Source organism: Doryrhamphus excisus, chromosome 23 (assembly GCF_030265055.1).
Source record: "Doryrhamphus excisus isolate RoL2022-K1 chromosome 23, RoL_Dexc_1.0, whole genome shotgun sequence".
In the NCBI taxonomy this organism is placed as follows: Eukaryota; Metazoa; Chordata; class Actinopteri; order Syngnathiformes; family Syngnathidae; genus Doryrhamphus; species Doryrhamphus excisus.
The window spans coordinates 8,295,490-8,583,847 of NC_080488.1; the positions used below are offsets into that span (position 1 = coordinate 8,295,490).

General features: G+C 39.3%; 6 protein-coding genes and 1 long non-coding RNA gene across 14 annotated transcripts; 5 read left to right on the top strand and 2 right to left on the bottom strand.

Annotated features, from left to right (window-relative positions):
* Window positions 1-40,717: 40,717 nt before the first annotated feature.
* LOC131110596 (uncharacterized) lies at window positions 40,718-44,323 on the bottom strand. 2 transcript variants are annotated; one of them, XR_009120916.1, is made up of 4 exons: window positions 44,196-44,323; window positions 42,705-42,893; window positions 42,417-42,546; window positions 40,718-42,196 (listed from the first exon to the last, which is right to left on the bottom strand). It is a non-coding gene; the product is annotated as an uncharacterized LOC131110596 (long non-coding RNA). The 2 variants fall into 2 exon arrangements; XR_009120915.1 differs by having other exon boundaries at window positions 40,718-42,546.
* Window positions 44,324-56,478: 12,155 nt separating this feature from the next.
* LOC131110555 (glutamate receptor 3-like) lies at window positions 56,479-185,825 on the top strand. Of its 6 annotated transcripts, none has more exons than XM_058063769.1 (16): window positions 56,479-56,724; window positions 56,991-57,149; window positions 103,025-103,264; window positions 129,195-129,382; window positions 140,832-140,885; window positions 141,617-141,778; window positions 145,000-145,167; window positions 145,563-145,667; window positions 151,301-151,405; window positions 154,655-154,861; window positions 157,503-157,876; window positions 159,815-160,013; window positions 171,502-171,749; window positions 172,545-172,659; window positions 180,671-180,918; window positions 184,459-185,825. In XM_058063769.1, the coding sequence occupies exons 1-15, from the start codon at window positions 56,646-56,648 to the stop codon at window positions 180,914-180,916; spliced, it is 2,649 nt and encodes an 882-aa protein (XP_057919752.1). In that variant the 5' UTR covers window positions 56,479-56,645; the 3' UTR covers window positions 180,917-180,918; window positions 184,459-185,825. The 6 variants fall into 6 exon arrangements, 4 of the variants coding, with proteins under 4 accessions (XP_057919752.1, XP_057919753.1, XP_057919756.1 ...); XM_058063770.1 differs by lacking the exon at window positions 172,545-172,659 and adding an exon at window positions 178,662-178,776; XR_009120911.1 differs by lacking the exon at window positions 184,459-185,825 and having other exon boundaries at window positions 171,863-172,659; window positions 180,671-180,713.
* Window positions 185,826-237,814: 51,989 nt separating this feature from the next.
* On the top strand, window positions 237,815-256,413 carry eda (ectodysplasin A). Of its 2 annotated transcripts, none has more exons than XM_058063676.1 (8): window positions 237,815-238,280; window positions 250,419-250,518; window positions 252,168-252,206; window positions 253,696-253,866; window positions 254,178-254,212; window positions 254,294-254,345; window positions 255,129-255,259; window positions 255,525-256,413. In XM_058063676.1, exons 1-8 carry the CDS (start codon window positions 237,948-237,950, stop codon window positions 255,783-255,785), a joined length of 1,122 nt encoding a protein of 373 aa, XP_057919659.1. In that variant the 5' UTR covers window positions 237,815-237,947; the 3' UTR covers window positions 255,786-256,413. The 2 variants fall into 2 exon arrangements, with proteins under 2 accessions (XP_057919659.1, XP_057919660.1); XM_058063677.1 differs by having other exon boundaries at window positions 255,129-255,253.
* A 3,423-nt stretch (window positions 256,414-259,836) lies between these two features.
* LOC131110497 (transforming growth factor beta activator LRRC32-like) lies at window positions 259,837-262,407 on the top strand. Its single transcript, XM_058063675.1, has 2 exons — window positions 259,837-259,965; window positions 260,086-262,407. Exons 1-2 carry the CDS (start codon window positions 259,876-259,878, stop codon window positions 261,961-261,963), a joined length of 1,968 nt encoding a protein of 655 aa, XP_057919658.1. The 5' UTR covers window positions 259,837-259,875; the 3' UTR covers window positions 261,964-262,407.
* A 787-nt stretch (window positions 262,408-263,194) lies between these two features.
* LOC131110660 (uncharacterized) lies at window positions 263,195-273,089 on the top strand. The gene is made up of 10 exons (XM_058063945.1): window positions 263,195-263,733; window positions 264,947-265,079; window positions 265,175-266,213; window positions 266,432-266,565; window positions 266,666-266,826; window positions 267,989-268,143; window positions 268,359-268,444; window positions 268,529-268,601; window positions 270,758-270,825; window positions 270,933-273,089. Exons 1-10 carry the CDS (start codon window positions 263,593-263,595, stop codon window positions 271,685-271,687), a joined length of 2,745 nt encoding a protein of 914 aa, XP_057919928.1. The 5' UTR covers window positions 263,195-263,592; the 3' UTR covers window positions 271,688-273,089.
* A 389-nt stretch (window positions 273,090-273,478) lies between these two features.
* On the top strand, window positions 273,479-279,301 carry LOC131110593 (gap junction alpha-3 protein-like). The gene is made up of 2 exons (XM_058063835.1): window positions 273,479-273,631; window positions 275,326-279,301. The coding sequence occupies exon 2, from the start codon at window positions 275,351-275,353 to the stop codon at window positions 276,392-276,394; it is 1,044 nt and encodes a 347-aa protein (XP_057919818.1). The 5' UTR covers window positions 273,479-273,631; window positions 275,326-275,350; the 3' UTR covers window positions 276,395-279,301.
* A 5,820-nt stretch (window positions 279,302-285,121) lies between these two features.
* On the bottom strand, window positions 285,122-287,149 carry vma21 (vacuolar ATPase assembly factor VMA21). Its single transcript, XM_058063518.1, has 3 exons — window positions 286,957-287,149; window positions 286,613-286,722; window positions 285,122-285,886 (listed from the first exon to the last, which is right to left on the bottom strand). Exons 1-3 carry the CDS (start codon window positions 287,016-287,018, stop codon window positions 285,747-285,749), a joined length of 312 nt encoding a protein of 103 aa, XP_057919501.1. The 5' UTR covers window positions 287,019-287,149; the 3' UTR covers window positions 285,122-285,746.
* Between the last annotated feature and the right edge of the window lie 1,209 nt (window positions 287,150-288,358).

Below are 288,358 nucleotides of genomic sequence, written 5' to 3' on the forward strand. Positions count from 1 at the left end.
CTCTCGAGTTTGCGAGTTAGCATGTGTCTCAAGACCCTGCAGTTGCGCAATATGTTGTAAATAAAAAGAGTATAAATGTGACAATAGTCGTGTTTTGTCATGTCTACAGGGCTCTAATAATGCTTTGTTAATTTTAATCTGAAAAAAATAATTTGTCTACCCACCAACTATATGTGGTTTCTTAAGTTTTTATTATTTGCCGTTTTATTATTATTATTATATTTATTTATTACTGATTGATTGATTGGCTTTCTTAGTATTTGTTTTTCCTTTGAATTGTGGTAATTGTTTTTAATTCTGGAAAGCACTTTGTGTTGCATGTCTTTGCAGGAAAAGTGCTCTACAAATAAAGTTGATTTGATAACCTGGAGGATCTTTGAAATATTTTAAAATGATTGCCTTACTTCGGTCCAAAACCTTTATCCTTAGGCGATTCATGTCATAACCATCATCCTTTGACTTACACTGCACAAGCCCTTTGTGAAAATGCTACAAAAAGGTTAAGAAGAAAAAAAAACAACAGGTCGTTATAAATGCTTTCCATGCAAATCTGTATTGAACTGACAAGTGGGCTGGCTCTAAGCTGCTCTCAGATGATCCCCCGGACAGATATTGTAACAAGTCAAGGACACCTTCATTAGCAGTCAGATCTCTCTTCATCAACGTACGACGTTTTGATGAGTTTGACCTCGGGATGGGGCATGCCAGTGACTCCCTACATTTCTCCAGGAAAGCACACATCAAGTCTCAAAAGTCCAGATAGAGAGTTGCTGTATGTCTCTTTTATTATTAATACAACTAAGAGGGAAATTCTGTTTTCAGTCTTGTATGGGGGGGATGAAGTTATGTCCACTTGAAATTCAATAAATAACTTATGGCTCTATCAATATCCTGACCTTGTATTTGTTTACGTCATAAGGCATAACTCAACTTATTGTTAGGTCATTGACTGGTTACATTATAACTGGCTCTGCATTGTATCAAATAATTAATACAAGGAGTCGCAAAACTTTTATTGTGTGGAAATATGGGCTAATAAGCAATCTTCACTCGCTAAATGTACTGCAAAAAAAGGTCAGTAAGGATAATTCATAATGCCGCCTACAGAGAACATACTAACTCCTTATTTCTAAAATCACAAATACTTCAACTTGCTGATATAGTTAATCTAAAAAACAGCTAAAATAATGCATAAAGCTAAAAACAACCAATTACCTAAAAATGTCATCAATACTTCTCTACAAGAGAGGAGAAATATGATCTCAGGGAAGAACTACATTTGAAACACTTATATGCTAGGACTAAGTTAAAAAGCCATAGCATTTCAGTATGTGGAATCAAACTATGGAATGGATTGAGTAATACTTACTATGGTACCCATTATGTCATTGTATGGTCATATCACCTTGTACTTCGGTACGAGGTGCATTATTAAAAAACAAACAAAAAAAAAACCTTAAACTATATTATTGAAAGCAGGAAGTGAACAAATTTAACAGTTACTGATTGTAAAAGTACCAGATGGAGGGGTAGGATTTAATAAGCTTTGCTTCTTCCTACTCCTTTTGGACATGTGGAACTGTGAACTGATTATGTGATGCATTCAATTGTAATCTGATGCATGTTCAAATGAAATAAAACCATTACCATTACCAAATCCTCATGTGTCATACTCAATTGTCCACCATGTGATGTGGATGAAACCAAGCAAGCTTCAGCCTTCAAGTTAATTATGAGGTAAAAAAGACAACAGTAATTGCACATAAATAACACAGTTAATTGTTAATATTATATCTGTTTGACAGTAGGAGATGTAATTGTATTGCAACTATAGAAGCAACATTGTAAAATCAAAGCCCTGACCATCTGGCATGTGTGCCTTACCTGTCATCTCAGCAAGAATACGGGAATAACTAGGAGCAATCAGAGGGCAGAGAGCCATGGACTGCCACTGTGGCTTTCACCATGCATGTGACCAGCACCAACCAGGCAGGTGTAAATGTTAGCAGACAGCATCTGGTATGCCTTGGAATGTTTTGATATTGGATGCTAATTAGCTATATTTCGCTTGTGGTGTCATTGCCATGTACCAAAGGTATTGTTAACTAGCATCTGTACAGTAGGCACACATGATATGTAATGGGAAATTCATATGAAGTTTCAATGAATGAAATAAGGAAATCACTATTGGTTGATTGGTATATTAATTCAGAAGAGTTGCTGATATCGTGTGCTGATACCATCCATCCATCCATCCTCTTTGCTTCAGAACAGTTGCTGATGTCATGTGCTGATACCATCTATCCATCCATCCATCCATCCATCCTCTCCTTTGCTTCAGAACAGTTGCTGATATCATGTGCTGATACCATCTATCCATCCTCTCCTTTGCTTCAGAACAGTTGCTGGTGTTGTGTGCTGATACCATCTATCCATCCATCCATCCTCTCCTTTAATTCAGAACAGTTGCTGATATCATGTGCTGATACCATCATCCATCCTCTCCTTTGCATCAGAACAGTTGCTGATATCATGTGCTGATACCATCCATGCATCCTCTCCTTTGCTTCAGAACAGTTGCTGATGTTGTGTGCTGATACCATCTATCCATCCATCCATCCATCCATCCTCTCCTTTGCTTCAGAACAGTTGCTGATGTTGTGTGCTGATACCATCCATCCATCCATCCATCCATCCTCTCCTTTGCTTCAGAACAGTTGCTGATGTTGTGTGCTGATACCATCCATCCATCCATCCATCCATCCTCTACTTTGCTTCAGAACAGTTGCTGATGTCGTGTGCTGATACCATCTATCTATCCATCCATCCTCTTCTTTGCTTCAGAACAGTTGCTGATGTTGTGTGCTGATACCATTTATCCATCCATCCATCCATCCATCCTCTTCTTTGCGTCAGAACAGTTGCTGATGTGTGCTGATACCATCTATCCATCCATCCATCAATCCATCCATCCATCCTCTCCTTTGCTTCAGAACAGTTGATGATGTTGTGTGCTGATACCATTTATCCATCCATCCATCCATCCATCCTCTCCTTTGCTTCAGAACAGTTGCTGATGTCGTGTGCTGATACCATCTATCCATCCATCCATCCATCCATCCATCCATCCTCTCCTTTGCTTCAGAGCCTCCACAGTACAAAAGACAGACTACACCATGGACCAATCGCCAGTCAATCAAACAGGCATGCTTACATTCACACAGCTGAGTGGGAACTGAACCCACTGAAGTCAGCCACAAGACACCAGGGACCCCACCCCGACCTCCATTATGAGACTCTTTGTGTTGATAAAAAAATAGTCCAGAGACTCAGCGCTTTCTGCCTTGATGAGGGGGGGGCATGTACATATAATTACATCAACTGAGACTCACAGCAGAGCAGGATAATTTTGCAATGTTGTTATTTTATTGGTTACGGAGCCTCTTACTGACGTAACATATGGCCTCCTTGCACAAAATGAGCACCCCGACCTATGGATGGTGATGTTCTACAACCGTGCATGTTCTGCTTGGCTGGGAAGGGTGGATCTCACGGTTCCAACTCACCCACTCTGTTGTGGCGTGTCTGCAGCGGCATGTTCTTGGGCAGGCCCGGGAGATGTAGTTACTGTAGTTACCAGGGAAACATGCAACAATAAATAAATCAATCATTCAATAAATGGCCATCAGCCCAGTATTGATTGGCCCGTTGCTAAACCCTCAGTGACAATTTCCTGTGTCAATCCCAAGACTGCATATATGGAAAGTTTGAGCTGTAGAATCGAATACATTGGAAATGTGATCCTGAATGGGACAGGCCAAAAAGAATCGTGTTTAATAATGCTTTGCACTGCTTTTATTATTTTTATTCCATTCTGCTCCTCAAGAACAACTATGTCCATCATAGATAATTCCCAGTAACATGCATATAAAAATATTAAATATATAATTATTAGAAGTCAATGTCAAATTCAGTTCCATGCATTCTTCCCCCACTGGATTTTTATAACCTGACTGGAATGAATAATAGAATGGTTTCGACCATGCCCCATCTCATTGTGGACCTATAAATCTCGACTCCATTCTGAATGATCATGGTAATAAAGTGATTAAAATGCAAAATAGTGAAATCTAATCATAGATGCGTCAGCCAATGGAGAGTAAGTGTCAGGAGTATTGTATCCAGATTAAGTCGGCAACAGCCCTCAGGTCACAAGTCACAATCCCATCCATTTAGCCTTCTTTTAAGGCAGGGGTCTCAAACTCAATTTACCTGGGGGCCACTGGAGCTAGGGTCTGGGCAAGGCTGGGCCGCATCAGGTTTTCCAAAAAAAAAACAAAAAACACATTTATTAAAAACAGAAAAATATACAAACTTTTTCAGTGCTTTGGTTCCGATTTTCTACAATAAAAGCTCTGATAAAACATTCCACTGTTCTCAAATATCTTTTTTCTGCACAAAATAAGATGAAAAATAAATAAACAAATCAACAATAAAGAAAATCAATCAATCAGTAATACATATAATAATAATAAAACGTCAAATAATAAAAACTTAAGAAACCACATATAGTTGGTGGGTAGACAAATTATTTTTTTCAGATTAAAATTAACAAAGCATTATTAAAGCCCTGTAGACATGACAAAACACGACTATAGTCACTTTATACTTTTTTTATTTACAACATATTGCGCAACTGCAGGGTCTTGAGACACATGCTAACTCGCAAACTCGAGAGCTAGCGACCTAAACGGTAGCCTTCAAGTTATTTCCTTTAAACTTAAATAGCCAAAATTTACCACTTCCACACGGATAGGGAGGATAACTATTAACAGTTATTTAACCTTTAACATGAACATTAATCAAACGTAATAATTTTTTCTGGGTACATGATACCATACAGCATCCATATCAAACTTGCGCGGGCCGCACTAACATTAAACTTTCATAGTTTTGAGGGTGCCTCAAACTAGTGTCCTGCGGGCCACATTTGGCCCGCAGGCCGCGTGTTTGAGACCCCTGTTTTAAGGGGTCTAAATATGGTCAACCTACTATAAAGAATTAAAAAGCCTCACACGTCTGTACTGCTTCTGTAATATTTAACACCAACAGCATAATCTTCCACTCTCTCTACAACCTTTTGACACAATGGCAGCCTCACTTCCAAACAGCAACTAACACCTCCTGCTGATCTGTTTGCTATTCAACGTTTCGTACAGGGGTTCAGCAGAGAAACACTATTGTAATGTGCCAGCAATTACACTTTAATAGGTCAGATGGTCCTTTTGGCCTGAGCTCTAAACTTCAGAAACATTACTTTATTTTCTAATCACACATTAATGGAACAGATGGCCCATTCTGAAATCAAACAGCCATTCAGTTAAAAAACAGTGTACACTAAGATGGGGGGAGCATTTAATGTATTTACTGTATTTAGTGTACGCACTACTCAGCTTCAGCATTGATAGCAAAGATCTCTGATTTTCATGTATTTATTCGTCTTTTATGTGTCAGACGCCATTCAATAAATCATATTTCAATGTGAATTGTGCTGTCCTAGTTGAAAGTGTTCATTTCAAAGTGGGTTGAGAGGATGGCATCTCATTTTACAAGGCATTTTCTAAAGTGGGGCACTCTGAAAAGTTTTTAAGCCACTGCCCAAAACAATAAATCAAACAATACCTGAAGTGTTTTTGAGTTTTACTTGTAAGAAGTATTTGGCAAGTACATGCCATGCGTATGAGAGAATATGTAAAACACAGTTTCTGTCATTGCAGATTAGTTCAACCCACGTCAAACTCTATCAAGGGGAAGCCATCTTTCCCTGTCTTTGATTCGGTAATCTGAGCTTTGAAGATAGACATCAGCAATAGACCAAAGAGCGGGAATTTGACATCGCGCTCTTGAACCCTTATCGGAGAAAGAGTGTGTCATCATAAGTCGGAAATTAATTAAAAAAAACATTACTTCCGTGGCTATAAGTATTATTATAGTACACCGTAGAGTATTGTACCTATATGCAATTTTTGATTAACGATTAATTATAGATAACATGAATAATGGAGCAGGGAATCGAACCTGCGTGCTTACCATTCGTCCTCCATGCAGCATGGATACCATATATGCTAAAAGTTTGGTGCCATGAGAAAGTAATGCAGAAATAATGCATTTAATTTGTATAAGATTAATAACAAAGTAGCCTAAATATCTGCTGTGGTTAGCGCACATGCCTCACAGCTAGGAGACCCGAGTTCAATTCCACCCTCAGTGTGCATGTTCTCCCGTGCATGCCGGGTACTCGGGTTTCCTCCCACATTCCGAAAACATGCTAGGTTAATTGGCGACTCCAAATTGTCTATAGGTATGAATGTGAGTGTGAATGGTTGTTTGTCTATATGTGCCCTGTGATTGGCTCAAGACCAGTCCAGGGTTTACCGCGCCTCTCGGTTGAAGACAGCTGAGATAGGCTCCAGCACAAAAATTCTACTGTACATGACCAGAAACGGTAATCTGTACAAAATAAGAGGTATCATTTTAATTACAGCAAAGCATGCTGGGAAACATAACATGGCTATTACACTGCTGCAAAACGCTTCGTGGATATAAAATACTGTATCTTTTGTGACAATGACGAAAATGTGGTTGGCCAACAATCACTTTATTCCCCGTCCCTTTTTCCTGTCTCAGCCAATCAGTAGTCAGGATACATTCATGGCTTCAGAGATCGGATATTTAAAAAAACAAGTGATGTTTAAAAAAAAAAAAAATTTGAGTTATACAAAATATGAATTGAATATTATCATATTAATGTCTACTATGTAAACATAATACACATACACGTAGCTATTTAAATGTGAAATACTGTATGTAACTGACAACTTTTCATTTGGCTTAGCTGCTATTAAACGAGTCTAATACCAGTGGGCGGCACACAAGGGATTGCAGCTGAATACTTTACCCAGCTGAGTCCTCAAAAAAAAAAAAAAAGGAGGGGAAAAAAAAAAAAAAAAAAAAAGCCTTATAGCGCCTTTTTGCAGGAACACTGCAGCCAAGCCAGGGTGGGGGTGCACTGCAGCACAGAAGGCTCAATTCAACAATGGTGATTCAGAATTCCCTGCATTATCTTTGAGCAAGGACAATGCTTTTTCACTCTCTTTTGGAGTGGTTGCAAAAAAAAATGGATATGAATTACTCTAGCTAATATATTACTGCATATTAGATCCACATGACCTTTGGCTGTAGTGTTTTTTTTTTAAATAATCCTTAAATATACCCATGACTCTGCACAGGATAATTGGAAGTGAATGAGCGCATGGATTTTAAAATGCCTCCGGAATCATAATATTGCTCAATTAGTACCTTGCGTCATATGATTATCATTCTGTAACTATGAATCCTAACCGCTGTTTGTTTTTAATGACTGTGAAAGATTGCCAAGAGTTAGGGTAACACTGTTCGTGGAGTTTTCCTGAATGAGACCTTCAAGCCAGGAGCTTATCTCGGGATTGTGTGGCCATACGAAGCAGCTTTAAGCCCCTGACATTGACATAATAGTGAGGTTGTGTTCTCAGACACAGTTTAACAGAGTAATGATCTCATTGCTGATGTCCGTGGGGCCGCTGTGAAAGAGGCCACAATGCCGCCCCACTCATCAGTCCTGCTGCAGACGTGAACCTCAGTTGATCAGCTGCAGAAGCATTGATTTGTCACCCAGCTTCATCACTGCTATTTCAGTATTGTGAAGTGGTGACAGTCAAAAATTAATAATAACATTTTATTTAGTGAAAAATCAAAGTATCTTAAAGCAAATGTATTTCTAGGTAGACTTTTGTACATCATTTCATAAAGTTTGTTGAATGTGCCAAACACTGCAGTCCAACATTGCACCAATTATCGTTCTTCAGGCTTCCGCTGGGAGGAAACATTACCCATGGCAGGTTATCTATAGGGGATGCTATGGCAGCTGCATATCTAATTACTCCTACAGGGACAATCTCTTGGATATCAGAGCGGTCCAATTTGCAGTCATATTTGGCAATTAACAGCCATCGTACACCCACTGCCGTTACTGAGCATCAACTTTTATTAAAATCAAAATGTTGACATGACGTACCTTTTGTATAACTCGGGTGGTATAGGCCTCTTCACAAAGTGTTTCATTCATTCATTCATTTTCTACTGCTTTTCCTCACGAGGGTCGCGAGGGGTGCTGGAGCCCATCCCAGCGAGAGCCCAATCACAGGGCACATATAGACAAACAACCATTCACACTCACATTGGACAATTTGGAGTCGGCAATTAACCTAGCATGTTTTTGGAATGTGGGAGGAAACCGGAGTACCCGGAGAAAACCCACGCATGCGAGAACATGCAAACTCCACACAGAGATGGCCGAGGGTGGAATTGAACCCTGGTCTCCTAGCTGTGAAGTCTGCGCGCTAACCACTCGACCGCCGTGCAGCAGATATTCAGGCTATTCAATCATTCATTTTCTACCGCTTTTTCCTCACGAGGGTCGCAGGTGTGCTGGAGCCCATCCTAGCTGTCCTCGGGGGAGAGGCGGGTCACATCCCGGACTGGTCACCAGCCAATCACAGGGCACATATAGACAAACAACCATTCACACTCACATTCATACCTATGGACAATTTGGAGTCGCCAATTAACCTAGCATGTTTTTGGAACGTGTGAGGAACCCGGAGTACCCGGAGAAAACCCACGCATGCACGGGGAGAACATGCAAACTCCACACAGAGATGGCCGAGGGTGGAATTGAACCCTGGTCCCCAACTGTGAAGTCTGCGCGCTAACCACTCGACCGCTGTGCAGCAGATATTCAGGCTATTCATTCATTCCTTTTCTACCGCTTTTTCCTCACAAGGGTCGCGGGGGGTGCTGGAGCCTATCCCAGCTGTCTTCAGGCGAGAGGCGGGGTACACCCTGGACTGGTGGCCAGCCAATCACAGGGCACATATAGACAAACAACCATTCACACTCACATTCATACCTATGGACAATTTGGAGTCGCCAATTAACCTAGCATGTTTTTGGAATGTGGGAGAACATGCACGGGGAGAACATGCAAACTCCACACAGAGATGGCCGAGGGTGGAATTGAACCCTGGTCTCCTAGCTGTGAGGTCTGCGCACTAACCACTCATGCGCCATGCAGCAGATATTCAGGCTAATTTCTTATTAATCTTATACAAAATAAATGCTTTTTTTTCTGCATTAGTTTCTAATGGCACCACACTTTTAGCATATATGGTATCCATGCTGCATGGAGGAAAAATGGTAAGCGCGCAGGTTCGATTCCCCACTCGGGCATCTCAGTGTGGAGTGCATGTTTCCTCCCACATTCAAAACATGCTAGGTTAATTGGCGACTCCAAATTGTCCATAGGTATGAATGTGAGTGTGAATGGTTGTTTGTCTATATGTGCCCTGTGATTGGCTGGCGACCAGTCCAGCGTGTACTGAAGACAGCTGGGATAGGCTCCAGCATGTATGCGACCCTTGTGAGGATAAGTGGCACAGAAAATGTACGGATGGTATCCATTATCAAATATAAAAACAAAGTCACTACAAAAGTAGCCATACATGTTCTCCCCTCAAAAGGTCAGTGAAAATCCATCAATTTGCCTATAATGCAAAACAAAAGCATGGAAATACTTCCATACATTACAAGCAAATATGTGTGTTGAAATGAGATATCTATTCAAGTTTATATTCCATGTAGCCAGATTGCATTTTTAAAAGGTCAACTTAAATAACAGCCTACAGCTAAATGCTATAGTTGATATAGTTTATATAGAACATGAATAGGTTTTTAAAATGAACATTCAGAATAATTGTGCACAGAATGGCGAGTAAAATGATTTAGTGGCACATTCAGGCGGCTTGTGACACTGAAATGCAACCTGCTGTCACAGCTGTATAATTTATTATCCTGTTGCTTTTGTGATAGACCTAGGTGATAAATTGATGGATATAGAAGCCAGAGATAAACACGGCAAAGGAAAATTGTTTGATGGAACTTCCTTAAAAGCAGAAAGAAAAAAAATCTGAGTGCAGCTGAATGAGCTTGAATCTTCAATACCAGAATACCAAATAGAAATAAATAACGTGCCCTCAAAAAATTAAGATTTCACCAACAAAGTACATTCCAATTTACCATTGAAAAGCCAAAATCTATTTTTAACACACAGCTTGCTCCTACCCCGCCAAATTCTTTTACATGCTTGACAATGACAATGACTGTCTCTTCAATTGCCGTTGTTCACTAGCGACGGAAGCTAACAAGTTAAATACAAATATATCTTTTTTTTATCTCCATTTATTTATATTTATCTCCAAGGCCTCTAACATGCAACGTTCCTCTGATGTACTCGTTCCTGATCCTATCCATCATGGTCACTCCCAATGAAAACCTCAGCATCCTCATCTTTGCTACCTCCAGTTCTCCTTCATGTCTTTTTTCATTTATTATTATGCAAATCATACACACAAGGGCTACCATGACAAGTGCACTTAAATCTGTCCTGGGGCGGGGCCACCTCCACCTCACACTGAAGCAGCTAGCAGTTGTACGAGGCCCCCCTGGCAAGGGTTGTCCCGGGTACCTGAAGGCATTTAGTTGACATTAGAAACATTTAGAGTGAAGCATGATTAAATTAACATAAACATTGGTGTGCTTAAGCAGTGGTATGCTGTATTTCCTGAATTATTACATATTTGTGAATGATTATTGACTTGAGACAAATGACTTTTTTTCTGTGAAAAAAATGTGACTTTTCAGAAATAATTAATTCATATGTAAAAATTGCATATTTGCAGGGTAACTTATGTTGCATACTTTAAACTAGCGTTGGCATACACGCATTCAAATTAAATCTTAAGTTTGTCAAGTTAGCATTTTTGTTGATGAACAAGGGATTGGAAATGCTAAGTGCACAATACCTGATTGCTTCATGGTCAATTAAGGCTTAGTGCAGAGCTGATGGCATCAATGTTGTTCTTCCGGAGGATTTAACAGGGAATTAAGACATGTTAGGATAAAAGTCCAACATTTCCCACTATTTAAAAACTTTATGGCTTTCGTTGGGTTATGCGTGTAAATAAAAGGGGGCAATAATAAGCAGTCCATTTAGCAATAAGTAGATGTGAGGGTGAATGTTGCGGGTCTTATCTACATGGGAGCAGCCTCTGATAGTAGTATGGAGTCGCAGGGTCCTGGGAGACTAATGACACAGTAGGATTACGGAGCGCTCACCCGCTTGCACCAAGGACATTTGCCAATAACAACTTTATCAGCCTCTTCCATGTGCCTTGGGTTCTGGCATTTGTAACTGTTGGAAATTAAGAATCGCTTGGTTTTGTCACCAAGCTGCAGATTGCTGACTGTTGTTGTAATTGGGGAGAAAAAAAAAGGATTTTGTGTCGTGTTGCCGTGTCCTTATCAGTTGATTAATCAGCGGGAATTGTCAGTTGAAGAAAACCATTTTAGGTACTGAAGAATCGTCTTTGTGTTTCCACGACTGCCGCGCTCATCTTTCACGTCGGTGCCATTATTGCACCACCCCCCCGACTCCTTAATGGGGTCTGAAAAAGGGCTAAAGATTTAGATTTGCATAGATTTAGTGAAGTCATTATAACTCTCCAAATCATTTCACATCTCTTCAGAATGTCCCATTATAATCTGCTGTGGTAATGATGTGGTGTGAATACATCTATTTTTGTGCAAGAAACAATGCAATATTCATTAGAGCGGAGTAGAGAAACTTTGCTACAATTTTCATAGTTAATTTGTGGTTTTAATTTGTATTTATTCCTTAAAAAGAAAATTCAAAATCTATATATTGCTGCTGTTTGAAATTCAGTAAGTAAACATTTTTACCATATACTGTACGTTCTTGAATGCCTCACATAAAATGATAATTGTGTTAGATATTATTATTAGATCTATAGATTTGATCTAATAGCTTCTCACAGGAGACCATATTGACACACACACAGTCATAGCACAATCAGAGTTGCACAACACATACATACGACCAATAGATGCAATAGATTATCCCTCACACAAGCTTAACAAGCACTTCTGCACAAACGTAACTTTCACTTTCTACATGCAAAAAGTATGAAATTTGATTGTAGACATTTCCTTGTCTAGAAAAGTGCGGAAGATGGAAACTCAAGTGTGAATAACTCAAAAATGTTTTTTTTAATGGTTGATCTGTTTTTCTAATCAAGTTGAATGGCCAGCCCTCTGGTCTTATTATCCTTCAACCCTTTTAATGAAATAAATTACCTAGCTATAATCCCCTGGAAATTATATGGTGACACAGTGGCATACATATGGACATCCAAATAATGAAAACAAACGATTCATCCCATCATTTTTTTTCACGATATTAAGGCTCTAACTAATTATTATTTCCTTAGTCGATTAACCTGAGGCCTGTTGTATTGAATTGGTTACATCCTGGAATAGGGGTATCCTTTAATTTTTTTTTTCCATTGATATCGGCATACTGATTAATCAAAGGATGCAAGGGCCACTTTTACATTTTCTTTTTTTTTTTTTTTTTTTTTTACATTTTTTACATTTTCTATCTCATCTCTGTGTTATCAGATACAAAGCCTACTACTAGTCTAGTATGGACTTTTTGTCTTTTATTATTATTATTATTATTATTATTATTATTATTATTATTATTATTATTATTATTATTTTATTAACTAAATTATTTATTTTTCTTTTCTTTTCTTGCATTTCACACAGAGCTAGTAGATGTAGCCTTCCAACTCTGTGTGAAACCCAACACTGTGTTATTGAAACATTGTTAGTTTGCAGGACAGTAAAACATTTAAATTTCTGCAGAAACATGAGGTTAAAAAAATTCATTTAAAAAACAAACAGGTCGTAACACGTATCCTGGACGCCATGTTTCTGATTTTAAATCAGTGTCTCTTTTGTTATTGTCAGAATTGGTGACGAAAAAGAACATAGAAATACTCTCAAGTCCATGCTGTGTGTCAATACAGACATTGGTTCACTTGCAGACAGACTACACTGTGTATGTTTAAGGCGTTTTTTTTTTTTTTTTAACTTTTAGTGAAAGTACATCTTTTGCATGCCACGAAATGAGGTATTAAACTTTGGAAAATCACAGCAGTTGAAACGTATGTTTCACCGTTTTTGTATTATCGTCTTTGCAACAAAGTATTGCATGTCACAATATGACAGCAAACTGAAAATGACATTGGATCATAAGTATTCAACACTATATTTTTGCAGTATATTTTCACATGGCTACAGCATTAAATCACTGCAGTCTGTGTCATGCACCTCGAAGTGACGACATGTAAATACTTTTGTATATTTCTTATTGTTTATACCGCACTTCATATACTGAGTGGTATACCGTCCAGTGAAAATAACTCTTGATGTCAAATATCTAATTCCATCTGTTCTTATTCAGTGTTTCTTGGTTTTCAGGATCCTGGATACATTCTGCTGAGAACTGATGTCATTCTTAGTTCCTCGTGCACCTTAGATAACAGGCAGATGCTGCCCCTTTAATTTGTGCCACCGAGCCACTCTGCATGTTAAGAGAAATGCTGCCCCGCTTGCCTGAAATGAACCAGATTCTCCTGACAGTGCTGTACCGTAGGGAACACCTAACATTAACAGTGCACTTCGGGGCTATGTTTAATATGTAAGGTTTTTTTTCTCTGTGAGAAGACACTGGTGTCTTGCAGACCCATTGAGGAACCGATCTTATAGTTTACACGTCATGCCTGGGGTGATGCGGTAAAGTGTTTTTGAGAGGCGGTCACTTGGTTTTAAATGTGTTTAAATTTATCCATCACACTAGTCAATTGTTAGAATAGAGTCCACTCGTCTTATTGCTCCCAGGCTAAGTTTACCACTTAATTGCTGCAAGTTAGCAATAAACGATATTGGCATCTCAATGGGCATGAACCTCATTTTTTTTTTTCACAGCAAATGATTTTAGTGCGGGTGATGGTTGCAGCTAAGAAGACATCACAAATCATAAACAATCAATTCCACAAAATAACAGAATTCCTAACACTTAATTGATCAATTATTCCAATTCTTGTGACAATTTTATTTATTTATTTTCATTTATTTGCCATTTCGGCTGTTATGAATGAATATATTTTAGGTAAATTTCCCAGAGAAGTGTGATCTTTGTTCTGTTAATTAGCAGAAAATGGAAAGACTTCACAAGAAGTGACACAATGGCGACTAATAATGTCTGATTGCAAATTTTGGCTGCCATGTTTTTAACTAATGCAATCCCTTTATGTTTACATTTCAAATTTGGACTACTGGGCATTTTTATTTTTTTTTAGCTACTTTTTCTTTTTTTATGCAACAGTTGAAGTTCTATTTTAATGCAACGTTTAGATATTATTATCATTACAATACAGTCAATGCTTCTCATAGAGGTCTTTACAATACATACACTCACTCTCCCTGATACTCACACACATGCACATAACCACAGATTTGCACAATACTTAGATATGACTCATGAAAAATGACCGAGAGACACAAAAAGCATGCATTGTTCTCACTCACACCAACTTGACTCTCACTTTTGACTCATGCTTTCCAGGCACACAAGCCTTGACTTCACTTTCTAGAGGGGTGCGGTAGGTGCTATATATACTTTGTATACTTTCATTCCAAGCTATTTCCTCACTCTTTCTCATTGATGACCAAATATCATATATAATAATATATATGTAGCCAAATATCCATCCAACCATTTCTTTTCTATAGCCTATCCCAACTGTCTACAGGTGAGAGGCGCGGTACACCCTGGACTGGTCGCCAACCAATCACAGGGCACATATAGACAAACAACCATTCACACTCACATTCATACCTATGGACAATTTGGAGTCGCTAATTAACCTAGCATGTTTTTTTGAAATATGGGAGGAAACTGGAGAAAACCCACACAACCAACACACACAAACTCCACAGAAATGCCCTGGGAATCGAACCCTTGTCTCCTAGCTGTGCGACCGTTGATAAAGGACACTACGTTCATTTGTGGAAACCAAACTGACATCGGTTTTTCCGAGATGATTATGAATGGGAGCTTAAAATGTGGTTAGGCTTCCTTATTAAATGCTAAATATATTCCTTTCAATGATATAAAATGTCTAAAAAGATGATTAGACACTGAGTATATGACACTGAATTAAATCTGGGGGGGTTCACCGAGTAATATATAATCCATTCGGTGTCTCAAAATGAATAGGCAGTGCAGAGAGAACTGGAGGTTTTTGTATTTTTGATGTGAAATCGGTGGGCACGTGGACCACATTGCATCAAAGGGCAGGAGAATATGACAATTGAGAGTACGCTTTAGGTACTTTGTGTGATATATCAACGTGTCACCCCGTGACAATATAATCTAGGCATATGCCTGGAATCCTGTCATCAACCTGTTTAAATATGCACAATGTACGGAGACATTACGTGATTTCACCGTAGCAAGTTATGAAAGTGAAATGACAGTCTTTCATCTCATCGTACCAATTTTGCACTACTTTGACACTAATACAACTATGTTGTTGTTTATGGCTTCTTTTGAGCTAAGGGTTGATTCCCTCCAAATATAATCATCCCTCATTTATTGCGGTTAATTGCTTCCAGACCCGACCACGATAGGTGAAGTAGAATTCAATATTGTAGACAGCCTTTTATGCTATCCCAATTGAGCTGCTGCATAAGTGATTGAAGCTTACTAAGTCACTATGTATTGAGTTGTGGACTATAGAGCAGCTACACACAATAACCAGCACAGTGTTCTAGTGCTTCCAGAATCTGCACCTATTCAGCTGTATTTCTTTGGATTCTGTGGTTCCTGTGAAAACGGTTTGTTTTAATGTATTACACCCACGGTGGAATGTATTCCTCCAGGCACACCCACTCTGTTGTGATTGGTCACACTGCCGAGTGCATTGAAACACGGAAACGGTTATTTATCATTTTAAAATGTCTGCTAAAATTTTAAAACATACAGTCATATGTGTAAATTAAATCGGAAGTAGAGACTGCACCGTCCAAAGTTTCTCAAGAAAGAGGTTACTTCAAGACGCATTGTCGTTTTCATTGTCGGTTTTCTACGGCATCGGTAACGGTATCGGTATCGGTTTTGTTCCATGACTTACACAAAATAAACACAGTTAGTACACTGATAAACTGATATTTACTGCTTGCCCTTCTGACTCTTCCACACAACCAAGTAACTTGGTGGAGGGCAGAGAGTTTATACTTTATATAAGGAAGTCTGCTCCTCTGTGATGTCACAAAGGAACAGTTTAACCACGCCTTTTGAAACCGAGTGTTTCAAACCATCCCAAACTTATTTTAGCCAAGCACCATCGGTGTGAATTTGTATGTCAGCTGCTAAATAACCGCAACGACGGTGTTCAGTACACAGAGTGCTGTGGAAGAAGACTTCCCTCTATGATGTCACAAAGGAACAGTTTAACCACGCCTTTTGAAACCGAGTGTTTCAAACCATCCCAAACTTATTTTAGCCAAGCACCATCGGTGTGAATTTGCATGTCAGCTGCTAAATAACCGCAGCGACGGTGTTCAGTACACGGAGTGCTGTGGAAGAAGACAGTTGCTTTATAAACAGATCCAATTTAAACCTCAATCGACCGACAATTACATTTGGTCCAGAATGCATGTGCGATAAACGTGCCTTATTGGAACGACTAAATTGTGAAGCCATCTCTTTAAGCTGTTAATTGCACACAACTTTGGAAAACAATTACTCTGTAGGAACATCACTAAACAATACCTGAATGTTATTAGGGTTGTTGGGAATGGTACTTAGTCTTGAAGACTTCTATTTGGGTCTGGACTGTGTGTAGCCTAAAGCTTGCAACATGAACATACTGTATACAATAAACATCATTTCCGCTTTTGTCTTAACAACGCTCATTAGCGATGTCCTATAAAAAACGCACTCGAGATAAAGTTAACACTGCTGTCCGTGTTCTTAGAGATTGCCCAAGGGTTGCGCTGCCACGGTTACCCAAACATTACTTGCATGTAATTGAATTTCAAACACACACTCACAACAAACAGAAAACCCTACAATTACAATCTTGGAAGATGGTGTTTTTCAATTTACAGAGCAATAGATAAATGTCAGCTGGTCCGCTGTAGTACTGTGTGTCACATGACAAGCTGGACTTTTCAGTAGAGAGTGATTGCGCTTGAAGGTGTGAACGATTAGCACACATGAAACATAGCCTCGGGCTAAATTTCCCCGCTTGACAAAGTTGATATTTGCTATGCAACTGCCCCTGAGGTTTCAAATCTTTAGTATAAAAGGCAAAAGGTTTTCCGGACCAAACATCTTTAGGCAATTTATGGGGAACTCTGCTTATATACTGTTGATTTATTCCAATTCATATTGGACATAACCTTAGTTGTAATTTACTGACAGTAAAAAAATTGTTATTTGGAGTAGTTAGTAGTCAACGATCGCACAGGTAGGAGACAAGGGTTTGATTCCCAGGGCATCTCTGTGGAGTCGGTGCGTGTTGGTTGCGTGGGTTTTCTCCAGTTTCCTCCCATATTCCAAAAAACATGCTAGGTTAATCGGCGACTCCAAATTGTCCATAGGTATGAATGTGAGTGTGAATGGTTGTTTGTCTATATGTGCCATGTGATTGGCTGGCGACCAGTCAAGGGTGTCTCCTGCCTCTCGCTTGAAGACAGCTGGGATAGGCTCCAGCATGCCTGCGACCCTCGTGAGAATGAGTGGTACAGAAAATAGATGGATGTTTCTCAATACTGAACGATTTTGTTTTTCAATGCAGTCATAATAATACTACGTATATAGAGTCCTATTTCCTTTCTTCCCTCTCTGTTCCCACTTTAAACAGATTTAATTTTAGTACTTTAGTACAACATTGTATCTCTCCGGCAGCTGTGATGCACCTTCACCAGTCTGTGCTGTAAGGCAGGACCTAAACATGTCATGCAGATATATGGGGATGGTTGGTCAAAATGGATGTTTACTTTTTGGTCAATCTGGATTTTTCATCATTTTATGAATACGTATATTTGAAAAAAAAAATCCCAACCCAGATTCCAAAATCATAGTTTAATTAGTACGTATTTTTGGAACCCCTGTCAGTTAGGGGCATTTGGAATTGTCCGAAATTTTGTCCCCCTTACAGTGCTGACCAAGGCTCCACTGTAAATATGTTGGTGTCCTACTATTTCAACACTGGTGTGACAATTACAATTACAATTGTTAAAGGTAACATACCTCTGTCGTTAAAATAAAGACCAGACATTTGACTAAAAACATCTTCCACTATATGAAGAGCTTGCAACCAAAAGGCGCTAAATCCATTTTGACTGATTTCGAGAAAATCAATGATTTTTAACTACGCACATATCAATCTATTTGGTCATCAAGTCTATATTGCAAATGAAAGAGCTATCAATATAGGTCATAAAAATGCATGCTATAAAAATCCTGCACACACCATGTATTTTATATATTTTTTTAATTATTTTTTTCGGATTTAGCGCCTTTTGGCTGAAATGATGGATTTAGCGCCTTTTGGCTGAAATAAATTTGAAGTCACATTTAACTTCTTCAATGGCATTGTTGTAAAATAATGTAAGGTGCTTTAATGTGCTATGCTAATAAAATAATTACAACACAGAAGCCATTCTCAATATACAATACAAAATAATAATTATTAATTAAATTAATAAACATTTTATTAAAAGCAGTGCTCATATTTGACTGCACCATGAAGGTGACAGTGACAAAAATCGTCTCATTACAAACTCTTTACATTGTATGTTTTTTAGTACAAGTAAAATAATGTTTCTCATGAAAGTTGGAGGTGTCAAGGTAGAGACATGCCTTTTATGGCGTAAAAAAAACTTCCATGTTACAGAATACTGTAAAAACACAATTTGTGTTCTCCTGAATTGCATAACATACTGTAACTATCATACGTGTACTTAATGTACACAAACAAAACAGGATGCACACTGATACTGGCTTTCTGTATGTACAGTGCCAATTGTATTCTTCTCTCTGATTGGTCAGATTATCACTATATGGGAAACTTGGGCCAATCAGAATAAAGAATAAAGAAAGGGATTTAGCTCATTTTGGTTGAAATCTGACATGGAAATAGCGCCTTTTGGTTGAAAGCATAAATTTCATATCACTTTTTTTCATATTTTTAAAAATGATTTCAAGACCAAAATATGTGATTTGGATACACATGACAGAGGTCTATTAAACTCATGAAAAACATGCAACTTAGTGAAAATTGGATTTAGCGCCTTTTGGTTGCAAGCTCTTCATATATTGACTGACTGTGCACAATGTATATGTTAGTTCAAACCACCTTGATTCCACAAATCTCATAAGGCATCGTCCTTTCAACTTAGGCCTACCCCTCTTTATCATGATAAATGAAATAAGACGGTCAAACTGGCTCTATCCATTTACAGTGTCTACCTGTATTGATTTCTGAATTTTGCTGCAGAACTGCAACAGATTGCATTTTCTGGCTATGAGAACCAAAGTGTCTCTAAGAAGGATTTACCAATATGCAATTGTTTCAGGCATGAGTACCCTTCAAATGTCATATATACTTCAGAAAACAAAGGACTTTTTGAAGTCATTAAAGGGAAAGGAAGTTAAGCTAATCAAAACAAAAAAAGCAAGATATTTGTAATCCACAAGACATTTCAATGCAAGTAAATTAAAGTAAGTGAACTTGTGACTTGTTAGCGTAGATACTGATAAAAGAGACTGCAGTATCTCCCAGGCCGACCGAGTTTAAAGGCAAGAAGTAGAAAGCTACCCACACAAACAAACAAAAACACACACTTGGCGAGTTCAGCAAGATAACAGCATCTACATAATTGCACGAGGTGTTGATTGTGATGCTCTTTGAAATAAGGGGCACTGCGGCCGACTGGAATTATCATCCCTGATACATTGTTGTCTATTGCTTATCACCAGATCCATTCAGTGTAATCAAAATGAACCCATTTCTTCTGCGTTGCTCCCATCGATCGTGACAACAACATGGGTTCTGCTGCCTACATTGTGTGCTGTATGCTGTTTTTGCCACGACAATTTTTAGCAATACAATTATTAATGTGACAGCCGTGTTTACATGTGTCAGCATGAATTATTGACATTTGCACAAGCTCGGCTATAAATACGGTTATGAGACGTCAGTGGCTACATGGCTTAAAATGCAGGGCAAAAAGTAAATAGGCATGTGCACAAAGATTTGCGTCTCACAACAGCTGTGAGGAAATGAAAAGTGCCCTGTTGTTGTTAATCAATGATACGACCAAACAGGTCCCTTATTCCGCACATAAATAGGATTTTAAGTTCAAGGCAAAGTTCAGGCAATTTGAGTGTATATTTTAATTATGATGTATGTCTGCAGTCTTATAATAGCGAGTATACCCTTCATATCTCAGCAAGCATATTTATTGCAGTATATCTTCTTCTTAGGTATAGTTTAGACTTGGCGTACTTAACCTTTTTGACGTCGAGGCACGATTTTTTTCAGTGCAGAGTGGCCTGGGGCCCGTTAAATATTAACGCTGTATAGATTTAATTGATGTCATTCATTTGTTTTCACTAATAAATCAAATCCACTCACAGTTTAACAAGCTAAAACCTGAATAAAGTTTAATGAATAATAACATGACATGATAAAATGTGTTAATCACAGAGATTTCTATGAAACCTATCTTAACTTTTGCTAATAATTCATGGAACAAATCAAGAAAGAAACAATGTAAAGGCTTAAGTCAGGCTTATTAATAAAAAAAAAGACCAATATTTAGATTTTACTTTTATAGCGTCAGACCACACACCAATCACTGCACTTGCGGTACAAGCCGTACTTGATGAAGTCTTTATATATATATATATATATATATATATATATATACACACAGTAAACCTCGGATATATCGGATTCAATTGTTCCCACTGGTTTTGTCCGATATAAGCGAAATCCGTTATATGCGTATACCGGAAAATGTCCGTTTTATATATACCGGATATAAATCCGATATATGCGTAAATCGGATTTTATCCGTTATAAAAAGGCACTTCCTTGACTATGTTTCCAATGTACCTGGACGCACAGCCAACGCTGCAAACGCTGCAAATGACGTCGTATAGCGGCCTGTCACGATTCGGCGAATCGGAGCGCCACGATGCGGCCATCCGATATATGCGAGGGAAATTTAATGGAAATGCATTGGAACGGGACTGGAGATTTTGTCCAAAATAAGCGAAATCTGTTATAAAAAATCCGATATATGCAATGAATTTTTATTGGAAATGCATTACAGAAAAATTGGTTCTTTTTTATCTGTCCGTTGTGAGCGAATTTCCGATATATCCGAGTCCGATATATCCGAGGTTTACTGTATATATTAAGACAACAAGTCTTTTGTCATCTTTCTTCTTTGCTTTCTCCTCCTACACACTTCGGCAGGTTTGTTGAATGAATTATGTCACAGGCAATTGATTCTGCATGTCCAAACAGAAGATAGTAAAGTTGACCAAACTTAGCTTATTCAAGGTGATGTCACCTTTTGGAAACTTGACAATGATATATATCACACAATGTTCCATCAGATGTGTCCATCTACTGAAACATTTGTTACAATTGCGACCAGATTTATCACAGCTGCTTCTGGTTTGCCGAAGCATTTCACCAAACATGAGAAAAAAAAAAAAAAAAACACTATCAACCCCTTTCATTTATTATGAGTTACAATTCAGTAAACAATTTAGCACAACAGCAAATGTAAATGAGCTGTGCAACCTTATGGTTTACTAGTGTTCGTGTGTGTTGTGTCTCTAATGACTGATCAGTCAATACGAGTGTAGGACCCTTGTGTCAAGTACAAGTGAAGAGTGAAAAGAATGATGTACTTCCCTGGTCAATGAGTGCAGCGTATGTTTTCATGCCAAATGTAATTGTCATTTGAGCTCAGAGAATTGAATTGCTTCAAGATTCTAATCTGGACTTGTGCGCTTCAATGGAAACATATGCAGAAGAGTAGCGCTGCAGTAGCTTTACATAGTGTACTTTGCTGAGAATAATATCCATCAAGCTACAGTATATCCATGAATATCCTCCCCTGTCATAGCATAGATTCCAATTATAGATCCAGGCTTTGCTAGTTCCATTCTATTTTCCACTGACACCATACTGTGGACTGAATGCAGTTTCTCCCTCAGCAAAACAAACAGACGAGCACACAGAGTTTTATCCAACGCTCCATTGGAGAGGAGGGGCTCAAGGAGGAGAAGGTGCGACTTCATAGTGTGACTGTCTGAAACTGCCTGTTGTGTTGAATGCATGATGCTGGACGCCGTATCTCCTTAAAAATGCATGATGCTGTACAATCTTATTTCCTTCAAAGCTGCACAATTCTATCTGAATGGAAGGTATTTTGCCTGTTTGATCTTAAGTCATAATGCAACTTAGCTAAGGTATCTATAGCATCAAATTGATGTTGTTGTTGTTTTTTGGACGGGGGTGGGAGTTGTTTCACATTGGTCTTGTGAGAATCTTCATGTTATTTTTTTTTAATCTGGTTCTCTGCTACCATGGGGGCCATCTGCATAGCCGGTTTTGCACTTGGCTGCAACTTCGCCCTTGCTCCTGCTATCTGGGTGCTGTAGCATCGAAGTGCTGAACGGCGTATGAAATGGACTGCTTGTATCAGAGTGCTGATATCGGAAATTTTAGATGCAGGCCAATATAATCTGATACTTGTTTTTTTGCTACAAGCGAACCAATATCCGACACCAATTGTGTACCTACTTACATTGTGTGCATATGGATACTCTTCTCTTTTGCCCAATTGTAGACATATTGCATTATATAGTATTGTTTTTGCTATGGAAACTCCAACAGCCCTACCTCACTGATCAGATCCCCCCCATAACTCGCTTGTACCGCCTCCTACACACAACTGAAATATCTGTGACTGGATGTATTCCTAACTTGTCCCTAGCATCTACAAGACAATGATTTATGATTGGATTAAATTTCTACAGTAAACCTCGGATATATCCGACTCGGATATATCGGAAATTCGCTCACAACGGACAGATAAAAAAGAACCAATTTTTCTGTAATGCATTTCCAATAAAAAATCATTGCATATATCGGATTTTTTATAACGGATTTCGCCTATTTCGGACAAAATCTCCAGTCCCGTTCCAATGCATTTCCATTAAATTTCCCTCGCATATATCGGATGGCCGCATCGTGGCGCTCCAATTCGCCGAATCGTGACAGGCCGCTATACGACGTCATTTGCAGCGTTTGCAGCGTTGCCTGCGCGTCCAGGTACATTGGAAACATAGTCAAGGAAGTGCCTTTTTATAACGGATAAAATCCGATTTACGCATATACCGGATATAAATCCGATATATTCGTAAAACTGACATTTTTCGGTATACGCATATAACGGATTTCGCTTATATCGGACAAAACCAGTGGGAACAATTGAATCCGATATATCCGAGGTTTACTGTATCAACATTTTTGTCTCATATAATTCAATATGACACCGCTTATCCTCACAAGGGTCGTGGGTGGTGCTGGAGCCTATCCCAGCTGTCTTCAGGTGAGAGGCAAGGTACACCCTGGACTGGTCGCCAGCCAATCACAGGGCACATATAGACAAACAACCATTCACACTCACATTCATACCTATGGACAATTTGGAGTCGCTAATTAACCTAGCATGTTTTTGGAATGTGGGAGGAAACCGGAGTACCCGGAGAAAACCCACGCATGCATAGGAAAACATGTAAACTCCACACAGAGATGGCCGAGGGTGAAATTGAACTCGGGTATCCTAGCTTTGAGGCCTGCATGCAAACCACTTAAGCTCCATGCAGCCAGTCTAATTATTATTCTTTGACAAAATTTTCAATTCACTCCTTCAGCGCATTTATTAACTATTTGTTAGCCCATTTTTGAAGAGGCAGAAAGGCATGCCCATTCATGCATCCATTTTCTATATGCTGGAGCCTATCCCAGCTGTTTTGGGGGCCTGTAATGACAATTAGGACGGGTCTATACCAGCACACGCATGACTTTCTGTTCTGTCAGAGGTCATTTCTAAAATCCACTATGACTCATCACAAAATAGTTGGACTGTGGACATTTTTATTTTACAGATAAATGCATTGCCATGGTGACAAATTCTAAAAATTATTCATAGCTGCTATTCATAGCAGTGTTTACCTTTAAGACTTATCACAGGCAGAGTTGCACCCGTGACTCACGGCAACTTGAATCTTTAGGCACCTTTGCTATTTGTATGCCTTTCAGGGGTCAGAAAACTCTCATAGTTTAATTCTATTAAGCGCAAGTTCAAGCTTCAAATTAAAATGCAAATTACCTCCGTCTTAAATGCGAGCGCGAGTACAGTCAGAGATAAGGTACATCCTAGCCTTTTATTGCCAGCACTTATGGAGTCCAAGTGTCTTTTATTGTAAAACATAATTTAATTCTGAGGAACAAAGTGTCTAAAAACTGTTTCTCACATGAGTTCAAAAGACATATTTGAAACAAGAGGGAAAATACAGCGTGACAACATTTACTGTTTCTTTCCCCATTGTGGTGATATTTTAAAAAGTTCCGGTATTCATATTCATAAAAAAAATGGTTTTAATTCTTCTTTATGTTCAAAAGAAAATCACATATGAGTTGAAAGTAATGAAAACATGAAAGGCCAAAGCTCATTACAACTTATGTGCAGCTTTCTGACATAGCAGCACACAATAACAACTACTGTCTGAACCAGGGGTGGGCAAACTACGGCCCGGGGGCCACATTCGGCCCGCCAAGTGTTTCAATATGGCCCGCCTGTTTTTTCCAAAGTATTTAATTTAAACTCAACACATAACCTGGCATCGTGGCTTGGGCCAACTTTTTGATGGTTGAGGTAGCTGCTTTATCAATTTCGTTATTTGATGTGGTCTGTTGTTTACAAAATGCTCCTGGAAAAAGTAACACAAGCACAAAAATAAAAATAATGACAATAATAATAATAATAAGAATGTTGTTAATAATAATATTACTATTATTATATTCATATTGTTGTTAATAATATTAATATAATAATAGTTGTAATATTATTATTGTTATTATTAATAATAATAATAATAATATAATGATAATAACATTACTATAACTAATAATAACAAATCTAATATAATAATATATATATATATATAAAATAGTAATAATAAGGACAATAATAATAATAAAAATAATAATACATTTAATTTCCAATGTTAATAATAATAATATTACTCTTATATTCATATTGTTGTTAATAATATTAATATAATAATAGTTGTAATATTATTATTGTTATTATTAATAATAATAATAATATAACGATAATAACATTACTATAACTAATAATAACAAATCTAATATAATAATATATATATAAAATAGTAATAATAAGGACAATAATAATAATAAAAATAATAATACATTTAATTTCCAATGTTAATAATAATAATATTACTCTTATATTCATATTGTTGTTAATAATATTAATATAATAATAGCCGTAATATTATTATTGTTATTATTATTAACAATAATAATAATAATAATATAATGATAATAACATTACTATAACTAATAATAACAAATCTAATATAATATATATATATAAAATAGTAATAATAAGGACAATAATAATAATAAAAATAATAATACATTTAATTTCCAACACACTTTACATCAAATAAATGATTTCAAAGTGCACATATAGCAGATTGCATGACACTTTTACATGTAAAATATGCGTAAAAATAGGACTGTTGCATGTAAAATACTATATAGTCTGCCCCCCCCTGTCAATTTTGTTAAATCAATGCGGCCCGCGAGTCAAAAAGTTTGCCCACCCCTGGTCTGAACCAATAGCTCTTAAGTCTAAATGGACCTGTCAAAATGTCACAAATCTGTGACTCAGTAGGTGGATGCACCTCCTTTACTTTTGACTGCAGTTCTTCCTCGTATCTGTGCAGTGTTCCTTCACTGTTTTTTTGCCTCCTTGGTTTCCTACGGTTTTTCTCAGCGAGAGCGCTATACCTTTTGGGCACATGTTACCAAGAATATGAGGTGAATGTCAGCATCAAGGAGATAACAGGCTGACTCTCGCTGGTTTGTTATCACCGTGCAACGCTCCAGAGCAGCACAGCTGCAGGAGCAGAAGCCTTATCACTCCCAGAGTTAAGGTGAAAGAGCAGCAGAAGGATGAGACTCGAAAGCAGACGAGCATGAGCCCTTCAGCCCCCCCACCCCCCTCGTTACGACACCCTCTGACTCCTAGCACACAAACAGCCTGACTCCAATTCTGAAGGGCCAATCTTTGCATTTCTATAAGAGGGAAAATGTTGCCATAATCCAAGCTTTAGTCATCCCAAGGACGATTAGTACGGTGCCCTTCGACACAGCAGGTGACGCATACTCTGACAGTTCAGTGCATACTAATGAGGGCTTAGGGCACTCTGCTATTATAGGTCACTTCCAAAGTCTGGGCTGAAGTTAAATGAAGGGAAAAATAAAAAATAAAACACCCCTTTATAAACACTGTGATAAAAACGGTTATGTAACATACAAGGAGACCTTCACAGACAGGACAAAAAGTCAACTCACTCTTTATGAAAGGATAGCCTCTGCAGTTTAAATGTACCGTTTCACTGAAACAAAAGGGGACATTTAAAGCACATAATTTGTGTTTTAGAAATGGACACCCAGGAAATACCTGCAGGCTATTCTTCACCTTTTGTTGAGTACACAGGCACAAACATACACAGCAGAGGTGTGGACTCGAGTCACTCAACTGGACTCCATTTTATAATATAAACAAAGATGTGGACGTTGGACTTGGACGTCCATGACTCGGGTCTGACTCGAAAATATTTAAGATTTTCAGTGAATGACCTAAATGTTATCCCATTTGGAAACCGACCATCCATCTATCTTCTATACCGCTTATCCTCACAAGGGTCGTAGGCATGCTGGAGCCTAAGAAATGCTCCAAATGTTTGATAGACAGTACAAATTTGCTGTGAGAAAATACATCTCACAATGCCAATTCTGCAACGCGGGGTACACCCTGGACTGTTCGCCAGCCAATCACAGGGCACATATAGACAAACGACCATTCACACTCACATTCATACCTATGGACAATTTGGAGTCGCAAATTAACCTAGCATGTTTTTGGAATGTGGGAGGAAACCGGAGTACCCGCAGAAAACCTACACAGGCACAGGAAGAACATGCATACGCCACACAGAGAATCAAACCCAGGTCTTCCCGATCTCCTGATTGTGTGGCCTACATGCTCACCACTCATGCACCGTGCACACATTGTGCATTTTTTATGATAGTTTTCTTAAACTTACGTTAAAACCTTGCCTCGTCTCATGAATTGGGTGTCACCTGATATTATATTCATTCATTCATTTTCTACCGCTTTTCCTCACAAGGGTTGCGCAGGGGGTGCTGGAGCCTATCCCAGCTGTCTTCGGGCGAGAGGCGGGGTACACCTTGGACTGGTTGCCAGCCAATCACAGGGCACATATAGACAAACAACCATTCACACTCACATTCATACCTATGGATAACTGATTTTTTTGGAATGTGGGAGGAAACCGGAGTACCTGGAAAAAGCCCACACACCATGAGAACATGCAAAATTCACACAGAGATGCCTGAGTAGGGAATCAAACTTATCCTAACTGTGTTGCCTGCATGCTAACCACTCTAAAAACCTACAAAATATTCCTAAAGTTGTATTTAAAAATGTCATTTTGCATAACTGCACAGAAAAGGTCAACATATCAAAGTGGACTTCACCTGAGAGAGGATTAAATCCACAAGTTTTCACTTTTATTTTTTGGCTTTTTCTGATGTCACCCCAGGCATAGTTACTGAGAGTTAAATGTTGTGATTTAGTTGCTTAATAGTAAAAACATAGACAGAAAGGACTCTAAACAGCAGTATGCAGCCGCCATTTATTTAGGAAATAGCTAAATTTATTTGACATTTTCCCCAAAAGAAAACGCCTACCGCTGTGCTGTTAACATGACCTTAACACACTGATAATGAAAAGCCAGGGGAAGTGCTTGCTCATAGGGTGCGCCTATGACATAAGTGACTGTGCAGACATTGACAGTGAGCCAAAAACTAATCGCCATGATTAATTACAGGAGCCATATGGTCAGCAATGTCTCTGTGCCATTTGCAGTTTGACTGCTTGGGAGGTAGTGGGAGGCATGCTGACATTTGCTGACATCAGTCCCTGAATCCGATGCAGGTCTCTTTCATTCCGTCAGTTGTAGAGATGTGCAAATGAAGAACAGAATGACAGGTCAGGTAGGTTGCGGCTTGACCAACCTACCTGTCACCTTCACGAAATCATGTGATCGGCATATGCCGATAAATGTATTTCAATCAATGCTGATTACAAAATATGGTCACCTGTAGCTAGTACTATTGCAGCCTGCAGCGATCCATAATGGAGTCGAATAACGGCAACATGGCAACATGCCGAGCAAACATTAATTCGACGCCACAGCGAGCCACTACGCGCCAATCACATAATCTTTGGCGAGAACTGGCACCAACTAGCACCGGCCCAGTGGACTCCTAGCATCATTGGCGCAACTTGGCTCGCACCATTACATTCCAGTGGATTCCAATAGGCGGATTGTTCATGACATTTGGTTCCACTTGGTGGCCACTTGCATCAAGCAATTGGCACGACGCAGATGTTAGACATTTCATTTCATTTTAATTAGCTTTTCCCGTGAGGCGGGGTACACCCTGGACTGGTCGCCAGCCAATCACAGGGCACATATAGACAAACAACCATTCACACTCACATTCATACCTATGGACATTTTGGAATGGCCAATTAACCTAGCATGTTTTTGGAATGTGGGAGGAAACATTCCCGGAGAAAACCCACGCATGCACGGGGAGAACATGCAAACTCCACACAGAAATGCCGAGGGTGGAATTGAACCCTGGTCTCCTAGCTGTGAGGTCTGCGCGCTAACCACTAGACCGCCGTGCCGTTAAACAACTCAATTTTTGCCGCCATTACGGGCCACCACGAGCGAGTCAGGAGGCAGTTTGAGCCACTGCACACCACTAGACACCTTATTGGTGACACTAGGTGCCACAGCAAATTGCATTGGCAAGAACTGGAACTTGCGCCGGCCCAGTGGACTCAGGTATCGTGCTCCTGTGTCAAAACAAAAACCAAATCATGTCCGCCGTGGTGAGTCTCGAGGCTCACAGTGTGATCAGTCAAACCCATAGCCGTTTGGATTCGAGACAGCACTTCACATTGTATAAAACTCAACTATTTCAGGAATCCGACTGTTTTAGTGTCGTGTATATAAACATAGTGAATCCCTGATGTAACTTTCATTGCTGTTTTTTTCCCCCCCTTTTCTAGCCAGCTTGATACGGCAGTCATCAGACCAGATGTCAACTCGTCAGACCAAGTCCAAAAAGGCTATGCATGATTCCCCATGTACTGATTGACACAAGTCTTTAATGCTCTAGGATATTCTCTGCTCCTATCGGCTCTGCACGATAGGATTGAAAGGCTGCCTTTTTTTTTCACTCTTCGACACCATTTTACTTATTAATCACATTGAGAGTATGGACCGTGAAATGAAAGCCATCCTACAAAACTACTCTGGCCTTCACTAAATAATGGTTCTCCAAGGGAAATACATTGAGGATTGGGTTGATGGCAATATTGTGAGACTAAACAACACAGCCCAAACATTGTGTACATCAGCGGTAGCATAAAACTATAGAAAATAATTATATTTATGTCGTATGCTGATTGCTTTGCTTTTGCAGACCTTTCTTTTCGGAACGAAATATTGAGAGCTTACGAGGTGATTGGAATGGAAGTACTTCCACCTGAATATTCTGAACTCCTTTTTCTATGCAAGTGTTGCAAAAATAGCTTCCATAGAAGAGGTCTGACCAAATGTCATGTTAGGCCTACAACTAGTTGAGAGATTAACCGACACCTCTGGTGGTTGAAGTAGTGCACTACATGTCAACTTTTAACTAGGACTCTAAGATAATTATTGATAACGTTAGGTGTCCTTAATCCCCCCCCCCCCCTTTAATGAGTTAATGTTGCCTACGTCTTCAAAGTAAAAGAGGCTTTTCAAATACCATTAAACACCAATTACAAAAAAAAAATGTCACCCAAGGCCGTATTTTATTACCATACCATCTGTCTGTTAAGAAAAATTCTGGCCTTTGGACAAATGTCCAAAATGTTAAAAAACACTATTTACTACACTATCCTCACAAGTTAACCTATAAAAGTTGAAAATGCAACAAAGCACACACACCAGAAAAAGTTCTGCGAAAGTTTGATCTCCTCCTTGTGAGCTTATAAAATATTAATATAATATATAATCCTCCCTCTATCAAATTGATTAATTCATTCAGCAGAGAATAAAAATATATTGAATGCATTTGACTTTCTGCAAGCCAATCCTGCTAAAGAAAATAAAGAAATAAAAAAATAAAAAAATAAAAAAAATGATGGCATACTGGATGGAAGAATGACAGTGACAAGCACCTTCCAGGTCATGCATGCCTGATCGATGCAGGACAGGTACCAGCCTCCCATATGACATTTTTATGTATTTTATTGTCATGAGAGTGTTACTGAAAAAAATGTTAAAAAACAATAAGACGCACCACTTCACCAACAAATGTCTTCAATAAATGTCATAAATGTTCATTTATCCATTTCATTTGTCATTAATAATTATATTTGCATTATTTTCTGTGTGTAAAACTATTATTATTTTTGAATTATTTATTTTGTTGTTCATATTTCTGGTGTCTGGAATGGATTAATTGGATATATTTTTTAATTTTAGAACTAATTAATAAACTGAGGGCCCATTTTCGTGTGCCGTGTACCATTACTATAAAACAGAATGACATTTCAGTCCAATGAAACGGCATGAAAGCACACAGTATATTCATCACTGGGAATTATGATGAGTCATGTGGTAAAATATATTTTTTCATGTAAGTTTTACACAGATTATTTTACGGTCTGTCTATACCAGGGGTCTCAAAGTCAATTTACTTGGGGGCCACTGGAGCTCTGGTCTGGGTGAGACTGGGCCGCATCAGGTTTTCCAAAAAAAAAAAAAAAAAACACATTCATTAAAAACAAAAAAAAATTAAAAAAAACTTTGCTTTGGTTCCAATTTTCTACAAGAAAAGCTCTGATAAAACATTCCACATTCCACTCAAATATCTTAATTTTTATTTTTCTACACAAAATAAGATGAAAAATAAATAAACAAATCAAGAATAAAGAAAATCAATCAATCAGTAATAAATAAATATAATAATAATAATAAAACGGCAAATAATAAAAACTTAACAAACCACATATAGTTGGTGGGTAGACAATTTTTTTTTCAGATTAAAATGAACAAAGCATTATTAGAGCCCTGTAGACATGACAAAACACGACTATAGTCACATTTATACTCCTTTTATTTACAACATATTGCGCAACTGCAGGGTCTTGAGACACATGCTAACTCGCAAACTAGAGAGCTAGCGACCTAAACGGTAGCCTTCATCCTTTAAACTTAAATAGCCAAAAACCTACCACTTCCACACGGATAGGGAGGATAACTATTAACAGTTATTAACAATTATTTACTTTACTTATTAACTTTCATATCAAGGCGGGGGCCTCAAACTAGTGTCCTGCGGGCCACATTTGGCCCGCGGGCCGCGTGTTTGAGACCCCTGGTCTCTATACTGTGTGTTGTACCATATACCTTTTACAGTCTTAAACACCATTGATGAAAGGTCTGCTGGAGACGAAAATGGTTTCAAACAGCGTTGTGTGTGCCAAGGCAAGACATTGATGAAGGCAACAGAGGGGGCCTCACACTCAACGTCCCATCTCCATGGTGCAACATATTAAAGTCTCATTTACTGACAAAAGACATTCAGGCCTGCTGTTAAGTCCCGCCGGTGCACCAACAAGTGGTGGCAGAATGACAGATGGCCTCTCGTTGTCTTAATTACTGCTCATATCAGCTATCCAACAGGAAGTTTTCACATCTTAAAACCTAAAATATATTTAAAAAATGCATGTTCAATAAGGGATTTTACAGAAGAGTTGCAAAAATGCAACAAATATGAAGAGCCTGTCACCAGGCTTACTGTAAATCATGTCCAAGTAAATTCTCAAACATTTTCGTTATTGTGTTTAGATGCTGTTTTGCATCTTAAAAACAGGAAATAAAAAGAGAATCCCTCTAAAAAAGCAGCCTGTGTTCTTGTAGTTCAGTAAGTGATTTAAAAGCTGTGGGCAGGGATAAAAGAAATCGCTTGTCTCTTCATTGAAGAGGGATTTCCACCCAGAAACATCCTAATCTGCTGTTACTTCCGTTGTAAACAGGCGTGTTCAAGACAGCTTTGTCAAACGAAGAACTGAGCATCGTTTTTTTTTTTCTTTTTAACACATTCAAATAGCATCTGGGATCTTTCTTCAAGCACCCCTCCCATGCCTATGTGGGACTTACTGTCAAAAACCAAAACCCATTTTCAATTACAATTTAGTGTAACTGAAATATGAGGTATAAGATATTATACGGTGACCATATTTTCATTACCGATCAATGTGAATTTTCTTTTATTTTAGGATATAAAGGAAAAACGGTGCGAACAACTACTATAACCTGACTGAATTCATACTTTACATATGCAACAAAGGATACATTTATTAGCTTTTGTCTTTTTTTTTTTAACACATTTTATGATCATGGCGGGCACCACATGCTCCATTGCACAACAAGACCAGTATATAACTGTTAATTCAGCAAATATGAGCCAATTTTCACAACGACATAAGCTTCCTTCTGTTCAATCTTTCACTAGCATATGTTCCATTATTTCTACTTAAATCACGACTCCCTTGCCAGCTACACCAAGAAGTCGATAAACTCTACGACTTTCTGTCTTTTATCAGTCTGTTTGGTTGTTCGGGGTGTAAATTTAAAGGATACTGAAATGTCACTTTTGGTGACATAAAGATTGAATTTAAGAGATAATATGACCAGCAGAATTCAGTAATAAACTCCAGCATGCTTATGGTAATTTTTTTAATTATCATAAAGACTAACATGAAAATGATTCAGCCTTTTTGCGATTTCATTCATTCATTTTCTACGATTTATAAACATTATTTATTTTCCGGACCAGTCCAGGGTGTACCCCGCCTCTCGCCCAAAGACAGCTGGGATAGGCTAGAACAGTGGTCTCAAACATGCGGCCCGCGGGCCATATGTGGCCCGCAGGACACTAGTTTGAGGCCCCTGCCTTGATATGAAAGCCCGTGCAAGTTTGATATGGATGCTGTATGGTATCATGTACCCAGAAAAAATTATTACGTTTGATTAATGTTCATGTTAAAGGTTAAATAACTGTTAATAGTTATCCTCCCTATCCGTGTGGAAGTGGTAAGTTTTTGATATGGATGCTGTATGGTATCATGTACCCAGAAAAAATTATTACGTTTGATTAATGTTCATGTTACAGGTTAAATAACTGTTAATAGTTATCCTCCCTCATTTTCTACGATTTACAAACATTATTTATTTTCCGTGCCAGTCCATGGTGTACCCCGCCTCTCGCCCAAAGACAGCTGGGATAGGCTCCAGCACCCCCGCGACCCTCGTGAGGAAAAAGCGGTAGAAAATGAATGAATGAATGAATTTATTTTCCGGAGCCATTAATGCAGAATTGTGAGTATGCAGGGTCCCATTATACTACCAGTCCCCAGTAGAGTCTGGATGGTAATAATATTATGGCAATAATAGTACATTTCTTAAGGTAGCCATTGCAGTGTGTCCCCGCTCCCAAAAACTTTTGCAAAGTTTTCAAATGCACAACGACGACAAAAGTAACTCAGCCAACTTAATCAAATGCAGACTTTGTTCAAACGGACTACGGGAGGGTCAGGATGGTGCTGGGTTGATGAAGCAATTATCCCTGCTTGAGGAGGAGATCAGCCTGCAGAAGTGCGGCTAAGAAGTCTGGATGCCTGATTGAGCTTTCATGGCTAACACGTGTTCATCCTCTCAGGCCTCCACAGATCATTATGGCACTTGTGTTCACAGAAGCGCTAGATCTCTGTGAGACTGCACACCCGCACCTTGGCATCACCATAAAGTCTGGTGCCTTAATCCTCAGAGTTGTGTCATCTGATTCAACACATCAAATAGCCACAGTCATTACTTGTCTTGTCTGTCGTCTGTCCTTTTAATATTAAATATGACATACAGTATTTGTTGTTATTTTTGCCCAATATTATGCTATCCGGTAAAAAGGAACAATTCCAATCAGACTAAAAGTGACTCCCAAAATAATGGATGTTCAGATCGCTATATCTTTTATTAAATTTTTATGCATTTCAATTACATTTCTGATACACATCTAGAACACACTTTAACATAATTTCCATTTTATCTTGGGATTCTGTGCATGTACGATCAAAGACTGGGTTGAAGCTCAGTGGCGTAGAGTGGGTTGCCAACAGTTAACTATGTGTATCCTGACATTGGACTTGTGGTGTTGGTTTATTTATTAGTACTCTGAGTCAAGTTGGGGTCAAGTGTACTTCCAACAAACAATGCAATAACCAGACATCAGAATTCCTAGTTTACATACCCAATGTAAAAAGCTACATTGTCCATTCATCCATATTTAAAACTTTAAATCAAAAAATCGATTCATAATACATAAATACTGTATCTCTCTGCAGTGTACAGTACATTCAGTGCTATTACTTTTGTTATTATGCTATTATAAATGTGGAGAGTGCCAGTGACTGGAACGAGTTGCGGCTGACAGCAGCTCCTGTGTGAATGTTCACAATGTGAATGTGACAAACCTTATTTAGAAGGTCTAAAACAGGTTTTGCATGCTGTAACAACAAAAATATTCAGTTTATGAATTGAATTGGCTAGCTACCTTAGAATTGCCGATTGCTCGCATGTTTATAAATGTGGAGAGTGCCAGTGACTGGAACGAGTTGCGGCTGACAGCAGCACCTGTGTGAATGTTCACAATATGAATGTGACAAACCTTATTTAGAAGGTCTAAAACAGGTTTTGCATGCTGTAACAACAAAAATATTCAGTTTATGAATTGAATTAGCTAGCTACCTTAGAATTGCCGATTGCTCACATGTTTAGAAATGTGGAGAGTGCCAGTGACTGGAACGAGTTGCGGCTGACAGCAGCTCCTGTGTGAATGTTGTGACAAACCTTATTCAGAAGGTCTAAAACAGGTTTTACATGTTGTAACAATAAAAATATTCAGTTTATGAATAAGGAATCCTACTTTGCGGAAATCTACTTATCGGGATCTGGAACCAGTGAACAACAATAAACAAGGAAGAACTGTATTCTAGCTGTATACCAAGGGTTGAGATATTGTCGCACATTCCTTGTCTAGCTTTGTCCACACAAGAAACAGACAAAGCTAAAATGTGGCTACATCACCATTGTCAACTGTAGAAGAAAAAAACATTTTCTTTTGGATGAAACAAAAAATACAGGAACTTTATAGAAACAATTTTAATGGGACAACGACTGGAAAATACATTGCGGCATACTTCCATACTATTTATTTGTTGATGACGTTTTTGTTTATCGACGTTCCAAAAATGTTTTCCTACTAATTGCAGTACTTTGCTTTTATTCCAAAACCCCACTAAATTGTAATAAAAATGAGTTCGGTTACATTATAGGCCATAAACTGAGGAAAAACGACTTGTTTTATGTGAAGATGGTCTTTATATTTGGTAGTAACACAGCTGAATCCTCCCTTGTTTTGCTGTGCCATGAACTGTTTTGAAATAATGGCTGCCTGTCATAACAAGCCAAGTGAGACAGGGAAAATAGCATCTTTGTAGCAACCCTCTTCGAGGATTGTCCACCCAGTCTGACAGATCCTTCCTCCTCCTCTCACAGAGAGAAGCAGCAGGGAATACATCAACCCACATCCCCGCGGCAGTGGTCACAGCACGAGTTGCATTTTAATTTTCCCTACTCTGCTATTGCACATGTATCTACCTCCAGCAGCAGCCAGGACTCTGAACCTTTCCATCAGGTTAGCAATGCTTTGGGGAGGCACCTGGTCCAAAATTTGCATCAGGTCAAAGATAATGCGTGATGAAAAAGGTGGGCTGTGGGGAACATGGACCCTAGTTCTGTAAGAGGTCAAGAAAGACATCAATGAACAAGGACAGACCCAGGATTCAGTGGAGATGGTCCTTGGTTTACCACGTTTGTTGTTAGGAACGCACCCCCATAACTTATTAATGCTGTCCAAAAAAAAAAAAAAACGCAAACTTGCCAGGTTCACGCAGTGGAAGAATACGTAGGCGGTGTAATACGTATGTGTCAATAGACTAAGGATTGGCTATGACGATTACAATACCAATGTCTATGTTTACCATTTTCAATCATTTCTATATATAACGGCAATCCCTAAATTTGGATCAAATTTGGATTTTGGATTTTAGTCTGTTCTAAAATCAAATTGTGTTTGTTTGTTTTTCAGATGATTATATGATTGTTTCCTCAGCCAAACGCCATGTTTTTGCCAGCGTTTATCTGTTTGTGTTCAAAATAAATTGAATTGGACATTTTCAACAATGGTAAAGAATTTATTAAATTTTGGGGGTGATCCGGCTTACCGTTACTGATTGGACCATTTTCTGCATTTGTGTATATAATGCCACAAAAAATGGTAATGGACTTGTGGACTTCCATACTTTTGCCAGCTACTCAAATCTCGGATTGCAGGCATACATAACCTATTACAAGGGTCAGCAACCCACGGCTCCAGAGCCAGCCTTTTTGTTGTGGGATTTTTTTAACACCCGAATGAGGAAAATACGGGGCGGCACGGTGGTCTAGGGGTTAGCGCGCAGACCTCACAGCTAGGAGACCAGGGTTCAATCCCATCTCTGTGTGGAGTTTGCATGTTCTCCCCGTGCATGCGTGGGTTTTCTCCGGGTACTCCGGTTTCCTCCCACATTCCAAAAACATGCTAGGTTAATTGGCGACTCCAAATTGTCCATAGGTATGAATGTGAGTGTGAATGGTTGTTTGTCTATATGTGCCCTGTGATTGGCTGGCGACCAGTCTAGGGTGTACCCCGCCTTACGCCCGAAGACAGCTGGGATAGGCTCCAGCACCCCCGCGACCCTAGTGAGGAAAAGCGGTAGAAAATGAATGAATGAATGAATGAGGAAAATACGCATCTTTGTAATGAGATTTGAAAAAAGTCGGACTTTCTGTGAGACCGTATACTAGCAAGAGTACTTGATCAACTCAGTTTTTTCTCCTCTGAACTATTTTGATACCCCAAAATTCCCTCAAAATCTGGCATTCAATTAAAATCTTGATTCGCTGTGGATGTGAGCACGTCGCTGCACATTTCCTCAGGCGTCAGGTATTGAGGTTCAACCAAGATGATACAGTCATCACTCTATGAGTTGGCTTCCATTACACATGCACACTGTACTTCTATTTGTTGTATTCTGCTGTTAAAACTTGTTAAAATTTAAGAACGATTCAAACTCTCGAAAGTTTATAAGAGATTGTTTTTAAATTATGTTTTGCGAGTACAGTCTATTTTTCTTTAGTGAGCAAAGGGGTAAAATGGTTCTTTTCATAGTAAAGGTTGCCGACCCCTGACCTATTCAAACCTATTCCGGACTATTCCTCTTGTTTTCATGGCCAGATGTTTGATCCGTGGCAGGCCAAGTACACAACATAATCTCACCAGAGACCACTACAGCTCAGTGAAACCACCCATTATTTTCATTTATTTATTCAAGGTTCCAGAATAATTTTAGTAGGCCACTCTGAACCAAAAAGTCCATCGCAAAAGTTTTACCCCAGTCCACCTCTGATCATACTAGTTGTGTATGTAAAACCCAGTGCGACATAACGAAGGCAGCAGTGCATCTTACAAGCCTTCATTTCACTCCTAAGTAACTCCTAACATGCACACCATTCGTCTGGAGCCTGTTCTGGCTGGAAAAAAAAGCCGATTGAAGCCGATCATGCCTGGCCCTTTTAAAGTTATGCTCACACCAAGCGTACCATAGAACACATTTCACGAGTGTCCCAGAAGTGGCTGCTCTCCTCTGTGCTACACTTCAAATATGCACTTAGTCTATTTTTGATGGAAGCCCAGTCAATCTGCACAGAGTAGGTTGAAGTCAGATGGAGGATGGATATCATTCTAAAAGTATACCAAAGCTTAACTTCCGCAGTGAAAAAACTAATACCATGAAGGTTTAATGGGCAGCATTTGGACACAACCATTAATGCACTATCCACATTTTTTTTTACCTCATGGGATTAGTTAAACTATGTGTTCTAACAAATCTACTGCGTTTTGTGTCCATCTAGTAATACATCATTTCGTTACAGATAGCTCGCTTGACTGCCTTTTGAGTGCAGTATATAAATCCCTTCGCCAATTATTGCAGCATACTGTTACCCTGCCGCGAAAGGGTAGACCCTTTGTATGACTGAGCAGCTGTCAGAAACACAAAACTGATTTCATCATGTGGATATTTCAAAAGTATATTTTAAATTTGACTAAAGTAGTGAGTGAAGAAGTCTTAAGGATGGAATTGGGACGAACTGGTCATAGCCTCTGGTGGGTTGACAGTTTCAGTTTTACATTCAGTCTACATGGGAATGGATCAAATCAGTAGAGCACGTCGTTTTTGGGTTATTGGAATGGTTCCTGGCTTGTACAGTCCATGTGTCAAAGTGAGTGGACATGAACAACACACAGAACCCTGAGCAGCAGCCTACATGACAGCTCAGCCCCCCAACTGAGTGAATGTTAGAAAGTTCCAGTTTCTTTAGGATTGTCAAGGAATGGCATTTTTAAATTTGAAATATCAAGTGGCTGCACGGGTAGGAGACCCCAAGTTCGATTCCAACCTCTGTGTGGAGTTTGCAAGTTCTCCGTGTACTCCGGTTTCCTCCCACATTCCAAAAACATGCTAGGTTAATTGGCGACTCCAAATTGTCCATAGGTATGAATGTGAGTGTGAATGGTTGTTTGTCTATATGTGCCCTGTAATTGGCTGGCGACCAGTCCAGGGTGTACCCCGCCTCTCGCCCGAAGACAGCTGGGATAGGCTCCAGCACCCCCCGCGACCCTCGTGAGGAAAAGCGGTAGAAAATGAATGAATGGATGTATGGTGAACAAGTGGTTAGCAAGCAGGCCACACAGCTAGGAGACCCCGAGTTCGATTCCAACCTCTGTGTAGAGTTTGCATGTTCTTCCCGTGCATGCGTGGGTTTTCTCCGGGTACTCCGGTTTCCTCCCACATTCCAAAAACATGCTAGGTTAATTGGCGACTCCAAATTGTCCATAGGTATGAATGTGAGTGTGAATGGTTGTTTGTCTATATGTGCCCTGTGATTGGCTGGCGACCAGTCTCGCCCGAAGACAGCGGGGATAGGCTCCAGCACCCACTGCAACCCTCATGAGGATAAGCGGTAGAAAATGAATGAATGAATGAATAATATACATCAAGAGCAGCACGGCGGACAAGTGGTTAGCGCGCAGGCCTCACAGTTAGGAGATCCGAGTTCAATTCCACCCTCGGCTATCTCTGTGTAGAGTTTGCATGTTCTCCCTGTGCATGCGTGGGTTTTCTCCGTGTGCTTTCCTCCCACATTCCAAAAACATGCTAGGTTAATTGGCGACTCCAAATTGTCCATAGGTATGAATGTGAGTGTGAATGGTTGTTTGTCTATATGTGCCCTGTGATTGGCTGGCGACCAGTCCAGAGTGTACCCCGCCTCTCGCCCAAAGACAGCTGGGATAGGCTTCAGCACCCCCGCGACCCTCGTGAGGATAATCAGTAGAAAATGAATGAAGGAATGAAATATCAAGCATACAAATCCAGGGTGCCCCAAAGTTAGCTCAACTGTTGTGTAGAGTCACTAGCGATGCATCACACAAGTGTTTAGAGAGGGGAAGAATTCCAACGCATGAAGTAAAATAGCTCCAAGACAAAGAATACTGTGTTCATGCATTGCTTCAAGCACCGCACAGTTTCTCTCAACAGCATCAGAAAACTCTGCTGAGCAAAAACTGGTTCATGTTCACTTTTCCACAAGCAGGGTCGGTTCCCACCCTGGAGATTCAGCTGCAGCCCCCACGTGGCTCAGGGCCACTGCATGGGCAGATTATATAACATTTTAACACTGTACAGTGGGTCAGATGTTGTCTCAGTTTTAGTTTGTGATAAATGGCACAAATAAAAAAACATCAGCTGAGTCAAAGATGGAAGTCAGACAGTGGAGCAAAACTTACTCAGTGTTAAGCATTGATCATTTCTTTGCATAAACAATACTGAACACAGAGTAAAAACTCTGTCATGCTGAATCCAATTAAGCAAGAAAAACAGATAAACACATTGACATTTAATAAACAATTACTAAAACCTTCCTTTCCACTCATAATTTTTCCCCTAAAAGCTTAGATTTTCTTCAGTGCCATTGCATCACTTCTCTGAGTGTATACTGTATGAATACATGCGAATATACATGGTGAAAAATGAATCCTGTCACTCTTCTAAACACCTACTTGCACTTTACAGTTATTTACCATAATTCAGTGTGTGGGTGTGTTATTCTGTAGAGAGCTAAGCACTAGTTTCCCCTCACCTTCCTTCTATCACTCACACCAAACTCAGTCATAAATCATACACAGGTACGTATATGCCAGCCATAAGAAAACTAGATCTTGCATGCAAGATGGTGCCTATATCAGCTGAGTGAGGGGGAGCGGCATAGTACACACTGGAGCGATCACCAGCCAATACATAATGGACACATAGAACAATGTGAAAACTTAATTGCTGCTGTTTGGTTAATTTTAATGTGGATGATATTGGCATGAAAATTACATCTTTTTGCTGCAGATTATCGTTTTTTATTTGTGAATTGCATGCAATGGCATCAAAGTAAAAGAAGCATCATGTGTTCCTCCGTTACACAAGATGTAACCTGGCATTAATTTGAGGGAGGAGCTGCTGCGGTTGATGTCAGTAATGAAGTATTGGACAATTTGTCGGATATCGGTAAGAAAGAAAATACCAACAGCTATATTTAGCAAGAATCCAGAGTTTATTTGGAGACAGGGACATATTTGTTTCTAGTGATATATTATACAGTAAACCTCGGATATATCGGACTCGGATATATCGGAAATTCGCTCACAACGGACAGATAAAAAAGAAACGATTTTTCTGTAATGCATTTCCAATAAAAATTCATTGCATATATCGGATTTTTTATAACGGATTTCGCCTATTTCGGACAAAATCTCCAGTCCCGTTCCAATGCATTTCCATTAAATTTCCCTCGCATATATCGGATGGCCGCATCGTGGCGCTCTGATTCGCCGAATCGTGACAGGCCGCTATACGTACGACGTCATTTGCAGCGTTTGCAGCGTTGCCTGCGCGTCCAGGTACATTGGAAACATAGTCAAGGAAGTGCCTTTTTATAACGGATAAAATCCGATTTACGCATATACCGGATATAAATCCGATATATGCGTAAAACGGACATTTTCCGGTATACGCATATAACGGATTTCGCTTATATCGGACAAAACCAGTGGGAACAATTGAATCCGATATATCCGAGGTTTACTGTATTATATTATATTTAGCCATGTACGTATAAATCGTTTTCGACCACATGACCTCAAATATACGGGGAGTAGCGGTGTCATGATACATTATGATACAACATCATACTTTTGAGAATGATCATCTTGAAGATTATATAATTATCTTACCCTTTGTGGAGCATAACCTTTTGAAATGTCAGGTGAAGAGGTTTTAAAACAAGTGTGTCACGGATGTCTGAAAATATGTTCTTATTGGCAACCTCCGTGACCTATAGAAGTGATGAAGGAAAGAGATCGTGACAACAGGGAACGTTAGAACCCTCTGCAGTGTATCATTTACATCGAAGCACAAAAAGATGCAGATTATTTGATTGTTCAGAATATTTAGAAATGTAAACACTTTGCCATACGGTTTGGTGTGAATGGTTATGTCATGTATGTTTAACATTTAACAACACAGGCTGGGTAATAGAGGATAAACTACCTTACCACAGCGGCCTTTTTTTCCTCTGAGGCTCTATCTTCTTTGGATTTCCTCCACCTTTGTTGTCCCCACTCTAGCTGTCTTTACTAATCATCAGCTTTCATGTCCAATGAATGATCTCTTTTATTGCCCTGCCTGTCAGCGGTGCAAATAAATAGGAATGCATACGAATTCTTGTGCAAGGACATATGTGCACATGCCGAGGAAATAGAAAGGTGGTGAATGATATGTTGCTGTTGGTTCATTATCTTTAATGTCGAAAACAATAGCTCACTTTGAAGAATTTAATGTACCTGAATGCATGATGAACGGCGGTGGGGACTCGTCTACACGGGTGCAGGAGCAAGTCCGAGGTACTTCTGGTCGGATGTCCTTTCACCTAGTTTAGCCTGCAATCACGCATGGTAACATACGATAGGAAGTTGTATGTTACTATGTGTGATGCGGTGGTCTTAGCTGGTTCTGGTTCAAGCTGGCGGTAACTGAATGTGAGCAAAGGATGCAATAAGATAAGGATGCAAGCAAAGCACATGGACAGATACAGTGAGTAGATAAGTCTATATAAAATGTGCCAAGAAATGCCTATATGGAACTACATCGAACTGCCGCAAGATAACAACTCCTCTCGGAAGAAACTTGGATCACAGGGATTACACATGCAGTACACTTAACCTCCAGAAGAATGGAGAAAATGTGTGAAAATTTAATGACTCTAAAAAGGAATACGATGTTCAGGAAGTGAGGAACGTCTATAAACTGGCAGCTTGTCATGCAAATGTCACCAGAGCGTGATGTTAAAAATAAAACACACAAACGACACCACAATCATACACAACATTAGGTACCTGTACATGTGAACAATCTGATGACATCCAACATATGAGCTGTATAAATTGATACCGGTCAGGTAAATATTTTAAGAAAAATTCTTCAAATGTAATATAAGTTATATAAAACAAATTCCGTGATGGTGCAGGATGTGCAACATTTCAAGAAATGGAGTGGGAGGTTTGCAGAAAGCAGGTTGATTCAATGCATCACACTTTTTAACATTCTTATGATACAAGTGCAAAAATAAGCTAGCCTGAGTTTTATATTAAAATGGATATACACACAAAAAATTGTGTATAATTTGATAGTCCAACATCCCACATTTCCTTTTTGTCATCACTGATGTATATATTTATATATATTTTTTTCCCACTGTGGCATTGCATAAAACACCTGCTGAGTTAATCCTTTAGATGTCAGCCCAAGACTTTGTGAAATATTGGCTTTGTGAAAAATTCATGCACAATAACAGTGTGACCCTTTTGCGTGACTTTTAAGGGATAATTTGCATTTGGGGTTTTCACTCTTCAGCATTCACAGCACTGCCGATTCGTGGATTCTTAAAAAAATATATACAATATGTATATTTCTTCCTCTGAAAACAGACAGTAAAATATGCAGCATACATGGAACACTGTATACATTTTTTTTCTTTATGCTTCACTGTTTTTTTTTTCGTCAAACACTTAGATTTATTTTAAAATTAAAAAATCAAAAATGCTTATTTGGCACCATCACTCACACCATAACAAGAATATTTTTAGTGCCTTCTTAACACATTTATTGCAACATTTATATACACAAATCAGTGTCTTTCTAACAGGGACACTATTGTGGTGCAACATTTCACCATCAAACCTATGGCTTATTTTATAAACTCTGACACCGTTGTAAAGTGCAATTTTACAGCGCAAAATGGTCAGCATTTTCGTAGCATTTTGTAGTGTACTTACATTTAGTGAAACCGTTCTTGTACCGTTCAGCTTTGTTCCATCATCAGTACTGGAAAATGCCGAAACATATCCACATTTTTGACTTGTAGGCTGCCGGTACATCTGTCAACTTAATGTGCGTCTTCTTCGCCTGCTGATTTCAGCCGCCGCTCCACGAGGGGCGCCCCTAGCGGATGGTCAAAGAATTGTTCAAAACGAACTAAATGAGTGAGGCACTTTATAGTGAATGCATGTAAATCAAAACAATGGATAATCACACACCGACAATCAATTATATATTAGATTATATTATATATATATTATATTATCTATATATTATATATAATCGATATATCGTTAGATATTGTCACACTCTAGTGGTGAGTACCAATACATTTTATAATTTATGCATGAGGCACATTGAAGATGTGAGATGAAGGAAACTGAATCTAATCTATTAATTACAATAGTTACATTTATTGGAAATGTTGATCCAAAATTGGAGAACATCAACTTCAAAAATAGACAATTTTATGGTGATGGCAATTATTCCTGATACTATTTGTAAGAATTGAAGAAGTGCGGCAAAAAATATGCAAACATACACGTTATGCTTACGTGTTAGCAAAATCACATACCTGAATAATTACACCAAAATATTTTTTCGCATGACCATGCAATATTTTACAGGATTTTTTGTTTTGTTTTTTTGTACACCAATCATCATTTTTAATCCTTACATACATCACATTACATACCTGAATAATTACACCAAAATATTTTTTCGCCTGACCATGCAATATTTTACAGGATTTTTTGTTTTGTTTTTTGTTCTCCAATCATCATTTTTAATCCTTACAAACATGTGAAGTGACGAAAGTCTTCTCAAACAATATCTGCAGCTGTCAGGTGCACGCTCTACGTTCGTAGCATCTGTGTTTCCTTTGCTGCCGTCGGTAAATAATGCATTCCTGTGCATCTGCAGTCTGATTTAATATATAATTCACACCTTGAACAAAGGGAGTCAGGCCTTATGCTTAAGAAACAGGAACAATGCACAAACTAAATATATACTTGTGTGTGCATCAATACTGTTGAATCCTGTTGAAAATGCTAAAAGTAACAAAAAGACTATATGCCCTATTATTTTACATTTCTTGTTATATGAGTCACACATTGTTTTGTTCTGTGTGTCAGACACGGACTCCTCTTAGCCCTCCTCCGCCGCCTGCTGCTTCCACTGACAGCACACGATGTGGGAATATGCAAAAATATTATCAATATGTGCGGAATTTACATTAGATGTCATATTGCAAGGTGTGTTTTTGGAGAGCTTCACTCTCATTTCTGCGCAGGCAAGATGTCTTGTGGACGAGAAAGCTTTATTTCAACTTGCACGGTTACAACTATTCTGCTGAGGCTACCACATTAGCTTGATACCAGTTTTATCTGTAAAATGAATGCACAGAAATAGCTGACTTGACATCATGTTGCAAATCCAATTTTGTATTGATTGACAGTGGAAGGTTTTCCAAGCCCATACGATCTCTTGAAAGCTTTAGAGCATATTATAGTGTTGTTTGCATTATGGGAATTATAAAGAGGAAGCTAGGACTATTTATCTGAGTTTGGTAATTAGATATTGGGTCGACTGACTTAAAATGTTGTGCATGAGGGACATAATAGCGAGACATAATGACTGATGCATCCCACCAAATATAAAATCTCCTGACCTCCTGATTCTTTGATCCATTAATGACATGCAATATTCATCCTCCCAGCTACTGAATGTTTCATTATAACTGCTGAGATGTGAAGTGCATTACTAAGAAGCACATCAGTAAGGTATCGGCAGAATGTACTATAAAATTCATCATGGTGTAATAGTTGACCTTGGATGGTGCATTCAGACAGCTAGTATTTTTGGAAATTAAAGAAAATACAATTAGGTTAATCAGGGGCGTATTTAGCCATTTGGGGGCGAACCTATGTAGTTATCGGGATGAATATGTAATTTTTCCTGCTATTATAGCTAACTCAGTCAGTTTCGACCTATGAAATAGCATCAGCATCAGCAGCATAGTAACAACAGTCGTTGTCACATTTTGCCACCCGCTTCCCCAATGACCCTATTGTCACATCTCCATAACAGGAAATGGGTGTTGCTCATTGCCTGCGTGCCTAATTGGGAGGAAAACAAACTGTCTGGTGAGAATAAATACCATTAATAGTAAGTGATCCTTTTAAATAATTAGCAGTGTTGACCGTGTCACAGTACCAGCACTGATCCCATGATAGATGTTCCGGCTATTATGAGCCGTTATGACAATAATGCTAATGTACAGGAGAGCTCAATCTTATATATGATGATATATGCAGGTAAAAACGGGACTTAAAGGTGATTGCACTATGTCGTGATTCATAACATTCATAACCCTTCAAAAATTGGTTTGAGCACAGACCTAAAACCTTGCTTCCTAATGCACAAGACTAGACACACACAAACTAATAAACACGTCTAAAAACCTCAGGTAGGGTTTAACAAGAAGAAACTGATGTTTGGGTTGGTCACCTGTCCAGACACAGTCTCAAGTTCTTGTTTTTTAATGCATAAGATTAGACACATGCAATACAGTAAATAAGTAAATGTCACAAAAAAAGTGGGCTAATAAATCGACACACAAAGACTGCGGATTTCAGAAAATAACAGATGAAATCTCTACACTCTACAAGAAGCAATGAAGTCTGTAAAATTAAATAATTAAAAATAAAAAATCACAAAATTTTTAACTATAATGATGAAAATGGTAATATTAATGATGATTATAATGATGGTAATAATGATAAAGACTATAACAATAATGATAATAATGATAATAATAATAATAATAATAATACTACAATGATAATAATAACAGGGGAAAACAAGACAGTGGCATGAACATGATTATATCTTGCAAAAAGGGGTAGGCATTTATAAGCTTTTGCTTCAGCCTACTCCTTTTGGGCTTGGGATCAGATAGTTGAATACAAATGTAAATAATGGAAAGTTATATTTTGATTGATGTAAGAAATGCACTGTAATGATTCACATATTTGCCCAAATAAAGGGAAAAAAAAATAAAAATAAAAAAAACCCTGTTGGTAGATTGAAGAAATTTACAATATTGTGTGATTGTGATTGGCTGGCAACCAGTCCAAACCACACCCTTGTGAAAACAAGAAACATAGAAAATGAATGGATGAATGGATGACAAACCCACCATCAACAATAGGGAGCAATGGTGTCCCTGAGTGTTTGGCATTCCAAATAGTTACAACCAAGGATGAAAGTACTGAGTCCTGGTGGTCCCGGATCTGGACATTAAAAAGTGACCTTTGACAAAGGCTGGACCCCTGTGGTACCAAGTCTATGAGGAAAAAATCCTGTCGTACTGTTAGGATGTCATGCAGTATCATGCAACATCATGCAACGACGACGGTTTGAAGTTTTATGCAAAAATGTAAAATGCCACATTATACGTACACGGTTGGACTTCCACTTTTGTTTATAATATGTGTCACCCTTCAGTGTCTTTTTCTCCTCATTTAGTGCACCAGCCGACATGAATGCTTCCTTCCCTGCTGAGGAAGTCAATTCAGTAATCATAGAAATGGGCTCCCTCGATGAAAGAGAGTGAATTATTGTTGTGCAAAAGACGCCGTTAAACAAGCATTATGCAGCTCAAAGCCAGTGATATTTCAAGAGCTATTCCAAGAGTCAATCACTCTTGGCCAGATGTTGGATGCTGATAAGAGACTCTAAAGGAGCTTTGCCTTATTCTGTCAGCGCATCCTAGCAGGAAAGAGATTGGCCTGTGTAGAATTGAACGAATAGAACACATCTAAGTGACTAAAACATTTAATGCGAGTAGTTAACAGTGAAATAAAACATTTTAAATATTAGCTGTGAGCTTCAAGTGAGGAAATCATTAGGCCGATGCTGACTGACACACTTCAAGGAATTGAAAAAGCAGCGCATGCAGCAATTTCACAATCTGGATACTTTAGTGTGTTGCGTCACAAAAGCATTGCAAACACTCTTTGGCCGGAGTGTGACGGAGGCCGTGTTATCAGCTGCACAGGCTGACACACTTCACTCTCTTTGCCTCTGGCTTTGCACCGTCACAAACATGCGACCACAGCAGTCAGTGCAGAGCGGCATGAAGACATCTTTACCGCACGAGCTTTGTGCTACATAAAAGGGGGGGAGGCTGACTTGTGTGCCGATGATTGCCGTTATGCACACATGCACACATTCGTACGAGTTCAATCATGGGCCTTTTTTTCTGCTTCATAATTGATCAAAGTGATATTTCAGCAAATACATTTTTTTTTACTCTTGGACCAAGCATGTTATTAGATAGCATCTGTTTGATTCATATTACTAACAGAGCTGAAAACGGTCCCAGCCATCATTTTTCAATGGAATAACTTATAGATTTGCTGCTCAGTATCCAAAAAACAAATAAGAAAAACAGCACACGTTTCTTATAATGTGGTTATTGTATTGGGTCGAATACATTTTCACACCGGCGGCACGGTGGAGGAGTGGTTAGCGCGCAGACCTCACAGCTAGGAGACCAGGGTTCAATTCCACCCTCGGCCATCTCTGTGTTTCCACATCCCACATTCCAAAAACATGCTAGGTTAATTGGCGACTCCAAATTGTCCATAGGTATGAATGTGAGTGTGAATGGTTGTTTGTCTATATGTGCCCTGTGATTGGCTGCCGACCAGTCTAGAGTGTACCCCGCCCGTAGACAGCTGGGATAGGCTCCAGCACCCCCGCAACCCTCGTGAGGAAAAGCGGTAGAAAATGAATGATTGAATGAACATTTTCACACCCTAACCAAGGGCTCAGCAACATGCGGCTCCAGAGCCACATGTGGCTCTTCAGCCTCTTTGTTGTGGCTCCCTAGTATTTTTTTAACACCCAAATTAGGAAAATACAAATTTTTGTAATGAGTTTTGAACAAAACCTGACTTTCTGTGAGATTGTATACTAGCAAGAGTACTTGATCAACTCTGCTTTTTATTCTCTGAACTACTTTGATACCCCAAAATTCCCTCCAAATCTGGCAGTCAATCAAAATCTTGTGAGACTCGTAATTTGCGGTGCATGTGAGAATGTTGCTACACTTCCGAACCTGGGGTGACAGAGCTTTCTCCATTGTTGCCCCCACCCTGTAGAACTCTTTGCCCCATTCATTCCGTGCCTGCCCCGACGTTCCCTCCTTCAAAAAACAACTAAAAACCTGTTTAAATCCATTTTTAATGTCTTACTTGTCTTGCTTTTAGTTTTAGCTCTGATTGAATGTTTGGATATTGTATTTTAATGCATATTTTTATTTATTTTTCTCTACTGTGAAGCGTCTTTGAGTACTCCGAAAAGTGCTATACAAATAAAATGCATTAGTATTATTATTATTATTACACATTTCTTCAGGCGTCAGGTATTGAGGTTATTATTGAGGTAACCAAGTTTTTAAATTATGTTTTAGTGAGCGAGGGGGTCAAGTAAAGGTTGCCGACCCCTGCCCTAACCCATGGACCTGGAATGCACCATCACTATGATGATTATTTATCACATGTGTTTGGTAATGCTGAAGTGAGCATTTCTTGCGTATCACCGTTTACTGTACATAATACAAAATGAAACTACTACTGGTATATTCTTCCTATAGTATTGTCCCTTGAGAAGATACATTCAAATAAAATGCTTGCTGAAATGTGAGGGCTGTAGTCACTTTTGTGAGGCACTGTCCTGTATATGCAAAATCAATGAAAAACCTGAGAATGTTTGTCCATTGTTTGGCCCAGACATCTTTTGACCTCAGTCTTTGACATTGAGCATCGATGGAAACTGAGACTAAGGCGGGTATCTCATCAAACAAAGTTATTTTTCTCCGATTTGGCCTATCATCCACATGACTCTGCAGATATTTGGTACTAAAATCAAAGGTTTATGAACACTAATAACGTTGGTTTTACGTTTCCCAGCCACAATGTATGCTGTGTTTACATCACAAACAACAACATGGATGCCCTCAGAACTGTATTGGTTGTAACTATTGGTAAGCCCCCAGATAAGCCTATCCCCGCATTCTTCGGGCGAGAGGCAGAGTACACCCTGGACTGGTTGCCAGCCAGCCAATCACAGGGCACATATAGACAAACAACCATTCACACTCACATTCATACCTATGGACAATTTAGAGTCGCCAATTAACCAAACATGTTTTTGGAATGTGGGAGGAAACCGGAGTACCAAAGTAGTACCAATATGCAAACTCCACACAGAGATGGCCCGAGGGTGGAATTGAACCCAGGTCTCCAAGCTGTGAGGTCCGCACGCTTAACTACACGACGAATTTGACAAACATCCTGGATTCAACTGTACTCAACCTCAGAAGTTCTACAAGTATATTTGCACTAACATACATTAATTTCCACAATTTGGACAGTCCACTAAACTGAGTCGTGCACTATTGGAGTCATCATTGCTGATTAAACACGTATGCCTCAATGCGTTGCAGTCTATTAGTTTTAAAGCCTCTAAGTAATCTGCACCAGACTGCTGCATTTACCCAAACACCTGGTGCTGTTGACAAATCACGAGATGCCAGAGTTCTACTGAATCTGTTTTATTCTTGTCACACGATTCTGTCTGGGATGTAAACAGCCTCTAACCCAAAATCAACATATTATATAAATAAATATATATAAAGTATACTTAAAAATGATATGTTGACGGTAATGTGGATGACTGTTTGGCACACACCGCATTCGCCAGTGCTAGGATGCAAGCGTATGAATATTAGGAAGCTGGAATATACTGGAGCCAGGGATTAAACCTGCGTCACTTGCCCACTGTTATTACTGCACAATCCAATGATAACAAAACATACTGCCAAAAGTGTTTTTTTTTCTGTGGAAGAGCAGTACATCTGGTGTTGTTGCCCTCTCGTGTAGCTAAACAACGCAACTGAAAACACCTCTCATAACATCTGATGTAGTGTACTTGTATACCTCTGCAAACTACAACCACAATAATAAACATCCTGTTGCATTAATACCCTTCTGGCTGTCAATCAAACACAAGAATTGCTATCTTTGGAAAGGCACACATCTCGAGTGTGCTTAATGAAGTCTAATGGGGATACGGGGCGTATGAGAAGTCACTAAACCAACTTTTAAAGTAAAAAAAAAAAAGTCTGAATTAACTAACTAAAAAAACTAAAATAATACAATTGCAGATATGCGCCCCCGTTCATGATTTGCCATCATTCCATGTTTGCATGAATCACCAACTTCACACAGATCATTTAAAAATAATTACATAATACATACACAGTACATATATAACGGGATAATAATAAATATAGCAAATTCTGATCAATCACTGTCAATTTCAGACTTAAAATAATATACAGATGTAAGCCCCGCACATGTCAGATTAAACTATGCTCACTTCCGATTTATGCCCCGCCCAATCAGAGTTCCGATACGGATACATATAGTGGTGTCCTCGCCTGTTCCTAGTAATTTTACAAGAAAAAAAGTGAAAATATTAAGAGAAAAAAAATTTTATCTAAAAAAAAAAATAACGGAATATTATAATATTGTAGTAGAATAAAGTGGAAATAGTAAAGGTTTTTTTTTTTTTTTTAAGATTTTTTTATTGGACTGTAAGTCAACTATAACCAAAATCTAATGAATCATATTTGACTATGAAAATCCTGAGTCAAAGGCAACCCAAATAGTTAGCATTTTTAATAAAAACCTGAAATTTTCAGTGTAGGAGACCAGGGTTCGATTCCACCCTCGGCCATATCTGTGAGGAGTTTGCATGTTCTCCCCGTGCATGCGTGGGTTTTCTCCCACATTCCAAAAACATGCTAGGTTAATTGGCGACTCCAAATTGTCCATAGGTATGAATGTGAGTGTGAATGGTTGTTTGTCTATATGTGCCCTGTGATTGGCTGGCGACCAGTCCAGGGTGTACCCTGCCTCTCGCCCAAAGCCAGCTGGGATAGGCTCCAGCACCCCTGCAACCCTCGTGAAGAAAAAGTGGAAGAAAATGAATGAATTAACCCTTCATAAGATAATGGACATCTTTTTCAGCTACCTTTTTTCGGTCTTCTCATACAACTCAGAGGACGTATAATTATTAGTTTCAAGTAGATTGCATCTGCGGGTTTTAACACCCAAACCCAAATTGGATTTGTGCAGAAGTCGAGATGTGAGGATAATGCGGCATGTCTGACATTTCTTAATTGCTGAGAATGTAGCCGAATCACCTTTTTTTTTTTTTCAAATCTCAGTTACATCAGTGTCTTATCTCAATTACGCAGCAACCCTAATAGGTCTAATTCATTATGTGTTTTGGCGGAAGTGCTGCATTAATATCAGCAGCTTTATAAATAAATTGCTGAAATTGTACAATTTTGTAAACAAAAATCCCAAACAAACACAGATGCATCATTGTCAGGTATCATCAGAGGTCTACACCCCGACCCTGGTCATTATGACTTAGACCACTAAGGTCACAAATGTGACGTCCACCAAAGAAATCAATGTAATGTTATCACAGATTGCCTTCAGAGGAACTATAGTGAATTGTAAGAATAGGTGTCAACTATGACCCATGTTTGGGAAGCAAACGTCACCTTCTGACAACCGGGGTCACTCTCCATCACTGCCTGACCTCACTGAACATTTAGCCATTGTTATTGGCTATAAAGATCTGATCAAATAATCTTTATTTCATTGAAGAACCTTAAGCATTGATTTTGAGAAGCTTCTCATTGCCTCACTTTGGATTAAATAACTTGCTGGCAGCCGAAACCTAATACCTATTTACCTATTACCTAACAGGAAGTATATAATGTATCTATCTGTACACAGTGCACTGTCACAAATTAACACACAATTAAAACTCAATTTCCAAAGCACATTGCTGAGGGTGATAAACACAGCGGTAATCCCTTTATTGTGGGTGATGGCTCATTAGAAACTGGGGAAAATGTAAAGTTAATTTAAAAAATGGATGCAGATTTTATAGAGAGGTGTCAGTCAATTGAGGAGGAGGAGGAGGACAGTTTAACTGCAGAGTACCAGCTGTTTATTTGAATGAGGTGTCTGCCAGACAGGGAGGATGGAGGTAGACAACACTAATGTCTGTTGATCGGTCGCTGGAGAATTCTTTCCGAGTTACATCGACAACAGGATGCGTAATTGGTTAATATGAGCAAACAGATGCAAACAAGGACATCCTTTCAAGTTTGAGCTTGCTGCACGGGTGTAAGACTATACCGATGTGAATTGTTGTGTTTTCATTGTCGAAGGAATCAATCCTTTGCCACCGAGACCCCCGGTTTTGTGTGCAACTTGGGGAAAAGCACTGTGGGATTTAACCGAGACAAGATTCAAATAAGATTGTGACATGCTGTATTATGGTACCATCAATCAGCTATTTCAAGATATATAGCGCTTATCTCCTTTAGTTTTGTCATTCAGACAACCTAGTGGAAATATCTGTCTTATTCAATTTTTTTGTATCAACAAATAGGTCAGCTATGATAGGTCACTATGAACTCTGCCTAGCAACAAGCATCGTATAAGTATATTTTTGTTTATTCATTCATTCATTCATTTTCTACCGCTTTTTCCTCACGAGGGTCGCGGGGGTGCTGGAGCCTATCCCAGCTGTCTTCGGGCGTAAGGCAGGGTACACCCTAGACTGGTCGGCAGCCAATCACAGGGCACATATAGACAAACAACCATTCACACTCACATTCATACCTATGGACAATTTGGAGTCGCCAATTAACCTAGCATGTTTTTGGAATGTGGGAGGAAACCGGAGTACCCGGAGAAAACCCACGCATGCACGGGGAGAACATGCAAACTCCACACAGAGATGCCCGAGGGTGGGATTGAACCCTGGTCTCCTAGCTGTGAGGTCTGCGCGCTAACCCCTAGACCACCGTGCCGCCATATTTTTGTTTATTTCACATCGAAAGTGTTTCAATGAATCGCGACCATACTGATCATAAGATACTGTAAAACAGTGTATCAGTCATATACTGTACATATTTAAGACAGTATTATCAGTTTAGAAATACAGCCATTCCTATTTATTATGATTAATTGCTTCCAGACCCGATTGTGATAGTGAGTTTTTGCAAAGTAGGATAAATGGACACAATTTTCCATCAGCTTGCTGTAACACGTCTTCCTGGCAAAACATGGATGGGTGTCCAAAGTGTGGCGCAGGGGCCATGAGTGGAACCGAGCAAAAGGTGAGCAGCCCTGATGTAAATAGACAATTAGATAAGAGGAAAAACACTGAGATATTATACATACATTATCATAACGGTAATTTATTGGGTCTCAAATTTTTTTTTTACAATAATATCTTTGAGTTTCAATTTGTACATTTTAAAACACACTTGCATTTTTCATTGCACCTCATGTCTTTTGGACCCAATATCGTGAATCGGCTTTCTCATGAGTTGGGTGTCTCGTTTGACCCAGAGTAAACACACAATGACTGCAAATTGCTGGTTGCTTCTCTGCAACTGCTTGTGTGCACAAGCGGCAGCCATTAATGCCATGTCATCTAATTCGGCCAGAATTGAAGTGCCACACTATTTTTATACATTTTTAGTTTTAACGATGACAAATATTGACCATGTATTTTGGTTCAGCTTGTTCTTTTTAACAACTATTGATAATAGGCTAGGCATGGGGTCAGCAACCCATGGCTCCAGAGCCGCATGTGGCTCTTCAGCCTCTTTGTTGTGGCTCCCTTTGCAATGCTCAAGTATTTAAATAGGGCCAGAGTAAACAACAAATGTAAACAGAGTGTACATTTATTTTACATAGCACATAGCACGCAGATCTCACAGCTAGGAGACCAGGGTTCAATTCCACCCTCGGTTATCTCTGTGTGGAGTTTGCATGTTCTCCCCGTACATGCGTGGGTTTTTTCCGGGTATTCCGGTTTCCTCCCACACTCCAAAAACATGCTAGGTTAATTAGCGACTCCAAATTGTCCATAGGTATGAATGTGAGTGTGAATGGTTGTTTGTCTATATGTGCCCTGTGATTGGCTGGCGACCAATCCAGGGTTTACCCCGTCTCTCGCCCGAAGACAGCTGGAATAGGCTAGACCAGGGGTCTCAAACACTCGGCCTGCGGGCCAAATGTGGCCTGCAGGACACTAGTTTGAGGCCCCCGCCTTGATATGAAAGTTTAATGTTAGTGCGGCCCGCGCAAGTTTGATAGGGATGCTGTATGGTATCATGTACCCAGAAAAAATTATTACGTTTGATTAATGTTCATGTTAAAGATTAAATAACTGTTAATAGTTATCCTCCCTATCCGTGTGGAAGTGGTAAGTTTTTGGCTATTCAAGTTTCAAGGAAATAACTTGAAGGCTACCGTTTAGGTCGCTAGCTCTCTAGTTTGCGAGTTAGCATGTGTCTCAAGACCCTGCAGTTGCGCAATATGTTGTAAATAAAAAGAGTATAAATGTGACTATAGTCGTGTTTTGTCATGTCTACAGGGCTCTAATAATGCTTTGTTCATTTTAATCTAAAAAAAAATATTTGTCTAACCGCCAACTATATGTGGTTTCTTAAGTTTTTATTATTTGCCGTTTTATTATTATTATTGTATTTATTTATTTATTACTGATTGATTGATTTTCTTTATTCTTGATTTGTTTATTTATTTTTATGTTATTTTGTGCAGAAAAATAAAAATTAAGATATTTAAGAACAGTGGAATGTTTTATTAGAGCTTTTATTGTAGAAAATCGGAACAAAAGCACTGAAAGAGTTTGTATATTTTTCTGTTTTTAATAAATGTGTATTTTTTTTTTTTGGAAAACCTGATGCGGCCCAGCCTTGCCCAGACCCTAGCTCCAGTGGCCCCCAGGTAAATTGAGTTTGAGACCCCTGGGCTAATGAATTGTGTAAACATACAGCATATACTAAGTAGTCTTGATGTCCATCACCACAATGCTGCAGATACAAACGTGCTCATGCAGCCTTGCAGCCTATTGGCCACCACAGATTGCAGTGCTTCCATTGATTGGTCGCCTTATACGGACAAATGCGAGGGTTATTCCAGGTTGTCGGAAAGTAGCAGGTTACTGCTTTTAAATTAATGCCCGATCAAGTTTGACCAACATTCATCCAATCAGATCACTCTCTCTCTCTCTCTCTCTCTCTCTCTCTCTCTCTGCCTCACTCCTTTTCTCCTCTCACTCTCCCTCTCTTGTGCACCTCAATGAACCTTATTGGTGCACTGTGAGCGACCATCATCTGTCCACTGGATTCCCATCGTCAGCTTCCATCCGGAACATATGAATTTGCCCACCTTCTTCCCAAGGAGTTGAACAGATTGCGGGAGGTGAAAATGGCACAACGCGTGGTGTTGCTTCTCCTGTGGCTCTTCGATACATCATTTGCGGGATTTCCTAATCAGATTAATATCGGTAAGTGCTTTGCAAGAATACCTTAAGGGTAAAATTTGCACACGCAGCATTCACGTACCAAATACAGTAAGTTTAGAAATGCTGTAGATTTAATGGTGAATGATTTGGAGTATTGCGTGGGGATAAAAAGAAAAAGCGAGTGCGAAAAGGTACGTTTATTTACCCAAGTAAAATAAAATAAAAAATACTTCCACGCGTTATCATTTTAATCCAGATTTAAAAGTCAAACAGTGCAGGTTTTTATGTGATCCCCGCTCCTCTTGCAGGGGGGCTCTTCATGCGCTCCACGGTGCAGGAGCACAGCGCCTTCAGATTCGCCGTGCAACTCTACAACACCAACCAAAACACCACCGAGAAGCCTTTCCACCTCAACTACAATGTGGACAACCTGGAGTCCTCTAACAGCTTCTCGGTCACCCACGCGTGTGAGTGTTCTCTCCCCACACATGCACCCAATTCCACTTGATTACCGCTTTCTAGTTATATTTTCATTTATTTATTTCTTGCAGTATTCGATACTAAAACAAGTTCCATGGCAACACAGTTTACGCACATTGGTTTTGCGGATGTAGTTTATACGCGTGGACAATGCGCTTTGGATTGGATCACACGATTGATGTGAACGGGTTAAGATAAGTAGCATATAATATAAAATGACACGCATTACTGTGCTGTAAGTGTCTTTATGGGCTCTTTTATTGGTCATATACTATGTGGTGCAGAGCAAGACAAATAAGCTCCCCCCCCTCTTTTGACTTGCAATTAGTAGACACAGAGTGGATAAACGAGGAAGAAATAGACTTGAGAGTGACATTTTGGGATGTCATTTTAAAGGATGAGTTCAGTGAATGAGATGGGGGGGGGGGTGCATTTTGGAGCCAAAATGTCTCTCTCTCTCTCTGTCTTCAATCCCTCTAACCCCTGTGCTGCATGGTCATAATGGCCCCTCTGAGTCTTCGCCTGTTCCATCCTCTCACTCCCCCCTGTGTTATAGAGCATCTCCCCCAGCATTGCAGAGTCAGCTCATTAGCACCCAGCCCTCATAGCACCTCACTGTGCTGTCATTGGGTGAAAGAGGGGGAGAGAGAAAAAAAAAAATCTATAGCTACCCTCCGATCAGCAAACGAGTTGATCTGCAGAGGAGGTGGGCCTGAGCGGTGAGGGAGATGAAGTAGAGCGTCGTATCGCAGCGGCAAGGACCCAAACGAATGCTTCTGTAAGAAACAATAAGCAAATGAGTGTGAATAAATAATAGATAGTGCCATGCAATTTCACGCATGTTGAAGAGGGGATGGAAGCATAGGAGGGAAAAGCTTGATATCAGAATCTAATTAAATTCAGGGGCAGACTGAGCTTTAGTGAGAGGAAAGGGGCTCCTGTGGGAGCCGTGGCCCCATTTCTTCTTTTCTTGCTGCCACGTTGAAGCTTTTCCATCAAGAGCACCGTCTCAGGACGCACTTAAACTTCACATGCACCAACACCGTGAAGTTTTACGCGACTACTTTGAAAGGCCCGTGTGTGTCAGAGATGTGGAAGATAGAAGGATGGCGTCAAGTGTCATTTGATTATTTTAAGATCTTCTGATGGTGTAAGTCATGTGCTTTACCTGATTTAAAAAAATATTATTTTTTTATTATTATTTTAATTAGAATCGAATCAACAAAGTTAACAAATACTGTGCAATATTCAACTGGAAACGGATAAAACTGGTCCTCTTCCGACACGATTATCAGATATGTAAACACAGGAAGTAGGCTGCATTTCTGCTTCACAGCCAGGAGGTTGTGAGTTTGAATCTCAGCTTGGACCTGTCATGTTTGCACATTCTCCAAGTACTTTGGTTTGCTCCCGCATTCCGAAAACATGCACATTAAGTTAATTGAGTCTGAAAAAAAATCCATATGTGTGTCCATACGGGTGCTCACACTGAGAATTACAAGTAAGAATGATCTACCTATGACTATAAAACATATACTATATATATAAAATCTTACTGGTAAGCTATGCAACTACTATAATGAATACAATCTATTTCACTGTCACACTTTATGCTGGAGCCTATCCCAGCTAACTTTAGTCATTCATTCATTTTCTACCGCTTATCCTCATGAGGGTTGCAGAGGTGCTGGAGCCTATCTCATCTGTCGTCGGGCGAGACTGGTGGCCAGCCAATCACAGGGCACATATAGACAAACAACCATTCACACTCACATTCATACCTATGGACAATTTGGAGTCGCCAATTAACCTAGCATGTTTTTGGAATGTGGGAGGAAACCGGAGTACCCGGAGAAAACCCACGCATGCACGGGGAGAACATGCAAACTCCACACAGAGATAGCCAAGGGTGGAATTGAACTCGGATCTCCTAACTGTGAGGCCTGCGCGCTAACCACTTGTCCGCCGTGCTGCTCTTGATGTATATTATTCATTCATTCATTCATTTTCTACCGCTTATCCTCATGAGGGTTGCGGGGGTGCTGGAGCCTATCCCAGCTGTCTTCGGGCGAGACTGGTCGCCAGCCAATCACAGGGCACATATAGACAAACAACCATTCACACTCACATTCATACCTATGGACAATGTGGAGTCGCCAATTAACCTAGCATGTTTAGCATGAGGAAACCGGAGTACCCGGAGAAAACCTGCAAACTCCACACAGAGATGCCCGAGAGTGGAATCGAACTCGGGTCTCCTAGCTGTGGGGCCGTATGCGCTGTAGTGTTTAAGACGCCAGTACTAATGTTATTATTTTAGGGGAAGTTTTTTTCAGTTTTCTGAAAAAAAACTGTGTTTCGATATGTTTAACAAAGTCTCCTGATGGCAGTGTGTGGAAAAAAAAGGAAAGCCGCCACTATAAAAGTGAAATCAGACATTGTAAAATGTGAACAAACCACCATTCACACTCACATTCATACCTATGGACAATTTGGAGTCGCTAATTAACCTAGCATGTTTTTGGAATGTGGGAGGAAACCGGAGTACCCGGAGAAAACCCACACATGCATTGGGAGAACATGTAAACTCCACACAGAGATGAGGGTGGAATTGAACTCTGATCTCCTAACTGTGAGGCCTGCACGCTAACCACTTGGTTGCCGTTCAGCCTTATTTTTCTCAGATTATATCTAATATATTGGGTAATATGTTTGTAAAGGGCGGTATGGCGTTCTAGTGGTTAGCGCGCAGACCTCACAGCTAGGAGACCAGGGTTCAATTCCACCCTCGGTGATCTCTGTGTGGAGTTTGCATGTTCTCCCCGTGCATGCGTGGGTTCTCTCTGGGTACTCCGGTTTCCTCCCACATTCCAAAAACATGCTAACATGCATGTGAGTGTGAATGGTTGTTTGTCTATATGTGCCCTGTGATTGGCTGGCCACCAGTCCAGGATGTACCCCGCCTCAGACAGCAAAGAAGCGACGCTCGTGAGGAAAAAGCGGTAGAAAATGAATGAATGAATGAATGAATGTTTGTAAAGTTGACTATAGGGGTGTTATTTCATGTCCAGAGGGCTTTAATAATGGTAAAAAAATATTTTAGAAAGTCATCAACATCTTTTCTAGACTGTAACTATAAAATATTAAGTTTCATAATATGGAATCCTACTTCGTGGAGATTCACTCATCACAGACGCATCAGGAATCAATTCCCTGCCATCAACGAGGGATTTATTTAGCAACCTAGAGGCCCTTAGTGTCCTAAAGAACATAATTGACCCTGAAGGGAATACCAGCTGTATATTATTTAATGAAATATTAACAAGATGATCTCAAGCATCTCCGATTGTCTCTGCCATCACAATAAAGGAAATAAGGTCACAAAATAACATTACTTTGGAGGCTGACTGAGGAACTCCTGTGCTGTTGAGTTTTACATTTGTCAGTGTTTGTTGTGCAAGCTGTCAGAATTATTTACTTGGATGTTCAAACTTCCTCTGTCATCAATAGTTCCCTGTTCATGACTCAGACCTGAAGGGAGCAGCGGCGTAGTACATTTAATTTTCATGAGGTGGCAATCCAATCAAAGGCGTTGGCAAAGAGGTGTTTATGTGGATTTGGGGAGTTCATCCATTTTAAGGCGGATCGATAAACGTCGCACATCTTTAACATAATAGAAATGTGCGTACAGTTAGCCAAATGAAGCTTTCAGAGAGGAAATATTGCGTATAATGACGGCGTAGTGTCAAGACAATTTTCTTTCAAGTTGGCTGAAGGCCTTTTGATATTAATTGAATTAGCGACCAGCAGCAAAGAAATGTGTGGCTGCAGCTATCATAAAGGCTCTACTTTCTTTGTTGCACAGCAGCTTTGCAGTTTACTTTGCTCCTAAGACTCTTGTTGCTTTGAAGCAACATCAGAAATTGGCAAATGTGTAATTACCAGTGCAGGTTCCATAATAGCTGCAGAAGCTGGAAATGGCTGAGAGACCAAAAAGAGGAGTTCAAAGTGAAAGAGGGACCAGTTTGAAGAAAGCAAAACGGACAGAGTTAATGTTCCTGATGGTCACGACGAGCTCACTTAATGACAGCGCCATCCTTTTCTCTCCTGTTTACCCTCCCCTTCGGTTTCCTTAGGCGGAAAGAACAGCTAGCCCCCCGTCCACCTCTCCTTGACACGCTTTTTACCCGATTACTCGCCTTGTTTTCTCTCAAAGGCAAATTTTGCACTGTTTTGCTTTTGAAGCTCATTTTCATTTTCCTCATTTTGTCATTTCCCTAATGGTCTCCAGCCCTTATTTCTCCCCTGAGCAGACGTAGTAAATGCTTTTTTTTTTTTTTTTTTTTGGCTGCAATGTTTAACCATCTTAACCCTTTTAGCTACTTTAGTTGAAACAGTTTCGCTTCAGGAGATTGGAGACGCAGACAGGATGATACAAGAGTCGCTTTGACTGTATTGAAAAAGGAGAAGGATGTGAGAAAAGCGGCGCAATGCTTCATTGTAAACAAAGGGGGAATGTGGTTAACACAGCCTGAAGACGTTCACACTGCAGTATTGGTACAAGCAATGCGCAGTAGAATTATTTATTACTCTTGGTGCGTTCAGCTTGGATGTTTGTGTGTTGCACACTGCACGTGCAGGATGATCTATGAGCATAATAAGTGAAAAATATCCTCCAGATGAAAAATATCTTCTTTGAAACGTTTGTGGAGCCAATAAAAAATACTTACAGTCAAGAAGCACGTTTGTCTTGCGGCTGTTTTAAGCCAGATCATCTAAAGGCTATTAAACACAATATGGGAATCATGAATATTCAGTTTGGCTTATGTGACCAGCTTTTTTCTGTCCATTTTGTCACATCTTTCTTTATTATAATAATACCCTCTTGGAAGTTGAAGTGAGCGTAGGTAAATCTCCCAAAAGATGAGGTGGCCAGTGCACATGCTAAGGACATTAGTTTTGCATATAATTAATGCATTAAAGTAGATACAGCAGATTTAGAAACAAACTTATTTATGACGTTTATAGGTTTCATTGTTCCCATAGCGTCTATGGCAGGGGTGGGCAAACTTTTTGACTCGCGGACCGCTTTGAGTTAACAAAATTGTCTCGGAGGGGCAGAATATATATTTAATACGCACTATTTTACGCTTATAATTCTGACAGTCCGCATTGAATTATTAGTCTAATTTTATCTGTAAAAGTGTCGTACTATCAGTTGTATGTTCTCATGTCACTTTTTTCAGGAGCTTTAAACATCAGATCACAGCAAATTACGAAATTGAATTTTACAATTTTTTTTCTGAATCATACATCCGACTTGACTTATGTTGCCAGCTGTTGTATGTTAAAATTTGAAATAATTAGAAGCAGTTGATGTTTGCAAAATAATCACTAATACATACAATAAATCACTATATTGACAGTTACTATGGTACCCATTATGTCATTGTAGGGTCACATCACCCCGTACTTCGGTACGAGGTACATTATTAAAAAAAAACAACAAAAAAACCTTAAACTGTATTATGGAAAGCAGGAAGTGAACAAATGTAACAGTTACTGATTGTAAAAGTACCAGATGGAGGGGTAGGATTTAATAAGCTTTGCTTCTTCCTACTCCTTTTGGACATGTGGAACTGTGAACTGATTATGGGATGCATTCAATTGTAATCTGATGCATGTTCAAATGAAATAAAACCATGACCATTACTATAGAAAGCAACTGGCGGGCCGGATTCAACCGCTTAGTGGGCCGCATGTGGCCCCTGGGCTGTAGTTTGCCCACCCCTGGTCTATGGGAACAATGAACAAGCCAAAACATCCTGTTTTTCTCAGGACATGTCCTGTTTCTTGTTGCTTTTTTTTCCATTAGAGTGTGAGGCATTAGGAGACTCTCCTGCATATGACGTAATTCTAGAGAGTCTGCTTTTTTGCGTTAATGTTACCAAAAAGTTTGCTTCCTTTAACTAAATACTTAATGTGTTATTTTTCCTTGTTACACTTTTGTTTGTTCCATCCTACCCTAGACACTTTTGGGACTTAACATCCGCAAACAAACAAGTGATGCTGGGAACGCCGAGTGCGGGTTACATTGCAAGGTTTAAGGTCTCTGTAAAGCACTTAATGTGCGGTTCCACTCTCGCCTCACACACTACCACTTCCGTATTACCTGTATTATCATTCATAGTTGCAATGCCCCCGCGACCCTAGTGAGGATAAGCGGTAGAAAATGAATGAATGAGTTGCAATGCCATAACTCACAGGCTGATTCTGGCTGACCTCTCAAACAAGCTCAACACACTCCCATTTAGCTGAACTTGGGATCAGCACTGGACAGCTCCAGTGTGTTAACTACTACGCCAGGGGTGGGCAAACTTTTTGACTCGCGGGCCGCATTGATATAACAAAATTTCCGGGGGGGGGCAGACTATATATTTTACACGTAACAGTCCACCTGGTATTATTGTATCTGTAAAATTGGCATGCAATCTGCTATTATTATTTATTATTTTATATTTATATTTAAATATTTTAAAAATAATAAAATATTATAATAATTAAAATAAAATTAAAATAATAATTATATTATTATTATGTAAAATATGCAAATATAACAATATTATTATATATAATTAATATAATAATTAGCATTAATATAATAAATATAATAATCATAATAGTTATAATAATAATATAATAATAATTATTTTAATTTTTATTATTATTATGTGCTTGTGTCTCTTTTTTCAGTAGCACTTTGTAAACAACAGACCATGTCAAACAACGAAATTGATACAACCATCAAAAGGTTGGCTCAGGCCATGATGCCAGGTTGTATGTTGAGTTTAAATTAAATACTTTTGAAAGATTGGGGGGGCCGTATTCAAACACTTGGCGGGCCGGATGTAGCCCCCGGGCCGTAGTTTGCCCACCCCTGTACTACGCAAAGCAGCAGTATGCATCACTGCACTACCAGTGTTATCATGTTATAATGTGTTTAAATGACCATTATGATGTCGCAAATATTTGTAAGACTCAACCATAATGCTAGTGTTGGTGTCCTGGCTGGTCCACCTGTATTACGGACAGCCTATGTAGGTATTGCAGTGACAGTGACAGACATTAATCTTCTTATTAAAGTTAGTGTACCGTCACAATGACACTGAAGTTGTTAATCTAAGGTGAAATGACTACAAATGTTGACATGTTTCACTATGTCTCAGCCTATGTGGCAAAAAGGGCATGTGCTGTGAAGCGTGGATGAAAAGGCGCATCTCTACCCACGTGTTGTTGATGATAGTGTTTTCAGGCTGTTATTGGTGCTGTGTGAATGGATGGTTAGCAAAGTGACAGAAAGACATGTTTGTGCAGTTTGTGGCCTGACAGAGACACGCTGTGGTCAAGAGAAGCGTCTCATGTGATTGTTGTAGTTCCATACTTTTCTCGGCGGGCTGTAACTCAATTTGAAAGGTGTGACCAAAGAAGCATGGCCACGGAAGCTGGGGAAAAGAAAGGAGGGGGTGTGGGGTGTCTTTGCGGTGGGTGAAAATGTGAAAGTAGGGAAATATGCCTGACTGTAAAAGTGTGTGTGTGTGTTTGGACGAAAGAGAGAAAGAGAAGATAGATTTGAGCGGGCCATCCAAGTTAAGCTGTGGTGGAGGCACAGATGGAGGGTTGTTTATACACAAACATGCTTGTGCATATGCATATGCGCTTCTACAAATACTGAGTTGATCACAGTACCCGTTTCCATCCTCATGTTTTTTACGTATTGAATATTATACCTATTTTTTAAATGTAAGGTGAATTTACAGGTTTGAGAAGCCACTTGGAGGGTCAAATTTTGTGCAAATTTTTAAAAATAAAATAATTCAGTTTTGTTGTTGAATGCAGCTGATTATTAAACAAAACATATGCATATTGAAGAAATGTTATATCTTATATATTAAGTGTAAAAATAGTTAAATGATGTAAAATACAAATTAAGGCATTGAAAAGATATTATGTGGTATTCTACACTGGTCAACGACACCATAAACCCTAATAAAAACACCGGTTACTGTTGCAGCCGTAACCCACGGGAAGCTGAAACTCAACTCTGAACCTTGATGTCACTTCCTGTGCACCCACCACTCATTAAGCTCACACATTGATAGCAACACACACGAGCATGGCTTTCATTTATGGCTTATTTTTTCTCGTTGTGTGTACTATAATATGGTAATATGAATGTAAAAGTGACTTTAGGGGTGTTAGTTCATGTCTTTAGAGCTCTAATAATGTTAAATGTATTTAGAAGGTTGTAAACAGGTTATGTACGAAAATAATTGATTTAAAAATATGAAAATTTTCTTATCAAGGTTGGGTGTCTCAAAACTTAAAGTGTTTTCATGTTAGTTTCTATTGGATTTAAAATATGCAAAATATGCAAAATATATAGTAAACTAGCTAAGTTTGTTCCTGTTGCGTTTTTTTTTATTCTTTGGCAGACCTGGTGTGCATGAGGTGTGTTAAGAACGACATAGCCAATCCTATTATAATGTACCAACCTGCCTTTCAGACCTCCGATGTTCATGAATGCAGCTCACGGTGACTGTGATTGGTGGGTAATGAGGAAGTGTTGTGTTGCTGGTGTGGAGAGTGACGGAGAAATGTGTGTGGGAGCTTAAGGATACGGTAGTGGGACTGAGGAGTGTTTTAAGGTCAGCAATAAAGTTTAAAAAAACTGTCAGAGTCTCTGTGCCTCTGCCAGGAGGACGCTACAATAATGTGTTTATGAGCAGGTAGACCCAAATCTATTGGCCGAGCACCGTGGACTGGTGGCCAGCCAATCACAGGGCACATATAGACAAACAACCATTCACACTCACATTCATACCTATGGACAATTTGGAGTCGCCAATTAACCTAGCATGTTTTTGGAATGTAGGAGGAAATCGGAGTACCCGGGGTGGAATCGAACTTGGGTCTCCTAGCTGTGTGGCCTGTGCGCTCACCATCTTGTTAGATCGCACACATGTTGTGTCCAATATGTGTCTTTTTTAGCAGTATGACAATATATATCAATATCACCGTATGCATTATTCACATCTAATAAGAGAAACAATATTCTTACCCATAAGCAAGGACGTCGTGCCGACAAAAAACATCCAGAAATATGTAATTCTGTATGAATTTTGACCTTTTCTCCTCATGTAAATTGTGTTTTAGGTCACAAATCCTTAGGCAGGGTGAATACTTCTCCAGGATACTGTCGATGAGGAAAAGCCTTTCCAGTATTCTTGTACTTTTGGATTTTAGTTTTGCATACTTGGCCTTTATGTGGCTATAATGGCTTTAAGGTTCATGACTTGTAGCCACGGTTGGAACCAAACAACACATAAACTGAAGCTTGTATGATGAAATGAGAAAGAAGCTAGTGGGACAAGAATGTGTTCAAATACACTAATCCTTCATTTATCACAGTTAATTGGTTCCAGACCTTACCGTGATAACTGAATTCAAGTGAAGTAGTATTTATAAATGGAATAGTTTTATAGAGCATGAAAAAACCTGTTCATAAACTTCTAAATATGTTTTTTTTTAACATAATTAGAACCCTGTAGACCTGAACTAACACCCCATAGTCACTTTTACACTCCTATTACTCGATATAGTCAGAGTATGTAAACCATTTATGACATAAATAAGACTTGTGTTTGTGTGTGTTGCTATAAATACGTTCCCTAGAGGAGCAGGAAGCAGGAAGTGACATCGGGTTCCGAGTTACAGTTGCAACAGTAGCTCCTGTTTTATTAGTGAGATGATTCAAACATAATATAAACAAATAAAAGCCTGGTGATTACTGACACCTAGTGACTAGTGTTGAATATTACGTCTTTGAATGCGTCTTTTAAATACCCGATATTTTTATTTTTGTTCATTAAAACTGCTTATCCTACCTATTCATAATTTTGACAAATATATATGGTATCTTTTTAAAAGGCACGTTAGAGTGAAGTTGCACAGTGGAAAAGTGTACTGTATTGCTTTGTGCAGTGCAAAGTGGGCTTTCCTAAATACAGTAAACCTCGGATATATCGGATTCAATTGTTCCCACTGGTTTTGTCCGATATAAGTGAAATCCGTTATATGCGTATACCGGAAAATGTCCGTTTTACGCATATATCGGATTTATATCCGGTATATGCGTAAATCGGATTTTATCCGTTATAAAAAGGCACTTCCTTGACTATGTTTCCAATGTACCTGGACGCGCAGGCAACGCTGCAAACGCTGCAAATGACGTCGTATAGCAGCCTGTCACGATTCGGCTAATTGGAGCACCATCTGATATATGCGAGGAAAATTTAATGGAAATGCATTGGAACGGGACTGAAAATTTGTCCGAAATAGGCGAAATCCGTTATAAAAAATCCGATATATGCAATGAATTTTTATTGGAAATGCATTACAGAAAAATTGGTTCTTTTTTATCTGTCCGTTGTGAGCGAATTTCCGATATATCCGAGTCCGATATATCCGAGGTTTACTGTACTCCTTTGCAACAAGTGGCTTTCTCTCTGCAAATGAGTACAACTAGTGTTTGTCTGTTTGTGTTTAGTGAGACAGGCCTACCCTGGGAAGACACGGCAGTGTGAGAGGAATAAAGCAAATCCTTTTTTTCACCGTGATAGACTTATATGCGGCAGTTATGGAGTACAAAGTACAGCTTTTGAACATAACAGGGTTCAACAGGTGAACTGAATCATGAGGCAAAAAGTCCAATGAAAGTCTGACATCCCTAATGATGTGTGCCGAACAAAGGGAGTACCTTGACTGTGTAGTAAAAATCAAAATTGGACTCCTCATCTGTAATATGATGGTTTGATTGCCATGAGCTCTCATGGGCCGTGTGAGGTTGTTCCATTTCAGGACCGCCATCGGATGACTGGATTCTCTACCGAATGAGGTGCGAAAAGCAAGGTCCCTGTGAGAGATATTGACTAAACAGTTCAAACAGTGGAGCTAGGCTGGAGAACGAACAGTGTCGCATGCAACAGACCCAACAGACTGCTAATGCTAAGAGCTTTTCACTAGGTGAGTCTCATGCTTGCGTTCTGGGGGAGTGCCAAAAGGCAAACCTCTAAGGCAGGGGTGGGCAAACTTTTTGACTCATGGGCCGCATTGAGTTAACAAAATTGTGCGGGGGGCCAGAACATATATTTAACACACATGATTTTACGCTTATAATTTTAATAATTTTTATAATTTTAATAATTTTAATAATTTTAATAATTTTAATAATTTTAATAATTTTAATATTTTTTATAATGTAATGATTTGTAATATTTTTAAAATATTTTTAAATATTTTTTATATTTTTTAATAATTTTAATATTTTTTATAATTGTAATGATTTTTAATATTTTTTAAAATATTTTTAAAATATTTTTAAATAATTTTTAATATTTTTTTACTATTTTTACTATTTTTTAAATAATTTTTAATAATTTTAATAATTTTAATAATTTTAATAATTTTAATAATTTTAATAATTTTAATAATTTTAATAATTTTAATATTTTTTATAATGTAATGATTTGTAATATTTTTAAAATATTTTTAAATATTTTTTTATATTTTTTAATAATTTTAATATTTTTTATAATTGTAATGATTTTTAATATTTTTAAAATATTTTTAAATAATTTTTAAATATTTTTAAATAATTTTTACTATTTTTTACTATTTTTTAAATAATTTTTAATAATTTTAATAATTTTACGCCTTTAATTATTTGTCTAATTTTAATTGTCATACTATCAGCTATATGTTCTTGTTTCCTTTTTTTCAGGAGCACTTTAAACATCAGACCACATCAAACTACGATTTATTATTATTATTTTTTTTACTGAATAAGACATCCGACTTGAAAGTCATGTTGCCAGCTGGTATGTTAAAAGTTGAAATACTTAAAAGCAACTGGCGGGCCGGATTCAAACGTTTGGTGGGCCGCATGTGGCTCCCGGGCCGTAGTTTGCCCACCCCTGCTCTAAGGAGACTATTCTTTTGACCTTATTTCCAATGTATTTCCATGTCTGTGTTTCTTTTAAAGCCTGTAATGAGATTCCAAAAAGAGAAAATGTAACACAGTCTTATTCAACATAATACATTTTTAATGAAAATAGCTAGTTCAAGTCAGTTCAAGTCAACCTGGGGAGAAGAATTACCGTCTGAGTGGTGTTTGTCTTGGATTCAGTTACTGTGGCAGATGCTATTTGATAAAACCACAGCTTTCCTCTCTCATCTGTTTGCCTCAGATCTCCACATACCCTTCACAAACACCGGGCGTCAGGCCATGTTGGTGGCATGTAAGTTGAGACACAAAATAATAGCTTTTAATCATCCCCACATGTTGATCTTTAATAGCGTGTCCTCCTAGTGGGGGGGTTGTTGAGGTATTTGGATTTCTTATTGATTTCCTTTTATCTATCTGCTCAATTTTGTAGGCCAAATGTGATAAACTGCGAGTGAGAAGAGAGATTAGGTCCAGTGATTATGAATGGACTGTCACAGCACACTAAAGATATCATCACGCTACCATGTACAATTACTTTACACAGATAGCAAAATTAGTATGTATATCTATATACGGTACATATATTAGGGGGGTAACGGTACACCATGACCACAGTTCTGTACATACTCAGTTTTAAAGCGACACCTCAGTTCAAGCAAAGCATAAAACTGCTTAGCTTTTGTGTAAACAGCTTTAATTTATTTTTAAAATGTTGGAAAAAAAAGGGTGGCACGGTGGACTAGTGGTTTACGCGCAGACCTCACAGCTAGGAGACCAGTGTTCAATTCCACCCTCGACTTTTCTCCGGGTACTCCGGTTTCCTCCCACATTCCAAAAACATGCTAGTTTAATTAGCGACTCCAAATTGTCCATAGGTATGAATGTGAGTGTGAATGGTTGTTTGTCTATATGTGCCCTGTGATTGGCTGGCGACCAGTCCAGGGTGTACCCCACCTTATGCCCGAAGACAGCTGGGATAGGCTCCAGCACCCCCCGCGACCCTCGTGACGAAAAGCGGTAGAAAATGAATGAATGAATGAATGAAAAAAAAAAGGTGGCACGGTGGACTAGTGGTTTGCGCGCAGACCTCACAGCCAGGAGACCAGTGTTCAATTCCACCCTCGGCCATCTCTGTGTGGAGTTTGCATGTTCTCCCTATGTATTCTCCGGGTACTCCGGTTTCCTCCCACATTCCAAAAACATGCTAGGTTAATTAGCGACTCCAAATTGTCCATAGGTATGAATGTGAGTGTGAATGGTTGTTTGTCTATATGTGCCCTGTGATTGGCTGGCGACCAGTCCAGGGTGTACCCCGCCTCTTGCCCGAAGACAGCTGGTATAGGCTCCAGCATCCCCCCCGCGACCCTTGTGAGGATAAGCGGTAGAAAATGAATGAATGAATATAATATCAGGTGACACCCAATTCATGAGACGAGGCAAGGTTTTAACGTAAGTTTAAGAAAACTATCATAAAAAATGCACAATGTGTGCACGGTGCATGAGTGGTTAGCATGTAGGCCACACAATCAGGAGATGGGGAAGACCTGGGTTTGATTCTCTGTGTGGCCTATGCATGTTTTTCCTGTGCCTGTGTAGGTTTTCTCCGGGTACTCCGGTTTCCTCCCACATTCCAAAAACATGCTAGGTTAATTAGCGACTCCAAATTGTCCATAGGTATGAATGTGAGTGTGAATGGTTGTTTGTCTATATGTGCCCTGTGATTGGCTGGCAAACAGTCCAGGGTGTACCCCGCGTTGCAGAATTGGCATTGTGAGATGTATTTTCTCACAGCAAATTTGTACTGTCTATCAAACATTTGGAGCATTTCTTGAAAAGCTGGCTTTTCAACTGTATTGAAGAGTAGCATTTTTTTTTAGCAATGCATTAAATTATATTTTGTGAATTCACACCATTTTGTCTGCTACTTTACCTCGCTTTGCTCCTTACTAGGGCCAACTCTTTTGCTGTGTGGATGCTAGCAGCCCCGCCTCTCCCCACACATAGACTGTATGACTGACTGAAGAGGTCACTGTTGTTCGTGTCTAAGTGTTGAACCAGTGCACTAAATGAACACTGTTAATGTTGACTCTAGTTCCTTTTTTTGGAATAGGTGTCGTAAAAATGTGATGGTTGGAGTTATATGCATGATGGTGGTCCGTCATATGGATGATGGTTTTGTACTCACCAAGCTGAGGTCTGTGTTACATCACAATATGACAGCAGTTCCAATTCCGAAATTACTAAATTAGTATTACCTCAGGGTCATTTGACTTTAGAGGTGCTGCTTAATTCGATAAAAAAAAAGGTTTGAAGCAATAACTGTACATTTAATGTGACATTCACATGCTTATACAAGGTTTAAGACCAAGAGTAATGTGCAGTACACTGACCCATATGTTAGCTTTATGGCCAACACATGAATACAAGACCTTTTTTTTTTTTTTTTTTCCACATCAGTAGGCGTGATACAACATGACATCCCATCTATGCTCCACACATGTGCTCAGCACTCCTCAAGTAATAGGCTGCTTTATGAACTATAAGTCAACAACAGCAGGAGCACAATGGAGCCGGGCTCCATTATTGAAGATGATATCAGTGCTGCGTTGTAATGAAGAGGAGGACCTGACTGACCAGCGATAAACACTGAGGCACCCCAAGCGGATATGTGCAGAATCTTCTCTGCATTAACACATCCGTTGCTTTGTAAGCAGAAAAGGAAAACACATGATAAGAACATACTAGTTCATGTGGTGGGTGGGTGCTTAAATAAAAAAAAAGGGGGTTGGAGTTGTTTCATCTCAGGTGCATCAGGGAGTGAGGGATTTGGCGGCGAGCAGCCCATCGTCTTCTTTCATTGAGCAAAAGCTCTCAAGGAGAATAGGACACATTGTTTGTGACGGAGATTGTTTTTCCATTTCAAGATGTCATTTAGTTTTATTTATATGAAAAAGCATGGATGATGTAGTTAAGAAAGAACTTCTAAAGACAAAAGATTCTGCAGTTAGCTGTTTTTTTTCTTCCGCTTTTGTGTCTTTTATGGCTCTTTTTATATTTCTGATCCATCCAACAAACGACCATGGCAGCTCCATTCCCATAGTAATACTGGAATAGCTATTGGCCGTTCATGGGGCCTATAATATATGGAGGACCAAAACTGCCAAAATAATAAATAAATAAATAAAAGTGGAAATAAAAACAAAAATGAAAAAAAAAAATTAAATACAAAAAAATTAATATAAATGGAAATAAAAACAAAAATAAAAAATATATACATAAATAAATAAATAAAAGCAAAAATAAATACAAAAATAAAAAACAAGATTCAAAAATTAAAAATAAATACAAAAATAAATGTAGAAATAAATACAAAAATAAATATATAAATAGAATTACATATCAATAAATAAATAAAAGCACTCTGCTCTCATATGTATTTATTTCATGCAGCAGACAATGTCATCTTGAAATGCAGAAGGAAAAACTATTCAAATGAGGGGGCGGTCCTAAGTGTGTCTTGGGTTGAACTGTTCGCCTATTGGTTGATCGACATGTGAGTGCGAAAATCGACTAGGTATGCCTGCAAACAGCCACAGCAAGAGGAAGTATACAGGGAGAAAAGTATACATTTACCGGGACAATAATGGAAGTCGGTGTCCGAGCTGGAGATTGCAGCCATATTTACCGCCATTGAGAGTGGTGTGGTGACTTCCTCTTGCTGTGGCTGTTTGCAGGCATACCTAGTCGATTTTCGTACTCACATGTCGATCAACCAATAGGCGAACAGTTCAACCCAAGACACATTTAGGACCGCCCCCTCATTTGAATAGTTTTTCCTTCTGCATTTCAAGCTGACATTGTCTGCAGCATGAAATAAATACATATGAGAGCAGAGTGCTTTTATTTATTTATTGATATGTAATTCTATTTATATATTTATTTTTGTATTTATTTCTACATTTATTTTTGTATTTATTTTTAATTTTTGAATCTTGTTTTTTATTTTTGTATTTATTTTTGCTTTTATATTTTATATATTTATTTATTTATTATTTTGGCAGTTTTGGTCCTCCATAATAATAATCCTTTACGTCCAGTCTCCATTGATTTGACCAAAAACGAAACAGAATCTGTATTTTTTCTACACAATATCCTGTCCCTATCAAGGTCAAGTAGCTTTTGAAAGCGTCTCTGTTTTGTTATTATTATAAAATGGATAAGTAATTAATCTTCTCGGTCCGCTGTGTGTTATCATTTGCTTACGACTTCCCCTCCACATGTGTGTGGTTGCAGATAATTCCAAAGCACGTCCAAAATACCGAGTGTTATGTTGAATACAAAACATCAACAGCCAGCCGGCGTCACAATTCGCTTTCCTATCTTAGTAAATATTGGATCGCAGTCGCTTCCAGCTTCCAGCTCCGATGAAATATTGAAGTGTTCTATCACCTTGATCCGTACATTTGCGGCCTGTTCCAAAAGAGACAGCGCCGAGCAAAGTGCTGCCAAAGCTGCATGTCTGTGCAGAAACGAGGGCTCCATCAGAGCTGATTGCTTGTGACAGTTCATAGTCGCCGGGCCACTGAAGCATCATAACCTTGTGAAAGTAGTGGATGGGCATTCTAGCATGGAAGCTAAAGGAGAAGAGGTAGGAGCATATATTAGCATATTCCTTGCAGTGATCTAGAGATGCAAAAAAAAGACTGCTATGCCACGGATATCCTCTAAATATTCAACTTAATCTTATCTAATCAGACACATCATGTAGAGCTGCACTTCTGGATACAGTGGTGGATTTACACTTTATTACTACAGTCGACAGGCAGCACGGCGGTCTAGTGGTTAGCGCACAGACCTCACAGCTAGGAGACCAGTGTTCAATTCCACCCTCGGCCATCTCTGTGTGGAGTTTGCATGTTCTCCCCGTGCATGCGTGGGTACTCCGGTTTCCTCCCACATTCCAAAAACATGCTAGGTTAATTAGCGACTCCAAATTGTCCATAGGTATGAATGTGAGTGTGAATGGTTGTTTGTCTATATGTGCACTGTGATTGGCTGGCCACCAGTCCAGGGTGTACCCCGCCTCTTGCCCGAAGACAGCTGGGATAGGCTCCAGCACCCCCGCGACCCTTGTGAGGAAAAAGCGGTATAAAAGGAATTAATGAATACTACAGTCGACAATTAGAGGGTGTGGCAGAATAATTACAATAATAACATTCATTCATTCATTCATTCATTTTCTACCGCTTTTTCCTCACGATCGCGGGGGTGCTGGAGCCTATCCCAGCTGTCTTCGGGCGAGAGGCGGGGTACACCCTGGACTGGTCGCCAGCCAATCACAGGGCACATATAGACAAACAACCATTCACACTCACATTCATACCTATGGACAATTTGGAGTCGCTAATTAACCTAGCATGTTTTTGGAATGTGGGAGGAAACCGGAGTACCCGGAGAAAACCCATGCATGCACGGGGAGAACATGCAAACTCCACACAGAGATGGCAGAGGGCGGGGACCGAACCCTGGTCTCCTAGCTGTGAGGTCTGCGCACTAACCACCAGACCGCCGTGCCGCCACAATAATAACAATACAATATAATAGTAAAACCTTCTGCAGGCATGAGGTTCATGTCACAGGAACCATAGCATGCACCGCCAAATTTCTGATTGTTCACTGAGTAGTTTCATCAAATCTGTATGCTGTGTCTGTATGCAAGCAGCCCCGCCTCTCCTCCCCTCAATGAGACAAAGAGACAGTACGACTGACAAAAGGGCTCACTTCGCTCATCCGGTTGTTTTCGGGAACGAAGGCGCCAAGGTGCTGCAAGAGGCGGGGTACACGCTGGACTGGTCGCCAGCCAATCACAGGGCACATATAGACAAACAACCATTCACACTCACATTCATACCTATGGACAATTTGGAGTCGCTAATTAACCTAGCATGTTTTTGGAATGTGGGAGGAAACCGGAGTACCCGGAGAAAACCCACGCATGCACGGGGAGAACATGCAAACGAGGGTGGAATTGAACCCTGGAGGAGGGCAAAATGGGTTTATTGTGCGATTAATTCATTGATGTATTATTGTCAGAAGACATTTTTTTTCCTGACGGCGAAATCTTGTCAGGTTTTAATCTCGTAAATTCTTGTGACTCCTCTCTACCGTATACTGTAGCAATAAATATGCGGAATAACAATCGTCAATTTGATGACTGCAATCCGATTTTGTGTGAAACCTATGAAAGTCTACACTGTCCAAATACTTCTGCAGCTAACTGCAAAACATAATATTTACTATGATCAGTTTGGCAGGTCATAACTGAACAATAAGACTGTTTAGTGTATGTATATAATGATTTTAATATGATGTGATGTTTATGGCTGTGGTATTGGTTTACATGGTTTTTTTTTTACCACACATGGTTTCTCTGTCATCGGTGTTCACAATCCCCATGAGTAAGAATTAAGTGAACATGATGTGCTCACTCAACCATAATTCTCCTCTGTTTTTCCCTTCAATGATTAAGTCGCAGAGTGCTGTTGCCATTTCACACATGGCTACGTAAAACCTGTGGGCGGTTGCTCCAGGCCGACGGACCTCGAGTCCAGCGACTGTGTGATGAAATATTCAAGTGTTCTATCATCAAGCCTGCTGCGCTTCCTAATTTTCCTTCTTTTATCCTTTTATTATATCAGTGTCATGTCTTTTGTTTTTCCTGTCATGCGAATACGGAAATCAAGAAGGCAACTTCATCTGGGTCCGTGACAGAGTTCTAATCCTTCGCAGCTGTGGAATGAAAGGGACGTTTTGGAGTGAATCCACTCCCGAGGACCCGGCGGAAAGCGTCGCTAATATATAGCGCAGACGGTGTTAGAATATGATGAAAAAGGACGTGCCAGGGTTCAGTGGATTAGTTATGCGTCAAAAAAAGACGATGTAAGAGAGAGGATGAGGGCAGGAAGTGACCAGCTGCTATGTTGATGAGTGGATGCACTTCTAGTGGATCTTACTTGTGAATATTCTTCTGAATGTCAATTGCATAAATATCATTAATGTGACAAGCTGCACATGAATGCGGTAGATCCCTGTATATGCGTGATTCAGAATTTGTGACCCGTTTTTGGTAACAAAATGTACTTTTCACCCTAAGTTGGTCATTTATAAATACGTGATAATACAGATAAAATGTATGTTAAGTTTGAATTAAATACTAGGAAAAAAAAAAGAACGGGCGGGCCGTATTCAAACACTTCGCGGACCGGATGTGGCCCCCGGGCCGTAGTTTGCCCACCCCCCTGCTCTAACAGATGCTACCTCCGTTTTTTGCTACGAGTTCACTCTTGAATTCACTAGTGTTTATTTCCTTCTCTATCAAAGTTTCTGGTACTTGCACCTGTTTTGGCCCCATGGTGGATTATTTAACTGCCATACTCCGTGAAATTAACACAGACTGTCTGAAAGACTATTTGTCTAACACTAAGACATACGTAGTCATCACCTCATCACGAGTTGTCCATCATTATGTGGGCACACATACTAAAGATTACATGGTCGGAATCTGTCTATTGTTTCCTAATATAAAGAATCCGTAAAATGAACACAGACTGTCTGAAAGCCTATTTGTCTAACACTAAGACATACGTAGTCATCACCTCATCACGAGTTGTCCATCATTCTGTGTGCACACATAGTAAAGATTCCATGATCGGAATCTGTCTATTGTTTCCTAATATAAATAATCTGTAAAATTAACACAGACTGTCTGAAAGCCCATTTGTTGAACACTAAGACATACGTAGTCATCACCTCATCACGAGTTGTCCATCATTCTGTGAAAGATTCCATGGTCGGAATCTGTCTATTGTTTCCTAATATAAATAATCTGTAAAACGAACACAGACTGTCTGAAAGCCTATTTGTCTAACACTAAGACATACGTAGTCATCACCTCATCACGAGTTGTACATCATTCTGTGTGCACACATAATAAAGATTCCATGGTCGGAATCTGTCTATTGTTTCCTAATATAAAGAATCCGTAAAATTAACACAGACTGTCTGAAAGCCCATTTGTCTAACACTAAGACATACGCAGTCATCACCTCATCACGAGTTGTCCATCATTCTGTGTGCACACATAGTAAAGATTCCATGATCGGAATCTGTCTATTGTTTCCTAATATAAAGAATTTGTAAAATTAACACAGACTGTCTGAAAGCCCATTTGTCTAACACTAAGACATACGCAGTCATCACCTCATCACGAGTTGTCCATCATTCTGTGAAAGATTCCATGGTCGGAATCTGTCTATTGTTTCCTAATATAAAGAATCACTATCCATTTATATTCCATGTCCATGATATGTGAGCAAATGGACTGGTTTGTGAGGCACACTGTTTGATGTGTGATAACTGAGACATATTTTGGACAATATTTTTTTTTCAAAACAAAATCCTATGATTCCTATTTTAGGAATTACAACCATAAAGCATAAAGCAACTCTATTGCCACGCAAAATTGTAAAACTATAACTGTATTATCTTAACTTTTGTTCCAGTTGAGTGGGAATTTGACTTCAATCCTACTTCAATGTCTCCTTTCGTGATGGATTTTCATGTTATGGATTGATAGACTGTGATTGACAGCCAGCAAATGGTTTGCCACAGTATTGGACGAGAATGAAATATGTATATAAATGTAATCATCTGATTTGTGGCACCTCAAGGAACAAAATAAGGTAGCAATTTTTTTCACCTTGTGCCTCAGAAATGAATATTTTCGACATATTTACCCTCTTCCTTCTTCCCTCAATGCAGTGCCCACGCACCATGAAGGGCACAGCACCTGACTTGCTGTCTTTAAACAAAATATTTGCTCTTGCCTATTGCAGTGCTGGCAGTCCCATTAGCCACGTGATGCACGGCCAAGCACAAGTTGGAAAATAGCTCTCAAGGGGGCCAAAGGTTGTCCAACCTAGTGAAATCTTTACACCCAATTTCAGCAGGGTTGTTTCAGTCTTAGAATGGCCGAGCACCTCGACAACATATGGAGATGTAATGAACCCGCTATTACACTTTGACCATCTGAGGCCAACGCGGACATTTAATCAACTTGGATGCAATGTGGTCATCCTGCATTTATGGAGCAACATAACTTACATGGCTTTATTGCTAATTAGTTTTAGCCATTCAAGAATATGGATGTCATTGAATGATGTCAAGGTGGGGGTGAACCTATGTGAGGAAGAAACATAAATTGTGAATTGTGTGTATAATGCTATTAATGATATAATGCCATCCATCAATACATACATTTTTTATGCCGCTTATCACGATTAAGGTGGCGGGGGTATACTAGAGCCTATCCCATCTGACTTGGTATGAGAGGCGGGGTACACCCTGAAAAGCCAGCTTTTCAAGAAATGCTCCAAATGTTTGACAGACAGTACAGATTTACTGTGAAAAAATACATCTCACAATGCAAATTCTGCAACTTTACAGATGGAAATATGATATATTAAATGGAGTATTCCATTATGATGATATAATGCCATCCATCAATCCATACATTTTCTATGCCGCTTATCACCATTAGGGTTGGCGGGGGTATACTAGAGCCTATCCCAGCTGACTTGGTGTGAGTGGCGGGGTAGAGCCTGAAAAGCCAGCTTTTCAGGAAATGCTCCAAATGTTTGACAGACAGTACGGATTTGCTGTGAAAAAATACATCTCACAATGCAAATTCTGCAACTTTACAGATGGAAATATGATATATTAAATGGAGTATTCCATTATGATGATATAATGCCATGCATCAATCCATACATTTTCTATGCCGCTTATCACCATTAGGGTTGGCGGGGGTATACTAGAGCCTATCCCATCTGACTTGGTATGAGAGGCGGGGTACACCCTGTAAAGCCAGCTTTTCAAGAAATGCTCCAAATGTTTGACAGACAGTACGGATTTGCTGTGAAAAAATACATCTCACAATGCAAATTCTGCAACTTTACAGATGGAAATATGATATATTAAATGGAGTATTCCATTATGATGATATAATGCCATCCATCAATCCATACATTTTTTATGCCGCTTATCACGATTAAGGTGGCGGGGGTATACTAGAGCCTATCCCGGCTGACTTGGTGTGAGAGGCGGGGTAGAGCCTGAAAAGCCAGCTTTTCAAGAAATGCTCCAAATGTTTGACAGACAGTACGGATTTGCTGTGAAAAAATACATCTCACAATGCAAATTCTGCAACTTTACAGATGGAAATATGATATATTGAATGGAGTATTCCATTATGATGATATAATGCCATCCATCAATCCATACATTTTTTATGCCGCTTATCACGATTAAGGTGGCGGGGGTGTACTAGAGCCTATCCCATCTGACTTGGTATGAGAGGCGGGGTACACCCTGTAAAGCCAGCTTTTCAAGAAATGCTCCAAATGTTTGACAGACAGTACGGATTTGCTGTGAGAAAATACATCTCACAATGCAAATTCTGCAACTTTACAGATGCAAATATGATATATTAAATGGAGTATTCCATTATGATGATATAATGCCATCCATCAATCCATACATTTTCTATGCCGCTTATCACCATTAGGGTTGGCGGGGGTATACTAGAGCCTATCCCATCTGACTTGGTATGAGAGGCGGGGTAGAGCCTGAAAAGCCAGCTTTTCAAGAAATGCTCCAAATGTTTGACAGACAGTACGGATTTGCTGTGAAAAAATACATCTCACAATGCAAATTCTGCAACTTTACAGATGGAAATATGATATATTAAATGGAGTATTCCATTATGATGACATAATGCCATCCATCAATCCATACATTTTTTATGCCGCTTATCACGATTAAGGTGGCGGGGGTATACTAGAGCCTATCCCAGTTGACTTGGTGTGAGTGGCGGGGTAGAGCCTGAAAAGCCAGCTTTTCAGGAAATGCTCCAAATGTTTGACAGACAGTACGGATTTGCTGTGAGAAAATACATCTCACAATGCAAATTCTGCAACTTTACAGATGGAAATATGATATATTAAATGGAGTATTCCATTATGATGATATATTATTATCATTAATACGGGACTAGAAATATTTCAAAACACCCCTGTATTGTTTGTCCAGTCAACCATCCATCCATTTTCTATGCTGCATATCCGATCTACGGTCACGGGTATGCTGGAGCCTATCCCAGAGGCGGGGTACACCCTGCACAGGTCGCCAGCCAATCACAGGGCACATATAAACAAACAACCATTCACACTCACATTCATACCTATGGACAATTTAGAGTCATTACTGCATCATTAGAATTCATAGCCTTTATTCACTCCAACATGGCCATTTAAAACTAACAATTAATTAACAATTGACCATACACAAGTCACTAGAATATAAATTAGTCTTATATGAAGTTGTTCAGTTATTGGTAAAAACCTTGCAGAGTTACTTATTTATCATTTATTTCTGTTTTATTGATGATTCTGTACCACACGCTCGCCTTCACCAGGGTTATAAGGCTACAAATTCTTTCCCCGCTGTGTGTTAAATAAAACATGATTTAATTCTATATATAGTCACTAGCGTAAGACAGCATCACAGCTGATTTGGCAGGCAGCTAAAGATAGGATGTGAGCGCGATGTTATTTATCTCCAAAAAGTAAGTCAATAAATAATAATATTAATGGCCACATTTGCATTTAGTGGTTCACGCTTCACATTCACTAAGAGACAACAGTTTCACAATTTATCTTTTTATGGAATAATTTAGGGGAGACGTTCTGAAATACGCAGCAGATATGCCATCTATGCATTTTCTATGGCGGTTATTCTCACTGGGGTTGTGGGGGTGTGCTGGAGCCTATCCCAGCTGTCTTCAGACAAGAGGCGGGGTACACCCTGGACTGGTCGCTAGCCAATCACAGGGCACATATAGACAAACAACCATTCACACTCACATTCATTCCTATGGACAATTTGGAGTCGCCATTTAATGCAAATTTCCCCACTGATGGACGAAATAAAGGCATATCATATCTTAATGTTATCCGTGTACAGCAGATATGATATGATGCTACATTATAATTTGGCGTGATTTAAAAAAAATATATTTAGCACATAATTGTATGTTTTTTGCAATCAGTCAAATTATAGTGTATCACTTTTTATTCAAATGACACATTGTTAGATGGGATTTGGAGAGTAATAGCAGTGCAGCGAATATGTATAAATGTCCATAATGCCATCAGTATCATTGTTAAAAGCATATTTCCAAGTTCAGTAGAATACTGAAATCAAAAATGGGCCTTGAACATGAGACTTTGAAGCACCATTATGTAGGATGACACGCATGAAGTCATCATGTCCCTTAGCCAGCATCAGCGGATTAACTGCATGTTCTGCTTCTTACAGCGGTATATCTTTTTCCGGCATTAGTTCTTAATTAAAAACACAAAAAAATAGAGGCAATTTTTCCCCCACGGATGTAATGTAAATACAATTCCTTTAAATTCCGTACTATTAACCGCTGTTTTTTTTCCCACATACTGTGAACCTTGCGGCTTAAACAATGATATGGATTGTATGTATATGGGTAAAGAACTGCAGTTCCCATGATGCTTAGAGTGCAGATTAAGGAAGTAGTGAAGTGTGCAGTAATTGATCTGGCACATCATAAGGTAAGCCTGTGATTGGCTGGCGAACAGTCAGTTTGGTGACATTTTGAAAATGTTCATTCATTCATTTTCTACCGCCCAATCACAGGGCACATATAGACAAACAACCATTCACACTCACATTCATACCTATGGACAATTTGGAGTGGCTAATTAACCTAGCATGTTTTTGGAATGTGGGAGGAAACCGGAGTACCCGGAGAAAACCCACGCATGCACGGGGAGAACATGCAAACTCCACACAGAGATGGCAGAGGGTGGAATTGAACCCGGGTCACCTAGCTGTGAGGTCTGGGCGCTAACCACTCTACCATCGTGCAGCCTATTTTGAAAATGTAACAAATTATAATATACACCTAGTTAACAATTTTTAAAAGTCTGTATAGTTTTTTTAGTACACACTGCATATGTTCATATATTTTATAGCAGGGGTGGGCAAACTTTTTGACTCGCGGGCCGCATTGATATAACAAAATTTCCGGAGAGGGAGGGGGGGGGGGGGCAGACTATATATTTTACACGTAACAGTCCACCTGGTATTATTGTATCTGTAAAATTGTCATGCAATCTGCTATTATTATTTATTATTTTATGTTTATATTTAAATATTTTAAAAATAATAAAATATTATAATAATTAAAATAAAATTAAAATAATAATTATTATATTATTATTACGTAAAATATGCAAATATAACAATATTATTATATATAATTAATATAATAATTTGCATTAATATAATAAATATAATAATCATAATAGTTATAATAATAATATAATAATTATTGTCTCTTTTTTCAGGAGCACTTTGTAAACAACAGACCATGTCAAACAACGAAATTGATACAACCATCAAAAGGTTGGCTCAGGCCATGATGCCAGGTTGTATGTTGAGTTTAAATTAAATACTTTTGAAAGATTGGGCGGGCCGTATTCAAACACTTGGCGGGCCGGATGTGGCCCCCGGGCCGTAGTTTTCCCACCCCTGTTTTATAGTGTAAATTGACATTTTTGTGATGAAATACATTTGTCTCCTTGTGGGGCTCAGGTCCAAAACCAAAATGATAGGTCACTCCTGATTTTGTATGTACAGAATCAGGCAAAATGATCTGACACATTTGTAGGTTAAATAAAAGTAAAATAAAGTAAAGTAACAAAAAAGTGTTTTTATTTCCGAAAAGTACATATAATGTCATTTTTTCGTTTCTTTTTCAGTTGCTGCCATGAATTGGACTGGTGTGCATCGCGCTTTCATTGTGGAAACGTTTATCAAAACAAACGAATCAGTAACTGCAACACAACAATCGTTCCGTTTGCGTTTCAATCTTGGTAGACTTGATCTGTACCAGCTGGAAACACACCAACTGAAAATCAAGCGGCCGATTTAATTTTCAAAACATAATGAAACAGAATGGCATTATAGGTACTTTTCGAAAATAAAAACACTTTTTTGTTTCTTTACTTTATTTTCCTTTTATTTAACCTACACCCTGTAGATACAGTGCCTGTGTCTACATCAACAGACTTAAGTCAAGCTTTTTAAAACATCTTTTTTAAGGGGAAATTTGCTGAAGAGCTTTTATTGAAGGCTTTGACTGACCGGTCTCCTGGAATAGATTACAGCTTAGTCACCATCCTCTGTTTCCAGCTCTCTTTCTCTGCATTCACTTTTATCATTCAGGGACAGAGCACTGTCTCAGCAAGGGTGCTAATAAGATGAAAAGTGGCATTGGATTGGATTGAGGCTGTGAAGAAGAAGGTTTTTTTTTTTTTTTTTTTTTTTTTTCCAAGTGATGTCTTCAAGGTTAAAGAACTAGTCCCATCTCCCGTCCTCTTTGATTTCATTTCTTTTTCTTCTTAGAATGTTAAAGAGATTGGCGAGTCTGCTGTCTTTATTGTCATCCTGGACTGTAATCAAGCTTCCCCATGCAAATTACTTCGTTTTCTTTGCCACGGGATATCTTGACATGTCTTGTCATGATAAGCAAGACTGGTGGCAAAGGTTAAGTTAAAAAAAAAAAATGGCTGATGATCACGGCCTTCATGCAGACCCTATGTGACAGCCTCTTGCTTTCCCCACGTAAGACAGACCAATCTAAAATCCCTCCGGACAGAAATAACAAGTCAGGAAGCATCGGCCTCATATGTTTTGCAGCGCCACTGAAATATGGAAATTCAGCAATGTTTGCTGCCCCGTCGTGCAGATGAGCAAAAGAGAAAATGACAAACCAAAAGTGGTTTAGCAAGCAGGACGGAGGCTCAGTCCTCATAGATTACATAGCGGTTTATTTTTTTTATGTCTTTTGGCCCTTGGTGCACATGCAAACTGCACCTCAGCACTTTTGGCGAAACTCTGAGGATGAATAATGTCGCTTACACTCTTGTTGCGTCGAGTAAAAAACACAGTCGCTGTAATGGCTTGTTTGTATTCTGGTGCAACAACAACAATGTTAAGTTGTTGTCGTACATGAATACACAAAAAAAACCTGCATTGTATTTCTCATTAACTTGAAAGGGGGGCCTTTAACTAAAAAAACAAAACAAAAGTACAGCATCAAACCTAGTTTATGACACTAGACCTAAACACTTGACAAAGCTCTGTGGACGAATAATACATAGAAGATTTCAAAGGATGTAAAAAGATGCCGGTACGTTGCTTTGACCTTCGTGCAAGAAACTACAGGCTAGAAATCCAACAGATACGCTCAAAGAAAAGACTACAAAATGTATGCAGATGACTCTTATTCATTATAATTGAGCTTATTATTCCTGCTGTTAGTGATATGAAAAGTCGGAATTATACTGGTATAAAAATGAGATATATATATATTTTTTTATCATATACTACAGTATTAATTGGCCCTGTACCCTAGAAACCGCCCATGAATGATACGGGAAAAGGCCGAAATGATACTGTGTCAAAGCCCAGGGCAGTGATACTGATAAAATATAGAGTTTTTAACCATGTCCAGTATCAGCCCCCGCGCTGCTCTGGTATTGTGCCCGTGAAACAACCAATCAGAGAACAGCGCACAAGTGCTGAGTGCCTAGTGCTTCTCCAGTCACCAAAAAACCCAAACTTGATTAATGGAACTTTAATTGTCCAACATTGATAAGATAAGTTGATAAAATATTGAAAAAATATAAAAATAAAATATTGATAAAATATTATTGTTGAAATATTTTTCAAATATTTTTTTCACTATTTAGATATAATACATGTAATAAACTGAACATTTTCTGGAAACAAAATGGTCATTTGATTAAATAGTATGTGATAATAAGCTCATGATTAAATAGTATGTGATAATAAGATCATCGACCTTCGGTCTCGGGCTGATACTGACACTTGGGGTATGATACTGATACCTGGCCTGATACCAGACAAACCATGTGATAACCTATAAATATCAGTGTTGGGTTCTGTATCGATAATGATATGGGGCACGCAGTTTCCGAAGCAGATCATAAGTCCCAAACTTTCCTTTATCCGTGGCACATTATCACAATAACTACCCTCAAAATATTAATGCCGAACAATCCGACACAGTGAATGCTATTTTTTGGAATTGTAAACAGGCCTTACCTTGTGTGCTCGAGTTCTTGAGTTCTGTCACACAACAACAACAATAACAAAAAAAAACAACATAACAACATAACAACATAAAATCAACCAAAAATACACCATAAGAATATGAAACTGATGACTGCACGGTACGTGGTTAGCTCGCAGGCTAGGAGACCTAGGTTCGATCCCCCCTCGGCCATCTCTGTGTGGAGTTTTTAATTTTATTTTTAAAATGTTGAAAAAAAGAAAGGGCGGCACGGCGGTCTAGTGGTTAGCGCGCAGACCTCACAGCTAGGAGACCAGTGTTCAATTCCACCCTCGGCCATCTCTGTGTGGAGTTTGCATGTTCTCCCCGTGCATGAGTGGGTTTTCTCCGGGTACTCCGGTTTCCTCCCACATTCCAAAAACATGCTAGGTTAAGGTTAGGTTGATAACGTTCAAATTTTTTTTTACCATTATTAGAGCCGTCTAGACATGAAATAACACCCCTATAGTCAACTATACAGACATATTACCCAATATATTAGATATAATCTGAGAAAAAAATAAGGCTGCACGGCGACCAAGAGGTTAGCGTGCAGGTCACGCAGCTAGGAGACCTGAGTTCGATTCCACTCTTCTCCGTGTGGAGTTTGCATGTTCTCCCCGTGCATGCGTGGGTTTTCTCCGGGTACTCCGGTTTCCTCCCACATTCCAAAAACATGCTAGGTTAATTAGCGACTCCAAATTGTCCATGTAAAACTCTAAATATTGGGATGTATGGAACAGATTCATTGGATTTACATTACTTTCCATGGGAAATTTTTCTTTGGTTAGAGTTTGTTTTGGTTTGAGTCGGACTTTCTGGTACGGATTAATGACACTAACCAAGGCACCACTGTATTTATTTGTATTTATTTTTTTAAATTAATGACCCACTCTAGCGCTGCATGGCGGTCGAGTGGTTAGCGCGCTGACCTCACAGCTAGGAAACCCAAATTCAATCCCGTGCATGCGTGGGTTTTCTCCGGTTGTCCATAGGTATGAATGTGAGTGTGAATGGTTGTTTGTCTATATGTGCCCTGTGATTGGCTGGCGACCAGTCCAGGGTGTACCCCCGCCTCTCGCCAGAAGACAGCTGGGATAGGCTCCAGCACCCCCTGCGACACTCGTGAAGAAAAGTAGTAGAAAATGAATGAATGAAAAAAACACTTCCACACAGAAACCCCTCAAAATGGTTACTCCGGGTACTCCGGTTTCCTCCCACATTCCAAAAACATGCTAGGTTAATTGGCGACTCCAAATTGTCCATAGGTATGAATGTGAGTGTGAATGGTTGTTTGTCTATATGTGCCCTGTGATTGGCTGGCGACCAGTCCAGGGTGTACCTCGCCTCTCACCCGAAGACAGCTAGGGTAGGCTCCAGCACGCCCCCCACGACCCTTGTGAGGATAAGCAGTACAAAATGAAATTAATAAAAAAAACAAAATATATAAAAAAAACAGCTTTCAAACGTGTTTTGCAGTCTTGAGCACTTTGAATGTCATTGAAAAGAATTTCTGAAAATGTGAACTCATCATAATATATCAAGAGATCTACAATATGCCAAGAAAGACCAAGTAATGTACAGCAATACCGTCTATAACGACAGATTTGATGCAGATTCCCAAAGGCTATTTTAATTAAGATTTCAGGATAAAGGATTTGATATGGGAACCATGCAAAAAGAAGTCACACTGCTAGCGCACTGCAGTGTGCTCGGGTTCATAAACATGTTCAAAATCCATGTAGGCCTTGAACATGGACATGAATTGATGTATACAGCAGGAAAAACTCGGAAAATATGTGCCCGGATCGTTCACGTAAGCATAAGACAAAGCTGCCAGGTATTTTCTTCTGCTGTTTAGAATTGAATTCAAAACAAGTCAAGTCGCCTGCTCGGTTCTTTACATGGAATATCAGCATCAATGTTTACCCGAGCGAGGCCAGCTTTCCTCCAGTCAAGTTGATTTATCCTCTAAACAATTACTGTCATATATTTGATCGGGCTGCAAGCCGTTTTATATATTTTTTTTCTTCTTTTCATGAAGACCTTGCGTGGTTTGTTTCCGCTGATTTGGCAACAACGGACAATTATTTGACAGAAGCCTTGACCGCATGAGACAGCGGAGGTTTTGAAATGTCGGTCGTGCTGAATTCGCTCCTCTCGACTTCATTGTGACTCGTCTCATCGCCGACACAAAGATGCAGATAAAGGCCGCATGTGGCGGAGCATGTCGCCGGGTCCTTTTTAATGATCGTGCTTCTCTGTACAGTCACAGCGCGACCTGCTTCATCCTCGGTCACCGCATTCCTCCGTCGCTTCGAGCTTCCGTCCTTCGTGTTCATCATGCGAAGAGGAGCATGCCTTTAGGCCCCCGCGTAGCTGATTGGGAGGATTAGTGGCGTGTGAGGGACTTTGTCACCAGCTTTCTGGGAAATCCAATTACGGAATATCATAAGCCTTACGTGTTTCATACACGGGCGAATCCTCCTTAAAAATGCACACAGGCGTGCTCACCGGGTCAGTGTTTAACAGCTGTCCTCACTCTTGGGCTCTCATGGCGATCTCCCTCAACATGCAACGGGGAGATCTTTTTTTTTTTTTTTTTTAAGTATGATACAAGACCCGCAGCACTCTTCTTCGTCTCTCCCCTGCATTGCAGCAAATAGCAAACAGCAGGAGGCCGTTGAAGAAGGGATTGTTATTTGCTCAGCCTCGGTGAGGAAGCGGTGGCCACGGATTTCTGTCTCTTATCTCCTTGCATAGATAGTCCTTAATTGCATGTGTTAAGGAGATGACATGCAGAAGACAAGCACAACCCCCCCCCTCATTGAAAGTTATTTCCCCATAGCCGTGGACCGTCAAAACAGAGTGTTATCTAAAGTTTTTAAATAGCCATCAGGCTCAACATTTTCAAGTTTTTTTCTGCTCTACAGCTTCTGTGTAATGTCAATCAAAAAAAGCGACAATGAAGAAATCACCACAAGTCCTATCTGGGAGGAAGGTTTGTGTGACCTGCGAGCGGCACTTTTGCTCCTCTTTTGTCAAACAAAGCACGGCACTAAGACCTTGAAGGTGACAATAACTGTCACAAGACGATGGACTTGTGAGGCGTTGATTCCCTTTGGGATTGCTTACCAGGCAATCTCGCAAGTACAGGACACGAACCCCAAGAGGGCAAGTGGAGGGCCACAGATGGTGAAACAGGAAAGCAGAGCATAGTTGAATGAACTCTGGCGATTTAAGCTGGATCTGCCATGAATGATGTTTGGGGAAAAAATGCGACTGGTAGAGCTCTGAAAAGGAGCGTGAACGGATTTGACCTTGGACATCAGGTACCTTAGCTATTTTGTGTCTGACAGTCAGTAGAACAACACACACAATTACTAGGAGTTTTATAGAGGAGTTGTGCATCTGAGCAATAATTTACATTACATTTTAGTGACAATCTGACTAAAATGACTAATCATGAATGATTACATTTTAATTAATTAACAATTGGCATTATATTATTGTTACATGTGGCCATTATAATATTGCTAAAATATCTCTCCTAGGGGCTTGCATGCAGTATTGTAGTTAAATGAATTATTTTAAGGCATTTTTATTTGTTGTTTTATTTGACGTTAGTGGGTTTTTTCCATTCATTATTTTAAAAAAAAATCAAAGAAATAGGCTATTTTTTCCTTTGCCACCGTACAAATGAATGACATGGTTAGTAAACATCTAAGACTAATATATAGTCAGAATTATCTAATGATTGTTAGAATTAGGCCTGTCACAAGAACACATTTTGCATGTCAATAATTGCGCTATTAATTATAGACCGATATTTTAAAATATAAAAAATAAATATTCATTCATTCATTTTCTGCCGCTTTTTCCTCACAAGGGTCGCGGGGGGTGCTGGAGCCTATCCCAGCTGTCTTCGGGCGAGAGGTGGGGTACACCCTGGACTGGTCGCCACCCAATCACAGAAAAATAAATATAAAAAATAAATATAAAAAAATAAATATAAAAAATAAATATAAAAAATAAATATAAAATAAATAAATAAAAAATAAATATAAAATATATAAAATATTTAAAATATATATTTTAAAATATATCATTCAAAGATCATTGTGTCATGTCATCCATGTGTTGTGTCACATTTGAGCCACTAGATCAGGGGTCGGCAACCTTTATTATCAAAAAAGACATTTTATCCCCACATTCACTAAAGGGAAATGGACTTGAGCCACAAAACAAAATTAAAAAATATCTTATAAACTTTCTTAATTTTACCAGTTGTGAACAAATTGTTGTTTCTCGCCTCAGAGAAAAGAGGACAAAGGCACACGCTTCCCCTCCATTCATCCCGTTCGTTCAGTATTAGTCAGAACTCAGCCAGGATTCATTCAGGGTCTCACAGAAAGTCAGATAAAAAAAAAATAAATCAGATTTTTCTCATTTTGGTGTTAAAAAATACTTGAGCATTGCGAAGGGAGCCACACAAAAAGGCTGAAGAGCCAAATGTGGCTCTGGAGCCGTGGGTTGCTGACCCCTGCACTGAGTGAGGCATACTATATTATCTACGAGTCGCGGGGGTGGTGTTTGCTTACACAAGTCGTAGTATCAAAACAACTACACCCAGCAACACAATAGGTGGAAAAAACAGACACTACTTATGCATAATGCAGAATATTAACCGACAGCAAAGCATGCTGGGAAACGGAAAGCATTAAGAAAAAAAATCAATAAAACCTACACACAGTTATGTTGTGTATTGTTGCATATGCATATGACAAATTGCACGACATGCGTGAGTTTAGATAATAGCCATTGTTTTACATCATAACATGAGCTTGGAAACAACACTATGGCAGCTCAAGAGGGACACTAAAGACATCACCGCTTCCTGTGTATCACAAGCTGCCGCAACCGCAGCCCGCAACAATGTGAACGCACACCATTTTGTGCTGTTTAGTTTAATATTTACTCCGCCGATAAAAAAATAGCCTCAGTAAGACTGTCAGAAGGAATACTTGTTGTATAATAACAATAATGTAACAGGTAACAATGTAACAGGTATAATAAGACTAAAGGCACATTCTCCTAAGGCGCCAAAAAAAAAAAGAAGGAAAATATATCACACAATATTAACGACAACTCACAAAAAGAAAACATGCTCGCGGTAGACAAAGTGTCTCAGGGTGCAGCAAGGTGCGGAATGAAATAGAAGAAGAGGAATGTGAAATTCCTTGTAAATGTGCAGCGGGTTATGACACTTTAGCAGTGTTCAGTTCAGTTGCAGCTCGTGTATAAAAACGCTTTCTTAGTGTGTTTGGTTCTGGCTTTTAATCTCTTGAACTGTTTGCCAAAGGGTAATGGTTAGAAATTGCGAGGGTCCGGGATGCGCCATGTCTTTGAGGATATGGTACTGTCCTTCGGTAGTGAGAAATGTTGGGTTCCACCAAGGAAGGACGAGAAAATCCAGTAATCCTGTGTGCTGTGGTGACGACCGACCCGTTGCTCTGGCGTGCTCTCCTCTAGAAGACCAAGTGCAGATGAGTTAATTAGACTAATTAATAATACTAATTCTATTTGGGGAAAGACACATATACATGTATGCTCTGTTGCCATGTTGGCACCGGATTTGAGCATAGTTTTTATGGTGCCGACATCACAAGCAGCCTCATTTTTGCAAGAGACTAATTAAAGCTCATGCACAGTTACCATTGTGGATGTGACATTTCGATGTGTGTTCATCAAAGAGGAGACTTTGCTGGTCAAACCAGGCAAATATTCATATACAGTAAATATATATCGGATATATCGGACTCGGATATATCGGAAAGTCGCTCACAACGGACAGATAAAAAAGAAACGATTTTTCTGTAATGCATTTCCAATAAAAATTAATTGCATATATCGGATTTTTTATAACGGATTTCGCATATTTCGCACAAAATCTCCAGTCCCGTTCCAATGCATTTCCATTAAATTTCCCTCACATATATCAGATGGCCGCATCGTGGCGCTCGGATTCGCCGAATCGTGACAGGCCGCTATACGACGTCATTTGCAGCGTTTGCAGCGTTGCCTGCGCGTCCAGGTACATTGGAAACATAGTCAAGGAAGTGCCTTTTTATAACGGATAAAATCCGATTTACGCATATACCGGATATAAATCCGATATATGCGTAAAACGGACATTTTCCGGTATACGCATATAACGGATTTCGCTTATATCGGACAAAACCAGTGGGAACAATTGAATCCGATATATCCGAGGTTTACTGTAATATTCAATCTCATCGACAAACTTAACACATCAATATCAGTGCTCGATTCCAACACTGTATTCTCCGGCTTCCACACACGTTTTTATAGCTCTCAATATCAGCAGCAAAACCATTACTCATTGTCTACCAATCACATTAATGCCAAGACGCTGCGGAATAAACACTAACCTGCACTTATTGAGCTAAACATGTCAAAACTTTGACCTGAAATTCCAGGACAAAATGGCAAAAAAAAACTTTAAAACTGAATGAAAGCTTAATGATTTCGCTTAGTTTAGCAGAGCATGCTGGTGTGTCTGTGTGCTGTGCATGTGACTCAGGCTGTTGTTGTTGTGTAACAGAACAAGAGGTGCGTTTATTCTTGCACCCAGCTGATCTTAACCATCACACACAATACACTTCCAAACGTCAGTGCTTTTCTCCAAATTCACATCCTGTTTAATTGTGGAAGCAAAATAAAAAATAATGCATGTGCATTATTTTATTGATGATTTTGTTGTTGATTTTGTAGCAATGTGTGTAGATGCTGAAATCCCACTAGTAGAGTTACATCACTATGGAATTAAAAAGGAAAACACAGACTTTGCAAAAAAAAAAAAAAACTTTCATAAATTTCACAGAGCCATATTACATCTGCTGATCACAGGGCACATTTAGACAAACAACCATTCACACTCACATTCGTACCTATGGACAATTTGGAGTCGCCAATTAACCTAGCATGTTTTTGGAATGTGGGAGGAAACCGGAGTACCCGGAGAAAACCCACGCATGCACGGGGAGAACATGCAAACTCCACACGGAGAAGAGTGGAATCGAACTCGGGTCTCCTAGCTGCGTGACCTGCACGCTAACCTCTTTGTCGCCGTGCAGTCTTATTTTTCTCAGATTATATCTAATATATTGGGTAATATGTCTGTATAGTTGACTATAGGGGTGTTATTTCATGTCTAGAGGGCTCTAATAGTGGTAAAAAAATGTTTTGAACGTTATCAACAGCTTTTTGGAATTTACCCGGAGAAAACCCACGCATGCACGGGGAGAACATGCAAACTCCACACGGAGAAGAGTGGAATCGAACCCGGGTCTCCTAGCTGCGTGACCTGCACGCTAACCTCTTGGTCGCCGTGCAGCCTTTTTTTTCTCAGATTATATCTAATATATTGGGTAATATGTCTGTATAGTTGACTATAGGGGTGTTATTTCATGTCTAGAGGGCTCTAATAATGGTAAAAAAAAATTTGAACGTTGTCAACAGCTTTTTGGAATTTACCCGGAGAAAACCCACGCATGCACGGGGAGAACATGCAAACTCCACACGGAGAAGAGTGGAATCGAACTCGGGTCTCCTAGCTGCGTGACCTGCACGCTAAGCTCTTGGTCGCCGTGCAGCCTTATTTTTTCTCATATTATATCTAATATATTGGGTAATATGTCTGTATAGTTGACTATAGGGGTGTTATTTCATGTCTAGAGGGCTCTAATAATGGTAAAAAAAATTTTGAACGTTATCAACAGCTTTTTGGAATTTACCCGGAGAAAACCCACGCATGCACGGGGAGAACATGCAAACTCCACACGGAGAAGAGTGGAATCGAACTCTGGTCTCCTAGCTGTGTGACCTGCACGCTAACCTCTTGGTCGCCGTGCAGCCTTATTTTTCTCAGATTATATCTAATATATTGGGTAATATGTCTGTATAGTTGACTATAGGGGTGTTATTTCATGTCTAGAGGGCTCTAATAATGGTAAAAAAAAATTTGAACATTATCAGCAGCTTTTTGGAATTTACCGGGAGAAAACCCACGCATGCACGGGGAGAACATGCAAACTCCACACGGAGAAGAGTGGAATCGAACTCGGGTCTCCTAGCTGCGTGACCTGCATGCTAACCTCTTTGTCGCCGTGCAGTCTTATTTTTCTCAGATTATATCTAATATATTGGGTAATATGTCTGTATAGTTGACTATAGGGGTGTTATTTCATGTCTAGAGGGCTCTAATAATGGTAAAAAAAATTTTGAAAGTTATCAACAGCTTTTTGGAATGTACCCGGAGAAAACCCACGCATGCACGGGGAGAACATGCAAACTCCACACGGAGAAGAGTGGAATCGAACTCGGGTCTCCTCGCTGCGTGACCTGCACGCTAACCTCTTTGTCGCCGTGCAGCCTTATTTTTTCTCAGATTATATCTAATATATTGGGTAATATGTCTGTATAGTTGACTATAGGGGTGTTATTTCATGTCTAGAGGGCTCTAATAATGGTAAAAAAATTTTTGAACGTTATCAACAGATTTTTGGAATTTACCCGGATAAAACCCACGCATGCACGGGGAGAACATGCAAACTCCACACGGAGAAGAGTGGAATCAAACTCGGGTCTCCTAGCTGCGTGACCTGCCCGCTAACCTCTTGGTCGCCGTGCAGACTTAATTTTTCTCAGATTATATCTAATATATTGGGTAATATGTCTGTATAGTTGACTATAGGGGTGTTATTTCATGTCTAGAGGGCTCTAATAGTGGTAAAAAAAAAATTTGAACGTTATCAACAGCTTTTTGGAATTTACCCGGATAAAACCCACGCATGCACGGGGAGAACATGCAAACTCCACACAGAGATGGCCATGGGTGGAATTGAACCCTGGTCTCCTAGCTGTGAGGTCTGCACACTAACCACTTAACCACCGTGCCACACTTTATTATATATTACCTTTATATTAACTTGGTGAAACGAACTATAGACCTACCTAACACAGGCCGAAGGAGAAAATTATATCACAACTGGATGGGAAATTATGAAATACCTCACTGAACTCAACTCAACTTTCACAGCTGATATTGTGGTCGTCTTTGAGGGACATATTATTTCACAGTGATACATACATTTTGAATAACTCCTTTTAAGTGCTTAATTACAATTGCCCTGGAAGCGTTAAGAAACAAGAGCGTTCTGCAATCAAGTGAGTTCACTGAGAGTTAATAGTGAAAATATGAATATGTATAAAATATGAATATCAGAAATAAGCAACGTGAGAAGCTGATGCAGCAGGATGAGTTGCAGCTTCTCTTTAATGTTTCAGGGTAGCTTCAAACACTTTGAAGCATACAGTGCATCTCCATGGCCAGAGCTGATGCAACCCCCCCAGGGCACTTAGGAGCTATCTGCTTCTGACAGCGTCCCCTCTTCAGGGCTGGTCCCAAAGTGGAATAAGTGGGGGGAAGGGTGACAAATAAGAGAGCTAAATACGGATCAGAGGAAGGAATACTGTACAATAGAGACGTGCCGTGATGTGAAAAAAGAAAAGAAAAACAGCTAAAGAGATACAATCATCTTTGACATTTACGGTCCTTAGCCAATATCCCCTCGGCTGTGCAAGACTCTGGCTCGTGGGCCGCAAAAAATCATAGAAGTCCAAATGCATAGTGTTTGGAAATATTTTTTTTTTCTTATGAATTAGCTCAAAGTGCCTGCAGGATAATCTGAACTAACATCCAGCAAGCCAGTCATCTCAAGTGATGCATCAGAAATGTAACATCCCTGTAGCACTGCTGAGTGTCCTGATTATGGAAGGGAATGAGGGCGGCACACTGTGTGTGTTTGACCAGTGAACTGGAGATGGGATGCTTGGTTCCCTGCAGCAGGGAAAGGGGGAGGAAGAACCGGAGGAGCGCTTTAGCTACAGAAAGGAAAGAAAAAAATGACATTGGAGGCGAATAAATCGACGAGAAGATATGTTGTTACCTCTCGCCGTCCCCGTTACAGGCTTTGGAAAATGACGTCACTTCTGCACATGCTTTCTCTGAGTAATTTGCTATTATTGAAATTCAAGGTGACACTCGGGGAATCATCGGATTAGACTAAACAGTGTGTGATTTCTTCCGAGCTGTGGGGACAGTTTCAGCCTTTGTGTTCCCCTTCAGTATGTGACACTTATTCATTTTTATTTAATCACCATGAGGGATGAGCTTAATGCAAGAGCAGCCACTCTCTCCGGGGAGAGTGCACGCTGTACTTTTTTCACCAGTTTGCTTTACTGATGCAGTAGGCTGATATTACGGAAAGGGGGAGGAGGCATGGAGAGGCAGTCAGGTGGATAGAGAGAGATAGCGCCGCACTTGAAGAGAATGTATGCTGCGGGGCAAGAGCAGATGGCTGAAGCACAAGACATGCAACAAAAAGGAGAGGTCAAATAGAGCGCCGAAGATAAAGGTGAGGAGAATGAGGCGATGAAAAGTTCAGGACTTTGTGGATACAAACGCATAAACATAGCTTTACACCCCCTTTGGCTTCGGTTTTCCAAGAATTTCCATAAATACAACAACTAATGTCGTTATTTAACAGCAAGGGGCGATTCAGTGAACTGTTCATTTTATATCAAACTTCCAATTCCCCTACAAATAACAATTCATTTGCCTTTTTTTGCGTCTTTTCTTTATTAATAAAAGACCTCAGTGGTTTGGGGACTGCATTCCGGTGAGGAATCAATATTTACAAAAGCAGGAGTAATCGTGTGAAAGCTTGTAGCAAATGAATCAAATCTCCTTGAATAACATTACAGTATTTGTGTAACATAGAACCTTGTACAGTATTATATGAATAAATGAATAATAAATGAATTATTTTAAGGCATTTTTATTTGTTATTTTATTTGACGTTTGTGAGGTTTTTCATTCATTATTAAAAAAAAACAAAACAAAGAAATAGGCTTTTTTCCCCTTGCCACCAAATGAATGACATGGTTAGTAAACATCTAAGACTAATATATAGTCATAATTATCTAATAATCATTAGAATTAGGCCTGTCACGATAACACATTTTGCTTGTGGATAATTTTGCTATTAATTATTGACTGATATTTTAAAATATATAAAATATATAGAAAAAATAAGTATAAAATAAATACATAAAAAATAAATAAATAAAAAATAAATAAATAAAAAATAAATAAATACAAAATAAATATAAAATATATAAAATATTTAAAATATATATTTTCAAATATATCATTCAAAGATCATTGTGTCATGTCATGAATTAGGCCGGTCACGATAACACATTTTACTTGTTGATAATTTCGCTATAATTTTGCTATTAATTATTGACTGATATTTTAAAATATATAAAATAAATATATAAAGAAATTATAAAATAAATAAATATAAAATAAATAAATAAAAAATAAATATAAAATATATAAAATATTTAAAATATATATTTTAAAATATATAATTCAAAGATCATTGTGTCATGTCATGAATTAGGCCTGTCACGATAACACATTTTGCTTGTCGATAATTTCGCTATAATTTTGTTATTAATTATTGACTGATATTTTAAAATATATAAAATAAATATAAAAAATAAGTATAAAATAAATAAATAAAAAATAAATATAAAATATATAAAATATTTAAAATATATATTTTAAAATATATAATTCAAAGATCATTGTGTCATGTCATGAATTAGGCCTGTCACGATAACACATTTTGCTTGTTGATAATTTCGCTATTAATTATTGACCGATATTTTAAAATATATAAAATAAATATAAAAATAAATACAAAATAAATACATAAAAAATATATAAAATATTTATATATATTACAGTATTTTTGTAACATAGAAGCTTGTACATTATCTCCGTATCATATGAACTCCCAGCCTTTCTTTGCCTTCAAAAGCGCTAATAGACCCTGCATGGTGTTTACAATTTACATAACAGCCTCAGCGCTCTTACAGTATATGCGAGTGATTGGTGGAAAGCCGCCCCGGCTGAACTAATGGTCATTTTTTTTATACAGACAAGATGCCATATTTGCGTAATGCTATTGTGATCAACAGCACGCCTGTTTCCCCTTGACAATTCCCCAAAGTTACTTTTAATGCCATCTGCAGGATGCCGACACCCGTGAAGCCCCAGCGTGTGGTGGAGCTTGTTAGTGGATAAGAGTGAGAAAACAAAAGGTTTCTGCACAACACAGCTTCATTGAAAATCAATAACACGGCTTCCATTAATTGTATGTACTGCTACACTAACAGAGCTTGGGGTCTATTTATAGCGACAGTGAGCTTCTTTTCCCGTATAACACAAAGGATGCTTAGGTGGAAGGAAAGGAAACAGGTGTGCATCTGTGGTGTTGCTATTGAACACTTAATAAGCAATTTATGCATTCATAAATTTCGATTATTACTTCACAATTGATATCATGCTCTCAGAGGACTTAATGTAAATGTTTGTTTCAAGCAAGGCTGCAAAACTGAAGCAATGATCATTGATTAGATATCACATTTTCTTGACTATTTGTGATGAATTGATAAATCGGGCTGAACTTTCAAGTCAAACATGCCAGAGTGAAGGTATTGCAGACCTGATCTCCGAGGCTTCTAACATGTAATGTCCCTCTGATGTACTCATTCCTGATCCTATCCATCCCGGTCACTCCCAATGAGAATCTCAGCATCCTATCCAGTTTATTTATTTAGCACATTTTATAAACAGAGCTTCCAAAGAGCTGCACAGACTAATAAAATAAAAAGTAAACATATAAATGAATAAAATAAAATAAATAAAGTTACAAATTGAATTTAGTCCAAAACTAAAAGAAGAAATAATATATAATAATAATAAATAATAATAATTTAAGAAATAATTTAAGAAATAAAATAGTAAAATAGATATTAAAATATTAAAAACAAGAAGCAAAGCAATAAAAGTATAAAATATAAAAAGAAAGAACTAAAAGACACAGGCCCATACGACTCACTCCGAGTTAATAGCCAGAGAATAAAAGTGGGTTTTAAGACGAGACTTAAAGCTTTCGATATTGGGGGCCTTTTTTACTTGGGAGGGGACTTTGGGGCCAACCACAGAAAAGGCCTGGTCTTTTCTCCCCTGGTTTTAAGTCTCGTCTTGGGCACTACAAGTTGGAGCTGGCCCTCGGACCTCAGTGACCGAGCTGGAGAGTAAATTTGGATGAGGTCCGAGATGTATTTAGGGGCCAGTCCATTCAAAGCCTTAAAAACAAACAATAAAATCTTAAAATCAATCCTAAAGCAAACAGGCATCTCTGCTACCTCCAGTTCTGCTTACTGTCTTTAGACCAGGGGTCTCAAACATGCGGCGCTAGTTTAGTGTGGAAGTGGTAAGTTTTTGGCTATTTAAGTTTAAAGGAAATAACTTGAAGGCTACCGTTTAGGTCGCTAGCTCTCTAGTTTGCGAGTTAGCATGTGTCTCAAGACCCTGCAGTTGCGCAATATGTTGTAAATAAAAAGAGTATAAATGTGACTATAGTCGTGTTTTGTCATGTCTACAGGGCTCTAATAATGCTTTGTTCATTTTAATCTGAAAAAAATAATTTGTTTACCCGCCAACTATATGTGGTTTCTTGAGTTTTTATGATTATATTTATTTATTTATTACTGATTGATTGATTTTCTTTATTTGATTTGTTTATTTATTTTTCATCTTATTTTGTGTAGAAAAATAAAAATTAAGATATTTGAGAACAGTGGAATGTTTTATCAGAGCTTTTATTGTAGAAAATCGGAACCAAAGCAAAGTTTATTAATTTTTCTGTTTTTAATAAATGCGTTTTTTTTTGGGTTTTTTTTTTTTTTGGAAAACCTGATGCGGCCCAGCCTCACCCAGACCCCAGCTCCAGTGGCCCCCAGGTAAATTGAGTTTGAGACCCCTGCTATAGACCAAACAACATGGCTGTTCTCATCACAGTTTTGTATACCTTTCCATTTACTGTAAAAGTTAAATTAAATGGTGTCAATAATGGTCAATAATATTGAAAGTCTTCCCCGCCTCTCACGGCCCCCCGGCAGTTCATCACGCCACCCCCACGGGGGGACCAACACACTATTTAAGAAGCACTATTTTGGCCTTGTAGTACCTTATTTCTTATCTGTATACGACTCTTTCGGACGGTGTACAGCCCACCACCATAGACATCGCTTTGGATTTCGGATCAACATTTGCAATAAAAATGAGCCTTCCAACGGATCGATTAGTTACAACTGAAGTAAAAGTTCTTGAAGAACTATATAAAAGCATGGGTGTCCAAAGTGTGGCATAGATAAATAATTATCACATTCCTAGCAGTACAAGTGGACAGTTTTGCTCGAAAAAAAGGACATCTGTCTATAGTGTCCTAACTCTTAAAAGAACCACTATGCATTCTTCATAGCCACCAATGTGTGGATGCTTTGTAGTTGCATGACTCCAACAACAGCCGACTGTTGTGAACAGGTCATTTCTCAGTACCGTAAAAAAAACCTCTCCAAAGTGTGAGCACACCTCTAAACATCTTTCACCGCTTCGCTATCGCTTGTGGGATCACGAACCTTTCCACTACAATAAGACGGTGACACTGAAAAGGGAGTGCAGTGCCATATCGCATATCTGTTATTGAACATCAGCCTCGCTCAAAGCTAGACAGCTGGGCAGGGACAAAAAAAAAAAAAAAAAAAAAAAAAAAGCAGCCAGACCCGGTCCCTTAGGACAGGTTCTGTGTCAGAACTGGCCCAAATTAAGAAGGAGAGCAAAGAAAAGTGCTGGCTTCCATTCACTGTAGAAGATAACACAGGAGCTCTCAATGGCAATACTGGTGTCCATCTGTTGATTCACTTATGTGCGTCTCCGGTTGGGTGTCGCTAAAAGTGTTGCACCTTGATTAAGGCGTCTGCAGCGGGACAGATAGGCAGGGAAGCGAATTAGAGAGGATGAGGCAAATCCTGCCAGTGACTAAATCTCTCATTCACACGGTAATTGTGCTAAAGAGCTAAATATGTGAGCTCTGTCATGTTCTCCTCTGAGTACCGGCACGTGCGGCGTTTGCATACTCGTCTCCAAGGCAGGAGAACTCTCGCGTGCATGAAATTGTATCTTGTGTTTGATTGCAGTGAAGGCCGATAACACAAAAGTGTTGCCCCATTTGTGATGGTTTGTCTACAGCAGGGGTCTCAAACTCAATTTACCTGGGGGCCACTGGAGCTAGGGTCTGGGCAAGGCTGGGCCGCATCAGGTTTTCCCAAAAAATTTTTATTAAAAACAGAAAAATATACAAACTTTTTCAGTGCTTTGGTTCCGATTTTCTACAATAAAAGCTCTGATAAAACATTCCACTGTTCTCAAATATCTTAATTTTTATTTTTCTGCACAAAATAAAATAAAAAAAATAAACAAATCAAGAATAAAGAAAATCAATCAGTAATAAATAAATATAATAATAATAATAATAATAAAACGGCAAATAATAAAAACTTAAGAAACCACATATAGTTGGTGGGTAGACAAATTATTTTTTTCAGATTAAAATGAACAAAGCATTATTAGAGCCCTGTAGACATGACAAAACACGACTATAGTCACATTTATACTCTTTTTATTTACAACATATTGCACAACTGCAGGGTCTTGAGACACATGCTAACTCGCAAACTAGAGAGCTAGCGACCTAAACGGTAGCCTTCAAGTTATTTCCTTTAAACTTAAATAGCCAAAAACCACTTCCACACTAAACTCGCGTCCTGCGGGCCACATTTGGCCCGCGGGCCGCATGTTTGAGACCCCTGGTCTAGAGACAGGAAGCAGAACTGGAGGTAGCAGAGATGCCTGTTCACTTTAGGATTGATTTTAAGATTTTATTGTTTGTTTTTAGAGAGCTAGCGACCTAAACGGTGGCCTTCAAGTTATTTCCTTTAAACTTAAATAGCCAAAAACTTACCACTTCCACATGGATAGGGAGGATAACTATTAACAGTTATTTAACCTTTAACATGAACATTAATCAAACGTAATAATTTTTTCTGGGTACATGATACCATACAGCATCCATATCCAACTTGCGCGGGCCGCACTGACATTAAACTTTCATGTCAATGCGGGGGCCTCAAACTAGTGTCCTGCGGGCCACATTTGGCCCGCGGGCCGCGTGTTTGAGACCCCTGGTCTACAGTTTAGTTTCACTAATCTCAGCGAATGGCGAGTGTTCCCATTGGTGTTTGATGTGCAACTCCAATGGGTAACTGTAACATAATCAGGCAGGTTTAATGTGATGCGATGTAGCCGTCCTTCCCAAGTGTTTACAGCTGCGAGATGTGCTTCATTACCCAGTGGTAGCATCTGACAACCAATCAATTAGTGATAGGGCAAGAAAGCATGACACACCTGGAACTGGAGACATCTTTGTGTGAATTCATCATCTAATAAAGTGCATGATGCATGCAAACATAACTCACTTTCTCACTCCTCCTAATAAACATATTAATGAAACTAAATGATTGCCTCACTCAAGGCACAAAGAATGTTGCAAAAAGAAAAACAACAATAAAAGTAATAACATTAACAATGTTAAGTTTGCAGGGAAGCTTTTATTGTGGTGGAGTAAGATGTGCTTGTGTGATCGCCACATACTCATCACATTTAGGGACTATCCACAAAGGTCAAAATACTTTATTGTTTCAGACTCTCATTTGCACTGAAAAGGTATTCTGGGTTATAATTTAAATAATTTAAACTAAAACCCAACCACAAAAACAGGAGTATTTTGACAAAAATAAAGTGAAAATATTAAGAGGAAAAGTTGTGATCCAGCAAAAAAAGTTTTTTTTTCTTTCTTTTTATCTTTTTTATTTTTTTAGAAAAAATTGAAAAAAAGAAAAAAGAAAAAAAAAGTTGTAATTTTATGAGAATGTTTTTTTTTCCAAGGGTGAAAAACAAACAAAACAAAATAAAGTTGGAATTTTCTGAAAAGTAGGTTTATGATGGAAATAATAAAAATGCTACAATAAAAAAATTATGAAGGTTATTTAAAAAACATATACATAAATAAAATTTAAATACAAATTAAAATGTAATAAAAATAGAGCAAAAATAGGAAAAAAAATCATTCTAATAAGACACTTTTTCACTTATAGCTAAAAACTTGACATCCTATAATATTTCAGTATATGGCCCTCGGTGGAAAAAGCTTGGTCACCCCTGTGTTAGTATGTATTAGCCAGGGTATGCTATCAATACTCATCAAGTGTATCGAAGGGCAGTAGGAGTCACATCAAGCTTTAATTGGTAATTACCGCAGGTTCAAATGACCCGATCGATCTTTCAGTGCCTAAAGTGATGAGGCACAACTTCTTAAAAGTGCATATATGCTAATTTTGCTGACTGAACCCTTAACCCTCTTTGCTCCTCTTTGCTTGTCTTGCAGTTTGCTCCCAGTTCTCCCGCGGAGTCTATGCCATCTTTGGATTCTATGACAAGAAGTCCATGAACACTTTGACGTCGTTCTGCGGAGCTCTGCATACCTCCTTTGTCACACCCAGTTACCCCACCGACAACGAGGTGCAGTTTGTCATCCAGATGCGTCCTGCCCTTCGAGGTGCCGTCCTGAGTCTGCTCTCTCACTACAAGTGGCAGAAGTTTGTTTACCTCTACGACACAGACCGAGGTAAGGGACCGTCATGGCGTCACCTACAGATATTTATACTGTAGCTTTGATTCAGTAGTTACGTATATATACAGTTATATTTCATGGCTTCCATAATCCACAACAAGCGAAAACTCAATTCTGAAGTCACAGTGTCACTTCCTGTCTGCCATCCATTCTGCTCCCCTACAAAATAAACTTAAAAAAGGTGTTAAATTGCTTACTTTCCCGGAGTATTTGATATTAGGTAATGCGAGTTCGAAAAACATGCATGTTAGTATAACTGGTGATTCTAAATTGTCCATAGGTATGAATGTGAGTGGGAATGATTGTTAGCCCTGCAATTGGCTGCACTTACAACCCAGTGACAACATATTGCGCAACTGCAGGGTCTTGAGACACATGCTAACTCGCAAACTAGAGAGCTAGCGACCTAAACGGTAGCCTTCAAGTTATTTCCTTTCAACTTAAATAGCCAAAAATTTACCACTTCCACACGGATGGGGAGGATAACTATTAACAGTTATTTAACCTTTAACATGAACATGAATCAAATGTAATAATTTTTTCTGGGGTCTGGGCAAGGCTGGGCCGCATCAGGTTTTCCAAAAAAAAACAAAAAAAAAACGCATTTATTAAAAACAGAAAAATATACAAAGTTTTTCAGTGCTTTGGTTCCGATTTTCTACAATAAAAGCTCTGATAAAACATTCCACTGTTCTCAAATATCTTAATTTTTATTTTTCTGCACAAAATAAGATGAAAAATAAATAAACAAATCAAGAATAAAGAAAATCAATCAATCAGTAATAAATAAATATAATAATAATAATAAAACAGCAAATAATAAAAACTTAAGAAACCACATATAGTTGGTGGGTAGACAAATTATTTTTTTCAGATTAAAATGAACAAAGCATTATTAGAGCCCTGTAGACATGACAAAACACGACTATAGTCACATTTATACTTTTTTTATTTACAACATATTGCGCAGCTGCAGGGTCTTGAGACACATGCTAACTCGCAAACTAGAGAGCTAGCCACCTAAACGGTAGCCTTCAAGTTATTTCCTTAACTTAAATAGCCAAAAACTTACCACTTCCACACCGATAGGGAGTATAACTATTAACAGTTATTTAACCTTTAACATGAACATTAATCAAACGTAATAATTTTTTCTGGGTACATGATACCATACAGCATCCATATCAAACTTGCGCGGGCCGCACTAACATTAAATTTTCATATCAAGGCGAGAGTTTGCCCTGCGATTGGCTGCACTTACAACCCAGTGACAACATATTGCGCAACTACAGGGTCTTGAGACACATGCTAACTCGCAAACTAGAGAGCTAGCGACCTAAACGGTAGCCTTCAAGTTATTTCCTTTAAACTTAAATAGCCAAAAACTTACCACTTCCACACGGATAGGGAGGATAACTATTAACAGTTATTTAACCTTTAACATGAACATGGCGAGAGTTTGCCCTGTGATTGGCTGCACTTACAGCCCAGCGAGAGTGTGAAAATGAAGCCAATAAATACATTACAGCAACATGCAACCCTCAAAGACAGTAATGGAATCCTGCTATACGTGTATTTGTGGTAGTAAAAAGACACTGTAAATGTTCGAGTGGCTCAGAATAGCATCCGCACACCGGGGTAAGCAGAGTATAGCCTGTAATACCCTCAAAGATCCTTGTAATGCCGTAAGAGATAACGCAGCACTAATTTATACAGTAGTGCAATGTTATGCAAATCAGCACAAATAAATCAGCAGCTTGTATTAACACATAGCACTTGAAGAAATGGTGTCTCATGAGCAATAATCTTTGGGTACTTGGAACAGTTGGCTGGTTTGTGTCAGTTAATCTTCTGTTTAATCATGTTGATAGTGGCTCGTCTGTCACGGGAAATGAGGTATGTCACATCTGCCTCGAAAATGTTTTCCCCCTGCAAAATCAGAGTCACCGTGTGCATTTTTTTTTTTTTGCTTGTGCGGCATCAATGAAGGCTTTGTGTTGTTCTCAGATTGAATTGCTTTGTTGACAATAGACTCTGGTTTAATGCAGCATTGCTTCATGTTTAGGAAGGGCCTGTCAACACGCTGAAGTATTCATTTCGGGGTGGGATTTCTAATGTCAAATAAGTAAAGGAGCTCATTATGTCATAATGGAGTAATGATCCACTTCTGAAGCAACGCCCATTTTTTCAAACAGCACCTCGGAAGGACGTTTTCATGCTATGACAAATATTTGAGGAGAAACAATATGATTGCAACAGAAAAGATGGCTATAGTCTCCATAAATCTAAGCTAAGTTTATGCTTTTTATATGAAGGTCTTAACACAGGGGTGGGCAAACTACGGCCCGCGGGCCACATCCGGCCCGCCAAGTGTTTCAATATGGCCCGCCTGTTTTTTTCCAAAGTATTTCATTTAAACTCAACACATAACCTGGCATCGTGGCTTGGGCCAACTTTTTGATGGTTGAGGTAGCTGCTTTATCAATTTCGTTATTTGATGTGGTCTGTTGTTTACAAAATACTCCTGGAAAAAGGAGCACAAGCACAATAATAGTAATAATAATAATGATAATAATAATAATAATAATAATAATAATAATAATAATAATAATAATAATAATAATAATAATAATAATAATAATAATAATAATAATAATAATAATAATAATAATAATAATAATAATAATAATAATAATAATAATAATAATAATAATAATGTTGTCAATAATGATAATAATGCTACTATTATATGAATATTGTTGTTAATAATATTAATATAATAATGGTAGTAATATTATTATTATTAACAAAATAATAAATAATATAATAACATTACTATAACTAAAAATAATAATAATTCTAATAAAAATAACAACAATAATAATAATAATAATAATAATAATAATGTTGTCAATAATGATAATAATGCTACTATTATATGAATATTGTTGTTAATAATATTAATATAATAATGGTAGTAATATTATTATTATTAACAAAATAATAAATAATATAATAACATTACTATAACTAAAAATAATAATAATTCTAATAAAAATAACAACAATAATAATAATAATAATAATAATAATAATAATAATAATAATAATAATAATAATAATAATAATAATAATAATAATAATAATAATGTTGTCAATAATGATAATAATGCTACTATTATATGAATATTGTTGTTAATAATATTAATATAATAATGGTAGTAATATTATTATTATTAACAAAATAATAAATAATATAATAACATTACTATAACTAATAATAATAATAATAATTCTAATATAATAATAATAATAATAATAATAATAATAATAATAATAATAATAATAATAATAATAATAATAATAATAATAATAATAATAATACATTTATAACACACAATAAAGGGAGTCTATCTATCTATCTATCTATCTACTTTACATCAAATAAATGATTTCAAAGTATATATAGCACATATAGCAGATTGCATGACACTTTTACATGTAAAATATGTGTAAAAATATAGGTGTAAAAATGGACTGTTACGTGTAAAATACTACATAATCCCCCCCCGTCAATTTTGTTAAATTAATGCGGCCCGCGAGTCAAAAAGTTTGCCCACCCCTGTCTTAACACAAAGATATGCATGAAGAATCTCGACTTTTGTGGTCTTCGCCCAGTGTCTTCCACCCCAATCTCCCAACCCCACTTCTCTCCGTCTTGCTTTAAGGCAGGATATGACGTGCTCGCTCTTTGGGTTTTCAAGTCTGCAGGGTTCACAGCTGAAGGCCTTAATCCACCGCGCAGCCTGTAGATAATACGTGGTTAATTAGGGTCACTCCGACTAGAACACTCATCGTTTTTTCCCCTGCGGATGCGAGCAACCCACACGTCCTTCAGCACACTTTTCCTCATGTGTCTGTCTGAGGATGGAGAGATGGGGGGCGGGCAGTTAGAAAACTTTAAAAAAAAAAGGTGAGAGTGATGGCGGACTTTTAGTATAAAGAAAGAGTGTAGGGACCAGGGGGTGCGGTGCACAAAACAGTGATCCGGTCCAGCAATTAAGGCAACAGCAGGCGTGTGTGATTTACAGCCTGTTACCTGTGTCCAGACAATTCCCTGTGTACAGTAGAGCCCCGTGCTGGAGCGCATGCCAAGCCACTTTTACCTCGATCCAGCGGTGTAAGACGATCCCTTATTAGTGGGAGGACATTGGCCCCAGGAGGGGATTAAAGTCGTTTATTGATGCACTCCATCCTGCTCTTTGGGGGGCTTTGACACTTGGCTCATCAAGCAGACAGATGTGTCAGGATGTCTCTCCCTCTTCTTATCACCAAGTGCAGCTCCCCAGCTAATATGGACTCACGCTCACGCCTAAACTACAGGAGAAAGTGACAGGCGGCGTATTCTTTTGACTTGTTTTGTCTTAAAAGATGATTTAATTATGACTAATTAGGGATACTGGTCAATGTTTGATTTGTTGAGACAATTTTTGTCCATAGGGATAATACCAAAGTGGCATTGCAGATTTACCCTAAACATCTGTTATTTTTACAAGTGTAAAAAGAAGCTAACCACTGTTAATGTAAAGGCTTAACTTGATATATATATAAGGCTAAAAATAGCCAATTACCTAAAAATGTCATCCAATACTTAGAGAGGAGAAATATGATCTCAGGGAAGAAACTAAATTTGAAACACTTATTAACACTTATAAAAATAATATAAAATAATATAAAAATATAAATAATATAAAATAAAAATAAAAATAAAAATAAAAATAAAAATAAAAATAAAAATAAAAATAAAAATAAAAATAAAAATAAAAATAAAAATAAAAATAAAAATAAATTTAACAATATTAGGAAAGCAGGAAGTGCACAAATGTAACAGTTACTGATTGTAAAAGTACCAGATTGAGGAGTAGGATTTAATAAGCATTGCTTCTTCCTACTCCTTTTGGACTTGTGGAACTGTGAACTGATTATGGGATGCATTCAATTGTAATCTGATGCATGTTCAAATGAAATAAAACCATTACCATTAACATATATAACTTGAATAGCTGGCTGCACCCAGGCTACTGCCTATATTATATCAAAAAAAGAACCTAAAATCACCATAATTTAGACAAAAATTGCTCGTGAAACATGAGAGTATTGTGAGCAGATTTGTAATAATGTTGTTTTTCAGGCTTCTGATTGGCCAAAATGTACTGGAATCAGATGCTTTTATGTTTATGTTTGTATCTTACCTCCAGGAAGTTGTTCATTATAGTGAACTTCCTTTATAAATGTGCGTATATAAAATGTGTAACTCTGATGTGCATAAACAAATTAATTTTTGTGAGTTCAGCAAAAAAAAATGCTTGATTATGCACAATATTGGAAGCAACTTTTCAATTATTCCTTAAACTCCTGTTATGAAGGGAAACCAGGAACAATAATAAATAACATTTAGTTGCTCAGTCCCACCGAAAGGTTTTATTCAGTCAATACAGAAGATTAATTACAGCAAAGCTATTCATTCGGCGCTGTTGTTTGGCCGGCAGAAAATGCTTTTAGGCCTTAGTGCAGAGCTCTCAGTGAGAGTGATGGCTCATATGTTTTAGGCTTAGATGTATTAGAGGCAAATAGAGGTAAATTTGTCCCTCAAATGCCAGTATCAGACAGCTGTTTGAAAGCAGACACTGTAATGAAGGAGCCGCACTGGAAGTAAATGGAGCCGCGGTAAGAATTGCTGCACCGGCTTAATTGTGGCTATGCTTCTTTTATCCCGGGTAATTGACAGGCTGTATGTTGAAAGGATGAGATTGAATATTCTAATGAAAATTACCACTAATATTGTCTCCACATTCTCCTGACATGACATCATGCTAATCTTCCTGTTTCCTTGTTTTGTTTTTTTTCATCCTTTTACATTTTCGTCCTTATTTAACAGATGCAGAAAAAGGGTGCTGGTAGATTCTGTGGGGGTGGTCAGGTATGGACACATAATTGCCAGGTCTGTGCAGCAGAGACAGATGATTACAGTGTTTATTGTCTCTCCTGGGCACAATCAACCCCTGATTCAGCAATCTCACCTCTACTTGATTTATGAGTCACACTCTGCTTCTTGTTCTCTGCCCGACCATCCGTACACTGTCCTTATATCCTTTTACCTTTGGGGTATGTCCTGCATGCTATCATAATGCTGCTCCAATTCGGGTTCCTGTCATCTTCAAACAACAACACAAAACAAATATAACCCCGAACATGGCTATTATAACATAGTTATATAGGGGGAGAGTCGCATGATAGTAATTGAAAGAATAGCATCTTTCACCATCGCCATGGTGACCTGGCATTACCTATGTATGATCATGGTGGATGAGCATGGAAATGCACTAAATGTGCATAGTTGGCAGCATCATTTCCAGGGTGAAATCACTTTTTTTTGCACTTATGAAATGCAGCAGCGATAGGAACAAGCTCAGGACCCCGGGCTTTGCAGTGATTTTGGTATTTCAAAATTTGATGCCACTAGCACTCAAAATATCTTCCCTCTGAAACAGTGAGAAGTCCCACACGGCGTTTTTGTTTACTAGTGTGCTGAGTGGAAGTTACGACAGGCCGTTTGCAGGAAGTGACCGAAATGGAGCGTTTGATTTGCTCACGCTAACCCACAGTACACAGTTAAGGGTAAGCTTGCCTCATTTAAGTTTTTTTTAATGGGTTATTTTTTAATGTTATAATGCTAATGCTAATGCTAATGCTATTTTTAATGTTATCTGATTTAGTGGTACAAAATCATATATCATATTGTTCCTCGCATTATCATGCATTCCTAATAATAACACAATCATGTGACTTTTTTTTCACAAATATTCACTTTTATGTGCAGCTGTTCAGGAGTAAAACAACCAAATAAAGTTTTATGAAACAGGCGATGTAGTTTTTGCATCAGCAAACTTTCATTTCACGCAGTTGATGCTTGGTGGAGGTAAAGATACAAGATATTGACCAGCATTTCTGGACTCTGTACCACTCCTCCACAAAGTTTTATGACATTTTATGAGGTTAATATTGCGTGTTAAATGTACATAACTGTACTATTTTAATTTTGCGGGGGAGGAATGCCTCTTTTCATGCCTTTGCGTCTTTGAGTACCATGGACAGCGCTATACAAATCAAATGTAATATTATTATTATAATTTTCAGGATAGGCGGCACGGCGGTCGAGTGGTTAGCGCGCAGACCTCACAGCTAGGAGACCAGGGTTCAAATCCACCGTCGGCCATCTCTGTGTGGAGTTTGCATGTTCTCCCCGTGCATGCGTGGGTTTTCTCCGGGTACTCCGGTTTCCACCCACATTCCAAAAACATGCTAGGTTAATTAGCGACTCCAAATTGTACGTCAATTTATCTTTTTTTTTATTTTTGAATCATTTTCTGCATGTAAAACTCTAATTATTGGGATGTATGGAACAGATTCATTGGATTTACATTACTTTCCATGGGAATTTTTTCTTTGGTTAGAGTTTGTTTTGGTTTGAGTCAGACTTTCTGGTACGGATTAATGACACTAACCAAGGCACCACTGTATTTATTTGTATTTATTTTTTTAAATCAATGACCCACTCGAGGGCTGCATGGCGGTCGAGTGGTTAGCGCGCTGACCTCACAGCTAGGAAACCCAAATTCAATCCCGTGCATGCGTGGGTTTTCTCCGGGGACTCCGGTTTCCTCCCACATTCCAAAAACATGCTAGGTTAATTAGCGACTCCAAATTGTCCATAGGTATGAATGTGAGTGTGAATGGTTGTTTGTCTATATGTGCCCTGTGATTGGCTGGCGACCAGTCCAGGGTGTACCCCGGTAGAAAATGAATTAATTAATTAATTAATTTTCACAATGTCTACCATATTTTAATGACTTCTTCTTTGCTACATGCACCATTGTAATCCTGCTAACAAATAACAATCCAGACATGCATCTGTGTTTGGCAGCTATATAAACAAAGTGAAGACACCAACATTGAATCTTGTCTGAAAGCAATGACTGGTAAGCTATAATAGGCCATCTCACAATACCCAACACCCAAGAGTTGATACTATATTAGGAATAATGTTGCGCCTCCTGCTGTTTCTTTGCACCTTTGGCTCTAACAGTCAATATTCTGGATGTAGTGCAGTTATAAAGAAAATGATCCAATGTGTTGCAGCTACATAGAAAACACACAGCGACTTAATTTACGTCTATCATTTACCGCTTGACAGGTAAAACCACAGTTGAAATAGTATTCAATGTCATAAGCTCGTTACAGCACCAGGAAGTCAAATGTTCTTTGAAGAGAAATCCGCCAGGTGGAAGCTGCATTCGAGAATTCAGTGCCGGAATATCTCCAGGGCACTTCTTTCATTCCCTTTGTCAATATTCCCCCAGCATTGACCCTCACACTACAGCTCAGTCCATTCAAGCAAACCTATTTGGAACAATAAACATCGGTATTGATCATAACATGTTACTGCATTATTACTGCAGTATTTGAGGAACACAATAGGAAAAGTTTATTACTAATTGCTATTTCTGATAGACGATGTGTGGTCCGCAGATGCTCTTGCTGTTGTTAGTCAGGTTGTCAAAGGGACAGACTACCTTAAAACTGAGTTTTCTTCACTATCCGCCTCTAAATAAAACCTTGCCAAAAACCTGGGGAGGGAATTGTTTGGATATTTGCATGATATGATGTCTAAATTGTCCATAGGTATGGATGTGAGTGTGAATGGTTGTTTGTCTATATGTGCCCTGTGATTGGCTGGCGACCAGTCCAGGGTGTACCCCGCCTCTCGCCCGAAGACAGCTGGGATAGGCTCCAGCACCCCCGTGACCCTCATTAGGATAAGCAGTAGAAAATGAATGATAATATAATATAATATCATATCATATCATATCATATCATATCATATCATATCATATCATATCATATCATATCATATCATAAATATCATATAATGTAATACACATCACATAATATAATACATATCATATAATATAATAAATATCATATCATATCATATAACAACCCTAACATAACATAGCATAACATAATGTATAATTTTATATATAATATGAAATTTAATATTTCCGGTATTGATCTATTCTATGTGTTTGGTAATATCCATCCATTTTCTATACCGCTTATCTTCATGGGTGTCGCAGGGGTGCTGGAGCCTATCCCAGCTGTCTTTGGGCGAGAGGCGGGGTACACCCTGGACTGGTCGCCAGCCAATCACAGGGCACATATAGACAAACAACCATTCACACTCACATTCATACCTATGGACAATTTGGAGTCGCCAATTAACCTAGCATGTTTTTGGAATGTGGGAGGAAACCGGAGTACCCGGAGAAAACCCACGCATGCACGGGGAGAACATGCAAAACTCCACACGGAGAAGAGTGGAATCGAACTCGGGTCTCCTAGCTGTGTGACCTGCACGCTAACCTCTTGGTCGCCGTGCAGCCTTATTTTTCTCAGATTATATCTAATATATTGGATAATATGTCTGTATAGTTGACTATAGGGGTGTTATTTCATGTCTAGAGGGCTCTAATAATGTTCAAAAAAATTTTTGAACGTTATCAACAACTTTTTGGAATGTACCCGGAGAAAATCCACGCATGCACAGGGAGAACATGCAAACTCCACACAGAGATGTACGCAGAACATTTCATACTAATTATGGATGTCAACTCTGTCTTGACCACCTTTGTGGTATCTGTGCAATGCTGTTGATCAGCTGTTAAACAGGCAGACAAGATAAATCCGCCTTGGCTCAGTTGGCGGAGAGATGTGCCAACAAGGCCAATAGGCTTGTGAATGAGAGGATTGGATGACCGCACGTAGTTAGCCTCATCTCTTCTATTTGCTGCCAAGCTAGATAGAACGATAGAAAAGAGAGCAATCAGACTGAGGCAGCACGAGAGACAGCGACTGTAACAAACACCAACGTTACACCTTCATCTTCAACAATACCTCTAATTGGCCATCCAGAGACTGTTGCCGTTGTTGCTTAAACAGTCAAGCGATAAATGGCTCCCTGCGCTCTCCTGGATGCCTTTGATGGCCCACCACATCAAGCCTGCGCTATAATTTGATCGCACTGTTTTGCAATCGCTCGTACTGCTGTAAACAAGACGAGCACATGAGCAAAGCTGTCTCCGCATTCTATTGATTAAACCCACAACGACATACATGAAACAGTTGGATCTTTTGCCTCAGTCTACCGAGATGAGAACATGTTTGGTTTCATCTCTCTAGTTTCATCTTGTCACTAGTAGGTTTTACATAATGTTCATAAGGCAGGACGCTCCATTAGGTACATCTGGTGAGGTCCGATACAAGAGCTGTAGCAACTTGTTGGACTAATTCATTCATTTTATTCAGCTTATCCTCACAAGAATCACAAGCATGCTGGAGCCTATCCCAGCTGTCTTCAGGCGAGAGGCGAGGTACACCCTGGACTGGTCGCCAGCCAATCACAGGGCACATATAGATAAACAACCATTCACACTCACATTCATACCTATGGACAATTTGGAGTCGCCAATTAACCTAGCATGTTTTTGGAACGTGAGAGGAAGCCGGAGTAAAAAAACACGCATGCACGGGGGACAACATGCAAACTCCACACAGAGAAGTCCAATTGGGGAATCGAACCCGGGTCTGTGTGGCCAACCACTCGTCAACTATGCAGCCCCAAATCATTCATTCATTAAAAAAACTGAATTAAAGAAAAAATATATAGCACTGCACGGTGGATGAGTGTATTGTCTTCACAGGCAGGAGGTCGAAAGTTTGAGTTCTGTGTGGAGTTTAAATTCTCTATAGGTATGAACATCAGCTGGGGTAGGCTCCAACTTACATGTCATCATAATGAAAACAAACAGTATAGAAAATCAATGAAAGACTGCAAGTATTACTGACCTCATGTTTGTATATACTATTTACTTATTTATTTACTACTTTATACTTATTGTCGTGGCTCAGAAGATTATAGTAGTCATCCAGTAACCAGTGTATACCCGGTTTGAATCCTGCTTCCTCCATTCCAGTCGACGCTGTTGTGTCATTGTCCAAGACATATCACTCACAATGTCCCTGGGGTCACCCACACATGGATGCTTCACTGACCAAGACGATGACCTATGACCTGAATCTGGGGGCTGCATGATGGCTTCATGCAGCGACAAATTTTACTTTACGATCTACAGCAGATGAAGATATTTCTTTCATCTATCCATCTTGTTCCCGCTTATCCGAGGCAGAAAGCTGACTACCTGGACTAGCTTGTCCAGGCGGATTTGGCAGCATTCCCATATTTTCTCTAAGGGAGAGCCCAGTTACCCTTTGGAGAAAATTTGCAATCTTGAAATAGCTTTCATATTTCAAACTGCATTCAACGCTCATATTTGAAGTTATATTCAGCTCAGTAATTGCAGTAATACTATATGTATTTGCAGCCATGTACTATTTTGTTTCCCTGTCTTTGCAGTCTCATCCCACGCAGCATAATGGCACATCAGCTGATGCCAGTTGAGACGTTGCACAAACACATGACTCCTGTGCTTCAATGGCGCTCTCCTTCACTGCCGGCGTCATAACAATGAAATTATGCATGCATTTGGAGAATAAAAAAATCGCCTCGGACACGCTGACAAGAAAGGGCACGTCAAGAGAGCTCATAAAATGCACATGAAAAATAATATGAACGAAATATCAATGAGGGTACGGATCACTGGCGTTTCTGTATTTTGCACACATAAACTGGTATCACAGATGAAGTGACATCCCGGGTCGACAGAGAGTTCAACCTACAGGAAGTTACCCCCTCGAAAATAATACATCCAGTAACATTAAACACAGGAGATATGTCACTGTGATCACACAATAAAGCACCGTGCTTTTCCAGTTTTGGAGGCGAAGCTGGTATAAAGCCATTCCGACACCTACTCGCTAGCTTCAGCAGCCATGAAATCACTGCTGGGAGCTTCTTCTTCATTCCAGTAAAATTTACATTTTATTCTGGGGTGGGGGAAACGAGACACTAAACGTACTGTAGATGTCCTTTAGTCCAGGGGTCTCAAACTCAATTTACCTGGGGGCCACTGGAGCTAGGGTCTGGGCAAGGTTTTCCAAAAAAAAAAAAAAAAAACGCATTTATTAAAAACAGAAAAATATACAAACTTTTTCAGTGTTTTGGTTCCGATTTTCTACAATAAAAGCTCTGATAAAACATTCCACTGTTCTCAAATATCTTAATTTTTATTTTTCTGCACAAAATAAGATGAAAAATAAATAAACAAATCAACAATAAAGAAAATCAATCAGTAATAAATAAATATAATAATAATAATAAAACAGCAAATAATAAAAACTTAATAAACCACATATAGTTGGTGGGTAGACAAATTATTTTTTTTCATATTAAAATGAACAAAGCATTATTAGAGCCCTGTAGACATGACAAAACACGACTATAGTCACATTTATACTCTTTTTATTTACAACATATTGCGCAACTGCAGGGTCTTGAGACACATGCTAACTCACAAACTAGAGAGCTAGCGACCTAAACGATAGCCTTCAAGTTATTTCCTTTAAACTTAAATAGCCAAAAACTTACCACTTCCACACGGATAGGGAGGATAACTATTAACAGTTATTTAACCTTTAACATGAACATTAATCAAACGTAATAATTTTTTCTGGGTACATGATACCATACAGCATCCATATCAAACTTGCGCGGGCCGCACTAACATTATATTTTCATATCAAGGCGAGAGTTTGCCCTGCGATTGGCTGCACTTACAACCCAGCGACAACATATTGCGCAACTGCACGGTCTTGAGACACATGCTAACTCGCAAACTAGAGAGCTAGCGACCTAAACGGTAGCCTTCAAGTTATTTCCTTAACTTAAATAGCCAAAAACTTACCACTTCCACACGGATAGGGAGGATAACTATTAACAGATATTTAACCTTTAACATGAACATTAATCAAACGTAATAATTTTTTCTGGGTACATGATACCATACAGCATCCCTATCAAACCATATCAACATTAAACTTTCATATCAAGGCGGGGGCCTCAAACTAGTGTCCTGCGCGCCACATTTGGCCCGCGGGCCGCGTGTTTGAGACCGCTGCTTTAGTCATTTGTGCCTCAAACCAGCCCACTTTCTAGCAATTCCACACACATACATGATATACACACCCAATTCATTTATGCATATGTGCTGCTATGTAGTGCAAGCGAGTGAGAAAGAGGCAAACAAAGACTTGCAGAGGGAGATGGTGGTGGGTGGATTTTCCCCTCCCCACCTCATGTACGTACTTCCAAAGAAACTGGCAACATGCTGCTTCTGTTTGATTTGACATGTGCTGTCTTTTTGATTAGCACACCACTTGGCAGACAAATTGTTTTGGTTAGAGACCGACTGTAAACACCACATGAAAGTCTTGGCTTGACACTTTTTTCGGCTACTTTTGCGCTTTCACTTCACGGTGAACGCTCCATCTCCTCCGAATGACTTAAGCTCCTTTCTCCTGTTGGCAGGGACGACCGGAGAAGCTCAAATTGTGAACCTTTCTTCTTTTACTGATTTTAACACGACAGCAAACCTGTTTTGAACTTGATTTGTCCTTCCTTTTGAATGATCTTGACATGTCCTCCCTTTTGAATCATTACTTGATCCTATTCCTCTCATTAACAGCCACTCATTCTCATTTATAAATGTGCCACTTTGATTCATGCAGCTTTGTACACAAGTGCAGGGTCTTAAACTGTAAAACATGATCTTATATTTAAATTCTATAGCTATTAGCAAATGCCAAATGACTAATGAGTGACAAAATAAAGGCTTTAATAGACAAAGATTGTATTTTCCACTGTGCAAACATAGCAGGAATTCACTGAATTCTCAGAGCGTATTTAGCCCAGAGGCAAGCAGTCACCGAGCTCCAAATGGTGTTCAGTATTTACATTGGCTCGCTCAAAAGACAGTTATCAGAAACAGTCCATTGTTGGGAATATGAAGATGATGGTGTTTACTCGATGATGCAGAGAAAAATACAATGGGATATTTGAGAGTTTGGATATTGAGTGTGGCCTTAAAGTGGACAGATTATGTAAAACAGACATTTGAATCGCTGGTATGCACATATTTGGGTCTTTGGAACACCAGTCCAAGTGTGAAATTGTATGACCATGCAATAACTATATTAGCGACCTATGTCCGAAAATGTGTCTTGTAGCAAGCCTGACTGAGTTTGATAAATACTGTTCGATCACCCTTTCGTTCACATCGCGAGTTTGCTTACACAGTGCACTGAATCGTTGATCGATGCACAGTGACGCCATCTGCACCAAGACCATGTTGTACGAGTTCTCACCATCCATCGGCTCCTTGATCCTTGATCATGTTAAAGGACCTGCTACTATGAAAGCGACATTAATAATAAGCAACTAACTTATTATTGACATGGAAGACCAGAATTCCAGTGAGCTTTATGTTGATTCAGGAGAAAGCTCAATGATTGTTGGATGTTATTTATTTTTTAATTTTATTTTTATTTTAGTCTACCAAGAAAAATCCTTAACTAGAATTGTGCCTGTGGTCTTCCATTTCCTTACTATGTTCCTCAGAGTGGAACCTGACCGTTTACATCCCTGAGCTAACTCTTTGTATCCTTCCCCTAGACCAGGGGTCGGGAACCTTTTTGGTTACGAGAGCCATGAAGGCCAGATATTTTAAAATGTGTATCTGTGAGAGCCATATACATTTTTTTAAACATTGAATGCAATAAAATGTGTGCATTTTTATGCAAGACCAACAGTTTTAGATATAATGGGCTCTAATTACGTAGACCAGGCACACTACCCCACGCCAATGGGGTGTGGCCAGCACACTTTCGTGAGCAGCACAGTGTCTAATAATGAATCAAATACTTGTTGCCATTAATACAACTTCTGCTGCTGCATGGTTTTGCACCATACTTCTTACATGTATTTCATTCTTTTGGCCATCTTCGTCAGAAGGCTTAGTTCTGCAGCTTTAGCTAGGTGACTATTTGACTAAAGGAGAAAAGTTTATATTTACATGTTGACATCTCAATGACCGAGGTAGACTACCGCATTACCCAGTAATAATCAAGTTTTGGTGTTTGACCTGGAAAATATCATCAGGAAAGATAGATATGGTCGGCCGTATTGCAGTAGAAAATAGATGGATGGATTAAAATGCATAAGAAAGTTGTTGATTATTTTTAACAGTCATTTCCGTGATGTTTACTTTAAAATGTTAGCAAAAATACATTTTTATTGTGGTAAGAAACGCTTGAGAGCCAGATACAGTCATCAAAAGAGCCCTACCTGGCTCCCGAGCCATAGGTTCCCTACCTCTGCCCTAGACCATGATGTTGAACAATTGTTGCATTCAGGTCATTTGACAGTTGTTTGCGGCTACTGTGGTTGCGATTCTTTAGAGAATATGCCACCTTAAATACCCTTTCTCGTGATTGGCTTCACTTGTGTATATAGGTCAAGGGTCAGTGAGCTTACCAAAAAAAATTTGCATTCCAATAATTAATAATTAATAATTAGGATTTATCAAGGAAAATCTGGAAAATCATCAGAACTATCCCACTGTATATACGTACATATATGCAATTTTACTTTTTTTTCTTTTTGAACCGTATGAGCACACATTGTGTTTTGCTTCCTTGTGGTGTATTATAGCAATCTATTGATGTGTGTCTGTTGTGTGTCTGTTATTGTATTTACTCCTGCTACCATTAGAGGGTGTTGTATATATAAAGAGTCGATAATGTAAGCTAATTTTGCATTCCAATAATTAGTGTTAAAGGTAATCAAATCAATAATGCACGAAGGCTGCCCAAATTTATGCACCTGCTTACTTTTGTTTAAATAATTATTGCACACTTTCTGTAAATTCTATAAACTTCATTTCACTTCTCAAATATCAGTATGTTTGTCTGCTATATGATATATTTAATTGAAATTGCTGGTCCAAACAACCAGGGATTTATAAAGGAAAATCTGGAAAATCATCAGAACTATCCCACTGTATATACCAGGGGTGGGCAAACTACGGCCCGGGGGCCACATGCGGCCCGCCAAGTGTTTCAATATGGCCCGTCTGTTTTTTCCAAAGTATTTCATTTAAACTCAACACATAACCTGGCATCGTGGCTTGGGCCAACTTTTTGATGGTTGAGGTAGCTGCTTTATCAATTTCGTTATTTGATGTGGTCTGTTGTTTACAAAATACTCCTGGAAAAAGTAACACAAGCACAAAAATAAAAATAAAAATAATGACAATAATAATAATAAGAAGAAGAATGTTGTTAATAATAATAATATTACTATTATTATATTCATATTGTTGTTAATAATATGAATATAATAATAGTCGTAATATTATTATTGTTATTATTATTAACAATAATAATAATATAATGATAATAACATTACTATAACTAATAATAACAAATCTAATATAATAATATATATATAAAATAGTAATAATGAAGACAATAATAATAATAAAAATAATAATACATTTAATTTCCAACACACTTTACATCAAATAAATGATTTCAAAGTGCACATATAGCAGATTGCATGACACTTTTACATGTAAAATATGCGTAAAAATAGGACTGTTGCATGTAAAATACTATATAGTCTGCCTACCCCCCCCCCCCCCCCCCCCCGTCAATTTTGTTAAATCAATGCGGCCCGCGAGTCAAAAAGTTTGCCCACCCCTGGTATATACGTAGTATATGCAATTTTACTATTTTTCTTTTTGAACCGTATGAGCACACATGGTGTTTTGCTTCCTTGTGGTGTATTATAGCATTATCTATTGATGTGTGTCTGTTGTGTGTCTGTTATTGTATGTACTCCTGCTACCAGTAGAGGATGTTAGATAATGTAGTATAATTTCATACAAAAGGTGACATTAGTAGAGATTTTGAGGTCACTTGAAAACCGTTGTTGGTACTTTTAATGTCACAATATAGCTTTTGCAAATATAATTTAAAAAGATGAGTACAAATATAATTGTTTTTTTGGGGGGATGTGCTGCAGCAGGAATGATTTATGTTTCCACACGTATAAATGTATCCAGTTGCGGAAACAGTTCCAGTGTCGCACCTGTAAAATATATCCTTCTTTCACTGCTGATGTGACTTCTTAAACCTGATGTCAAGCCAGGCATGCAGTTATGGACCAAAGTCATTATCTTGGTACTTTCCATTCGGTTGTTGCTGATACCCTGTGAAGCCTTCGACAGTGCTCAGTGGGCTGTGTCACCCTTTCACAGACCTTCATTTTCCTAAGGATTGGCAAGGAAAAAGGAGAGAACAGCCACATTTACAGTTGGCGCCATGACCATATGTGCTTTACAGTGTCAGGAATCTTGTTATTCCAAGCTGGTAATATGCACTTATGTTTACATATTGCTTCTTTTATTTGGTAAGATTAGTAGATTAGCTTTGGGATTTCAATGGATTAGGTTAATCTTTGCGTTGATACAGTTGACACAGTATTCCCAGTGAAGTCGACAGTGTGCTGTGGCTAATTCCGAAGTGTACGCCTGGAGAAATTTGCAATATGCTTTCTGTAATTTGCCTACTTAGCCTGGGTCAGCTCTGCAATATGCAAGAGGGTCGTGAAGGTGAGCATTCAGGAAATGGGGGGCTTGCGACACCCTGCACCGACACCTAATGAGAGCAGGCAACCAGAAGAAGCGGCCAATGAGATTAGATTCAGCTCAATTAAATTACAGTTGAGCCGCTATGGGTGACGCTTCAAAACTCATCCTTTTAATATCCGACTCAGAGGGAAAGAAGAGGACTGCAGTCACAACAATTCCCGTTTATAAGCACAAAGAGCATCATAAAGCTCAGGCAGACTGCATTGTTCAGATTCGGGGTTAAAAAGGGAAATGATTGACTTTTCACCAATCATTGCAGTTCAAGTGACTGTTCAGGATTTAAAAACATTGCACTCCCAGGTGTAGCTCCAAATATACCCCTTCACACATTGAGCAATGTATTCAGATTAGACGCGCACATACATAGACTGCCCACGCTTCTTCGCGGGTCAACTTTGATGACAAGTTTGTGCAGTCAGACACAGGAAACAACTGTGCTATGTGGGAGGAAAAAACTGTGGTCGCTCCCGCAGTTATGCAACTTACAGGTGGTCCTTGGGTTACCGATGACTGACTTTTAGACTGTGATGTATTGGTTTTGGTGAGTGGTTTGGGTCCTAAACCTAAATTACATCAAAATAAATACCAAAGTCTCTCACAGTGAACACAGAACACATGGAGGACCGTACATATGCATGCACATGTACAGCAATAAAAAGATACAAAACAAATAATACCGAGGTCAACTAAAACTAAATAATAAATAACTAAAATAAAAATTAAATAAAATAATCAATCCTTGAGCTTTATTTTGAATCAACATTAAGCTCACTGGGATTCTGCTCTTCCATCTCAATAATAACTTTTTTATTAATGTTGCTTTTATAGTAGCAGATCCTTTAACATGCTCAAGGATACAATGATCTTCATCCTTAATGATGGTTGTGACAGTCAAAAGGTTAAGACCAATATTGTGACCAATAGAGAGCTTTTTATGATATCCATTTCACTTTGTTATCCATTCAGGTCGATACAGCTGCATTGACAACAGCCTCCTTGATAAGAATTAGCTATAATTCTTAGCAATAGATTATAGATCGTGAAATATTGAAATGTCGGAAGGACGGAAAGACTTGACCAACGGTAGAGAAGGTCTGAAGTACTCTGGTAGCACAACAAAACAAACAAACCATGACCAGTTTTTTTGTGGGGTGGTGGTACTTTTGTTTGTTTTGAAACTTTACCAATGTATTTTTTTTTTTTTATCATTTCACCTGAAAGTTTTCCGCCTTCCGGTTCAACCCTGTCCACTGACCAGTACCGTGTTATCCATTCAGGTCGATACAGCTGCGTTGACAACAGCCTCCTCGATAAGAATTAGCTATAATTCTTAGAAATAGATTATAGATCGTGAAATATTGAAATGTCTTTGAAATTCACAAGGACAGTAGAGCAGGTCTGAAGTACTCTGGTAGCACAACAAAACAAACAAACCTTGACCATTTTTTTTGTGGGGTGGTGGTACTTTTGTTTGTTTTGAAACTTTACCAATGTATTTTTTTTTTTAAATCATTTCACCTGAAAATATTCCGCCTCCCGGTTCAACCCTGTGCAATGACAAGTACCGGATGTGTTTTGGGGGTTGTGTACCCCTGATGTAAGCAACCACTCATGGTGACGTCCATGTAATATTACTACTGCCTAGTGACTACAACACTACATATAATTGCATTTCAACATGTTTTCGAAAAAAAAACAACATGATATATGAAAACGGTCAATGTCACACAAAGGAATTATAAACTCTTGTTTCCAGTAAAGCATTTTTTACAAAACCACATTTATATTCATATGCAGCAGTTGTTGCACTTGTTATATGCTTTGCCTATTTTACTGAGATAAGAAGAAAAAGCTGTCAGTCTGCTGTGGTCAGATGAGGTTACATTCATAAGCTTTTTACTGCCTTCATTTCAAATGTAAGAAGCCTCAAGAAGGAGACCCAAACTTTATTGCTGACGTGAAAAGAAACAGTACCAAAAGTAATCAATTTCTTGACAGACTATTTACCCCTAACCAGATGCCATCTTGTAATTTCCATACAAATGTAAAAGCAGGCAGGCATGGGATCTTCCTAGAATCTTCAATGAATCCAATTGTTCCCACAGAGTTCTGGGTTTGCCAGAGGCAGGTATGGAGAGGAGCAAATCGGCAATTTCAAAATAAAAGGTTTGCGTGACTCTAATCTGATTGAAAAGGCGTTATTGCTCATAGTAGTTTGCATATTTTACTTCAATAGCCAAAAGAGATTTATCACATTTTGAAATTCGGTAATTAGTATGAAATGTTCTGCATGCATCTCTGTGTGGAGCTTGCATGTTTTCTCCGGGTGCATTCCAAAAAGCTGTTGATAACGTTCTAAAAATTGTTTTTACCATTATTAGAGCCCTCTAGACATGAAATAACACCCCTATAGTCAAATATACAGACATATTACCCAATATATTAGATATAATCTGAGAAAAATAAGGCTGCACGGCGACCAAGAGGTTAGCGTGCAGATCACACAGCTAGGAAACCCGAGTTCGATTCCACTCTTCTCCGTGTGGAGTTAGCATGTTCTCCCCGTGCATGCGTGGGTTTTCTCCGGGTACATTCCAAAAAGCTGTTGATAATGTTCTATTTTTTTTACCATTATTAGAGCCCTCTAGTCATGAAATAACACCCCTATAGTCAACTATACAGACATATTACCCAATATATTAGATATAATCTGAGAAAAATAAGGCTGCACGGCGACCAAGAGGTTAGCGTGCAGGTCAAGCAGCGAGGAGACCCGAGTTCGATGCCACTCTTCTCCGTGTGGAGTTAGCATGTTCTCCCCGTGCATGCGTGGGTTTTCTCTGGGTACTCCGGTTTCCTCCCACCTTCCAAAAACATGCTAGGTTAATTAGCGACTCTAAATTGTCCACAGGTATGAATGTGAGTGTGAATGGTTGTTTGTCTATATGTGCTCTGTGATTGGCTGGCGACCAGTCCAGGGTGTACCCCGCCTCCAACCACTTATGCCTGATGGTGGCGTCTTGGTGGCGAATTGTAAACAAATGTGGCTTTGCTAGCAAATGAACAGAAGAGCAGAGCGCTTATCTGTCTTACAGACACGCCCATATAAGGAAGTTTGCTCCTCTGTGACATCACAAAGGGGCAGTTTAACCACGCCTTTTGAAATCAAGCGTTTTGACCTAGAGCAAAACTCATTATCTGAAACTTTGGCATCGTTTTACACAAGAATGCAAGATTCTAACAAGATTAAAACATGCTAGGTTAATTGGCGACTCCAAATTGTCCATAGGTATGAATGTGAGTGTGAATGGTTGTTTGTCTATGTGTGCTCTGTGATTGGGTGGGTTGGCAGGGTGTACGAAGAAAGCTGGAATAGGCTCCAGCACTCCCATGATCCTCGTGAAGATAAGCGGTAAAAATGAATGAATGAATGTTCTGCATACTTTATTTTACTTAGTAGATTACTGTATATATTCATCCGTCATTCATTGGTCTTTTCACCTTTACCAGCCACTCCAGTCAACGGGTTCCACCCCACCAGAGACCATTTTAACCCAGTTAAACTGCATGACATCTCTTAATGTGAGGAGCTTTTATTGCTGGGAAACCTGCCATGCTATCCAGCTGGCTCCAGGTCGGTGAGGTTCTGAGCCTTTGCCTCGGGAAAATGAATAATGCATCCGTGTTATTCAAATCGTCACTTTGCAACTGATGGTACCACAGATGGGTGGAAGTATAGAGCACGAGAGCGTGCTGCTGCTGCTGCCGCTGCTGCTGTTGCTGCCGCTGTGCTTGTATAAAAAGGGTGATGCGTCAGACAATTTCACTTTACTGTCAGCCTTTCTTTTCGCGACAAAATTTCGGCTTTTGTGGCAGAAAACTTCAGCCCATCTTACATGCAAAGATTTCCTGCCTGCAGACTCCATACATCTTCCCACTTAACATGTTTCATGGGAATGAGGAGAAAGTCATAGGACAAAAGTTGCTTAGTACATTATGAACAATACAATTAAATATAAGACTCGTTTATAAGCTATTTTTCATTCGGTCCAAAATGTCAGACCATCCAATTTAGTCCAATGTCAGACTCAAAGGCGACATCATGTTTCCTAGCTGGTCACAAGTTGTTTGATGACTCTGCTTCAGTGATCTATATCTAAAATTAATATCATAATTGAGACACGTGCAAGTGTCTGCGTTCTTCTGCATCTTCTCACCAAGTCACAACACAGAAGAGGTGTTTCTTAAACAAAATGCTGACATCGTCAGTTGTTAACCCAAATTCTGGGTCCAGTTTGGGCCCCCAGATGTCCAGAACCGCAACTGGTGATGAAGAAAAAAAACTCTGAGTTAAGTCGTCTTGGCGTCTATATGTGCCCTGTGATTGGCTGGCGACCAGTCTAGGGTGTACCCCGCCTCTCGCCCGAAAACAGCTGGGATAGGCTCCAGCATGCCCGCGACCCTTGTGAGGATAAGCGGTACAGAAAATGGATGGATGGATGAACTTTCTGTTTTTGTGTATTCTAAAGATATAAAAACAGCTAAAAAAAGAGGCAGATAAAAATGCACATAATGGATACAGCATGATTCTAAAACCATAAAACTTTATTAGAGGTGTTTTATTTGTGGTATTTTTGTACTGCATTAATTGGCTGTCTTCTTTTACCTGTTTTATTTGTTTATAATGCACAGAAAAGGTAAATATTATTATTACTATATGTGTCCTGTGATTGGCTGGCGAGTCCAGTGTCCAGTCCAGTGTGTACCCCGCCTCTCGCCCAAAGACAGCTGGGATAGGCTCCAGCACCCCCTGCGACCCTTGTGAGGAAAAAGCAGTAGAAAATGAATGAAAGAATTTGTGTTAGCGCCACCTGTTGATTTGCATGTATGAATCTCAAGACCACAAATAGAATTTTGAGATTTTTTTCTATTTAAAAAAAAAAACAAAACCTTATATTATCAGAAAAGTCATCAACAATTGCGTAAAAACACATTTTAGCAAGCGGACTGCAGGTTTTTTTTTACCCCCATTATCCACAATCCTTATATGAGACATGAACACACTAATATTTATCTTTTCTGTGCATAATAAACAAATAAAACAGGTAAAAGGAGACAGCTAAGCTAAGTTTTATGGTTTTAGAACCATGCTGTATCCATTATGTTGCATTTTTATCTGACTCTTTTTTAGCTGTTTTTATATCTTTAGAACACACAAAAAACAGAAATGTGTGTTCATCCACCGCTTATCCTCATGAGGGTCGCGGGCATGCTGGAGCCTATCCCAGCTGTCTTCAGGCGAGAGGCGGGGTACACCCTGGACTGGTCGCCAGCCAATCACAGGGCACATATAGACAAACAAGCATTCACACTCACATTCATACATATGGACAATTTGGAGTCGCTAATTAACCTAGTTTTTGGAATGTGGGAGCATGTTTTATGTAAGTATTGTGGATGAAGGGCAAAATTCCAAAAAGAAATGGTACTGGAAATCCTCCCGAATCCTTGAGGCACTACCCACTACAAAGCCATGGTCATCTGTGACCAAATCATTGCCAAAGGGCTGCAAGTGCTGCCAAAATCAACAAATGTGCTTCATGTACATTGGACCTGATAAACACTCACCAGATAACCTTGAGTCCTGACAAGCGGATGTCTCCAGAAAGAGCACCCTTGCTCTTTGGGACAGATGACACAACGTGAGTTCGATCTTAGCTATACAGTACTCGCCAAAAGGTCATGGTGGTGGGGATGTGACTATTTGCTGCAATGCAGGATGCACATCAGAAGGGCAGGCACACAACAGCGCAACAGTCTCAGAGTACTTACAAGCACTGCCTCCTAAGAAAAGGTTATTTGGCAATTCAGGGGGAATGTAAAGAACGAGGGAAGAAAGCATAGAAATGAAAGTTGCTTTGCTGTGTGTTTGTTTGTTGGCTGCCTGTTTATGGAGATAAGGCCTTGCAGAGAAATAGCTCACAGTGACAAATGCTAACTTTGCCCACTGCTTCCCACAGAGTCAGACCATTTACTTAATCACATGCAACAATATTAATCATCATTAATAAGCAGTATGGATTTGCCGGCAAATATGCTGTTGCTGTTGTTTTTTTCACTATTTTATGTAAGTCTGATGATGGATGGTAAAAAATGAAAAGAAAACAACTTCATATGGAATGACATAGTCCATGACTTGTTTTTCATTCATTGTATTATGTTTAGGGGATGCACGGTGGTCAAGTGGTTAGCACACAGACCTCACAGCTAGGAGACCAGGGTTCAATTCCACCCCCGGTCATCTCTGGGTGGAGTTTGCATGTTCTCCCCGTGCATGCGTGGGTTTTCTCCGGGTAAATTCCAAAAAGCTGTTGATACCGTTCAATTTTTTTTTTACCATTATTAGAGCCCTCTAGACATGAAATAACACCCCTATAGTCAACTATACATATATACGGTTTCATTAATAGAAAGAAAATCATCATGTTTTGCCAGAATCCTTATTGTTATTGTTTATAGGCACATGCATTAAAGGTCCACACAATTTGAGTGGAATGGTTCCGTTTGCTCCAGACATAGAAATATCAAGAATCCTGTCCTATACTACCTTCTCAGCCCACTCCACCAAAGCTCACCCAGCGAGACCCCATCATTGGTACCCATAGCTGGTATTCCCTTCAGGGTCAATTATGTTCTTTAGGACACTAAGGGCCTCTATGTTGCTAAATAAATCCCTCATTGATGGCAGGGAATTGATTCCATACGCCTCCGTGATGAGTGAATCTCCACGAAGTAGGATTCCATATTACAAAACTTAATATTTTATCGTTACAGTCTAGAAAAGCTGTTGATGACTTTCTAAAATATATTTTTTTACCATTATTAAAGCCCTCTGTACATGAAATAACACCCCTATAGTCAACTATACAGACATATTACCCAATATATTAGATATAATCTGAGAAAAATAAGGCTGCACGGCAACCAAGTGGTTAGCGTGCAGGCCACACAGCTAGGAGACCTGAGTTCGATTCCACCCCTTCTCTGTGTGGAGTTTGCATGTTCTCCCCTGTGCATGAGTGGGTTTTCTCCGGGTACATTCCAAAAAGCTGTTGATAACGTTAAATTTTTTTTCCATTATTAGAGCCCTCTAGACATGATATAACACCCCTATAGTCAACTATACAGACATATTACCCAATATTTTAGATATATATATTAGATATAATCTGAGAAAAATAAGGCTGCACGGCAACCAAGTGGTTAGCGTGCAGGCCACACAGTTAGGAGACATGAGTTTGATTCCACCCTTCTCTGTGTGGAGTTTGCATGTTTTCCCCGTGCATGCGTGGGTTTTCTCCGGGTACTCCGGTTTCCTCCCACATTCCAAAAACATGCTAGGTTAATTAGCGACTCCGAATTGTCCATAGGTATGAATGTGAGTGTGAATGGTTGTTTCTCTATATGTGCCCTGTGATTGGCTGGCCACCAGTCCAGGGTGTACCCCGCCTCTCGCCCCAAGGCAGTAGAAAATTAATGAATGAATGTATCGTGTTTCTTTCACTATATTACAGAGTGGATGATTTGACAATATCATTTCTGAGTCGTCTTAAATTGAAATTTTTCATATCAATTAATCCACTAGAAGGGCTATTTTTCTCACAATCATGATCTCTCTTGAATAAATATTTCATTGTCTCACAATGAGCTGGAACAATCTTCCAAGGAGACACTAACCAGGATGTGTCAACGTTAACATGTCGCTGGGCTAAATGCCATAATTTAATTGATTGCCAGGCGCAATAACATCACCCTCTGAGCTTTTAATAATATGGAGATATAATTCCAATTCTTTTCACTTTATTATATTGCCTTTTCAATATGCAAATGTGGATTCACAGACACGCACACAAAGCTTAGGCTCCATACAATATTCTAGTGGGACTTCTGACTGCTATTTTAGATTGTAATGAGATGCCCTTTGACCTTTGGATCCAAGCAGAAAACCTCTTTAGAATAAATTAACAGCCACTCGATGCTAGCGAACCCTCACGGTGTGCCCGTCTTTTTTTTTTTGTGTGTCTAATCCACCGGGTCGTGACGATGTCCTTCTTTCTCTCTCTCTCCATTGTTCTTTAGGATTCTCCATACTGCAAGCCATCATGGAGGCAGCGGTGGCCAACAACTGGCAGGTGACCGCTCGTTCTGTGAGCAGCACCACGGATGCGTCCGAGTTCAAGCGCATCATCGAGGAGATGGACAGGAGGCAGGAGAAGCGCTATGTGATTGACTGTGAGGTGGACAGGATCAACACCATATTAGAGCAGGTGAGCTTCCACCACTGTTACCACTAAAGTCCTCCATAGCCCAATGACCAGATTCCTGGTCAGATTCCTGAGGTTGCATTTTGGGAAACTTTGGACCAATGTTTGGACCATCATTGAAAGTAATCTGCAAACTTTTCTGACATATAAATCCAGGTAGAATCTTGTATTCTTGTGTAAAATGATGCCAAAGTTTCAGATAATGAGTTTCGCTCTGGGTCAAAACGCTTGATTTCAAAAGGCGTGGCTAAACTGCCCCTTTGTGATGTCACAGAGGGGCAGACTTCCTTATATGGGCTTTGTCTGTAAGCCAGATAAGCTCTCTGCTCTTCTGTTCACTTGCTAGCAAAGCCACATTTGTTTACAATTCCTAAAGACGCCACCATCAGGCCCAAGTGGCTGGAGGCGGGGTATACCCTGGACTGGTGGCCAGCCAATCACAGGGCACATATAGACAAACAACCATTCACACTCACATTCATACGCAATTAACCTAGCATGTTTTTTGAATGTGGGAGGAAACCGGAGTACCTGGAGAAAACCCACACATACACGGGGAGAGCATGCAAACTCCACACAGAAAAGAGTGGAATCGAACTCAGGTCTCCTAGCTGTGTGGCCTGCACGCTAACCACTTGGTTGCCGTGCAGCTTTATTTTTCTCAGATTATATCTAATATGTTGGGTAATATGTTTGTAAAGTTGACTATAGGGGTGTTATTTCATGTCCAGAGGGCTCTAATAATGGTAAAAAAATATATATTTTAGAAAGTCATCAACAGCTTTTCTAGACTAACTATAAAATATTAAGTTTCGTAATATGGAATCCTACTTCGTGGAGATTCACTCATCATGGACGTGTCCGGAATCAATTCCCTGCCATCAACGAGGATTTATTTAGCAACATAGAGGCCCTTAGTGTCCTAAAGAACATAATTGACCCTGTAGGGAATACCAGCTTTGGGTACCAATGATGGGGTGTCGCTGGGTGAGCTTTGGTGGAGTGGGCTGAGAAGGTAGTATAGGACAGGATTCTTGATATTTCTATGTCTGGAGCAAACTGAACCATTTTACTCAAATTTTCAAGCATGAATGTGTGGACCTTTAATGCATCTGCCTATAAACAATAACAATATTTCTGGCAAAACATGATGATTTTCTTTCTATTAATGATGTATTTATTTCCATGTCAAGATGTCTTTTCCACCCGACCATCTTGATCATTATACCGCCTAAATGTTGTTTTAGTGAACAGGGGGAAATAAGGATCTAATAACCTCCAAGGACGACAGTGTGTTCAATTTCCGTTCTTATCAGTGATAACCTCAGCGTGAATTTTTTTTTGTCTGGGCTAATTGAAATAATCCACCAGCGCCGCCATTGAAGAGAAGCTGCTGGACTCCTGTCTGCCAGTAGCCCCCTATCGAGGCACATAAGCGTGCACATTAAAATAGGGACTGAGCGTCTGCTATATGGGAAATAGCTCCCAATGTGGCACTCGCTTGTACCGATGCATAAACTTGCTGCTTCTACCTGCTGTTGTAGATTGATCCTCTACGACTGTCCTTGCTGAAGGACAGCTAAGACAAAGTCACAATGCTGGTTGACTTCCAATTTGATTTAATTTTGAAGTACTTTGTCCCGCAGAGATCAGTTAGAATAGAAATACCAGTCTACATGTGGCCATCATTAAACCTTCAACTGTACAGGCAATGCTTAACATATTTAGGCAAATTTGAATTGTTTTGTGAGTATCGCAAAGTCATCAGTATCCAAGTGTCAGTAATGTTACACACAGGAAGTATTGCATAGAATCCAAAAGTAAAAAAAGTATCAAGAAGGTAGTATTATGTCTTATTTATGCCATCATTATGTCTATCCATCCATGCATGTATCCATTTTCTGTACCGCAGGCATGCTGGAGCCTATCCCAGCTGTCTTTGAGCCCCGGACAATCACAGGGCACATATAGGCAAACAACCATTCACACTCACATTCATACCTATGGACACTTTGGAGTCGTCAATTAAACTAGCATGTTTTTGGAATATGGGAGGAAACTGGAGTACCGGTTTTCTGCACACAAAGAGATGCCAGAGTGGGGAATCAAACCCGGATCTCCTTGCAGTGTGGCCACCCCTTATACACCGTGCAGCCTCAATTATGTCAATTCATTCATTCATTTTCTACCGCTTTTCCTCACGAGGGTCACGGGGGTGCTGGAGCCTATCACAGCTGACTGCGGGCGAGAGGCGGGGTACACCCTGGACTGGTCGCCAGCCAATCACAGGGCACATATAGACAAACAACTATTCACACTCACATTCATACCTATGGACAATTTGGAGTCACAATTAACCTAGCATGTTTTTGGAATGTGGGAGGAAACCGGAGTACCGGTTTTCTGCACACAAAGAGATGCCCGAGCGGGGAATCGAACCCGGATTTCCTCGCTGTGTGGCCACCACTTATACAACGTGCAGCCTCAATTATGTCAATTCATTCATTCATTTTCTACCGTTTTTTCCTCACGAGGGTCGCGGGGTTGCTGGAGCCTATCCCAGCTGTCTTCGGGCGAGAGGCGGGGTACACCCTGGACTGGTGGCCAGCCAATCACAGGGCACATATAGACAAACAACCATTCACACTCACATTCATACCTATGGACAATTTGGAGTCGTCAATTAAACTAGCATGTTTTTGGAATGTGGGAGGAAACCGGAGTACCGGTTTTCTGCACACAAAGAGATGCCCGAGCGGGGAATCGAACCCGGATCTCCTCGCTGTGTGCAGCCGCAATTATGTCAATTATATTTGTTAAATATAAAGTGACTAAAGGGGTGTCATTTCCTGTCTAGAGGGCTCTAAAAATGTTAGAATTGTATTTTGAAGGTCTCGGAAACTGTATATTATTTTTAATGGGAAATATTGTTTATATATAGAACAGCTTAATAAAACTGACCTAAGTTCTACTGTTCAACTGTGCAATGAGGAAACAGGTTATATATAACCAAAAATATATTGTTACCAAGACAATAATGCTAAGTTTATTAGCATGGTTCGTAGAAAATCATACAATATTTTACCCTCCTCATTGCAAAATATTCAAAGTAACTCTCAGCATGATGCAGTACAAATCCATACCACAAGAATCAAAGTATTACTACATTAATGTTGTTGTTCTGTCAAATAATTGCTTATTTTGTTGCACCAGTGTACCCAAATAAATGTTTACCATTTTGGCAGAGTACAGAGGGGGCATTCTTTTAGATTTGTAACAAGTAAATATTGATATTTACATGATTACCAGCAATGACAACAATTTTTCCAGTGTAGGCACACCAAATGGATGAGCCCCCGCATGCTCAGCCCTAAGCAGACAAACTTTTATTAGCTTTATTTATAGCTCGGAACGACATAGCGGTACACTGATAGTCATATTTGCATACTGCTGCATCAGGCACTATTTTGTCTTTGAGAACAGTCTCAAAATGAGTTTTCCGACGCTGAGGAGGACACTAGCGGGGCTATTATCATTGTATTGTGTAACAACCACTCTGTATTTATTACCAGTTGGACTTTTCCATCAATACACCGCACTGCAGATAAATAACTGACCATATTTTCCCCGAGTCACAACACTTTTCTTTGATTGCACAAATGCTCGAGCATCTGCTGTCTTGCTACTACTCGTCGAAATGCAGATTTTTCAAAATGAATCGGCATCTTTTTTTGCCATATATAAACTCATGACTAATCCAATGTGTCTATGATAGAGCACATACTGTATATAGCCTCCTATCTGCCATTATGTGCCTTCCTGGCACACTTCCCTCCTGGGATTTCTTTGCTGGAGTTTGCTCAGAGGCAACAGCCTGCTCATCGCTAGTGTAAAGAAATGCAGGCGAGGGAGAGACAAATAAATAAATAAATTAAAATGAAGCGTCTGGGACAGGCCCAGGGCGCACAAGCTGTTCAAAGACTAGAAGGGAACGAGCACACTCTGCCAAAGCTGCATTTTCATACAGAAAGTGAGAAGGTTTTATGGAAAAACAAAAATAAAAAATAAAAACGAGAGACGCATCTGGGGATTTGTTCGAACATCCTTCTCATGCCTGTGGAGGAATGAAGTGTGGTCATATTGCTTTTTCCACACAGACGGGTTGCTGTCCCGTTTTCAGAAAACACAAAGGTATATCATACAGTCTGAAATATTTAAGGTTGCATTTGAATTTAATTCACGAAAGGGAAAAAAATGATCTTGGCTGAATCAACACCATGAGAAAGAGTGCAAGTCACAATATAAATACTCACCAGATCTCTGAGTTACTACAAAAGTAAATATAAAGATGAGGTTGGACTCTACAAAAAAAAAGAATACATAACCAATTTCCTCAAAACTTTGTAAAAGATACTACAAAAATGAGGAACTTTTCCAATGAGTACTGCTTATTATGTCTACTGTACAAGTATACATGTGGCGATAAGTGTGTTATTTCATGTCTATGATGCTCGAATAACATCAAAACTAAAATATTCCATTTATAAACATTGAATCCTACTTTGCGAAAATTCACTTATCACTGTTTTTGTCTGGAACCTATTAAATGCAATAAATGAGGGATAGTAAGGATAATTCATAATTCCGCCTACAGAGAACATACTAACTCTTTATTTCTAAAATCAAAAATACTTAAACTTGCTGATATAGTTCATTTTTAAAGAGCGAAAATAATGCATAAGGCTAAAAATAACCAATTACCTAAAAATGTAATGCAATACTTCTCTACAAGAGAGGAGAAATATGATATGTCATTATGTCATTGTATGGTCATATCACCTCGTACTTCGATACAAGGTACATTAAAAAAAAACTGTATTATGGAAAGCAGGAAGTGAACAAATGTAACAGTTACTGATTATAAAAGTACCATATGGAGGGGTAGGATTTATGTCATGATGTGCTATATATATCACTATATTGACACTTACTATGGTACCCATTATGTTATTGTATGTTCATATCACCTTGTACTTCGGTACGAGGTGCATTATTAAAAAAAAATAAATAAATAAAATAAAATTAAAAAAAACCTTAAACTGTATTATCGAAAGCAGGAAGTGAACAAATGTAACAGTTACTGATTGTAAAAGTACCAGATGGAGGGGTAGGATTTAATAAGATTTGCTTCTTCCTACTCCTTTTGGACATGTGGAACTGTGAACTGATTATGTGATGCATTCAATTGTAATCTGATGCATGTTCAAATGAAATAAAACCATTACTATGAATTCAGAGTAACAGAATAGATGTGTGTTCGACCTCAGGGGTTCAACTGCGTCTTACTGTATGTGAATGGGGTCATTGTCTCCACTTTGCTACAGTGATCTAGCAGTTTTCCACTTAACAGAGGCTGGATTGGAGCTCTAAGAGCTTCAGCCCACTTGTTCAGTATCTGCCAGTGGAAGCACCGTCGATGGGATGCTCTTGAGCTAACAGCCATTGGTAGTAGTGTGATATGCTCGTCTCTGTAGAGGACATACAATCCTCTCGTGATATCATGCCATGATGACATACAATATGTGTTGGCCATACAACTGCTAAACATGTTCCAAACACCTGATTCATATTCAGCAAATTGTCTGTCATTGCTGAGATATGAGAACAATCCGAGACTTGATACCCTCGGGGGCCATGAAAATAATGAGACGCCCTCATGTGCATGAGCTCTTAATGTGAGGCTTTTTGAAACTGCAAGGTGTCCTACTTGCTGTTCGGTGAAAACGATCGCAGCAATTTTGTTTCATGCAATAAGCAAAAAGTTGCTGGGCTTCTCAGCTGTCGCAACACTGCGTCCTTGACACATACATAAATTGTCAGAGTGCTGCAAACCATTCCCCGCTTCTCAAGTCGGGGGGGGGGGGGGGGGGGGGGGACTTTTTTCTATAATGATAACGCCTTGATCCAATCTAATTCTATATATAATAGCAGTTGTGTCTGTTGCGGGTCATTTGCCACAACAGACAAGGTCTGTGCCAGGAATTGGAAAGCAGAAGTCACGTGTGGTCTACAATAGTCGGAAACTATTATATAGTCGTCTGCATTCAAGCTAAAACTCAACTGAATCCCCAATGTCACTTTATTGAAACACACACAAGTCAGTCGCCAGCCAATCACAGGGCACATATAGACAAACAACCATTCACACTCACATTCATACCTATGTACAATTTGGAGTCGCTAATTAACCTAGCATGTTTTTAGAATGTGGGAGGAAACCGGAATACCCGGAGAAAACCCACGCATGCACGGGGTAAACATGCAAACTCCACATGGAGAAGAGTGGAATCGAACTCGCGTCTCCTAGCTGTGTGACCTGCACGCTAACCACTTGGTCGTCGTGCAGCGTAATTTTTCTCAGATTATATCTACTATATTGGGTAATATGTCTGTAAAGTTGACTATAGGGGTGTTATTTCATGTTTAGAGAGCTCTAATAAGGGTAAAAAAAAAATTTAAAAAAAAAATAATGGAGATTCACTCATCACAGAATCAATTCCTGGAATCAATTCCCTGCCATCAACACATAATTAATTAATTTAATACATTTTATCATAATTCCGGGTCAAAAATGTGTATTTTGCATAGTCACATTTTGATAAGTAAGTATAGTAAGCATACTATCAAGTACTATCAGTATAGAATACAGGTGTAGAATACTACATGCATCTTCTGAATGCCTTGTATTTGTATTTTAGTTCTATTATGTTTAGTTTTATGCTTGAAAATGCTTAATTTAGACAAAAAAAAGTACAGTTCAATTAAACATGTTGCATGTTTTTTTTTGAGTAATAATAAGTTATAGTCAACCACAAAACAACATGATTTATTAATTCATATCTTTTTGAAAAATGTTGAGTGATTATTGTGTAGTAGAGGTGCCATGAGATACACTGTTAACGGGACGAGACAATACATGACACTGGTTCAAGATTTTAACATTTGAAAAATATAAAACAATATATTGCAATCATTTAATTTGCACTGCTCTGCACTCTGTGTGTATGCCAGATGCCCCGCCTCCACCCAACGAGACAAAGAGACTGTATGACTGGCATAAAGTGCTTACTCTGTTCAGGCCATTGTTCTATGGACCAAATGTGCCATGGTGCTGAAACCAATGCACAGAGTGAACTCTCATCAGCTTGTTTGGAGGCAATAGACGAGGAAAACAGACATGCATGCACATGGAAATATATTAAAACTGGAAAAATTATCCACTTCATTTTCATTTGGCATAATACTCATGAAGCATTTCTTTTCTGAACGAGAAATCATTAATATTAATAATATTAATTGTGACAAATATAGACATTTATGTGTTCAATCTTTTCTTTCAAACCACAATTTGTAACATCTGCTCGCCGTTTGTGGTGTTCTCATATTTTTTTGATTGAATGAATCGGAGTTTGGAGACGAAGAGGAACAGCGACTTTAATGCATTAAGAACAAAAGAAACATTGAAAAGCAATTATGGCTGAGCTCATGATGAAGGTTTACAAATTAGTGCTGAAAGAAGACAGAAAGCAATCACCCTTTTAAATTGATGAATCATGTTTCATCATTTCGCAGATAAACGTTTGAGGATGTGATTATTACTCACGTATTATTATATCGCCACAACTGTAACTACGATGGGGCTGTACAATTGTGGTATAATATCTTCTAATAAAGTATATTTTCAAAGTCACGGATTCCAGATCAAATCAAACATATCATTAGGATTGTAATATAATTTACTATTGTAGCACATGGGTGGCTTAAATAATTGTGTGATGTTTACAAAAGGTGATTAGAGCAGGGGTCTCAAACTCAATTTACTTGGGGGCCACTGGAGCTAGGGTCTGGGTGAGACTGGGCCGCATCAGGTTTTCAAAAAAAAAAAAAAAAAGCATTTATTAAAAACAGAAAAATTAATAAATTTTGCTTTGGTTTTGATTTTCTACAAGAAAAGCTCTGATAAAACATTCCTCTGTTCTCAAATATCTTAATTTTTATTTTTCTGCACAAAATAAGATGAAAATTAATAAACAAATCAACAATAAAGAAAACCAATCAATCAGTAATAAATAAATATAATAATAATAATAATAATACTAATAATAATAATAATAAAACGGCAAATAATAACAACTTAAGAAACCACACATAGACAAATTATTTTTTTCAGATTAAAATGAACAAAGCATTATTAGAGCCCTGTAGACATGACAAAACACGACTATAGTCACATTTATACTCTTTTTATTTACAACATATTGCGCAACTGCAGGGTCTTGAGACACATGCTAACTCGCAAACTAGAGCACTAGCGACCTAAACGGTAGCCTTCAAGTTATTTTCTTTAAACTTAAATAGCCAAAAACTTACCACTTCCACACGGATAGGGAGGTTAACTATTAACAGTTATTTAACCTTTAACATGAACATTAATCAAACGTAATAATTTTTCTGGGTACATGATACCATACTAACATTAAACTTTCATATCAAGGCGGGGGCCTCAAACTAGTCTCCTGCGGGCCACATTTGGCCCGCGGGCCGCATGTTTGAGACCCCCGGATTTAGAGCTTCTTGTTGTGTTTACAGCGAGAAGGTCAAAGCAGAGGGAGAACGTCAGGCTGTAGTTCTACATTTAGGACTCCCTGTCTGGTTTGGCAGACTGCACCAGAGTGAAGTCAAGGTCGTCGTAGTTGTTGTTCTCTGTCCTCATCAGGCTTTTAAGAAAAAAAAACTCCAGGCTCTAAAACAAGACGCGCCGTTAGAGGCAGCGAGCCGATCGATTTTCAAGAAGTTATGAAAAAGAGGAATTCTATTATAGAGAGAGTGGATAAACTAAACACTTTTGCTTCTCTCTTGTGTCACCGGGATAGAAATAATTGGTTAGCGGGCTTGTGTTCGTATTTGTGGGAGATTAAAAGCAACAGGAATCAATTCAGGGAGAATAGTGATACAATGAACTGGATTTAAATGAGCTTTTGGGGAAGAAAATGCCATCTTTAAAGGCAAATAGCAGCAAAATTGCATTTGGTTTGCTAAAGAGGGGATGGCAATTGGATGTACTTGGGTTTTTTTTTTCTTTGTGATAATGATAGGAAGTCAATGCTTAAATGAACGCACATAGAAGAGAATCATTTTCTCATTGACTCCATTAACAGATAGTTGTCGTTCCCTGCTGTGTCTGAGGGTTTTTACAGATAAGGCAGTCAGCAGTGTCTTTCATTAAAGGAGATGACAGGATGTGTTCCATGCCAAGGTTGTCACGTGCCACCAATGCCAGCCTGACGAAAAGCTGCAGGCAGAGGGTAAAGGCTGGGTCTTTCTCTGGCCGCCCAGCTCCGGGGCAGGTGTGATGAGGCTTCGGGCCAAAAGTCAAGGTTAGCACACAGCAAAGGTCGAGAAAATCCAGGATAACAGCGTAAAGAAGTGAACATTTACAGTGAAACGGGGGTTTGCGTCACTGTCAAAGAGGCATTAGATGCACATTGATGGATTCTGATAGCCGCCTCTGTATGACATCCTGCGGCGCTCAGTTTGCAGTTGTTGCAGAACACTGAGCCCTTTTAACGGCTTGACAGTGAACAATGTACTTCCCGGTGCAGTGCGAAAACTAAACATTAAGTCCTGTGTAGAGGTTTTTAGAGCTAAACCTTTAGAGGTTTGTTAAGTTTATGAGGGCACTCATTTAAAGCGGTGACAACTTTAAAATTGACCAAAGGTACAATCAAATGCAGCATAGCTAAGGGAAAATACTGTAAATGTTTCAGTAGATAAGGATTGTTAGGATAATGTTATGGTGCAATTGATTAAGTGATGATCTGATAAACACAATAATGCGGGGGTCTCAAACATGCGGCCCGCGGGCCAAATGTGGCCCGCAGGACATTAGTTTGAGGCCCCCGCCTTGATATGAAAGTTTAATGTTAGTGCGGCCCGCGCAAGTTTGATATGGATGCTGTATGGTGTCATGTACCCAGAAAAAATCATTAGTTCATGTTAAAGGTTAAATAACTGTTAATAGTTATCCTCCCTATCCGTGTGGAAGTGGTAAGTTTTTGGCTATTTAAGTTCAAAGGAAATAACTTGAAGGCTACTGTTTAGGTAGCTAGCTCTCTAGTTTGCGAGCTAGCATGTGTCTCAAGACCCTGCAGTTGCGCAATATGTTGTAAATAAAAAAAGTATAAATGTGACTATAGTCGTGTTTTGTCATGTCTACAGGGCTCTAATAATGCTTTGTTCATTTTAATCTGAAAAAAATAATTTGTCTACCCACTAACTATATGTGGTTTCTTAAGTTTTTATTATTTGCCGTTTTATTATTATTATTATATGTATTTACTACTGATTGATTTTCTTTATTCTTGATTTGTTTATTTATTTTTCATCTTATTTTGTGCAGAAAAATAAAAATGAAGATATTTGAGAACAGTGGAATGTTTTATCAGAGCTTTTATTGTAGAAAATCGGAACCAAAGCACTGAAAAAGTTAGTATATTTTTCTGTTTTTTCGCCCGGGGACAGCTGGGATAGACTCCAGCATCCCCCGCGACCCTCATGAGGAAAAAAGCGTTAGAAAATAAATTAATGGAAAAGATCTTGCAAGCCAGAAGGCCCTCTTTCAGGTCCAAAAGTACTATCAAAATACCCTTGTACAAATTATTCCCACAACTTTGTATTATTATTTGTTTCTATTGTTGTACTGTTAAAAACAAAGATAGAAGTTGTTGCTGTAAACTTGTATTGCTGTGTTTGCAGAATAAAACAGTAGCTGTCACGTTTTCCACCAGTCATGCACAGTAAATTGTATGTTCCAGAATTACAGCTCACACGAGACCGTACCTTTCCCAGCATGTTATGCAAATAGTGTCAAGGCCACATGAAGTTTCACTGTTGGACTGATCAACAAAACAATCAACTGTAGGAGGGAAAATGTAGGGAAAAAAAGCAGCATGATTGGTAGCATGGTGATGGAAGGGCTTAGAACAGCACTTACTATTTTCAGACAGGCTGCGTGGGTTGAAACACGCTTTTATGCTGCAAAGGTGTGATATTTTCAAAGCAGAGCAACATCCACGGTACATCTCACTGTCTCACTGTAAATTGCTTTAAAAATGTAATTTTTTTTTTCCTCACTTTTTATTTCTTCTTTCTGTCCGACAGTGACTCCTTTACAATGAACCGAATATTTGAGGCTGATTTGCATGATTCTCATTCGTTATCGGAACCTCCTCAATTAATACTTCCTGCTACTTGTGTTTTGTTCTTCCATAGGCAATATTCAACTTGAGTGGCATATTGTGCACCTAATGCGACTTAATTTACATATATTTGTGTCGCCGCTTATATCAAGCTTTATGGATGACTGACTATACTGATGTTCTGTTTCCCATAGGTGGTGGCCCTGGGGAAGAACAGCCGCGGTTACCACTACATTCTGTCTAACCTTGTAAGTAGTAATTGAGACGCTCCAGGAAATAGAACCATGATCCACACAAAACTAATTAGACTTTTACATTAAGAGGCCGGCTCGTTTTGCAGTGGCGTATCAATAGCAATCTGACCGTAAGACAACATTGTGCAAGTCCTCATAAATGTGAATGTGCAATAGAAGTAAAAGCCCTGTAGGCAATAGAAACTAGCAGTAAACACTGTCAATTGCCTGTGGAGGACAGCCATTTGCCTGCAGCCCACTCGCTCAGGGAGGAGAACATGTCTGAATGATCTCACACTACTTTTTTTCCCTATGCAGTATTCAATTCTGCATTTACAAACCCATCATTTGGACTACGAAACAGTATGGATGTTATAGCCAACGGGACAACAAATCAGATGCAAAGAGCATTAGAAGCAAATTAAGCAAATAAATTCTATTAAAAATATTCAACGTCTGACAAAATCCATTAAGTTAAGTGTTTATTGGAAGGCTGTTTATCTGACTTTAGGTTGCACCACAGAGTTTAAAGAGGAACATTTGCTTCAGTGTAATAGCAAACACATGTTGCTTTCACTCAGCCTGCAGCATGAGGTTCTTAATAAAATGCATGTTGCTTACTGCCAAAATACAGCTAATATTTTCGTAGTGTTTCGCCCTCAGGCCTTATTAAAAAAAAAAAACCTCAAAGAAATGCAAGTTACACAAGTTTTCTCTAACCCCATTTCCCCTCTGTCTCGTCTCAGGGATTTTCTAATGTGAGTTTGGACAAAGTCTTCGCCGGAGGAGCCAACATTTCAGGGTTTCAGATAGTCAACCCCGAGAACCCCATTGTGCAGCAGTTTATGCAGCGCTGGGAGCGGCTAGATGAAAGAGAATTCCCAGAAGCCCGGAACGCTCCTCTGAAGGTACTTTGATTGCAAGGCCTTTCACTGTGCATGCAAAGTAAGACGATCGTTCCCTCTGAAGTTATCTCCATCGCTTCCCCCCTCTCGTCTCTCATCCGCTGTTTGCCTTTGTCATTCTGTCTTCCTCCCACTCTTTACTTCCTACCAACTTTGCATCCCTCCCCGACAATCAATATATCGATACGCAGTGCAAGGCAAGGTTATATCTTAGCTCCAATTTACATCTAATTAAACAATGATCAAGAAAGAAATTGATTTTGAATGGCATTTAATTAGATTTGGTCATGCTGCAGCAGTCCAAAAAAAGCAAGTCGGCCAAGCCATCACTGGTGAAAAGGTCAGGCGGAGTTAAAGGGGAAGTGCATGGGAGATAAAATCCCATATGGATGCAGCAGGCTCATGCAAATTATGCACTAAAAGTTTTGAAAGAGATTATGTCCACAAGAAAAGTTCTGATCAAATCTGCCTAATTGAATTGCTTGAATGAATGTGCTCCGTTTATATAGTACTCATAACTTCAGGGAACTCGAACCCTTTTTTAATATATCTCAATCAGCATCACGAGCAACTGGGGGCTTCCGGTTTTGCTCAAGAAGATTTGAAAGGATTGGAAGATTTCTGAGTCAAAACAGCAATCTTGCAGTTATGTCACGTGACACTGGAGAGAAACACAATTGGACAGCATGATTGTTATTTCACAGGTGTGCATCGGGCTGGCCACAATAAAAGGCCACTCTAAAAAGTATTAGGGGGTTCCACTAATGTATGTCATGGAATTTCTAATTCACAGAGATGTTGTCCCATACTAGGGCGGTCGGTCTAGTGGTTAGCGCACAGACCTCACAGCTAGGACACTAGGGTTCAATTCCACCCTCGGCCATCTCTGTGTGGAGTTTGTTTTAATCTCCAGGGGTCAGCAAACTATGGCTCCAGAGCCGCATGTGGCTCTTCAGCCTCTTTGTTGTGGCTCCCTTCGCAATGCTCAAGTATGTTCTTTAACATACGCATCTTTGTAATGAGTGGCGGAAGAGTGGTTAGCGCACAGACCTCACAGCTAGGAGGACAAGGGTTCGATTCCACCCTCGGCCATCTCTGTGTGGAGTTTGCATGTTCTCCCCGTGGATGCGTGGGTTTTCTCCGGGTACTCCGGTTTCCCCCCACATTCCAAAAAAACATGCTAGGTTAATTGGTGACTCCAAATTGTCCATAGGTATGAATGTGAGTGTGAATGGTTGTTTGTCTATATGTGCCATGTGATTGGCTGGCGACCAGTCCAGGGTGTACCCCGCCTCTCGCCCGAAAACAGCTGGGATAGGCTCCAGCACCTCCCGCGACTCTCCTGAGGAAAAAGCGGTAGAAAATGAATGAATGAATGAATGTTGGCGGCACGGTGGTCTAGGGGTTAGCGCGCAGACCTCACAGCTAGGAGACCAGGGTTCAATCCCACCCTCGGGCATCTCTGTGTGGAGTTTGCATGTTTTCCCCGTGCATGCGTGGGTTTTTTCCGGGTACTCCGGTTTCCTCCCACATTCCAAAAACATGCTAGGTTAATTAGCGACTCCAAATTGTCCATAGGTATGAATGTGAGTGTGAATGGTTGTTTGTCTACATGTGCCCTGTGATTGGCTGGCGACCAGTCCAGGGTGTACCCCGCCTCTCGCCCGAAGACAGCTGGGATAGGCTCCAGCACCTCCCGCGACTCTCGTGAGGAAAAAGCGGTAGAAAATGAATGAATGAATGAATGTTGTCCCATACCGTACAGCACATCTGCACATCTGGAGTGGCCTTTTATTGTGGCCAACCTAAGGCACACCTATACAGTAATAATGCTGTCTATTAGCACCTTGGTATGCCACACCTGGGGGTGGATGAATCATGGATTATGAATATATCTACAGTTAGATTTATTAGAGAGATTTATGAACAATTGTTGCCCTTTTGTGTACTTTTGTGTGCTAAAAAAATGTCACCATCACCCGTTTTGTGATCAAATAAGTTCATTTCCTTCAGGACTTCAGGGTTTTGTGATGCATTTTGGACCCCCCATCAATACCAAAAACTAACCAGAACTTTTCATACAACTTACAAGTAGTACTTAAATTGAAGTACTTAAGTGAGGTTTTTTTTTTTTTGCCAAAAATTGAATGCATCCCATAATCAGTTCACAGTTCCACATGTCCATCTGGTACTTTTGCAATCAGTAACTGTTACATTTGTTCACTTCCTGCTTTCCATAATACAGTTTATTTATTTATTTTTTTTAATTATGCACCTTGTACCAAAGTACGAGGTGATATGTCCATACAATGACATAATGGGTACCACTTTTACAATCAGTAACTGTTACATTTGTTCACTTCCTGCTTTCCTAATATAGTTTAAGGTTTTAATTTTTTTTTAAACATTTTTAATTTTTTTAAATTTTCAATTTTTTTTACATTTTTTATTTTGTTTTATTTTGATATGACCATACAATAACATAATGTGTGCCATAGTAAGTGTCAATATAGTGATATATATATAGCACATCATGACTGGTTCAAGACTCTTCATCCTTGTATATACCAAACATCAACTACTTGTATTGTTTCTTGAATTGGCTCATCGTTGTGCATTGTTTGATTTCCTTACTCAATCCATTCCATAGTTTGATTCCACATACTGAAATGCTATGGCTTTTTAACGTAGTCCTAGCATATAAGTGTTTTAAATTTAGTTCTTCCCTGAGATCATATTTCTCCTCTTCCCTATATGATATAGTATACGTCAAGGATGTAGCATCATAGTTGATTATGATAATTTGACATTCTCAAAAATTTCTACAACTTCCCTGATCTATGTGTTTGAATTCCAAGTTTACGACCTCCGGGGAGTTCAATCTGAAAGTACTGTTGTATCTCAGGTCACCAAAAAAGTTGGAAAAGTTGTCACCAAATCCTGAAAGGAGAGATGAGTAAGTACTGCCAAAGAGGCCAGCTGTATCATGCTGCTCTGATTCCTCTTTCTTCCATCAAGTGCCAGTTCCTTTAGTTTGAATCCGCCTGAAAGAAGCACTGGGAAGCAGAGTCCAAAGAATTGCTTCTCTACCTTTTCGGAGTCAAAATGATTACCACAGCTGTTTTCCATGCGGCTATTTCAGTTGTGTGAAAAGGCCATCCAGAGATTAAATATAAACAGAATCATTCAGTTTTGTGTTTTTTATTTTTTTGCTTCATTTACAGTACACTTCAGCGCTGACCCATGATGCTATTTTGGTGATAGCTGAGGCCTTCAGGTACCTGCGTCGCCAACGTGTAGACGTCTCCCGTCGTGGCAGCGCTGGAGACTGCCTTGCCAATCCCGCTGTACCTTGGAGCCAAGGCATTGATATCGAGAGAGCTCTCAAAACGGTAGGGGAGGAACGACAAAAAGAGGAGGGGGGGGGAATAAGAGTGAGAGTGAGGCAAGCGAATAAGTGGAGAAAAAGACTGGAAGAAGCGAAGCAGAGATAGTGAGCGAGAGCGAGATAAAGATGGAAAGTGACAGAGAGAAGGGAAGCGAGTGTGGAGCTGTTCTGCTCCCGCTGCCTCCAGATATCTTTGCGCAGAGCTCACTCAAATCCAGACCCTCATTACCATAAAACTACATCTTTTATTAAAATGAATCCAGTTCATCATTTGATTAACAGACTATGTCTACACTCCAGTAGCACCAGGACACAAGTACCTCAATACCAGCTATGTATGTATATATACAAAATGGTCGACTGTATGTTTCGCCACTCTGTGTGTTTGTCCCGTGATAGGTTCAAGTGCAGGGGATGACTGGCAACATCCAGTTTGACAACTACGGCCGCCGGACCAATTACACCATAGATGTGTACGAGATGAAAATAGGCGGGCCGAGGAAGGTAAGAACAGTGACACATGACTTCACACTTTTATTTTCTTTTATCTTTATCTTCTTTTATCACTATTATCTTCTATGAGGAAAATTAGCATGGTTTTACTAGTACTGATTACTTAAAGTGATAGCGCCCTATATTAGTTCATTCATTCATTCATTCATTCATTTTCTACCACTTAACCTCACAACGGTTACGGGGGGTGCTGGAGCCTATCCCAGCAGTCTTCCGGCGAGAAGTGGGGTACACCCTGGACTGGTCACAGGGCACATATAGTCAAACAACCATTCACACTCACATTCATACCTATGGACAATTTGGAGTCGCTAATTAACCTAGCATGTTTTTGGAATGTGGGAGGAAACCGGAGTACCCAGAGAAAACCCACGCATGCACGGGGAGAACATGCAAACTCCACACAAAGAAGAGTGGAATCGAACTCAGGTCTCCTAGCTGTGTGGCCTGCAAGCTAACCACTTGGTCGCCGTGCAGCCTTATTTTTTTCAGATTATATCTAATATATTGGGTAATATGTCTGTAAAGTTGACTATAGGGGTGTTATTTCATGTTTAGAGGACTCTAATAATGGTTAAAAAAAATTAGAACGTTATCAACAGATTTTCTAGACTGTAACTATAAAATATTAAGTTTAATAATATAGAATCCTACTTCATAGAACATGCAAACACCACACAGAGACGGCCGAGGGTGGAATTGAACTCTGGCTGTGAGGCCTGCGTGCTAACCACTAGACCGCCGTGCAGCCTGCCCTATATCAGATTATTTCAATTTTAATTTTAACATAAAATATCGATAAAATGTCACAAAGTGGGCATCTTTGTGTAGAGTTTGTATGTTCTTCCTGGACTTGGGTATTCCCGGTACTCCGGTTTCCTCACACATCCTAAAAAACATACATGTTAGGTTAATTGCCGAATCAAACATACACCCATAGGTATAAATGTAAGCGTTAATGGTTGTCTATATGCGCCCTGCTGGCAACCAGCCCACAGTGTAACCCGCCTGGAATAGGCTCCAGCATACCCCTGCGATAAGCAGTATAGAAAATGAATGGATGGTGTCTTTATTTCAAGAATAAAGTGCGTAAGTATGATCTCTTTGGCTATTCTGAATTCAGGACACCAATGCTGCCTAGAAGTACAGGTTTCAAAGAGGTGGGCACAGCAGCTTGAGAAAAAGGAAGAAAAACATTTTTCATGTTTACAGACAAAATGAATAGCTGCAGTGAGAGAGTAGACAGAAAACACTTTTAAAAAGCCGTGGCTTAGAGGTTTATGTTCAAGTACGTCCTAACTGATGGTTTCCTTGCCACAAACTGAGACTGAACAGCGCCTCTGCTGGCCGTAGCTAATTAGTGCACTCTGTTTGCCTACTTTGCATCAACAGCCAATTAATCAAAGAATCCATTCTTAATAATTTCGCTGCAGACATAAAGGCTTGTTTGCAGGGAGAAATTGGCCGACGTGCAACTTTTAGATTACGCTCGCCAAATGTTGACCACATGTTTGAGCATGCTGAAACGTTCCCATGAATGACTGTGTGACATTTCCAAATAAGCCGCTACCCCCACGTTTATTGAATGGCTGAGGGCTAACGGGGGTTGTAAGGGGGGAGCAGCAGGCTGCCGTTGTCTACCTCAATTAGGTACCAGGTCTGCTGAGATCCGCGGAGTATTAGAAGGCACACAAATCACACACAGCCTGTGATCGGACTGCTAAAAGTGTCCCATCATGAAAGATGTAAGACTATTCCCATGCCTTTGGATCGTGCAGGTATGATTTCTGGCCCTCTCCTGGCAGTAATTACCATTCAAATAACCAATTACTGTAAAAGAGATCCAAGAAGTTCTCTGGCTCCTCTTCAAAATGGTACTGTAATTCCCAGTGGTACATTCACATTACAACACATAATGACCTCTGGCTTTATTTCATAACCTCACTCAGTTCCAAGAGACAGCTGTGATTTTCTCGTTAGTTAGATAGGAGTGTGATCGAGTCTGATATGACACGTGATTACAGCGTCTGCCTTCGAGGCTTATAAGACTCACACTTCAATTAGCATTACGCTACCTCCCCCACAGCCAAAAGCAGGGATAGGGCGAGGGTGGGGGGAAGGAGGTCACAGGGTGAGTGTGAGGCACCGAGGGGATATGAGACAAGCTGGGCAGTAGTTTGTCAGGAACGGGAGCCAGAGTCACCCCAGTGGCAGTTAAAGGAGGAGGCTTCCAAGCTGTGACTGTCAGCAGTGATGTATGGGGGCCCATATCTGTCCCAGCCACTCAGGGTGAAATCAGGACTTTGCCTCTAGAGCAGTGCTCCATGACACGAGTCTCATTCCACAGCCATTCTCTCTGATTCTACCATATCTTACTTATTGTGTCGAAATATGTAATAATATATAATAACTATAAAAGCAATATTCACTCGCTAAATGTACTGCAAAAAAGGCCAGTAAGGATAATTCATAATGCCGCCTACAGAGAACATACTAACTCCTTATTTCTAAAATCACAAATACTTAAACTTGCTGATATAGTTAATTTCCAAACAACTAAAATAATACATAAAGCTAAAAATAACAAATTAGCTAAAAATGTCATCTAATGCTTCTCTACAAGAGAGGAGAAATATGATATCAGGGAAGAACTACATTTGAAACACTTATATGCTAGGACTACGTTAAAAAGCCATAGCATTTCAGTATGTGGAATCAAACTATGGAATGGATTGAGTAAGGAAATCAAACAATGCACAACGATGAGCCAATTCAAGAAACAATACAAGCAGTTGATGTTTGCTAAATACAAGGATGAAGAGTCTTGAACCAGTCATGATGTGCTATATATATCACTATATTGACACTTACTATGGTACCCATTATGTTATTGTATGGTCATATCACCTTGTACTTTGGTACGAGGTGCATTATTAATTAAATTATACATTATTTAATTAATTAATTGTACATTAAAAAAATTTAAAAAATTAAAAATTTTAAAAAATTAACATTTTAAAAAATTATAAAAAAAATTAAAACCTTAAACTATATTGGGAAAGCAGGAAGTGAACAAATGTAACAGTTACTGATTGTAAAAGTGGTACCCATTATGTCATTGTATGGACATATCACCTCGTACTTTGGTACAAGGTGCATAATTCATTCATTCATTCATTTTCTACCGCTTTTTCCTCACGAGGGTCGCGGGGGGTGCTGGAGCCTATCCCAGCTGTCTTCGGGCGAGAGGCGGGGTACACCCTGGACTGGTCGCCAGCCAATCACAGGGCACATATAGACAAACAACCATTCACACTCGCATTCATACCTATGGACAATTTGGAGTCGCTAATTAACCTAGCATGTTTTTGGAATGTGGGAGGAAACCGGAGTACCCGGAGAAAACCCACGCATGCACGGGGAGAACATGCAAACTCCACACAGAGATGGCCGAGGGCGGGGACCGAACCCTGGTCTCCTAGCTGTGAGGTCTGCGCACTAACCACCAGACGGCCGTGCCGCCCAGGTGCATAATTAAAAAAAAAAAAAACTTAAACTGTATTATGGAAAGCAGGAAGTGAACAAATGTAACAGTTACTGATTGTAAAAGTACCAGATGGAGGGGTAGGATTTAATAAGCTTTGCTTCTTCCTACTCCTTTTGGACATGTGGAACTGTGAACTGATTATGTGATGCATTCAATTGTAATCTGATGAATGTCCAAATGAAATAAAACCATTACCATGCAGAAAAGACAGTATAAACATTTAGAGCTTTCTCACAGTCGCAACAAACTTTGCTGCATTATAGCACCTCCACTCCCTGTGTGAACCCCCGCCTTAACACCTGCTTGTCCCAAATATTCAAAGATCTACACAGGGGGGGTTGGGGGGGGGATGCTGCCCAGATGTGAATAAGAAAATGGGAGCCAGCAACAGTTAGAATATTGGCAGCAACATATGCAAGGCGTTTCATCGCCAGCCAAAGCAGCCATTATTTCAGATGGGCAAACAAACACTTGACATTGGTTTGAGTTAAGCATCTGTACAGCAGAATGCAGAGTTAACTGCCATGGCGGGGGCACCATGCACAAGAAACCGTGGAGCCAGTGGAATTATATGCTAAATTATTAAGCATGTATGCGGTTCACGGGCCTGAATATCAATAATTTACCACAAAACCTGGGAGGCTGAAGGTGGGAGGGACTGAAGTTGTCTGTTATATTCTCATCTACTGCAGAGGAGCAAAACCAAATAATTTAAAAATAAACAGTATGGTTATCTAGATGATAATTAGTGTTCAAATATTGAGAGGATGACTATACAGTAAATGCAACACTCGCACTTTTGTGATAAATATTCTCATTTGTTTGTATTATGTTTTATGATGTAGCCGTCTGGGAAATGCTGTGTTGTTTCAAGGAGGTCATTATGCCTTGAACTAGAGGTGGGCTACTTTTTACTAATAGGGGCCACTTATGTTTTTAATGAGGTCCTCCAGGGGTCAGATTAAACTTATTATTAACACATTGATTGAAAATGGTGTTATTGATATTGCTAAAATAATAAATACATCAAAAAAGTATGACTACACTGACCGTTATGTGTAATAATTTCCTTATTTAATTATCTCTGCACCTCCAGACTATATTCATTAACTTCCTCACGAGGGTCGCGGGGGTGCTGGAGCCTATCCCAGCTGTCTTGGGGCGAGAGGCGGGGTACACCCCGGACTGGTCACCGGCCAATCACAGAGCACATATAGACAAACAACCATTCACACTCACATTCATACCTATGGACAATTTGGAGTCGCCAATTAACCTAGCATGTTTTAATCTTGTTAGAATCTTGTATTCTTGTGTAAAACGATGCCAAAGTTTCAGATAATTAGTTTTGCTCTGGGTCAAAACGCTTGATTTCAAAAGGCGTGGTTAAACTGACCCTTTGTGATGTCACAGAGGAGCAAACTTCCTTATATGGGCGTGTCTGTAAGCCAGATATCGGCTAATCACAGGGCACATATAGACAAACAACCATTCACACTCACATTCATACCTATGGACAATTTGGAGTCGCCAATTAACCGAGCATGTTTTTGGAATGTGGGAGGAAACCGGAGTACCCGGAGATATGGCCGAGGGTGGAATTGAACCCTGGTCTCCTAGCTGTGAGGTCTGCACGCTAACCACTCGACCGCCGTGCCGCCCAATCTAGACTATTTATTTACCGATATATGTAATTTTGTTCACCGTCTTATTCGTTTTGATTGTGCGCGCGTTTATATCATCGCTCGCCGCATTTCCATGACATCAGACTCGCAGTCGCAAAGTCGATTTGATCTGTCTGTTATTGCCAGACGTGATGATATCAGATTTGTATCCACATTTAGAAGAGCTCCGGTTTCGATCTGAGGATAGCTGACTCCAGCGCCACTTGAGAGCAAACAATCGGAATTGTGTAACTGGAACCTTGTAATGCAAAGGGATTGTGAATCACTCTTTTGTCAGCTACACTCGAGAAGTCTGTGTTTTTGTTTTTTTTTTGTTGTTTTTTTTTGGTTAGATATCGTTGATACGTGTTTTGTCTCCCATTGCACCACTAACCGCCGCTCTCTCTTTGCAGATCGGGTACTGGAACGAGTTCACACGATTTGTAAATATTATGGACCCGCAGGTCACCAACGACTCCTCAGTGGAAAACCGAACGATTGTGGTCACTACTATTATGGTACACTTTCCAAATAGTTTGAAATGTTTCACGTATTCTGCCACTCAAGGTCATGGTGTCGATTGCCAATGAGTGATACATTTTGTCCTGGGCGGGTAGAACCACATCTTTTTTGTGTTGCTTTCCATCCACTCACTACACGTTGAAACAGTCGACCCGCGTGACGGGGGGGGGGGAGTGTTTCAACTGTATCCGTGTGGGTGTCAAAGCATTTTGATTTTCCATACTTCAGTGGCCTGTCGTAGCAGTGACATCACAATAATGGTATGAATTATAATGGTTGACTCCATCCGTTACATACGTAAGTAGACCTGTCTGTCCTCATCAAGTAAATGTTCAATGACACTTGGGATCGACTGGCCGAAGAATGACTTGAAGATGATAACGCAGTGGTTTTTATCAAGCTGGGAAAAAACTAAATAAGTATTGATGGAAGAATGAGAAGTTGTGGTATTCTTCCTTGTTATTATTTCCCTTCAATTGCTCTCCATTTGTTCTGTGTTGAACATGCATGAAGACGCATTATTCTGGTGACTGATTACACATTATTATAAAATTATTGGAGAATATGCAAAAGATTTATAGAAAAAAATACAGTCCGGCGGTAAAACGCTTGACAGATCGAAGTTGAAGGGATGCAGTCAGCACAGAACAAACAAACCATTGCTTTCCCACTTGCACTCTAATTGCGTGCGGCTGTAATGACGATGCCCGTTCTCCTGAGCAGTCCTATTGTTTGTTAATGATGATGAGCTCAGGTAGAGAAAAGATAAGCTGCAGCAGCATTCTGAAAAGGACATGAAAAAGTAGCACGCCGCTGCTTTAATTCCTTCTTACAGGGAGGGGGGGTAGCTACAGCTACATTTTATGTTATTTTCTGTTGACTTTTGTTTTGATTTCATTTGGAATGGAACATTGCGCACCAGTGCAATGAGCTTGAATATGTTTAAATAAGACCGGGCACACTGATCTCTCTCCTGTCACTAGCATTTACTTGTGAAACCCATTCCCATTCCCATCCTCACCCGCCACTGTGCTGACCTTGCCTTTCCAAGGACTCCCAGCCCTTTATCCCCCGCACCACCCCATACCTCCGACTGTTCTTTCCCCATAGCAAGGGGTCCTTTACATAACATTAGGTTTAACAGATATATATATATTAAATTGAGTACTTTGGAAACCCACAAAAGTGCTGAAAAAAGTGATTCAAAGTTGGTGATGGATGGGACTAAAAGAGATAAAAATTGTTTGTAGTGTTGATTTAAAAAAAAAAAACTACTGGAAGTATGTATTCCAATACATGATATATCATGCAATTCCACTTGGTGGAAACAGGGAATACTGTAAATGTGTTCTTCTAAAAAACATAAAGTTGCACCCTTGGGTAGAATCCTACGTTGAATTCAGTACTAACAATAGGTTTCTGATTTACAAAATACCAATAAAATACCAATTAACAATACAGTAATACCTCATTTATCACTGTTAATTGGTTTATAAATTGAATATTTTTTGTAGTTACAGCATAGAATAAGTTTAAATATTACTAGAGCACTCTTGACATGAAATAACACAGCTGTAGTCACCTTTATACCCAAGTAATCCAAGTTGTGGACTTCTATAGAGCAGCTACACACAATAACCCGCACAGAAAGCTTTCTAGACCTTCACAAAAGTGCTGAAAAAAGTGATGCAACGTTGGTGATGGATAGGACTAAAAGAGAAAAAAAGTGTTTGTAGTGTTGATTAAAAAAAAAAAAAACAACTGGAATGGAATATATAGTATATCATGCAATTCCACTTGGTGGAAACAGGGAATACTGTAAGTGTGTTCTCCCATTCTTTTACCCCTCTTAAAATTACACATAAAGTTGCACCCTTGGGTAGAATCCTACATTGGATTCGGTACTAACAATAGCTTTCAGAATTACAAAATACCAATAACATAAAGAGCATTTAACAATACAGTAATACCTCATTTATCACTGTTAATTGGTTTATAAAGTGAATATTTTTGTAGTTACAGCATAGAATAGGTTTAAATACTACTAGAGCACTCTTGACATGAAATAACACAGCTGTAGTCACCTTTATACCCAAGTAATCCAAGTTGTGGACTTCTATAGAGCAGCTACACACAATAACCCGCACAGAAAGCTTTCTAGACCTTCACAAAAGTGCTGAAAAAAGTGATTCAAAGTTGGTCATGGATGGGACTAAAAGAGATAAAAAGTGTTTGTAGTGTTGATTTAAAAAACAAAAAAACAACTGGAATGGAATATATAGTATATCATGCAATTCCACTTTGTGGAAACAGGGAATACCTCATTTATCACTGTTAATTGGTTTATAAATTGAATGTTTTTGTAGTTACAGCATAGAATAGGTTTAAATATTACTAGAACACTCTTGACATGAAATAACACAGATGTAGTCACCTTTATACTCAAGTAATCCAAGTTGTGGACTCCTATAGAGCAGCTACACACAATAACCCGCACAGAAAGCTTTCTAGACCTTCCAGATTCTGCACCTCTTTTTTTCCATGGACTCCTTGCTTCCGACCGAAACGGTCTGTTTAATTTACTGCAGCTCCTCTTTTAATAGCAGGTTTAACAGATATATATATATATATTAAATTGAGTACTTTGGAAATCCACAAAAGTGCTGAAAAAAGTGATTCAAAGTTGGTGATGGATGGGACTAAAAGAGATAAAAAGTGTTTTTAGTTGCAATTGTTTATACCCAAGTAATCCAAGTTGTGGACTCCTATAGAGCAGCTACACACAATAACCCGCACAGAAAGCTTTCTAGAACTTCCAGATTCTGCACCTCTTTTTTCCCATGGACTCCCTGCTTCCGACCAAAACGGTCTGCTTAATTTACACCAGCTCCTCTTTTAATAGCATGTTTCAGTTTGGCCCGCAAAATTGCATTTAAGTTGCTTCAGAGCCGCACCTCAGCAATCCATGCAGGAATCTACCCTTGGGGTCACATTGGGTGGGGTGTATTGGGCTGGGTGTCTGTTGACTTTTACGTCTTGGTGTTTATTAGCGCATATTTGTGCATTCGCGAGGCATCATCTGTTTAAGCATGACTGCATGGACGTGGATAAAGCCGCTTTCAATATGCTAAGACTGCATGAGTGTGAGTGCACGAGCTTAAACGGGCGCATGTATGTATAATTGTGTATGAATAACATAATGTGTGCCAGGTGGTGAGTAAACCAGTGTGTGTTTGAACCAACAGGAAGCTCCTTATGTGATGTACAAGAAAAATTATATGCATCTGGAGGGGAATGACAGATATGAAGGCTACTGCGTCGATTTAGCGTCTGAGATTGCCAAACATGTTGGAATTAAGTACAAACTGTCTATAGTAATGGATGGGAAGTATGGAGCCCGAGACCCTGAGACCAAGCAGTGGAACGGGATGGTGGGTGAACTGGTCTATGGGGTGAGTACTGGGAGCCTTGTTTTTCGCTGATTACATGACAGTTTGCAAGGAACTTCAACATGAGAGGAGATCTCATTTTTCTGTCTTAAGCTTATCACCAACAACTCATCGGCTCTTGGCCAGTCCAAAGTCTTTATGCTGTCCGGGTTGCTTTGAGGGAATTTGTGTCCGACTCAACCTCAAGCACGGGAGTGTTGATGATCATCTTGAGACGGAGAAAATGAAATCATTTCTCAGTGCTGTTCATTGCATTAATTTCGTCTTGTTTAGCTTAGAAATATACCTTTCTTGCAGGCGTAAACAAAGTAAGTCTATGAAAACAATGAATGCATATGTGAAACACAATGTAATCACTTCAGGGAGAGACGGATTGCACACCTTGTGAAGTGATTGTGTGATATATATGATGAATATGCCATTTAATAATCCATATAAAGTATATTATGCACTATACAGTTAGAGGCTTGCACATTAGCAAAGGGTCTCGGCCATGCTTGACAGGGAGTGTACAGTCTAAAGCAGGGGTGGGCAAACTACGGCCCAGGGGCCACATCCGGCCCGCCAAGTGTTTGAATACGGCCCGCCCAATCTTTCAAAAGTATTTAATTTAAACTCAACATACAACCTGGCATCATGGCCTGAGGCAACCTTTTGATGGTTGTATCAATTTCGTTGTTTGACATGGTCTGTTGTTTACAAAGTGCTCCTGAAACAAGAGACACAAGCACATAATAATAATAAAAATTAAAATAATAATTATTATATTATTATTATAACTATTATGATTATTATATTAATGCTAATTATTATATTAATTATATATAATAATATTGTTATATTTGCATATTTTACATAATAATAATATAATAATTATTATTTTAATTTTATTTTAATTATTATAATATTTTATTATTTTTAAAATATTTAAATATAAATAAAATAATAAATAATAATAGCAGATTGCATGACAATTTTACAGATACAATAATACCAGGTGGACTGTTACGTGTAAAATATATAGTCTGCCCCCCCCCCCCCCCCCCGCCAGAAATTGGGTCTAAAGCCTGCAAGTCTGACAGAGCACTCAAGCTCTTGCAACACCAACACCAACCCCCCCCCCCCCCCCCCTTCCGCCGTCAGCACCTTTTCCCCCCAGCCACAATAGTTGAATAGAGGCCAAATACAAAATGCATAAGGGTTAGGCTTCCTCATCTGTTCAATTTCCCAACTATCAGCCTGTGAGATTGCATGGTTTGATGCGCTATCGTCTCCAAATTATCTCTCAAATGGGAAAAGTCCACTTCCTGCAGATAGAGTGCGGAAAATAGATCTTTCACGTCACTGTCAAGTCTTTCCAGCCCTATAATTTTACAGCAGGTGGGCCGGTACTAATAATTGTGTACATTTTGACCTTTTGACTGCTAAATTAATTTGATTTTGGTTGTCTTTTAAAAGGTTAAGCCCGAGGCTGCTATTGCTATGTTCTCCCGCCCATTGATTGAGTGCTGCTTATGCCTGTACAAGGATTAAATGGTTATAGCCCTTCACAATGTTGTGTTGACAGGGTAAAGGAAACAATTGCGTTTATTGGGTCTATTTGTGCTGCACCAAGGGTGACCCTGTAAACATTTCCATTGTGAAATCTAATATTTTCCCTATTTCCAAAGATGTCACTGCACAATATAAAGAATAACATAAACATAGATGAAAAGGAGCGTTTGTTTACATAAAGCAAATAATTAAAGCTATTGAATGTAGTGTTGAAATTACATCATGGTAAACCTTCATGGAATGGCATTGAAAACAACCTTTATTTATGAGTTTTAACCCAAACTGTTCGGAATAACGTTGATTTTAATTTGCTATTATTACATACAAATTTATATTTATGTCCTGTCGTTAATTAAATACAGTAAAAGACATTATTATTTGACAGCCCTAGTTTTTTTTTTTTTTTTTTTTTTTAAGTATAGACCGCGGGACATTTGTTTATTGACATTGCTTATTAACTCACAGCAAATTCTAAAAAAATATATATACAAAACTGCAAAAACAAATAAGCAAATAATTATATAATAATTTTACAAGAATAAAGTCAAAATATTTAAAGAAAATTTTTTAAAAGTTTTAATATTTCAAGAAAAAGATGCAATTTTACAAGCATAACAGCATGACAGCCCTAGTTGTTGTTTTTTTTTTTTAAGTATAGACCGCGGGACATTTGTTTATTGACATTGCTTATTAACTCACAGCAAATTCTAAAAAAAAATATAGAAAACTGCAAAAACAAATAAGCAAATAATTACATACTAATTTTACAAGAATAAAGTCAAAATATTTAAAGAAACATTTTTAAAAGTTTTAATATTTCAAGAAAAAGATTTTACAAGCATAACAGCATGGCAGCCCTAGTTTTAACTTCATAATTTGTCACTGGAAATGAAATGTTCTTTACAGAAGACGACTGTTTGCATTTGTGTGTTTCGTAACCTGCCTTGTGATATCTTCTCTGTTTTGTTTCATCAAATGTGTCTCTCTTCTGTATTTGGAGTTTTTCAGCTGCAGCTATTCACATGTTATACACCTGACGTTCCCTGCAGATCATAACTAATGATGACACTGTGCATGTTCCTGTTTCCAGAGAGCAGATATAGCTGTTGCACCTCTCACTATTACTCTGGTTCGAGAGGAGGTGATAGACTTTTCCAAGCCGTTTATGAGTTTGGGCATCTCCATTATGATAAAGAAGCCTCAAAAGTCCAAGCCTGGTGTTTTCTCCTTCCTGGATCCGCTGGCCTATGAGATCTGGATGTGTATAGTGTTTGCCTATATTGGGGTGAGCGTGGTTCTATTCCTGGTCAGTCGGTTCAGTCCTTACGAGTGGAACCTAGAGGAACAGGACGAGACAAAAGACCCTCAGACACCCCCTGATCCTCCCAATGACTTTGGGATCTTCAATTCTCTCTGGTTCTCACTGGGCGCCTTCATGCAGCAGGGCTGTGATATCTCCCCAAGGTGGGTTCAGTGGAGCAGAATGCTAAATCATGCACTTGCAGTTATGATATTTAGATACATGTCATCTTCATCTTGTTGGGGAAATTGTATATATGTACAGGAGACTGATTAAAATCAGGTGTGATTGACTAAAATTGCTACTATGACCAAAATTAATGGAGCCACAAGGAATTCAGAAAAATACTACATTGGACCTCACTCCCGGACAGCTATGTATATTATATATTTTTGCTTGAATTTGTCCTATTTTCCTGCATATATCGCTGCCCAGACTAAAATATACAGTAAAGTCTCGTTATATCGATATCTGTTATAACGAATTACTGCTTATTACGATACTATTTTCATTTCCCGGCAAATTTCTAGTCTTTTATGATATAATTAGTTCCGTTAGTACGATACCCGGTTATTATGATGCCCTTTTCATCTCCCGCCAGCCAATTTGGTCTGCTTATATCGATACAAAAGCAGCTTGAATCAATCTTTGCTTAAGGATTTCAATACCAAAAAAGAACACGGCGAACGGCTGCTTCCAGTCAACTTTATTTTTCACACTTCCACCACCAGAGCGCAGCACACACACCGATTCCCGCACTTCCTGGTTCACAGGTCATGCTCAACCCGCCCCACATAGCTGGCCAAACACATGCCTGCAACAGAAGAACCAACTGACATAACATACACACCTATTCCAACGAAGACACAAGCGTACAAATACATGTATTTGATTGTGTTGTATTCAGATATCTTTTTATTCTATACACACGAGAGAAACCACGAACGCAGTTGGTTCTTCTGTTGCAGGCATGTGTTTGGCCAGCTATGTGGGGCGGGTTGAGCATGACCTGTGAACCAGGAAGTGCGGGAATCGGTGTGTGTGCTGCGCTCTGGTGGTGGAAGTGTGAAAAATAAAGTTGACTGGAAGCAGCCGTTCGCCGTGTTCTTTTTTGGTATTGAAATCCTTAAGCAAAGATTGATTTAAGCTGCTCGACATTGTTCTATACTATAGAACAATGTCGAGTGCATTATTGCCCACTTTTAATGCAGTTCGGCGCAGGATCGGATATATCGACAGTCCGGTTATATCGATATTTTTTCCGACTCCCGACAATATCGATATAACGAGACTTTACTGTACTACCATATACTATCGTCCCTATGGCCAGTCCACTTTACGACTGAAATCAGAATAAAAATATAGTTGATATTTGTCTCTCACCTCTTCTGGGAACACCATCCACTCTTAAATATATTCAAAATACTGTAAGGTATGTGGGATTATTTTGTCAATTTATGCAGAAACACCAAAGCAAACTCATCCAAGCATGTCTTGTTGAACATTGATTTAGTACCGGGAGACTTATCTTGCAACAGAAGAAGCTCCGCCTAAAAAATCTTCCCGTAAAGATAAATATATTGAGAGGACAATTAATTAAGATTCAACGGAAACTAAAAAGTTATATAGTTATGGTTCAATAGGTTGGTTCTACTTTAAAATGTTCTGTGTTCAATCTGTAGTAAGACACAGTACAGGTGGTCTTTGGTTTACAGTGTTCTGTGTTGTTGTTGTGTGGTTATGTACTGTAGGCATACCCATAAATCTCAGCCAAAACATCAGAAAACTTAACAGGACACATAACTGCCAGGTCGACGGTCCCCTGAAAGTGGTAGTAGTACTCAGGCAGTGTAGTGGCCTACTTGTATTTAGTATTTTATGTGTTCTGTGGACAGTGTCTTCATTAACTTTTATTAGGTTAAGTTAACTTTTAGGTGTAATTAATTTACAGATATATACGAGCAGAACTCATATATAACCAGAAGACCACCTGTACATATTTGAGGAAATATACAATATGATCAATCAGTCGTAAATATCTATGCTTACATAATTCCATGTGTGTTTCTGTGTTTTCTATGTCATGGACAACCTTCTTCTAGGTCTCTGTCGGGGCGTATTGTTGGTGGGGTGTGGTGGTTCTTCACCCTCATTATCATCTCCTCCTACACAGCCAACTTGGCTGCCTTCTTGACAGTGGAGAGGATGGTCTCACCTATAGAGAGCGCAGAAGATCTGGCCAAGCAGACAGAGATAGCCTATGGCACTCTGGACTCAGGTTCCACAAAAGAGTTTTTTAGGGTGAGTAGTGAGTTGCATGAATCACAAATCACCACCATTGCTTCGAGAATGCTAGGAGACCCGAGTTCGATTCCACCCTCGGTCATCTCTGTGTGGAGTTTGCATGTTTTCCCTGTGGATGTGTGGGTTTTCTGCAGGTACTAATTCCAAAAAAACATGCTAGGTTAATTGAATGTGAGTGTGAATGGTTGTTTGCCTATATGTGCTCTGAGGGTACACCCTGGACTGGTGGCCAGCCAATCACAGGGCACTTATGTATAGACAAACAACCATTCACACTCACATTCATACCTATGGACAATTTGGAGTCGCCCTATACAGTTAATCTCCTATGTAATTATTTTGATCTCCAGGGGTCAGCAACCTATGGCTCCAGAGTCGCATGTGGCTCTTCAGCCTCTTTGTTGTGGCTCCCTTCGCAATGCTCAAGTATATTCTTTAACATACGCATCTTTGTAATGAGTGGCGGAAGAGTGGTTAGCGCGCAGACCTCACAGCTAGGAGGACAAGGGTTCGATTCCACCCTCGGCCATCTCTGTGTGGAGTTTGCATGTTCTCCCCGTGGATGCGTGGGTTTTCTCCGTGTTCTCCAGTTTCCTTCCACATTCCAAAAACATGCTAGGTTAATTGCCGGCTCCAAATTGTCCATAGGTATGAATGTGAGTGTGAATGGTTGTTTGTCTATATGTGCTCTGTGATTGGCTGGCGACCAGTCCAGGGTGTACCCCGCCTTTTGCCTGAAGACAGCTGGGATAAGCTCCAGAAAATGAATGAATGCATGCAACATCATGCACGGTGAGGTCATGGATGAAGTTCTCTTTCAATGTGTAGCTTACGTAGCAGAATTCTTGACCTGCACTAGATTCTGGAGTTGTGTTGACAGAAACGCAGATCTCGAACCCTTTTGACATGAATGTGAAATTTATGTATGCGGCAGTGCTGCAGTGTGCAACCTTGAGGCACCGGGGGCTGTCAGCAGAAAGTGTGATAACAACATGGAAGAGACTCTGAGGTGATAAAAAAAAAATGGGAGGCTAATCAAAGCGCCCACATCAGACTCAAAACTCAGAGGGGTCAGCTCATGAAATATAATTAGTTAGCTTGCCATGGCTGGCAAATTGGACATGATGAAGAAGAGGCCTATAGGTTAAGCTGAGCTGTCTGAAGAAGCCTTCAAATGGAATCCACTAAAAGTAGACTACATGCTTATTCAGGAAAAGGTTTTAACAGACCTTCATATTTTGATGTGACATTTTATGTAGCAGCTGTTGACATAGCAACATTAGTTCTGCCGTCTTTTGAATTGGGTGCCCTGAAAGGAATAACGAATAATATAAGTGTAAATTATTTTTCCCCACTAAAAAGAAACACTAAAAAGACAGTTGAAAAAGGAGGTTTCTTATAAAAAGACATGCCCAATGAAAACATGCACAGGGCGGGAATGTGTCTCTTTTCACCGTTGAACACATAAAAACGACTGCTCTTTTCATCAAAGCTGCCGCATATGTGACTGTATAGTGTATTTTTACGTATCTAAACGATGGTGGATGCCAATTATAGATTACTCTGTAGGTTCCCCAACCTGACAATGGAGACACATCAGGTCTGTTCAGTGGTCACCAACTGATGGTTCTCCTGGCTTCTGTAGAATAATGTCCTACATACACCCCAACGTTCAAACAGAAAATGACATGTGTGAACTGCTATTCTGAGTGGCTTTTAATTAAAGCTGCAGAGGGTTGACAAGAAAAAAAAAAAATACACTCCATCTTAATGAGATCCATACGGCATCAGCCAGCTGGAAACATCAGCGTCTCAAAATAATCATATGTTGCCAAGCTTGTGACATCCGTAGCTTGAATTTTTGATGATTGCACCAGTCATGTAAGTCACCATATTCAGAGAAGTTCAGACATGCTGGTATATATATTGTGCTCGATCAAATAGATGTAAAGAGATTTACTATTGCGGTTGTCGTCTTGCCTGTGAAGCCACTATTCATAATGCCGCCTACAGAGAACATACTAACTCCTTATTTCTAAAATCACAAATACTTAAACTTGCTGATATAGTTAATTTCCAAACAGCGAAAATAATGCATAAGGATAAAAATAACCAATTACCTAAAAATGCCATCCAATACTTCTCTACAAGAGAGGAGAAATATGATCTCAGGGAAGAACTACATTTGAAACACTTATATGCTAGGACTACGTTAAAAAGCCATAGCATTTCAGTATGTGGAATCAAACTATGGAATGGATTGAGTAAGGAAATCAAACAATGCACAACGATGAGACAATTCAAGAAACAATACAAGCAGTTGATGTTTGCTAAATACAAGGATGAAGAGTCTTGAACCAGTCATGATGTGCTATATATATCACTATATTGACACTTACTATGGTACCCATTATGTCATTGAATGGTCATATCACCTTGTACTTTGGTACGAGGTGCATTATTAATTAAATTATACATTATTAAATTAATTAATTATACATTAAAAAATGTAAAAAAAAATTAAAAATTTTAAAAATTAAATTTTTTTTAAAACCTTAAACTATATTAGGAAAGCAGGAAGTGAACAAATGTAACAGTTACTGATTGTAAAAGTGGTACCCATTATGTCATTGTAGGGACATATCACCTCGTGCTTTGGTACAAGGTGCATAATTAAAAAAAAAAAAAACAACTTAAACTGTATTATGGAAAGCAGGAAGTGAACAAATGTAACAGTTACTGATTGTAAAAGTACCAGATGGAGGGGTAGGATTTAATAAGCTTTGCTTCTTCCTACTCCTTTTGGACATGTGGAACTGTGAACTGATTATGTGGTGCATTCAATTGTAATCTGATGCATATTCAAATGAAATTACTATTACTATTAAAATTACTATTTCGGCCCAGTGCTCGAGTTGATCCTCCCAGCCAAATAACGCTAACAAGGACGGACGCTCTCTGAGATGGATGATGTCCCCACCAGGGGGATGAGTGGCTCCAGAAGTTTATAGTATGTGGCTACTCGGCTTCCCCAACAGGTTCAGGATCATGTCGTCATTGTGTCCCTTTAGACCAGGGGTTGGGAACCTTTTTGGCTACGAGAGCCATGAAGGCCAAATATTTTAAAATGTGTATCTGTGAGAGCCATATACATTTTTTTAAACATTGAATGCAATAAAATGTGTGCATTTTTATGTAAGACCAACAGTTTTAGATATAATGGGCTCTAATTACGTAGACCAGGCACACTACCCCACACCAATGGGTTGTGGCCAGCACACTTTTGTGAGCAGCGCAGTGTCTAATAATAAATCAAATACTTGCTGCCATTAGTGCAACTTCTGCTGCTGCATAGTTTTGCACCGTACTCCGTACACATATTTCATTCTTTTGGCCATCTTCGTCAGAAGGCTTGGTTCTGCAGCTTTAGCTAGGTGACTATTTGACTAAAGGAGGAAAGTTTATATTTACATGTTGACATCTCAATGACCGAGGTAGACTACCGCATTACCCAGTAATAATCAAGTTTTGGTGTTTGACCTGGAAAATATCATCAGGAAAGATGGATATGGTTGGCCGTATTGCAGTAGAAAAGAGATGGACGGATTAAAATGCATAAGAAAGTTGTTGATTATTAACAGTCATTTCTGTGATGTTTACTTTAAAATGTTAGCAAAAATACATTTTTATTGAAGAAACGCTTGAGAGCCAGATACAGTCATCAAAAGAGCCCTACCTGGCTCCCGAGCCATAGGTTCCCTACCTCTGCTTTAGACCTTAGACCCTTACATCAATTGTGTGCTATCGGGTTGATCGCAAAGGTAGTGCAAGATGCATAGTATATCCATAACAAAAGTTATACGTTCACTTGCCGTAGCTAGTTATGTAGAATTGGATGACTTTGCTTTGCATCTTGAACTCGATTATAATAATTTGTGTTTTCTATACTTATTTTATGATTAATCAAAAAATGGTTAGTATGACGGCCTATAACAATAACGTGTCACATATAATTATAAGACGAGCCATTTTGTACGCTAACCTGAAAAATTTGGGGTAATGTTAACCAAAAAATATGTTAACCGGGGCGTATGCTAACCGAGGTTTTATTGTTTTTTCTTGTTTAATGGGCCATATGTGTGGCTTTGTTGAAGTTTCAATTTAGGGCAGACTGTTTTGTTTCGTATCGTGATAATAAACTGAGGATACGCCATGACCCCTACCCAAACTATGCCACTGTTACTTGTGTCACTTTCAGTGGCGTTTAAATGCACCCTTATGAGTCCATCAAAAGGCTTGACTCTGTTGTTTTGGAAACCATATCAATGGGAAAGATGCAGCCTAATAGTGGCTTCAATAATAAATTGGCTGTTTAATTACATGAAAAAAAAATAGTGTGAGACCGTGAAAGACCCTTCATGCACCTCATTTACCAGCGTAACAATGAAACAAGGACAATGACGCATAGGAATGAGACCGCAGCTTTGTTTGCCCCTCAGATAATTTCACATTTAAGTCTTGAGGGCAAACATCATGCATTTTACTGATGTGCAGGTGTGATGAAGATGGAACAACAGCTTGTGCGCAACCACTGAGGCATTTTTTTTTTTGCTCGGCATAAAAATCAATTTCACGTTTCAGCTATTGTGACGCACACATTAGAGCTTCTGCATGGTCCAACACGAGGTTTAATGACTAGATTTTCAGAGCAGACCTGCTTCTGGCCAGAGATTCATGAAGAGAAGACGATTTATTCCAGGAATCCTGAGGGCTGCACTGCAATCACATCGATGCTTTGTAACAACTCCCATAGCTCTTGTCACGATGTGTTTCAGTGGAATATTGACTGATGGAGCTTCTATAAAGATTACAGCTTGTTTGCATATATGAGCGAGCTATCAGATGTAATGATAGACTGCTGTGAGATCGCCGTAGCCTTTTTTTTTTTTTTTTCCTAAGAGAGCCTCGCTTCTGGGGCCAACTTCAAAGATCTGTCAGTTGGCATTCAGTACATAGCATGACATAAGTTCACCCCTGGAGTATTAACTTTTATTTCTTGGGACAAAGGTAGTCCACAGAGAATATTGAATGGAGACTGCGGTATCACCGCAAAACGCTGCGAATGTTACGGTAAACATAATACAGAGTGAAGAAAGGCCGACACTGTATGAGCAAAATAAGCAGTAGAGAATAAAAGGCTGAGTCCATAATGAAAGTATGCAAGCGTGCCAAGGGAAGAATAAAACAGGCACTAGTCCAAAGCAGTCCAAAGAGTAGTTGGAAGAGTACTGGGAGAGATTTGTAAGTTGGAATCAATACAGATTAAGTGGTTATTTAGAGTGGAGAGAGCAATTACTTTTTTTGGACTCTGCACTTAAATAACTTTTCCACTTTTACATCCCGTCTACTGGGACGTTTAAGGCCAGCAAAACATTCAAACAATGATCTCTCTGAGTGAAAATGACAATTGTAAACAACAGTTTTTGTATGATTTGGTATTTGTTGAATATTTTCACCACCTAGTCAGATGAAAACCAGTTTGACGCCCCTGCACTAAATTGTCCGTAGTTGTTAATGTCTATACAGTTAATTTATTCATTCATTTTCTGCTTTTTCCTCACGAGGGTCACAGGGGGTGCTGGAGCCTATCCCAGCTGTCTTCGACTGGTGGCCAGCCAATCACAGGGCACATATAGACAAACAACCATTCACACTCACATTCATACCTATGGACAATTTGGAGTCGCCCTATACAGTTAATCTCCTATGTAATTATTTTAATCTCCAGGGGTCAGCAACCTATGGCTCCAGAGCCGCATGTGGCTCTTCAGGCTCTTTCTTGTGGCTCCCTCCGCAATGCTCAAGTATTTTCTTTAACATACGCATCTTTGTAAAGAGTGGTTAGCGCACAGACCTCACAGCTAGGAGGACAAGGGTTCGATTCCACCCTCGGTCACCTCTGTGTGGAGTTTGTATGTTCTCCCCTGTGCATGCCCATTCCAAAAACATGCTAGGTTAATTGGTGACTCCAAATTGTCCATAGGTATGAATGTGAGTGTGAATGGTTGTTTGTCTATATGTGCCCTGTGATTGGCTGGCGACCGGTCCAGGGTGTACCCCGCCTCTTGCAGTAGAAAATGAATGAATGAATGAACTACTTTGATACCCCAAATTTCACTCCAAATCTGGCAGTCAATCTTTAGTGAGAAAGGGGGTAAAATGGCTCTTTTCATAGTAAAGGTTGCCGACCCCTGGTATATACAGTGGTGTGTGTTTGCCCCCTTCCTGATTTAAACAAAAAAAATTTTTTCACTTTTTTCATTTAAAAAATGCATTTGCAGTTGTGTTGTCATTATCTCATATTTAAATTTGTCAGATAATCTGAAATATTTAAGTGTGAAAAACATAGAATTATTTATAAAACATAATTATACATACATTTTGAAGCGGATTTGTTCAATAGATGAAGGATGATAATACAGTATATGATCTGCAGTTAGCACATGAGCGAGAAACGAGAAGTCAATAATGAAACATCTGTTTTTTTTCCACTCGTTTTGATTCCCATTTAAACAACCCTGTTGAAACTTCGCTTGCTATGCAATCAGCCAATTTAGGTTTTGGTTGAGCCGCTTCCCAGGTCTGATATTGATGAATTGACTTCATAAAGCACTGAGACAGCACACTCTGTCGTTGGTAATCAATGCCCAGATCCATTCTTTTTCTCTTCATTTGAGGAGGCGTTTGGAGCTTTTCCGCAGCCAAATAGATGAGCTCGGGGTCTATGGGGAAATCGTCCTCTAAACTAGCGTCCTTTCGGCTTTGTGTGACACATGCAAATTCTATGCCTGTAACAAGATTGTCAACAAAAACATCACATTGAAGTCCAAGATCTCCTCCCATCTGTCATATTTGCATTAGACCCCAATATCCAATGTCCCGGACTTAAAGCATTTTCATCTGCACAGGGGAAGATTCATCATGCAGACTTTTTTCTAATTTGTGTTATGTCGCTGCCTCTTCTCATCCTCACCCATGGCCTGATGCTCTATGACAAATGCCTACAAACAAATAATATATTGCTGGAGCCAGTAAAGCACTTTCCTCAGGTCAAGGTTAATGTGTTTGTTTATTGATAGAGATGCATTAGAGATGAATATGCTCCTGTTAAGGGTTTTTTTTTCAGACACTGATGAGTCTGGTTTGTATGATGCACAGGGACAAAGCTGAATATGCACGCTGAATCCCTGAAGTTAGATTATATTGAACTTCATTACCTGAGATTTACACAACCGAATCTTTCCTTTGCTGGAGGAATCATTTTTTAACTAGAGTTAAACTGATGTTTACCATCAAGGTTGCTTTTATTTTGTCCTTGCCTTCCAGCCAACAGTAGACAAACATGAGGAGGGATATGTATCTATTGGAAAAATCAATCAGAGTGAATGACAAAGCTAAAAGAGGCTATAGATACTGAGTCGGAATGATCAGTAAAGTACGGTATTGTACTTACACATAAAATAATAATAAATAATAATGTGGAGAATAAATAGATTACATGAAATATGAACAACAATGTACAGCCTAAACCAGGGGTGGGCAAACTACGGCCCGGGGGCCACATCCGGCCCGCCAAGTGTTTGAATACGGCCCGTCCGTTCTTTCCAAAGTATTTCATTTAAACTCAACATACGAACTGGCATCATGGCTTGAGCCAACCTTTTGATGGTTTTATCAATTTTGTTATTTGATGTGGTCTGTTGTTTACAAAGTGCTCCTGAAAAAAGGGACACAAGCATAATGATAATAATAATAATAATAATAATAATAATAATAATAATAATAATAATAATAATAATAATAATAATAATAATAATAATAATAATAATAATAATAATAATAATAATAATAATAATAATACATTTAAAATAAAATATTTAAATAAAAATATTTAAATATTTTATATTTAAATATAAATATAAAATAATAAATAATAATAGCAGATTGCATGACACTTTTACAGATACAATAATACCAGGTGGACTCTTACGTGTAAAATATATAGTCTGCCCCCCCGTTTTGTTAAATCAATGTGGCCTGCGAGTCAAAAAGTTTGCCCACCCCTGGACTAAACAGTAATTTGTACAAATAATTTAAATAATTTAGAATAAATACATAAAACAATAATTTAACGTTTTGGTTGTGCGTGTGGGCAGGTAGAGGGGCTTATTTGGCATTGAGCCGTCTGATGGCCAGGTTGAAGTAGCTGTCAATAAATATGATGTGTGAAAATGACTAGTTGTTATTTTGCAGTTGGGACACTAAAGATAGATTCCGGCCACGGAATAGTGTGCTTGGATGCCTCGTCAGTAGGCTCGAAAGGAGGAGGGGAAGAGTTGTGCATCGTTCTGTGTGTCTTCTAAGAACAAAATAATCAAAATAACCCACAAACACATAATAAAGAAGACTAATGGATTCCGTGGCTGGAATCTATCTGTAGTGTCCCAACTGCAAAATAACCACTAGTCATTTTCACACATCATATTTATTGTTATTAATTCTAAATTATTTAAATTATTTGTAGAAATTACTGTTTACGCTGTACATTGTTGTTCATATTTATTCTCCACATTATTATTTATTATCACACGGGAGCCAGGCAAAGACATTTTGTTGGCAACTTCACTGCTGTGTTATTGTGCAATGACAACAAAGAGGAGTCTAAAAATGTGCAGTACAAATACAAAGTAGTTTGCCATTGCATTTATTAAAAACAATATTTCAAACTATTGTTTTGAGTTCCACTGTGTTGCTCTCTTGAAACTAATATAATCCAAACAATGTTGTATTAAAACAACTTAAATCTTTTTTTTCAGCTATTTGGTTCAGCCTCTGTTTTAGAGTGGAACCTCGGTTTTTGTTATAAGTTCATTCGAAAACCGTAAATCCAATTAAACCATTCTAGACAACCAAAAATATGAACACAAAACACATTTTATTGGAAGTAATTGTAATTTTACTCATAAAAAACTAAGCTAAATTTAGGTACAGATTCCTCGAACACTCAGAAATTGAAAAGGAGCTTGAAAGGAGGAAGGAAGGAGCCAGATACAGAGTTGTGCATCGTTATGTGTGTGTCTAAGAACAAAATAATCCCCCACAAACACATAATAAAGACGACTAAAGGATTCCGTGGCCGGAATCTATCTGTAGTGTCCTAACTACAAAATAACCACTAGTCATTTTCACACGTCATATTTATTGATATGATGCACACAGCAAGGAACAACTTGTCGCTGTCTCTTTTTCACTGTGAGGCGTTCAGGTGCACTCGGAATTTTGAGTGTTGGGCACTAATTGTTTTTTATTTTTATTAGCGTATTGAGGAAACTCCATTTTGGAAACCACTGCATCATCTTTATATTTCATGTATTAAAAAGAAAGAAAATAAATAAATTTATTTTATCTTGTATTACAAGTTTTATTTAATTTAACTGTCAGGACAGTTTTTTAGTAAAGTGACCTAGTCATGTCATTATTGATTTTCCCATAACCATCCTTTCAGTTTCTTATGGACATTCCGCGGCTTTGGACTGAGGAACCGTAACACCCGGATGACATCTATTGATTTTGCTTATCTTTTCCCTGTTGTGAGATTAAATCTCTTAAATTGTGTAACATTTATGTGATTGATTATCCAAGTGACGAGACCTTGAGCAGACTATCAATGTTCCCAAAGGATAGATTCCGCTTGTAGGCTTTGTTTAGGTTGTGTGATTTTGGTTAGACAACATTTACTCGTTTGTGGGAGTATCTTGGACAGATGTCACTTCCAAACGTCCGTCAAACTATTCAGTCGCCAACCCTGTCAGTCTATTTTTGGCCTTCTAATACTGTTTACATACAGTTCGTTTAAATGTCTTAGTAATAATACTTTGCCATTGAGGAAACTTGCTTGTTACTGTTGTACCAGCAATTGTACAAAGTCTGAAACCCCTTATGCCAAAACAAATCCAGCACCATTGAATAATTTAATCGATGCTTATTATAGATAGTGCTCGACTCACCCAGATTTGCAGGCTCGCTAATCCTGACCCAAGGCGCCTGGAGAATGCTCGTGTGAGTTCTGTGATGGGGATGCGTGGTGTACGAGGAACTTGCCTTACTCCTCCTGCACATGGACAACATGGTAGCAGAATGTTAATGGTAATGGTTAATGGTTTTATTTCATTTGAACATGCATAAGATTACAATTGAATGCATCACATAATCAGTTCACAGTTCCACATGTCCAAAAGGAGTAGGAAGAAGCAAAGCTTATTAAATCCTACCCCTTCATCTGGTACTTTTACAATCAGTAACTGTTACATTTGTTCACTTCCTGCTTTCCATAATACAGTTTGTTTGTTTTTTTTAATAATGCACCTCGTACAGAAGTACAATGTGATATGATCATACAATGACATAATGGGTACCATAGTAAGTGTCAATATAGTGATATATATAGCACATATTTTTAGCCTGCATTATTTTAGCTGTTTGAAGATGAACTATATCAGCAAATGTAAGTATTTGTGATTTTAGAAATAAGGAGTTAGTATGTTCTCTGTAGGCGGCATTATGAATTATCCTTACTGACCTTTTTTGCAGTACATTTAGCGAGTGAAGATTGCTTTTATAGTTATTATCCCATATTTCCACACAATAAGTAAGATATGGTAGAACCAGAGAGCAATAAAGAGTGTGGAGTGATTTCTGATTGAGAACAAATTTTGCTTTGTTCAATATTGAAATATTTTTTGCCACCTTATGTTGTATATTTGTAATATGAGGTTTCCAGCTCATATTTTCATCCACTGTGAACCCCAGAAATGTATTTTCCTTCATCCTTTTAAATGTCTACACCGTCTATTTGCATTTGCTGATTTGCTGATTATTTTAGTTTTACTTAAGTTCAAGGACTATTATCATCAAAGCATCTTTTCAGTGTGACCATTTCTTCTCACCTTTCTAATGATTTCGTCTGTACTCCCTCCAGAACAAAAAGCAGTGGTATCATCTGCAAATAATACCAGCTTTAAGTGTTTTATGACTTTGGAGATATCATTGATGTACAAGTTAAACAGTTTTGGTCACAGGATTGACCCCTGGGGAACTTCGCATGTAATAAAAAATTCCATAAAAAACACATGTATTTATATGTTCAATTCATACATTCACCATGATGAAATGTGCATCCCTGTCAAGAGAAATGGAATTTGTAATTATTGTGCTTCATGATCTCACTAACTTCCAACAGGAGTCCATTTTGGGAAGTATTTGAAGATATCACACAGTGTTTTTCAATGGATGTCTTTAAGTACTTCTTAATACCACTCTCAATCAAGTGATCATTAAGCTCAAAATCCTACAAAATCCATTGAACACGTGATGGGCATTCATGGGATTCTGAACCGTCTCTTCTTTTGTGTTCCTCTCCGCACAGCGATCCAAAATAGCCGTGTACGAGAAGATGTGGTCGTACATGAAATCCGCTGAACCCTCAGTGTTTGTTAAGACCACACCCGATGGCGTGGCCCGGGTACGAAAATCAAAGGGCAAGTTCGCTTTTCTCCTCGAGTCCACCATGAACGAGTACATCGAGCAGCGGAAGCCGTGCGACACGATGAAAGTCGGCGGCAACCTCGACTCCAAAGGCTACGGTGTGGCGACGCCCAAAGGCTCAGCATTAAGGTGGGTGGAATAATATAACAATATCCTCCATGTTGTTATAGTATTCCACCTACCCTGATGTCCCCCTGTTGTCATTCTCTTCTCCTCCTCTTCTTGTTTTTTTATGGGCGCAGAGGTAACGGTAGTATACTTTTCAATGCACTTGAATACAAAGGGTTATTTTTTATTTTTTTTTGCTAAAAAATATTTTTATACATGTGTTAGAGCTGTTATTCGAAATCCTAATGATACGGTTAAAGCTAACAGTCATTTCATATGTATGTCTCTCTCTTCCCGCCCCCCCCCCCCCCACCCCGATCTCTCCGACCGTCCCGTGTGTCGTCCTACCTGACTGTTATGTTTTCACTTTTAATTTAACAGTTCACTGGTTTTTCAATTTAGCCTTTTAAAAAGCTGTGCCGTCACTTGTGACAAATGTTAATTGCATGACGTTTGTTGTTTGATGTTTGTTACTTCTCTTCTCAATGACGAGTGTCCCCATCCCGCACACTTCAGTTCTAAACTACGTAAACCCCTTCATGCCACCTTTTTTTCCGAGATTTAACAACTGTCTTTACCTTACCTTAAGTGAGCCTTTCTTATCTCTCCTTAAATTCTTAAACCGCAATTTGTCCTTTCCTTAAACCATTCTGAGTAACTGGTTCTGTACGTAAGCCCCTGCATTGATTGATTGATGGTGGTCGTCTTCTCCACCGTGAACCTATCATTATGATGCCTCGAAACACCCCATTCCTTTGCATTAGATTTCTCACGGACTTGTGCATTTTCTTACAAGTTATGTTTTATCGTTTCAAGAAATGCTGTTAACCTGGCAGTTTTAAAACTGAATGAGCAAGGCCTCTTGGACAAATTGAAAAACAAATGGTGGTACGACAAGGGAGAGTGCGGCAGCGGGGGAGGTGACTCCAAGGTCAGCCTCGATGTCACCGCAATCGGGTACTACAGTGCAGAGTAATCGGCAAGGCTGTTAGAGCAACCCAACCAGAACCGAACCAAATGTCCGTCCTGTGAACAACCTGCTGTTGCCCTTACAGGCGCAGCACTAAATTGACTGATAGTCCGACACTTTAACGCTTCAGCTCAAAAAACAAAAGGAGCCCTGCTTAGCAAACAGGAGATGAGTGACATCAAGTGCACGTCAATCAGAATAGGAGGTGAAGATACTGCCCTGCAGTTGTGGAAGTTTGAGCTGTTTTTAGTCATTCTTAAACATCTGTAGGGCACTTCATTCCGCTTTTAGGATTAAGATAAACTTTTCGCAATCTTATAAGCATTAAATATTTTTAGGTGTCTGATGCTTTTGAATGAATTGAACCTGCAGCTGCAGCAGTTAAATCAGTCGTCAAAATGGCTCCATAGAGGCCGTTGGAAAGCAAGGGGAACAGCGGCGTCTTGAGGGGACTAAGCATTGCACATTGCAACGTGAGAAGTCTAATTAACATTAAAAGGCTTGTGATTTGTTTTTAATGGATCATGTGATAAAACACACTGGGTTCGATTCCACTATCGAGCTCGTTAATAACACAGCTTTTTGACCCTTTTGACGATCACAACCCTCCCCTCTTTTTCTATGGGTAAATGATGAATGATTTTCCCATTATGGAAGCTAATGGTGAGTGTTAAGCTCCCTCTCAACCATGACAAGTAAGTATAACATTAGTTGATGATGTGCTACTGTGGTATCGTGCCCCGTATTCGCCGAATTACATAAGACAGCTGCATTATAGTCTTTACATTACAGGTCAATGTAAAGATAAATGATGCTGTCACCTCAAATGGGATGATATAGGTCTGGTAATTGGTTAGATTATATGCAACCTGTAAGAGGCTGTGGACTACAGCTGTGTTATTATACCTTCAACGGTTACTTGTCGGGAATTGGCCTTGACCACAATTAAGAGTTAAGCGGCAGTGAATTCGTCTTAAAGACAGTCGTTATGCTATGCTATTCTGGACCGTGTAGAAGTCCGTGGAAAGTCAATGAGGATTTGTTGTCATGGTGCAGGCGCACATGCCTGATATGCTGCATGGGTGGCTGTGATTCTTAACACATGATAAAGGCAGTCTTGTTTTGAAGAAATACAAAAAATTAACTGATGAAACATTTTATATGTTAAATTCACCAATGATTTGGGCTGTTTTTTGTATATTTAATGTTTAAAATAGGCTGCACGGTGGAAGAGTGTTTAGCCACACAGCTAGGAGACACAAGTTCGATTCCACTCTCGGCATGTTCTCCCCGTGCATGTGTGGGTTTTCTCCGGGTACTCCGGTTTCCTCCCACATTCCAAAAACATGCTAGGTTAATTAGCGACTCCAAATTGTCCATAGGTATGAATGTGAGTGTGAATGGTTGTTTGAAAACGAAAATAAATATGAAAGCAGACTTACACTTCAGATACTTCAGTGGAACCTTGGTTTTCGTACGCTGCCGTGACCGTATGATTTTGTTTTTTTTGTCAAAAAGTTGTGCTAAAAGTTTTGATATTTAATATTTAATATTGCAATGAAGCGCGCAGACCTCACAGCTAGGAGACCAGGGTTCAATTCCACCCTCGGCCATCTCTGTATGGAGTTTGAATGTTCTCCCCGTGCATGCGTGGGTTTTCTCCGGGTACTCCGGTTTCCTCCCACATTCCAAAAACATGCTAGGTTAATTGGCGACTCCAAATTGTGCATAGGTATGAATGTGAGTGTGAATGGTTGTTTGAAAACAAATGAATGGATGTTTTAAATATGAAAGCAGACTTACACTTCAGATACTTCAGTGGAACCTTGGTTTTCGTACGCTGCCGTGACCGTGTGATTTTGTTTTTTTGTCAAAAAGTTGTGCTAAAAGTTTTGATATTTAATATTTAATATTGCATTGAAGCGCGCAGACCTCACAGCTAGGAGACCAGGGTTCAATTCCACCCTCGGCCATGTCTGTGTGTGTTCTCCCCGTGCATGCGTGGGTTTTTCTCCGGGTACTCCAGTTTCCTCCCATATTCCAAAAACATGCTAGGTTAATTAGCGACTGCAAATTGTCCATAGGTATGAATGTGAGTGTGAATGGTTGTTTGTCTATATGTGCCCTGTGATTGGCTGGCAACCAGTCCAGGGTGTACCCTCGCCTCTCGCCCGAAGACAGCTGGGATAGGCTCCAGCGCCCCCACGACTCTCGTGAGGATAAGCGGTAGAAAATGAATGAATTAATGTTTATATAATTTAGTTTTTTGTCAAAAAGTTGTGCTAAAAGTTTTGATAATTAATATTGAATATTGCATTGAACAAACTCGTCTGTTTTACATTCCGCAAAATCAAGTGTCCAAAGTCCGTTCATTTTTTCCACTCCACAAAGTGAAAAAAGGCAAAACAAGAATCACCGCATTTTTATGGTACAACCACACGTTTTGTGTATCCTCAAATTATCCTAGCTGATTCACCCATTGGCATTGTTTGCAGTGCATGCAAGCAAAACAAACAAAAAAAAATAAAGTGGTGTTCAGAGGTTACTTCTTGCAAATAATAGCACTCTGACAAAAGATGACAAAAAGGTCACTATATGATTAATGAAGGTATTTTTGCATAGTGAATCATGCATAGCAACTCCAGAAGGGCCGGAAATGAGCATAATGGGTCCCTGAGCAGCATCATAAAAGTCGGCAGAAAGCATAGATTAAATATCGTCCTCGTAAGGTTCCCTCTTGAGTCGCATTTTTTCAATATTTGCATTGGTAATGTTGCTGTGTTTTGTAGGCGCTTAGCTCATTAAGTATCTTTTTTAGCGCGACTGAGAGCATGCTCAGGAGCCATCATACCGTCGTTGGTGTTTTATAATACACAGGTATGTACTCCGTGTTTGTTTGCTGGCCTGTTTAACCTCTTCAGGAGTCATCGGAGAGACCCGATTAAGTGTTGCCCGAAGCGCTCTCTTCCAAACACTTCATTGCTTGCATCATGCTTACAGCTCATGCTTCCAATACACATAACACACACATACACACACACACACACTTCCTTGTCCTCCAGCACAACACAGTACAGCCTAGATTGAGTTTCAGACACAGAGCATGTTACAGGGTAATTGCATTGTTAATCAATGTCTCCATGAGGCAAAACGATGCTCGGGTCCTCACAAAGCGTTTCTCAGGATTGGCTTTGAGGCATACCGTGGCCTAATCTTCTCTCCGTGCATTATGCATTCGCATAGGTCCCCTCGGGGGACATTTATCCAGAAGAGAGTACTCATGTCACTCATAAATCGATGCAGTATTTTTGCTCGCTTTCATTTTGCTTTTTATGTTTCAGTAGGAGATAGAGCGGAACCACATGTGAGCTGAACTGAACTGTATGCATGAATGCAATCATTTGGTTGTACTGTATACATATACAAGTAGACACATACACCTCAACTATTAAATGAGAGCCAAGACAAGAGCTGTATTAAAAATCCACCCAACAGTTTGTTGGGTTTAGTAATTCTACTGCTTCGGTTTGCTTAGCTAAAGTATATTAGAAACCGCTTATTATTATGCTGTGCACTGTGCAGGCGCACATCCCTGAGATGTTGATGTCACACAACGCTGCATGGGTGGCTGCAATTCTTAACACATGATAAAGGCATCGAGTCTTTGACTTTGTGGGGAAAGACACCTTTCATTCTTGTTTTGAAGAAATACAAAACATTTATATGTTAAATTCACCAATTATTTCGGCTGTTTTTTTGTATATTTAATGTTTAAAATAGGCTGCACGGTGGTGGAGTGTTTAGCCACACAGCTTGGAGACACGAGTTCGATTCCACCCGCGGCCATCTCTGTGTGCATGTTCTCCCCATGCATGCGTGGGACTCCGGCTTCCTCCCACATTCCAAAAACATGCTAGGTTAATTGGCGACTCCAAATTGTCCATAGGTATGAATGTGAGTGTGAATGGTTGTTTGAAAACGAATGAATGGATGTTTTAAATATGAAAGCAGACTTACACTTCAGATACTTCAGTGGAACCTTGGTTTTCGTACGCTGCCGTGACCGTATGATTTTGTTTTTTTGTCAAAAAGTCGTGCAAAATTTTTTATATTTAATATTTAATATTGCATTGAAGCGCACAGACCTCACAGCTAGGAGACCAGGGTTCAATTCCACCCTCGGCCATCTCTGTGTGGAGTTTTGCATGTTCTCCCCTGTGCACTTTTATGCAGTGCAGTCACTGCTGCAAACTCAACATAACACTAACACTAACATTATAATAGATATAATAATTATAAAAATTATATTAATAATAGCTATACATACTTTGTATAACCAGGTACAGATTAGATTGTTATAAGTTTGGCTAAAATATGGGGCATCTTCCATGACTGTGACTATGCTTAATGGTTCTCTTCAGTTAACCACCAAGTCTCTTAGTCACTGGGTGCATGGTTTTAAGACCACAAAATGGAAGTACGTGCATTTGAAGTATCATAAGGAGTCGGGATCCGATGCATCAGCCTCCGATAAGTGATACCCGTATCAGCAAATGCCGATAAAAGCCTTAAATGCAGTTAGTTTGGAGCTCATTTTTGTCCCACGGGCAAGTGGCCATTATGTGCATCAAGTGTCAATTATTGGTGGGTCCTTAGGAATCGTTGAATTTGCGACACTGGCCAATCGCATTCATCATGAATATAAATAGGATAATGTATAGTTAATCCATGTGATTGGTATCGGCTGATCTCACTCATGGATCATCGGTATCGGAATCGACAGCATTAAACCTTAATAAGAGCATCCCTAATAAGTAGTCATAATAATTTACTGGCTACTGCTGTTTACAATAAACTCATCAATTGTATCAACTGACATGAATAAATAAATACATAAAACAATAGGCCTACAAATGATTAAATAATAGTATTCATTTAATAAAATGTGTTTTTTTTTAAATAATGGCTTTTAAAATTTCCGAAAATCTATTTTGGTAAATAAAAAAATTATTAAAATTATTAGTATTTATGTAAGTTTGCTTTGTTCTTCTTAGGGGTTTAATTCAAATTAATAAGATTTATTACCGTATATTTTTTAAATGCTAACTTTTAGAGCTAGCTCTTGTACTGGATCTCATTCAATTGTGGAAGTGGTCATGATTATGTGGCTAGTGGGTATTTAAAGGGACCCTAACTTGTGCATCGACAGTCGAATATGGTGGATTTGTTCTATGAATTTGCTTTATAACTATTATTATACTTCACAGGGGAAATATTTTTTGTATTACATGGATTCCACTACACACATACACGTTTATATATATAGAGTATATACAATAACTGGGTCCATAAGCAAGCAACTGTCCCGATTTGCAATATTTTCTTTTCCATAAGTGTAGTGCCATGCAGTTTGGCGGTGTAACCGGCCTGGTTGAGCCCGGTACTTGAGCCCACTGAATGGGAGTTTAGCTGTCCAGCTTAAAAAAATAAATTTAAAAAAATTAAAAAAATTAAAAAAAATTTAAAAAAAATTAAAAAACAAAAAAAAAATTAAATCCCCAAATTGCTCTGACATTGTGCACGGTGTCAAAATCAAAGTTTCCAATTATTTCTAATGTTTGTTAAGACAAAGCTCCTTTTGAACTGATTCTGTTAAACGCCGTCCGGAGACCCCTTCAAGTGCATCACCCCCAAATCAGACAATACAGACTTGCAGATCGTACTGTACGTACCTGCTCGTCACTCCTGTAGCAGCGTCTGCCGATTACTCCAAGCGATATGGGTAGGTCCTGGCTCTATAGGTTAGGGTTTATGAGGGTTGCTAGGTAGAATGCCTGCTCTATGTCATGTTGCCGTGGCCAGGAACCCTGCTTTATCGCTTTGTAAAGTATGTAAGTAGTAAAGAAGTTGAATAACATAAAATAACATAATATAATGTTATTTATGTTATTTCCCACGTGAAGAACTCCTGTAAACCTTGCAGTATTGAAACTCAGTGAACAAGGCATCTTAGACAAGCTGAAAAACAAATGGTGGTACGATAAGGGTGAATGTGGAACCAAGGACTCTGGAAGTAAGGTCAGTCGCTGCAGGTCTTTTGTACTGATTCCAAATTGCATTTTGACGTACTGTTCATATGCAAGACAAATCTCTTTTAACATCAGTAGTTTAGTGTTAATTTGCTGCACATAATTTAATTTTCTGATATTTCACATTTGGACCTGCCACTAACTGTAATGATGTTTGTGGCTAAATAAGGCACTCATTCCCGAAATTTTTAATTTTTTTTTTTTTTTTTTTTTTTTACAATGTAGCATTTTTCATACAGTATCAAATGTGACTCTGTAAGGATAATACAACGGGAAAAGTGCCTTACAATTTCAATTATATCACAGCAGTTGTTGACAAAATGCCACTTTATGCCCATCCTCACGTCATGACACATTGACCATTATGCTGCTGTTCCTATTTATCAAACTGTTAATGAAAATTTGATTTATTTGCGTTATTACTACTTTGCAAAAGCGCTGCGTCCATTACATTCTTTGGCCTCCTGTGGCGTGACGAAACCGACGCCACCTCTCCGCAAACAGTTCCAACGCCAACCCATGCGGTTTACACGCAGTCCATCCGAGGCTCTGTTTGCACACCACAAGAAGGTCAGGGATTGTAATGCACTCAATAATTAACCCTGTGAGATACAAATACAGATTACACAGAGATGTCCGGGGTTAAAGTGCAAATAGTAAAACTCTAATGAACAAATTTTTAATGAATATGTTTGGTAAGTAAACAGCAGCAAAATGGTTTGATTTGATCATCTTTTTTTTGACTGTACTGTATGACAATGTTGACATAAGAGTTATACGTACATGTCGCTAAGGAGACAGGGATGCTTAGAGCGACGCTGGCCAGCTTCCTAACATGTTCAAGAATAGTTCTAGACCAGGGGTGGGCAAACTTTTTGACTCGCGGGCCGCATTAATTTAACAAAATTGACGGGGGGGGGATTATGTAGTATTTTACACGTAACAGTCCATTTTTACACCTATATTTTTACATATATTTTACATGTAAAAGTGTCATGCAATCTGCTATATGTGCACTTTGAAATCATTTATTTGATGTAAAGTGTGTTATAAATGTATTATTATTATTATTATTGTTATTTTTATTAGAATTATTATTATTATTATTAGTTATAGTAATGTTATTATATTATTATTATTTTGTTAATAATAATAATATTACTACCATTATTATATTAATATTATTAACAACAATATTAATATAATAGTAGTATTATTATCATTATTGACAACAACATTATTATTATTTTTATTTGTATTACTATTATTGTGCTTGTGCTCCTTTTTCCAGGAGTATTTTGTAATATTACTACCATTATTATATTAATATTATCAACAACAATATTAATATAATAGTATTATTATTATTATTATATTATTATTATTATTATTATTATTATTATTGTGCTTGTGCTCCTTTTTCCAGGAGCATTTTGTAAACAACAGACCACATCAAATAACTAATAAATTGATAAAGCAGCTACCTCAACCATCAAAAAGTTGGCTCAAGCCAAGATGCCAGGTTGTATGTTGAGTTTAAATGAAATACTTTGGAAAAAACAGGCGGGCCATATTGAAACACTTGGCGGGCCGGATGTGGCCCCCGGGCCGTAGTTTGCCCACCCCTGTTCTAGACAGTAACACTAAGGAAGGGATGCATTCACCGTCAGATAAAACTTTAATAGTTCCTTTTAAAATGGAAGCCTGAAGTTCTACAAAAAGAAAGTATTTTTTTACTGTCACATATAGTGTTTTTTTTTACTGTATTAATAACAAAGTATCAGTTTTACCAGTTCAGGTTTATAGTTTAGTAGGCTGCATTTTGTTGTGATGCACCCGCTCCGCTTCGAAATGTTTTAACTATGTTCTCGACTTCCCCGCAGGACAAGACAAGTGCTCTCAGCCTAAGCAATGTGGCTGGTGTCTTCTATATTCTGGTTGGAGGGCTGGGGCTGGCCATGATGGTGGCACTCATAGAGTTCTGTTATAAGTCACGACAAGAAACCAAACGGCTGAAATTGGCCAAAAGTGCCCACAATTTTAAGCCGACTCCCCCAACCAACACCCAGAACTTTGCCACATACAGAGAAGGCTACAATGTATACGGAACAGAGAGTGTTAAGATCTAGAGGTATGTCGCATATCTTTACCGTGCTTAGTGGGATGTGAGTGTTGAATCATTTAGGTGCCTGTCGTATCTGCCTGACTAAATTATTCATTTTTGTGCGATTCAGTCTTGCTGCTGTTTGTGGGGTTGTTTGCAGATGTCATGTTGGAAGAAATCGAACACAAAAGCCTGCTTCGACACAAAAAAAAAATCTTATGCTTTGTAGCATATACTGTAGTTTTGTAGTTATACTGCCTCTGGCTATTTTGAAAGCTAAACCATAGTTTACATATTCTTTTGTACTACAACTCTTGAGTACAGCAGTAAGGTTGAATGCTGTGAAATCCATTTTGTTTAAATTTTAAAACATTTACGTCAAGATGACATTACACGAAAAAATTCACTAAAGGCTCAACAAAATTTTTTTTTTATTTTAAATAGAAGCACTTAAGAGCCAATGTAGGAAAATAAGCGACAAAGTCAAAATACGACAAATTTTGCACCTTTTAAAGGCCAAAGTCTTGTTTTTTACATTTGCATATTCAATGCCGCCCTTCTTCTGGGAACTAAAACCACTAAAGTCATCTTTTTCAGCATCACAGCTGAATAATAATAATAATAATAATAATTCCTTTGTCACACACGTTGTCAGTCTCCTTGTGGCCCGCAGTTTTTTACACTTGCATATTCATTGCCGTCCTTCTTCTGGGAACTAAAACCACTATAGTCATCTTTTTCAGCATCACAGCTGAATAATAATAATAATAATAATAATAATTCCTTTGTCACACACGTTGTCAGTCTCCTTCTGGCCCGCTGTTTTTTTACACTTGCATATTCATTGCCGTCCTTCTCCTGGCAACTAAAACCACTAAAGTCATCTTTTTCAGCATCACAGGTGAATAATAATAATAATTCCTTTGTCACACACGTTGTCAGTCTCCTTCTGGCCCGCTGTTTTTTACACTTGCATATTCATTGCCGCCCTTCTCCTGGCAACTAAAACCACTAAAGTCATTTTTTTTCAGCATCACAGCTGAATAATAATGATAATAATAATTCCTTCGTCACACACGTTGTCAGTCTCCTTCCGGCCCGCTGTTTTTTACACTTGCACATTCATTGCCGCCCTTCTTCTCGGAACTAAAACCACCAAAGTCATCTTTTTCAGCATCACAGCTGAATAATAATAATAATAATTCTTTTGTCACACATGTTGTCAGTCTCCTTCTGGCCCGCTGTTTTTTACACTTGCATATTCATTGCCGTCCTTCTCCTGGGAACTAAAACCACTAAAGTCATCTTTTTCAGCATCACAGCTGAATAATAATAATAATTCCTTTGTCACACACGTTGTCAGTCTCCTTCTGGCCCGCTCTTTTCGTTGTCGCTTTTGGTGTCACTTTGGCCAATTTTTTTTCTACACTAGTAATTATGTCCCAAAATACTTACATTTAATGGCAACGGCATATCATGATGATTAAAAAAGCACTCTGTATGATTTCATATGCAGCTGCAGTGCTTTGCATGTGTGAGCAGTCAAGCGACAAGTTAATTAATAATTAGATATATTGACTGCCGCAGCATTCACAATGAACACCACCCCCAGAGACTCTGTACAAAGCGCTGTCCTGTCCCACCCTCCCATGAAACCACAACAAGTAAACCAATCATTCCACTGCGCAAATTGGGGTACACACTCTTAAACACACAGTTTAAATTGTTAGTTTTTGTTTTAATCAGATTGTTTACACGGCTTTTGTCCAGTCAACTACTGATATGCAACAGAGACCTGCAAATATTTTCTTTCAACCCGCTTCCTCGTACAAATCGCACAAAGTAAAGCATCAAGAGGCTACTTGAGCTTTTAGTGTGATTGCTGCATTTCAGTCTTGAATGTCTGATGATATTAAAAAAACAATACAATTTGGCAACTAAAGCATAATAAAGCCCATTGAGATAAGACATAAATGAGATAATAAGATTACTGGGAGTCCTTCACTGATTTCCATTCATATTTGCTAACAGTGCCAAGGGCCCCCGTAATGTTTTTAACCCTTAGATGCACAAGTGGGTCAAAAATGACCCGGTCGGGTTGTTTTCTTGAAATATCTTCATAATGAAAAATTTTTATCATTTCATATTCCTGGTATTTGTCAAAAAACATGTTTTTGTTATTATGCCATTCACATTTTTAACTTACCTTTTATACATTTTAAGAAATTTTTGGTTTTGTGTTACGACCCCAACCTTCCATAAGTGGGTCAAAAATGACCCAGTTGGGTTGTTTTCTTGAAATATCTTTGTAATGAAAAATTGTTATCATTTCATATTCCTGGTATTCCTCAAAAAACATGTTTTGATATCATGTCATTCACATTTTTAACTTACCTTTTATACATTTTAACAATTTTATGTTTTAGTCTTACTACCCCTACCTTCCATAATTGGGTCAAAAATGACCCGGTCAGGTTGTTTTCTTGAAATATCTTCATAATTATTATTTTTTTATCATTTCATATTCCTGGTATTCCTCAAAAAACATCTCTTTGATAAAAATTCACATTTTTAACTTACCTTTCATACGTTTTAAGAAATTTTTGGTTTTGTGTTACTACCCCAACCTTCCATAAGTGGGTCAAAAATGACCCGGTCGGGTTGTTTCCTTGAAATATCTTCGTAATGAAAAATTTTTATCATTTCATATTCCAGGTATTCGTCAAAAATTCACATTTTTAACTTACCTTTTATACATTTTAAGAATTTTTTGTTTTAGTCTTACTACCCCAACCTTCCATAAGTGGGTAAAAAATGACCCGGTCAGGTTCTTTTCTTGAAATATCTTCGTAATGAAATTTTTTTATCATTTCATATTCCAGGTATTCGTCAAAAATTCATATTTTTAACTTACCTTTTATACATTTTAAGAATTCTTTTTTAGTCTTACTACCCCAACCTTCCATAAGTGGGTCAAAAATTACCCGGTCAGGTTGTTTTTTTGAAATATCTTCATAATGAATTTTTTTTTATCATTTCATATTCCTGGTATTCCTCAAAAAACATATTTTTGATATCATGCCATTCACATTTTTAACTTACCTTTATGCAACACACAATGGATCCTCACATTTTCTATTGTTGTACACTTTCATTTTCTTTTTCAAAGATGTAAAAAAGTGAAAAATTAAGATGTTTCTAACATGAAATCATTCTTGTGTGGTCCTAAATATAATTCTAAATATCATACAAGTGATTATTCCTAACCAAAATGGCAAAACTGGCATAAAAACGCATTGATTGTAGCCGACTCCCCCCAAAAATGGGTCATTTTTGACCCACTTATGGAAGAGTGTAGGGTCCAGTCACTCGTGCATTTAAGGGTTAATGTTCATTTTATCTCTCTGAGATAACATACTGGAGAGCTTTTTTGCACTGTGTACATTCCGTGGGCGATGCATGAAGTCTGTGGAAATCTCTTTGATTCACAATGTACACAAGATCACATGACTATTATCCGAAGCTCATTTCCTGCCATGTTTGTTTTTCCTCTGCATCCTGACACAGGTTTAACAAATGTTTCCATCGTCCCATACAAATGTGATTAAATATCTACGAAAGGACAGGATTATGAATATGGAGCCAAAATCCTTTTGGGCCGGACCCCGGGCATGATAATCTGCAATGACGACACGACTGGACCGGTTATGGGAAGAGACGATTTCCCTCCTCTCAGTGCCTTATGGAAAGTCCAATCAATGCAACGCGTTCACAATGATATTGCTTTTTTGCTTGAAACTCACACAAAAGGAGAAGAATTGAACGTCAGTGGTTAAGAATTAGACATAGCGTACATATAGAAAACATGTGATGTGAGAGAATTAAAGCCATCATTTGCAACCAAGCACATTTTGAAGTGCCAGACAAGACGAATCTTACATGACGAGGGTCTAATTGGTTTCTTGTACGAGCATACGACGCCTCATTCTCCTGCTGCCAGATTTTCACTGGCTATATGTATTCAAATGTGTTCTTTATATCTCTTCAGTGCACCGCCAGACACTGATTATTACACTTATCAGCTTTTATACTGTTTCGGGTCACCCGCCGTGACCTTGCCCCCACTTCTGTTTTAATTGATTCATCTTCCAGAAATGCCATTTAAAAACAGCTCCGAGTGTGTTGTTTGGACTCTTTTGGTGCTGCTGCCATACACACCACAGAACCAGGTCATGACTCGCACTTCCGATACTGCCAAGTGTGTGTGTACATGTGTGTGTTGTTCAAAGAAAGGTAATATTTGGAATTTATTGTGTGTAAAAAAAAAATACCCACGTTAAGGTTAAGGTTGCCCACCTCCTGAAAAATCCTCTCTGTACATGGAAGTCAAACCAAAACAAAAAATAAATAAAAATAACTTCTGAATCAAATGAAAAATCATACAGTAATAGCTTTCAAACTGAATCTTAACATTTTCCTTTTGATATTTGCACCTTTTAAAATGAACTGTGCTTTTTATTTTAACTTTCCTTTCAAGAGCATTACAGTGTTTGGTGATTTCATATTGTAAAATAAAAAAAAGAGAGACATATATTAATAAAGGTTGCACCAAGGAGTGTCTGGAAGCTTAGCACACGTCCATATTGCTGTAATAATTTATTTCCAAAAAGGCTGTGATTCCATAGGATTTAGGAAGATACTTATTAAATCACCTAAAACTATGGGTAAAATAGTTTTATATGTAAAAAAAAAATAATAATAATAATAATGTGAAGAAAACAGTTGAGATGTATAAATGTAGATGAAGTATTTATATTACATGATTTTTTTTTTTTAACAATCAAATGCATGTAATGCTTGATGAGCTGTACAACTCACAAACTGACCTTAAAGTAGAAGCTCAATCCTGTTTTTTTTTTTTTTTTTTTTTTTTTTTGTCAAATCAGTTCCACCTTTTTCTTTTTTGTAAGACTCACCATTCTGGAAAAAAAAAAAAAACAATATTACCAGGCGTAGTCGTGGGTACAAAAGAGCAAGAGATGCATGCATAATTTACTGAACCTCATTAGTGAGGCGCTGTACAGAGAATTTTAATACATTTTGTAAATAAAATGTACAGAAAGGTTCCTGTGTGTGTCTAATTTATCGACATCAAAGTGGAGTCAGTCACTGTAGTTCCATATATTTGTTCACAAACAATAAAGCCAATATTTCATACACAAGATGCAAGTATTGTACTTTATTAGATTACTTCATGAGCAGAATAATGTTCACTAAATTGTTTAAAAACCAAAGACAAAACAGGTTCAGTTTTTCATCTCTATTCGCCGCAGGATATACAACGTCAAACTCATGACATTTTGAAAAAGCGTAATTGTTTGAACAGAATTCATCAGTCCGTTTGCTCGAAGCTGTAAAATAATACTGACAGGAGAGTCGGATGGGCATTTACCTGTCAATTATTACAATAGTTTCAATTGATTACAATATTTGCCATGTTGTTCTTTAGACCACAACTGAGTTGAGACTGTAAAAACATTGTCTCTGCTGATGACAGCCATATAGTGGACTTCATTTTTCCTCAGTTACTTAAGCTGGAATTAGTCAATCATCAATTGCAACAGAGAGGTCATCGTTAACATTGGTAATGGTAATGGTTTTATTTCATTTGAACAGATTACAATTGAATGCATCACATAATCAGTTCACAGTTCCACATGTCCAAAAGGAGTAGGAAGAAGCAAAGCTTATTAAATCCTACCCCTCCATCTGGTACTTTTACAATCAGTAACTGTTACATTTGTTCACTTCCTGCTTTCCATAATACAGTTTAAGGTTTTTTTTTTTTTTTTTTTTTTATAATGCACGATCCAATAACATAATGGGTACCATAGTAAGTGTCAATATAGTGATATATATAGCACATCATGATCATTACTTTTAGCCTTATGCATTATTTTAGCTGTTTGAAGATGAACTATATCAGCAAATTGAAGTATTTGTGATTTTAGAAATAAGGAGTTAGTACAGGGGTGGGCAAACTTTTTGACTCGCGGGCCGCATTGATTTAACAAAACGGGGGGGGGGGGGGGGGCAGACTATATATTTTACATGTAACAGTCCACCTGGTATTATTGTATCTGTAAAAGTGTCATGCAATCTGCTATTATTATTTATTATTTTATATTTATATTTAAATATTTTATATTTAAATATTTTATTTTAATATTTTATATTTCAATATTTTATTTCAATATTTTATATTTCAATATTTTATATTTAAATATTTTAAAATTTATTATTATTGTTATTATTATTATCATCATTATGCTTGTGTCCCTTTTTTCAGGAGCACTTTGTAAACAACAGACCACATCAAATAACAAAATTGATAAAACCATCAAAAGGTTGGCTCAAGCCATGATGCCAGTTCGTATGTTGAGTTTAAATGAAATACTTTGGAAAGAACGGACGGGCCGTATTCAAACACTTGGCGGGCCGGATGTGGCCCCCGGGCCGTAGTTTATTGAATTAAGGATAATTCATAATGCCGCCTACAGAGAACATACTAACTGTTAGTATGTTCTCTGTAGGCGGCATTATGAATTATCCTTACTGGCCTTTTTTGCAGTACATTTAGCGAGTGAAGATTGCTTTTGTAGTTATTAGCCATATATTCCCACACAATAAGTAAGAGTGTGGAGTGATTTCTGATTGAGAACAAATTTTGCTTTGTTCAATATTGAAATATTTCTTATGTTGTATATTTGAAAAATGAGTAATTGGATTGGGTTGATTACTATTTAAGAGTTGCTTTGCAGGACTTTCTCCACCTGCTGAGAGGGAGTCAACTTTTGAAGGTACGACTAGTATTCCAGTTGTGAAGACATACGTAAAAGTTTGATTCATTGTTAATAAACAAAATATTTGCGTAGATATAGCATAGAAAACACCTGAATTCTGTGATTTTGCTGAAAGTATTCACACATGCATTTACTGTAAACACACAGTGTATTTAAATACTATAGCAATACTCCATGGAATGACAAAACTCTTATTATATACAAAGAAAAACTATGTGAACCATTTGGGTTTTCTTAGATTTCTGCATATATTTGGCATAATATAATATATAAGTCATATAAGTTACCACTTCTGTTGTAACTAATACAGCACAAAATGTTATATTTTCATCTTTTCATTGAACGCATCATGTAAAAAACTCACAGTACAGGGTGGGAAAAAGTATGCAAACCATTTGGTCAATGACTTTTAATTTGATTCAGGTGTCATCCAACATGGAGTTCAATTAGTGTGACGAGTTTGTAGGTGTCGTATCAAGCTGCCCTGCCCTTTAAAAACTCACACTAGGTTTGAAACGGCTTCTCAGAAGAAGCATTGTCTGATGAGAACCATGCCCTGCACCGAAAAGCTCTCTGAAAACCTGCAAGCAAGAATTGTTGAGCTTCATAAAACTGGGAGGGGAAACAAAAGTATCTCGAAAAGCCTTGATGTCCATGTCTCAACAGTTTGACAGAAAATGGTCAGAATGATCAGATCGGCCAAAAACGTCCAAACATCTCTGGCACATGCAAACATTTCTGTTCATACCTCCACAATATGTAAAAGTTTGAACAAGAATGGTAAAAACTGACAAAAAAAATAACATTTCTGCACATCTAAAGTTTGCAAAAGACCACTTTGATGTTTCCACAGCAGTTCTGGGACAACATTGTTTGGACACATGAAACAAAAATGGAGTTATTTGGGAAGGAACACACAACGTTATATATGGAGGAAAAGTGGCACAGCACACCAGCATGAGAACATCACCTCAACTGTGAAATATGGTGAAGGGAGCATCTTGGTTTGGGGCTGTTTTGCAGCCTGGGGGGTTACTGTCATCAATGGAAAAATGAATTCCAAAACGTACAAAGACATTTTGCTGGAGAACTTAACACCATCGGTCCAGCAGCTAAAGCTCAAGCTCAAACGAGGATGGGTGATGCAACAAGACAACGACCCCAAACATCTAAGTAAATCAACAAAAGGAGTGGTCAAGTCAGAGTCCGGACCTCAACCCCATTGAGATGCTGTGGCATGACCTCAAGAGAGCCAGACAAAAAAAATAAAAAAATATTGCCGAACTGCCGAATTATTTGAAGAAGAATGGTCCAAAATTCCTCCTGGACTTGGTGCAGGTCTGATCTGCAACTATAGGAAAAATTGAGGTTATTTCTGCAAAAGGAGGATTAACCAGTTATTAAATGTTAAGGTTCTCATACTTTTTCCACCCTGTAATGTGAATCTTGTGTTCATTTTAAAAAAATCTAAAAATATTTTTTATGAAGTATTACTTCAGGAGAATGTAAATTGTATTGTGACTTAAATCTGAAAAATAATTTTATGACCAATTTATCCAAAAAAGCCAATACTGTTTCTTGCCACTGTAACAAACGCATAACATCAAATAAATAGAAGCAAACAGCTAAATAAATACAAAAATTGTAATTGAAAACATTAGACTTATTACTAGACAATTGTGCCAAAGTGCATGGATTCAGACACAGAAATGATTGGTTCAATTCCTGATTTGAGCTCAATCTACAAATTTTCTCAAACTTTCATATTAGCGTTTTTCCACAGCATTTCAGCCATGCTTCAGTGTCCGAAAGGCTCCTGTGTTCATTCTAAATTCCGATTTTCTCAACTTTTCAAAGCGTTTTTGTTTCGCTTTAGCTTTTCAGAATTCACACATTGTCTGCTGAAATTGCATCATCTAGTTGATAGCGTTTTTTTGAGATTTTTTTGACATTCTGCTTATTATTATTATGTTGATCTGGCCTGCAAAGTAGGGTACCCTCGTACTACCACAACTTACTTCTATGAACCATCACTACTATATTCTTTCAAATTTGTTTAATAACTGTGAGGCAGGCGCCACGGCGGTCGAGTGGTTAGCGCGCAGACCTCACAGCTAGGAGACCAGGGTTCGATTCCACCCTCGGCTATCTCTGTGTGGAGTTTGCATGTTCTCCCCCCTTGCATGTGTGGGTTTTCTCCGGGTACTCCGGTTTCGTCCCACATTCCAAAAAACATGCTAGGTTAATTAGCGACTCCAAATTGTCCATAGGTATGAATGTGAGTGTGAATGGTTGTTTGTCTGTGAGGCATATTTAGGGCTTAAACCTGCATTGTACATTTAGCTTGCTTGCTTCCATCGCTAGCTAGCAGGAATATTTGATGGATGTGGGAGCTATGTGTCAAATCCAGACATTTTTATGGGCGTGTCAATTACTGGTAGATTTTCACCATTCCGCTAGGAATGGAATCCCCCACTAATAATAGAGCTTTAAATTCAAACAATAACAATGTGACTCCCCCCTTTAGTGGATTCATGACCCTTGATCGTGTTAATAAGTTAATCACACTAATCATGTGGTGTTAATACGATACGATGTATCTGCTGACCAACATGTTTTTTTCTCTAATGGTGTAATATTGAGCTGTTAGTCGGTGGAACTGTGTGTACATGTTTTGGATCAATAAAGTCTCATTCTCCTGTCTGGCATCCTCAGACTGAGGTCTGCATTGACAGGTTCATGTGGCTTTGTAATCTTTGTAATATCTCACCCTCGTTTTTTTTTTTTTTTTTAAACAAAGTATTGTTAGTGCCATCAACGGCTTACAAAGCATATACTGCAATTGTTATTGTTATTATTGTTGTTGTGATGGTGCACGTCTATTGACGTCGTAAAATAACCACTCACTTCAGATTGCGCTATTATACACTAAATCCTAGCTAAGTAACCCATTATGGGCTTAAATATTTCTTAACCCAGAATTTGGGTTGAGAACATTCCGCAGCCTAACACAGTGGATGCGGTCTGCCACGGCACCAGCACAAAATCCAATAAACTTGGCAAAAAAACAGTTTTTCCTTTCCTTTGGACATTGACTGCACCAGCGCTGTGGAAGTGGCTAAGGCTGTCCAGGCGCTACTGTACTGTACAATGCAAATAAGCCCGTTTTGACAAAGCATGAAATGATATTGCTTTTTGTTCTCGGTTGCTTCAGCGCCTTTTGTTTTCTTGTATTTGATTATAAATGCCTGCATTGAGAGAATGGTGCACAAGGACAGCGTTTCACTGCAGTGCATGATGCTCATGTAATGGTAATGGTTTTATTTCATTTGAACATGCATCAGATTACAATTGAATGCATCACATAATCAGTTCACAGTTCCACATGTCCAAAAGGAGTAGGAAGAAGCAAAGCTTATTAAATCCAACCCCTCCATCTGGTACTTTTACAATCAGTAACTGTTACATTTGTTCACTTCCTGCTTTCCATAATACACTTTAAGGTTTTTTTTTAATAATGCACCTCGTTCCGAAGTACGAGGTGATATGACCATACAATAACATAATGGTACCATAGTAAGTGTCAATATAGTGATATATATAGCACATCATGACTGGTTCAAGACTAGACTAGACCAAGACATTAGACCTTGTTGTTTGAACAACAGGTTTATGTCAGAGGGTCACAATAATCCTGAATAAAAATTCACAATAAAAATGCAGGCCAAGCTGAAACTCAACTCTGAACCCAATCGTCACTTTCTGCCCCCCCCCCCCCCCCCACCACCACCAGAAGACCTTACAAGCGGTTATGGTTTACACGTTTATGGTTTATTTACTCTTATTATGTTTACTTCACTGGGTAATACTAGTGTAAATCTAATTAGGGGGGTGTTATTTCATATCTGCAGGACTCTAATAATGTTAAAAAATATAATTGGAAGGTCGTAAACAGGTTTTGTATGCTCCAACTATGAGGATATTCTGATTAGAAAACTTTCACAATTTGTAACTGTTACATTTGTTCACTTCCTGCTTTCCTAATATAATTTGTATTAATTTTTTAAATTTTATTTTTTATTTCTTACATTTTTAAATTTTTTTAAATTTTTAATTTTTGTATTTTATTTTTTATTTTACTTTCTTATTTTATTATACCGAAGTACAAGGTGATATGACCATCCAATGACATAATGGGTACCATAGTAAGTGTCAATATAGTGATATATATAGCACATCATGACTGGTTCAAGACTCTTCATCCTTGTATTTAGCAAACATCAACTGCTTGTATTGTTTCTTGAATTGGCTCATCGTTGTGCATTGTTTGATTTCCTTACTCAATCCATTCCATAGTTTGATTCCACATACTGAAATGCTATGGCTTTTTAACATAGCCCTAGCATAGAAGTGTTTCAAATGTAGTTCTTCCCTGAGATCATATTTCTCCTCTCTTGTAGAGAAGTATTGGATGACATTTTAGGTAATTGGTTATTTTTAGCCTTATGCATTATTTTAGCTGTTTGAAGATGAACTATATCAGCAAGTTGAAGTATTTGTGATTTTAGAAATAAGGAGTTAGTATGTTCTCTGTAGGCGGCATTATGAATTATCCTTACTGGCCTTTTTTTGCAGTACAATTAGCGAGTGAAGATTGCTTTTATAGTTATTAGCCCATATTTCCACACAATAAGTAAGATATGGTAGAACCAGAGAGCAATAAAGAGTGTGGTGTGATTTCTGATTAAGAACAAATTTTGCTTTGTTTATGGTTATAGGAAACATTATACTTATTTCTTGCAAAATGTGAGAAGATGCAAACTTATTTGCCTTTTTATATGCTTTTATGATAGTATTTTCTCTGTAGGCGGCATTATGAATTATCCTTACTGGCCTTTTTTTGCAGTACAATTAGCGAGTGAAGATTGCTTTTATAGTTATTAGCCCATATTTCCACACAATTATTTAGCAAACATCAACTGCTTGTATTGTTTCTTGAATTGGCTCATCGTTGTGCATCGTTTGAGGTCCTTACTCAATACTCATGTGACTGTTCTCCAGAATGAGCTTCCTTGGAGAATAGGACAAAGCAGAAGCCAAACGCCCAATTTGAGCGAGACCTTTTTTTTTTTTTTTTTTTTTTCAAAAAGTGACACGCAAGAAAGGAGAGCAATCACACGAGGAGGAAAGCTCATTTCCTTCTACCAGAGGACAACTAATCATCCCCCACTGAGCGTGTATGTTGGTACACTTCATCCATGTTCCATTGAGACTCAGCTGGCTCCTGTGCATGCTCCTCGCTCAAGGCCTTTGGCTGTAAAACGTTATCGGATCTAACATTGGCTTGGGCGTGGAAAGAAAAAAAAAAAAAAAAAGTTAAAACGCTGAAACGATGTGTCATGCTTTGATTAGCATCACAAGAAAACAGCTTTCTGGTTGGCTAACTGCTTCAATTTGAAACACGCTGCAGTCAACCGGCCCTATCTCTTTCTCTTCAAGCACCACAATGAATAAATCACGTTCTGAGTCACTGCTTCCATTTTCTCTCCTTTTTCCTGTCTGAAAATCTTCATGCATCACAGAAAAAAAAACTTTCCGTCCAACTCAACAATATGCAATATAACACTCACATTATAGAACAGTACCAGTAATCAATCACAATTATTAAAATAAATATAACTTATAGAGGGGCGGCACGGCGGTCGAGTGGTTAGCGCGCAGACCTCACAGCTAGGAGACCAGGGTTCAATCCCCACCCTCGGCCATCTCTGTGTGGAGTTTGCATGTTCTCCCCGTGCATGCGTGGGTTTTCTCCGGGTACTCCGGTTTCCTCCCACATTCCAAAAACATGCTAGGTTAATTAGCGACTCCAAATTGTCCATAGGTATGAATGTGAGTGTGAATGGTTGTTTGTCTATATGTGCCCTGTGATTGGCTGGCGACCAGTCCAGGGTGTACCCCGCCTCTCGCCCCAAGACAGCTGGGATAGGCTCCAGCACCCCCCGCGACCCTTGTGAGAAAAAACGGTAGAAAATGAATGAATGAATGAATGAATATAACTTATAGAGCTGAAATAGTACCAATAGTGTTTCAAGTATTAACAACTCTTTTAATAACTCTAAGAGTTATTAAAATCTATACATATACACCTTTGCAACTTTTGCAAGACACCAGGTTTGAGCTCTTTGAAGTACATTTAATGACTTCTGATACAATAAAGTAGCGAGAGGCCAAGTCGAGATCATGTGAGAAGCTTCTGACTGAAGAATGAAAAGCATTGAATGAGATATAAAAACAAATATTGGCACAGAGGCGCCTTGTGTGCGCTCCAGACAGACATTTTCCAGACAGTGAGTAATTCAGGTATGACTCAGATCCCATGCAGATTCTTGTCAGGGCACCAGAAAGGCCAAGAACAAGAAAAGGACATTCATGGCCGTTCATGTGCTTCTTGGAGAGGCTGGATTATGTAATGTGTCCGACATTGTTTATGCTTGACGTGCTCTACTTAGTCATCAAACTTAGAAGAGAAGAATTAACAACCTGGGGAATTCATTTTGTGGTTCAAAGAGAATTTAAGATAATTGTCTTGCACCAATTCCTCACATTTGTGGTAGGCCATGTATTTGTTATGGTTTTGGAAATATGTCTAAAGGAACGGAACTGACTAGAGCAGTGGTGTCAAACATGCGGCCCGCGGGCCAAATGTGGTCCGCAGGACACTAGTTTGAGGCCCCCGCCTTGTTAGTGCGGCCCACGCAAGTTTGATATGGATGCTGTATGGTATCATGTACCCAGAAAAGATTATTACGTTTGATTAATGTTCATGTTAAAGGTTAAATAACTGTTAATCGTTATCCTCCCTATCCGTGTGGAAGTGGTAAGTTTTTGGCTATTTAAGTTTAAAGGAAATAACTTGAAGGCTACCGTTTAGGTCGCTAGCTCTCTAGTTTGCGAGTTAGCATGTGTCTCAAGACCCTGCAGTTGCGCAATATGTTGTAAATCAGGGGTCTCAAACACACGGCATGTGGGCCAAATGTGGCCTGCCGGACACTAGTTTGAGGCCCCCGCCTTGATATGAAAATTTGATATGGATGCTGTATGGTATCATGTACCCAGAAAAAATGATTACGTTTGATTAATGTTCATGTTAAAGGTTAAATAACTGTTAATAGTTATCCTCCCTATCTGTGTGGAAGTGGTAAGTTTTTTGGCTATTTAAGTTTAAAGGAAATAACTTGAAGGCTACCGTTTAGGTCGCTAGCTCTCTCGTTTGCGAGTTAGCATGTGTCTCAAGACCCCGCAGTTGCGCAATATGTTGTAAATAAAAAGAGTATAAATGTGACTATAGTCGTGTTTTGTCATGTCTAAAGGGCTCTAATAATGCTTTGTTCATTTTAATCTGAAAAAATAATTTGTCTACCCACCAACTATATGTGGTTTCTTAAGTTTTTATTATTTGCTGTTTTATTATTATTATTATATTTATTTATTACTGATTGATTGTCTTTATTCTTGATTTGTTTATTTATTTTTCATCTTATTTTGTGTACAAAAATTAAAATTAAAATATTTGTAACAGTGGAATGTTTTCAAAGATGAACTAGTTTATAATGTTCTTTTAAATAAAGATATTTATTTTACTTTTGGGCAGCACAGCGGTCGAGTGGTTAGCACGCAGACCTCACGGCTAGGAGACCTGAGTTCAATTCCACCCTTCGGCCATCTCTGTGTGGAGTTTGCATGTTCTCCCCGTGCATGCGTGGGTTTTGTACGGGTACTCCGGTTTCCTCCCACATTCCAAAAACATGCTAGGTCCAAATTGTCCATAGGTATGAATGTGAGTGTGAATGGTTGTTTGTCTATATGTGCCCTGTGATTGGCCGGCGACCAGTCCAGGGTGTACCCCGCTGGGATAGGTTCCAGCACCCCTGTGACCCTTGCGAGGAAAAAGCGGTAGAAAATGAATGAATGAATTTTACTTTTGTTAAGTTAAGCAGGAAAGGTTTCTGTTGAATAAAGTTATTTATATTATTCTGTTAAATTTGTTATTTAATCATTGTACAATTTATTTGTTTTTTTTCAAAACATGCATCTAATTAAAATAATTTTTTTACGTAAATAAAAAATAATTGGGTTTGCCGACTCTGCAAACTAGGTGCCCCATATTTATTTTTCAGGGAGTGGGCAACCCTACGACTGACAAAAGAACAAAAGAACAAAAAGCAGCAAGAACCTTCATTAAATATTCAGAAATGAAAATATCAGAAATGACTAGTAGCTCAAGATGAATTCACATCTGGACATTACATTTCTTCATTACCATTCAGTGTCGCATACATTTATAATAAATGTGGCTTAGACATGACTTCCAAAGTATTATTGGAATAGAATTAGAATGAATGTGGTTTCATGTATTTAGAGAAATCATCACAAGTCAAACGCTGGGTTTGCTGTCTTGTGTGAATGGTTTCAGTTACTCGGCTCCAGCCAATGATTAATTCACATCCCCTACTTCATTATGATGTTCAAAAAGAGTCACGCCAACCACAACAAAGGGTAATCGCATCATTAGTGACGGCAGTTTTATAAATTCCGACGGATATCACCACATTATTTGTTGATTCATTATGTCTGAAACAGATTTGGTCCATGTTCAGAAAAAAACACGAATATCACACATTTATCATATTAGAAAGGAAGGACTACCTACAACATGGACTGTTGCAATTTCTGCAAACAGCAGTGTGCACTCTGTTCAGAGTAAGGCACCACTTTACAAAGTGGAATGAAAATTGGTTTTGTAGTGTTCATAAAAATAATGAACAGTAAACAATACATTTTTTTTAGCAAAAAATATAGCAAATTAAACCTTTAAGGGCTGCACGGTGCTCGAGTGGTTAGCACGCACACCTCACAGCTAGGAGACTAGGGTTCAATTCCACCCTCGGCCATCTCTGTGTGGAGTTTTGCACGTTCCCCCCGTTCTCCGGGTACTCCGGTTTCCTCCCACATTCCAAAAACATGCTAGGTTAATTAGCGACTCCAAATTGTCCATAGGTATGAATGTGAGTGTGAATGGTTGTTTGTCTATATGTGCCCTGTGATTGGTTGGCCACCAGTCCAGGGTGTAGCCCAGCTGGGATAGGCTCCAGCATGCCCGTGACTCTTGTGAAGATAAGCGGTATAGAAAAATGGAAGGATGGATCTCACACAGCTAGGAGACCCGGGTTCGATTCCACCCTCAGGAATCTCTGTGTGGGGTTAGCATGTTCTCCCCATGCGTGCGTGGGTTCCAAAAACATGCTAGGTTAATTAGCGACTCCAAATTATCCATAGGTATGAATGTGAGTGTGAATGGTTGTTTGTCTATATGTGCCCTGTGATTGGCTGGCGACCAGTCCAGCGTGTACCCCGCATCTTGCCCGAAGACAACTGGGATAGGCTCCAGCACCACCCGTCATGAGGAAGAAAATGAATGAATAAATGAAGGAATCAAACCCAGGTCACCTGATCTCCTGACTGTGTGGCCTACATACAAACCACTCATCCACCGTGCACCCCCACTTGCTGTACAGTATATATTAAAACTAGTTGAACTCTATGGTATTGTTCCATTCATACTGAGTAAACGGCTATGGGATTTGTGGAGCTAAATAAAAGCAGGTTACTATAAAAACACACACACTCATGTAGTCGTTTTTTTGGAGTGGAAAACCCGACAAGTTCAAAGTAATAAAAGCTCAATAAATGGTATATAAATAAACCTTTAAAACATTCCCTTCATATTCGATAAAAACGACTGTGTGTTTATGTGCGTTTTTAAAGGTGCAAGTAGCCTATGATGTTTGAACTCATCATTTGATCATCATCATCACACAAAAAGACGTTAAAAGCACTATTTGGATTTGACATGTACCACTCTAATGTAATAACACTGCATAAAGAAGATAAAATATAGCATGACAGAAAGAGAAAGGATAGTCCCACCTCATTACAGATAAGTCACCAAGTCCGGGTTCTTTGAGCAGGAAATGATGGTCCTGTTGCACACACTCCTCGAGAACCCAATTACAGCTCTAAGAGTGGGCTAATTCTTTATTGTCATCAGGTAGGTGCCGTGAATGAACCTCCCAACCCTCCTCTGGCGACCCCCACAAGATCGATCACAGCTTCCTAGCCTTTTAAAATGCCTTTCTCCATTTTAATGAGATACATCAGTGGAGCAGACAGTGGGAAAGTGCTGCAGGTGCTGCCTGCTTTAAATACCAAATATTATGGTAGCAATAGTGATTAGTCAAGGTAACAATAAATCTTTTGTAAGATAAGAAAAAAAATACCTATTTGTAACATTTTACATTATTTGTGTCTGGGTAAAATGTATTATTAAAGTTATATCCATTTATCATAAAAGCATATAAAATGCATTTTTAAAAAACTCAAATAAGTTTGCATGTTCTCGCATTTTGCAAGAAAGAAGTATAATGTTTCCTATAACCATAAACAAAGCAAAATTTGTTCTCAATCAGAAATCACTCCACACTCTTTATTGCTCTCTGGTTCTACCATATCTTAATTATTGTGTGGAAATATGGGCTAATAACTATAAAAGCAATCTTCACTTGCTAAATGTACTGCAAAAAAAGGTCAGTAAGGATAATTCATAATGCCGCCTACAGAGAACATACTAACTCCTTATTTTTAAAATCACAAATATTTCAACTTATTGATATAGTTCATCTTCAAACAGCTAAAATAATGCATAATGCTAAAAATAACCAATTACCTAAAAATGTCATACAATACTTCTTTAGCATTTCAGTATGCGGAATCAAACTATGGACTATATTGACAGTTACTATGGTACCCATTATGTTATTGTATGGTCATATCACCTCGTACTTCAGTACGAGGTGCATTATTGAAAATAAACAAAAAAAAAAACTTAAATTGTATTATGGAAAGCAGGAAGTGAACAAATGTAACAGTTACTGATTGTAAAAGTACCAGATGGAGGGGTAGGATTTAATAAGCTTTGCTTCTTCCTACTCCTTTTGGACATGTGGAACTGTGAACTGATTATGTGATGCGTTCAATTGTAATCTGATGCATGTTCAAATGAAATAAAACCATGACATGACAAAACACGACTATAGTCACATTTATACTCTTTTTATTTACAACATATTGCGCAACTGCAGGGTCTTGAGACACATGCTAAGTCGCAAACTAGAGAGCTAGCGACCTAAACGCTAGCCTTCAAGTTATTTCCTTTAAACTTAAATAGCCAAAAACTTACCACTTCCACACGGATAGGGAGGATAACTATTAACAGTTATTTAACCTTTAACATGAACATTAATCAAACGTAATAATTTTTTCTGGGTACATGATACCATACGGCATCCATATCAAACTTGCGCGGGCCGCGGGCCATGTGTTTGAGACCCCTGCCTTGGAGGAATGACCTGCCACTCTGTTGTCATGTTCACAAAACATCAGTTGACTACCTAAACGGTAGCCTTCAAGTTATTTTCTTTAAACTTAAATAGCCAAAAACTTACCACTTCCACACGGACAGGGAGGATAACTATTAACAGTTATTTAACCTTTAACATGAACATTAATCAAACGTAATAATTTTTTCTGGGTACATGATACCATACAGCATCCATATCAAACTTGTGCGGGCTGTACTAACATTAAACTTTCATGTCAAAGCGGGGGCCTCAAACTAGTGTCCTGCGGGCCACATTTGGCCCGCGGGCCGCATGTTTGAGACCCCTGATTTAGAAGGTATAATCCCTGGCTAGAAACCCTGACGTACTGTTTCAGAAGGAGTCATCAGCATAATGTCAAATTCACTCTCATTTTCTTCAGTGGCCATAACATGAAACGCACTTCATCTGCTTTGCAGCTTGACAGGCGCAGTTCAACAGGGAGCGATTGACTTGAAGCTCCAAGACTGCCGGAAGGCATAATCCAATCAAAGGACAGTAAAAGTTCCCCCAGACAGAGAAGGAAAAGAGAGCACCATGAGATGGATGCTGCTGCATTACAAGAATATGGGATACAATATAGATACAATATAGGCAGATATCATTCAGGCCAATTTTCCAGTCTAAAGTCATAGAGGCATTTGTGGTCACCTGGGAAATACAAGCATCTGGCTGCAACCGGGAGAGGCGCTGTTGATTCAGCCTTGACTAGTTTGTGGTCTGAAGAAGAAACACATCAGCTATCATCCATCATCCTTTGCTTCACCTACTCCTCAATATGCAAGTAAAATTAAAGGAGTTCCATACACAAGGTCTAGTCTAGAACCATAATCCACATCCATAAAAGACAACTGAATCCACCATGAAAAACTCCTTTAAGGGAAAGAACCTCAAACCAAAGCCCCCGTTTGGCTACCAATTGTCTTAGCCGACGGAGTTGAGGTACAGCAGGGGTGGGCAAACTACGGCCCGGGGGCCACATGCTGCACATCAAGCGTTTGAATCCGGCCCGCCAGTTGCTTTCTAAGTATTTCAACTTTTAACATACAAACTGGAAACATGACGTGCAAGTTGGATGTTTTATTTAGTAAAAAAAAAAAAAAGTAAAATTAATTAATACAAATTTGTAATTAATTAATTACAAATAATTCAAGGAAAATTATAAGCATAAAATAGTGTTTGTGTGTGTTAAATATATGTTCTGGTGATTTTGTTAAATCAATGTGGCGAATGTCTTAGCCGACGGAGTTGCGCTAGAGCAGGGGTGGGCAAACTACGGCCCGGGGGCCACATGCTGCACATCAAGCGTTTGAATCCGGCCCGCCAGTTGCTTTCTAAGTATTTCCACTTTTAACATACAAACTGGCAACATGACTTGCGAGTTGGATGTTTTATTTAGTAAAAAAAAAAAAAAAAAAAGGAAAATTAATTAATACAAATTTGTAATTAATTACTTACAAATAATTCAAGGAAAATTATAAGCATAAAATAGTGCTTGTGTGTGTTAAATATATGTTGTGGTGATTTTGTTAAATCAATGTGGCCAATGTCTTAGCCGACGGAGTTGCGGTAGAGCAGGGGTGGGCAAACTACGGCTCGGGGGCCACATGCTGCCCACCAAGCATTTGTATCCGGCCCGCCAGTTGCTTTCCAAGTATTTCAACTTTTAACATACAAACTGGCAACATGACTTGCAAGTTGGATGTTTTATTTAGTAAAAAAAAACAAAAAAAACCCTAAAATTAATTAATACAAATTTGTAATTAATTAATTACAAATAATTCAAGGAAAATTATAAGCATAAAATAGTGCTTGTGTGTGTTAAATATATGTTCTGGTGATTTTGTTAAATCAATGCGGCCAATGTCTTAGCCGACGGAGTTGCGGTAGAGCAGGGGTGGGCAAACTATGGCCCGGGGGCCACATGCTGCCCACCAAGCATTTGTATCCGGCCCGCCAGTTGCTTTCCAAGTATTTCAACTTTTAACATACAAACTGGCAACATGACTTGCAAGTTGGATGTTTTATTTAGACCTAGGACAAGTAAGGTAAATTCAAGTTTACTTTTGAATAACGAGAGGATGTCAGCCCCCCCTCCCGGCTGAATCAGGAAGAGCGGAACCTAATAGCTGATGTCTCTACCTCCCACTCGTCTTTTAAAAATTCTTTTAAAAGCAAAGTAAATGTAAGTGCAAGACAAATCTCTTCTCCTGGCTCTGGTTAGAACTCATGTAGTGGCATTTGGGCCAAAAGTATAGACTGTTTTTTCAGCATCGACGAGTGGGAGGAAATTTTTAAGTCATTTTGATATTTTGCAAATGAAAAAAAATGTTGTCTTGACATTTGTTGTAGGTGGAATAAAAACACCAAGGTTCTTTATTGTGCTGCTGGGGGTAGCTTCTCTCCGAGGACTACTAAGAGTCATCCAGTTGTCCTTAAGACACACCAGGAGTTTGGATAATATACTGTATATAAAATTTATTGTTTTATGACTTCAAATTCAATTTTGTGCGATAGCCCAGTTTAATAGAACATTAACATGATACTGAATTTATTTACGCTGCAACCGGCGACTGAGGACTTTGATAAAGGATTGATTCAGTTTACAGAAGGTTTGAAATAATAATCCTCTGCAAAACCTTCTTAGCCTCGAGGTCCCAACTTTTAATAACGTTATGAGAGAGATGAGACCAGTGTTTCGCTGAAGGCCAAGTGTGGATGTGCTCAACCATCCTGATAAATGGTTCTTGGTACCGCTTTATGATGGCTGCGTTGTTTTTGTTTGTTGGATTGGTTTTGAAGTAATTCAGAAATGTGTTCTTGGGTTTATCCTTAAAGAAGAAAAATATGAGCTGGAAACCTCATATTACAAATATACAACATAAGGTGGCCAGAAATATTTCAGTATTGAACAAAGCAAAATGTGTTCTCAATCAGAAATCACTCCACACTCTTTATTGCTCTCTGGTTCTACCATATCTTAATTATTGTGTGGAAATATGGGCTAATAACAATAAAAGCAATCTTCACTTGCTAAATGTACTGCAAAAAAGGCCAGTAAGGATAATTAATAATGCCGCCTACAGAGAACATACTAACTCCTTATTTCTAAAATCACATATACTTCAATTTGCTGATATAGTTCATCTTCAAACAGCTAAAATAATGCATAAGGCTAAAAATAACCAATTAGCTAAAAATGTCATCCAATACTTCTCTACAAGAGAGCAGATGTGACATGATGTGCTATATATATCACTATATTGACACTTACTACGGTACCTATTATGTCATTGTATGGTCATATCACCTTGAAATTTTGGTACGAGGTACATTATTAAAAAAAAAAACAACCTTAAACTGTATTATGGAAAGCAGGAAGTGAACAAATGTAACAGTTACCGATTGTAAACGTACCAGATGGAGGGGTAGGATTTAATAAGCTTTGCTTCTTCCTACTCCTTTTGGACATGTGGAACTGTGAACTGATTATGTGATGCATTCAATTGTAATCTGATGCATGTTCAAATGAAATAAAACCATTACCATTACTATATGTTGATTGAAATAGCCACTAACATGAACCACAGCAGTGTTTGCAAGGACTGCAAGTGTAAGAACCTAAGAGTGTTTAAAGTAGTCTTGGTCAAATAGAAGTGATACTAATTGTCCAATCAAATTTTTGGATGGGAACAGCAATATGAGAAAAACTGACATACACTCCAAAATCTGTGATCTATGTAAAAAATACTGCTGCCGTTGGGTAATTGCATTGAATTTCATCCGTTTCAAAAGTCCAAAGGCGGTTTTGTTTCGAGATCAAGAATGCATGCATGGTGCTGATGTCGATTGAAGCTCTCAGTGATTTTACGCTACGTACAGAACTTGACATCTGCTCAAGTGCAGAGGACCAGAACTGTGCTTGTTTGGCAGCTGAACAAAGAGAGGCCCACATAATAAAGGGGGGGAAAAAAAAGTTAAAATGTGCATAAGCAAAAAAAAAAAAAAAAAAAAAATTGACACTCTGAGTTAGCTGAAACCATCTGGATAAAAACAATTCCAGCATTTTAGTATGGCATTACTAATCTAAAGCAGTTGTTTCGAGGTACAGGTCTATAATATGTTCCTTTGTAATAACTAGCAAATACAAATTTCGAGCTGAGGTCAGGAATGGTTAAGGATAGGCATAATATATTGCAGTATATTGGCAAATATAATGCAATGTATTAGGAAATATATTTCCATATATTGGATCTTATGTTTATATTTTCCAATATATTGCAATATATGCATAGATCATATATGTGTATATATTGATACATATAAAAAATATCTTGCGATCAAGACCAAAAAAGGACTATATTTTTACATATATAAAATTGCATATAATTTGGGATATATAAACTCATATATTTGGATTTAATATATTTCAATATATTGAAAGCGGCAATCATTTGTATATTCTCCAATATATTGCTATATATATATTACATGAATATATAATATATTGTATAATATATGTACAAAAATATATTATTCCATGTATTTAGAATACATAATGTATTGGAAAATATATTATAATATATTTAAAGTAATATATTGATAAATATATTTTCTTTTCGTAAGGGCTGTGTTGATGTTGTATGAAGCAGTATGAAGTAGGAGTAGTATTTTTGTACTTAAAGCATGGAAAACCTGTTTACAACCTTCCAAAATAGTTAGTACCAATAGTTTTTACCATTTTTAGAGACTCGTACTCGCGTGCGTTGCTCTAAATGTGTTCCCTAGAGAGACTAGGAAGTAATGTTAGGGGTTTAGAGTTGAGTTCTGGCTGCAAAAATAGTGTTTTTATGAGGTTTTTTTTTGTCTTGTTAGGGTGTCCAAATATTTTTGCAGCAAAGGACGCCATGTAGTGTCTTAAATAAATCATCATGTCACCATTATCAACCAAGACACATAGCCGAGACCCTGGTTTTAATAGATACGTATGTGGCCCACCAACAGCATCATTTAATTTGCTCGGGATTAGGTAGGTGTCAGGCTTTGTGCGAAAGTCAGACCAAGATGTTAATATTTCACGAGCTGGCGCACATCTCTCACAGCCACAAAAGCTCATTACGATTGATAACTGATAGCATCACTTAATCACGACAGGACAAAGGCTTTGACCATCCCTACCAGCGCCCCAATTGAATTAATGATATTCATTTAGCCCCAATGTGGGCCTTTAACCTTATCCTGCCAATTCATCTTCTTGGGGATTGACGGAGGTAAAACATGAGCAGAGAGAAAGAGAGGAGAGGAAAAAAAAAAGACTCAGACTCAGATAAGAACAAAATGAGAGAATGAGCCCCCAGAGGAAGACAAAAAGGAGGAACCAAAGGAGGAGAAAAAATAGACTCAAACACTTCGACTCGGCGACGTGGTGCTTTAGTACAACTAGACTAATGCCTCTACCATGTTACCCTACTGGTGACATAAATTATATCCAGGATATTCACTGTGCATGTGTATTTTTTCCGGGATACGAGTATGAAACGAGTGCATTTCATCAAGCTCTGTATCCGTGTTTATTTTTATTTATATATATTTTTATTTTTAATTTTATTTTTATTTTTATATTATTATATTTTGATATTTTTATTGTTATTTTGATATTTTTAAATATTCTTTTATATTTTTAAATATTCTTTTATATTTTGAAATATTTTTTTATATTTTTTAAATATTTTTTAATTTTAATTTTTAGATTTTTATTTTTATTTTTAAATATTCTTTTATATTTTGAAATATTTTTGTAATTTTTGTAATTTTTTTATTTTAATTTCAATTTTTAGATTTTTTTAATATTCTTTTATATATTTTTTATATTTTTAAATATTTTCAAATATTTTTTAAATATTTGTTTAATTTTAATTTTAATTTTTAGATTTTTATTTTTAAATATTTTTTATATTTATTTATATAGTTATTTTTATATACTTTTATATTTATTTTTTATTTTTATTTTTATTTTTATTTTTATTTTTATTTTTATTTTTATTTTTATTTTTATTTTTATTTTTATTTTTATTTTTATTTTTATTTTTATTTTTATTTTTATTTTTATTTTTATTTTTATTTTTATTTTTATTTTTAACTAAAATGTAAAAGTAATTTTTCCATGCATTATAAGTATAGGTACAGTAAAACTGTGAATGTAATATCTAATCCTCTACCATGTGAATGTTGAAGATGCACTGGGACTTGACATGATGTACTGGTGGTTGCATTTAAAACTATGTTTTTTTTTGTGGGAAAGTGATTGCATTGAACCAAGAGTCAGTTCAGTAATCAGCCATAGTAATTAATTCAACGTAGGACACGCTCATATTACAGAAATATGCCAAATGGGTGCAGTTCTCTCCCAAAAAAAATTTTTTTTTAATGAATCCACACAAATATTCTCCTGTACATTCATGACCAAGATGATGCAAAATGCATCTGTGCTTGCACACAGCCCACTAAAACTCTACTGCACCATATTTTTTGGATTAAGGGACTTTATGAAATGACTGTGAAACACATTGCATCACTGATGTCTTAAAGCATGACACTATGGCGCCCTCTGTTTACAGGGTTAGCACTTTTTCTTTTTTTTTACATACATTTCTATTGCAATTAAGGGTAGTGAAGACAAGTTATTACATTTATATTTGTTATTACAGATATTACCTGTAACAGTTGTCCTTGCCACTTTGCAGTTCAAATTTCACATCTTTTCAAAAATATATTTTGTGACCTCTTATTAGTAAAAACATATACATATTTGAGCTCATGCTAAATTAACTCATTTTCAACCCGAATACTCGCTACCAAAGATGGATTTATACAGCTTTTATGTTTTTTTTGTGTGACACAAGAGATGCACAAAGAGATATTGGAACTCCACAATAAAGGAGCTCATGTTTGGTGCTGTTTTAAACCGGTAAATCAGCCAAAAGGTGGCAGAAGTTTGTTTTATAAGAACTCGGCATGCATCTCTCTCATAGAAATACATGCTCTGATGCAACCAGGAATTAATCAGGCTCATCATGTAGTGCCAAGAGAAATTTTAACACATGCAAATGGTTGTTTTGTCCATATGTGTCCTGTGATTGGCTGGCGACCAGTCCAGGGTGTACCGAAGTCAGCTCCAGACGTTCTTCAGTTTTAAAAATGGAGGCCAGCAATCGGCACTGGACGGAATTTTTCCAACAAGTGAAAGAACAACTCGTGGAAGTCAGTATCACGTGATGTTTGGTGTTTACGTTTTACTGGGCATGCCTCATTGACTATTCTGGTTCATTATAGTGACGTATGTAGACAAGATATTGGAATATTCCTTTTCCATGTATACCATTGTTTACGGAAAAGTCATTCGGAAAGAGAAAAACTCCTCATGTAAAAAAAATGGCTACTGTCGAGTGTCCGTGGTGTAAAGACTAGCAGAGCAATGTAATATCGGTCCGTGTGGCAACACCTAGCTCGTTCCTCTTATAGACTTAGTGATGTTTTCCAATGTAAAAAAAAAAAAACATGCCGATCCAAACTAGCACTCATTCCTTTATTGGGTCGTCTGCTGAGACACACAGAGAAATGAAGCGCTCCACTCCGGGTAATACACTTTTATGCAGCAGCAGGGGAGACACGAGACAAATTTAAAACATATGCAAGTCTGGAGTGTCTAAAAATACAGCCTGAGTTGAGGCAGGTCATCTGAAATCCAGCTCCAGCTGATCCAAAGTCAGCCCTGGCTGCAATCTTCCTGCTTGTGTTAGCCTTGATTGTCATTTAGGGTGTCTTGTTATTCAAGCTGCTGCTGCCTTGTCCTGCTTCCCTGCATGTCCAATTAGAATCGCTCCCTCTTGTGACATCAACCACTGCTGGTCCATACATATTTCTAATTTTCCTGCTGACAATTCAGTCTGTCCAAAAGTGGAGGAAGCGAACTATTAAGGGAGTGAGACACTCGTCAGGCTTCACTTTCATGTGACAAAAACAGCAAGAGTTGCACCAGCAGTGAGCTTCCTATTAAATTGTATTTCCTACACCAGGTAAACATTCATTTAATTATAAAAGGAATAAGACACAGTATTTACTGTAGGTCAGGGGTCTCAAACTCAATTTACCTGGGGGCCACTGGAGCTAGGGTCTGGGCCGCATCAGGTTTTCCAAAAAAAAAAAAAAAAGATGAAAAATAAATAAACAAATCAAGAATAAATAAAATCAATCAATCAGTAATAAATAAATATAATAATAATAATAAAACGGCAAATAATAAAAACTTAAGAAACCACATATAGTTGGTGGGTAGACAAATTATTTTTTTCAGATTAAAATGAACAAAGCATTATTAGAGCCCTGTAGACATGACAAAACACGACTATAGTCACATTTATACTCTTTTTATTTAAAACATATTGCGCAACTGCAGGGTCTTGTGACACATGCTAACTCGCAAACTAGAGAGCTAGCGACCTAAACGGTAGCCTTCAAGTTATTTCCTTTAAACTTAAATAGCCAAAAACGTACCACTTCCACACGGATAGGGAGGATAACTATTAACAGTTATTTAACCTTTAACATGAACATTAATCAAACTTAATAATTTTTTCTGGGTACATGATACCATACAGCATCCATATCAAACTTGCGCGGGCCGCACTAACATTAAACTTTCATATCAAGGCGGGGGCCTCAAACTAGTGTCCTGCGGGCCACATTTGGCCCGCCGGCCGCGTGTTTGAGACCCCTGCTGTAGGTATTACAAGTCATAATACTACCCTTAACATCAGGTACATTAGAGCCCCACTATTTATGATGTTTATATTCAGGGGTACACCCTGGACTGGTCGCCAGCCAATCACAGGGCACATATAGACAAACAACCATTCACACTCACATTCATACCTATGGACAATTTGGAGTCGCTAATTAACCTAGCATGTTTTTGGAATGTGGTAGGAAACCGGAGTACCCGGAGAAAACCCACACATGCACGGGGAGAACATGCAAACTCCACACAGAGATGCCAAAGCGTAGAATCGAACCTGAGTCACCTAGACACTAATCAATGTTCCACTGTGTATTTCCATATATTTTATTAATATTAAATCATGTTTTCATTATCTGTGAAATAAGTCCACAAGTCGCAGCCGCATCTCTCCAGCTCACATGTTTGTGTGAGTGACTGTAAGAAAAGCTCCGCCACTTATAAACCTAAACAGTTTGACTTTGGAAGAGATTAGTTCTATTCCTATTATTTCTTATGGGGAAATGATTTAGAATTTTAGATGAGCGGCATCCCAGAATGAATTAAGCTTAAACTTTAATGCTCCACTGTACGTATATTGTTCATTGGTTGCCCTTAATACAACTTGGAGAGAAAGTCCACAGACGTTAATTAATCCACACAAGCCGAGCTGCACGTTCATGAAGCAGCATCTATAGTGTAAACGTTTATATAGCTGAACAGTATTAATTATTTTGTCATTTGTTAAAAACATAAACAATAAAACTGAGTGGGTCTACCGTATTATGGGGGATTTAAGTCCACAAATCAAGGCAGTTTATGTCCGTCTTCTTTTTCTTTTTCTCATTCTCCGCCATTGTGAGTCAGTACCGCAGCAGCGGATCATCCGTGAGCCTATTAATTACTGGCAACCAGGCCCCGTTTTATCAGTGAAGTACAACATTCTTCCCAAGCTGAATTGTAACCATGCAAACTGTCATTGCCAGGGAGAGTAGTGATTTAGCTCCGCATGGACAAACCACTGCCACAAAGCAGCACTAAGCGCCGGTTCTGGTGTGACAAAGAAGTATAGGTCAGATAAAAATGTGCGGCTAATATGGCGTAAGAGGCAATGATGGCAAAATGATGATGAGCACTTGGGCTCAAAGTGAAAGCTCTAAGGAGAGGATGCGAGAGAAGGTGTGACTAACTGAGAAGTGAATATAAAGAGATTCATTTATTCATTTTCTACCGCTTTTTCCTCACAAGGGTACAGGGGGTGCTGGAGCCTATCCCAGCTGTCTTCATGCGAGAGGCGGGGTACACCCTGGACTGGTGGCCAGCCAATCACAGGGCATATATAGACAAACAACCATTCACACTCACATTCATACCTATGGACAATAGTGAGTCGCTAATTAACCTAGCATGTTTTTGGAATGTGGGAGGAAACCGGAGTAACCATTTTGAGGGGTTTCTGTGTGGAAGTGGTTTTTTCATTCATTCATTTTCTACCGCTTTTCCTCACGAGGGTCGCAGGCGGTGCTCGAGCCTATCCCAGCTGTCTTCAGGCAAGAGGCGGGGTACACCTCAGCCAATCAAAGGGCACTTACAGACAAACAACCATTCACACTCACATTCATACCTATGGACAATTTGGAGTCGCTAATTAACCTAGCATGTTTTTTTGGAATGTGGGAGGAATCCGGAGTACCCGGAGTAACCATTTTGAGGGGTTTCTGTGTGGAAGTGGTTTTTTCATTCATTCATTTTCTACCGCTTTTTCCTCACGAGGGTCGCAGGGGGTGCTGGAGCCTATCCCAGCTGTCTTTGGGCGAGAGGCGGGGTACACCCTGGACTAGTCGCCAGCCAATCACAGGGCACATATAGACAAACAACCATTCACACTCACATTCATACCTATGGACAATTTGGAGTCGCTAATTAACCTAGCATGTTTTTGGAATGTGGGAGGAAACCGGAGTAACCATTTTGAGGGGTTTCTGTGTGGAAGTGTTTTTTTCATTCATTCATTTTCTACCGCTTTTCCTCACGAGGGTCGCAGGCGGTGCTCGAGCCTATCCCAGCTGTCTTCAGGCAAGAGGCGGGGTACACCTCAGCCAATCAAAGAGCACTTACAGACAAACAACCATTCACACTCACATTCATACCTATGGACAATTTGGAGTTGCTAATTAACCTAGCATGTTTTTTTGGAATGTGGGAGGAAACCGGAGTACCCGGAGAAAACACACACATGCACGGGGAGAACATGCAAACTCCACACAGAGATGGCCGAGGGTGGAATTGAACACTAGTCTCCTAGCTGTGAGGTGTGCGTGCTAACCACTCGACCTCCATGCAGCCCTTAAAGGTTTCATTTCATTTGCTATATTATTTTGCCAAAAAAAGGTATTGTTTACTGTTAATTTGATAGTTTATCATTATTAAGTTTTATGAACACGACAAAACGGGGCGGCACGGCAGACCTCACAGCTAGGAGACCAGGGTTCAATTCCACCCTCGGCCATCTCTGTGTGGAGTTTGCATGTTCTCCCCGTGCATGCGTGGGTTTTTTCCGGGTACTCCGGTTTCCTCCCACATTCCAAAAACATGCTAGGTTAATTAGTGGCTCCAAATTGTCCATAGGTATGAATGTGAGTGTGAATGGTTGTTTGTCTATATGTGACCTGTGATTGGCTGGCGACCAGTCCAGGGTGTACCCCGCCTCTCGCCCGAAGACAGCTGGAATAGGCTCCAGCACCCCCCGTGACCGTCGTGAGGATAAGCGGTAGAAAATGAATGAATGAGTTCTCCTCTTATTTTGTGTGGAAGTGGTAACTTTTTGGCTAGTTATTTTGTCTTTCCCCACACTCGGCCATCTCTGTGTGGAGTTTGCATGTTCTCCCCGTGCATGCGTGGGTTTTCTCTGGGTACTCCGGTTTCCTCCCACATTCCAAAAACATGCTAGGTTAATTAGCGACTCCAAATTGTCCATAGGTATGAATGTGAGTGTGAATGGTTGTTTGACTTTATGTGCCCTGTGATTGGCTGTCGACTCGGCCAGGGTCGCCCGAAGACAGCTGGGATAGGCTCCAGCACCCCCCGCGACCCTCATGAGGAAAAAGCCATAGAAAATGAATGAATGAATGATTCCCATCTTAGAACCTATATATACTCCCAAAAAAAAATGTCGATGTTTGTGATAAATCCTTCCTTTTTTTTAATTTATTTTGGCATAGTCGGGTTGTACCTTACTTTATTAATCCCATCTATCATTCAGGTCTCCTGAATCAATGGGATGCGGAGGAAAGCAATGTCAGCACAGAGGCACGCCGGGGTAATATCAACAGCCGTACAAGTCAGTAAGAAGATGAGCACTGAAGCGGGAATTCATCAGCACATCTGTCACTCCGTGTGCATGTGTGATGAAAAATTTTTATTTATTTATTTTTTGTATACAAACTCACTTCATGTTGTTGAATAGACTAGTTCAGAAAGAGTCGGTCCCAGTTTGCAAATAAATGCAGTCAGGTAATTAATCTCACTGTGTATGCAATTAGCATTCAAATATGCTACGTTATGGGTGTATGGAGTCCATCTAAGGGGGATTTGAGGATGAAGTGCTTCAAAACCAAGCCCATCTGGAGAGCACCCTCCCTGGGATTTAGTCTCCCGTGGAAGAGAAGAAGGGCGGCATGTTCCACGGTTCCACAGCTGCTGCATCCTACAGCTCAGCCAGCCAGGTGCTTGTTAAATAAGTTTCAGCCCGGGGACTTGAGCAAAAAAAGGATGTGGAAGCAGTCTGGCACTGAAGCGGGAGATGAGAGAGCGCGGAGAGAAGAAGAATTTCGTGGAGCAAAGTGCGAGTAGAAGGGTATAATTGGTCAGCTGGTAAGCAAGACCGTTGCTATGCGAACAAGCATCAAAGGTTGTTGTTGTTGTTGTTGTTTTTCTTGTTGTAATTGTTACACCTGCAGCCTTTTAAGATGAATGGAAACCTTGTAAACTCTCAGTAGATCTTTAAATATAGGAAATCCAAGTAATCTAGTCTAGTAATCATATTATATTATCCTCAGTGAATGGATAACATGCTCTGTAACACTGGTTTTTGCAGTGGATGTTGCCCCTAATTTCAAGATTAGTGACTGGTTAGGAGGGGGCAAATGAACTATATTCCATCCACGATAGAGAGCGATGCATTTGGTACCTGGGCCTATTATATGAAATTTGTCAGAGATTTTTTTTGTAAAAAAAAACTCTATAAAAATGTTTTTAAAAATCTATTAAAAAAAAATTTAATTTATAAAAAATATCAAATTTTTTAGATGTCAGTAACGTTCCATTATTGAGACATGACATTAGAATACCATGTCCGTGTTCTCCTCCCATTCGGTGTGGAAGTGGTAAGATTTTGGCTTTGTTGTCCTTCTTCCTCTAACTAATTAACTAACTAACTAAATTAATTAACTAACACACAAAAACACAATATAACAGTGTGTGTCGTTACAGATTTGGGGATGAATACCATTATTGCAAAATAACAAACTTTATCTTCAAATATATTTTCTCTACACTACAACATCATATGTAGCAGTCCGCAATCAAAATTTATCTAATAATATGACAAAAAACATGAAAAATTAAGTACCGATCTGGAAGAATTCCCATTGAAGTAAGCAAACAAGTAAACTGTACCGTTTATGTGATGATGCATTCAAGCGCACTGGTAACTTGTAATCTTAGGCATATACATTCAGACATCAACCGATCAATTAAATGCTGACGCTACTGTCCCGCTAGCTGGCCCCCCAGTGTGGTGAATCTCAAATTGGGTTAAAAATGCAGACCCATTACTAGTAGTGTTTAAGTTACATGGGCCAGCACAACTGGTTCTGAAGGCCCAGGGCAGACATAGAAGCTGAAATCTGGACAAAAAAAAAATAAGCAGTGCAACCAAGAGATATGCTAATAAAATAATAATAATAATAATTTATATAATTAGATAAGGGCGGCACGGCGGTCTAGTGGTTAGCGCAGCTAGGAGACTAGGGTTCAATTCCACTATCTCTGTGTGGAGTTTGCATGTTCTCCCCGTGCATGTGTGGGTTTTCTCCGGGTACTCCGGTTTCCTCCCACATTCCAAAAACATGCTAGGTTAATTAGCGACTCCAAATTGTCCATAGGTATGAATGTGAGTGTGAATGGTTGTTTGACTTTATGTGCCCTGTGATTGGCTGGCGACTCGGCCAGGGTCGCCTGAAGACAGCTGGGATAGGCTCCAGCACCCCCCACGACCCTCGTGAGGAAAAGCAGTAGAAAATGAATGAATAATTAGATAAGGGTGGCACGGCGGTCTAGTGGTTAGCGCAGCTAGGAAACCAGGGTTCAATTCTACCCTCGGCTATCTCTGTGTGGAGTTTGCATGTTCTCCCCGTGTATACGTGGGTTTTCTCCGGGTACTCCGGTTTCCTCCCACATTCCAAAAACATGCTCGGTTAATTAGCGACTCCAAATTGTCCATAGGTATGAATGTGAGTGTGAATGGTTGTTTGACTTTATGTGCCCGGTGATTGGCTGGCGACCGATTCCAGGGTGTACCCCGCCTCTCGCCTGAAGACAGCTGGGATAGGCTCCAGCACCCCCCCCCCCCACGACCCTTGTGAGGAAAAGCAGTAGAAAATGAAATTAAAATGAAATAATGAGATAATTGGAAATATAGATAATTGGCTGTACTTCATACTTATTCAGTCATCTTGTGTCAGATACTATAATCCCTGAAGGGTTGATGATCACTTGAAAATTGCTTCCTCAAACCCTGCCGACAAATATTTCGGATATGTAGGCATTGAACGGGATCTACAGCTGCACCAACAAGGACTGTAAGAAGCAACAATGGTTGGAAACGGAAGCAGACAATTCAGCAACATTATCTGTCAGGCCTAACAGGAAAAGCTCCAAGGCATACATGTCCAAATAGAAGAACACACGCTCTGTCTGGGGGAGGCTTGACAGTATTTATTGAAGGGTCAATGCCCACAAGTCATGAGCTCAAACAAGGTCAAACACGTATAAAACCACTCCTGTTACTTCCATATCACCATCATTCACCATCGCTAATTCTGATCTATTGCTCTCATTTTCAATTACGCCACCTTAATTCCAGGTAATACTAGTGAAAGTCCAAAGTCACATATGTTCAAGAAACTCACCAAGAACCTTGTATAAAACAAACCTGTAGAGAAGTCTAACAAAAGCACTAATTTGTGAATTTTGAAGTCTTCGCTTGGCTGGGAAAAAGATATGCAGCAGCATAATGCTCATGCATAAATCATGCAATCATCATCAATGCATATTCAGGGAGGCGGTATCACTCTGCTTCTCTATGGGAGATATGAAGGAGCTTGTGACAAAAACCAGATGATTACATCTTGTTTTTTTTTTGTTTTTTTTTTTTTTAGTTTCCAGCACTGACAAAACAACTCTAAACTAATTACGATACCATTATACTGTACCAAAGAAGTCTAAAATCTCCATTGGAAATTGGACCCCAATAATATAGGAAATGTTCTGATGCAATGTGAATGAATTGAAAAGTAATGTGGGGATGCATATTTTCAATAATTGACTTCCCTCTATTAAATATGAGTCAGGCAGCCATAGCCTGTACACCATCTGTATTGAAAAGTGTTAGATAAGTGAGAGGAAGGAGGGCAAAAACAGTAGAACATAAATTATCCACTAAGCTCCAGCAAAAAGCATGGGCCTGTGGTAAAAATGAGTGGGAGGATATTAGTAATTCTTAGATTGGTGGGCAACTTATTCACATGTATGACTTCCTATTTCCCTTGACGACATAAGCGCCATTCATTACTTAAGCAAAAAAAGTAAAAAGCGAGGGGGGTTAAAGGATGTTTAGCCAAGTAAACATCCTCTTTCAGTCAAATGTTCACTTTGAGGTTCTTTGAACCATGTGTAAATCAACTTAAAATACAATAAATTAAAAATCTTCAAGTTTACACATACATTAAAATTTATACCATCTGCACTGAAATGTCTATTTTTGAACACAATTTGTTCGGCATCCCATCATTTGAGCGTTTGCGGATACCTCAAGGTGGTAGCACACTATCTCCGCCGTTGAGAAGCCAGTGTTTTTCAAGCTTTTTTGAGCCACGGCACGTTTTTTTGTACATTGGAAAACATCACTAAGTCTATAGGAGGAACGAGCTAGGTCAGGGGTGGGCAAACTTTTTGACATAACAAAATTTCCGGGGGGGGGGGGGGGGGGGGGCAGACTATATATTTTACACGTAACAGTCCACCTGGTATTATTGTATCTGTAAAATTGTCATGCAATCTGCTATTATTATTTATTATTTTATATTTAAATATTTTTAAAATATTATAATAATTAAAATAAAATTAAAATAATAATTATTATATTATTATTATGTAAAATATGCAAATATAACAATATTATTATATATAAATAATATAATAATTAGCATTAATATAATAAATATAATCATCATAATAGTTATAATAATAATATAATAATTATTATTTTAATTTTTATTATTATTATGTGCTTGTGTCTCTTTTTTCAGGAGCACTTTGTAAACAACAGACCATGTCAAACAACGAAATTGATACAACCATCAAAAGGTTGGCTCAGGCCATGATGCCAGGTTGTATGTTGAGTTTAAATTAAATACTTTTGAAAGATTGGGCGGGCCGTATTCAAACACTTGGCGGGCCGGATGTGGCCCCCGGGCCGTAGTTTGCCCACCCCTGAGCTAGGTGTTGCCACACGGACCGATATTACATTGCTCTGATTTTCTATTTCCGAATGACTTTTCCGGAAACAATGGTATACATGGAAAGGAATATTCCAATCTCTTGTCTACATGCGTCGCTATAATCAACCAGAATAGTCAATGGGGCATGCCCAGTAAAACGTAAACACCAACATCACGTGATACCGACTTCCCAGATTTGTTCTTTCACTTGTTGGAATCATTTTTGTCTCTTTTTTTTCTTTTTTCCTCGTTGTTCTTGTAAAATTATGACTTCTATCTTTAGATTACAAGTTTTTTTCTTGATATTTTGACTTTATTCTTGTAAAAATATTGCATATTTTTCCATTATTGCTGTTGTTTATAAAATATTTGTATGTTGAATTTAAAAGGAAAGCAAAAGCCAGTGTGTTTAATATATAAAATGTTTAGCTTTAGCATAGATTGGGCTAACGTGGATGTTCAACAGCAAGAAGCTAACAAATGTGAGCTAATGGAAACTAGCATCAACGCTAGGGATGTCCGATAATTATCAGTACCGACATCAGTCTAAAAATGTGTTATTATGAAAACCAATACTTTCAAAATACTTTATACAACACATATGTGTTCATTCCTTTTTTTTTTTTTTTTTTTTTGGAATAATTCCGTATTGCCAGTTTTTCGTTTGTCCAGTCTTGAAATTTAGTTTGCATCAAAAACAAACTTTCCGTAGCAGTCCAGTGCCGATTGCTGGCCTCCATTTTTAAAACCGAAGAACGTCTGGATCTGCGTGTTACGTCATATCTGAGCATGCGATATGATAAATTTAACCAGGAAAGGATCAAATTCAAGCTTGCTAATATTTTATAATTCAACTCGGTACATGTTTTATATAGATATATATTTTCTTTTGACTTATGGACTTATGAATGGCGTATAGAAGGGTTTAGATTCGGTTCCACAGATGGCGCTTATGCACACGGAAGCTGCTTGCCAACCGCCAATAAAATACAGAAGAAGAAAAAACGCACCATGACAACTTTCCGTTTGAGCGGCTACAAGATACCTCAATCGGATTGGGGAAAAGGAATATTCCACCCCTGTTATTCCCATTATATATTCATTCGGATTGGCACTATTCTTTCGGAATGAGGTTAAATTCTTTCCGTTTGAGCAAATAAACCAAATGCAATTGGAATATTTGTGTCCACGTATACGTGGATATTGACATAATATTTGCAAATGATGATTAATAAATGTTAATTATAAAAAGTGATATTGGATAATTCCTCACGGCACACCTATCCAGATCCAGATATGAACAGACTTGACTTTCTTGGTTTTAAAAGACTGCTGCACACCGACCGGCTAAGGCTAAAGAGCAAAGCCTGTTGGCATGGTAGCCAGATCGTGCAAACAACTGAGGTGGCGATTCAGTCTGTCACAGACTGTTAGGGTCAGTTCATTAACCTTTTGATTCCAGCCCAGTTTTGACCAGATGTGCTACAGCAGACTCTGCTCAAAGTAGCACCATCTGCTACAAATACAAACCCAAACTGTTGCTGTAATATCTCCTAGGAATTTTTTTTTTTTTTTTTTTTTTTTGCTTTAGATTTAAAGCACGCATCATAAATGATGAACATACGGTTTTGAGAAATCCACTGCTGGAATAATAAGGATTGGGTTATCACGAAAAGTAATGAAAAATGTAAAAAACTAATAACTTACATATTAATATTTGCCCATTGAACTGTGTTATGAATATATGATTTTCAAGGTGGAGGTGGGATGCATCAGGGCTCATATCTGAGCCCCTTCTCGTTTGCTATGGTGATGGACAGGCTGACAGATGAAGTTCTCCATGAATCTCCATGGACTATGATGTTTACAGATGACATTGTGATTTGTACTGAGAGTAAGGAACAGGTGGAGAAGATGATAGAAGAGCGGAGGTTTGCCCTGGAAAAGGAGAGGAATGAAGATTAGCCGCAGCAAGTGGAAGAGTGAGGTTACAGGGAGAAGAGCTACAGAAGGTGCAGAATTTTAAGTACTTGGGGTCAACAGTTCAGAACAATGGAGATGGTGAAAAGGAGGTGAAGGAGCATGTGTAGGTAGGATGGAAGGGGTGGAGAAAAATGTCAGGTGTGATAGAAGACAGGAAGCAAAACTGGAGGTAGCAGAGATAAGGATGCTGAGGTTCTCAATGGGAGTGACCAGGATGGATAGGATCCAGAACAAGTACATCATACGGACATTACATGTTAGAAGCCTTGGAGATAAAGTCAAAGAGGCCAGACTGAGATGGTTCGGACATGTCCAGAGGATAGTGAACATATCGGTAGAAGGATGCTGAGAACCTGTCCAGACAATCATTCAGATGGCAGACAGCTTTAAAACTGATGATGACACCACCTGAGAACTTGTGGTGAAGTTTGATGACACAGTGTGGTTTGGAGACATTCTCATCAACCACTTTGGTTGCACTCTAAGAGCCACTAACATCTATATCCAACTTGCCCCCTGGTTAAATTACCTGAAGTGCTCAAGGGAACGATTGAAGCCGCGGAATAAGATGAGGTGTAGGTGCTTCATGCACAAGGAGAACATAAATGTACATTTACAGATGCATGGCTTGAGCAGATATTCTTAAAACCATATGCTGTACCTCAAAGACATGCCGGGGTTTCTCATTTTAAGGTTCATCATGCAATTTTTTTTTTTTTTGCATGTTCAACATTTTATAATAATAGAAACTGGGTCAAACCAGTACTCTCATATTCCAGTCACATAATTTCCATAGCGAGTGAATTTTTTTTGAATATTTCCATTGTACTGAGTGAGAAGTGCTGGAAAGAAGAAAGCACTTGCACTTCAGGAAGTGAATTTCGGCAACTGTGTTTTTTTCCAACAGGAAGGTAAAAAACTTAAGATATGGGAATTGAAGAAGCTTGAACAGTTTCAAGCATTAATTATGCCCCTAAGACTCACCTAAAAAAAAATGTTAAGAAAACTAAAATCTGAAAATTACATTGAACTCAACACTCGACAAAAATACAAGAAAATTAATACAATTCTCATTTGGGGAATTCAATAGGAGATCAGGGATGCCCCCAAAGTAATTTACCTATAATGACCCAGCATATGAATAATGTACAAAGGCCATGAAATTGTGAGAAAAGAACTTAAATGATTTTTAAAGTAGCTTCTACAAAGTATCCCTAGAGATGTGACATTACAAAAGAGCCATATGGAAAATGCAGCTCGCAAAGCAATAAAAGCCATAATAAACTTGCTGACAGCAGTAAATACTGTATGACATGTAGTTGAAGTGACTTTGTCAAAAAACTTCTTTATTAATGGAGAAACATGTCAGAAAAAAGGCCTTAACAAAAAGGAAGGAGAAGGAAAGGATAAAAAATGTGGGACGTGTCAAAAGGAAGAAGAGGAAAAGGATGAATAAAGAAAAAAATAAAAGGACCAACAGAGTAAAAAAAAAAAAAACATGAGCCAAACTAAATGTGTAAAGACTACAGGGAACTATTGGGACCCGAAGCAGGTTGCGGTGAACTGACCTCCAAAATGGATGATGGCGCTCAGCTTTAACTGGCATTTTAAGTTCTCATTGCTGGGCGATGGTGGCCTTTTATAGTTGCTCTATTCCCCTGCACCACTTCTGGATGGACGGAGACGGGTACAAAATAGTGAGCAGCTCCTGAAGCCATATACTATAGAGAAGCATAATGTCTATAAACAAAGTATATTCAGTATATATATTTTTTATTTATTATACTCATGTTCTATTAAAAGTATGTACCCAAACTCCTAATAAAAACAGGTTGTCTAACACCCTTGGGAATGTTGGAAAACTGCCATGTGGCCCAGTTTCCCAAAAGGAATCAATCAATGTTTTTCACAGTGAACCGCAGCTCCCCAGTACCGACAGCACTCATGTACCACCAACATATGAACCACTATGCATGACTGTCGGCAAGGAACAATTTTCTTGATACTCACTTGCTACATTTGTAGCAACATTTGTAGGCTCCGGGGTGCTGGAGCCTATCCCAGCTGTCGGAGTACACTTTGGACTGGTCGCCAGCCAATCACAGGGCACATATAGACAAACAACCATTCACACTCACATTCATACCTATGGACAATTTGGAGTCGCTAATTAAACTAGCACGGGGAAAACCATGCAAACACCACATAGAGATGGCCGAGCATGGAATTGAACTTGGGTCTTCTAGCTGTGAGGCCTGCGTGCTAACCACTTTACCACCGTGCACCCATTTCTGGTTTTATTTCCAGGTATTTTCATCTGCATTGGATACACAACTTAGAAGATAGTACTTTTTATTTGAACCCCCATTGTGGAATGTATTGCATGCAATGTTGGAAATAAATACATGTTGGAAATAAATGTTTCTCACAGTGAACCGCAGCTTCCCAGTACCGACAGCACTCATGTACTACCAACATATGAACCACTATGCATGACTGTCTGCAAGGAACAATTTACTTGATACTCACTTGAGTTGCTGAAGACTGAGTACATTTGTTGGCTCCGGGGTGCTGGAGCCTATCCCAGCTGTCGGGGTACACTCTGGACTGGTCGCCAGCCAATCACAGGGCACATACAGACAAACAACCATTCACACTCACATTCATACCTATGGACAATTTGAAGTCGACAATTAACCTAGCACGGGGAAAACCATGCAAACGCCACACAGAGATGGCCGAGGGTGGAATTGAACTCGGGTATTCTAGCTGTGAGGCCTGCGTGCTAACCACTTTACCACCGTGCAGACATTTATGCTTTTATTTCCAGGTATTTTTATCTGGATTGGATACACAACTTAGAAGATAGTACTTTTTATTTGAACCCCCATTTGTCAGAAGTATCAAGATAAGTTTTGCCTGTGTGGAATGTATTGGAAATAAATACATGTTGGGAATAAATGTTTCTCACAGTGAACCGCAGCTTCCCAGTACCGACAGCACTCATGTACCACCAACATATGAACCACTATGCATGACTGTCTGCAAGGAACAATTTTCTTGATACTCATTTGAGTTGCTGAAGACTGAGAACATTTGTAGCAACATTTGTAGGTTCCGGGGTGCTGGAGCCTATCCCAGCTGTCGGAGTACACTTTGGACTGGTCGCCAGCCAATCACAGGGCACATATAGACAAACAACCATTCACACTCACATTCATATCTATGGACAATTTGGATTCGACACGGGGAAAAACATGCAAACTCCACACAGAGATGGCCGAGCATGGAATTGAACTTGGGTCTTCTAGCTGTGAGGCCTGCGTGCTAACCACTCATCCACCGTGCACCCATTTATGCTTATATTTCCAGGTATTTTCATCAACTTAGAAGATAGTACTTTTTATTTGAACCCCCATTTGTCAGAAGTATCAGAACATGTGACAGACAAGTGTGTTGTCTTGCTTATTTAATCAATAATCGACTATGCACAATTTCAGTTTGGGTAAGATAAGTTTTGCCTGTGTGGAATGCATTTAGAGGTTAAAAAAAGAGGTAAAACTAGGTGAAAGGTAGGACTGAATATTAAGAAATAGAATATATTAGTAGTTAGAGCACAGAAAACCTGTTTAAATCCGCCTATCATCCATCTTCACGATATAAATGCTGCTTACTGCTTACTCATTAATATTGCATACATGGACGTACACTACTGATAGTGTGGTTTAAACCAAATTGCGCAACTCTTGTGCACAAACTACAAGTGATAGCAATCTACCGATCTAACTGAAGTAGGAACGAAGGACAAAATAAGAATCCAAAAACCACTTCCACACCGAATGTGTCAATTGGTGCCATTATCGTCAAAACAGACCATGCAACAACATCAACAAAAGAAAAGAAAATAATAACATTTTTACAAAATTGGGAAATAGGATTTTAACATCACAGCGTCAACGGGGTCATACCTCAAAGCATTCCAGGGAAACTGCCGCGCTTCGACAAAATAACATGGTTGAAGACCACAATAAGTGAGTATTTGTTTTGTTTGCGAAGACAGTCAATTTCACTGTCAACAGCCCTAAGAACAACACTATATTTTACCAAATAGCTTCATGCGGAGATCTAGTGTTCAACCCTCAATCTAATTTGCATGTAAAGCATGGGAAAATATTCCGTTTTTTTTTTCGTTTGTTTTTTGGTAATGTGTGTTTTTCATTGTGCGTTGCTGTGCAGTGTTATGGCCTGTTAATCTGCTTATCATGAGCGGCATCTGCTTACAGGGGACGGCACTTTGTTGGAAGAGAGTTCCATCTTGTCTTGTGCGTAATCATGATGCTTTTAGCCATTTTTTGTAAATTGCCTTCTTGGTTACTGGTCTTATCATCAGTAACCAGTAATGCCTTCATGGGTGTGTTATTAAAATGCATTCTACGGACTACTCTACCTTACTTACATTATTATTATTTATTTTAATTATTTAAATTATTTGGGGCGGCACGGTGGTCTAGGGGTTAGCGCACAGACCTCACAGCTAGGAGACCAGGGTTCAATCCCACCCTCGGGCATCTCTGTGTGGAGTTTGCATGTTCTCCCCGTGCATGCGTGGGTTTTCTCCGGGTACTCCGGTTTCCTCCCACATTCCAAAAACATGCTAGGTTAATTAGCGACTCCAAATTGTCCATAGGTATGAATGTGAGTGTGAATGGTTGTTTGTCTATATGTGCCCTGTGATTGGCTGGCGACCAGTCCAGGGTGTACCCCGCCTTACGCCCGAAGACAGCTGGGATAGGCTCCAGCAACCCCCGCGACCCTCGTGAGGAAAAGCGGTAGAAAATGAATGAATGAATGAATGAATAAATTATTTGGGCAATTTACCGTTCACGCTGCACTTTACATTATGTTGTTCATATTTGGTGTCTATTTATTCTCCACATTATTATTATTATTATTATTATTATTATTATTTTTTTTTTTTTTATTATTACTTATCTTCTTTTGTGTCTGTTATTATATGGGAGCCAGGCAACGACATTTCGTTGGCAATTTCACTACTGTGTTTTTGTGCAATGACAATAAAGGGAGTCTATCTATCTATCTACATGGAAGAATATTGTTTTAATTTTTGATTCAGTCATGCAATAACGATCCAGTGCTTTTTTGTCTCCTGCCTGATTTCCTCTGCTATTCCGCCTGCATTTCTAATATAAAAACACAAGCGTCAGCTTTTCCCAGCCTTCACCTCACATCTTAATATCTCTTTGATGAGATCACTCGGTCCTTTGTTCATTCGCTCGATGTCCTCTTGTGGACTTAAAGTTAAAACTTCAGCGACGGCTTACGAATTCGGCACACGAACACATCTGGCATCCTCTAAAATAAAATACTTTTAGTTGCCATGGAGTGACATTTCTTTGTGTTTTTTTTGAAACGCGCTACCTTTTATAAACGCTTTATGAAAGCCAACATTTCAGCAGTTTCTTAAAAGTTACTTTTACTGAGTCCCCCGGGGGGTGCACAGCGGAATATCAGAGGGACTGGTGCTTTTTCAGTCTCAACACATAGCGCCAAGGGCCCTGCATACAAGCCATGTATTAAATGTGCCTACAGCGTAAAAAAAAAATAACTGTATTGCTGTATCTTCATGTCAGATCCGAATACAGCTGAGGAGTACTCCAAATGTCTTCTTCAAATGATAATAAACTGTTTCGTCCTTTTGTGGGAATCTGTGACTGAAATCCTTCCTGGTATCAGCTCTAATAAGCAGCAAGTTAATCGAGAGCACAGCCCAACACAGATTCCCCCTGGGAGAAGCAAAGCAGTGCAACTGACAGCCAGAGAGCATTGAGCACACTGCGGCCCAGCGCAAGAACTCACTGAACCATAACGGTGTCATTTCTTTTAATGGGTGCTTCTTTTCTCTCTCTCTCGTTGCCTTGTTTCCTCATTCCGCGCTCCTCTTTTAGCGGCTATTTCTCACTCCTCTTTTGTACTGACAAACCAACAGGCTGATTTCAGTGTTTGCTTCCTTTATTCCTCGTCAAGCTATTTAAAATGCTAGAAGCAGCGATGCTGTTGTTGCCGAGAACCCCAATGGCGTGTGTGGAACTTTAATTGGTTTGTTTAACCTTCAGAACACAATGAGGAGGCCGTAATGAAGGCTTGTGATTCAAGGCCGTGTAATAAAGCTGAAGAGGGCCGTTTACCCAAAAGGTGCCCGTATACTTTAAGACGCTCAAAAGGAACAACGGCTGCATATGGGATTTAATACAACACAACACAACATCGGGTGTACTATGTTGTCAGCTTTGGGCTATTCTACTAAGAGAAAAGCATTCCTTTCTGGCAAATGATTTTCATCAAAAACATGGCAGCAATATGGTGACCTGGTGTTCATCATTTATGTATATGCTGCAAAACCACAAGGGAAATGTGTTTGGGTATGTGACAATATAAAGCATTGCAGTCAGCAGCTTCTTAACACAAAATCTGCCTTTTTTTTTTTTGTTTTTTTTTTGCAAACACGACACCCTAAGACATTCATTCACCGCCTCGAGCAAACTTGGATTCCATCAGGGTGTTCTGACAAAAGGCTATCACAGAGACAAGATATCTTACACCATGATAGGACACCGCATAGTAGAAGTAAGGGAAATTTATCAGCACCCCCCCCCCCCAGAAGGCTGAATTAGGTTGTGTGTGCATGTTTGTGTTGTGCATCTTTGATGAGTATTTTTTAATGAACTGGCAAACTTCCTCGGAATATTGCTGTGTCAGGGTATAGTCTGCGTTTTAAGGGCTTCTGAATAACTTATGATATTTGGACAGATAATGAGACGGGGAGGGGGGGGGGGGGGTGGAAGGCGATAGAGGAAGAGAAAGGAGCTGAGATGTCAGCAGGAAAGTCTGAACTCAAAATGACAGATGGAGTTGTGATGGACTTTTCCAGGTCAAATTGCTGAAATAAAGTTTATCTATTTAATTGAATGTAGGTTTGGGTTGTTTTTCTACCTTAATAGTAGAAATGGTACTGGTTTAATTTATCTTGAACATGTACACAAGTTACATACACAAGGTACATCACATAGAGTAGGAAGAAGCAAAGCTTATTTAATTTTACCCCTCATCACTACATTTGTTCACCTCCTGTTTTCGAAATGTACTTTTTGGCTTTTGTAAATACCAACGCAGTGGTAATTTGGTCCACTGGACCACTGCGCGCAGCCAATTTGGTATTTTGGTAGACTGGTGTAACAGGGTCAAAATGTCATTATAAATACTGTATATATGTTAATGTTATAATTACACTAATTTCTATGTTTAAGTAATACCTGATGTGTTTTTATTGTCATTTTAATGTGGAACACTAAAAACTTCACTGTGTACCTTGTACTGCTCTAATTAGTGCAACACCTTCTGGATATAAGTTTAGGCCACACCTTTCTACTTCCCTTTTGTTCACAATTTTAAACTTACTTTGTTGTAGGGCGGCACGGTGGTCGAGTGGTTAGCACGCAGACCTCACAGCTAGGAGACCAGGGTTCAATTCCACCCTCTGCCATCTCTGTGTGGAGTTTGCATGTTCTCCCCGTGCATGCGTGGGTTTTCTCCCACATTCCAAAAACATGCTAGGTTAATTAGCGACTCCAAATTGTCCATAGGTAATGAATGTGAGTGTGAATGGTTGTTTGAAGACAGCTGGGATAGGCTCCAGCACCCAGCACATGAATGAATATTTGTTGTACTTCAATCAGATGTGAGTAAAGTGCAGCAACCCTGTGTCTGTCGTCACTTTTCAGTCACAACGCAGGGAGTCAAACAACAGCAGTTCGACTGGACTGCGCCAAAATGGGCGTGGCGGCGCACCAAGGGAGGTGTCCACATTGTTTGCTTGGCGCAGTGACAATTTCGTGACAAAACAGTGTACCAAAGGTGTGAAGAAAGCTTGCCAGCTCCGACCTGGTCTCTTCATGGCGCAGGTGAAGCGCAGCCTGCATAATGGTAAACTGGTTGACAGGCACACAGTGCAGACAAAACCTCATAGACAGATTTTAAGACGATAAGACTTTTAAGTCTTAAATCACAGAGTAACTTACACATGTGTAAATTACTTATGTCAGAACTGTAACAACTCAAGTGCTCGTAAAATCCAGACTGACTGAAAAGCCATGACTTTTCATCGTCGTTTTCATACACTTCAGTCCAGCGGGTATCAAACTGTTGTCAAACCATTGTGATGTACACCATCCATCTACCATCCATCATAGAACATGAACCCATGTAAAGAGGCACAGAACTTTCAACATATTTCTTTGTGGGCATCACAGTGGAAGTGTGGTTCATCTGCCTCACAGCCACAGCCTGGGTCTACCCCACTTTTCACCCAAAGTAGGTTCCAGCTCATGATCATGATTCCTGAACAGGATAAACAGTAGAAGAGTAGAGATGCAATCTATCCAGTGCCACATTTCACTTGGGACCAAAGTGGTGAAATGTAGAACCGTTGCTGTTCTCACTTAAATACTTATTATGGGCTATGGGCATAGACTGCTGCAGTCTATGGGCTGCTAGCATGTTAGCATGTTAGCAATTAAGCTAATTTACTCATGTCTAAAGGCAAATACACACATGGCATGATGTCGGGAGGTTATAGGACAACCTTGGCACTTTCTAAACTTGAGGCTCTCTTGCTAGGTGCTAGCATGATGACTGTTAGCATGTGAGCATTTAAGCTAATTTACTCAATTCTAAAGGCAAATACACACATGGCATGATGTAGGGAGGTTATAGGACAACCTTGGCACTTTCTAAACTTGAGGCTCTCTTGCTAGGTGCTAGCATGATGACTGTTAGCATGTCAGCATTTAAGCTAATTTACTCATATTTAAAGGCAAATACACCCATGGCATGATGCAGGGAGGTTATCGGACAACCTTTGTAGTTTCTAAACTTGAGGCCATTTTGCTAGGTGCTAGCATGGTAGCCGTTAGCATGTTAGCATTTAAGCTAATTTACTCATGTCTAAAGGCAAATACACACATGGCATGATGTCGGGAGGTTATAGGACAACCTTGGCACTTTCTAAACTTGAGGCCCTCTTGCTAGGTGCTAGCATGATGACTGTTAGCATGTTAGCATTTTAGCTAATTTACTCATGTCTAAAGGAAAATACACACATGGCATGATGTGGGGACACTGTAGGACTGCCCCAAACTTTTCAGGACCTGAGGCTGTTTTGCTACGTGTTAGCACGGTAGCCGTTATCATGTTAGCATGTTAGCATTTTAGCTAATTTACTCAAGTTTAAAGACAAATACACACTTGGCATGATGTGGGGACACTATGGGACTGCATCAACCTTTTCCGTACTTGAGGCTTTCTTGCTAGGTGCTACCGCGGTAGCCGTTGGCACACCGGGCCCGAGGTTCACAGCACAGGTGGCCAGCCCATCAAAATTTCCGCGGGAATTTTCTAGTTTTAAGATAACATATGTTTGCCTGGTGTTGAGCCTTTGAACTGAGCAAAAATAGAATATGAGCATATCAGATTAGTTTGTTTTTTTTCCCCCTCTTGCTGTCACTTTTGGTTGTGTCCGGTCACATGGATTTACATTTCGATTAGGGGTTTAAATGCTGCACTTGAAATGACCCTTCTCAAGTGTAGGCCTAAAGCACACTGTCTCCAAAAAGGTCTGAGTAATCGGCAGTCGAGCATGACAACTCACTATCAGAAATACTCAAAAACCAAAGAGTCTCTGTAGCTTCAACTATTGATGTTTTTGCAAGCTCTATCTGCTGTATATATACCAGGAATACGAAATATAATTTCTCTCCAATGTTCGATTACCTCTACCGAGCACATGCACAATATAGTTATGTATGTATTATTTATTTGTTAATGTGTTAGTCAGCATTAAAAGTACTGTGGGCCAAGGAAGAACCTTTCAAAACTTTACTGAAAGCAAGAAGGGTGCCAGAGACCACAGGCTGTTGCCAAATCTGATAACAAAAATCGACAATTCCTGGCACATGAAAGAACAGCAAGAATGCTTTTCTGAGTAATGCTGAACATGTTGTTTTTATTCGATATAAAATGAATACAAAATACCCATCACTCACAGTGCACAACCAAATTAATTGTTTACTCACAGTGCACAACAAAATTAATTGTTCACTCACAGTGCACAACAAAAGTAATTGTCAACTCACAGTGCACAACAAAAGTAATTGTCAACTCACAGTGCACAACAAAAGTAATTGTCAACTCACAGTGCACAACAAAATTAATTGTTTACTCACAGTGCACAACAAAAGTAATTGCAACTCACAGTGCACAACAAAAGTAATTGTCAACTCACAGTGCACAACAAAATTAATTGTTCACTCACAGTGCACAACAAAATTGTTCACTCACAGTGCACAACAAAAGTAATTGTCAACTCACAGTGCACAACAAAAGTAATTGTCAACTCACAGTGCACAACAAAAGTAATTGTGCACTCACAGTGCACAACAAAATTAATTGTTTACTCACAGTGCACAACAAAAGTAATTGTCAACTCACAGTGCACAACAAAAGTAATTGTCAACTCACAGTGCACAACAAAAGTAATTATCAACTCACAGTGCACAACAAAATTAATTGTTTACTCACAGTGCACAACAAAAGTAATTGTCAACTCACAGTGCACAACAAAAGTAATTTGTCACTCACAGTGCACAACAAAAGTAATTGTCAACTCACAGTGCACAACAAAAGTAATTGTTCACTCACAGAGCACAACAAAATTAATTGTTCATCACCATCAATAAAGTGTCCAGTCACCCCCAAACTGAGGACCAATGATCTCCGTCTATAGCAACACAGTTGGGTGAATCGTCCATCATAATGTTCAGTTGAGTTGGGTTTTTTTTGCCATTGTACAACTTGCTGATTTTGGTCCTGCACATGTGGTTTGTATGATGGCCACCCCTCGTATTCCACTATGTTTATCGGCCTGCAGTTCATCACAGTCCACTTGGCAAAAACATTTGCCAGCCTGTCGGTCGCAGACTTGCTCATATTGTTCTCTTTGGGTTTAATTTGGCAAAAAGCTTTGCTATGGCTCACTAAATTGCTAATGTTAGCTGTGGACCTTGCGTTAATGTCCTAGACCAGGGGTCTCAAACTCAATTTACTTGGGGGCCACTGGAGCTAGGGTCTGGATGAGAGTGGGCCGCATCAGGTTTTCCAAAAAAAAAAAATGCATTTATTAAAAACAAAAAAAATTTAAAAACTTTGCTCTGGTTCCAATTTTCTACAAGAAAAGCTCTGATAAAACATTCCACTGTTCTCAAATATCTTACTTTTTATTTTTCTACACAAAATAAGACAAAAAATAAATAAACAAATCAAGAAGAAAATCAATCAATCAGTAATAAATAAATAAATATAATAATAATAATAAAATGGCAAATAATAAAAACTTAAGAAACCACATATAGTTGGTGGGTAGACAAATTATTTTTTTCAGATTAAAATGAACAAAGCATTATTAGAGCCCTGTAGACATGACAAAACACGACTATAGTCACATTTATACTCTTTTTATTTACAACATATTGCGCAACTGTAGGGTCTTGAGACACATGCTAACTCGCAAACTAGAGAGCTAGCGACCTAAACGGTAGCCTTCAAGTTATTTCCTTTAAACTTAAATAGCCAAAAACTTACCACTTCCACACGGCTAGGGAGGATAACTATTAACAGTTATTTGAACATTAATCAAATGTAATAATTTTTTTCTGGGTACATGATACCATACAGCATCCATATCAAACTTGCGCGGACCGCACTAACATTAAACTTTCATATCAAGGCGGGGGCCTCAAAGTAGTGTCCTGCGGGCCACATTTGGCCCGTGGGCCGCATGTTTGAGACCCCTGTCCTAGACTAAACTTGAGCTGATTTTGTTGGTAAACAAACTCCTTCTTACAAAGAAGGCATATCACTCGTCCTTTATCAATGTAAAGTACATTTTCCAACTCTCACATGCTGCTCACTTTTCATGTCTCCTCTCGCTCCTCACCTTGCCCTCCAAACTACAATGGGAGTGCAAATGAATGGAAGGATGGTACGTACATAGTCAAGGATCATCATCCTCCCAAATACATAAATTACACACAGGTGGTCACAGTAAATGTATTTAAGAAACTGTTCACAAGTCACCTTTGAGCATGATTATACATTCATGTGATGAGAATTTGCTTTTTAACCTCTGCTGACTATGAATGTTTAATGGACTGCAGTGCGCTGTGAAGTCTATACGAGGAGACTGCTAAAACGCAGAGGTGAAACATCATAACTCTCTCAAGAATTTGACGAGTTCACTTGCTTTCTCTATAAAACGGCTACAGGTGACCCGTAGAGTGTTGCAGTACCTGACACACAATGGTCCTCTCTCAGTGTGCGAGTTGGATAAAGTGAGCGCTTTAAAGCGAATTAGTTCATTTCCAGTGATTGAACCTGTGTCCTTCGAGTGACACGAGCAATTGAATATGTTGCTCTTTTGCTGCAAACAACTTGTTTGATGTTATTTCTTCTCTCTGGTGAACACAGCAGCAATTATGTTCTTCGGGGCGGCCATTTTCACTTTCCCATTCACATTTTTTTTTTTGTGTCTGTCCATTCAGCTGTTCAGAGGAAGCATGATTGTTACATTTTACACACTGCAACCATTTCCCAGTCTGAGAACTCTGGTCATTCATCTTGCAGAGCACAGGTGAACAGGAAGAAATAATGTGCACACTGACCCCAGCAAACAGACATTTTTCCTCCGACAATGACTGCTGGAATGTGGAGCTATCCGAGTTGGGAATATGAGGGAGATTGAGGGAGAAGGAACAAAATGCTCAGTTGATAGTTTTCGGAAATAAACTAAGGTTGTTGGGTCCTGGAAATAAATTGGGAAACACTGACCTTTAGGGGTGACAATTCCCACAGCAGGATATTGTTGAGAATAGAAAGGGAGACATTGCACCCATCTGGCACCAACTGGCACCGGCCCAGTGGACTCCTAGCATCATTGGCGCAACTTGGCTCGCGCCATTACATTCCAACAGGCGGATTGTTTACGACATTTGGTCTCACTTGGTGGACACAAAGATTTTTAAACATTTAGAAATTTTCTTGCTGCAAAACACAATTTTTGGTGCTGTTACGGGCCACTGCGAGTCAGTTGGGAGGCAGTTTGAGCCACTGCACGCCATTACATTCCAGTGGATTCCAATAGGCGGATTGTTCGCGACATTTGGTCTCACTTGGTGGACACAAAGATTTTTAAACATTTTGAAATTTTCTTGCCGCCAAACAAAATTTTTGGCGCTTTTACGGGTCACTGCGAGTCAGTTGGGAGGCAGTTTGAGCCACTACATTCCAGTGGATTCCAATAGGCGTATTGTTTGTGATATTTGGTTTCACTTGGTGGACACAAAGATTTTAAACATTTTGAAATTTTCTTGCCGCCAAACTAAATTTTTGCCGTCGTTACGGGCCACTGCGAGTCAGTTGGGAGGCAGTTTGAGCCACTGCACGCCATTAGGCACCACTAGGCCAACTGGCGCCGGCCCAGTGGACTCTTACCATTAGGTTAATTGGCGAAGACAGCTGTGATGGTATGATATAAAATGGATGGATTTGAGCAAGTGCAACAAAATAAGACTTGAAGGCTAAATTACACTTGGATTTTTCTCTTTCTGGTATGTGTAGTGACTTTATTGGGACTGGTGAAGGTGACGAAGCATCTTTATACAGTACGAGTCCTAAAAAAAGAGCAAGCCAAATACCCTGGGAACAAAGAGCCATAACTATCTTCCTGACACACACAGTGTAAAAACTCATAAACATGCATCACACTCATATTTTAACTCCTTTCAGCTACTACACATTTGTGTAACATTTATTTTATAGCTTATTTCAACCCAAATAAAGTGAATATGTTTGTTTTGACGGAATATTGCATTTCAGAGTTTTTTTATTTACCGAGTGTTACCTGTGTCGATGACCCTGGTTAATTCAAAAGTTATAAAATCTGACAATATGATATATATATATATATACACGCTCCAAATCAGTGACATATTGTGGTGAGGTAAATACAAGTTGTTCATTAAGAGGATAACTAGTCCTTATATGGGGGGTCAATTTTTTTTTGGGAAATGTTCAACTCTCACCCTCTAAATGTGTTACGATATCAATAAAAACTCACTGTGCAAAATTTTGAATTTTTTTAACAATATTTAGAGGTTGCTCAAGGCCTATGAATATTTCCAGAATTGCTCGTTTTTGAGGAAATTGTACCATTTTAAGAACGCAAATCAAAATAAAATTAAACAGTTGCTGGGTCAAAAAAGGCTCCTCACTCAAATACCACAGATGCCCTGACAACTTATTCACTGCAGCCTTGGAAATTGCTGGATGAATTTCTTCATACCTTTTCAGACTTTGCAGAAATTGAAGATTATAAGGGGCACTGATGGCATCAGCAGCTGTGCCCCCCAGCAGCATAAACTCAAATTAATGATCATTATTAAACCAATAAAACATGTTTGCACAAATTATCATAATGTGCGAAAACTCCTGAATATGCACAGCATATATCAAACTATCAGTTTGGTATAAAGTTGTTGAGCAACCTCTAAATATTAATCAATATTGATACAATTTGGCCCATTTTAATTTATCCTAACATATTGGTGGGGTGAGAGCATGAAATTTCAAAAGTTGAAAAATAAGATAATAATATTGATAAATAAACATCAGAGGCATGTTAGGCTGAGGTGGGCTCATTGGTGTTCGTCAATGTCAAGAAGGCATTTGATAATAAATCATAAAATCATGCTAACAAAATTATGCCACTTGAATTTTTTTTTTTTTTTTTAACCAGATGCACTTAAGTGGATTGAGTCTTACCTCACTGAGCGCTTCACAACATGTCAGAGTCCTGTCCATTAAATCATTAGCTCTCAGCTCTCCACTGGGGTTCCTCAAGGATCAAATGTAGAACCGTTGCTGTTCTCACTTTATGTTAATGACCTTCAATCCATTTGCGTTGATGTCTCTGTGCGGATGTATGCATGTGACACTGACATTTATGCTCATGGTAATGATATCTCAGATATCATCCAATCCATGTTCTTCACTAAATCCAACACTACAGTCACTCCAGTGCTGTGTCAGATGTTTTTGTATCAGAATAAAAAAATATCTGTGTCATAATTGACACAAAATTCATTTTAATGTCACATCACAAACACACTATCAACATTTTGGACAAAAAAAAAACATAAAATTCTCACCATAAACTGCCATCTGACACACCTGTTGCCAATCCCTCATCATGGAACTCCGTCACCCTGCCTGATTCTGCACCTGTGTGGATTAATCACCTCTGATTACCTGCTCCCTATTTAGACACGCTGGTTTGTTGTCCTTTCAGGTCACATCCTAGCATTTGTCCTTTTTGCGCTGCCTGTTTTTGGACCTGGTCTTATTTGTTGACCTCGCCTGTTGTAATAGACATAGACATAGACATAGACATAGACATGTACAGCGTAAACAGTAATTTGTACAAATAATTTAAATAATTTAGAATAAATAACAATACTTAAAGTTTTGGTTGTGCGTGTGGGCAGCTAGAGGGGCTTATTTGGCATTGAGTAGTCTGATGGCCGGGGGTCCCCAATGGTCCCCAATGGTCCCCAATGGTCCCCAATGGTCCCAATGATCCCAATGATCCCAATTCTCCGCTGTTCTCACCACTCTCTGGTTGTGCGTGTGGGCAGCTAGAGGGTCTTATTTGGCATTGAGTAGTCTGATGGCCGGGGGTCCCCAATGGTCCCCAATGGTCCCCAATGGTCCCCAATGGTCCCAATGGTCCCCAATGGTCCCCAATGGTCCCAATGGTCCCAATGGTCCCAATGGTCCCAATGGTCCCCAATGGTCCCAATGGTCCCAAATGGTCCCAATGGTCCCAATGGTCCCCAATGGTCCCAATGGTCCCCAATGGTCCCAATGGTCCCCAATGGTCCCCAATGGTCCCCAATGGTCCCCAATAGTCCCCAATGATCCCAATGATCCCAATGATCCCAATTCTCCGCTGTTCTCACCACTCTCTGGTTGTGCGTGTGGGCAGCTAGAGGGTCTTATTTGGCATTGAGTAGTCTGATGGCCGGGGGTCCCCAATGGTCCCCAATGGTCCCCAATGGTCCCAATGGTCCCAATGGTCCCCAATGGTCCCCAATGGTCCCAATGGGTCCCAATGGTCCCAATGGGTCCCAATGGTCCCAATGGTCCCCAATGGTCCCCAATGGTCCCAATGATCCCAATTCTCCGCTGTTCTCACCACTCTCTGGTTGTGCGTGTGGGCAGCTAGAGGGGCTTATTTGGCATTGAGTAGTCTGATGGCCGGGGGTCCCCAATGGTCCCCAATGGTCCCCAATGGTCCCAATGGTCCCAATGGTCCCAATGGTCCCCAATGGTCCCAATGATCCCAATTATCCGCTGTTCTCACCACTCTCTGGTTGTGCGTGTGGGCAGCTAGAGGGGCTTATTTGGCATTGAGTAGTCTGATGGCCGGGGGTCCCCAATGGTCCCCAATGGTCCCAATGGTCCCAATGGTCCCAAATGGTCCCCAATGGTCCCCAATGGTCCCCAATGGTCCCAATGGTCCCAATGGTCCCAATGGTCCCCAATGGTCCCCAATGGTTCCAATGGTCCCCAATGGTCCCAATGGTCCCCAATAGTCCCCAATGATCCCAATGATCCCAATGATCCCAATGATCCCAATGATCCCAATGATCCCAATTCTCCGCTGTTCTCACCACTCTCTGGATACCTTTGCCTTTCTTGTATACCAACCCCTGCTCACATATTATACCTCACCTTGTATCATCACATCACATCAATCCAATGCAAGCTTGAAGCTGAGAAAACATGGTCAAATGATCAAATCTCTATTTTTAATAAATGTATTCATAAAATCATTAACGGTTTATCATCATCTCCTCCTTCTCCTCAACAGTTTGCCAACATTCCAACAGCTGTTCATAGCAGAACTGGAGGCGCTAAGAGAGATAGCATTATTCCATTTGGACACACCACTCTTTCCATGCGAGTTGCCACTAAGTGGAACCTCACACTCATATCCATTAGAAATCAAAACCTATACATTAAACAAGAAATGGTTAATTGTCAATCAGAACTGCCAACACTAACTTGTATCTTGTCATTGTGTTCCTATTTTTATTCACTCATTCATTTTCTACCGCTTATCCTCACGAGGGTCATTGGCGTGCTGGAGCCTATCCCTACTGAATCATATTTGACTATAACAATCCTGAGTCGAAACACAGCCCTAAATGAATTATTGGGAAAAATGGGATTTCATCAACTGATTATATATATGAGTAGAAAATCAAAAGACCGAGCATATCACTCACACCTTTCCGATCCAGTATGCAGAAACAATGACGACTCAACGGTTAATGTGCAAGTCTCTTCATGGCTATGAATCACTTTAGCTCATATGCGCCCTTATAATAACAATTAGATGTCCATTCAAGTGTGTGCACTTTCACAAAAGACAATGACGGACATCCGAGACGGGCATCGTCTGGCCCATCCACAAAATGTAACATATCTATTCTGCAAACCTCATATGGCAGGGAAAACCTAAATCTTGTTATAAGCTCAGACAGGATGGAGGCACAACATTTCTACACACATCCAAACCCGGCGGATGTAAAATGAATTACTCCTGCTTGCTATTTCTTCAGATAGCGCTTTTTGATTGTCATTGATGTTCTGTGTTTTGTGTTCTTTTTATGACTGTGAGCCAAATAACAGTTGCTAGACTCATAACGTATCATTTCCTAATGTAAATTTGTAAAATATGTTTACCCAAACAGGATGCAAGTATCTATTGTGAATGAACTACTTCTCCCGGTTATTGTGCATGTTTTTTTTTTTTTTTTTTTTCAGATGAAGAGCATAACAAACTGGCTTAGACTGAGCCTTCACTCACTTGTAACCCACATATGGGTGAGTTTTGCATCCCTCCCCCGTGATCCCACTTTGTATTCTTCCCTCTCAAAAGAAAAAAAAAAAAAACGGGAAGATGCTCCAACTGCAAGTGCATGTAATCATACATCTGAATTTAAAAACCGCAACATGCGCTTTTCATCTCATAAATACATAAATTAAGCAGTGATTGCTGATATCATAAATTCTGTTAACATGATACTAGTGTGTAGTGTTATTGATTTATGGCTTGGCAATGCTGCCCTTCAGTGGTAAATGAGCAGAATCACTTTTTTTTTTTTTTTAAAGACACAACCCATGGATGAAAAACAGACTGTGATACAATGAGTCTGAAGAAGATTAACCACAATATATATACTCAGAGCCATGCATGCATTCTTAAAGTAATGAACTCCATGTTGACAACATCTCTGAGACAAGTACAAGTACTAGCCTTTCATCTTCAGTTGTCTTGTTGTTGTCCATTATTTTGCTTTTAAACACGCAATTACTCAGTGTCTCATGTGTAAGTCAATATCACGTACTTTGTCATGCATGAGTCCTGATGAAATAAACATTTTGCAACCGTTTCCAAAAAAGAATCCACACCGGTCATCCATCAAGGACCGATATTTTGTTCTTTTTTTTTATTTTTTATTTTTTTTAGCTTAAAGGAAACTTTTTGGAATTTTGCCCATCATCCACAATCATTACGCGAGACATGAACATACATGTCTTTCTCTTTTCTGTGCATTGAAAAAATATTTTTTTCAAAAAACAGCTAAAAGTGTATTGGGAAGCATACATTCCGCCTATAAAGCCTTCTGAAAAAATGATAAAAATTCATGTTAAAATTAACGTTACATATTATCATGAATGTGCCTGTTATATTGTTACAGCAAAAATGTGTTTAGAGGTGTTTAAATAATGGGCTTTCTAGGTGTGTCCCATTAATTAGATGTCACTTTTTAGCTTTTTGGATATCTTTAGAATGCATGGAAAAGAGACACACAATTAAAAAAAAAATAAAGTGCAGTTTTTCTTTAACTCAAGGATTAGCAGTGACACTTGCGTCAAATCTAATTCTCTACATCGGCGAGAGAACAAAGCTCTGTTTTGAGTGATGAAAACCTTTTTTTTTCCCCAAAAAGGCAGATTCATTCATTTTGAAAGAATTGTCCATGGCTGGCTTTTTGGAAGAAGTCAAGTTCTCCCCAAGTGCAGCTGAATGACACATGTTTGGAGAACACAATAGTGCACAAATCCAGATAATATGGATGTTTTTCTTTATTTTTTTAGAATGTATAGTATGCATATGGCCGTCAGTCGAAGTTCAAATCTCTGGAGCATCTCTGTGTGGGTTTATGCTATAGTAAACTTCCTCTCATGTCCTCAAAAGATTCATTGGAGACTGTAAATTGCTCATAGGTGTAAATTTGAGGGCAGATGTTTATCTATATGTGCCCTGTATAGTGCTAAATCAGATGGGATTTGCCCCAGCACATATGTGACCCTAATGAGGACAAGCAGTGTATGAAATGGATGCATGGTGTGCATAACAATGTGATGTTTGTCCTCTTTTTGTGTGTGAAATGCTTCATTTCAGTCACCTGTGTAGCCTTTTTGGACCGGTTCCTCACTAAGCCATTGTACCACCCACATGACACAAAGCAAGGTGCAAAACAAAGGACGTTGAAAGCCTGCACAAACAACTAACACGACATAGGTTTCACACTCATGTAATAGGGAATACGTCACTGAATGTGGTCACAAATGTTTTTTTTTCTCCATGTCACAACAAAGAAAAACAAACACTGAGGATTATTGTCACAGCATCTAATCATTCACATGTGTTGCAGTACAAAGATTTGTCCATTAGATGTCGCACTTTTACTGGATGTGAGGCTTCCAAGCGTCCAACCGGTGGCCTGGTTTACACACCAATCAGAGAAGAGGTGGGCGGGTCTTAGAGTGTTACTACAGAAGAAGTTCGCACCGAACCGCCGCTGCTGCGGCTCTTGCTGCACCTATGCGTGTCCACATAAATAAATAGCCGCGGCCGATTATGCCGAGTTAAAGAGCTCCTAACTTGCCCTGTCCAATGATGGCACTCGATGTTCTACCCGTGGAGGAATTCCCGCGTAAAGTGATACCCAGAGGTGACCCCTGTATGTGTAACGCCAAGTGCCGGAATCGAAGCAGCAGCAGCAGCAGCGTCGTCTTCCTGGGATTATTCATGCTGTCACTCTCGCTCCACGCTGTCACTCTGGTTTTCTACTTGGACCTGCGTTCCGAAGTCAAAAGGGAACTAATCCACCAGAAGCGGGACTCCATGTTGACACTTGTGGGGAGTGACTTGGCCAATCCGGAGTCTGCGGCTCTACCGCCCGGCCCCCTGCGGCTCGACCCCGGCAGCAGCCGCGGCACAGATGAGGTAAATTGAAGCAAGGCATAAAAAAACAACAGCAAAGAGAAGCTGTCTCTTGCAGGGAATACGTAATTGATGGTTGTTGTCAGGGTGTGCTGCTGTTGTGGTGCGTTTCAACTTTTTAAAAACTCGGTAACCACAGTACTGTCATGTGTATTGAATCAACAAGTCTCTCAAGAATCGTTGTTTTAATAACACCCACTTTAAGAGTTGACATGGAACATTCCGTATATCTGTGTAATTATGTAATTATTGTGTAATTATGAGACAATGATAAAAATACAATAGTGTAGATTACCTTGAAGGACATGAACCGACTCTACTGTGCACCATTGGCTGAAGTACTACTGACAATCAGCTCAAAAGCTGTGCAATTTGAGTGAAGTCCACAATTGTTTTGATTTTTCTTTGGCTTTTCTGTGCTTATGGGATACTACCAGGGTTTCGGTGATGAGAAGCAGAAAATTATGATGGCAACCATAGAACCATAAATGTGGGTGGTGCCAGAAGACTTAATGGGAGGTGCTGCAGCTTGAGAAAAATAAATAAAAATATATTAATGAAGTACTACTGAACATTCAAAGGCAAACAATATGCTTTGTAGCACTGGTTGTCTTCCAAATTGTTCCCATTTTGAAATTAGTAAATTCATTCACATACCAACCAATGGGAATATAATTCCACTGCAACCTCCAAATATAATCAGCTCAAAAGCTGTACAATTTCATTCATTCATTCATTTTCTAGCGCTTTTTCCTCACGAGGGTCGCGGGGGGTGCTGGAGCCTATCCCAGCTGTCTTCGGGCGAGAGGCGGGGTACACCCTGGACTGGTCGCCAGCCAATCACAGGGCACATATAGACAAACAACCATTCACACTCACATTCATACCAATACAATTTGGAGTCGCCAATTAACCTAGCATGTTTTTGGAATGTGGGAGGAAACCGGAGTACCCGGAGAAAACCCACGCATGCACGAGGAGAACATGCAAACTCCACACAGGGATGGCCGAGGATGGAATTGAACCCTGGTCTCCTTGCTGTGAGGTCTGCGCGCTAACCACTCGACCACCGTGCCGCCCCTGTACAATTTCAGTGAAGTCCAAAATTGTTTTGATTTTTCTTTGGCTTTTCTATGCTTATGGGATCCTACCAGGGTTTCGGTGATAAGCAGAAAATTATGATGACAACCATAGAACCATAAATGGAAGTAACGCTGTCATAGGAAAATGTGGGTGGTGCCAGAAGCCTTAAGGGGAGGTGCTGCAGCTTGAGAAAAATAAATAAAAATAATAATAATGTTAAAAAGCAATGTCAATTGGTGTTTGGTTCCGACAGCGAAAGATGAAATAAAGGCTAGAATGAGCAGAAATCTGTTTTTCAAGGAGTATGGTAGGCCACAACCTTGTCTTTTAATGTTTCTGTGACGTCACCACAGGAAAAGTGTTCTGATAACCATAGAACGAGAAAGGTGTTCCTATTAACATCAATTAGTAATGTAGTATATTTGCCGTCCCACATTTAATTTTGCCATCACTGCCACTCGTGGTTGTTGTGGTAGCTACGCATGGGCCAGTTTTCCGGTTTCAAACACAGCAAAATGTTGGGAGAAAAGTACCACAAATTACCCAGCATGCCTTGTGGCAGGAATATATAGAGTAGATATTTAGATGCAGTCGGTAGGCTACTTTGTACATTGTGTGTGTTGTGGTGTTTGGATGGTTTTGGTACAAGCTACAGATTGCAAGTCGCTTGGCAGGCCTGATATGGCCTGCGGGCCACAGCTTGCACACCACTGTGTTACATAATTTTGAAAATAAGTTATCTTCTCTTTTCAATAAAGACATTTCACAATAACACATTTACAGCTGTAAATATAATACCGTAAAATTGTGATATTAACTATATCGTCGTCCATGTCTAGAGGTATCACATGAAAACATAAAAAAGCCAAAGATAAGCATCAAAACACACTTATGGAGGTCATCCTTTAGATGTTCACTGAGCTAAAGCCTTGAGAGGTTTGCTTCATCAAATCACATTTAAATGCTAGTGTGCTGCTTCCTAAACGTCCCCTAAATGGTTATACTGGTGCCCATACTCTTCGGAATGAGTCAAGTCAATATACAGGAGCAGGTGGTGAGACAACGATGTAGATCACCAGCCAGCAGGTGCAGAGCTTGATGTACATTCATCGGTAGTCACATGGTGCAGTTGGGAGTGTAGCCCGACTTGCCTCATATGTGTTTTCTTGTGACCTGGTGGCTGATTTAATAATCATTGTGTTGTCTGTGGCTTTGCAACTACTCACCACCACCACCACCACCTGCTTTACATAACACCACCTCCACATACACTCGTGGTTCCATCAGCAAATAGCTCCTTTGTTAATGGTTGTGTAAGCTTTTACACAGAGTTGACGTGTCATTAGCACACACCTTTTTTAGAAAATAAAATAATTCTAAGAAGAAAAACAACTCTTTCTTATGTGTGCAGTCAGATTGTATAGAGCAGGGGTCTCAAACTCAATTTACCCGGGGGCCACTGGAGCTAGGGTCTGGGCAAGGCTGGGCCGCATCAGGTTTTCTTAAAAACAGAAAAATATACAAACTTTTTCAGTGCTTTGGTTCCGATTTTCTACAATAAAAGCTCTGATAAAACATTCCACTGTTCTCAAATATCTTAATTTTTATTTTTCTGCACAAAATAAGATGAAAAATAAACAAATCACGAATAAAGAAAATCAATCAGTAATAAATAAATATAATAATAATAATAAAACGGCAAATAATAAAAACTTAAGAAACCACATATAGTTGGTGGGTAGACAAATTATTTTTTTCAGATTAAAACTAACAAAGCATTATTAGAGCCCTGTAGACATGACAAAACACGACTATAGTCACATTTATACTTTTTTTATTTACAACATATTGCGCAACTGCAGGGTCTTGAGACGCATGCGAACTCGCAAACTAGAGAGCTAGCGACCTAAACGGTAGCCTTCAAGTTATATCCTTTAAACTTAAATAGCCAAAAACTTACCACTTCCACACGGATAGGGAGGATAACTATTAACAGTTATTTAACCTTTAACATGAACATTAATCAAACGTAATAATTTTTTCTGGGTACATGATACCATACAGCATCCATATCAACATTAAACTTTCATATCAAGGCGGGGGCCTCAAACTAGTGTCCTGCGGGGCACATTTGGCCCGCGGGCCGCGTGTTTGAGACCCCTGGTATAGTGTATTAAATAGCCCTAAAATAACCACCAGTTGCACTATGCACAATGTCCATTTAATAAATAAAATGCTTGATTATCTAAATAATTCAACCAATTGGTCCTTCATTACTTTTACATTTACACAAAAAAAAAATATTTTTTTCAGATTACGTGATTAATCGACAAATTTTGTTAGAATACTCTCACAAAGCAATGAACACACGCACTCGTAATTCTGACCGTTGGGCCTTAATTGTTTAATTTGTTTTCAATTTTTATTCCCTATGACAATTGGCTTACCCCACTTTTTGTACACTATCTCTGTATCTGACAGTGTTATACAAGTATTCCCATGAATTCACACCAGACGCATCACGGTGCGGGGGCGTAGCAGCGAGTCATATGATTTCAAATCTCTTCTATTTTAATCTGGCAGTCTGTGACATATGTATGAATTTGGGGTTATTCTATTAAATTCTTCAGGTCTTAACATTAGCTACGGATGTGGTGTTTTCTTTGTAACATTTTCCTTATATATATATATATACATATATATATATAGCCTGTGTCTTTTGCTAAATCTATTTTAGATAGTTGAGGTTTCCCTGGCTTAGGCCAAGGAGATGGGTCTGGTATTCAATCCAGATGGTGACACATCATGAAGCGAAAGACTGTGGGCCAGCTGTAAATATTTAACAGTGCTGTGATGCTGTCCTCTCCAGATGTCTGCATTAAACAACTCTGATTACACATCCCACAGTTTACATAGTTGGAGAAACAGGAGCATGTGGCGTTTGGTCGCAGCTGCCGCACTTGTTAGCTTTTCAGACTTTTTGCTTTGAAGAATCTTTTGTTTTTTTGGAAGGCTTGGAAGACTTTTCATTGGATTTTTCACTCGAGTGTCCATCAAAGGCACACTAGCAGGAACGCAACAATTTCAAGTGTAGGGAAACAGAGATGTGCAGCAGGGGATGATAAAAGTGAAACGTGCAAAAACCATTAGGAAACCTGAGCGTATTTGAAGACATACTGTATGGACATACCTCAAACATGCCAAATCTGAGGTATGTTGGCTGTTTCAGTGTATAGTAGCGGGGCTTTGATGCTGTTATTTAGTAAAGCAGCTTACATGAGACGCTTCATTTACATTCGTGATTTCAGAATAAGGTGCTGTTTATTTAGGTGACACACCATGGTCCATTGATGATGGCATTGTGAAGTGCAGTGTTGTCCAGTTGAAAAACCAGACAGGGCCTTCAATAAGTCATAAGGGATGCCCCGTGCAACATTTCCACAAAGCCGTTTTACACCCCTGCACAACCTTAAGCTCCATTGTTCATAAGGTGGAAAACGTGTGTCTTATGGAAGGTAAAATGTTCTCAAACTTTCATTCATTCATTCATTTTCGACCGCTTTTCCTCACGAGGGTCGCGGGGGTTGCTGGAGCCTATCCCAGCTGTCTTTGGGTGAGAGGCGGGGTACACCCTGGACTGGTCGCCAGCCAATCACAGGGCACATATAGACAAACAACCATTCACACTCACATTCATACCTATGGACAATTTGGAGTCGCTAATTAACCTAGCATGTTTTTGGAATGTGGGAGGAAACCGGAGTACCCGGAGAGATGGCCGAGGGTGGAATTGAACCCTGGTCTCCTAGCTGTGAGGTCTGCACGCTAACCACTCGACCGCCGTTTTACACCCCTGCACAACCTTAAGCTCCATTGTTCATAAGGTGGAAAACATGTGTGCCTTATAGAAGGTCAAAAATTTTCTCATTTCAAACTTTATTCCAAATTTCATCGTCCCGTATTTGCCATTCTTTTATAATTAATCACCACATAATTACCAAACAGGTAATTATGTGGTGTTGAAGGAGACGAGACCTTTGAAGGTCTTCTCTCGCAGATGAGAGACCAGGATCAACCTTCACGGATCACCCCATGCCTTAACAGACAGCCAGATCCTCCAGAAATAGGGCCAGTGACATTTTTGGGGGCCGACCACTTCACTTTTTTTGTTCCTTTGTATCTTTTAAGTAGTTTCAAATGTCATCCAACCTCAGCAGCAACGGCCTTGCTTATGCGGATCGAGAATCCGACCGCGATCGAAGAGAAAAAGCTTCTTTTTTTGCCTTTGCCATCAAGAGATCACGACAGACTGAATATATTTTGAAGCTCTACTAAGAACCTTCTTGAGATCCGATCGTGCAACATATCAATTCATGCAATTGAACTGGTCTTACGGGTGTACCAGTACTGTATACTAAAACATAAGTAGTACACATGAAATCTCACTTTTAATTCTTGTAACTTCTCTTACCCTCTTTGTTATTCATTTAGTTGGTTAATGTGACCACCATAAGTAAAATCAGCTTAAGCTCGGATCCAAACATATCAAACATCCCAATTGATTCTTGTCCGGTAATGTTCATATTTAGATACAGTAAACCTCGGATATATCGGACTCGGATATATCGGAAATTTGCTCACAACGGACAGATAAAAAAGAACCGATTTTTCTGTAATGCATTTCCAATAAAAATTCATTGCATATATCGGATTTTTTATAACGGGTTTCGCCTATTTCGGACAAAATCTCCAGTCCCGTTCCAATGCATTTCCATTAAATTTCCCTCGCATATATCGGATGGCCGCATCGTGGTGCTCCGATTCGCCGAATCGTGACAGGCCGCTATACGACGTCGTTTGCAGCGTTGCCTGCGCGTCCAGGTACATTGGAAACATAGTCAAGGAAGTGCCTTTTTATAACGGATAAAATCCCACATACGCATATACCGGATATAAATCCGATATATGCGTAAAACGGACATTTTCCGGTATACGCATATAACGGATTTCGCTTATATCGGACAAAACCAGTGGGAACAATTGAATCCGATATAGAGATTTACTGTATCTCAATTGCTTCAACTCTGAGTTTTTATGTCTGTTAGTATGTCTGTTAAGTCTGCTAAATCTCTATCTAAATCAGGATAATAAAAATTTAAGTGTGTTTTAACATGAAAGACTATTTATGCTACAATATTTTCAGACTTCAAAACAGATCCCTTATTTATTCGTTTTGGGAATGGGGTTAAATCCACTGTAACATTTTTACACACGATCGCACTCACTTCATAATGATGGTTTGATCATGTGTGATCTCACACGGTGCACAAACAACCCTCCATTCAACATATGCTGTTAGTAAAACCTCTGGTAACACAGTAAAACTCAGCTGTCCAGCAGACCTGCCCTGTTTTGATCAGCAAAACGTTCCTCCTGGCTGCGTGATAATGCACGATACCTGCTCATGCAGAATAACAGCATTTGGCAGGACTTTGGCTCCCCTTTAAAATCTCTTGAGCTATCTGAATCTTCCAAGACGTTAAGTACCGTAATCTGAGTTGTAGGATGTAGTATAGTATTTTTCTTATAAGTATTATATTAAATAATTTTCTGCCTTCAAAGTACTGAACAAACCAGATGGTAAAACATCTGGAGCCCTGTTAACAGCTATCACAAAGTCGGCTTGAATGGGGCACCAAGTCCAACATGCATGCTGTGAGAGCACCAGGGTGGGCTGTCACCAGTATCTCGTTTAAAAGTAAGCCCCCAATAAGAGACATTAATCAGTATACGGAAAGAGAAGTCACAATATTTTCCGATTTGATGTCATCATCTGTGATGGAAAGTTCATGACTTATTGACATTTATTGACATTTATGTCTGGGTTATTGCATTACACTAATCTTATTAAATGTCCGTGGATTTGGTACTGTTTCTTGGATGTGCATTGTGCATGAATCGAATCAACAGCACCACCTGCTGTTGGGCTGTGCAAATTACAGGCTATTCTCTTACTGAAAGAGCAAGTGCAGCGTGAGTCCGTGAGTAAAATGGTACTACAGTAAACTTCGGATATATCGGATTCAATTGTTCCCACTGGTTTTGTCCGATATAAGCGAAATCCGTTATATGCGTATACCGGAAAATGTCCGTTTTACGCATATATCGGATTTATATCCGGTATATGCGTGAATCGGATTTTATCCGTTATAAAAAGGCACTTCCTTGACTATGTTTCCAATGTACCTGGACGCGCAGGCAACGCTGCAAACGCTGCAAATGACGTCGTATAGCGGCCTGTCACGATTCGGCGAATCGGAGCGCCACGATGCGGCCATCCGATATATGCGAGGGAAATTTAATGGAAATGCATTGGAACGGGACTGGAGATTTTGTCCGAAATAGGCGAAATCCGTTATAAAAAATCCGATATATGCAATGAATTTTTATTGGAAATGCATTACAGATAAATCGGTTCTTTTTTATCTGTCCGTTGTGAGCGAATTTCCGATATATCCGAGGTTTACTGTATTTGTGATGTCGCTTTTTTTTCGTTAATCTGTCTGAGAATCAGACTTAATTCACAGTACATTCCCAAAGTCTGGCCCATCTGGCACTCACAGCTGATTTCTATGAGAAATCAGCATGATGCCTGCTGTTCTAAGTTCATACTCCCGATGCAACAGTGATAGGTAGCTCCTAGTGCGCATCTGGCATCCTCATCTCCATCCCTTTACTTTTACCTAACCTTTTCCAACTGCAAACATATTGTGGTTTTCTCTGTAAATCTGCAGTTTTTGTATAAATGCCGCCAGAATCCATGTTATTTGTGTGGCCAATGTGTGTGTGAGACCACATTGAGGGAATCATGATTTAATAGCTGTGTTTCCCTCTTATAATCACTTTAAAATGTTGGTGTATTCTAGTAGTTTGAGTGCAAAACTGAAGGGAAAACACAAGCGGTTGTTTTACTCTGTTAATAGGGCAAAAAGAATCTTGTGATCAGAAAATTACACATCCCTGGGGTGTTTTAAATTTAGTCATATCCTCACAGAACAACAGGGAATCGTGTCCTCGGCGCACACGATCACCCCCCCCCCCCCCCCCCCCCTCGCTTTGAAGGTTTGAAAGCCCTCTAATTATTAGCATTTTCTCCTTGTTCTGAAAAGAATGGTTTACTCAATAGTTGGCACTTGGCATACATACCAACACATTGTCGTCTTGATTTACTGTAATGCCCGAATGCCTTTGAAGGGTACTAGGGCTGTAAATGTTCTAATGACGAGAATTCCAATAGTCTTTTCATGAAATCATTTCATGTTGCTTTCATCTAAAACACCAGCTTCACCTTAGTAGCAGCCTGGCAGATTGCTTGTTTGTTTTTTGGCGTTTAGGTGCAGCTTCATCTCGGGCCAGAAACTGGCTGTGGAATGATGTTTTGGCTGTCAGAACAGAAGAAAGTTTTAATGCCATATGCCCGAACGTACACCCAGAAGTCTTTGAGAGGTAACAGGCCCTTATATGCCAACAGCTGGTGGGGAGATGTGGAGACACCTGCACGCCAAATGAACAGCAAAAACATCTGGAGGGATGATAAACCATAGTTTACCACACTCCTCCATCAGCGTCTAATACTCAGGTCAGACATGTACAGGTATAGTATGTCAGCTGGTCAAGGTATAGACTCCTTGTTAGGGGGGGGCTCCATCCAAGGTCAACCAGATGTTACATGGGTTTCTTTTACAGATCACAGATTGGAAGGGCCCACCTTCACTTCTGTACTATTCATTTATTCATCAATTTTCGCCTTTTATGCCATGGTGTGTTCAAGTTGCAAGGTGTCAATGCAATTAATGTGTAAAGGATTTCAGGAACTAAACAATCAGCGGCATGTTTTCGAGCCAACATTGTGTATCTTTACAATCTTTAAGTAGTTGAAAGTGACAATTCATCTGCATCCCCTTAAAGGGTTTCGACAAGTATGCCACACAGCTAGGAGACCTGGGTTCGATTCCCCACCCGGGCATCTCTATCTGTGAATGGTTGTTTGTCTATATGTGCCCTGTGATTGGCTGGCGACCAGTCCAGGGTGTACGCCGCCTCTCGCCCGAAGACAATCGGCATAGGCTCCAGCACGCCCGCGACCCTAGTGAGGATGAGCGGTACAGAAAATGAATGGATGGACAACTCAATATTTATCTAATATGGTAAACATATTGCCATATAAATATGGGCATCTCTGTGTGGAGTTTGCATGTTTTCTCCGGGTACTCTGATTTCCTCCCACATTCAAAACATACACGCTAGGTTAATTTGCGACTCCCCCGCCGCTTGTCCAAAGTGAGCCGGGATAGGCTCCAGCATACCTGCGACCCTAGTGAGGATAAACAGCATAAAAAATGTATGTATATACAGTAAACCTCGGATATATCGGATTCAATTGTTCCCACTGGTTTTGTCCGATATAAGCGAAATCCGTTATATGCGTATACCGGAAAATGTCCGTTTTACGCATATATCGGATTTATATCCGGTATATGCGTAAATCGGATTTTATCCGTTATAAAAAGGCACTTCCTTGACTATGTTTCCAATGTACCTGGACGCGCAGGCAACGCTGCAAACGCTGCAAATGACGTCGTCGTATAGTGGCCTGTCACAATTCGGCGAATCGGACGCCACGATGCAGCCATCCGATATATGTGAGGGAAGTTTAATGGAAATGCATTGGAACGGGACTGGAGATTTTGTCCGAAATAGGCGAAATCCGTTATAAAAAATCCGATATATGCAATGAATTTTTAGTGGAAATGCATTGGTTCTTTTTTATCTGTCCGTTGTGAGCGAATTTCCGATATATCCGAGGTTTACTGTAGTACCTATTGGCACCCGAAGATGTTTGTTAGGGAAGCCTGAAGTGCCGATGCAAAATGTCCAGGTCTCACAGGTACATGATGCATGAGCAAGGCAGACCGTGAGAACCTCTAGTACAAAAGAAACCCCAGCATTCAGAACAAGGATTGGTACGAGGATTCATGCTTGAGGATATGAAAGACTTTGGACTTGGTCTTCTTCTTTCCCTTTCGGCTTTTCCCTTCAGGGGTCTCCTCCATCCAACCCAATCCATAAACCTCCTCTTTGGTCTTTCTCCTGGCAGCTCTATTCACGATCTCTCCTCTAGACATGTCCCAACCATCTCAGTCTGGCCTCTCTGACTTTATCTCCAAGGCCTCTAACATGTAATGTCCCTCTGATGTACTTGTTCCTGATCCTATCCATCCTGGTCACTCCCAATGAGAACCCCAGCATCCTTATTTCTGCTACATCCGGTTCTTTGTACAAATAGTACTGTTGCTAAATGTAGACAATGTCGAATTTGAGAAGGAATCCATGCAAGGGCTGTTTTTTATACAGTAATCTTAAGGCTCAAACATGAGTGTGAAACTAAACTGGAAAATCATTGTCTGTCCCCACGGGGGTTTCTGTAACCTAAACTGGAACTTAAGTCACCTTTGTCTGCTTTCGACATCCGCCTGGTTGCAAATGTAAAACTCTTGTTCATTTACAAAAGGAGGACATGAATTGTGTTTAGTCTGAGATTGTTGGCACCAGGTCCCATGCCTGCCCAGATGCACCATGAATGGGATAAAATGCTAGTCAATGAAAAGGCTGACGTGGCTGAGGAAAGCCGAGCTACAAGTGTTCTCCCTGGGGTCATGACTAACTCCCGCCTTTGTAGCAACATTAACACGGACAATGTAGACAGCTATGGCAACAAAGTATTTAAAGTTTTGGAGTGTTGCCTCAGAAAGTGCAGTGACGACCGCATGAACCTTTTACTTGAATTAATCATAAGCAACTGGCACCAGTCATAATAGCCATAAGAAGTCTTTTTCTCAGTTTATGTTGGTCCTTTGGGAGTATTTAACCTGCCGCCTTCTGTTCCCAAAGCAATGTCCTAAGAGTTAAGTCCTTTTGAGCTACTGTTGTCCAAGAGAGTCAAGAAGCTCACTGGAAACTCAACAAGACCACCCGTAGATCAACCAAGAGCACGGTCGCACTTTGTCAGCATAAATAATGATCCCAGAGAGTGAGAGGCTGAACATCTGCTTGGAGGTTGTGCAATGGACATCCCGAAAGTAGTGACACGTGCAGCATCTTAACATGGTTCAAAAGGCTGTAAATAATTCTTTATCATTTAGTCATCTGGCTCCGAATGAAGTTAACATAACTCAAGTAAACATAGTTAATCCCCAGTGGAGAGGAAAAAAAAAAAGTCTTCTCCAGGTTGGATGAACTTGCAGAACCTCTTTTTTGTGGTTGCATGCAGAGCAACGGAAACACCACAATAAGGAAAAAAAAAAAGAAGACAAAAGCCCACAGTAGTTAGATAGTGTTTGTCAATGTCAAGGAAGGAACTTCAAGCAGATGGATTTCAAGGATGATGCTATGTAACCGAATCTTGCCAAAGGAATTTCCAGGATCCTTCACAATTTACCAACAATGTGGTCCTCCTTTCTGAGAATGTTTAAGGACACAGACACGAGGACTTTGTCCTTGGCAGTTGTACATCACACACAATCCCGGGAACATGTAAATAGTTGTGGTGCGAGTGAAAGTGAAACAATACTGATTGTGGATCATTAGAAATAATGCAAATCCAATCACACATTTAAATTGTGTTTAAATTATAATTTTACATACAGGTACATTGGAAACATAGTCAAGGAAGTGCCTTTTTATAACGGATAAAATCCGATTTACGCATATACCGGATATAAATCCGATATATGCGTAAAACGGACATTTTCCGGTATACGCATATAACGGATTTTGCTTATATCGGACAAAACCAGTGGGAACAATTGAATCCGATATATCCGAGGTTTACTGTATTGTCATGTTCTCAAACATCGATCATACCTGAAACTGTGCTGAACAAACACTTCATTATTTTTACATTTGTTGTCCTACAACAGAGATTTAAATTGTTTGAATGAAAGAACAGGAAATAATTTAAGGTTGTCGGTAACATTTATTTTTGTCCCTTTTCCTTAGGAGAGCTCACTGCGTCGAAATAGAGACATCCTTGCCACAGAAGATAACAGGGGCATAACTCAGAGGGCAAAAAGAAGTCCCGGCAAGCAGCCAGAAATAGGTATATAAAACTTCATTGCTTTTTAAGAGTTTGGCTTACGTTTCAATTTTAGTTTCCAAAATCTATCCATTACATTTACAATGAAAAGCAAGTGCAACTGAAGCCTTCTTGAGCCATTCATGGTTGATACCGTAAATGATACCTCAGGCTTAATGTTTCTTTGGCGGGTGCTTCAGTACAGTGCGACAGATTTAGGTTTTGAAATATTGCAAACTGTTTGTTAATGGGTTCTCACTTTTAGTCAAATGTTTTGTTTTTCATACCAATTAAATATGGCTGCCGTTTCACATTATGGTACTGAGATTATGCACTGAGAAATCAAATAGAATGAGGTTGATTATTACTTGGATTGCAAACAAGGAGTTTTGAAAGACACACAAAAGCCTGTGTTGAGTTTCCCTTCTTAAAATATGACATCCCTGAAATCTTTTTGAATTTTTCACTGAGCAGATATGCTCAATGTTGTTGATCAATCTCCACTTTCGGTAAATATGATATAAAAGGAGTGATATTTTAGAGCATGTACTTTTTCAATCAAGCGTGCACTCATTCAAGGTCATCATCTAAGACTGGTGGCTTTCATAAATCCGGTGGAACTAATTCATCATTATCGATGCCTCAACGGCAAACCACATGGGCCAATATGTTTGAATTAGCTTTAGTAGCTTTTTTTTTGTTTAGAATGTGAGCTATGCAAATAAAAAAAATAGTCTTTGAAGTTTCATGTGGAAGCGCAACAAGTGCTACGTGATCATAAGGCATTTTGACGTCTGTGGCGTGACACTGACTACTTGCGAGGAGGAGAATTGATGATTGTGTTTAAATTAGATGAATAAACTCACCTTTGAGACTTTTCGACATAAATCAGTAAAGTCCCGAGCCTCTAAACACTAATCATTCCCAGCTTTCTCCTCTGCTTGTACTCAGACAAAAGCTTTTCTAATCCCAGCCTAAGATGTGTGTGTGTGCGTCAATGTGTGTGCGCTGCCCTCCTAACGGGCACCAGATTTCAGATAGGGCTGCTCATTAAGAAAAATCTACGCGGATGCATCCAGTCATGTAGCCAGAGGAGAAACCTTGGCCATATGTTCACAGGGGACTCAAACTGTGAGGTTTTAAGGTTAAATGGCCTTTGTAGTTGTAATGGCATGGTAAACACAAGATCAGCGAGACGGCCTTTTGAAAATAAATCTTCATCTGCATGAAAGTAAGTATGCACACGGGCACGTTGTCTTTCACTCGCTGACATAGATGCCCCACCGTCGTCTATACACACATACACACACACACACATGTGCACATGGCTGTAAAAGAAAGACACACATAAACGCATGCACATTCACACACTTTCATCTGCATTTTCCATCTGGGCTTAATTCAAAGAAAGGGATTTTGGCAGGATAAAGTATCTCTCTAATGATCTTCTCCAGTTCCATTGCCTGTGAATGCTTAAGGCACTTGTTCATACAGATGAGGTGAAACCACACTTACAAATTGCTACACTAGACAAACCCACAGGACTAACTCCAGCGCTCGATGCCCAACATATCAGCATTGAGAAAAAATACCTGCGTGGAACAAGCCAGACTCTCGAGATGCAATCGGAGAAGATGATTTCAAGCTTAATCACTTTGTTCCTTTCTTTTCAGAATCGACAGGAAAAGAAAAAAGAAAAGAAAGGAAAAAAGGTAATCAGATATTCAGACACGTTTGTTTGAGGATGCTGAGTCATGTGGGTCATCGAAGGAGGGTTGAACTGTCTGTGTAGATCCAGGTCTCATCCAGGTCATGGTAATCCATGGTGATCTTAAGTAAGTTTGATCAAGTGTAGCATTACTACAGCTTCTGTTTGAACTGCCGATATCACCAACGGTTTTCGAAAGGCTGGAAAGGCTGGCAAGCTAATTGGCTAATTTGCCTCGAGACAGCAAGAGAGGGAGACTGACAAAGTGTGTAATGAAGGAATTCATTCTTTCATTCATTCATTCATTTTCTACCGATTTTTTACCGGTAAAACCGGAGCCCATCCCAGCTGTCTTCGAGCGAGAGGCGGGGTACACCCTGGACTGGTCGCCAGCCAATCACAGTGCACATATAGACAAACAACCATTCACACTCACATTCATACCTATGGACAATTTAGAGTCGCCAATTAACCTAGCATGTTTTTGGAACCCACGCACGCATGGGGAGAACATGCAAACACCACACAGAGATGGCCGAGGGTGGAATTGAACCCTGGTCTCCTAGCTGTGAGGTCTGCGCGCTAACCACTTGACCACCGTACCGACCTAATGAAGGAATTATGATGCTGAATTGTGATACTGAAGAAGGCGACTTTAGTGGGTTTTAGTTCTCAGGAGGAGGAGGAGGATGGCGATGACTACTAGTATTATAATATTACATGCACTGAGATTCCTGAGGGTGGAATCGAACCCGGGTCTCCTAGCTGTGTGAGATCCATCCATCCATTTTCTAGACCGCTTATCTTCACAAGAGTCACGGGCATGCTGGAGCCTATCCCAGCTGTCTTCGGGCGAGAGGCGGGGTACACCCTGGACTGGTCGTCACCCAGCCAATCACAGGGCACATATAGACAAACAACCATTCACACTCACATTCATACCTATGGATAATTTGGAGTCGCTAATTAACCTAGCATGTTTTTGGAATGTGGGAGGAAACCGGAGTACCCGGAGAAAACCCACGCATGCACAGGGAGAACATACAAACTCCACACAGAGATGGCCGAGGGTGGAATTGAACCCTGGTCTCCTAGCTGTGAGGTCTGCGTGCTAACCACTCATCCGCCGTGCCGACCTAATGAAGGAATTATGATGCTGAATTGTGATACTGAAGAAGGCGACTTTAGTGGGTTTTAGTTCTCAGGAGGAGGAGGAGGATGGCGATGACTATTAGTATTATAATATTACATGCACTGTTTGGTAAAAAGCATTTACTTACCCATGTTTCTAATGTGGACACCTTATTGTCTATATATGTCTAAACTCTTTGCTCTATAGTCAGGAAATTATGGTAACCATATATTCAAACTCCATAATCCCAATTCAACCCACCATTGAGTCCCTCATCAACTCCAGCTTTTCTTTTTCTCATACATTTTGTGTAGATGCTACGCAGACTCATCTTACAATATTTTGCATTCTCTACTCTTAGGAAAGAAACGAATAATACCAGGTCCCCCTGGTCCTCCAGGTCCCCCGGGCCCTCAGGGGCCACCGGGCATCCCCGGAATCCCTGGAATCCCAGGAAGCAATGCCGTGGGTCCCGCAGGACCGCCCGGCCCCCCTGGGCCGCAGGGGCCTCCAGGCGTTCAAGGACCAGCAGGTACCAAGTTCAAAATAGAAGATGACTGTTATCATACTGCAATAGCCAAAACTCCAGTCTCGTTCTTGGATTACACAGCATGAGCCTGCATGTAGCAAATGTTCCCACGCTCAGAGAGGGCTCAAGTTGTCAAAATGAATAAACCCATCATTTACAGTGAGACTTTCTAATGCAAGATGTCAAACATTGTGTGGGATAGCAGTGATCTTTCTGTAGTCTAGGACATTGTTTGTTTTGTTTCTGTCAATGTGGTGTCGGCTCGGCTTCAACTTCAGTAATGGTTGAGAACCGCATCTTTTTATTTGTTTTAGGGGTTCCCGATAGGACCAAAACAAAAGAATTCCAGGTACACTGTCTCACCTATGAAAACAAAATTGAATCCTCACATAGGAACATTAATTTGAATGCTTTTTTATTTATTTTTCAGCCTGCAGTGGTCCATTTGCAAGGGCAGGAAACAACCATCCAAGTGAGAGAAGGTGTGTTGTGTGTCTTTTATCATCAAGTTAAATATATACAATAAACCTCGGATATATCGGACTCGGATATATCGGAAATTCGCTCACAACGGACAGATAAAAAAGAACAAATTTTTCTGTAATGCATTTCCAATAAAAATTCATTGCATATATCGGATTTTTTATAACGGATTTCGCCTATTTCAGACAAAATCTCCAGTCCCGTTCCAATGCATTTCCATTAAATTTCCCTCGCATATATCGGATGGCCGCATCGTGGCGCTCCGATTCGCCGAATCGTGACAGGCCGCTATACGATGTCATTTGCAGCGTTGCCTGCGCGTCCAGGTACATTGGAAACATAGTCAAGGAAGTGCCTTTTTATAACGGATAAAATCCGATTTACGCATATACCGGATATAAATCCGATATATGCGTAAAACGGACATTTTCCCGTATACGCATATAACGGATTTCGCTTATATCGGACAAAACCAGTGGGAACAATTGAATCCGATATATCCGAGGTTTACTGTATATACATTTTGGAGTGGCCTTTTTTGACCACCCTAAGGAACGACTAGAGGCGTCGTACATTCAATGATGACGAAGTAGATGACTTAGTAGCTAAACTTTGTCAATTATTAGCTGAGCGCAGGATATGATGCAGCATGTTCGAAAGTTAGCGTCCTCGAGTGTTTATACAGTATTTCAGTATGACTTATTTTTTCACACCCCTTTTAGTTAAACGATATGACCAATCTTCATTGTTTTTCTTTTCTTTGTTTGCTGTGACATGTTTAGATCTTTCTGAAGGCATCCTCAGGAACTGGAAGATGGTGTCCATCCATCACCGTGTGTTTAAAATGCACTCTCGCTCAGGGGAGCTTGAAGTGCTTTTGGATGGTGTCTACTTCATATATAGTCAGGTAGAAGTGAGTACGGTCCTTGACGTAACTCTTGTAACTCTTACTGGTCTAATTCACTATCCAAATCCTCTTTGCTTTGCTTAGCTATAAGTATATATTTCTGCTTATTTCAAAAGCTACATTTGTTCTCCCCATCTGTGTCTAATTGAGTAACTCTGTAATGTAAGTCCATGTCAGCTACTCAACTACCCCATCCGTTTCAGATGGACACAGTATATCTTGAATTGATGAGCCCTTGCCGTCGTTCATAAATCTCTCGCCTCTCCACCAGGTGTATTACCTCAACTTCACAGACATTGCCAGCTACGAGGTGATGGTGGATTCCAACCCTTTCCTCCGCTGCACCTGCAGCATCGAGACAGGCCAGCGCAAGTTCAACACCTGCTACACAGCTGGCGTGAGCCTGCTGCGTGCAGGCCAGAGGATCTCCATTCGTATAGTCTACGAGGACACGCTCATCAGTATGACCAACCACACCACTTTCCTGGGAAGCGTGAGACTCGGCGAGGCTCCATCTGCTGGACAGAATTGATCGCTACACAAGTCATGCCCCTCTCATGCTGACATGGATTTGCTGAAATTATAAGCTCTGTCTCGAGGCTTCCAGCGTTGATCCCCCGCGGGATCCTGCTATGACGGCAATGAAACCCTATGCAGTGGCTCTGTCGTGAGAAGAACAATATGGACTCTAATGCTTGTGATTCCACTGAGAAGAAGTGCTCTTGACCTTGATGAGCTGAATGTCTGTTTGCTCATCAAGCACATGTCACTATTTAAAGTCACCAGCATCTCTCCAACAGGAAAGGAGATACCTTACACAAAGTTACGTCATATTAACAGTTCACCCAGTGAAAAAAGTCATTCCAAATTGTGGTATTTGCATTTTCTTAGACTTAATGTAACTTTATAAATAACTACAGTTGTGTGGTTTTCATAAAAGCCTCTAGAGTTACAAAAATTGTTGAGAAAATCCATCCAACTGGAGTTCTAAGAGCAACAGCACTATATATTTTGCACACATTTTGCACTACGGCATCCCTGCAGAATATCAGTGATATGTTTTGTGACAGTGCTATTGTCTATTTACCGTATGAATGCATACATGTGGAATAATGATTGTTATGTCTGTGTACATATTGTATATAAAATGGGATATACTTTTGTAAATGAAGTTGACTGATGGATTAAAATGTTTTTGTTCTGTCGAAATGCCTTTGTTATTTAAGCCGTGTTCTACTTTTCTTTCATTTTGGACTCTGCTGGAAGAAAAAGTGTGTTTATTACAAAAATATAGCTTGTTTTATAGCAAGCTTTATACATAAAATCAATTCAGAAAGCCATCCATCCATCTTGTACGTCTCTTATCCTCACTAGGGTTGCCGGGGGTATGCTGGAGCCTACCCCAGATGACACTTGGGCGGGGTACACACTGGATTGGTCACCAGCCAATCGCAGCGCACATATAGACAAACAACCATTCACACTCACATTAATTCCTATGGACAATTGAGTTACATGTTTTTGGAATGTGGGAGGAGTGGAGAAAACACACGCGCGGGGAGGACATGTAAACGCCACACAAATTCACCGCAGCTTCCATTCACAAAGCCACTCAAACTATTTGAGTATAAAAGAGTGGACAGACAGTGTTTAGAAAAGCGATATATTTTTAAAATAATAAAATTATTATAGGCAATAAAATGACGACATGTCACTAAGTGAATCAGGATGGATGTTATACTACTGAGAGTTACATCATTAGTGAGTGCCATGCCAGTGAAGCATTAAAATTTATATTTAATGCTTTCCTCGAGAAAGAACGCTGGTTACTGTCCAAACAGCTCTTGCTTTCTAAAATATCTTCAAGGAGTATAAAACAAAAATCTGTGAGCTGTTTCAATTAGTCTCATAGTCGAGTCATAAACTGCATTAGTAAAGGCAATAAAGACGATAAAAATGTGCTTCTTGTGTTTGGAAAAATAATGTGTCACCTTAACTGAAGCATAACTATGCTCATGTGGACCAGATTTTGTTCTGTAAGTATTTAGCAATTGCTATTCTGATTCAAGTAATATTTATCGTTAAAAACTTGGGGGTTCCCGCAGCATTAGAAAGGAGTTCAATAGTCTCCTTGCACTGCTTGCAACAGATGTGCAAGACAAGTCAAGAGCACGCTCCCTTGATGACGGATGCAAATTTCCTAATCATAAATTCATCAGACGTCTAGCATTGAGTCCAAGTTTAAAATTTGTAGAGGAACTCTGAATATGTGGTCCAAAGCGGCGTCAATGGAAGCGAAAAGGGCTCATTAAGCTGTGAAATGAACCCAAAATAAGCAGAAATCGGAGGAGACAAAATCTATAATCTGGAAGGAATGTGCTGGCGAGCTCAGCAAACATCAAAATACCTGGAAGACCACTGAAGACAACTTAAGTGGATGATCACAGAACCTTTCCCTCAGAGGAAACCAAAGCTTTTTACAACATCCAGCCAGGTCAAGAACTCTACCGAGAAGCTTAGTGGATCATTGTCAAATGCTACAAGAATAAACGGCACAGGGTGAAAATAAGGTGAAAATCACCGATAAAGCAAAAAGTTGAGTTCTACTTTCCCAGAGACACTTAACCCATGAAACCAGCAACTTATATTCCAATCATGTGAAGCCTAGGAACGGTTGTTGGGTGTAAAAGGTGACCCCATTACTTGCTAAGAGTCCATTGGGCCCGCGCCAGTTGGTGCCAGTTGGTGCCAGTTTGCGCCAGTTAGTGCCAGTTTGCGCCAATGCAATTTGCCGTGGCGCCTTGTGTCCCCGATAAGGTGCCTAGTGGCGTTCAGTGGCTCAAACTGCCTCCCAACTGGCTCGTGGTGGCTTGTAACGGGTTTGGCATCCTAGACTCACTTAACCCATGAAACCAGCAACTTATATTCCAATCATGTGAAGACTAGGAACGGTTGTTGGGTGTAAAAGGTGACCCCATTACTTGCTAAGAGTCCACTGGGCCCGCGCCAGTTGGTGCCAGTTTGCGCCAATGCAATTTGCTGTGGCGCCTAGTGGCGTGCAGTGGCTCAAACTGCCTCCCAACTGGCTCGTGGTGGCTTGTAACGGGTTTAGCATCCTAGAGACACTTAACCCATGAAACCAGCAACTTATATTCCAATCATGTGAAGACTAGGAACGGTTGTTGGGTGTAAAAGGTGAGCCTATTACTTGCTAAGAGTCCATTGGGCCCGCGCCAGTTGGTGCCAGTTTGCGCCAGTTTGCGCCAGTTGGTGCCAGTTTGCGCCAATGCAATTTGCTGTGGCGCCTAGTGTCCCCGATAAGGTGCCTAGTGGCATGCAGTGGCTCAAACTGCCTCCCAACTGGCTCGTGGTGGCTTGTAACGGATTTAGCATCCCAGAGACACTTAACCCATGAAACCAGCAACTTATATTCCAATCATGTGAAGACTAGGAACGGTTGTTGGGTGTAAAAGGTGAGCCCATTACTTGCTAAGAGTCCACTGGGCCCGCGCCAGTTGGTGCCAGTTTGCGGCAATGCAATTTGCTGTGGCGCCTAGTGTCCCCGATAAGGTGCCTAGTGGCGTGCAGTGGCTCAAACTGCCTCCCAACTGGCTCGTAGTGGCTTGTAACGGGTTTAGCATCCTAGAGACACTTAACCCATGAAACCAGCAACTTATATTCCAATCATGTGAAGACTAGGAACGGTTGTTGGGTGTAAAAGGTGAGCCCATTACTTGCTAAGACTCCACTGGGCCCACGCCAGTTGGTGCCAGTTTGCTCCAATGCAATTTGCTGTGGCGCCTAGTGTCCCTGATACGGTGTCTAGTGGCGTGCAGTGGCTCAAACTGCCTCCCAACTGGCTCGTAGTGGCTTGTAACGGGTTTGGCATCCTGGCATTACATTGGGCAGGGAATACTGTATGTTGATATCGGAATTGTTTCTAGGGCCAATGGGGTAACTGGTAATCTGCCGCTGAATATCGTCAATATAATAAACTTATTTGTAACCTCCAGAGTCAAATAAAACACATAAGACTTGTAGGATTAAAATGATAACTAAGAAGCTTGTTGCAGGATACAGGAAGTGAATCTGTTTATGCGACGATAACAAATAGAGTGACAGCTGCAGGAAATCTACAGCCATGCAAGTTTTAGTAAACAGTACTTTGGCTTTCCTTCTCTTAGTGCATGTGTCTCACATATTTGTTTACATATGCTTACACCTCAGCCTATTTTTGTAGACCTCTTTGTACCTTACCTGTGGCTTCCATTGGGCTCCACCTTCACATTGTTAGTTTATTTGTTCCTCTGGAGCCTGTTGGAAAATCCTTTCCGTTTTCCCTGTGACAAGAAAGAATAATGTTTAGATGTAGTATTCTCAGGATAAACTCCCCAAGTAAGGAATCAGTAAAGAGAATTCTTATGTTATAATCGGTACAAAATATATATTTTGTCTAAAAGCCAACTCATGTGCTCTTCCTGCATTAATTGTTTAAAAATAGTATACTAAAGCTTATCTAGTGTCCACAGCTGTTTTCTTCCTGTGTGTTTTTTTTGTGCAAAGCAGAGCTGTAAAAAGGGTGTGGAAGAAGGTGACAAAAGCACTGAAACTGCAGAGGGAACATGGTGAGAAACATGCTTTTTCATCTCCTACTACTCCGGTCACTTGGCAATGACCTTTTCACATCTGGCTTAAAGGATGATGGTGCAAAGGTAGGCTTAAGGAAGCGCAATTTGCAAAAAGTCATGCTTAATCTATTCATGTTTTCGACAATGCATATGTTCTGTGATCTTTACAGTACGCACTGATGATGATTAATGTTTGATTTCAAGGAACAATCCTGGAGTAACCAGAACCTATATTCCGTCCCACTGGATTTGGATATAAGGCTGCGAAAACTCGATCTATCCAATAATTTCATCAGACAGTTGCACACACTTAATGTGCTGTATTTGGAGCAGCTGGACTTGAGCGGCAACCAGCTGGAGCTCATCTCCGAAGGGGCGTTTAACAACCTGGCTCTGCTTGAGGAGCTGGATTTGTCTGGAAATGCCCTGAACAACAACCTTGACAGAAACAGCAAAAGCCTCCGATCTCTTGGTCGACTGAAGAGTTTGGACATATCGCTGAACAATCTGGGGGACGAGGCGGCGAAACTGTACCTACAAAACAAATCTTCTCTTGAGAAACTCAGAATGACTGGGAATTCTTTAACAACACTTAAACGCAACTTGTTCAAAGAGAGTCAGAGTCTGAGGAGCATCGCTATTGATGACAATTTGATATCCGCAATTGATGCGGGGTCGTTTGAACTGCTCGCTAAACTAGAGAGCTTACATTTGGCCAAGAATAACCTTGCCCATATCTGTGATTTTAAATTACCACAAGTTAAGTATTTAAACCTAAGTAGAAACTCGATACAGTTCTTTGTTACCGCAGAAGATAACCAAGTGTACAATCTTGAAATTATCGATCTAAGTCATAACAAATTACTTTATTTCCCAATTCTCCCCAAACTGAACCAACTGAAGTATCTATATTTACATCATAACATAATTGGCACCCTAACTTCGGAGGCATCAATGGTATCAGAGGTTAATTCTCTTTACAATGATATCGTAAAGAAGGGCAATGTTAGAATTACAAAGAATTACCTTCACTCAAACTGGAGATTGATGCCATTGATCTATATTGACCTCAGCTATAACCACTTTACATGTTTCCCTCTGGAGACTTTGAGCCTTCTCTCTTCTTTGGAAGGACTAAATTTCAGTTTTAACTGCCTGCAAGAACTCACATGGAATGTTCGGCATGACAGTGAATCCGGACACGACAGGGAACTCTACTTCCCCTCCTTAAAGTACCTGAACATGCAAAGCAACGGACTGGAATCGGTTTCACCGCTCTTTCTACATGCACTCACACAAGTCGAGACAATAAATCTCCAAGACAACTCAGTGAAGCCTTGCGCTCCCGTGAGCCAGCTGCAGAGCTCGACATCACAGCAGCAACCTAACTTTAACTCATCATGTGTAGCCTTTGGAAAATTACGAACCCTCAAGTATCTCAACCTTGAAGACAACGGCATCAGGATCCTTCATGGAAACGCTTTCCAGAAAACCTCTTTGATATCACTCAACCTAGCAAGAAATGTCCATATGGTCATGCAAGTTGGTGCATTGGAGGGCGTGCGGGAAACTTTACAGTCGTTGATGTTGGGTGAAGTAAACATGAACGCTTCTGATTTGTTCCTACCTTGCCTACCGGCGCTTACACATCTGAATATATCCAACAACAATCTAAATGTCTTACCTCGCAGTTTAAGTTGCTCTCCTCTGAGGGAACTCAGCATAAAGAATAATAACTTTCTGTCTTTAAACCAATCATTGATTTTAGCATTATCAACACATCTTGATGCTGTATACATTAGTGGAAATCCCTTTAACTGTTGTGACGCTCATTGGCTAAGGATCCTCAATGAGTCGAGGATCAAACTGCCAGACGTCAATCAAAGCACATGCTTTGCATATAACAACAGAATTCAGATTGGTGAGTATTTGACAAGTTCTTCTCTTTATTGTTCACCACACATAAATGAGATTCACTTGGGAGAAATGATTATCGTTGTTTTGTTTTTAGCTGTCATGATAACAGTGTTGATTATGTTCACCAGACAATTGTGTTGCATCAAAACGTCGTTTGTAGTATGAAATCCACTAGAAAAGCTGTATCAAAGATATGCATGGCGATAAAATTCAACTGACCTGAGTGCAATAAAAATGATATATTTCTTAGCTACTCAACAGTTAATTGATCATTTTAAAATTAGCATCATAATCTCTCCCTTCTGTTGTTTTCTAACTTGCTCAAATTTTCACGGCTGCATCTGTCCAGGACACTGGTGTATGTGAGTGACAGGAAGAAAAGCTCTGACTTGCTTGGGGAAAAGTCATTTTCCACCAAATGCGGTTTACCTGTATAGATCTTAATACCCCAAATACAAGACAACTCATGTCAATTCGGAATTTAAAGTTAAATTACCATACAAAATGTATTACCAGTGGTAGTTTAATACATGGCATGGGTTCATCAAAGCACCTGCTTATTTCTTTTTCGATGAATGCCACCTAAAAAGATGACATTTTTCTTCTTGTACAGAGACATTGTGTTATGCAATTATTTTATTTTGCAACCATGTTTTTATTTTCAAATAAACATTGAAATCAATGGAGAAGGCTTCATTGTGTTGACTGATAGAGACATTAACCTAATGTCTCCATGTGTGTGCAACGTGTTCTGTCTTCTAACTGCTTACACAAGTTGCCTCCTGCTGGCCATTACAAAGAATGACACTTATGCACTATTTGTTAGTCATAGCTTGGATTGTGGCCATGTGTAATTACCAAAATAGTCTGTAAGTAGATTAATACTGACACTATGACTAATTCTGGTGAAATAAAGAGCAGCAACAGAGCTCCAAAGCAAGTCTAGCCAATAAACTAACTACATATTATATGTATATTTGGTAAAAGATTGAACATTGTGACTTTTGGCAGTGTAAAACAAATGAAAAAAATAATGTTTTCAGAGATTTCCTTACAAACATTGTCACTGTAAACAACCATGCTCTTGAGCTTGCAGACACATGCTTCTCATTTGAACATTGATATTCAATATGTTGTGCTGATTCCAGTATTAATGACAAAAAAATGCCAGTATGTGCTTGAGAAAGTGCCCCACCCAATTTCGGGTACTTGATCAAGTAAGCTGCTTGACAAGTCTGTGCAAAGAGAACAGGAAAGGGGACTGTGTTGGTGTAAAATAACGGGAATGTAAGGATCAAATTGTATTCATTCTTCCGTGGTGGTGATTACTGGCGGCTGGCATTCAAAGATATAATAGCCCGTTTACTGATAAACTAGTTAGGACTTGTCATCCATGCCTAATTAAACATAGCTAAACGGGCCTGCACACAAAGCATTGCTGTGTTATTTGTGTGCTAGGTATCTTTTGCTGAGTTGAAAGTAAATGTTTTTGTGACCAAAATATCGTATACGTAACCCAAGCTAATGCTACCGTGCTAGCTAATAGCTAATCACGTCAGTCGACATTGAGCGCAGTTCTTTGATTGACTACAGGTGGAGTACAGTATTGAAAAACATTCAACTAATACGACAGTGTAAAAGTGTATGTGGTCTTTTAATTTAGCCAGTGGAATTATACATATAACATATGTTGCTCAAAGCTGGATACAAGTTATTTGGTGTATTTTCGCTACTTTACCATAGAGGAAGCTAGCGCCTCAGTGCTCACAGCGGGAATCGAACAGCTCGACAACAATGACGGCTCAGGTGCTCCACCTCCACGGACAGCCACATTCTCCCCACAGTCTCCATAAATTACAGATATTTGTCAAAGTTTTGCTCCTGGAAGCCGCTAGGAACAAGCTGGAAAAAGAGCTTCGAATTGTCACCAACAAGGTATGCACGATGTATTTAGCTAGCATCAACTGGTGGTCACGAAGTAGGAATATACGAAAAATGGGTATTAAAACTGTTGTTAGTTATGAGTGTTTTAACCAGTTTTACTGGGCATTTTATGTTGTTACTTTTTACTGTTGAGTCGGAATTTTTTTAGTTTCAAGTACGGCGCTACGGTCGTGAAGACCATTTTTAAACGCATAACGTAGCATTACATTCATTGGCTACATCATAAGTATACTAGCTACCGTCATCTGAACAAATGTCTGTTGTTTTTTTTAGATTAAACTGTTCAATTCAATACAATATCTGTACATTAACTGTTGTGGTGCAGAATTGGACTGCTTCATTGAGATGTGTGTACAATATTTTGTTCATTCTGTTCATATTTTGTTCATTCATAACCACAATAACACAAACAGCTATTAGCCCTCTCATGCAGTGTAGTTGTAAACCACTGTCAAACACAGTTTAACTAGAATAATAAATGCATAGTTAAATGGATTCCTTTCGAACAGTCCATACCCAGCAATATTTTTTTTATAAATGCAGAATGCCTGATAAAAGATTGTGCAGGGTCACCTATTGGCATTTCCACTGAGTGATAGAAGATGGAAGAATTGAAATTTGCCAACCATCCACCTATTTTCTATTCTGCCTGTTGTCATTCGTGTCACAGGTGTGCTGGAGTCTATCCCAGCAGATTTTGACGAGAGACGGCATACACCAGGAACTGGTGACCAGTCTGTCACTGGGTATATTTAGTAGGCTGACCATATTTTGATCACAGAAAATACTAAAAAAAATTTCACATATTACGGCACATGCAGCCCTGCGTATTCAAGGATCAGAATGTGTGCTGATTCTGAAAAATGTGTACATGTTGGCAGGTCTGCATATGCAGCAGAGTGCTGGAACATTATCATCACTTTTTTTAAAATACAATTAAGTTTTTTTCAAAAGGATCCATAGCAGCATATCCCTTGAAAACAGGACATTTGGTGATTATAATAGGCAAACATCAATTACCACCTTTGAACAATTGGACTCTCCATGTTTTTGGAATTTGGGAGGAAGCTGGAATATCTGTAGAAAACTCATGTAAGCATGAGGAAAACATTGAAACTCCACACTAATGTTCAGACATTTAAACCTGCATGCCCGTTATCCAGACATTCAGATGTTTATTAACTTGAACTTATCTGTCCTACAGGCATATGAAGAAGTTGAAGGTTTCTTGATGTCATCTTTTTCAGCAAGTGTCTTCAATGATCTTTTACACATGCTTGATGAGAGATGTCAAACTATAGACAAGCTCTCATCTCTTTTTCAGGACCTGTCACTGCGTGAGTTCAAAAGGTCTTAACACTTAAATGACAGTTGTCATTTACATTCACCTTGTTTTGTCTGAGCACTTCTTTCCTTTGCCTTCCACCTATAGAGCCGCAAGCCCATCTGATGCCTTTCCACAAAAATGGAGTGAGGCGACACCAAGGTCAGCTACTGAGCTTGAAAGGGATCCTTTACGCTGATGCGCTCAGGTTTGGGCCTCTATTGCAGACCTTTATTATGGCCACGTCCATATCCAAAGCAGTCCAGGTGCTTGGAGCCACCCGAAGCCTACAAGAGTTGACAGGATTACTCATTGCCCTGCCCGCAGCAGCCCAGGTGGCTAACATCCCCGATCAAAACAGCTCTGTTGAGACTGTCAACACGCCATATGGCTGTAAGGATGCAGAACAAGAAGCAGACGTTTTGGAGGAGAAATGCCAACCGAAGGATCAGATTGTTCCTCCTGTCCTCAATGAGTGCGCTCAGGTAATCACAAAGACAGCACCGTCATTCATTTGGGGACGTGAAGATGATGGGCGCAGACAACAAACATCTGACCAGGTGCTGCACCTCCTAAGAGCATACTCTAAAACTGTAGGGGTGCTGGAGGTCTCTGTAATGGAGCAGACTGAGCACTCTTCACAGGTCTCGTTGCCCACCATGGAAACGCGGCTTTCTCCTATCAGACAGATGTCACATGGTCAAGTCAACGCCTCACTTCCAAAAACATTGCTTGCAGAAACAGTAAATCAAGCTCCTGTTTTCAGAGTGAAACGGGTCGAGTCAGATGGCTCGCTCACGTACACGTGTATGATTGCAACTGAGACTGAATTGTGGGATTTTGGAGACATCAGCGCAGAGGCGGCACAGGGGAAAGCCAACAACTCTTCTGACAACAAAGACCACAAAGGCACAAAGTCCGAGGAAGAGAAAGCCTGCAAAATTAAAACCCAAACACTCCATTGCACAAATTCTGAAAACGACAATGATTCCACAAGAAAGGCCCGAAGCAATGCTTTCACCATTCCCAAGTTCCAGGTGCGAAGGTTTGAGGAACATGAGGTTGTTGTATCCCACATTGTGAGTCCGAGCAACTTCTACATCCAGCACGCTGACTCCCTCGCCAAACTGCAGGCTCTTGTTACTAAGTAAGTTGTTCAGCACTTTTTCATTCTCATCTAATCTCCCATCTGCTTTTTCTCAGCTTTTTACAGCCCTCACTAATTCCATGATCACATTTACAGAACCTAAAGAGGCATTTATCCTTATTGTTCATTACAGTTCTTTGTAGATTCCACACCCCCTTTTTTTAATATTCCACATGTTTCTGGTTGCCATTATGTTTTTTTTATCCCTCATTTTAAAGCAGCTGTGAAGCCAGTAGTTCATATGCTGAGCAGAACTGCATTCCAGACATCGGAGCCCATGTAATCGCCTGGTTACCTAGGCAAGAACAATGGTGCAGGGCTCAGGTGACAAAGATATGTGGCATGAGCAAAGGTGGGTCTATATTTTTGTTCATGTGGAGGTAACCTCTAGGTGGCAGCAGCACCTCACTTGTCTCTTGGTGGGGACTCATCTCTGTTTTTACTATCCCAAGATGAAATAACTGATGGAGCCAAGGGTGAGACCTCTATCAAAGTGGAGATAAGGAGGTTAGATCATGGCGACACCGCCTGTGTGTCGCTGTGTAATATCAATGAGATGAGTCCAGAAATGGCCGACTTACCACTGCAGTCGATGCAAGTTTCACTGGCTAATGTGAGTAGCTCCTTCTTAATATATTTTTTTTTACAACAATATCACCTTCATGATGTTCCATATGCATGGAAGGTCATCAAAAGCATCAAGACTGTAGTGAGACCACATGTGTGAACTGCACGGATTGGCGTTAATTCTCCATGCTGTTCTGTCAACGGTGCTGAGGCGTAAAAACGGTCTGCAATCACTTTTTGCGACCCACGGCATCTCAGATGAAAGAAAATCCACTGATCCTCAATCTGGTCTGCTTTCTGTCCATATGCTGAAGGCGGAGGCTCAGCAGGCACAACTGCTCACAAAATGACACATTCAACATCATCTAGTGATTATGGTCTAGCCCTCCCCATGCACCAGATCTTTGAGTCTTTTTTTTTTTTTTTTTTTTTTTTTACAATGCCAAGAATGATGCAGCCTGTACTTTATGATTTTAGCTAATAAAAACACATCATATCATGCGACATAGGCTGCGTTCTTACTGCATGGTATAAATCCCATGATTTCAGGTGCCGCTCACATTACTAAAAAATGTGACTTCTAAAAGTGCCAGCTGTTTATGGAAGTAAACATTGCCCCAGTTTGGGCTATGCTTGCTGTGTTAGCGGCAATTACAAGGATTTTGTGTAACGAGAGTCAACATTTTCTTAACCAAATGATTCCACATAGGAGATTAAGAAGAAAGAGGGCAATCATTTTGGCTATGACAGTTTGTGAGAACGATGTCTTACGAGGATTGTGTGGTTGGATGTCAGAGCCAGGCGTGGTGAGACACTGACATAAGCTGCTTAACTAATACTTTTTAAAAATAGTTTTATGATGACAAGAACGTCTGCCTCCCTCTGTGAGTACCTTTTTATTCAAGTCTTGCAATGCAAAGTATGGTTTTCAATGACGTATTAGTCGGATATATGCGACCTGACCGTCCACACTAGTCGATCAGATTCATATCAGATATTGCTACATACGATGCTACAAAAAAGACCTGCAACGTGAACCTGGCCTAACTTTGTTTGGTTAGTGTCCTCAAAATATAATACAATATATCGATAATTGGAATTCATTAATCTGATTAGTTGCACTTAAGTGTCAACAAAGATGGCAAAAATGATGTTTTTTTTTCCTTAATCACACTTCATGCTATTTTCCATCTGTTTCCTCCCATGAGGTGAGTCCTGCAAATGAATCAGACTGGTCTGACGATGCAGTGGAGTGGTTCAGAGCCATGGTGCACGACCGGATCTTCTACGCCAGAATTTACACACAAGGGCCCTGTGTGACTGTTGAGCTTTTCTTGGAAAAGGGGAAGCTTGGAGCTATGAGGTGCTTGAGTTTTAGCATGTCACCAGTAAAACTTTTATTTAAATTTGTTGACATTTTCACATGGTCACAAACATTATGATCCAGGTAAAAGCAGACAAGCATGAGTATACATTCGGGATGTCCCGATCTGATCTTCTGTGGTTTTTAAAGCACTAATGATGGCTTAAGATGCTTACACAGGACTCTATGTAATATATGCCCTGGTTGCATTGTAGGCGAGGCCCCCCATTGTCTTTGCGACTGGCCCAAAATGGACATGCCAAACACAGCCAACTGAAGAATTTCAGTTTAGCCAGGAAAAGTAATGCTCTGATCAAATCTTTTAAGATGCCCCCCCCATCTTCTCCTGGTGCCATTGTAATCTTTGTGTTGTCTCTTGTTTCAGAAGGCAATCAGGTCCAACTGAAGCATAAACAAGACACAGAATGGGAGAAGTACCTCATTTCACGCTACACTCGGCAAGTGATCTAAGTCAAAAAGTGTAACATTTAGTACCATAGTACTTTAGTATAAAGTATGATATGTAAAATTTAATGATGGTGGTGTTGTAAATGGCTATTCTTAAATAAGTGTTAACCACTAGTGTATGAGCATATGCATTTTCTTGTATTACAACCAAATATAATGAATATAAATTGAAGCGTTTGTGTGTTTTATAGAACATTTCTGTTTCAATATGGCGCTTTAAAAAAATATCAAGGCTTCTGTAAAGTGTTAGTGTTCTGCTTTTTTTCCTCAAATTGATTACTTTCAACCCCAGACCTATCAACATGTACACATTTTCTGTACTACGCACGCATTTTGACCGTTGTACACGTTTTGTTGTATTTTGCCAGTGTCCGTTTCGAGTTCTGTCTATGAAACCTGGATGGTGCTCTTGTGTTGAGGCACTAGGATGTGCTGCTTAATAAATCTGGAAAAAAAAGTGAAAGTTATTTCAGATGTTTTTCTTTTGATTTGGATGATTCTAACTAAAACCTAATTCAAATCCCAAATTCAGTATCTCAGAAAATTTCAATTCAATTTCAATTTTTTTAAAAATTATCCATCCATCAATTTTCTTGACCGCATTTCCTCACTAGGGTCAAGGGTATGCTGGAGCCTATCCTAGCTGACTTGGGCGGGACACGGGGTACAAGCTGTACCAATCACAGGACACAAACAATCATTCACATTCATACTTACGGACAATTTAGAGGCACCCATTTACCTAAAGTGCATGTTTGGGGAGAACATGCAAACTCCACACAGAGATTCCCAAGCGGAGATTTGACGCGATTTATGAACATGTACAATTCTCAATATTTGGTTGGTGTTCCTATTGCCGGAATTACTGCAGTAGTACGGCGTGGCATGGAGTTCATCAGTCAATGGCACTCAATACGCAAGGTTGCTCTGATCGTTGGCCTTCAGTTTTTCTACATTTTTGGGTCTGGAATATCGCATTTCTCTCTTAACAATAATACTCCATAGATTTTCTATGCGGTTGAGGTCAGGTGGCCAATTAAAGATAGGTCTAAAACTGACCTTGGACCCCCGAAAACACAGACGGATGACATTTTGGCACCCTAAACCACATCACGTTTGAAGGGGTGCTATGTTATCCGCCTGTCCCAGTCAGTCGGCAATACTGTATGTAGGCTTATGCATGGACAATCCCCATTAAACATTACATTGGTAGTATGAAACCATAAAAATCAATGCATTTACACACTTTCAAAGTTGGAGTTACGGCTCATATGGGTCTGTTAAGGTTAAAACTAGAGATGTGACAATAGCTGCCAAAAGGTGACAATTTTTTTTCAAAATACCAACAAGTGTTGGCCGGAGTTGAAGAGTTCATATATCTCCATAACTCGTGCATCCTGTCCGTGACAGCGGCTCAGGTCAAAGGCCTTCTTCAGCCTCCTGCCCTCACACAAACACAATAAATAATGTGTCATGGTCCGGGGCGCTTTGTGTCCACACAGATTCCTGGTAGTAGGCGGAAATCGAGGCGTTTGATCTGAAAGAGTCTTGTTGCAGCCCCATAAAGGATCCCTTTGTATGTAAATTGTTTGTCCGAGACCATATGACCACTACGGTGCAGGGCACTGGCTTGTGGCGGAGGAAGGATTAGCATTTTCCCAACGCATGGTGTTTCTCGGCACAGTCTTTTGGTTTGCTTATAAAAATATCAATTTAATTCATTTTGTCCTGCTTTGTACACTTAGTGTGTACCACCACAGCTGCAGGTAAAATGACTAATTTGTGTGACACACTAACTCTTTAAGAAGACTTAAGGGGTTTAAGTGATACCTAATCGTCAACTATAATTAATGAAGGTCATATTTTGACTTGTGAAATTGCTGGTTTAAAGTAAAACAGTTGTCTTTCACTTGTGTGGTTGCATTTGTGGAGGAATTTTGTCGCCGTTCTGTCGGGAACTGGTCTGTCGATCCGTTTGGGAGTTGAGTATTAATACAGGGCGAGCGCATCACGTGGTTGAGCGGCTGTTTCTCAATTGGCTTCCACCTGTTGCGTCTTGTGACGGTGTATGATGTTAGGCCATCGCCCCTGCTTTTATACAACAATGCACCACTGGGCATTTCCTGTGTGTTGCCATATTGCCAAGGAATTGGTCAGTATGGGGACGTTTGGATGTGGCGCTGCTTACGCCGCTTGCACGGCCGGCTAATCCTGGTAAAGTGTCAAACTTTTTAATAATTATGTTTCTGGCTATCAAAGGCTATATTTTGAAAAGTTGATCTTGGATGTGAATATTTATTACGATATGTTTTGTTTTTCAGCCCTGGAGTCGAAAATGAACTGGGGGTCCTTCTATGCCGTGATCAGCGGCATAAACCGGCACTCAACAGGCATCGGACGTATTTGGCTCTCCGTCATCTTCATTTTCCGCATCTTCGTCCTGGTGGTTGCGGCGGAGAGCGTTTGGGGAGACGAGAAATCCGGCTTCACCTGCAACACCCAGCAACCCGGCTGCAACAGCGTCTGCTACGACCAGTTCTTCCCCATCTCGCACATCCGCTTGTGGTCTCTGCAACTCATCCTGGTCTCCACGCCTGCTCTCCTGGTGGGCATGCATGTTGCCCATCGCCGCCACATTGATAAGAAGACCCTAAAACGGGCAGGGCGGAACAGCCCGAAAGAACTAGAGCATATCAAGAACCAGAAGTTTCGAATCACCGGAGCACTTTGGTGGACCTACATGATCAGCATCATCTTCCGAATCATCTTTGAGGTTGCTTTTCTCTACATATTCTACATGATCTACCCAGGTTTTAGGATGGTACGCTTGGTGAAGTGTGACTCGTACCCGTGCCCCAACACCGTGGACTGCTTTGTGTCCAGACCCACAGAGAAAACCATCTTCACTGTCTTCATGCTGGCGGTGTCCGGAGTGTGCGTGCTTCTCAACTTGGCCGAGGTGGTGTACCTCATCGGTCGGGCATGCAAACGCTGCCTTCGCCGTTCTGAGGAAGAATCCAAAGTTGACTGGATGAGTCAGAAATTGTCTACGTATAAAATGCGATCAATCAGCTGATAGAAACTACTAAAAATCCGCAGAGCATGTGACTCTGTATTTGTACTACACTATTATTTATATCATGTCAAATAATGTATTATATTTACTTTTACTTATGTTTTAACTGTGTATAAACGAATGAATGTTGTATTTTAACGTATCTTTTACTCTGTTTACTTGTTTTTTATTCGACTCAATTTTTCTTTAAAGGGTCTTTGAGTATTTTGAAAAGCGCTATACAAATATTATTATTATTATTATATATACGCTACACATTTATTCAACCGTTTTTTCTCGTCAGTTATTAACTGACACAAGCTGTATCTGCTATTGAATCTTGAGGACATACTTGGGATTCACGTACTTTAAATTATTAAAATACCACAATACCGGTATCTATTTGAGAAAATATATCTACAGTAAACCTCGGATATATCGGACTCGGATATATCGGAAATTCGCTCACAACGGACAGATAAAAAAGAAGCAATTTTTCTGTAATGCATTTCCAATAAAAATTCATTGCATATATCGGATTTTTTTATAACGGATTTCGCCTATTTCGGACAAAATCTCCAGTCCCGTTCCAATGCATTTCCATTAAATTTCCCTCGCATATATCGGATGGCCGCATCGTGGCACTCCAATTCGCCGAATCGTGACAGGCCGCTATACAACGTCATTTGCAGCGTTTGCAGCGTTGCCTGCGCGTCCAGGTACATTGGAAACATAGTCAAGGAAGTGCCTTTTTATAACGGAGAAAATCCGATTTACGCATATACCGGATATAAATCCGATATATGCGTAAAACGGACATTTTCCGGTATACGCATATAACGGATTTCGCTTATATCGGACAAAACCAGTGGGAACAATTGAATCCGATATATCCGAGGTTTACTGTACTTTTAAATGGTTTTACTGTTTAAAACATCAGTTCAGTGTGTTTAAACTAAAAAAAGCATATAGAAATTGAACACTTCATTAAACACATTTTAATGATACTTTTTATTTTAACTATTCAAGAGACTTTTCCTTTATGGTACACTGGTGATCATGTGCAGTTGTGTTAAAAAAATATAAATACATAAGTGTGCTTTTGAGGAATATTTACTCGGTTTGACTCTGAGTGGTGCGATCCTACTGTAATGATTTAATAATGTGCTAAACACCGTAAAGCGCTTCTGACATATTGTATGTGTTTGCGTGTTGTAAAACTATGTTAACTATGCATAGATGCATATTTCAATAGCCGTTCATGCAAAGTAAATATGATCCGCATCTGTCCATTATTCAACATGGGTGCTATGTTTCATATGTTTCAACTCAAATGCTGACTTTTCTGAATAGTACATGTACTATGTACTGTACATGCATTATCTGCATGATTTTAAAAGGTTACTAAAATTAATATACTGTATAAGTGACACAGTTCATGAATAAAGTAAGAATTTGGTTCATTTCCTGACTTATTTGTTCCTGTTCCTTTCATTCCAATGCGAGGATGCAAATGGACACTCATCTCCAAACCATGCCCTCCATGATAGGAGAAGACCCCCCTCTCTTGTGCTATATTTAGAAACAAGGACCACTTGTAGCTGGAACATCATTGGCCAGTTGACTTGTCAGTCACAAACAACCAACCTAGTAGACAGGCTTTAATAGTTTACATTCAAGTACACACTGTGCCAAATTTAACCATGGAGGTGGGGGGGCGGATATGGTCGGGAGCGTGTCCAGCAGCGTGTTGTGGTCAGTGGAAGAACATCGGTGGGATGGTCCTAGATCTTTCCTGAGCTGGACGGGGAGAAGTTGACTTTTCCCGTCCATTCAAGGGCATTGCTGAAGGACTCCAAAGATCACGCTTAAACCCACAAAGGCCCGTCAGCACGGGGTAGCCGGCCTCATGGACGCTGGAAAACACGTAGGCGTTCAATACAAGGGATGTATCAGCTGATAAAGGTGAGTTTAACGTCTAAATTTCCATTCCGTATCTGAACACCATTATCCAGACTAATCGAGGTCCTGACATGACTAATATTATTCCAGTTGTACCAATACGAACATCAACACCGTCATAGCTGGTGTTTCATTTCACTCAATGCACAAGATCGTGTTGCCCAACCAAGGGGGCCACGACTTGCAGGATCATGACTGGAACCCGCCTTTCCCTGTCTACACATGCCAAATATATACTCTGTTAAAGTAAATATAATCCTGTTGGGGTCCACGTGGAATAAGCCAGTCGTCGGTGTAACACTCTGCCTCATGAGACTCATTTGCTGTAATGTAATGCTTTGCTTGGTAAGGCATTACTTACTGTAAATTTTATTATTATTATTATTATTTTACCTGTGTAATTGACACTATATGGATAAAAGTAATTAAAAAATACAAAGCTGGTCATTGATGGGCCTAAGATGGCCTGGTTTTAGGTCAGGTTCTTTCACATAAACACATCCAAATACTGTAGTCATCCATCTTTACAGGGAAATCCTGATTTATACACAATTCTGGAACCAAAAAATTAAGAAGTAAGTCCTGATTATTGATTTGATTATTATTATTATTATTAAAAACCATTCATTCATTAATTCATTCATTTTCTACCGCTTACCTCATGAGGGTTGAAGGCGTGCTGGAGTCTATCCCAGCTGTCTTCGGGGTGAAAGGCGGGGTACACCCTGGACTGGTTGCCAGCCAATCACAGGGCACATATAGGCAAACAACCATTCACACTCACATTCATACCTATGGACAATTTGGAGTCGCTAATTAACCTAGCATGCACGGGGAGAACATGCAAACTTCACACAGAAACGGCTGAGGGTGGAATTGAACTCGGGTCTTCTAGCTGTGAGGCCTCCGTGCTAACCACTCGTCCGCCGTGCATCCCATGATCATTTATAATAATAGAAATACTTGGAATATTCTCATTTGTAATGAAGTATTATTATTCAAGTGGTCCCCCTGGACTAGATTATTGTTATTACTATGACAAGTAGTAGTAGTACAGTAGTATCTTTATATTAAATCACATATAATCCTATTTTATATTTCAAGAATTCTCTTGTAATGTATTTATTTTCGATCAATTAAATCACTTCCAGCTGCACAGTGGTCGAGTGGTTAGTGCGCAGACCTCACAGCTAGGAGACCAGGGTTCAATTCCACCCTCGGCCATCTCTGTGTGGAGTTTGCATGTTCTCCCCGGTTTTCTCCGGGTACTCCGGTTTCCTCCCACATTCCAAAAAAAAAAACATGCTAGGTTAATTGGCGACTCCAAATTGTCCATAGGTATGAATGTGAGTGTGAATGGTTGTTTGTCTGTAAGTGCCCTTTGATTGGCTGAGGTGTACCCCACCTCTTGCCTGAAGACAGCTGGGATAGGCTCCATCACTCCCTGCGACCCTTGTGAGGAAAAGCAGTAGAAAATGAATGAATGAATAAACCACTTCCACACAGAAATCCCTCAAAATGTTCAAAAAAGTTCACACTCGGTATACGGTTTCACACAGATTCTGTTCCCACTTTGATACTACCGCCAAAAATTACGAAATTGCGGCTTCTTTGTCCGTACACGGAATGAACAACAGAAAGTTACTTTGGTTCCTTCAAATGTTTTTTGGACTAAACAGTCTTCCTAATTCTTCCAGTCCTAGCTGTGCACGGACATAGACCATGGGGGACTGGAACCTGTTGGGAAAGCTCTTGGAAAAAGCCCAGGAGCACTCCACCGTGGTGGGCAAGGTGTGGCTCACGGTCCTTTTCATCTTCCGCATCCTGATTCTCAGCGCGGCTACGGAGAAGGTGTGGGGCGACGAGCAGTCGGGCTTCACCTGTGACACCAAGCAGCCCGGTTGCGAGAACGTATGCTACGACATCACTTTCCCCATCTCTCACGTTCGATTCTGGGTACTGCAGATTATTTTCGTATCCACGCCGACGCTGATCTACCTTGGCCACATATTGCATCTGGTACGCATGGAGGAGAAGCAGAAGGAGAAGGAGCAAACGCAGCATCCAGTCGTTGTGGATGCCCACAAGCACAAAAAGCCTCTCATGAGAGACGACAAAGGCCGAGTGCGCCTGCAGGGGGAGCTTTTGCGCACATATGTCTTCAATGTCATTTTTAAGACGCTCTTTGAAGTGGGCTTCATTGTGGCTCAGTACCTTTTGTACGGATTTGAGCTGAAGCCCATGTACACATGTGACAGGCCGCCGTGCCCCAACGCGGTCAACTGCTACATCTCCCGTCCCACTGAGAAAACCATTTTTATTATTTTCATGCTGGGCGTGGCCGCTGTTTCTCTCTTTCTTAACCTCATTGAGATCTATCACCTGGGCTTCACCAAGTGCCGCCAGGGCATCACCTTTAAAAGACGAAACCGGTCACCTGACAGCATCCCAAAGGAGCCGAGTGACACGGGAGTGACGCCGCCGACTTATGACGAGTACTTCCACGAACATCGCCCGCCGAGCTACAACCTCTCGTCTCCGTGTGAGGGCGCCGATTCTTCCTTCCACCCCTGTCACAGTAAAGCGGCTTCCAAACAAAACAAGGACAACTTAGCGGCGGAAAGGAGCAGCAGCAAGACAGAGGAATGTGACCTCAAAGGGAAGAAGCCAGCGGGGTCGGCCCCCGGGACGCCCACGCAGGCCAGGCCGGGCCGCGGTGTCAAACACACCAACAACAAGACGAGAATAGATGACCTGAAGATATGAGGTTTCTCAGTCTGGAGGGTCTTACATGGCTGTGAAGGGATTGGATTCATTCCGTAGGTGACGTTCGAGGTCCTCACAAAAGTTGTTTTTGTTTGGGAAAGGGGTTTGTTGTAGTGGGAATCATGGACGTCACTATAAGTCTATGTTAGGGTGGCTGGAAGTTCCTAAGACCGACAATAAGGTACTCGCTTTACAATACGGTACACAAAATACAGTAGTTACTGAGGAACTAATAAATACTTGCTCACGGGGCAACAAAACAAAAACACATCCACAGCAAGTTAACGCATCACATAAATCAACAGTAAACATAACACTGAACTTCAAAATGTGATTTTCCAAATGCCCTCAAGGCATGCTGGGAAGTTACCAAGCACTACCAAGCATACCTTGCGGAATACAGTAGTTGGGTTAAAAAAAATTGCCATCTATGTATAGGGCGGCGTCAAGTAGAATGATATACTTGCTCACGGAGCAACAAAACAAAAACACATCCACAGCAAGTTAACGCATCACATAAATCAACAGTAAACATAACACTGAACTTCAAAATGTGATTTTCCAAATGCCCTCAAGGCATGCTGGGAAGTTCAGCGCTACCCAGCATACCTTGCGGTGGGAATATATGGGTGTTTAGAAATGCACAGTGGGCCACATTAAGACTTGTGGTGGGTCTGACGTGGCCCACAGGCCGCAGTTTGTCCATCCCTGTTCTAAAGCGTTACTCAGTGGTACCTCGGGTTTTATGCAATTTTGGGTGGCTGGAAGTTCCTAAGACCGACAATAAGATACTCGCTTTACAATAAGGTACACAAAATACAGTAGTTATTGAGGAACTTTCTTGACATGTGGGTCACAATGGGTTAAAAAAAATTGCCATCTATGTATAGGGCGGCATCAAGTAGAATGATATACTTGCTCACGGAGCAACAAAACAAAAACACATCCACAGCAAGTTAACACATCGCATAAATCAACAGCTAAACATAACACTGAACTTCAAAATGTTATTTCCAAATGCCCTCAAGGCATGCTGGGAAGTTCAGCGCTACCCAGCATACCTTGCGGCGGGAATATATGGGTGTTTAGAAATGCACAGTGGGCCACATTAAGACTTGTGGTGGGTCTGACGTGGCCCACAGGCCGCAGTTTGTCCATCCTTGTTTTAAAACGTTACTCAGTGATACCTCGGGTTTTGAGCAATTTTGGGTGGCTGGAAGTTCCTAAGACCGACAATAAGGTACTCGCTTTACAAAAAGGTACACAAAATATAGTAGTTACTGTGGAACTTTCTTGACATGTGGGTCACAATGGGTTAAAAAAAAATTGCCATCTACGTATGTATAGGGCGGCATCAAGCAGAATGATATACTTGCTCACGGAGCAACAAAACAAAAACACATCCACAGCAAGTTAACGCATCGCATAAATCAACAGCTAAACATAACACTGAACTTCAAAATGGGATTTTCCAAATGCCCTCAAGGCATGCTGGGAAGTTCAGAGCTACCCAGCATACCTTGCGGCGGGAATATATGGGTGTTTAGAAATGCACAGTGGGCCAGATTAAGACTCGTGGTGGGTCTGACGTGGCCCACAGGCCGCAGTTTGTCCATCCCTGTTCTAAAGCGTTACTCAGTGGTACCTCGGGTTTTGAGCAATTTTGGGTGGCTGGAAGTTCCTAAGACCGACAATAAGGTACTCGCTTTACAAAAAGGTACACAAAATACAGTAGTTGGGTTAAAAAAAATTGCCATCTATGTATAGGGCGGCATCAAGCAGAATTATATACTTGCTCACGGAGCAACAAAACAAAAAACACATCCACAGCAAGTTAACGCATCACATAAATCAACAGCTAAACAGCTAAACATAACACTGAACTTCAAAATGTTATTTCCAAATGCCCTCAAGGCATGCTGGGAAGTTCAGCGCTACCCAGCATACCTTGCGGCGGGAATATATGTGTGTTTAGAAATGCACAGTGGGCCAGATTAAGACTCATGGTGGGTCTGAAGTGGCCCACAGGCCGCAGTTTGTCCATCCCTGTTCTAAAGCATGACTCAATGGTACATCGGGTTTTGTGCAATTTTTCCCATAAGAAATAATGTAAATCCCATTAATCTGTTCCAGGCACCCAAAATATGAAAAAAATTAATTTTACAGATAACAATTATTGTTTTACATACAGAAAACAATGTGAAATACACATAAATTAGGACTGAAATGAGTGTCGTGTGTTGGGTATCAATAAAACAGATAGATAGTTGTCTAGTTACACAGCATAAATCATGCACATGGCATGACTTCCTGTTCAGTGCAAAGTAACCTTCAAAATAAAAGAATGTCAGCATTCACCTGAATTTTCCTACAGTTATGCTATGCAAAATTTTCACCCACAAGTTTTAAGTTAATGTCAGACATACTACAGTAAGATATTGTAGTAGTACATTTTTGTCGGAAAAGGTAACCTAGCAAACCTAGCGACCAAAACCCCCCAGCTGTCAAACTTAGTGACGTCCCTGGTGTGAATGGTGCAATATTCTTTCCACCATTGCCAATGAGCAATGAAGTAGAAGTATGCTCAGGTTTTTGTTAAAACTCCACACAAAAACTTTTGAGAACCAAATCCACGGGTTCAGTTTTGGACCTGAAACAAGTGAAAGAGTACTTCATCAACATCCAGCGTAGATGTGAGGCTTGTGCAATGTTGTGAAATACCTGGCACTCATGAAACCAGCGTATCCAATTCCAGGACGTGCCTCAAGAGAGGCTGCATTCGTCTCAGGAGTTTCCATATTTGTATTGTCTCTTTCACGTGCACTGTAATAACATTCAAAGTACAACTGTTTCTATGTTGTGTTTTTATCATTTGATTATACTTGGTACTTATACTTGATGACAATGTTCTTTGGGAAAGAGTATCCTGAAATAAACTTGTCTTAAATTTGTCATTTAGTACCATAGTTGGAGACGTACTTAAGGGATAGTAACTTTTCTGTGTGTTCTAAAGATATACAAACAGCTAAAAAAGTGGCAGCTAAGAATGCTTCATTAACATGAATTGATAATTTTCTACCACTTCCTCACAAGGAGTGAGGGCTGCTGGAGCCTATCCCAGCTGTCTTCAGGCGAAAGGCATGGTACACCCTGGACTGGTCGCCAGCCAATCACAGGGCACATATAGACAAACAACCATTCACACTCACATTCATACCTATGGACAATTTGGAGTTGCTAATTAACCTAGCATGTTTTTGGAATGTGGGAGGAAAACCGTAGTACCTGGAGATAGTGGAATTGAACTCAGGGCTCCTAGCTGTGTGGCCTACGTGCTAACCACTCGACCACCGTGCAGCCCATTATTACTGATATTAACACATTCATTCATTCATTTTCTACCGCTTTTCCTCATGAGGGTCGCGGGGGTGCTGGAGCCTATACCAGCTGTCTTCGGGCGAGAGGCGGGGTACACCCTGGACTGGTCGCCAGCCAATCACAGGGCACATATAGACAAACAACCATTCACACTCACATTCATACCTATGGACAATTTGGAGTCGCTAATTAACCTAGCATGTTTTTGGAATGTGGGAGGAAAACCGTAGTACCCGGAGATAGTGGAATTGAACTCAGGGCTCCTAGCTGTGTGGCCTACGTGCTAACCACTCGTGCACCGTGCAGCCCATTATTACTGATATTAACACATTCATTCATTCATTTTCTACCACTTTTCCTCATGAGGGTCGCGGGGGTGCTGGAGCCTATCCCAGATGTCTTTGAGCGAGAGGCGGGGTACACCCTGGACTGGTGGCCAGCCAATCACAGGGCACATATAGACAAACAACCATTCACACTCACATTCATACCTATGGACAATTTGGAGTCGCCAATTAACCTAGCATGTTTTTGGAATGTGGGAGGAAACCGGAGTACGCGGAGATGGTGGAATTGAACTCGGGGCTCCTAGCTGTGTAGCCTATGTGCTAACCACTCGACCACCGTGCAGCCAATTATTGCTGATATTAACACATATTACACCAAAGAACTACTTTTCTGGAGTAGTGACACCTCGCCACACCGTTTAGCGTAGGAGTATGGAAAAGCACCCAGAAAGGAAGTTCCGGTAAAACTTAAAATGACCAAAGTAGTACCAAAAGTACTTTAAGTATTATATGTTTTCACCTGTTAATACATGGTCACATCATGTACTGTACATACAAAAATAAAAACCTAGTTGGAAGTTTTTGGAGGCTCTACTTTTGTGAGAAGAGTTTTCATGACATCATTAAGGAAGAAGATGACCCTGCCTTGTGCCATTAGTGCGGGGCGTCAAACTCATTTGGTTTACTTAAACAATACAACTACAATGCAATTTTTTTTTGGGGGGGGGGGTCAGTGATAGCGAGAGTGAGTCATCACACGATCGTCCGAACATATTGCACACGTGTGCATACCCACACGTGTACTCATTGAGCTCATCCAGGAAATCACCTTGGTACTTCTGGTATATAAAAGGAAAAAAGCTTGTAAATGAGTTAATAGCATAGCATGTTCATGACGACAAAGCTTTCACACGCCTCCTGCCTGGTGTGATAACAATTTCCCTCTTAACACTTGACGTCCAGGAAAGAGGAAATGCGTGTGAGTTGCAACATAAATGTACTAAAAACAAATCCACATCATTAAGATTTCAGCCGTCTTGGCGTGTGGATGCTTTTGGTGGAACGAGAAACACATTTTGCAGCATTTGTCCAAATAAAGATAGAACATTTGGTGGTTTTTGGCAGTCGGTTCAGAAGAGCTCTCCTGTTACATAGAGAATCTTTGATGACCGTTTTTGCAGTATCTTCTGTCATGTTGAGGATCTTTGACCTACACTTTTGCAGAACTTCCTTTAAATACACTCTCACGGCATTGAATCGATCAGAGTATTTATTCTGTAAGGTAGAAGTACCATTACTATTACTAATAGTACTACAGTACTATTCCCAACCAAGAATAGTTTCACTTTCGTGGTGCAAAATAAACAGCAGGGCCTCCTTTCATTTTGAGGATCTTTGACCTGCATTTTTGCATTTGGTCCAACAGTGTCCTCCTGTCATATAGATGATCTTTGACAAGCGTTTTTAGCAGTGGGTCCTTAAAACAGGATCACACTCCTGTCATATAGGTGATCTTTGACAAGCATTTTTCTTTTGCAGTAGGTCTTTAAAACAGGACAGACTCCTGTCATATAGATGATCTTTGACAAGCATTTTTCTTTTGCAGTAGGTCCTTACAGTAGCACACTCTTGTCACATATATGATCTTTGACAAGCATTTTTCTTTTGCAGTAGGTCCTTAAAAACAGGAGCGCACTCCTGTCATATAGATGATCTTTGACAAGCATTTTTCTTTTGTACTAGGTCCTTAAAAACAGGAGCGCACTCCTGTTTTATAGATGATCTTTGACAAGCATTTTTCTTTTGCATTAGGTCCTTAAAACAGGATCAGACTCCTGTCATATAAAAGATCTTTGACAAGTATTTTTCTTTTGCAGTAGGTCCTTACAGTAGCACACTCTTGTCACATACATGATCTTTGACAAGCATTTTTCTTGAGCAGTAGGTCCTTAAAAACAGTAGCGCACTCCTGTCTTATAGATGATCTTTGACGAGCATTTTTCTTTTGCAGTAGGTCCCTAAAACAGGATCAGACTCCTGTCATATAGATGATCTTTGACAAGCATTTTTCTTTTGCAGTAGGTCCTTACAGTAGCACACTCTTGTCGCATAGATGATCTTTGACAAGCATTTTTCTTTTGCAGTAGGTCCTTAAAAACAGGAGCGCACTCCTGTCATATAGATGATCTTTGACAAGCATTTTTCTTTTGTACTAGGTCCTTAAAAACAGGAGCGCACTCCTGTTTTATAGATGATCTTTGACAAGCATTTTTCTTTTGCTGTAGGTCCTTACAGTAGCACACTCTTGTCACATAGATGATCTTTGACAAACATTTTTCTTTTGCAGTAGGTCCTTAAAAACAGTAGCACACTCCTGTCATATAGATGATCTTTGCCAAGCATTTTTGTTTTGCAGTAGGTCCTTAAAAACAGTAGTGCACTCCTGTCATATAGATGATCTTTGACACGCATTTTTCTTTTGCAGTAGGTCTTTATAACAGGATCAGACTCCTGTCATATAGATGATCTTTGACAAGCATTTTTCTTTTGCAGTAGGTCCTTAAAAACAGGAGCGCACTCCTGTCATATAGATGATCTTTGACAAGCATTTATCTTTTGTAGTAGGTCCTTACAGTAGCACACTCTTGTCACATATATGATCTTTGACAAGCATTTTTCTTTTGCAGTAGGTCCTTAAAAACAGTAGTGCACTTCTGTCATATAGATGATCTTTGCCAAGCATTTTTGTTTTGCAGTAGTTCCTTAAAAACAGGAGCGCACTCCTGTCATATAGATGATCTTTGACACGCATTTTTCTTTGCAGTAGGTCCTCAAAAACAGGAGTGCACTTCTGTCATATAGAAGATCTTTGACAAGCAGTTTTCTTTTGCAGTAGGTCCTGAAAACAGGATCAGACTCCTGTCATATAGATGATCTTTGACAAGCATTTTTCTTTAGCAGTAGGTCCTTAAAAACAGTAGCACACTCCCTTGCACACTGCCCTTGGGGGTCTTTGACTTGCCCTTTTGTATTATTAAAAACAGCAGTGCCCCTCTGTTATATAGATGATCTTTGACAAGTGTTATTATGTTTTGCACAACAGAGCCTCTTGTCACATTGATGATCTTTGACCTGCATTTTTGCATGTGGTATATTTAATCATACAGATGATCTTTGACCAGCCTAAAAATAGTGCTTCTGTTTTAAGGTATGACATTATTTATGTCTTTACCTCTCTAAGGTAGCCTTGTATTGACATTACATAAAAAAATACTAATATTTCATCTCTTTCATTAACAAATCCACTCGTTTTTTGGACCTTTTCCACTTCAATGATGCTTGCAACCATGAGAGAGAAATGTGTCGTATCACTTCATCAGGAGGTTTTGTGGTTACGAAACAAAAGAGCCCTGCAGGGGACACCCCATTGGTTGTGTTCTGAACAACGGTCTTCAAAGAAACACCTGGGAAGAATTTCACGGGGAATAACATTCTATTGTTTCTTTTACATCGAGGCTATAAAATCAGGTGTCCAGGTGAGTTATTTTGTCACCTTAGTGTGGTTTGCCGCAGGCAGACAGACGAGGCCTCGATTAGCAGAGAGACGCTACTGTGCTGCCATCTGCTGGACTCTGATGGAACTTTAAGGTATTGAACAAACAGAGAGCAGGTATCCAATAAGGGTGTGGAAAATAGTCAATATAAATCGATACATCGATGCGCATGCGCGCGATGCGAGTGCATTGGCTCATTCACTGAGTATGGATGCAATTGGCGGGAGAAATCTAGATTCCTCGCGATGCGTTTGGGGGTATCGGTAAAATCTGATGCAAGCGCCGTTTTTATTAATGTTGAACTTCACTCCATATGGTGTTCCCCAGGTGCAATGAATGCACCATCATTATCGTTTTGTATTGAATAAGGACGGAAGCCGTGAGGCACATACAACTACTAGTAAAACAGCATAGACGTTCGCACGCAATCAGCAGCGAGGAAGTTTCTATATTTAACCCCCCCACAACAATTAAACTTTGCCGGAAAGCTCGACAAAACGCCCCCCGTCTAAGTTCCTCGTCGAACAACAGGGAAGAACCAAGCAAATCAGGTCAGTGTATCTTCAGCTGCTTTCCAAATTGTTCAAGAGCTATTTGTCCGTCCCCAACAAGTGTCCCCCCCGGAACGATTGTTCAGGTGACATTAGAACAACAGAGCACTTGTCTTATTCCTGAATTTGGAAACAATTTTAAAGTTGTTTTACACTTTCTGTTCCTCACTACTGTATTAGCTAGCTAGCTAATATGAATGAGCTAGCTAGTGCTAGCTCATTCATATTAGCATTGTGTTTTGCAGACAGGAATATAAACAAACATTGATTCCACTGTTGGAAGTGTCACTTTAACTTTGTTGTTGCTGGTACTGTATTTTTTACAGCAGTAATTATTGTTAGTTTTATTCCACCACTGAACCATTGTTATTGTAATTGCATAGTCGATGTGAAATTGTGTGGAAAGTTGTTTTTGAAAAGTTGTTGCTGTTGTAAGATGGCAAAAAGAATGACCATCATATCACAAGAAATTGTACCATATCATATCGGATTGCATTGATTTGAACAAAATGATTATTGTATCGTCTCGCATCGTGGAAAGGGTGTATCGTATCGCCAAAAAATTCCATGTATTCCAAGCATCGTATCGCCGACAGTGCATCGAGATGTGTATCGAATCGTCCTCAGTGCTGAGATTCACACCCCTATTATCCAATATGGCTGCCTCATGTATTCCACCACGACATATTCATACAATACATCGGAATAATACCATCAGGCTGCACATGCAACCTGTTCATGTGTAATAATTATTAACAAAGCTCTGCTACAAAGCTCCAACACATTTGCACTAAAGAAAGAAAAAAATGAAAATGTATGAATATTTATGAACAGCGAAAAAGGGCTTCAAAAAAGAGCAAAGAGACGTTCATACTTGTGTTTTCACATACATCACAGAGATGAGATGCTGTTTTTTCTTGAAACTTTATATAGCGTCCTAGCATATCTCACAAAATATCAAAGTGGACTTTCGGCAATGAAATTTTTATCACAAACAATGGATCAGTTTGAGGGGGTTGCATTTTTTTCAAGTTTATTCCAAGAGGCCATTTTGCCTCACAGCAATTCTACATCAGCAAATATCTGTACAAAAAAAACATGATCCAACTTCACAATTATTTCCTACTTCTAATAGTCACAGCACCATTCAAGCACAAAACTGAGAAAAAAAAGTTGTGATATTATGATACGAGAACGACGATATCCTGCTTTTTTGTTTTAATTTTGAACACTATTGTGTAAAAAACTTGCAATTCTGATGGCCCAACTGTTGCAAATGTAATATAATAATATCCTTCATATACATAAATGAAAGGGAAGATGTTTTGCTACATTATTGTACACGGACTTTCAGCACTTCCTGACAAGAGCGGCTTTCTGAAGTGAAGAAGTCAGAAATGACTGATGCTATCCAGTGGCCTTTGATAGCCATAACCTCGGGTTCGAGCCCAACAAACACCAAATCCCTGACTGTGTGAAGTGCTGAGCCAGTTTGGTGGTAGCGGTGATGGTGTGGGCGAAGAGCATCTTTTCCCAAGGTCTGTGCATCTGTTCTGGTCTTACTGCAGACATGGACTTGCACTTAATCGTGTTTCCCCTTCCCTTTGGGCGTGCCTTCATTCCAGGCCACATAAACAAACAAGGCCAGGACCACGTGCACTGCCAGCACAGCGACGATGGCGGCGTAGAAGTAGCTATCAGAGCTTGACATCTTCATTGAGCCTGGGAACACAACGTGGAGATGATGAACCATGGAGAATGTGTGCAACCACATCATACAGTTAGCCCTGGAGGAGACTCAGAGGGAGCGGAATTGTGCCGATGGCAGGTTTTACTTCAATGAACCAAGAATAGAACTTTGTCATTGTTGGGGTTCAGCAGCTTTTGCCCTATTTTGCAGCATATGACAGCATGATACTCCAACCACAAATATGTACGCAAACAGCAAAAACTATACACAAGAAGGCTCATACTATGTCACAGTAATGGCGGAAACCTGCTGTGTGTACGCTAGTGCATTTAAGAGTGCAAACCGTAAATAATATTTTGATGTTGATTATTTTATTTCAATGTAAAATAAACCTGCAAATACTGTCATAATATCACAATTTGTGGAAAAGTACAAAATATTACAGGAAAAAACTTGAAAAAAATAGTCATTTAAGAAAATGAGGAAAAAATCAATTTTAATAGCATAAAGTTGAAATATTAAATAAGACGAGACGGCAGAAAAAGTTATACTTAAATATCATGACAAGAGTCATGATTATGATTTAAAAAAATACTAAAAGTTGAAACACTTGAAACAACAGCAGAAATAACAAAAAAGTTGTCATTTTTCAAGAATCAATTGAAAAATAAAAGAAAAAAATATGCATTCCAATGAGAATGGAGGCAAGTGCATGTACAGTAATTCAGCTGCATACAGTAGATCACGTGATTCCTTACCTTCAAAGATGTAAGCCTTTGAAGCGAAGTACAAACCAATCGGCAGTGTGACCATTAAGATGGTGAAGAACAACAGTGTCTTTAGGGCTGAAACTAATGAGCCTTCATTCCTGCAGGAACCAGAGACCACACACATACATACATAAAGTCAACTACTGTTCTATTTAGATGCAACTCTGAGCTGACTTTTCTACCTGTTTTGTGATATTAACTATTTTTCCCAAGTAAATCTCCATATGTAGGACACCAGTCACGCTAAAAACAGAACGCTGCTAACTTAGCCAAGCTAGCTAACCTGCGACTGGTGATCAACAAAATAGATAAGAAAGTGTTCGTTTTATTACGTTCTGAAATTAGGTGGCGGTCCGCCTGCGATGTCCGATGACGCCCTGATTGGTCCGTCCATTGTTGTTTGGATAGATAACAAGATAATGATAAAAAAGATCGGATAATACGGCCAAGAATATCAACACGAAAAGCTTCCTGGTGTTGTGTTGTCACTTCCGCATTAGGTCACGAGACCGGGCCGTCACATGACGAGGGAAGACGCCGGTATCGCGAGACCTCCCAGCCCTCCCTTTAAAAAAAAGACACATTGTATTTTTTACATTAATAGTCATAAAAATAAGTTAATATTACTATTATAACACTTTACACATGGCTAGCATTGGATAGTAGACACAAAAGACGTGTTTCTTCATTTATTATATAATCATATTCAAGAAAACATGTCAATATATTGACCCAAGGAAATGGATGGATTATTCAGGTGAGCTTTTTAGCGCCCTCTATTGTCAAACAACACTTCCTGCCTAATAAACGTTTGTGTTAAACAAAATTTTTGGCATTTAGCACATTCTAAAAATATAATTTATCAAGAAAAAAAAACAGCAAAAAATTAACAAAACAGCAGTAACTTCACAAGAATAAAGTAAAAATATTAATAGAACAAATTAATTGTTTCAGCTCAATAATAAAATAATAATATTAATATTATGAGGGGAAAAATTAGGAAAAAATTATGAGGAATAACAACCAAATTGTATTTTATTTTTTTAGTTGAAGTATTGTGAAAATAACAAAAACACAATTAAAAATGTAATTTTTGGAAATGTTACAAGAATAAAATCAAACTATAATACCAGACAAAAAGGTTACAGAAAGAAAGTTGAAATAAAAAGAAGAAAAACAACAGCAGAAAAAAATATATATACAGCTGTATAATAAATAATATTATACTATCAATAAATAATACTTTTTTTCAGTGGTATTCCAATGACAAATATTTTTAAATAAATGTATGGAAATAAAGTCAATATTTTGTGTTAACAAAGTTATAATATTAAGGAGAAAAAAATAAGATTATTTAAGAAAAAAAACATTTATTTGAAATAAACAGAAAAAAAGCGGAAAATAGTAGCAAAATATTCAGCCCAAAGTCAGCTTGGATAGGCTAACCGGCAGAGAAAATGGATGCATGGAACACAACACATACATACAGTACATGCATTCAGGGTTGCCATTGTAGGCTCTAAGTGCATATGATACCATCTGACTATCTATATTAACTTATACAACGTAATATAGCTTCACTCTTTTATATCAAATATAATCAGCCTTGTGTTCATTCACAAGTAACAAAGATGCGCTCACAAACTAAATAAGCCAGTCAGTATCGTGCAATAGTCTTACGTCAAACAGAGCTTTGTTGTTTTTACTCTTAGGAATCACACGGCTGTGAGTGAT

Coding starts and splice junctions, on each gene's coding strand:
- LOC131110660 (XM_058063945.1), top strand. CDS start 263,593: ATGACGGCTCAGGTGCTCCACCTCCACGGACAGCCACATTCTCCCCAC. Junction 268,144..268,358: donor GGGAAGCTTGGAGCTATGAG/GTGCTTGAGTTT, acceptor GTTGCATTGTAG/GCGAGGCCCCCCATTGTCTT. Junction 268,602..270,757: donor CTCATTTCACGCTACACTCG/GCAAGTGATCTA, acceptor CATATTGCCAAG/GAATTGGTCAGTATGGGGAC.
- LOC131110593 (XM_058063835.1), top strand. CDS start 275,351: ATGGGGGACTGGAACCTGTTGGGAAAGCTCTTGGAAAAAGCCCAGGAG.
- LOC131110497 (XM_058063675.1), top strand. CDS start 259,876: ATGGTGAGAAACATGCTTTTTCATCTCCTACTACTCCGGTCACTTGGC. Junction 259,966..260,085: donor TAAAGGATGATGGTGCAAAG/GTAGGCTTAAGG, acceptor TTTGATTTCAAG/GAACAATCCTGGAGTAACCA.
- vma21 (XM_058063518.1), bottom strand. CDS start 287,018: ATGGACGGACCAATCAGGGCGTCATCGGACATCGCAGGCGGACCGCCA. Junction 286,723..286,956: donor CCGCCACCTAATTTCAGAAC/GTAATAAAACGA, acceptor TGGTTCCTGCAG/GAATGAAGGCTCATTAGTTT. Junction 285,887..286,612: donor AAAGGCTTACATCTTTGAAG/GTAAGGAATCAC, acceptor TTGTGTTCCCAG/GCTCAATGAAGATGTCAAGC.
- eda (XM_058063676.1), top strand. CDS start 237,948: ATGATGGCACTCGATGTTCTACCCGTGGAGGAATTCCCGCGTAAAGTG. Junction 238,281..250,418: donor GCAGCCGCGGCACAGATGAG/GTAAATTGAAGC, acceptor CCTTTTCCTTAG/GAGAGCTCACTGCGTCGAAA. Junction 250,519..252,167: donor CGGCAAGCAGCCAGAAATAG/GTATATAAAACT, acceptor CTTTCTTTTCAG/AATCGACAGGAAAAGAAAAA.
- LOC131110555 (XM_058063769.1), top strand. CDS start 56,646: ATGGCACAACGCGTGGTGTTGCTTCTCCTGTGGCTCTTCGATACATCA. Junction 157,877..159,814: donor GGCTGTGATATCTCCCCAAG/GTGGGTTCAGTG, acceptor ACCTTCTTCTAG/GTCTCTGTCGGGGCGTATTG. Junction 160,014..171,501: donor CCACAAAAGAGTTTTTTAGG/GTGAGTAGTGAG, acceptor CTCTCCGCACAG/CGATCCAAAATAGCCGTGTA.